The 235,850-nt window shown below is 45.0% G+C and overlaps 5 protein-coding genes across 18 annotated transcripts; 2 read left to right on the top strand and 3 right to left on the bottom strand.

Annotated features, from left to right (window-relative positions):
* Nucleotides 1–1,422: 1,422 nt before the first annotated feature.
* TMOD1 (tropomodulin 1) lies at nt 1,423–85,905 on the top strand. The gene is made up of 10 exons (XM_027614459.2): nt 1,423–1,552; nt 20,766–20,931; nt 39,880–40,036; nt 46,676–46,795; nt 55,563–55,652; nt 56,613–56,743; nt 60,827–60,934; nt 65,805–65,948; nt 77,196–77,340; nt 84,309–85,905. Exons 2-10 carry the CDS (start codon nt 20,812–20,814, stop codon nt 84,371–84,373), a joined length of 1,080 nt encoding a protein of 359 aa, XP_027470260.1. The 5' UTR covers nt 1,423–1,552; nt 20,766–20,811; the 3' UTR covers nt 84,374–85,905.
* A 145-nt stretch (nt 85,906–86,050) lies between these two features.
* On the bottom strand, nt 86,051–109,116 carry TSTD2 (thiosulfate sulfurtransferase like domain containing 2). Of its 5 annotated transcripts, XR_003523565.2 has the most exons (11): nt 108,979–109,116; nt 106,859–107,071; nt 101,956–102,269; nt 99,981–100,101; nt 94,636–94,761; nt 93,678–93,783; nt 90,315–90,433; nt 89,648–89,806; nt 89,038–89,176; nt 86,687–87,218; nt 86,051–86,570 (listed from the first exon to the last, which is right to left on the bottom strand). XR_003523565.2 is itself a non-coding variant. In XM_027614455.2 (10 exons), exons 2-10 carry the CDS (start codon nt 107,021–107,023, stop codon nt 86,881–86,883), a joined length of 1,587 nt encoding a protein of 528 aa, XP_027470256.1. In that variant the 5' UTR covers nt 107,024–107,071; nt 108,979–109,116; the 3' UTR covers nt 86,051–86,880. The 5 variants fall into 5 exon arrangements, 4 of the variants coding, with proteins under 4 accessions (XP_027470256.1, XP_027470257.1, XP_027470258.1 ...); XM_027614455.2 differs by having other exon boundaries at nt 86,051–87,218; XM_027614456.2 differs by having other exon boundaries at nt 86,051–87,218; nt 99,981–100,098.
* Nucleotides 109,117–109,494: 378 nt separating this feature from the next.
* NCBP1 (nuclear cap binding protein subunit 1) lies at nt 109,495–147,530 on the top strand. 3 transcript variants are annotated; one of them, XM_027614451.2, is made up of 23 exons: nt 109,495–109,632; nt 117,143–117,231; nt 117,809–117,909; nt 120,206–120,362; nt 122,499–122,606; nt 122,947–123,068; nt 124,603–124,672; nt 125,343–125,558; nt 128,328–128,425; nt 129,161–129,224; nt 131,056–131,166; nt 131,963–132,027; nt 133,471–133,533; nt 133,802–133,876; nt 136,070–136,173; nt 138,178–138,300; nt 139,473–139,575; nt 140,363–140,456; nt 141,163–141,266; nt 143,402–143,516; nt 145,214–145,342; nt 145,922–146,035; nt 146,919–147,530. In XM_027614451.2, the coding sequence occupies exons 1-23, from the start codon at nt 109,599–109,601 to the stop codon at nt 147,030–147,032; spliced, it is 2,373 nt and encodes a 790-aa protein (XP_027470252.1). In that variant the 5' UTR covers nt 109,495–109,598; the 3' UTR covers nt 147,033–147,530. The 3 variants fall into 3 exon arrangements, with proteins under 3 accessions (XP_027470252.1, XP_027470253.1, XP_027470254.1); XM_027614452.2 differs by lacking the exon at nt 109,495–109,632 and having other exon boundaries at nt 117,170–117,231; nt 117,809–117,938; XM_027614453.2 differs by lacking the exons at nt 109,495–109,632; nt 117,809–117,909 and having other exon boundaries at nt 117,207–117,231; nt 146,919–147,454.
* On the bottom strand, nt 111,225–171,272 carry XPA (XPA, DNA damage recognition and repair factor). 8 transcript variants are annotated; one of them, XM_027614465.2, is made up of 8 exons: nt 171,045–171,272; nt 168,918–169,028; nt 164,081–164,186; nt 161,158–161,323; nt 159,339–159,456; nt 150,526–150,677; nt 149,518–149,550; nt 111,225–111,700 (listed from the first exon to the last, which is right to left on the bottom strand). In XM_027614465.2, the coding sequence occupies exons 1-6, from the start codon at nt 171,214–171,216 to the stop codon at nt 150,529–150,531; spliced, it is 822 nt and encodes a 273-aa protein (XP_027470266.1). In that variant the 5' UTR covers nt 171,217–171,272; the 3' UTR covers nt 111,225–111,700; nt 149,518–149,550; nt 150,526–150,528. The 8 variants fall into 8 exon arrangements, 6 of the variants coding, with proteins under 6 accessions (XP_027470266.1, XP_027470264.1, XP_027470267.1 ...); XR_003523566.2 differs by having other exon boundaries at nt 111,226–111,700; nt 150,504–150,677; XR_003523567.2 differs by lacking the exon at nt 111,225–111,700 and adding an exon at nt 145,260–145,360 and having other exon boundaries at nt 150,504–150,677.
* Nucleotides 171,273–220,178: 48,906 nt separating this feature from the next.
* Nucleotides 220,179–220,772, bottom strand: LOC113934779 (60S ribosomal protein L12-like). Its single transcript, XM_027616329.1, has 2 exons — nt 220,607–220,772; nt 220,179–220,507 (listed from the first exon to the last, which is right to left on the bottom strand). The coding sequence occupies exons 1-2, from the start codon at nt 220,715–220,717 to the stop codon at nt 220,220–220,222; spliced, it is 399 nt and encodes a 132-aa protein (XP_027472130.1). The 5' UTR covers nt 220,718–220,772; the 3' UTR covers nt 220,179–220,219.
* Nucleotides 220,773–235,850: the final 15,078 nt, after the last annotated feature.

Genomic DNA, 235,850 nt, shown 5'->3' with positions numbered 1-235,850 from the left:
AAACCTCTACAGCCATGAAAGTAAACAAACTACAGCCACATGAAGCCACGCGGATTAATCTCACAACGCAGAGTTGAGCAAATGGAGACAAACCACAGAGGAAAGCAGGAGTCAAGGAAGCGATCACCTTAGGAGAGAGCTGTGACCCAGAACCACACCCGGATGGTTTCTGGGCTGCTGGCCATGTTGTTTCTTGACTGAATGGTGCTTGCAACAGGTGTTCAGGTGAAAAAAATTTTTGAACCTGTGCACTTAGGGTATATGTACTTATCTTAAATGTTTGACTCCACAACAAAGGGGTTTAAAAACAATCTTAAATAAATCCTTGCTTTATTTAAAAATGCATGGCATGTATCCTCTTGAAAAGACCATTTTCTTACCGCTGTGAGGGTTCTGTAATGTAGGAATACATTTTTGTGGAAAACAAGACTTACAAAAACAAAAACGAATGTTTCTCATTAGTAATCCATACACCAGGATTTTTTTTAAAAAATTTAAATTTATTAATTTGAGAGACAGCCATGAGCACAAGAGCGGGGAAGGTCAGAGGGAGAGGGAGAAGCAGGCTCCCCACTGAACAGGGCTCCATCCCAGGACCCCAGGATCATGACCTAAGCGGAAGGCAGAGGCTTAACTGGCTGAGCCACCCAGGGGCCCCTATACACCAGGATTAAAAGGAGTTACATTATTAGGGTCTACCCCACAAGAAACTTACCCATAATAATTAAAACCATACCTTTTGTTCACACGAATTCCTTTTTATGAACCATTTAAAAAATTTAAACAAAGTTTTTGTTTGGGCTTAAGTGGTTTGTTCTGGGAAACATATTAGCCTTTTAAGAAAGTGGGACCTTTTGGTTGTATTTTAAGTCGGTATTTTGGACCCTCCATTCCTGCTAAGTATAGAGAGAATGCATTTGACTCTGTTGGAACTACGTGCTCACAAAATGATCGTTATTAAATCTTCGGCTCACACCAGCCCTAGCTGGGCTGCTGGTAAAATGGGACAGGTGATTGCTGTAGCCAAAAGAGTAAAGGTGCAGCAGCTGCTTGGCTGGCTTTGCTCCATCCAAAGACCTACCGATTCTTATATCCCAGACGCCGCAGGAATGAAAATCCACCCTTTTCCAGATAACTCTACCGCCGCTTACACTCCTCCTGGTACAATTGGGGAAACCAAGACTGAGACTCGGGGCTAGCCACACCCCTTCGTCCGCGGAACCAAGCCTCGAGGCGGCCCGGCCCCTGCCCCGCGCTGCCCACAGCGGACGTCGCACCGCGGTCGGGGACGGTGCGCGGCGCCCCGGCGCCCCCGAGTGGAGGGAGAGGTACGAAGGGAGAGGGCGGTGGGCGGGGCGGGGCGCGGTGACAGCGCGGGGCCGGGCCCGCCCCTGGCTCCCACCCCCGGAGCCCACAGTGCCCGCCCGCCCGCCCGCCCGCCCGCGGCCGCCCGGGAGCTCGTCCAGCCCCGCGCTCCTCTCGCCCGCCCGCCGGCCGCCGCCAGCGCCTGTCCGCCTGCCGCCCGCGCTCGCCCCCGCGGCTCTACGGCCCGGTAAGCCCCCCACCCGGCCCGGGGTACCCCTAGCGCTCGCGGGGCTCCCTGCCCCCGCGCCGGGGCCCCAGCCATATCTGGGCAAAATATTCAGCTGTCGCCGCCGCCGCCAAGAGGGACTGAGCGTGGCTCCCTCTATAAATAGCCGCTGCCTCGGATTGCCTCCGGGGCTGGGGAGCCCTGGTCTCGGGGTCCGGAGCCCCGCACTCCCGTCCGCGCCGCTAGGCTCCCGGGGCCCCAGCCGGGGCGCCCTCGTCTCTGGCCCTCGGCGCCGCGTCCGTAAGCGGCAGAAGGAGCCATGCTCTCGCAGAGTGGCGCCGGCGCCGGGGTCCTGGAGGAGCGGCCACCCCCGCCACTCACCACCCGCCGTCCGCTCGACTCCCGCGCCGTGGGGCTCGGAGCCGGCGGGCCCTCTGCTGGGGACAGGTGCCCGGCCGAGCCCGGCACGAGGCGTGGCCCTCCTCCGGCTGCCGAGAGTTTGGGGGTGGGAGTGGGGCGTTCGTGCTCGGTGGACTAGGAACCGAGGTTCGGGCTGCGCCTGTTGGTGGCAGGAAAAGTTTCCCAAACTCCGGGAGATGACGCGGTTTAAAGCGCCACGATACACGCATTTCGTGCCGAGGTAGAGCGGGCAAGAAGCCCCCCTCGCTGTCGCCGACTCACGGGGTGGCCTTGGCGAGCCCCCTCCCTTTTCTGGGCCTCAGTTTCCCCGTTCGTAAGGGCAGGGTCTGGTTCGGGAGATGGAGCTTGGAGTCTGGGCGGTGAGAGCAGCAGGGCGCGCTCTTGACCGCTGGCGCTCCCCCACACCTGTTCGCCGGCTCCGGTCTGGGACGCTGGGGGCACAGCCGAACACAGCTCGGGGCGCTGTGGAAACCGGACACTTTGGCAGTCGCTCTGACGCAGGCCTATCCTGGGACCTGCTAGGGCCCTCGGAGTAGCGTGCGCCGTGTACGTCCAGGAAGAGCGTCCCACGGTAATTATGGGCACCCCTGCTGGGAAGCAGCCACCACCCTTGAGCATGTGACTCAGACAGCTTTTGACCCAACGAACCGCGCAGGACCAGAGGCTCCAGTCCAGCTGCTCCCTGGCCTCAGTTTCCCCATCTATACAGTGCCTCTGATGCGGCCTTGGAGCCACCCCCAGCTGCCCAGCCCGGTCCTGCTAGACCGACCCTGCACGTGGTCTCCACCTTCACCCTCTCAGATTCTTCAGGATGACCTAGCCCAAGTTTTTCCATATTGGAATCACAGACCCAGACCCTAATTCGGGTTCTGGGCCCTCAGACGGAGCACCCCCCCCCCCTGCAAATCCTCATCTTTCTCCCAGTGATGACAGCTATCATGTTCTTTGTCAAGGGCCACAGAACCCCCTGCTCAAGGTCACGTGCTGCTGGACAGGCCAGGAGGCCTGCAGGCTCCACTCGCCTTTCTCCTCTCTTTCCTGACCCTTCCTGCCACTTAGGCAGGTCTTGGGGATCTATGAGTACCCCACCAATGGCCCCTCTCCTTTGATCTGCTGCTGTCCAGAACTTTCCCTTGCTCAGACAATAGCGCCCTCATTCTGAAATTTCATTTTTGTTTGAATTTTACTTTCTATTATATATTTTCTCTAGACCCACCTCAAAGCCTCACTGATAAAGAAGGGGAAATGAAGACAAAGAGAGTCCCATCAGTTTGAGCCGTACAACAAACAGGCAGAGTGAAAGCAGGGAATGTTGTCACTTGGTGTCTTTACTCCCTCTAATGTGCCAATCTTGCAAACACGTTTTTGCCCGTCTTGGCCCCTGAGTTGCTCCCAGCCTAAGTGGAGAGCCAGTGTCCTCTAAAAATAGCCTCCTCCCCACCTTATCAGGGCCTCACACCTTCTCCCTCCTCCAGGGTAGGGCTGCTTCCTGCAGCTCAGCAAAAATGTAAAAACAGGGAGTAGGTATCTCGTGGCAGCTCTGAGTAACAGGAGGTGGACTGACCTGGAGGTCAGGACACCTGGCTCCAACCCCAATTCTGCCACCCGTTTAGAGTGGCCTTGAGCCATGAGGGGGTGGGCAGGACGGTCACCAGGAGACCTGGGGTGAAGAGGGCTCAGAGGTTCCCTTGGAGGACTTGCTAGTGTGAGAAAAGTGAAGTGCCGGGGATGAAACTCAGGGGGGCCCACCCGGTGAAGAGGCGGGAAGGAGGAGGAGAAAGTAGCTTCCCAGGGGCCCAGGGAGGAGAGAGGTCAGCAGTGGCAGCTGCTGAGGAGAGACGGAGGGGCTGAGGACTGGGAAGGGGCCACCAGGATTGGCAGCTGATCATGGGTGACTCTGGCCGGGGCCTTGCTAAGGGCTCAAGCATGGGATCCACCACTGCTTTGCTGGGGCCAGTGACCCAGCCTGTCTGTCTGAGCCTCAGTTTCCTCCTCTGTGCGATGGGGATAATAAGAGCACCCATTTCACATGGGTTTCTTTGGGGATTAAGTGAGATGATGCTGGGAAAGCCCTCAGCCCAAGTGCTTGGTCCCTGCGATGATATTTCGAGCATTAGCAAGAGGAAGAGGCAGGCTCATGGGAGCTGAAGGCGTGGGAACAGAGCCTACCACTCCTGAAAGCTCCTCTGAGAAAGGAGCAGGGAGGGAAGGTAGCAGGAGCTGAGGACAGGCATGGGGGGATGGGCAGGGGAGGGCAGGTGCTTCTGGGATGAGGCTTGTAGGAAGAGGTGGAGAAGGACCCAGAAGACGGGAAGAGGCGGAAATGAGGGGTGTGCATATGGGAGGACCGGGGGCCTGCCTTAACCACCTGCTGAGCGTCACAGACTCTAGAATCACCTTCCTCCAGAATCAGGCTAAGCAAAGAAATAAAGTAAAGTAAAATGAAGCCAGTCCTGGCTCAGACCCCTGCGTCCCCTTGGCAGGCTTCAGTATCTGTGAAGGAGGGTGGTGATGGGCCAGGAAGGGTAGTTTGACTCTGCCCAGGAGCCTTGTGACCTTGGCTTGCTTATTTCTGAAATGACATCATCTATCGATGACTCCTGCTGAGTCCAGGAGTCATAATGGCCTTTTCCAGTCAGTGTTTTGATTTTTCAGTCTTACTAATGGACCAGCCAGGCTGCCAACATTTCTAAAGAGGGCAGTTCACTTTTCACTTAAAGCCAGAGCACCAAACAGATCAATTAGTTGGCTGCTCGGAGACATTATCAGTTTAAAGCCTGACACAGTCCTGTTTCTGTGGGCGAACATGAACCAGAGAGCATAATTCTGGGGCCATTTCCTCTCTTCTGTTTTGTTTTATAAGACTCCTCCATCAGTTAATTGTGAAAGGACCCGACTCTCTTTGCTCCTAATAATGACAAGAGAATGAGCTCACTGGAGTCAACCTAGGACATGTCTGGGAGGTTTTCTTCAATGTCAGGAAGTGCTGGGTCTTTGTCTGATCTGAAAACTAAACAAACTCAAGCATTTCTTCTGTTTCTCTTTTCTTGCCTCCTTTTGTTTTTCTTTCAGACAAAAACACAAATGTGAAATGTTGAAGTTACTGTGCGTGGGGATGAGAGGGGGTGGAGGCAGGCCAAGCCCAGGCGCCCACGCGTCCCTGCCTCAGGACATCTTCTCAGGGTCCCCAGCCGAGCAACTGCTCACCCTGGGCCTTCTCGGGCGGTGACCCCCTGGCCCTTCCTGGAGATGATTCTGTTGTGGGATGAGTTGTGGCCACTGGGGTGTTCGCCCTCCATGTCCCTGGGAAGTGAGGGAAGGAGCAACGCCTCTTAGCCTCACTCAGCCTCCTTCGTGGACTCATCTCCTCTCATCTCTTAAATGTCAGTGCCACTCTCAGCCCTGTCCTCTTTCCGCCCCACACCCTCCTACCGTCCCATTCATGCCCAGGGCTCCAGCCACTGGCCATAAACTCCAAATCCCAGATTCGTGTGTCCGGCCCGGGCTGCTCTTCTCAGCTCTAGGCATCTATGACTCCAGCCAATCAGACAAAGCCGGAAGGGCATCCCAAAAGCACTTCACACCCAACAGGCCTGACTCAGGCTCATCACCCACTCTTCCTCCAGTGGGACTCGATCCCAGGACTCCGGGATCATGACCTGAGCCGAAGGCAGTCGCTTGACCAACTGAGCCACCCAGGCCCCCCAAGACATCATTTTTATTAAAAATCTACAAATGAATTCATTTAAGCCCTGACTCAAAATCCAGGGCTCTTTCTGGGTTTTTTTGTTTTTGTTTTTTGCTTTTGTTTGTTGTTAATGGAGCATGTGCAGGACACACAGATGGAGCCTGATGGGGTAGGTGGGGGCGCATGTGGGGGAGGTGAGGCAGGGACCCTAGTGATGGGGCACGTGATTGTGGGGAGGGCCTGTGGCAGGCACATATGTGGCCACAGCATGCTGGTGAGGGCAAGACCCCAGAAACGGCCTGTTGCCCGAAGGTTCGGGCTGAGCAGCCCTGGGTAATTTCCATCTTCTGCTACCTTCCCTCCTTCTTTACATTCTGGAGAAATTTAGGCCCAGATAGGGCTTTCAAGCCCAACTACCCAGTTCCTGGTCAGCCTAGAACCTCTCCGCAGACTCCTGTGTCTCATCGCCTTTTCCGGGCATGCTGCTTACAAGTGAGGCATCTGTGAGCCCAGGATGAGGGCTCCCGGTGCTGTGGTGGGAACCCGGATGCCTCCCTCAGAACCACTCAGAAGATAAGGGCGGAGGGAGCCCTAAAGAGGGACTTCCTCCTGGCAAACCCAGGAAGATTTAAAAAGTCAGATTGGAGGACAACATTGTATGCATTTGTTTATGGTTTTATACTGCATTCCATTTACACCATTAAAAGGGTTTTGAGATCGCTTAAAATAAACCTGCACAAGCAACATAACTGGGAAGAACAGAAGTTTTAAAAAGACAGGGAAGCAAGCTTGAAAATCAGGATTATGAAGCCCTGAGAACCTGATGGGAGCTCAGGGCCTTGCTCTTAGCTTTTTTTTTTCTGAAAAATGAATATACCTGTGCATGACAGTTCATCACCACATGTCACCTCAGCGGGCGGGGGGGGGGGGGGGGGCGTCTCCCTGAAGGGTACTCAAAAGCCCAAGTTAAGAATGCCCATCACAGAATAAGGGGAGGAAATTAGGCCAGCTTCTTGGCTGAGATGGCAACTGTTTCTGGACACCCCAGACAGCTCTGGGATGAATCATGACAGCCCAGAGGAAAGGGACACGAGATGAACTGGGGGGCGGTTGGTGTCTGATGAAAAGAACCCCAGTCTTTAAGGAGAGAGAGGTGTTTTCTGAGCCCTCCTTCTCAGAGCGTACATCACAGTGGAACACTAGGTAGAAGGCAGTTGTTGTTTTTTTTTTTGTTTTTTTTTTAAGATTTTGTTTATTTGAGAGAGAGAGACAGAGACTGAGTAAGCATGAGCAGGGGGAGGAGCAGAGGGAGAGAGAGAGACAGACTCCCTGCTGAGCAGGGAGCCTGATACAGGGCCTGATCCCAGGACCCCGAGATCATGACCTGAGTCAAAGGCAGATGCTTAATCAACTGAGCCTCCCAGCCACCGTGGGAGGCAGTTTAGCATTGGGCTTAAGAATATGGACTTTGAGGCCACCTCCCTGGGTTCAAATCAAAGGTCTGCTTATTACTAGCTGTGTAAATTCAGGTAATTTAAAACTCTCCATGCCTCAGTTTCTCCTATAAAATGGGGTTGTTGTGGGGATCTGTTTCCCCATCTATAAAGCAGGGGTGCTGTGGAGACTAACTGAGTTGTTATATGTGAATGTTTAAGACCGCGCCTGGGATATGGTTAGCATCACACAGCGTGAGCTATGATAGGAAGGCAGCTGGGGCAGTGATGATGCGCACAGTCAGACAGAATCTTGTCTGGATTCAAATTTCAGCTCTAGTACTTACTAGATCTGCGACCTTGGTCACTGTATTAAGTTATATCACAACCCCCCAAAGTCATGTCCACCTGGAGCCTCGGAATATGACCTTATTTGGAAACAGGGTCCTTGCAGATGTCATTAGTTAAGATGAGGTCTTACTGGATTGGGGTGGGCCCTAAATCCAACGACTGGCATCTTTATAAGAAGAGGAGTGGACACAACGCGGGGAAGAAGGGCCTGAGATGACAGAGTCAGCGATGCAGGGACAAGCCGAGAAATGCCAAAGAGCATGGGCATCACCAGGAGCTAGGAGAGAGGCGTGGGACGACAGATTCTCCCTCAGAGCCTCCAAAAGGAGACAATGCTGCTGACAGTTTGGTTCCCATATTTTGACATTCTGAGTTGCAACAGAGCAAATTTAAGCCACCCAGTTTGTGGTGATTGGTTAAGGCAGCCCTAGAGAGCTGATGCAGTCAGATTACTGCAGTTCAGTCTCTTCATCTGTAAAATGGGAATAAAAAAGTACCTACTTCATAGAGTTATTAAGATTGCATGAAATAATCTGTATAAAGAGCTTATTGGGGATGCCTGTGTGGCTCAGTCAGTTAAGCATCTGCCTTTGACTCAAGTCATGATCCCAGGGTCCTGGGATTGAGCCCCGCATCAGGCTCCTTTCTCAGTGGGAAGCCTGTTTTTCCCTCTCCCTCTGCCACTCCCCCTGCTTGTGCTCTCTTGCGCTCTCTCTCTCCCTCTGTCAAATAAATGGATAAAATCTTTAAAAAAAAACCTGCTTAAAAAAATAAATAAAGAGCTTATCACTGTGCCCATTATGCAATATGTACAGAATAGCGGTTGCTATTATAAGGTACGGTGACATACTGGGTATAATAACCCCGAGGCTGAGGTTAATAGCATTCTACTGTATGTCTGCATTAGAATTTATATACCCAGTGCCTTAGGGATGAACTGTGATGTGGTTCCCAGTTTTTTGCTAATATAGATAATAGATGACTTGTACATATATCTTCGTACGATTCCCTGAATAAATGAGTAGAATAAATTCCTAGAAGTAGAATTGCTGAGTCAAAGGGCGTGTGCAATTGGGTAGATATGGCTTAACTTGCCTTGAAGGAAGGTAAACCAATGTGAGCCTCTCTTCTGTGTGACCGTGCTGGTCTCCCCCACATCTTGTGAACACTGGGAATTCTCAGGCTTTTGCATCTTCCTCAATGTGATGGATGAGAACCAATGGCTTATTTCTTAATTTACGTTTCCATAGTTATGAGTGAGCGACATTATCTGCTCATAAGATTTTTAGCCATTTGTATTTTTAGGTGAATTGCCCATTCCTTTCCTCTTTTTACATTTTCACTGGGCTGGTTTTGTTGTTGTTTTGGTTTGCTTTGGTTTTTTGGTAGGACTCTATTAAATTAATTAGCCCTGTGTTCAATGAGCAGCAAATGTTTTCCCCCACTTGCCATTTTCCTATGGCATTGTTCATGCTAATTTTCATATTGGTTTTTCAGAAAATACAAAAACGAGTTTCATAAGCTGGACCTTGTGTTAACACCTGCTGTGAGGCAAGGTGACGAGTTATGTTTGTAAAATGGAAAATGAGCAAAGGACTGGCCACAGGCTTTTCTATTAACTTTTTAAAAAAAGACTTTATTTATTTGAGAGAAAGGGAGAAAGAAAGAGAGAGGGGGCACGAGCAGGGTCGGGGGGCAGGCAGGTCTACCAATGCTTTTGATTTATGGCTGGGAAAGCCGGGAATAATGCTGGGCATTCATTCATTTACTTAGCAAACCTGCCCTCAGCACCTGAGAGGCACAGGCTTTGTGTCGGACCACAGGAGAGAGATGCTTGCTCCCAAGTCGCTTTCAGTCTTGCGGACAGAGGGGTGCAGTAAGACAATGTTTCTGACGGCCTCTCCCATTTGTACTAAGATGTCTGGCTTGCTAGAACCCTTTGCAACTGGGAGAAAGATGACATGGAAGAGGCTGGGCCTGGTGAGAACTCATGGTGTTTTGCGATGGGGAAGTTGCCGGGATAGGTGGGGAGAAGGAGCCCCAGAGCAGACTGGCCTGGTATGCAGGCCGGCTAGGGTCAGAAGATGGTTTCAGAGCCCTTTCCCGGAACACTGTTGCTTACAGTGATTTGTACAGTGACTCAGACACTGTGATGACCTCAAGAGATGCAAAATGAAAATACACACTGGTGCGTGCACACACGAGCACGTGGCCTTTCTAATTTAAACCACTGGACAATTTTGACTGACGTGTAGACCTTTGAGACTCCATGTGTCCTGGGACAGGGCTCGTAGCAACTGCAGAGGGAGACAGGGTCAAACCCTGTGCTTAGTTTCCCTGCTTTTTCAGCAGGTGTTTTCCTGTATGACTAAGAGAATGAGATCAGCTGGGGGGAAATAAAAGCAAACAGGCCAAAAAACAAGTCTCTTAAAGATAGCTGGTCTCTGGGTCCCCATCCTCCCCACTCAGTGGCCCCAAACATCTTTCCTAATTGAATCAGGCCTTAAATCTCATCTTTCACCTCCCGAACAACCACCATCAGTGGAGACCTCAACTGTCTCTGGAAGGCCTCATCTGGGACTCTGTCATCCCTGCTCACATGCCTTTTGTAACCCCTCCCCACTAGCTCCTGAATCAGCCCAGTGCATCTCTGGACATTTTTTTTACTGTTAGAAAGTTCCTGGCACAGATCATAAGTCCACGTCCTGGGAATCTATGTCGTCTGCCCACCGGGGAACCTCAGAGCATGTCTGTCCCTCCTTCCCAGGGTCAGCACATTACAGGTGTGAAGAGTGTGACCATGTCTCCCCTGGTCCTTCAACTGTTCTTCATGTGACACCCCACTCCTCTTCTCTGGACTCAGCACCACTCATGAGCAAATGTCCAATACACAGAAGAGGTCACCCACATGGCCAGTAGGTATATGAAATGTACTCAGCATCATTAATGAGCAGGGAAATGCACAATGAGATACCACCACCCACCTGCCATCATGGCTAAGGCTAAGATGAAAAGTACTGACCATACCAAGAGTTGAGGAAGATGCGGAGCAACTGGAACTCTCATACATCACTGGTAGAAATGTAAAATTGTGCAATTACTTTCAGAAACGGCTTGACAGTGTCTACTGAAACTAAATGTACGCTTACTCCGAGCCAGCAATTCAACTCCAGGTCTGTACCCAAGAGAAATAAGTGATTATTTCTACCAAAAGACGTTCGTTGCCCTATTTATAATTACCAAATACTAGAAATAACATAAATGGTCATTACCAGTAGAGTAACTAAATTATGGTATAATTCATTTAATGTAATACTGCACATCAGTGAAAAAGAATGAACTGTTGCGAACACACAACACGGGTGAATCTCCCAGATGTGATGTGCGTGAAAGAAGCCGGACATGAGAACATACCCACTGTGTGTTTTCATTTATGTGATGTTCAAAAACAGTTAAAGCTCACCTGTGGTTTTCAAAGTCCCTTTGAGGGAGATGGACCAGGAGGAGGTATATGAGCATTCTGGTGGGCTGGAAATGGCCCGTGTCTTCCTCTGAGGGGTTTTTACATAGGGACAGACATGGAAAATTCAGGGAGCTATACTCTCAAGACTTGCACACTTGACTATATATAAAACCAATGCCTTATTAAAAAAGAAAAAAGCCACCCCCACAAATGAAAGAGTGGGGGCCCAGAGCTGAGCTCCAGCATGAAGTTGAGCAAGACCACCATTGCCTTGCTTCAGCCACTGTACTTTGATTAATGCAGCTGAGATCCCACCATGACCTTTGGGGCCAACACCTCACACCTTCGTTACAGTGGGTCGACGGTCACTTGAGAATCCCTAAATCTTTCTCATGGCTGCTCAGCCATGTCCACCCATTTCGTGCTTGTGGGGTTGGCTTGTCGGGACTCAAGCGTTGTGGGACAGAGAGAAGGGGAAGGAAACCAGCGATCTGAACTGTGTCGTCCTTTGTCTCATTCCCTCTGTACGGCACCCCTTGAGAGGTGAATGTTGGGCCCTCACTTTAAAAACAGCTCCATGAATCTCAGAGGCACTGTGTGACATGACCAAGGCTGCCCAGCCAGATAGAGCCGGTCAGGGGCTTGAGCCCAGATCTGTGTGACCCCTCGTCCAAGCTTTGCCTTTCATCAGGCTGACCCGAGATGAGGCCCCATCTGTAACATGGGGCTTGTGGCCTAGCTGTACCCACTCGTGGTAGATGGAGACACCATGCGTGTGACATGGCCCCAGGGATCTCTGTGTGAGTGTTACCTCCCAACTTCATTGTAAGTATCCTGAGGGCCAGGAAATAGCTTAACTTCTGTCTGTGCCACAAAGGCTCCCCCAAGCCCGCACATAGTAGGTTCTCAGTAAATACCCAATGAATTGGGTTGTAGAAACTGAGATTCAGAGAGGTATAGCAACTTGCCCAAGATCACACAGCAAGTCCTCAACCAACAGAACTTGTAACCAGATCCCCTGACTCCCATCACAGTGCTCCATCTGCCATTGCCCAGTGGGACCAGCTTCCCGTAGACCGCAGGGACCGGAGATGCTAATGGTTTGAAAGATACTGAGGGAGGAAGGAAAAGATCATCTGAGGTGAGACAAGGCTGAGTCTGGCCCTGGGGCCTTCAGGATGTGTGTCTCAGGGAGAGGGCTGGGGACGGGTTATAGGTGACACAGTTGCACAAACCGTACTTTCAGGAGGACGCTGGGCTTGGGTGAATGCTCTGCAGATACTCTCTTAAAATTCTTAATTTTATCTTTGGATTTGTGTTTTTAAGTGAAGTCCCATGACCAACAGAGCACGCACCAGGGCTTAGAGCTTTGGCCCACTCGAGGCTCCACCTCCTGTTGCCTCCCCTCTCCCTGGGGACAGGTTCTTAGACCCCAGCTGCCTCCCCTCCTGGGGCCCCCAGATCCCGCCAGCCTCCCTGGGGATCTCTGGTGCGTGCACTGGCAATGCTGAAGGACAGGCCTCTCGTCCACCCCGGTCCGGGCACCTAGCGTCCCAGCACAGAGGTCACGACACCCTCGGATGGCTCATCTCTGTGTATTGGGGTGGTGGCCCCCTGTGGGACGGGGAGATGCCAGGCTCCACCGTCTGGCCCCTCATCGGGGCAGGGTGTGTGTATCCTGCTTCGGGCAGGAGAAGGAAAGTGGCAGCTAGTGGATTTGGCATGCGTGCTTTGTGTCGCAGCCCATGGGCGCCTGTGTGATCCAGAAGTGAGACAATAAGTGAGAAAGCACCATGACACATCGAGAGCAAGATCGCGAGAGAAAAAGGTAAAACTCTGTATGTTGGTATCTTTAGTGGTACTTTTTCCCTGATTTTGAACAGAGGACCCTACAGTCTTATCTTACACTGGACCCAGACCCAGCTAATCCAGCAGCCAGCCCCACCGGGGAGGATGTTTCCCAGGGCCGGGTGGGGGTTAGGCGGCAGGCGAGGGCTCCCTGGGGAAGCAAGATGGCAGGGGACGGGGGCCCAAGTGGCTGGGAAGCTCGGTGACAGGTACGCGGCACCCTGAGGCACACTCACCCCTCAAGTGCAGGGGGCGTGGAACCAACCGCAGGCCTGGAGGTGGCCGAGGCTTATGCGCCGCAAAGGTCTCTGCACATTGCGTGGCAATTGGTACGATTCTTGCATCACATTCTATGACCCTGTTCTAAAACCCGAACCTTGAGGAAGTTAAGCCCCCCAGAACTTCCATTTGTCTGCCCCTTCCGCACCCTACCTGGCAGCCCCCACCCCCCACCAACCAAGGGCCGGTTGACTTTCTCCCTTTGTGGGTCACTGGCCCGGGATGGAATTTTGTCATCCGCCCTGCTCCCTGGGCCTGTGTCCCTGACCAAGCTGCGGTGACAGGCCCTCACTCTGCGCCAGGCCCGGCTGCACACTGAGATGCGGAGCTGGTCAGGGGGTGCTGCCCACCAGGCCCAGCCAGTGAGGGAGGGGACAGGGTGCTGAGGGGCCTGGGCGCACAGTCTTCCCTGCTCCCTAGGAGGCTGTGCGGGGGGAGGCGAGCCACTCCAATAAGGAGGTTGGGATGCTTCACTCTCTGGAGGGACTGTGCCTCCAGCACTTAGCAGGACTGCCGAGCGCATGAGAGGACAGCCGGGAGGACTGAAATGTCAGGGGTGGTCGGGGCGAGTGGTCTGGCACAGCTGGAAAAGGAAGGCCTGGGCTGGATCAGAAGCTGGGGAGGCCCAGAGGCCACCAGCTCTCCAATGGCCTCAAACCCCAGGCTGAGGAGTTTGCTCTCTGTCATAATGGGGCCTTCCAAGGTGGCTTTCAGCTTGGGAGCAGCATCAGAAATGATGTTCATGAGGATCGTTTAGAGGTTGAGCTGGGTGTGGACGGGAAGGTAGGGAAACTGAGGCAGGGAGAGGTTGGGGGGCTGTTGTGATAACATAGATTTTAAAAAGGCAAGCCTCATGGAAACGGAGAGGAGGGACACATAGAAAGGTTGGGAGAGAGGTAAGCTTCTGGTCCCCAAAGGACAAATACGGTAGGATTCCACTTAGATGAAGTACCTAGGGTAGTCACCTTCACTGGGACAGAAGCAGAGTGGCGGCTGCCGGGGGCTGGGGAGGCAGGGCGGGCAGGATGGGGAGTTGGTCTTAACGGGGAGAGCCTCAGAATGGGAAGATGAACGAGTTCAGGAGTCGGGTGGTGGTGAAGGCTTCGCAACAGCGTGACTGTGCTTCATGCCACCGAACTGTTTTCCTTAAAAAGGTTTAAGTGGTAAATTTGATGTTATGTGTATTTTAGCACACTTTCAAAAACAGTATAATGTTTAAAAGATAAGAGAGAAAGCGAGAGAGGACTGGCGGGCATGAGGACTGACCAGAGCGAGGGGAGTGGGAAGGGAGAGTGCAGGCGGCCCCGGGTGTGACTGGGGCTGCGCGGACGTGGTCACCCAGGTGAGGAGACGGTGGCGGTGGTGGGCCGGGGCCCACGCTCAGCGTTGGGCGTGTGGGGCCTGCGGGACTCCAGGAGTGCCTGGCAGGAGCCGGGGCTGGAGTGACTGGCTGAGAGTCACCAGCTTATCACTGGTAACCGACCCCACACAGGAGAAGATGAGAAGGCCCAGGGGCAGCGTGAGACGTGAGGAGAGGGCAGAACCCAGGGGATGGGTGGGCCAAGGAGAGTGAATGCGTCATCGGGGAGACTGAGGAGGAGGGGCAGAAAGGAAGGAGGGAAACGCAGAGAGTCTGGGCTCTCGCAGGCTGCAAGGAGCAGGCCTCATTCAGCGGGCCTGAGTGCGATGAGGGTTGTGTGTGGGAGAGAGGGTGGGCCCCCCAAGGATCGCGGGAGGATGGGGTTCTCATGGGAACCCAGCAGGAGCCACAGCAGTCCAGGCCTGAGGGAGCAGGGCATTTCTGGGGACACGGTGTTCTCTGTCTCTCCCAGTCCCGTGAATTCACCCTCCTCTGAAGACTCTTACTCCCCTAAAAGTCTCTTCCCTCATGGCCTCCGCTTCCACATGCTCATGATGGTCTCCTCATCCCCAGCTTGCCCTGCCACCTGCCTCAGTTTCTCCTTGTGTCCCTGTTCAGTGCTGTTGTGGGTTGAATTGTATCCCCCCAAAATTTGTACCTGTGAATGTGAGCTTATTTGGAAATAGGGTCTTTGCAGATGATCAAGTTAAGATAAGGTCCTAAAGGCAGGCCCTAATCCAGTATGACTGGTGTCCTTATATTAAGGGGACATGCAGACACAGACAGGTACACCACCAGCTCAAGGCTAAGAATGCCTGAGGCTCCCGGAGCTAGGGGAGAGACGTGGACCACATTCTCCCACAGAGCCTTCAGAAGGAGCCAGCCCTGCCAACGCCTAGATGTTGAATGTCTAGTCTTCAGGACTGAGAGACAACAATTTCTGTTGTTTAAGCCAGTCAGTTTGTGGTACTTGGTTAAGACAATCCCAGGAATTAATACAAATGCCAAGAAATAAAAGCTCATTCACCCAATTCCAAGCCACCTCATGGCTCATTGACTAGCCGATCAATCAGTTGCCCTTGAGCCAGGCACCCACTTTGTCCAATCAGCTGAGAGGAGGTGTCACATGATATAAAGCATGGCTGCCCCCAGGGGTGCCTAATGAAGGAGGGCAGTGGGGAGACAGCTCTCTCAAGAGGAACAAGGGGCATCTCAGGCACTCTTGTGTCCCTGAAGCCAAGGGAAGAGAGAGGTGCAGGCTTCGGTGATGAGGGATCATGGCCTGAAATCTCTTTGACCAAAATGTCTTCCAAAAGAGAAGGACAAAGACATGAGAAGATTGGGTATGAAGAATCGACTTTGTAAATCAGCCTTTCTTTAGCCATCATCAGGCTGTTCACTGTGGCTGAAATAAGAAGATGGTATAACTGGAAAAATATTCATTTGAATTTGTGACTCAGCCCCTCCTGACCTCAGGGAAATGCAGTCCATAAATCCAGACACTGCTGCAGCGCCTCCTTCCGGAGTGTTCCCATGGGGGCGGATGCTGGAAAAGCCATTAGCAGAAGTGACTGGACCCATTTCCCATGAAAGATTTAAAAGTGCCCTTGGTACTCCGAGAACTTCCCGGCCTCAGAGCTTTCATTTCTGAAGCTTCCTGATGGATGGCCTCAGCTCTTGACCCACTAATTTTTACTTTCCAGCCTGTCTAGTTTTATTTCCTGGCACAGCTTGTAAATTCTGTTTTTTCCTGTTGAACCGCGGTCTAAGGCTACTGCTGTTGAGAAGCAGGGCGGCCAGATGCTCCCGCTGGGGTACCACAGACACAAGATGTGGAAGACTCAACGTTAGCAATGTGTCTTACATTTCTTGAGCCACCCTTTTGTTTTTCTTACCAGCTCTTACTCAGGACTCGATTTATAAAGCAGGTAAGAGAGGAACTTCAGGCTGGCCTTCCTGGGAGCCTCATCATCACCCCCTTCCTGCTGCTCCCTCCCCGTTTGGGTTCCCAGCCCTCCCAGACCTGGTCCCCCTCTTTCCATTTGAAAGCTGGGAAAACAAAAGATCCAAGAAGAGAAGGGACTTGCCCAAAGGCCCAAGGACACTAGACCGAAACCCAAATGTGCTCATTCTCTACTAGCACACTTACCAGGCACAGGGCTAGGCACTGGGGACGCGAAGACCAATGAGACATGGGTCCTTCTCTGAGAGGAGTTACAGTCTGCTGAGAGGTCATGGGGGAGCGGGAGGGGGATGGGAAGGCGACCCCAGTAGCAGCAGCAGGGGGGCGGCAACCTCAGAGTCATGGCTAGTGTTTGCTGAGCCTGTGTTGACTGCACACCAGCCTCCGGCTTTGCCCCTGCTCTGCTCGTGGCCACCTAACCTTTACAACACCCTATGGGGGGAATAGTACCATTACCCTCTCACTGTTCAGTGTGATTGGCAACCTTTTATTTCCGCAGCTGAATCCCCCTTTCTTCAAGGGAAATCTGGCACGGAGCCCCAAATAAACACATCAGGCAAAACCAAGGTGAGCCCCCTCACTCAGCCTTCCCTACGTAACCCCCAGCAGGGACCCTGGGGGAGCCTGAGGTCTCCCTGCACACGGTTTAAAGACCACCCATCTGATGCAATTTTTGGATGGCTCCAAGAGACACAGGTTACAAGCAGAATTTCCCCGTCCACTTACGCTCATTGTACAGATGAGCAGACGGAGCCCCAGAGGAAGGGAGGGATTTAGCAAGGGCCACCTGGGGAGGCATCACCACAGCTAGCGCTCCAACCGGAGTCTCTGAATCTCAGCCCAGTGTCCACCCGTGGCACCTCTTTTATTAGGAAGTGGAAGCCTTTTATTAACAGCTATAAAACACCATCCCTTCCGAGGCACATTTTAAGGTCGAGCTTGCCGTGGGCTCGGTGCACATGGTTTTCACGTCCCTCCCACCCCTACCCCTCCGCACCTCCAGCTCTCCACGTCACTGACCCCAGGAGGAGAATCTTGCTTTAGAGAAGCCAATTCTGGGAGCCAAGTAGGTGAGTGTGGCTTGAAGCTGACAGCTTCCTAGTTGGCCTTAGGAGCCCTCCGCTCCTCTCAGCGCATTGAATGTAAGGTCTCATCGCTCCCTAACATTCACGGAACACTTGACATTAGAAAAGGCTTTTAAATCCTCTGAAATGGGATTTTTGAATTAACAGCACCTTGGAGTGTATAAGAAGAACATTAACTTCCCTTCCCTGTGTGTACTAAGAGGGAGACTCAGGAAAGTTAATGATTTTACCCCTCAGGGCGGCATCTCTGGAGGTGGCCCAGCCCTCCCTCCTTCAACGGGCCCCAAAGTTGCCACCTACTTCTCTCTACTTGTGTCTTCGCAGCGGCTTTTCCTACTCCTCTCTTCCCTTGTCCTGGCTCATCCCTTCTGCAGGCTCTGCCTGTCACTTTTTTCTAAGGATTTTAGTGCAGATCATCTAGGAAATGAGTCGGCTGGCAAAGACAGCAAGCATGGGAAGCTCCCCGCGTCCCAAACCGGTCCCAGCTGCTTCTGCCCCCAAGTCGCATCTGGGGTGAGTCTGAGTGACTCCCTCATGTGACCCAGAGGTGAGGCTAAGGCTGTTACCCAAACTTTGCTTCGTGGGATTCCAATTCCAGGAATACTTTCTCAGAGACATGGTTTCATGGTTAAAGACCAGGGAAATTCTGCATGTAACCTATTTCTCCTGGGGGCACCCAGTGTGTGGAAGCATACCCAGAGTTTTGAGAAGTCCTGCGGTCTCAGGTCCTGTGGAACTTTGGATAACCCAAAACCTGTTTGATTGCCCAAAATATGTTTTGCAGCTCATTCAGAGGTGTCTCTGTGAGTTAGTTCTGGTAAATTCACTAGGGTCCCTCTTGGCTATAGATGCTCTCCTGGTTCCACTCAAGAAAAGCCAAATTAGGTTATTCTCTGAGAGCGTTCACAGAGGGTTTTGTTTGTTTGTTTGTTTGTTTGTTTGTTTTCATCTATACCAGAGCATTGTCAGCTGCTTGTGCTTTCTTTGGAAGTAAATAGAAATGAATCAAGGGGGACCCGTTTATGGTCTGAACATCGCATTCTTGGGGTCTGGGTAAAGGAAGACATCAGGCCAAGCCAAGCCATTCTTAGTCAGATGGATGGCACTGGGGTTTTCTGTGTTTGGGAAGCGAGTGCTTTCTTATCAGGCCAGCTGCCATATTTCTCCTACACATATGCCGGCACGTGCACAAACGTGCATTAATAACACGCACCTCTGCTTTCTGAAATGGAGGCTTTTCCTGTTAGCTGATGAACTTTTTTTTGTTTAAGTGCACTAATTGTTTTTAGTTAATAACTATTCCAGCTGGTTGACTGATTAGCTGGTTGTCTTTTCCTAGCTTTCCTTTCTCTCTATGCTGGAAAATCCCATCAGTCCTGTCACAGAGGAGCCATGATGTGTGTGTGTGTGTGTGTGTGTGTGTAGGGATCTAAAAACACAAACTGCTGATGAAGGAGATACTGACTGTATCCTTTTGCTGCGGCTGCCATAACAAAATACCACAAACTTTGTGGCCTAAACAACAGAAATGTATTGTCTCAAAGTTCTGGAGCCTCAGAGTCCAAGATCAAGGTGCCAGCAGGGGTGGTTCCTTCCAAGGGCCATGGAGGTCTGTTGCAGGCTTCTCTCTCAGCTTCTGGTGGTTTGCTGGCAGGCTTTGGCGTTCCTTGGTCTGTTGGAAGCATCACCCTGATCTCTGTCTTCATCCCCACATGTGTTCCTGTGTGTGTCTGTCCAAATTTCCACTTTTTATAAGGACGCCAGTCATGTTGGATTGGGAGCTCACCCTGCTCTAGTAGGACCTTATGTAAATTGGACGAGTTATTTCTGCAGTGACTCTATTACCAGGTAACGGCACATTCTTACTTGCAGAGCGGTGCTGGCTTACGGAAATCCCGGGGCCCAGAACTTCAACAGATGAATCTGAGGGGGCTCAATTCAACCCATAACACCAATGCTGTACACAATAGTGTATTCCATTCCACAGCATCAAAGGAAGTCCTGAGCTGTTGCCTCACTATTTAGCCTGTCAGCTTCAGAAAGGAGGGCGAGGGTGGGAACAGGCTCAAACACAGAGATGCTGGCAGCTTCTGCAGCAAGCTGACATTTTCCAAGAGGAGAAGAGCCCACGGTCTCCTCAAGGCTGTCTGATGGGATAAACAAAGACAGGTAGAACTGCCATTAGGTTCATTTCAGTAAAAAGCATCCTGTTGCATGTGTGGCCCCGGGTTGGGCCCTGGGGGGAGGGGGATGCAGCAAACTGACACCCTGCCCGGGGGGGTGGGGAGGGTCACCACAGGAGATGGATGTGAGCTGAGTGGAGGGGTGTGGGCCCAGTGTGAGGGTCATGATGAGTTTTGCTTAGTGAGGGGACATGGAGGCTTCACAGCGGAGGTGATGTGTGAGCTGGGCTTGTCATATTATCAACAGTTTTAGTCAAGAGGGAGGACAGAGGGCTTAAGGCAGATCAGGGTACATATGGTGGTTCTAGAACTTTCTAGTAGCATGATTTGTATGAGTCACTCAACCTTTCTAAGCTCCATGTCCTCCTCCGTAAAATGGGGTAACAGGGGCACCTGGGTGGCTCAGTTGGTTAAGCAACTGCCTTTGGCTCGGGTCATGATCCTGGAGTCCCAGGATCGAGTCCCGCATCGGGCTCCCTGCTCAGCGGGGAGTCTGCTTCTCCCTCTGACCCTCTTCCCTCTCGTGCTCTCTATCTCTCATTCTCTCTCTCTCGAATAAATAAATAAAATCTTTAAAAAAAATGGGGGTAACAACAAATATCTACTCAAAGGTTAAATTAGAAAATCCCTGCGACGTGCTTAACACAGGGCTTGGATGTGGTGGTTAACGTTAGCCATTATTGCTGGCTGCTTTTTGTGAGGCTTGACCGAGATGTTGTAGGCAAAGGACCTGCATGCAGCAGGTGTTCAACTGATGCTCCTCCTCTTACAAAATCAGCTTTGGCAGAACTTCCAGCTTTCATGTTTTCCATCAGAACATGGAGCGAAGGGTGGGGGGTTGTACAGAAAAGCATTTGAACGACTTGAAGAATAAAATAGTTTTCGAGCATTCATAAGCCATTTAGAGTCCTCTGTTTACTTGGAATTAGTGGCCGTGCCAATATAATCAATGACAATTTATTCAGTCACATGCCCTCAGGACTTTCACCTTGCACAGTTTTATTGGAGAATTAATCCAGCTTAGTAGAGTATCCACTATAGTAGTTACTATCCTGACGATTCATAGAACATGCCCGGCCACCATGTGAATGCCAAGCATTGATTTGCTCTGAGAGAGAAAATCCAAGAAGGGTCTTTCTAAGATCTTTCTCTTTCTGGTAGGTCATAGATCACAGAAACTCAGAAGACAAGCACCAATTCTCTTACCATGTCGTACAGACGAGAACTAGAGAAATACCGTGACCTGGATGAAGATGAAATCCTCGGAGCCCTCACGGAGGAAGAGCTCAGGACCCTGGAAAATGAGCTGGATGAGCTGGACCCTGACGTGAGTAGGCACTAAAAGGGGACCATGTCATCACAGGTGCAGGGACAGCAACCATTACCACATGGGGGAGGGACAGGGGCAGACTTCCCGTAGCTACCACTTCCCGTTTCCTTCTATGGCAGTGACACTGGAATAACACTGCCCTTGCAGGTGTGTGTGTGTGTGTGCACGTGTGTGCACACACACGCGTGCATGCATGTGTGTTTGTCGGGGTTTTCTAGAACAGCAGAATCAACAGGATGTGTATATAGGGAAGAGATTTATTGTAAGGAATTAGCTCACACGATTACGGAGGCTGACAAGTCCCAAGATCTGCAGTCAGCAAGCTGGCAACCCAGGAGGGCTGGCAGTGTGGTTCCCGCTTAGGTCCAAAGGCCTGGAGAACCAGCGGAGTTGATGGCGTAGTTTCAGACTGAAGGCCGGTAGGCGCAAGACCCAGGAAGAGCCGATGTTTGAGTTTGAGTCTACAGGCAGGAGGAAAACCAATTACCCAGCTCAAGGCAGTTCCGAGGGTCAAGAAGGTCAAGATTTTTGTTCTATACAGAACTTCACCTGACTGGATGGGGCCCACCCACATTAGGGAAGGCAATCTTTTTTTTTTTTTTTCTCAGTTTCAAATGTTAATCTCATCTAGGAACATCCTTACAAGCACGCCCAGAAAAATGTTTAACCAAACATCTGGGTACCCCGTTGCCCTGTCAAGTTGACACATAAAATTAACCATCACAAGTCTACTCCTTGTCCACGTCACACCCATACACATCTGAAGTCTTACTTCTCTCGTTATAAGGACAGTAACGAGGTCATGAGAGGAAGGTAGAGTCCAGAAGAGGAGGTGCAGTCCTTGACAGTCCATAACTTAAGTACCATGCTATAAAATTAGTAATACTTAGATACTATAATATAAAATCAATACCTCTTATGTTACATGATAAGAGAGTAAGGGGGGGGAACAAAGATACTTGCTTCACACACACACACACACACACACACACACACACACACGCACACACAGAAACATGTTCAAAACAAAATGAGGAAACACTCATGACAATTATAGTCTCTGTTTCTCTAACAGGTCACATGGTTGCAGCTGGTATTTATAACTACCTTCTTCCACTCCCCGTTCTGTATTCCCTTTGCCTTTAGCAAGCACCTTGTTGGTCACGAGTCTTCGCCTGGTTGGATGACTCAAACCTTCATTCCTGAAGGGTCTGGGCCTGTAGTAGCCCTGCGTGGATTGGGTTGTTGTCATTTTCCATTGACTCCAATCACAGGACGTGGTGCTCATAAGAAGCCCCTCAGCAGGGCGCCTGGGTGGCTCAGTTGGTTGGGCGACTGCCTTCGGCTCAGGTCATGATCCCGGAGTCCTGGGATCGAGTCCCGCATCGGGCTCCCCACTCAGTGGGGAGTCGGCTTCTCCCTCTGACCCTCTTCCCTCTCGTGCTCTCCATCTCTCATTCTCTCTCTCAAATAAATAAATAAAATCTTTAAAAAAAAAAAAGAAGAAGAAGAAGAAGAAGCCCCTCAGCAGTCTCTGGATTGCAGGCAGATGCTCCCGTACCTCCGATGTGGGGCAGTCGTCCAATTCCACATCAGTCACCTCGGCCAGTACAGAAATTCCTTCTCTGCCCATTGATTCAGTGGCATAAGGAGCCCTGAGTAGCCAGGCGGGAGTCTCAACGTCCAGTCCAATGGAGTCAGTGTCGTGTCTTCTGGTGGAAACATTCCTCCCTTTGGGACTAAGACCTCTAGGCTAGAAGAGCATAAGGTCACAAGGCCAGGAAGCAAAAATGCTTCCAGTGGGTCACTAGGGGTAGCAGTGAGGCGGGCCTCTCCCATTTCTACCTTTGATTCCTGGACCCATGAATCCCGACCGGGGGAGAAACAGCACGAGATGCTGGGCATGGACTCAGAGCAAATACAGCCTTCTGGAGAGTCCTGCCCCAGCCCCACAAGGTATTGCTCCCTAGCAGGCACTGTAACTGTCTGCAAAAGCGAGCTCGCCCGTTCTCTCCAGCTAGCTGCTGCAGGGCCATGGGGACCCTGTGTCATGGAAGGAATTAACTGAGGAATAAAGGGCTGCAAGAGTCCCTTTCACTGGTGGGATGTGTCTTTATCATTGCCTTTCATAGTTGGGACATGTAAGAAGTGTGTTTAATGCTCAGAATTGGCCTCTGCAGTCAGGATGACAGGATCAAGCAGCAGGAGGCTCCCTGGTCGAGCCTGTGGTTTGGCCAGCCTCCATGGAGCCGTGAGCAGGGCCGAGAAAGGGATTCCCAGGTGGCCTGCTAGACAGGGGCCTGCATCTTCTACCCAGATCCCCAGGTCAGTGCTCAGTCCAGAGAAAGTACATAATGAATATTACTGAATGAAGTGAATTTTCCATTTTATATATATTTTTAGTTAAAAATGGAATATTTCACACCTTTCTTTGAAAACCTGTCATTGCTCAACTGTGGTTTAACAGTGAGCCATAAAGAAAAGAACACCACTATACCATTGCACTAACCCTCAAGTAATCACAATTAGTGTAGAGGGAGAAATGCAGGACTAGAGCTTAGATGTCCCAGCACCAACCCCGGCCCTGTCTCTTACTCTCCATGTGACCTTGGGCCAGTCCCTGTCCTTCCCTAGGCCTCAGTGTCCCCATCCATGAAATGATGGAGTTGGTTGGTCCCTTCAGGGCTCAGCTGCCATGACCTTATAACCTGGCCTTATCTCCAGATTCAAATAAATGTCTTCTTTCTAGAAAACCCAGATTCCTAGGCTAGGGGTCCTGGATCTTAGGCCCCGTAGAATGACAGATCCCTCTTTCTATTCATGACTTCCCACTGCCCAGCCAGAGGAGATGGATCCTCTGATGAAGCTTTACTCCAGGGCTTTGGAAGGCAGTGTTGGTGCGAGAGCCTTGGGTCTCCTCCTCCCTCCCCTGCACCCCTGCTGCCCGGAAGCCTGGGCTTCAGGAAAAACAAGCACCATAGGCAAGGAATAACCAAGCTCCCAGCTTTATTGCTATGAGGTGATTCTGTTCTAATTCGATCCTAGACCACTGTCACATAGAATTACACGAACAGGCAGCTTTAAAAAGTGAGAACCAAAGGGGGATTAGCTACTTTTGTCAGCTCAGTAAATATGGCGTAGTTGCCTGCCGGGTGCCAGGCCCTGTGCGGGCCACCACAGGGGAACCTGGCAGGGACCCTGCCCTCCTGTCAGTCGGCTCAGGCCGGGGAGTGCAGGCATGATGAACAGCGTCCTCAACGGGCACAGACAGGGAGCTCAGGGAGACGATTGATTCTTACTGGTAGAGGCTTCACAGGGCAGGTGATTTGGGAACTGGGCCCTGGGATTTTTCTGAGTCAAGAATAAAAACAAAGAATTCTAGGCCAAATGGAGGCCATGAGCAAAGGCTCTCGTACGAAAGGTAACCGGGGACAGCGGTAATTAGAATCTCAGTGCAGTTTCTGTGGGGCATTAGATGACCTTGGAAGGAAGTTTCGGCTGGATAATGGTGGAGCGGGGGACATGGGATGCACGGCCACCCAGAGAGTTTAGACTTTTCTCCGTAGGCCTGAGGAATCTTTGAGGGGCAGTGACTTGGTGGGCTTGCTGGTTTCAGAAGCTCTGAGGACAGATGGACCAGAGGAGGTGCCAGCGACATGGGTGGGAGGCGAAAGGCCCAGCTGGTGGTGGGAGAGTTCCTTTCTGAAGCTAAGGAAGGGCCCTGTCCCTCTCCGCAGACTTTCCACCACATTGCAGACTCTTTCTGTCCCCAGGGCAATGAAGTGCAAGGCCTATGCCTCTGGCCTTCTGGCTGTTGGAGTTGTTCCCCTGCAGGGGGCGGGGATGGGGTTAGATGAAGCTGTGTCTGCAAGTCAGGCAGGTGGTGCCAAAGGTCCTAGCCAAGCATTAGACCTGAAGGGGGCAGGGGGCAGGTAGAAAAGGCCTCTCAGGACTGGAGTATAGCCCCTACCTAAGGCCTCTTGGGGCCCCAGCTGGGAGCTCTGTTTCAGCTCTAATGTGGCAAAGGGCTCCCCCAGTGCCCCCACCCCAAATATCAAGGTCTCTGGCCTTGGTAGCAAATTCCCTCTCACACAGCCAGCACCCCCAGTTCTCCTCCCAGAAGATCAGCAGGAAGGTGGGTGCCCACTGGAGGGACGGAGAACCTGGGGCCCAGAAAGCTAACTTGCCCTGGTCACAGGACCAGGGTGTGGAGACTCAGATTCCAGACAGGCTCCGAGTGCTCTCTCAGCTTCCACTCTGGCAAGAGGAAAATAAATGTGCTTTTGGATTTGGAGGAGGGTTGAGCAATCAAGAGACCCGTGATTCTCATACCATTGTGATTTCAAAATGGACGTTTTCAAAGACCCCTTTCTCTCTAAGTTCAAGAACAAGGAAAGAGAAGTCAGAGAGAGGATAGGAGAGAACAGAGACCAGTGGGGTTGTTTTGTGTTTTTTTTTTTTTTTTTTTTTTGTCCCAGCCACACAATTGGCCCCTTCACGGAGATGTCTCTGTTACCTGATTTGCAAGTCAGTGTGTGAGTTTTGAGAAGATCTAGGGGGACCTTCGTACTTTCTGAGAGCACAAACATTCCAGCTCAGTTTCACCTGCCCTTGGCCCGTGTTCTGAGGTCAGCACAGGGAGAGGCCAAAGGTATGCAGACTAGGAGAGGTCTCGATGCCAGCCGTCTGGGAGGAGCACAGGAACCAGAAGAGTCCATGCCCCCAACTTTGAGAGCAGGAACTGACCAAGAGAGGGGAAGGAGGTTGCTCTAGGTCACGTGTCCAAACAGAACCAGACCAGGCCCCAGGTCCGCTGCCCTGTCTGGGACACTCTATACGGCTTCTGCTTTCATTTCTGCTTAACAGGTGCTTATATGGCACTTCCTATGCCCAGGCACTGTTCTAAGCACTTTGAAAATCTTCATTCATTCAACCATCATCGTAATCCTGTGACGCAGGCACTGTTATCAGCCCCATTTTGCAGATAAGAAAACTGAGAGGTGAAGTAAATTGTCCAACGTCCCACCCCTAGGCAGTGGATGAGTCTTGACATGGTTCTGAGAGCCACTCTGAAGCTTCATGGGGGTCTCAGAAAGATAGTTTGAGCCACAGATGTGCTCTGGTTTTGTAACTGGGGTGAGTGCTGGATGAAAATCATCCTCCTTTCTTCCTGGAAGCAACCTGAAATGCAGAAGTCTGTGTTCGGTCCTGGCTCTGTTCCCAACTCAGGCCTGTGCCCTCCCTATTTGGAGCTCAGTTTCCTTATCTGTAAAAGGGGTGCAGTCAGCCTAGATGCCTCCTGACACCCCCTCCAGCTCTAACCAGCTATGATTTGATGAGCAGTTCCTGGCAGCCTTGTTACCTGAATTTAGCTGACACTTCAGGGGGGTAGGGTTTCAGTGATGCAGCTGTTAAGCTCCAGTGTCACGTGACAGAGTAGAGTACTCAGAGTTGGAAAGCAGCTTTGTTTGCAGCAGAGGGTTCCAAGCTTGTGCACATAAAAAAATTTTTAAAAATTAAAAAAAAAGTCCCTGAAACTTTCTATCTCTCACTCTGCGGCCTGGAAAAACTTGAGCTTATCATGAGATTGTTGCACTTGGACTCCCACGGGAGAGGAATGCTCCATGTGCTAAAAGTATCCACTGTTGACTGATTCCCCAAGAGGATCTGCCCTTTCTCGTCTCTCGGGAGTTAAGTGGATGCTGCTCTGAAGCCCAGCCAACTCCTTGGTTCAGATTGCCTTTGCACCAGGCAGTGGGGAAAATGGACAACGTACAGAAACATTGAAGACTGACGGGTCACACTGTGACTTGTGCAGGGAGCCGTGTACACGTTCTTATGGGATCAGTAGGTAGTTAACATTTACTGGTTGCACCATGGGCAAAGCTTTGTGTGGATGATCTCATTTAATCCTCTGAGAGTTTTGGTCATGGGCCCCATTTTAAAGATGGGGAAACTGAGGCTCAGAGAGATGAGGTAACCTGACCAGGATCTAACACAGATGGTGCTGGGATTCCAGCCTCCAGCCCTGCCCCTAGAGCCCATGCTGTTAACCACCACCTCCTGTGAGCGCCTATGGGCTGGAGCCTGCCAGGGCCTGGGGTGGGGAATAACCAGCAAGTTGTTCTTTTCCAGCACGATTTCCTTTGAAGTTGTTATGTTAGTTTCACCATCAATACTAATCTCCTAAAAAAGAAAGAAAAATACCATCAAGATCAAGAATTTACTTGTAAATATTGCTTGATAATGAAGCTTTGGGGAAAAGGAAGAATTTTTCTTAAGTGTCTCAGTAAAAGGATTAAAATGTTAGCAGGAGGGAAGATGGTAGAGATAATCCCAACCTTATAAAGAAAGCGGGTTCAGTGAGTTGGTTTTGAAGTCAGCCATTGGGAGGCTTTGGCCCTTTATAGCCACAGAAACAAGAGTGGAAAGCAACAGTCGCCCTGCAGGGCCCAAAATAATAATCATAGCTCTTTTCTCTGTGGAGGGCTTTTTACAGGCCAGTCACTGTGCTAAGTGTTGTATGGGCCTCATCTCTACGAGGATCACTACGAGGATCCTATGTGATCGGTCCTTAAAGTTTGGGGTCCATACCATCGGAAAAAAAAGAAATGGATGACCAGAATCACACAGCTGGTAGGTGGGAGGCTAAGCACAGGCAGACCTGTTTCTCTTAGTCCATAATGCAACAAGAGTTCTGAGAACAGGGCACCTGGGTGGCTCAGTCGGTTAAGCGTCTGCCTTCGGCTCAGGTCATGATCCCAGAGTGCTGGGATGGCATCCGGCTCCCTGCTCAGTGGGGAGTCTGCTTCTCCCTCTCCCTCTGCCGCTCCCCCCAGCTTGTGCTCTCTCTCTCAAATAAACAAAATCTTTAAAAGAAAAAAAAGAGCTCTGAGAACAGGGGCCATGGACTGCAAGAAGAAACAATGGAGACGAAAACCTAGAACTCTAGACTTGCAGCACTGAAAGGACCCTTAGAAAGCATCTAACCTTCCCTCCCCCGCCCCCTCCATGTATGTACATGATGCAGGTAAAGAAGCTCTCATTTATGGGGTCCTTCCTGGACACACGTCATTCACCTGGTGCTTTATGCATTTCACTGAATCCTCACACCAACCCTATGATGTAAGAAGTAGTATTGACATTGTAGTGATGAAAAATCAAACCAACGGGAAACCCCCCTGAGGCCCAGAGAGGGCAATGTTCTTAGTCAAGGTCACACAGCAGGTCAGCCACAGGCCCAGGAAGAGAACAGGGGACTTCCTGTCACACAACTTTGCTTCCCATCAGACTCCACAAAATCATAAAATCCTCCCTACTCTCCAGATGGTACCCTGTAAGCCAGAAGACGCTCTTGGCCATGCAGGAAGCAGCCAAGTTTGGTCCACAGGGCTGTGGTTCTCCCTTGTAACACAAACCAGCAGAATTGTGAGCCCAGGACAGAAGTAAACAGTTGAAATGGAAAGAAATAAATCTCTGCTCTAAAAATAGGCACACATCCTTAGAAACACTGCCGGCCATGTACAGAGCCAAGGATGGGCTGGCAGGGTGAGGGTGAGCAAGGCCAGGTGTCAGTGTGTCCCCACCCTAACCTCTGTCTTCTGGCCCCATGACTACCTCCCTGCACCCCTCTCCAGCCTCCCCAGAAAGTCCTCCTTTCTCTTCCACCCCCCCTTGCCTCTTTGCTAGCGGACCTCTTGGTCCCACAGCGCTTTACCCCTCAGTTCAAAAGCCTCCCATTTTTCAAGGTCCAACTTCCCTGCCCCCCCCAACCCACAGCACTGCACCTGCCCCACACTGAGGATACTGAGCAATTTCTGTTTTGATTTTGACATTTTTAATAGGAAACATTCAAAACACACAGACGATACTTACGTTCCCATGATTTAGATTTAACAAAAGTAAAAATTTTACCTTATTTTATTCAGATCACCCTTAAAAAGAAAAAAAATCACTGTAGATAAAGTTTTTTTTAAGATTTTATTTATTTTAGAGAGAGAGAGAGAGAGGGCATGGAGGGCGAGGGGCAGAGGGAGAGAGAGAATCTCAAGCGGACTCCATGCAGAGCGTGGAGCTGGATGCAGGGCTCGATCCCAAAACCCTGAGATCATGACCTGGGCCGAAACCAAGCATCAGACACCCAAAAGACTGTGCCACCCAGATGCCCCTGTAGATAAAGTTTAAACCCTGCCTTCCCACCCCCTAGTCTCTTCCTCATCTCTCCTCTTCTACTGAACACTTTCTACTTGAGAGGCGGCAAACCAATCACCTACATCAGGTAGGTAATACAAGTGAAGGAAGGAAGATGTGCCAGTTTCTCAAGGCAGGTGGCCATCCTGGTTCATCTTTCACTTTTCCACTCTTAAAAGGGATGTGGACATAAGAAAATTTTCACTTGCAACTTAACCTCCCAGGAAGAAAAGTAACAACACAGTCAGTGATGAATAGTAACTGATTCTAGACCTCTGTGTCAGCGACAGTAGGGAGTGGGGGGGACTGAGGGAAACAGAAGAGTTTGTATTTGACTAAAGGGTAATTGCTCTTCAGCCCCACCAGTTGTTGCTGATGTGGAAGGGAAGGCCATTGAATTTTTTGCCAGACCATTGAATTTTTCCAGAGATACTGGAAATGTGAATTTTTTTTAGGGGGGGGGAGAGGGAGAGAGAGAATCTCAAGCAGGTCCCACACCCAGGGCAGAGCCCGATGTAGGGCTCAATTTCACAACCCTGAGATCATGAACTGAACCGAAATCAAGAGTCAGATGCTTAACCAACTGAGCCAGCCAGGCGCCCCTGGAAATCTGAAGTTTTATGTGAAAGTTCCCTATTTTAAAATGTTGATGCCACATTTAAATGCACAGACCAAACCAACCCAAGTTTTGACATTTGATTGGACTATAGGCCTCTTAGTTTGCAACTTAGCTCTATTCTGAATGACAGGATTTTCTGTTTGTTAACATACACACACGTACACAAATAGATAGAAGTATGGTTAGTTATATGAACAGCACCTAGCCCAATGCCTGGCACATAGTAACAGCTTAATAAATGTTGAACCTGAATCTATGATCTGCCCACTAGGCCTCTTGAATTTGGAGCCACATTGTGCCACCAGATACAGGGCGCCCAGGGATAGTTGTGGGAGTTGTGCACTGAAGGAGACATTGTTCACATAAACCAGAGAGCAAATAATGTCCTTGGAGTTGTGCAGTACACAGCTCGCACAATCAGATGCAGATGTTCCGAGTGTCCCCATAACTCAGTATCTGTTCAGTTGAACAGAAATGAGTAATTATGCCCTGTGATGATAAAACTAGCTGGCAGTAAGCTGCACCTGGATGGAGTTCACACCTTTATTCCGAGGTCTGAAGCTAAAAAGGCTTTTGAACTTCGTTTTAGAGAAGGAGACGCCAAAGTCAGAGAGCACTGAGTGCGCGGTCTGTGGCTCTGCGGCCCTGGGATGCGAACCTAGGCTGTCAGTGAGGATGCAGTTTGGCGGCAAGATTAAGACCCTGAAAATAACGTGACTCGAGCAGTGGTTTATTCATCCCTCAAGTTCAAGTCCAGAAGTGCGCCGTTTAGAGCTGGTACGGAGCTCAGCTCCCCACACTTCCCTGAGTCCCAGGTTCCATCCAGCTCATCTCTGGCCAGCCTGGGGTATAGTCCTCATCCTCATGGTCTGGGCTAGTGGTCCTCATGGCTGCCACGCTGCATCAGACTAGAGGAAAAGGGGAGAAAAAGGAAAAGAGAAAAGCCATTACGTAGGCGCCTTTTAAGGAAGATTACTAGAAATCGCCACCGGACACTTATTGACCACAGCTTAGTGACGTGGCTCACCCTCCCTGCAAGGGAGCCTGGGAAAAGTAGTCTTTAATCTGAGAGGCCTTGTGCTCAGCTCTAAGAGTAGAGTGCTGTCAGTACCAACAAAGGGGAGACATGATATCGGGGACCGTTGGGAGGCTGTCACTGTGAGTTTGCCAGTTTGACGGCCTGAGGTCCTGCTCTGCCAAAATCTCCGAGGCAGAGTAAGAAGAACTGGGAGGAAATGAACCAAATCCAGGCCCTTAAAGAGAACATCACAGAAGGTCACCTTGGCCTTCCCTAAAACTCCCATCTGTGAACACTGGCCCCATCCTGGACACCCCCACCCTGGCACCTTTCACGCGTCCCCTCCCCCAAACCTGCTTGGGGCAGCAGTTGGGTGGCCTGACAGATAGCTTGGGGCAGCAGGTGTGATGCTGACCTGAAGGGTGTCGAAGTAACACCGTCCTCCTTGCCCAGCTGGAGCAACAGTGCTGCGTGGGTCAGGACTATTCAGACTACGTTTTCTTAGTGCCCAGCGCTTGGTGCTGAGGAGGCAGAGAAGACGAAGATACATCCCACTCGGTCTCCTCAGGGAGAGAGACAGCATTGACGTGCTCCAAGACAGAAGAGGGTGACATTATATAAGCGCCGGCAGGGTGCCCAGGGGAGTTTGGACAGAGAATTTCCAGATCAATGTGGGGAGCACTGCAAAGGCCAAACAGGGTGCCCAAGGGAAAGACTTTAAAAGACAAATGCAGGGGAGGAGGCGGGAGGGAATGCCAGGCAGAGGGCACAGTCTGCGCACAGGCGGCAACACGAGAGCAGGGTGCGGCTGTGGAATGTGGAGCAGCCTAGAGAGGCTGGGACCTGGAATCCTTGGAGAGAGGAGGAACGTCAGGAGGCCGGAGCAGCTTGGGGTCGAATCATGAGAAGTTCTCTTAGCTGGCTGATGAATTTGGTTGGGACTCTTTAGGTTAGTAGAGGCCCTGAGCATCTGTGAGTGGACTGGGGAGCGGCATGGTCGGACGCTGATGTTGGTGAGGTCCGGCTGGCTGACCGAAGGGGAAAGGAGTAGAGAGGGGGAGGTGCGAGGCAGGGAGGCCAGCCTGGAGGCTGCTCTCGTGCTCCCAGCTGGAGGCACGGCAGCTTGAACGAGGATGGTGCTCTCGGGACGGAGACATCTCAGAACCCTGCGACTTCAGACCCACCCAGACTCCTTCCCCCAGCAGGCCATGCCCCCTCATTCTGCCACACCCTTGTCTGTGAGGTGCTTTCTATCCCCCCGTAACACCCTCCCCTCTGTCCTCCTGCCCTGGCTTTTTCCTGCCTGGGAACACTGGGGCCCACTGAGCTCGGGCACCACCTCCTCCAGGAAGCCGAGAACAATTGCTCCCACTTGGACATGGGTCTCCCCTGTAGCTGTGAGCCCCGGGAAGCAGGATCACACGTTCATTTTCTCAAGATGCCCAGGGCCCAGCACAGCAGTGGAACATTCTTCTTGTATGTGAGGCAGAAAAAGAGGATCAGAACCCGGGGAAGGGACGGTTTGGCCCAGCTCATGCCATGAACACCAGAGTGAGGTAAAATGTGCTGTTATGACCGATAGGCCCCACCTCAGCTACTGCACTTGGGCCACAGAAGTGCCTTTGGAAGTCGGCTCTAACGCCCTAAAAGAGTTGACGGGGAAGTAGCGACTATTGGGTTTCACTGGTCCTATAGCAAGGTCAGGGCAGCTGAGCCAAAGGCTTGGATCTTTCTAGAGAGAAAGAAAAGAGGGGGAGATGCCCCGAGTGTGTTGGCGTGTCAGTATGATAGAAGGGGGGCACTTAGAGGTTAGGACCCCACTTGGCTCCTCTGTGCCTGAGGCATGAGGGGCGCAGCCCCCTTCGCCCCTGCTACACTCTTGGGTTAAGTTTCCCCCCAACATGCGACAAGAAAGCTCTGTTGATGGGGGCGCCTGGGTGGCTCAGTCAGTTAAGTATCTGCCTTCGGCTCAGGTCATGACCCTGGGGTCCTGGGATCGAGCCCTGCATTGGGCTCTCTGCTCAGCGGGGAGTCCGCTTCTCCCTCTCCCTCTGTTCTCTCGTGCTCTCTCGCTCTCTCTCTCAAATAAATAAAATCTTTAAAAAAAGAAAGAAAGAAAGAAAGAAAGAAAGAAAGCTCTGTTGAAGCCCCACTGAATGATTTCTAGTGGAATCTAGAAGCTGCTGGTCAGGAATGCAGAGGCAGAGTGCTCCGTATCATCTAGGCCCTGCGGGGCTAGAGGGCCTCATTTTATACAAAGGGAAAACAGACCTGGCAGGTAACTGAAAAATAAAAGTCCTCAAGTCCAGTTAGAAAAATGTGGTTTTTTGGCCAAATACCTTGTGAAAGGTAATCATGTGACTGACTGGCCTATAAAACGTTTGGCCTTGCTGATGTGGTGGAAAGGGGTGGGGCATCTAGGATAGACTGAGGTCATTTAAAATGGGAGGGGGCGAGAAGTCAGTGGGCATTTGGGGCAGTTCAGCCTCCTGGGTTTCACTCTTACCCCGGGACAGGAACTCCATGCCTTGGGGCCTCAGTTTCTTCATCTGTAAACCAAGACTGCTTTGATGAGGAGGTGAACTCTCGCTTTCTAACACACTTGGAGAGGAAGCCTGGTTCTCACGTGGCACCACATCTGGTTTCCAGGGTCTGTTCCTAGAGGAAGCCTGTCAGGCGGGATGGAACATTTTCTGTGGCTTGGAAGTCAAGAGTGCCGGGCTCTCAGTCCAGTGTCTGACCTCAAGCTAGGCCCTTCCCCTCCCTGACCCTGGGCCGGCTGCTCCCAATATGCAGTAAAGGCATTGTCCTCCACGTCCTTTCCTCTTCTGGGGGGTTGTGTGGGGTTTAGTCACAGCACAGGAATACAGGACTCCTGGAGCTCAGACCATGGCGGGGGGCACCTTTAATATTCCTTTGTCCTTAGACATAGTTGCTTTATTTGAGAAAAGTGATAAAGTTGCTTATTTATTTTGTCGCTGTGAAGAAGCAGATTAGGGTACATTTCATGTATGATTAGCCACCAGCCTGGAAATGGTCATACTGATCCTTGGGCATGCTAATTGTATACAGTGTCGTCTGTATATAAACTCAGGCTTTCTGGCTCTTTCTGTGCCTCAGTTTCCTCAACTGGAAATGAAAGAATCGGTCCAGAGTCTCCCTTAGAGATTTGCAGCCCCTTTAATACATAGTGTGTGTGTGTTTGTGTGTGAATGAGTCAGTGTATGTGCCTGTGTGTTGTGTATGTGTGCATGTCTGAACAAGCCCACAGTGGTCCTAGCTGAGATGGCTTCTGACGTAGCCCTATCTATAGCAATGATAATTGTGCAGATGCTTGATATTTGGCCTTACTGGCCTCTGTTGGCAGGGTGTTAGAGCTTCTCACAGCCCCATTAAGGATCCGACAAAGTTTCCATCGTCCTTTGGACAAATGGACTTCAGACTGCGGGTGTGAAAGTCAAATTAAGATGATAACCTGCCAAGCTGCACATCCGAGTTTTAATTTTAAAAGCATTTAAAAGGAAGTCGCCATTTAAAAACCCACGAGTAGGGAACCACAGGAAAAGCTTGCCTAATTTTTCCCCTACGATTATTTCTAAAAACCTATTAAAAATTCCATGTGTTTTTGTAATTTTTAAAACCACTACATTGAAAACTCATGGATATACCTCTTTCTTCCTCTAGTCCAGAGCCTGATATGGGCGAGACACTTGAGGAGATATTTGTCAAATGAATGAATGAGCATCTTGATTTTCTCTACACTGAATTCTAGTCTGATAGAAACCTGAGATCAGATGTGGCAAAAGGGCAGCCCACAGACCCAGTCTGGCCTGCAGATGTGTTTTCTGTGACCTGAACATTGTTTTTAAAATACTTGGACTTTGTGTCAATGTTTAAAAATCAAGAGCTTTCACATAAAATGAGCAGATCTAATAGCACCACCCATATTCTCATATGGTGATAGTTCTGAGCTGGGCGGTGTAGAGGCATCGGAAGCCCCAGTGCACCACAGTCCCCACCACTCCCAAGCATCTCACACATAAAATTTTAGCCTGAGATCAGAGAGCCGCCCTCATCACAGGAATACATTTCCAAGTGTAAGGCAGGACGTGAAGACATGCTCTGAGTCCTAGGTACCAAGGTTGTCTCCCAAAGCAGACCTTACCCCTCACCAACCTGTCTTTGGAGTGAAGATGCACGTGTGGCGTGAGCCTGTCAAGACCTATCCCCCTGATGGAGAGCTGACGTGTGCCCTGGGGGAGCCGGACCGAATTGTCCCTTCGACCTAGCTACAGAGAAGTACTTGCCCAGCAAATTTCCCACACGCACACTTTAAGATCGGGACAACGAGATAAATTCCTTCAAGGTTCGAGGTCCCAGTGACTGCGGGCATCGTGGAAATATACAACCTTTACCGGCAACGTAGAAGCTAGCAATAGACTGTTGTTTGCTAATCAGTGAAGCAGACCCCCGTTTTGGATCTTGATTAACTCGAAAAGCCAAACAATGCAGTGTTTTCCATACAGGCAGTAATGGACGCTCTGCTCTCATTTTATTCTACCTACCCCGTTGACCTCCCCTCTCCCCGGCTCCTCCAAATTAGAGATCTCTTTGTGGGGTCCTGGCCCTGCCTGTTAGCACACTGCCTGGACACATGAGGTGTTTGTTGACTGAACAAGGAATACAGGAATGAGAGAGACATCTCCACACGTACATGTTCACCAAATGCTCTCCTGGTCAGAGCCACCAACAAAATGGTTGTGGGAGCTCTTTTCCTCACCAATTGGATAGCCTGTGTCTGAGATTCAGTTTTAGGTTCTAAGAGTCCTGAGAGATCCAAGGCAGTATTTTCTCACCCATTTAACTTCTCCATGACTAAATTTACACAGTGAGGCTCATCACATCATCAAACAGGACACCATTTTAAATTTGGTCAGCATCACTACCAGTCACTGGCATGCGAAGAGCCTTCAGGGACCTGGAGGTCCCTGACCGTTTGGCTACTGCGTTAGCCATTTTTATAATTTTCCCCTAGCTAACATACGCCTTTTTAAAAAGTTTTTATTTATTTATTTGTGAGAGAGAAAGAGAGAGAAAGAGTGCTCGCACAAGCATGGGGGAGGGGCAGAGGGAGAGGCAGGCTGATGCGGGGCTCCCTCCCAGGACTCTGGGATCATGACCTGAGCCAAAGGCAGATGCTTAACCAACTGAACCACCCAGGTGCCCCCGACATATGTCATTTTTAAATAACAGCTTTATTTGAGATATAATTCACTTACTGTAAAATTCACCCACTTTAAGTGTACAATGCAGTGGTTTTTTGAGTGTTTTCACAGAGTTGTACAACGCTCGCCACAGTCAACTTTAGAACATTTTCATCACCTAATAGAGAAACCCCTATATCTCTCCAGCCTCCCCAGCTTGAGGCAACCACTCATCTACTTTCTGTCTCTCTAGATCTGACACTTCATATAAATGGATTCCTTTGACTGGCTTCTTCCACTTAGCACGATGTGTTCAAGGTTTCTCCTATGTTGTAGCGTGTATCACTGCTACGTGTCTTTTCGTCATCAAGTAGTGTTCTGTTGTATGGCTATACCAGATTCTGTTTATGCATTCATCCTTTGATGGACGTTTGAGTTGTTTCAACTTTTTGTCTGTTCTGAATAATGCTAATGTGCTTACTATTCTCACCAACACTTGTGATTATCTGTCTTTTTTATTATAATCACCCTGGTGGGTGTGAAGTAGTGTCTCATTCCGGGGTTTGATTTGCATTTCCTTGGTGGCTAATGATGTTGAGCATCTTTTCATTTGTGTATTGGCCATTTTTGTCCTCCTTGGAGAAACATCTATTCAGATCATTTGCCCATTTTTAAACTGGGTTACTTGTCTTATATTTTGAATTGTAAGAGATCTTTACATATTCTGAACACTAGACCCTTATCGGGTAGATGATCCGCAAAACTTTTCTCTCAAATTGTGGGTTTCACATTCTTGCTAGTCTCCTTTGAGGCATAAACAGTTTTAATTTTGATGAAGTCGCTTTATCCATTTTTTTCTTTTGTTGCTTATTGTTTTAGTAGCATATCCAAGAAACCATTGCCTAATCTAGGGTCACAGAGATTTATGCCTGTTTTCTTCTAAAAGTTTTATAGTCTTAGCTCTTACATGTAGATCTTGGATCCACTTGGAGTTAATTTTTATATATCATGTGAGGTCACGTGTCATTTTCGAAAACAAGTTAAAATGATAAATAACCAGGAGTTTAAGAAATATGCAAATGTCTTTGGTTTTAATTGAATATCATGTTTTGTTTTATTAAATATACTAATTTATGGGAAAAAAACTTTAACTCCTGAAGAGGCTGATATTCTCAATATTTACTTTAAACATCCAATAAGCTAAGTTAGAAAGGGCTTTGATGTTTTTGTTTCTTAAAAAATCAACTGCTTTCAGTATAGGTTTATATAAATGAAACCATACTCTAATATGATGTATAAGTAATATTTTTAAAGTACATTAAAAACATCTTTATTCCCCTATTGTAATGATTTGGGCTTCAATTTAACAGTAGTTCTCAGTTAGGGGCGATTTTGCTCCCCAGGGTACATCTGGCAATGTTTGGAGACATTTTTGCTGGTCACAACGTGGAGGTGAGGTGCTCTTGGCATCCATTAGGCAGAGGACACAGATGCTGGTAAACAGTTGACAATGCCTAGAACAGCCCCCACGACAAGGAATCATCCAGCCCCAAACGTTAATTGTGCCAAGGTTCAGAATCCCTACTTTAGCTAAATCAGTGGCCTCTCTCAGATACATTCCAAAAGAGATGTGAGTTTGCAAACCCTTTTCCCCTCAGCTAAGCCTTGTGGGTTTCTCCCATCACAGAGCCTTTAGGGACCAGAACGTGCCCCAGCACCTTCCTGCCATCAAAACACTTTACAGTGACAACAATCTATCAGGTCTTCCTTTGTGGGGATCATTGGGAAAACACTTGCTTTCAGTGCTTTCTTCATTTTATATTTGAACGTCTTCAGTTTTTGAATTTTGAGACCTATCTGGATAACACATCTCCATTTCAACATACATATTTGGGTAACCCATCTCCTGTTAAAATGTATGTTATCAGATCATAAGTAGTAATTTGTGAGTGCTTGGCAGTGGCCTAAGCACTCTTCCTGCATTATCTAATTTAACTTTCTCAACAAGCCCAAGAGAGCAACCATGCTTATTCACATTTTATGAAGGCCCGGTGAGATGAGGTGACCCGCCCAAGATTATATAGCTGGAGTCAGCACTACATCAGGCGACAGCGTAAGCTTGTCGGGAGTGGTCAACTGTGAGGTGCACGCATGTCGCAGAGAATCTGGTTTGCTCTCAATGGGTAATCACAGATGGAGGTTTGCGGGACAGTTAGGTGGTTCTCTTTCTCACTTGAGTCACCGTGAGTGCCCCGCCACGGGAGAGAAGGGGTGGACATGCAGCTAGCCACAACAAACCCCATCTTGCCCAGCCCATGCCCATGGACGCGTGCCTCACCTGTGGGCCTCATCCATCCTGAGTGTCATGGTGGACAGTACCTGAGGACTGCTGCTTCAGGGAAACGGAGGTGTCTGTGGCATCACTTATGTTCCTGATGCTCACCCCCAAATCAGTCATGACTTAATTTTCTACCTACTGGCTGGCCTCTTGTAATGTGCTCCAACTCCCAAACATCTTTGCTGCCTCATGGCCCGAGTCCTTTTGCACCCAGGGCTCCAAGGGGAGCAGTGCTGCAGTGGTAAACGGTGGTAAAACATCTTTGAAAAATCATACTGGAATTAAGCAGTGGTAGTGTCCTGCTGAGGTTTCGCTCCCCGTGGCCAGGCCCTCAGCTATATTCGTATACCTGATATCATCCCTTCTCAGAGGGGGCTTTCCAAAGGATCCAGACTGTGTGTATCATCCAAAGCTATGCATTTGGATGATACAGAGATTGGAGGTGGGATGGCTCTCTAGGTTAGCCAGTTTGGGGGTGTGGCAAGAAGTGGGGTGAGACTCTGCCCCCCTCTGCCTTCCAGGTATCCTCCACTATATCCCTGAGTGAAAGGGGGTGGGGAGAGAGCAATGATTGGAAGTGAAGACTGCCCTCCTCCCCCGCATCTGAAGAAGGACCCTGGTTTTTGTTCTAGATCTGTCACTGAATGAAACTCCTTGGGCAAATCTTTCCTTGCTCTGGGCCTCAGTTTCCTCTTGAAGGGAAGGTGTGTGCACTAGACAGTCTCTAAGCATCCTTGCAACCATAAACTTCTTTGAATCTCTAAGGCACAGGGGGCTGAGGTAAGGGAAGCCTATGTGATTCAAATCTACCCTGATTCTTGTCTGCTTTAGTAGCAAGCCCACACCTAGAAGCCTAACCATGTTTGAAGAAGGAACACAATGATTGGCTGATGCTATCTTTCTTGAGACACCCATCTCCAAGGGCGACGTTCAAAATATTTAACACCAGAGTGGCACGCGCATGGCCTGTCAGCAGGGTGGAAAGCAGCCGGGAGGGCCGGCCAGGGCTGCAGCCTGAAAGCACGCCTCACCCACCCCCACAGCTCTGCTGAGCCTTTCCCCGCTTGGATATTGGGTCTGTCACTTCTTGCCTGATTCTGCATTCGGGGCCCTAACTCATGGCCCTTGGGCTTCTTCTCACCCCAGCCACTGTATGCACGATAGCAATAATTATCCTCCTGCATCCAAACACCAACTTAAACATATTCATACTCACAGACGCTCTTGGAGTGTCCCTGTCTGCCAAGCCCTGTGTCGGCTGCCTCCTCACCCCTTTGCCTTCAGAAACATCGAAGGCTTAGAGACTCTAGACAATGAAGACCTGAGTCCTAGCCTAGCTATGCCCCCATCTGCTATGTGACCTTGGGCAAGTCCCTGCCCCTCCCGGGTGTCAGATGCCTCACGTGTAAATGAGTGACCTGGATTAATTTGATGGGCTCTGAGGTCCCATTGGTCAAAGATGAATTTTGGGAGAAATGCAAGTCTTCAGCAGCTGACCACTCTCTTTCTCTTTCTCTCGTTCCCTCTCTCTCTCTCTCTCTCTCTGTGTCACCTGGCCCCACAACCTCCACTGTAGAATGCACTGCTGCCTGCAGGCCTGAGGCAGAAGGATCAGACCACCAAGGCGCCCACGGGCCCCTTTAAAAGGGAGGAGCTCTTGGATCACTTGGAAAAGCAAGCAAAGGAGTTTAAAGACCGAGAAGATCTGGTCCCCTACACAGGGGAAAAGCGAGGTACTGAATAATGTTGCTCTTATGAATACGTCACTCCCCGTGCATTGTCGAGTGCCACCTGTATGCCAGGCCCTGTGCTGAGCCGTGTGTGGCTGGGCCTCCTTGCCCTCATGCCTGACCCACCCAAATTCACAAACCCAACACCAAAGGCATCAAAGCATGACGTAGATTTAGTGAAGTTTTGGGTAAACTAAGGAAAGTGTGATATGTACCCAAACCAGCAAAACTTTCCCCTAAATCCCCTTTAGCCGGGGTGTCCTGATTATTTTTCATACAAACATAGTCACCTTTGAAAATGAAAGCGGAAACTATTAATCATGACATCAGGACATAGGCCTGCACAAGGCCTGTCCTGTGCAAACTGGGAACAAGATCACCTACCTCTGCCCTCACTGTCCTTGTTCTTTCCCCAGTGTTCCTCTCTCTGGCAGCGGCATCCCCTCCTTCATCTGTCCTTCTAGGACTCTCTGCCCCAGCCTAAGGCAAGCCATCTAGAAGACTGGGGAACAGAGAAGCACCCCCTGACTGTCCAACCCTTCCAGGACTCCCCCTTGCCTTGCAAACCGTTCTGTCCTCTTGGATTGTGTTCACCCTCACTCACCCCACTGCTGCCCTACAGGCCTCCTTCCGTTCCTCACACATCCCAAGCTCTTTTCTGCCTCAGAACCTTTACACGTATTCCCTCTGCCTAGAATGCTGCTCCTGCTGTCTGGCTCCATGCTGTCTTCACGGCTGGCTCTTCCTCCCCTATAAGAGGCTTAATGGTTAGAAACACAGGCTGGAGCTAGATGTACCCTGGCTGCTGTCCGGACACTACCACTTACTAGCTGTGTGAGCTTGAGTACATTTTTCAATCTGCTGTGCCTCTGTTTCGTCCTCTGCGAAATGGGGATGAAGAAGATCATATCAGCAGCCTCATGAGGTTCTGTTGAGGACTGAGTTAAGATACATATAAAACACTTAGCCGGGCACCCGGCCCATAGCAAACGCTATGTAAGTACCGGCGATTATTATCCGTTTGGTCTCCACTGAGCTGTCTCCTCTTCCAGGGGAGCCTTTCCTGTCCACTCTGTTTAGGGCATGCAGTCCCTTCAGCGCCCCCTGGGTTCTTCGCCATCTCAGGAGCCTGTGTGTGTGTCCTTCAGAGCAATTTCCACTTTATCATTTTCTCCTTAGGTATCACTTGTCTCTCCCACTGGCTGTAAGCCCTGTGAGGGCAGGGCCTCGGGCTGGGTTTGCTCACACAGCAACCCCAGCACCCAGCACGGGGCCTGGTCTGCAGTAGGGCTCATAGAGAGTTGCTGAATGAATGAGTTAAAATTAAATAAGTCTACAGTGAATCTTGTGGGTTGCTTCCTTACAATATAAGCCCCACAAGTACAAGGACCGCATCTGTCTGGCTCATCATTACATCTACACCTAATAAACACTAGCACATGGTAGGCACCCGAGAAGCATTTGTTGAATGAAAGCATTAATTCTAATCAATTAATATTGTGTAAATGTTTATTTGCAGTCTCTTCCACTCTCCCCACCCGCAAGATTATAAATGTGATGAGCCCAGGGTCCACATCTGTGGCATTTATCTCTGTATCCCTGTCGTGTGATAATCAAATGAAAAAGCAAGCAGAGGTAGCCTCATGGGGAGGAGGTTGAGCCACCACAAACCCTGGACTCGGAGCTCAGTCCAGATTTTACAGAAGACTGGGAAGGTCAGGGAAGGCCCAGAGGCATTTGGGTTACAGAACATCGGGAGGATTGTGTGGTCTGCGGCACCCCTGGAGGAGGGGCAGAGGAAGGAGGCCTTGACCATAAGGGCCGGGTGTGCCCGGCTGAGAGTGTGGGCACGAGAGGTTTTTAAGCAAGGCACTTGTGTCTCGAGGAGTGATTTCTGTGCAGCAGATAAACACAATAGAATCTCTGGATTTCATGCGGCCTTATTGGGCCTCCCATTGTCCCACCTGCACATTTGAAAAATGGGGACACTGAGAGTCAGGAGCGTACCTGGGTGGACTGTGGGTGAGTCATTGCTGGCGTCCTTGGCTCCATGTACCCACCACCCTGCGAGGGAAGGAGCTGGAGATTGGGGGTGAGGGGTGGGGAAGGAAATCTGGGCGGTACGCAGACCAGTCCTGCTGCCCCTCCATGGCATGCTGGCCTGGCGTGGAGCCAGGAACCGCTCTCCAGACTCCCAGAGCCTGACAGCCTTCATGAAAAACCACGCTGACCCAGGGAGGGTAGCTAGAATTTATTCTGTTTCCATATAGTGACACGCCTAAGAGACTTATCATCATCATCACCACCAGCAGCATCCTCATCATAAAGTATTTAGCTGATGATTGTTGGAGTCTTTACAGTTTGAATAAGTGGGGGGGTCTCAGCAGAGAGTTGGGGAAGGGGACCTTCCGACTGGAACAGGCAGACTCAGGGCCATGGTGTCTAGCCCTCACTGAGCATTTATTTACCCAGTGCCGGGCCTAGAACTAGCCAAGGTTGAGGGGAAACAGCACCCTAGTCTCCGCAAGACCAAACAGAATGAGGTGGAGCCATAAACTGGTACAAAGTCCTGAGGAATCTGGACTTTCATTCACTCTCACCCAAGTGGGGGGATCAGAATAAAGCTTCATGTCGGATATTTTTAATGCAGAATTATATTGAATTCTCCAGGCAGAATTTGATTTGACTACACGTGCTGAGGAGAAAAGTAAAATAAGAGAGATTTAATCAAGATAGAAGTTTAACTTCTTTCGCCTAGCTGCAGGGTTAGGCATTCTGGGCTGGTAGGGCATCTTCCCTGACATTAGCATTCAAGACCCTTTCCAGTTTTTCATTCTGCCTCCCCTGCAATACGTCCTTGTCCTCATGGTCCATCTGGCTGCTGAAGTTCCAGTCATCACATCCACATTCCAATTAATAAGATGAAGGAAGGGAGGAAGTCCAAAGCCCCTCCTGTGTCTTCGAACCACTGCCCTTGCTGGAGACACTTGCTACAGGGGTGTAAGAAACCACAGGTCTGATACATTTATTGAAGGGCCAGCCTACTCATTGCATCCATCATTTTTACAGCAGATTTTCTTTTTAACCATTTTGTTTTCTTTGCATGTTTTGCCCTTTTCCAGTTTCACCAGCTCCAGGCTCCCCCCCCCGACCCCCCCCCCCCCGCTTCAGGCAATTCTCAATGAATTGCCAGAGTGAATTTTTTTTTTAATTTGGTAAAATGGTGAAATTCACATAACATAAAATGAACCATTGTAAAGGGAACAATTTAGTGGCATTTAGTGCATCCACAATGTTGTGTAAACCCCACCTCTATATAGATCCAAAACATTTTCATCACTCCAAAATAAAACCCTAGGCCCCATAAGCAGTTAGTTCCCAGTCCCTGCTGCCTCCAGCCCCTGGCAACCATCAATCTGTTTCTATGGCTTTACTTAGTCTGGATATTTCCTATGAATTAAATCATACAATATGTGACTTTGTGTGTCTGGCTTCTTTCGCTGAGCATATTGTTTTTGAGACTCACTCATTCCCTTTTATGACTGAACAATATTAAACAGTGTTTATCCATTCATCTGCTGGTGAATATTTTGGTTGTGTCCACTTTGTGGCTATTGTGATTAGTGTTACTATGAACATTCCTGTACAGGTATTTGTTTGAGTACCTGTTTTCAAGTCTTTGGGGTTTATAATCCCAGGAGTGGAATTACATAGCAATTCCATGTTTGTGCCATTTTACACAGTCACCAGCAATCAAAACGGTTCCAGTTTCTCCACATCCTTGCCAACATCTGTTATTCTCCATTTTGGTTTTTACTGTAGCCTTCCTCATGGGTGTGAAGTGGCATCTCATCGTGGTTTTGATCTGCATTTCCCTAGTGACCGACGATGATGAGCATCTTTGCAGGTGCATATTGGCCATATGAATATCATCTTTGCAGAAATATCTTTAAGTTCTTTGTCCATTTTTAAATTGGTTATTCTTTTTGCTGTTGAGTTGTAAAATTTTTTTTTTAAATATTCTGGATACTGGACCCTATCAGATAGGTGATTTCAGTACGCTGCCTTTTTACTTTCTTGATAATGTCCTTTGAGGGACAAAGATGTTAAATTTGGATAAAGTCCAAGTGATTAATTTTTTTCTTTTGTTGTCATATCTAAGAATATGTTGCCAAATCTAAAGTCATGAAGGTTTATGTGTAGGTTTCCTTCTAAGAGTTTTATAGTTTTAACTATTATATTTAAGTCATTGATCCATGTTCAGTTCATTTTTGTGTATATGGTGTGAGATAGGGGTGCAGCTTCATCCTTTACATATGGATGTCCGGTCCCAGCACTTTTTCTTCTCTTTTTTTAAAGATTTATTTATTTATTTTAGAGAGAGAGTGAGTGAGAGAGTGCAGTGGGGACGGACAGAGGGAGAGGCAATGAGAAACTTATAAGACTCCACACTGAGTGTGGAGCCCGACGCAGGGCTCAATCTCATGACACTGAGATCATGACGTAAGCTGAAACCAAGAATCGGATGCAGCCCAGGCATCTGAGCACATAGGCAGCCCCCAGCACCACTTCTTGAAGAAATTATTCTTTCTCCCATTGAATGGTCTTGGCACCCTTGTCAAAAATCAATTTTCCATGGATGTATGGGTTTATTTCTGGACTCCCAATCCTATCCCATTGTCTAGATGTCTATCCTTGTCAGTGGCACACTTTTTAAATTTGTAGTAAGTTTTGGGGCGCCTGGGTGGCTCAGTCGTTAAGCGTCTGCTTTCAGCTCAGGTCATGATCCCAGGGTCCTGGGATCGAGCCCCACATCGGGCTCTCTGCTCCGCAGGAAGCCTGCTTCTCCCTCTCCCACTCCCTCTGCTTGTGTTCCCTCTCTCGCTGTGTCTCTCTGTCAAATAAATAAAATCTTTAAAAAAAAATTTGTGGTAAGTTTTGACATCAGGAAGTCTGAGCCCTCCAAGTTTGTTCCCTTCAAGATTGTTTTGCCTTTTTGGGACCTCTTTTGATTCCTTATTACTTTGAGAAATGATTTTTCTATTTTTGCAAAAAAGAAAAAGGCCATTGGAATTTTGATAAGAGTTGCCTTGAATCTAGAGATTGCTTTGGGCAGTATGGTCATATTAATATTGTCTCCCAATCCATGAACTTGGGATATTTTTCTATTTATTTAGGTTTTCTTTAATTTCTTTTGGCAATGTTTTCTAATATTCCTCGCACAAGTCCTTCAGCTCCTTGGTTAAATTTATCCTTAAGCATTTTATTCCTCTGGATGCTATTGTAGATGAAATTATTGTTCTAGTTTTCCTTTCAGATTGCTCCTTGCTGCTGTGCAAAAACACCACCCGTCTGTGTACATTGATCTTATACTCTGTAACTTACTCTGAACAGTGTTTATCGGTCCTAACAGCATTTTGTCGAATCTTTAGGGTTTTCTGCATATTAGATCATGTCATCTACAAACAGAGATAATATTACTTCTTCCTTTCCAGTGTGGATGCCATTTTTTTTTTCCTTGTCCATTTGCTCTTACTGGAACTTTCAGTGCAACATTGAACAACCACGGTGAAGGCAGACAGCCTTGTCTTGCAGCCAATCTTCGGGGCATGTTTCTTCCTCTTTCGGGTCCCAGCTCATAGGCCATCATCTCAGTGAGGCCTTCCCCGACCACCCTACCCCAAAAAAAGCAGTGCTCACCTCGACTGGACCCCAGCCTGGAACTGCCTGATCTTTTGCTCTGCTTTATTTTCTTCCACAATGCCTAATACCATGTGGTATCTTTGCATGGTTGTTTACTGTCTGTCTCCTTTCACTAAATTGTAAATTGTTCACTGCTGCCCCCCTGGCCCCTAGAAAGGTGCCTGGCACTTACGAAGCACTCAGTAAATATCTAGCGTGATGAATGAATGAATGAATGAATGAACGAACAAATGAATGCAATTTTCATACATGGAATTAAATTGTTCACGCTCTTTTATAGACTTGTTTTTTCTCACATTATGTCTTGGGCATATCCTTCTTTGTAAGCAGACATCTCCATCATCCATTGTAATAACTGCGGGAACTCCTTCGTATAGATGTCCCGTAATTTCTTCAACAACCCCCTATTGGTGATCCGTGCAGTGACCTTCCTTGTGTGCCTCTTTGCTCCCTTGTCCAGTCATGAGTCTGACACTTTAAAAATATAATGTCCCATGAGACAGGCATACATTTTTCTCCCTATTCTTTTAATAATCTGAGTGTATTTTGTTTATTTTGTTTAGAGATGCTTCTAAATTTTTCTCTCATATCCGAACACTTGGTTAGGGTATCCCAGAGCCTGACATTCAATTACATTTTTCTTTTGTAGCTCTTGCCTACTTCCAGGTTGTTTTCGTTAATGACTAGGGTTTTCAATAGCGAGCAGTCTAGTTTGACCAAGTTTGAAAGTCCTTCTTTTCAAATGTGAGAGGTGCTCTGTTGGAGATCTTTGATTCTTGTTCCTTGGGGAAGTTTGGCACTGGGTCCCCAGAGGGAGAAACCTGAAGCGAGTGAGTCTCAGCACGGCCCTCAGGGTGCTGGAACAGTCCACCTGGGGCCATCACCAGAGACTGCCCCAGCACAGCGGCATGCCCTGTTACGGGCACTCATGTTTTACAGGAAAGGTCTGGGTCCCCAAGCAGAAGCCGATGGATCCTGTGCTGGAAAGTGTGACCCTGGAGCCAGAGCTGGAGGAGGCATTGGCAAACGCCTCAGATGCAGAACTCTGTGACATCGCAGGTAAGAGGCTTTCCAGAAGCTTCCCCGCGTCTTCCAGAAGGGTTTGACCTGCCTCTGCAGGGAGTCTTAGGTGGTTTATTGCAACATGAACACACTCTCTGTTTCTAAAAAGGACTAGAGGAGACCACGAGTATTAAGACTGAAAGCCAGTATCAAAAACCAAAGTGAGGAAAATAGAAATAAAACCACCCAAACCTATCACTCTACAGAGCCATCTGTTGTTGCCATGAGAGCCCATCCCAGAGAGATGTGGAAGCATCCCAGGGAGGGCCAGCATAGGTCCTCTACCAGCCCCTGCATCAAATCCTGCCCAAGCCACCTGGGAAGCGAGAACAGAGGGGGACAGGCAGAGGGTGTGGGCAGCTCAGGTTTGGGGGGCTCATGAAGGGCTGGAGCAAAGTCATCTCACTGTATAACCTTGCAAGGCTCAGAGATCCAGGCTTTGAGGAGCTTGTCCCCTCATTGCATATTTGTACAACACTGTCCATCTCAAAACGTGTTTCCTTACAACCTTCACAAACAGCCCTTAAGCTCCAGAAGGTGGCCTGATACTCAGAGCCCTTCACCACCCTTGTCTCCTTCTTACGGTCTAGTCCCTGCCCTGTGTGCCCTGAGTTCCGGCCCCGCTGAGGGTTGGGCTCGGGCCGCAGCAAACACCCCACATGCCCACCGCGGTGGTGCTCCCTGGCCTGGAGGGTGGGGGGGTGCTCTTTTCATTCTGCAGACTTGGGAGCTACTAACCACCCAGCTCAGATAATGACGGGAGTGTGGATGGGGTGAGAAGAGACTCAGGACAAGTGGGAATGGGAGAGAAAAGAATCAGCTGTGACACTGAGGTTGGGGGAGGAGTCAGGAGGGTTCCAGATTTCTGGCTCCAGGGACTAAGTGGATGGTGGTGCCGTTAATGAAGGTGGGTATATTAGTCTGCTCGGGCTGCCATACAAAATACCACAGGTTGGACTGCTTAAACAACAGAAACTTATTTTCTCACAGTTCTGAAGACTAGCAGTCCAAGATGGTGGCAGGTTTGTTTTTTTTCTGAGCCCTCTCCTTGACTTGCCGATGACCTCAGCTCACTGTGTCCCTCTGTGCATGTGTCCCCTGGTGTGCCTTTGTGCATCCTAGTATCTTCTTATAAAGATGCCCAGCAGATAGGATTAGGGCCCACCTTAACACCTTCTTAAAACTCACCTCTTTAAACACCTTATCTCCAAATACAGTTGCAAATTCGAAAGCACTGGAGTTAGGACTTCAACATGTAAATTTTGGAGGGACATAATTCAGCCCATAATAGTACGAAACGAACAGTTTTAGGGGAAGGACTGAGTTATTTGTGGGATCTTTGGAGTTGAGTTGCCTGTGGGCCACCCAGAAGGGGACAGCTGGACTTGAAAGTCTTCAGGAATGCAGAAAGACCTGTGGTGTCATTAGCACTGTCAAGCTCCAGGCAAGGTGGCTGCCTGGGGCCCTGGAGGCAAGCACCCCGGCCAGCACTGAGATGAGGAGTGGAAATGGGATGAAGCTACTCACAGTGGGGGCCAGTAAGCCACACATGGCCCGGGAACCAAAACCAAGTGAAGACAGAACCTAAGGCAAGAGCTAGGAAGACAGAATGAGGGCTCAGGGCTGGCTGGGAGACCCCGGGCTATGTGAGGCCAGAGGCCAAGTGAGGCCGCAGGGCTAGGGGATCGGCTGCTGCAGCTGTCTTCTGCCCTCCTCACAGCCTCCGGCTTCTCGTGGGCGTCATGCTGAGTCCTGGTGGCATTTGTGCTGGTGAGTGGGAAGCGGGTGGCTCTCATCTAGCGGAACCATCAGGGGAGGGACAGTGAGAAGATTCGTATGACACGGGGTGGGCCTGGCGGCCAAAGCCAGGCTGCAGGGACCCAAGGAGTACGTGATAGGGAGAGCCAACGTGTAGATTCTGAGTCCAAACAACTGTTTTCCTCAAGAGGCAGAACATCTGGGAAGGGTCACCGGGCAGTGGTTTGCAGGGTGTCGGGGCTGAGAGAGAAAGGCTTTCGTTTTCGCCGCGGAGTACAGAACCGGCAGGTATTTCACCCAGATGGAAACGGAGCGCCTAACTCGGGGAACTTCACTGGTTCGCTTTGCAGTTCCACATTTGGTTTATTAAAAGCCGCAAAAATCATATTAGAGTCCTCACTATGCTCCTATATTTCCAGCAAACCATCTCCATGGCTGGGGGTCCCCTGACTTCCAGTTAGCCCATGCAGCAGGGAGGTGACTGGGTGACACGTGGTCCAGGATGTCCACACTAACTCACCCTGGGGCTGTTTTTATCCCAGCCCTTCTCCTCTGATGGCCCTCCATGATGTCACTGCCCTCATTAGGCAGCTCAGAGGGATTATCAAATGACTCCACAGTCAGAACCGCCAGTTCCTGTGCCAAAATAGAACTGCAATATCGTGCTACATCTCTGTGTTGGTTTCTTGAAACAATTTCCCTTTATTTTTGTTGGCATGACTAATTATTATTTTCTGTTCATGGTACCATAACCTTCCGTTGTCCGGAGAGGAGAAGGGGAGCTGTAAGTCAACACCAGCGTCCACTGACTAACCTTGGGCGCCGGCCACTGTGTATCAGGCCTTTGAAAGGTGGCAGGGGCTCTGGGGAAGGAGGGACGGCACACTTGTTGACCACCACCTTATGGCCCAGGTGCTATGGGAGTTGCTTCTAGTACCTTGCTGCGTTTCTTGACCACAGAAATCCTAAGAAGTAAGTGTTACCGTTGTCCCTGTTTGATGGATGGAGGAAGGAGGCACAGTGACATTAAATGCCTTGCCCATGGGGCTTGAACCCAGGCAGCTTCCTCCGAGGGCACACTACTCCTCCTAGAGCACCAGCTACCACAACCCAGATGAAGCCGTCCTCTGAGGGACACAGAGGGTGGGCAAGAGGAGGTTCACCGCCAAACCCCATGGAGCTGGCTGGGGGGAGGGTGGGGCCATGTTAGGAAAGCCTCTGTATGTCACAGGAGGGCATTGACCCCTTAGGGTCAGTGGGGCTGAGGGCAGTGTTGGGAGAGGCCAGATGAAAGCAAAGGTTTAGGCAGAGGCGGTGGTGTTCGGAGGATGGGGGATGTAGGGGGCAGGCCCCAGGTAAGGTCAAGGGCTAAGGTGGAGCTGGGGGCTGTGTCTGAGGTGCAGCTGTTCCTAGCGCTAGACCTGAGGCCAAGAGGCCAAGCTGTCAGGAGGATGCCAGGCTTTCTGGCCGGAGGCGCCAGAAGACAGCCGGGGGGTGGGGGGAGCGTGTAGGAAGAGCTGCTTTGCCCGGGGTCTATTCAAAAACGCCACAGGCAGTAGAGACGGGACCTTGTGTGAGCGTCTGGTGTGGCTAGCTGGGGGTTCAGATCCCTCTCGAGGATGGGGTTGCTGGAGCCATGAGCATGGAAGACTCAGCAGAGAAAGAAAAGTAAGGCGAGGAGGGTGTAGGGTCTGGGGGCATTTCAAGTCTGAGGGACTTCGCCCCCACGCAGAGCTTTCCATTAACTTCGTTTTTGTTCCCTCATTCACATACTCAGCAGCCATTTATCCAGCGTCTTCCCACTGTGTGCCTGGCTCTGGACGAGCCCTGGTAGAGAAGCGTCCAGAGACAGTGGGCTCTTGCCCTCACAGAGCTGACGTTCAGCAAATACTCAGGCCAATAAGAAGTGGCAAATGAGAGTGAATGTCGCACAGAGAAAGGACAGGGTGCAAGAAGGGGGCTTGGTTGGGTGCTGGGGCAGGGGGGCATGAGGGTAGAGGGCTGAAGCTGAGCCATGAGGAGGAAGAACAGGGGTGAACTGTGGGGAGTGGGGGAGATGTGTCCCAGGCTGGGACACAGCAGGAGAGAGGCCCTGAGCCCCTCTGCGTGGCTTGCTTGGTACACATACTGCAGGCTTGACATTCGGCAGCGATAGGAAGATGTAGGGGGACACCCAGCAGATGTGTCACACCGGCTCTGGTGTGGCCCAGGAAGGCAAAGCTGTGGACTCTCATTTGTTCGTTCGTTTTCTTGTCTGTGTACCACTCGTGCATGCGTTCATTCACACATTGAGTCCACGTGCATCGCCAAGCTACTGTGTGCTAGGATGCATCAGATCTAGGCCCTGCCCTCGGGGCCCCAGGAGGTGAGGAGGAAGACAGACCAGAAGCATATACATTTCCACACGAGAAGTGTGACCACAGGGTAATGAGCAGAATGCACAGGCCCCTGACGGTGCTGAGTTCTTGGCTCATGGCCTTGGGTTGTAACGCAGAGGCCACTGGGAGTCCGCTGCAAGCACTGGGCATTATCAGTGCCTCCTCTCCCCAGTCAGGGATGTGATCCTGACTCACCTTTAGGGACCCTTCGGGTGGGGCAAGACCCAAAAGGGAATTGGGGGAAAGAGACTCTCCCCTCAGAAGGGCCCCGTCCCCAGGCCGCCCCCACGGGCTGGTGGCACCCCCAGCTCTTGTGACTCTCAGAGACAGTCTTGGCCCACCCACCCCGGCTTCTGGGTCCTCTCACGTCCTTAGGCACTGGTTTTCCTCACATTCTGCCAGGGGCAGCATGTGGCTTCTCCAGGAGCGGTTTGACTGCACCCAAGTCCTGGGCCCAAGCTGGCTTCTCCCACCAGTTTCTGTGATGCAGGAAAACGCCTTCCCGCTGTCTGCTCTCTGCCCGGGGCCAGCCAAGCAGCTGGCGGCTGGAGAGGCCCGGGACGTGTGCTGCAGTTTCTCTGCATCCTGAGTGGAATTGCAAACTGAGTGAACCCTGCCAAGGCAGAAGAGGAACGGGAACTTGATGTTCTTTTTCAGAGTTCAAAAATAGTCCTTTTTGAGTTTTGAGGAAGATCTGGTCTTAAAAAAAAAAAAAAAAAAAAATCATGTTCCCCAGTGCTAAATTCAGCCTTGCCAATATCTACAAAGAATGAAGTGGCAGGCAATGCTGATGTGCTATTTTCCTCCATCATTCACTTCTGGTGACATGAGTGTGCAAAACCAAGCAAGGGGAGAGTCATGATTTGGTGCCTAGAGCAGGCCGGAGGATCAGAGCCACCAAGCAATCTGCTCAGCAATGGAGATTTTGCTTGGTGCCTCCCGCCCCACACCCCAAGTCCTTCCCCTCTCCTCTCTCTCTTCCTTCCTACCTTCCTCCTTCCCTCCTCCCTCCCCCTTCCTTCCTTCCTTCCTTCCTTGAACCCTAACTTCCCCTGAACTACAGTTTTATTTCTTCTGAGGACTGCTATTGACATGTATGTTGCCTCCTAGAATAGGCGTGTTATCTAACCTTAGAATTCTGACATGGGGGGGACATTTTAGAACTTTGGAACTACTAATGACCTAGTTTGTGGAGGAGTGGATGGGACCACTCACTTAGAAGCCAGGAGGGTCCTCCCTGAGCAAGTTTGACAAACCATTTCCCTCTTGAGCCTGTTCTGGATGCTTGTAAAAATCAAACGGGATAAAAAGATGAGATGTTATACGTAACTAATGAATCATCGAACAGTACATCAAAAACTAATGATGTACCATATGCTGGCTAACTGAACACAATTAAAAAAAAATGTTGTGTGACCATTAGGTGCTACGTGAGGGTAAGAGATTGGCATTCAAACATACTCCCCTTTATAGGTGAAAAGACTGAGGCCCAAAAAAGTGGAAGTGTCCTGGACAAGGTTGCCCAGCAAATTGGTGCCAAAGCCCAGCCTGGAGCCCAGGTCTCTTTCCTCCGTCCCCGGGCACTTCCTTGTAAGCTTCCTGCCCCCCTTTCTGGACCATTACAGGAAGCTGGCATCAAGCACAAAATGCATTTTCCATCTCCTACCTCTCTATCCTCTCAGCAAGACCAGCCAGCCATATGACGTTCCATCTTTCCTATGATTCTTAACAACCTTTCCAAACTGTTTTTCCAAACTGGGGTCCCAGCGGCAGCCCAGAACCACCACAAGCCACCCCCCCCCACTGGCCCATGTGGGAACAGGAAGAGTCAGCTCCAGAAGGTGGCTCCTGGTGAGCCGAACCCCACTGCTGCTGACTCAGGCCATGGCCCCCACTGCCTACGTAGAAGCAGCCTAAATTAAAACCCAGAGAGCTCTAAAAAATGCAGATGCCTCTCCCTATCACTTCTCCTCAGTGATGAGCAGGAGAGTCTAATTTTAGCAGAGAAGATTCTTAGAATGTGAGAAACAGAAGGGCTTTGAGATCGTCTCATCCTGTGGTTCTCAGCCCCCGCTGAACATCAAAATCATGCAAGGAGATTAAAAATATATCTGCAGAGATTCAGATCAGCTGGTCCAGGGGAGCACCAATATTGTCGTGAAGCCGCGGGTGATTTGTATGTGCAGCTGGGATAGAGAACCAAAGGTCTTGTCTTACCCCTCCTTGCACAGAGGAGGCTGAAGCCCAGAGAGGGCTGCGGACCTGCCCCAGGTCACACAGAATCAGGGGTATAGTCAGGACTGGAACTTGGGTCTCCTGACTCCCACCAAGGGCTCTCATGTAGTCTCTCTCACTAGAAATCATGTCTGATGAAATGGCCAGGGGAATTAACACAAAATCCATCAGCACATATTTACCAAATACTGTATTCTGGAGGAGGAGGAAGAGAGGTAATATTCTTCCCCCACCTCTGGAAGCCCAAAGTCCAGTAGAGGAAGCACGCACGCACCCAGCTACCTCTAACACTATGTAGACTGTGCCGGGATAAGCACAGCAGGTGCAGTGGGAGAAGAAAGGGCGAGGGAGGATCTCGGGAGCCTCCCTGAGAGAAGTGCTAGTCCAAGTCTTAAAGGATAGGAAGGTAGGGTTGTTGGGTCGAATACAGGATGCGCAGTTGGATTTGAATTTCAGATGAACAATGACTAAGTTTTTAATATAAGTAGATCCCAAATACAGAATGGGACACACTTACACTAAAATATTATTCGTTGCTTCCCTCTCTCACTGTGTCTCTCTCTGTCAAATAAATAAATAAAATCTTAAGAAAATAAAATAAAATAATAAAATAAAATATTATTCGTGCTTCTCTGAAATTCCAGTTTAACTGAGTGTCCCGTATTTTCATTTGCTAAACCTAGCAACCCTACGGGCAGCACAAGGCAGATGGAGAGAGAATCACCGGTAGAGGGCACAGTGTTGACAGAAGCGGGAGAACGTACCGAGCCGTGGCCATTTTCGTCACTGGAGCAGAAAGGGTGCGGGTGAGGGACAAGCCACTGAAGCAGCTGGCCCAGGGAGGGCTGGTGGGGCCACAAGCTACCAGCCTCCCACGCGGGTGGCTGCAAAGCCTCACGGTCCCCGTGTCCTTCCCTCCCTCTGTAGTCCGTTCCCCACACACTGCCAGAGTGACTCCCAGAACTGAGTCAGGCCATCTCAGTCCCTGCTAAGGCGTCCAGTGGCTTCCCGGCTGCACCTAGGGAAAGACCTACAAACTCCTTACCTCAACCTAGAAGACCCTGCAGGATCTGAACGTGCCTGTTTGAATCAAATCTACTCCAAAGGGTTGTTGGGAGGATTCAGGGGGATGGTGTCAGGCAGTTTTCAAGCCTGGCTGCCCCCGGTAACTACCTAGGGAGCTTGAAAAAGGCAGATGCCTGGCCCCATCCCTAGAGATTGTGGCTTAATTGGTCTGGGGTAGGCCTGGGCATCAGGAGTTTGAAAAGATGCCCCAGTGATTCCAGTGTGCAGCCAAACTGAGCATATTCTCTGGCCTGGAGCAAGCCCGCAGTGAGGGGGGCGGGGTGGGGTGGCGGTCCACCGTGAGTCCAGCTCAGCTCTGTCCATCCTCTGTTTCCCCTCCCTGCCCTAGCCCTTCCACTCCTTGAGCTGAGGGCTTTCCCACCCACCATTCCCTCTGCCTGCCCAGAATGTTCTACCTCCCTTCTCTTTACTTGGCCAACACTGCTCATCCCTCCCATCCCAACTCCCTCTGTTCTCTTCTCCCAGAACACACTGAACTTTTCCTTTACAACACGTATACTCTGTGCTTATGTTTTCAACTGTGTGGGTACCTGCCTAGCATCTCTCTCCCCCAACAGACTTTGTTGTTCCCTGCTGCCTCCCCCACACAGCCCCACTCCCTCCCAGCCCCCACCCCCAATTCCCCTCCTCCCTCCACCCCCACCCCACCCAGAGCCAGGCAGATGAGGCGGGCGCTCAGTAAATGTTGAACAAATGAATGGATGAAAGCCTGACTGAGCCCAGGAGTGATGTGGTCAGATCTGCTTTTCCAGAAAGATCTTTCTGGCGGCTCTGTGCTGACTGCTGGTGGGGGGAGGGTAGGAAGAGACCGGGGCCAGGACAGCAGTGATCACACGGCTGTGATAATACAGCCACAAAATGGTAGGGCCTCGGCCAGGACAGAGGCGACGGAGTGGGAGGTGGGACAGATGAGAGACAGTGTTCAGGAGGGAGGCGAACTTAGCCACGTGACTGGAGGTCCCACCCTGAGGCGACAGACAGGGTGCCAAGATGGAAGGTGACCCAAAGGAAGGGGCTGTTGCTGGGAAGGATGAGTTCTCTTTTGGCCAAGTTGGGCTGGAGGTACCTGTGGGACATTGGAAGATACCTAGGAATCTGAGGCAGGGGTTAAAAAAGTCTCAGCTGGGTGTGGAAATCTGAGAGGAACATAAATAGACATGAGAGTGAAAATCCAATAAAACTTAAAATCATGCAGTGTTTCTTGCCATTCCCATGAGCAAAACTTCCTGGGGTTGTGGAATGTCCATGCTCCGGAGGCTCTTCTGTCGCAGAGAGGCGAGTCATGGGCCCTTCCCCTGTCCCCACAGCTATCCTGGGCATGCACACACTCATGAGCAACCAGCAGTACTACCAGGCCTTGGGCAGCAGCTCCATCGTGAACAAGGAGGGACTCAACAGTGAGTACACGGCCCCGATCCCCAGCTTTGGCGCCCCCTCCCCTGCCCCCAGTGAGGACGCCTTGAAGCGAAAACATCCCCCACGCTTCTTGCTTCCTCTGCATACTCACGCTCTCTGGCTCATTGCAGACATTTTAAATTTTTATGTAGCCAAATCTATCCACCTTTTCCTTTTACTTTGCTGGGATTTGTGTCTTGTTTGTGCAGGACTTCTCCATCCTAATGTGATACAAACATCCTCCTGTATTTTCTTCTAAAAGTTTTAGAGGTGTGCCTCTTGTATTCAACTTCTTACTCCACCTGCAGTCCGTGTTTGGGTGTGGTGTAAGATGAGATCAAACTGTCATTTTCTAATGGCTCTCCCACGGGGACAGTACTGTTCTTTGCAAAGCCCATCCCTTCACCGCTGGCTGGGGACTCCATCATGATCGTGAGTTTCTACACATCCACACGGGTCTGTCTCCTGGTGCCTCTTTTGTCCCGTGAGTGCCCTTGTCTTCTCCTGTGACCATATTGCATTGTTTTCATTGCTCCACTGCATTGTCCCAGGCTGGTATTTCGGCCCCCAAAAGCAGTGAGGGTGGCAGAAGAATAAGGCCCCCCTCTCTGGAAAGCTTACATGCTTCCCTCACGTTCAGGCTTCATTTTATCCTCACAAGAGTCCACTGAGGTAAGTGACTGACCGACACTTTACCGATGAGGACACAGAGGGTCAGAGGATTTCAGTCACATTCACCCAATCCTTGTAGGAGGGCAGAGGCCGAGTCCAAGCAGGGTGCAGCCAGCGCTTCTCTCCCCCCGACTACCTCCCACCCGCCCACCCCCCACCCATCACCCCAGGAATGTGCAGCCTTCTCTTGTGCCTTCACCCTGCCACCGCTTCCTTCCAGAGAATCCCCGTGTGGAGGGAGAGGGTCCCCGTGTTTCTGTGAGCCACCTCTCTTTTGTCGGTCACTCTAGGTGTGATCAAACCGACACAATACAAGCCTGTGCCCGATGAAGAGCCAAATTCAACAGACGTCGAGGAAACCCTGGAGCGGATAAAGAACAATGACCCCAAACTTGAGGAGGTTAACCTCAACAATATCCGGGTAAAGTCCTTTTTATTTAGCTTTACCTGGGGCGGGTGGGAGGAGCCATGTCTGTGTCACCCCGAGGCCCGTGGCCCAGGCTTGGCTGTGTGGAGAGAACAGGGTCCGGTTTGGGTTCTGGGTGCTTCTGGACCAGGAAGGGAGCAAAACGTCTAAAAGGCCTGGGCAGCGTCAACAAACACATCCTATAGCCCTGGTTTCTTCAGGCCCAGGTTCACCATGGGCCAACAAAGCTTCTGATTCTGGAAACCTGCCTTGTTATTCGAAAGACTGAGAGCTTCTCCGAGCTAAAAATCCTAAGTCAGACACACCTGACTGCTGGGGATCCCAAGGCTGGAAAAAGCCCATGCCCAGCAGGCGTGTGGGGTCCCACAGCCCTGGGACGGGCCGAGCCCTGAGCCGTCCGCGCTCTGTCAGACGTATGGTCAGCCTCATTCTGCAGCCCTGGCAGGGAGCTGCGGGCCCGTATGTGTCCGGATGTTTCCTGTGTGACCACCAAGGGCAGAGGAGGGTCCTACCCTGGACAGGCTGCAGGGGGAATTCAGAAGCAGGACCAGCTGCCTGCCCACCTGCTCAGCCCAGAGGCCAGCAGGATTAGTTCTGGGAGGCTGTGGGGTAAGGTAAGAAGTGGGCCCCCCACTCCCCAGCTCCTCTTTCCTTTCTTCTCCACTTTCTTTCAAGTGGCTGCCAGCCCCACGGCATAATCTGATTGGAAACCTGCGCCCGCCGTGTTCTCTTCCACCTGGCCTCCCTCCCCAGGCTCTGCTCCCATGGGGAGCTAATGTAACTCTCTGAAATGAGAGATCCATGCAAACACAGCCAGGTTTCCTTTCGGGTGCCTCCATTGTCTGCTGTGTGGCCAGTGGGAGGCCCTGGCACAGCTCAGAACTCTGCACCCTGGCAGTGAACACTGGCTCGGAGTGGCGTAGAGGTGTGGAACCCAGCCATGGCTATGTGCCTTCACCTTGGGACCACAGGCTTGTCTTTCTCCAGGCCTCAGTTTCCCTCATGCACGTGAGAAAGTTGGACCAGATCAGTGGTTTCCACCTGAAAAATTTAAGAAATCTCTGCCAATGCCCACCCCTCCCCCACCCCGAGATTCTGAATTTATTGGTCTGGTTCAGACCCACTCATCAGCATTTTATAAAAGTTCCCTGGGAGATGTCCACTATCACCACTGCTATTCAACATAGTATTAGAAGTCCTAGCCACAGCAATCAGACAACAAAAAGAAATCAAAGGCATCCAAATCGGCAAAGAGGAAGTCAAACTACCACTCTTTGCAGATGATATGATACTTTATGTGGAAAACTCAAAGGACTCCACCCCAAAACTGCTAGAACTCATACAGGAATTCAGTAAAATGGCAGGATATAAAATCAATGCACAGAAATCAGTGGCATTCCTATACACCAACAACAAGACAGAAGAGAGACAAATTCAGGAGTCGATCCCATTTACAATGGCACCCAAAACCGTAAGATACCTAGAAATAAATCTAACCAAAGAGGCAAAGGATCTGTACTCAGAAAACTATAAAATACTCATGAAAGAAATTGAGGAAGACACAAAGAAATGGAAAAACGTTCCATGCTCATGGATTGGAAGAACAAACATTGTGAAGATGTCAATGCTACCTAGAGCAATCTACACATTCAATGCAATCCCCATCAAAATACCATCCACTTTTTTCAAAGAAATGGAACAAATAATCCTAAAATTTGTATGGAACCAGAAGAGACCCCGAATAGCCAGAGGAATGTTGAAAAAGAAAAGCAAAGCTGGCGGCATCACGATTCCGGACTTCCAGCTCTATTACAAAGCTGTCATCATCAAGACGGTATGATACTGGCACAAAAACAGACACAGAGATCAATGGAACAGAATAGAGAGCCCGGAAATGGACCCTCAACTCTATGGTCAACTAATCTTTGACAAAGCAGGAAAGAATGTCCAATGGAAGAAAGACAGGCTCTTCAACAAATGGTGTTGGGAAAATTGGACAGCCACATGCCGAAGAATGAAACTGGACCATTTCCTTACACCACACACAAAAATAGACTCCAAATGGTTGAAAGACCTAAACGTGAGACAGGAGTCCATCAAAATCCTAAAGGAGAACACAGGCAGCAACTTCTTCGACCTCAGCCGCAGCAACTTCTTCCTAGAAACATCGCCAAAGGCAAGGGAAGCAAGGGCAAAAATGAACTATTGGGACTGCATCAAGATAAAAGGCTTTTGCACAGCAAAAGAAACAGTCCACAAAACCAGAAGACAACCGACAGAATGGGAGAAAATATTTGCAAATGACATATCAGATAAAGGGCTAGTATCCAAAATCTATAAAGAACTTATCAAACTCAACACCCAAAGAACAAATGATCCAATCAAGAAATGGGCAGAAGACATGAACAGACATTTTTCCAAAGAAGACATCCAAATGGCCAACAGACACATGAAAAAGTGCTCAACATCGCTCAGCATCAGGGAAATCCAAGTCAAAACCTCAATGAGATACCACCTCACACCAGTCAGAATGGCTAAAATTAACAAGTCAGGAAACGACAGATGTTGGCGGGGATGCGGAGAAAGGCGAACCCTCCTACACTGTTGGTGGGAATGCAAGCTGGTGCAACCACTCTGGAAAACAGTATGGAGGTTCCTCAAACAGTTGAAAATAGAGCTACCATACGATCCAGCAATTGCACTCCTGGGTATTTACCACAAAGATACAAATGTAGGGATCTGAAGGGGTACGTGCACCCCAATGTTTATAGCAGCAATGTCCACAATAGCCAACCTGTGGAAAGAGCCAAGATGTCCATCGACAGATGAACGGATAAAGAAGAGGTGGTATACATACACAATGGAATATTATGCAGCCATCAAAAGGAATGAGATCTTGCCATTTGCAACGACGTGGATAGAACTGGAGGGTGTTAATGCTGAGTCAAATAAGTCAATCAGAGAAAGACATGTATCATATGACCTCACTGATATGGGAATTCTTAATCTCAGGGAAGAAACTGAGGGTTGCTGGAGTGGTGGGGGGCGGGAGGGATGGGGTGGCTGGGTGATAGACACTGGGGAGGGTATATGCTATGGCAAGTGCTGTGAATTGTGCAAGACTGTTGAATCACAGTTCTGTACCTCTGAAACAAATAATGCAATATATGTTAAGAAAAAAGAAGAAGATAGCAGGAGGGGAAGAATGAAAGGGGGGAAATCGGAGGGGGAGACCAACCATGAGAGACGATGGACTCTGAAAAACAAACTGAGGGTTCTAGAGGGGAGGGGGGTGGGGGGATGGGTTAGCCTGGTGATGGGTATTAAAGAGGGCACGTTCTGCGTGGAGCACTGGGTGTTATGCACAAACAATGAATCATGGAACACTACATCCAAAACTAATGATGTAATGTATGGTGATTAACATAACAATAAAAAATTAAAAAAAAAAAACAAAGATGTCTTATTAGTGGGTTGAAAACCTAGGGACAGTAACCAAGAAAAAATAATAAAGTTGTAAAAGTTCTTTCCTGTTTAATAGAAAAAAAAAAAAGTTCCCTGGGAGCCTCTGATGTGCAGTACACCTGAGACCCTCCAGGACAGATGTCTCCTAGAGAACATCTAGTGCAGTGCCCAGCCCCCCACCTTGGTTTTCCAGAAACAGGCCCAGGGAGAGGGGGCGACCTCACCCTGAGTCACAGAGAGAGTCAGAAACATGGCCGGTTGTCCAAGCAGAGGCTGAGGCCCTGTCCACTCCCACACCCCAGTCCTGAGCTCTCGGCACAACACTCCTCTGCATCCTCTGCCTTGATTTTTCCTTCTCTGGTTTCTACCTGCACAGATAGTTGTGGGTCCTACCTGAAATTGTCAGGGAGGATTTTCTCAATCTGTTTACCAGAAAGTTCTCTCTAAATCGCAACCATGTGGGGCAAAGCCGGAACCCTTTGCCTATTCAGCTCTTTGGTCAGAGACCTACTAGCAATCAGGCTGCATGTGTGAGAGGGTTACTGCCCCATTTGTCTGCCCAGCCTGACCCTGGTCAGGGCTGCTCCTCATTGCCTGCCTTTCTCTCTGCAGAACATCCCCATACCCACTCTCAAGGCGTATGCAGAAGCCCTGAAAGATAACTCATATGTGAAGAAGTTCAGCATCGTGGGAACACGGAGCAATGACCCTGTGGCGCATGTACGTACCTTTCAGTTCTGCTGCATTGGGAGTGGGGGGCATAGAAACAGAAGGATTGATGCTTGTGGCCTCAGGACTGGCCGAACCCCACTAAGGAAGAACCTTGTATGGTATGGTGAAAGGCAATGGGCCAGGAGCCAGGAGATGATGTGAACACAAGGGCCATTTTCCAGGCAACATCTGTACATTATCCTAGTTAATATCCACAGCCATCCCTGATCTTTGGGACGCAGGTCTCCCCACTTTGCAGATGAAGAACCTGGGGTGCAGGGAGTTCAGGCATTTTGCTTTGTCCAAAGTTGCACAGCAAGTGAGAAGTGGAGCTAAGATTCAAATGCAAGTCTTGTTAATTCTAAAGCGGATCTGTCTCCACTCAGCACATCACATTTGGATAAGGACCTGCCCCTCCCTTGGCTTCAGTTTCTCTATATCTAAAATCATTGTCTTACTCAATGGGTCCTGATGATCAATTTTATTTGTTTTTTGCTCAAGTCTTAAAGATATTGCTGATCAAATTAAATTGTACTTATTATAAAGTAGCCATCAATTCTTTTTTTCTTTTTTTTAATATTGAAACATATTTATTGAGAGTCTGTCTGTGTCCAGCACTGAATTAGGCTCTGAGAATACAACTGTGACCTACAGTCATAGCTCCCCCTTTCATGAACACAACGGTCCATTTGGCCAAGCAGACAACTAAAGGCTGACAGTATAGTATGATTATTACAACACTAATAGATTAAAAGTGCAAGAATTAGCTTACCAGGGATGGCAGTTAATCATTTAGCAGCAATCAGGTTGTTAATGTCCACAAAATAACTTGCAGGAATTTTGACTGGTGTTGCACTGAACTTGTAGATCAAGTGGGAAAGAACTGATATCTTGACAATATTGAGTCTTCTTATCCATGAACATGGAATATCTATTTATTTAGTTTTTTATTTTTATACATCAGAGTTTTGTAGCTTTCCTCATATAGGATCTTCTACATATTTTGTTAGCTCTGTACCTAAGTATTTCACTTTTGAGGGTACTAATGTAAATGGTATTGTGTTTTTAATTTCCTATTCCACTTGTTCCTTTGCTAGAATATAGGAAAGTGATTAGTTTTTGTATATCAACCTTGTTTCCTACAACTTTGCTATAATCATTTATTGGTTCCAGGAGGGTTTTTTTTTTTTTTTGTCAATTCTTTCAGATTTCCTACAGAGACAATCATATCAGCTGCAAACAAAGACAGTTTTATTTCTTCCTTCCCAATATATATACATTTGATTTCCTTTTCCTGCTTTTTTGCATTAGCTAGAACTTCTATTCCGATGTTGAAAAGGAGTGGTGAGTGGGTTCATCCTTGCCTTGTACCTAATCTTAGTAATAACATTTCCAGTTTCTTACCATTAAGCATGATGTTAACTGTAGGCTTTTTGTAGATATTCTTTACCAAGTTGAGAAAGTTCCCATCTATTTCTAATTTACTGAGAGTTTTTATTATGAACGGGTGCTGGATTTTGTCAAATACTGTTTCTGCATCTATTGATACGATCATGTGACTTTTCTTTTTTAGCCTGTTGATGTGATGGGTTACATTAATTGATTTTCAAATGTTGAACCAGCCTTGCATACCTGGGCTAAATCCCATTGGTCATGGGATTTACTGGGTCATGGGATTACATGGGTCAACTTTTTATACATTGTTGGATTCAATTTGCTATATTTTTGAGGATTTTTGCATCTATGTTCATGAGAGATACTGGTCTGTAGTTTTCCTGTAATGTCTTTGTTTTGGTATTAGGATAATGCTGGCCTCGTAGAATGAGTTAGGAAGTATTCCCTCTGCTTCCATTCTCTGAAAGAGATTGTGGAGAATTGGTATCATTTCTTCCTTAAATATTTGGTAGAATTCACCATGTGGGCCTGGTGATTTCTGTTTTGGAAGGTTATAAATTATTGATTCTATTTCTTTAATAGGTAAAGGCCTATTCAAATTGTCTATTTCTTCTTATGTGAGCTTTGGCAAGGTGTCTTTCAAGGAATTAGCCCATTTCATCCAGGTTATCAAATCTGTGGATTTAAGAGTTGTTCATAGTACCCCTTTATTATCCTTTCAGTTTCCATGGGATCTGTCATAATGGGCCTCTTTCATTTCTGATATTAGTAATTTGTGTTCTCTCTCTCTCTCTTTTCTTAGCCTGGCTTGAGGCTTATCAATTTTATTGATCTTTTCAAAGAATCAGCTTTTCACTTCACTGATTTTCTCTATTGATTTTCCATTTTCAGCTTCATTGATTTCTGCTGTAATTCTTATTTATTTCCTTCTGCTTACTTTGGATTTAATTTGCTCCTCTAAAAGTTTTCTAAAATGGAAACTTAGGTTATTGAATTTAGATTTTTCTTCTTTTTTAATATATACATTCAATACTAGATATTTCCCTCTAAGCACTACTTTCACCACATCCCACAAATCTTAATAAGGTATGTTTTCATTTTCATTTAGTTCAAAAACTTTACTTTCTCTTAAGGTTTCTTTTTTGCCCCATGTGTTATTTAGAAATGTGTTGTTTAATCACCATGCAATATTTGGGGATTTTCAAAGTTATCTTTCTGTCACTGATTTCTGGTTCAATTCCACTGAGCTCTGAGAGCAGATGTTGTATGATTTCTGTTCCTTTAAATTTGTTAAAGTGTGTTTCATGGCCCAGAAGGTGATCTATCTTGGTGAATGTTCCATGTGAACTTGAGAAGAATGTGTATTCTACTGTTGTAGGATGAAGTAGCCTCTAAATGTCACTTCTATCCAGTTGACTGATGGTGTCGTTGAGTTCAAATATGTCCTTACTGATTTTCAACCTTCTGGATCTTTCCATTTCTGACGGAGGGCTATTGAAATCTCCAACTCTAGCAGTGATTCATCTTTCTCCTTGTAGTTCTATCAGCTTTTGCCTCTTGCCACTTGACACTCTGTAGTTAGGCACATATACATTAAGGATTGTTATGTCTTCTTGGAGAATTGACCCCTTTGTCATTCTGTAATGCCCTTCTTTATCCCTGATAACTTTCCTGGTTTTGAAGTCTATTTCGTAGCAATCAATTCTTTTAAAAAATTAATTTTTAATTGAAGTATAATTAATGTTATAATAGTTTCAGATGTTCAATATAATGATTCAACATTTCTATAAGTTTCCCAGTGCTCATCAAGATTAAGGGTACTCTTAACCCCCCGTATCCATTTCAACCATCCCCCCACCCACCTCCCCTCTGGCAACCACCAGTTTGTTCTCTGTAGTTAAGAGTCTATTTTTGTGTGTGTCTCTCTTTTTTTCTTTGTTCATTTGTTTCTTAAATTCTACATAGGAGTGAAAGCTCTGTAAGTGCCCCCACTCCCTGCCCCAGCTTCTCTCCCTGCACCCCCATTCCTCTACCATGATCCAGAAAAGAGTTGACACCTGGCATGACAGGGTCTCTAGGGCCTGCTCAGCCACCAGCTGGTTCACTTGGATTGGCCTGGGGCACTTGCTTATCAGTTATTAAATATTTTGATTATCAGGCCTGGACAGGCCATCTGTGGGGAGCAAACGAGATGCTGTGGAAAGAACATAGCCTGGGGCCCTCTCCTCAGGAGTGTCCAACCTCCTCAGGGTCCTAGAGAAAGCCGGCATGGCATCCTAGGGGCATATGGAAACAGGGGGAGGAGGGAAGGATGATTTCACCAAGGAAGGTTTTCTGGGAGCTGAGCTTGTATAGGATTTCAGCAAGCAGGGATGGTAGAAAGGGCATTCCTGGCTCAGAGAGTCATTTCAGACAACCAGGGCCCACTATGGTACATCTTGGGCTATCAGCTGCTGGTGTCCCCTTTCCTCCATGACACATCGTTTCCACCAACTGCTAATTACCTCATTTCCTTCAGAGGCTCTGATTGTCATCTACATCCCCTGGCTGAATTCCTCTGAAACGTGCTGGGGGCCACCTGAGCTCCTCTCCTCCCGTTTGCCCTGGTCACTTGCCCAGTGGGGTGGTTTCCCAGGCATCCTTTTCTGGTCTCTGCTGCTCAGATGAAGAGAACAAAGACTCCACGGAATCCCAACAGGGAAATAGAAGTAACGAGTGGAGGGTATTTTGGGGAGGTAGAGACTCCACTAGTCACTCAGTGAACCGTGACCGAGAACCTACTGTGTGCTGAGCACGTGGGCACCATGGGATGAATAAGGTGCATATTTGGGGATTTTCTCTATTGATTTTCCCACCAAGAGTAGCTAGTCTAATAGCAGAGACAACACAGTGTAAAAACAACTGTGAACAGAGGGATACAAGGTCCATGAGGGAGGTTATGGATAAATCCTACAAAGTGCAGGAGGTCAGGCCACAGCTAGCTGGGGCTATCAGTATAAAGGCTCCTGGAGAGGAACTGAGAATGGCCTTGAAGGACAGGCAGGGTTTGGACAAAGTAAAGTAGAAAGGAAAGGGCATCCCAGGCAGCAGGGACAGGGTGAGCAAAGGCAAAGCAGTGGAAGAGCACCAGGCATGCACAAAGAGCTAAGATCAGCCTGACTATAAGGGAGCAGTGAGCCTTGAGGCCGAGCAAGGGAGGAGAACCAGGTGATTGAGGCTGGACGCAGGCTAAGGAGTATGGAATTCTCCAGTTAGGGGTTTGGGAGCCATGGCGCATTGGAGGGGAGGAGAGACGCGGGAGTTGTGCTTCGTGAAGGAGGTTGCAGAGATCGTCTTGCCTGGTCCCCGACTCAAGCAGCAGGAGTGTGCAAGGAACTCTTGCTCCCAGCAAGGCCCTCTCAGTATTTTAGGTTCTACCCAAGAGGGGCTCCAGCCCTGCTCAGGGTGACTCATGGGTACCCTTGCTTTTATCCTGTGCTTCAAGGCCCTTGCGGAGATGCTCAAGGTAAATAAGGTGCTGAAGACGCTGAACGTGGAATCCAACTTCATATCTGGAGCCGGGATCCTGCACCTGGTGGAAGCTCTTCCATACAACACTTCTCTAGTGGAACTGAAAATCGATAACCAGGTTAGATGCACAAGGGTCTCTTTGTGTCCTTCACTACAGGATGCTCCCGGTTCTGCACTTGCCCATGTACTGATGGATGGATGGGTAGGTGCTGCTGGACAGAACAGATCCAGCGCCCAGCCTTAAGGCACCCCAAAGTTCGTTGGTCCACACCCTCCACCATGCTCATCTTCCTTCTTCATCATGTCCATCAAGTGCTCTGCCAGGTTCTGCTTGTATACCTCTAGTGATGGGAGCTCACTCCCTACCAAGATCACCCCTTCAGTTCTTAGAATATCCCTCCCCATATCCAGTAGAAATCAGCTTCCTTCAAGTCCTATTTATTGGGTTTAATTCTGTTCTCTGCTGCACGTGGGGCACAGATCTTATAAACCACTGGAGTCTTCCCCACCAGACTAAATATCCCTATTTTCTTCAAACACCTTCCCCCAGCCCCACTCAGTGGGCTTTTGAGTCCGTCTCCTTACCACCGAGTCTATTCTCTGGGCAAATACTAGTTTGACTTTCTCCTAATGGGGTTACCATTTCTCTGTAACTTCTGTGGTTCAGACATTTATTATCAGGGCAACTCTTTCAGTTTTGACTTTCTAAGATGATTCTGGCTACCATATCTTATATGTTGCCAGGGTCTGTGGTGGGCTGGGCTCTGTGCGATGCACTTTACACATATCATCTCTGACCTTCCCAGCCACCCTGCAGGATGTGGGTATTATCTGCTCAGTCTGCAGCTGAGAAGCAGCCCGGACAGGCTAGGACAAGCAACTTTCTCAGCACCACCCACTTAGCACTTTGGGAGGTAGGATTCGAATTCAGGTCTCTGTGACTCCAAAGCCCACACTCTTTCCATGACGCCACGTTGCTTTTGATGTTAAAATGCTTTCTTCTTTATGGGCTCTGGATAGGGAACTTTTGTTTTCCTACCTGAAAATGTTTGCTGGATGGTCATATAAACACTTGCATGGAAAAAAGATTGGAAGGAAATATAACAAAATTGTAGACAGCAGTTATTCCTGAGTGAGACTATCTGTACTTTTCATCCTTACTGTAAAATATCGCACAATATGGAAAAGTGCACAAAACTTTAGTGTGCAGCTTATGAATTATGGCAGGCACGTGGTCCCGTGTGAGTCCAGAACTAAAGCATCACCGGGCTCCAGAGGCTTTGACAGCCCTTCCCAGCCGTAACCCCTTGAAAACTCTCTACTTGTGTACCTCCATGTCTTTGCTCTTGGTTGTCTCTCCTCCTGGAATGTCCTCTCCTGCCCCTGCCCCTCCTCTGCCTGGAGAATCCCTCCTCTTCCTCTGGATTCAGCTGAAGCCTCTCCTCCCAGCGAGTGGTGTTCCAGAGCCAGCTTGCCAGAGCTGATTGCAAGCATCTCTCCTCACTCCACCTTAGGGATGGCACGCTGCTACCTCGAAGTCACTCCTGGTGGGAACATTTACACTATGGATATCGATAAACACTATGAATCCAACTTTTTTTTTTTTTTGAGAGCCTGCATATCACTACTTTCTCCCATTAGCCTACCTTAGGGCCTCTAACCCTCTCCCCAGAGATGGTTAAGTGATCCCTCCCTGTATTCTCCTGGCACTTCGGCTTCCCATGAGCTTCTCAGAAGCTCGTGCTGTATTTGAGCCATCTCTTTATTTCAGTGCTCAGCTCGGAACTTGGCCTCTCCGTGGTGCTTGGTAAGCAGGGCTGCCCTGGGTGGTTGTGTATGTTCACTGCACAGGGGGCAGGGGGCAAAATCCAACCCACACTCTACTCTCTAAGCCCTCGCGTGGGTCTTGTTCACCCAGAGAAGGTACTTTTCTCTGATTCATATAAAGAGTAGCAGGCCTGTCGGCTGAATTTGCTACACGGGACTCCTGCATCTCTCGCATGCCAACAGCAGCTGCTGCATCACCCATTCCCACGCTTTTGGCCAATGCTGATCCTGCTTTCTGGCAGGCAGGAGGGGCAGATCCACTGGAACAAAGGCATGCAGCAGGCTTAGGGGCAGCCCGAGGCCAAGGCCTGGCATTGGCTACTCATGGGACTCCAAGCCTGGCTGGGCAGGGAGTCAGGGTCTACCCAGCGTCAGCTGAAACCTGACTCCTGGGGCAGAATGTTGGCCAAAAGGTACCCAGAGCACTGGCCTCAGGTCCCTGTGATGACAGCTGACAGAGAGTGAGCTGCCTACCTTCCCTCTCGCTGCTGTCGGCCGCGGCTGAGTCCAGACTCAGAGCCAGTGCTGACCGGCACCCTCCCCCTCACTGAACACCCTGGTGTGAGAATGTTCACTTCCCTGAGCCTCAGTTTCCTCACTTACAAAATGGGGATCATAAGAATTTCTACTTATAAGGAAATGACAGATAGTAACTATGAGGTTGTGAACTTTTATAATTACTCCAAAGGTGACCTAGAGAGTTTACACAGTGTTCTAAGAGTTAATTTACTGAGGAGGTGCCATGTATCCATTATCTCATTTAATGCTCTCAAAGACTTTTTGTGAGTGGGTATTATAACCCACTCTGTGTTGTAGATGAGGACACTAAGGCCCAGGCAGGCTCTGTAACCTGCGCATGGTCACACAGTGAGTAAGTGACAGAGGTAAGATTCGAACCCAGGCTGATGTGATTCCACAGTCCATGAACTGTGCCTCTCTGGTCTTTTGACTCCTACTGTGGTGTTGTGTGGGTCTTACTTGGCTTTTTCGGCGGTCCCTTTCCCTTGGTGTGAGGCTAGAGCGCTGGTCACCACCTCCCCGCCACTATCCTAGGAGCCTCTTTTTTGGTTCATCTGAGTGTTTGATGAGTGCTGGCTGAACCCCAGGGCTGTGCTAGGCTCTGTATATGAATGAGGCTCTGGCTCTGCCCTCCAGTGATTTCACACTGGATGGGAAGGCAGGCAAGTACAGAAATAATCATTGAACCAGGTGCTTCAGCAAGCCACAGATGGGGGGCCTTTGAGAAAGCAATCTCAGTCAGGAGCAGGCATCATGGAGGGCTTCTTGGAGGAGGTGGAGTTTGAGATAAACCTCTAGGATGGATAGTATCTCAGAGAGTGAAGTGGAGGCCAAGGCATCTCAGGTGCAGTAAACCACATGAAGAACGAGAGAGGGAAGCCATAGAGCCCATCCCCTGGAAGAAGCCAGAAAGGGGGTTGGAAATCTAAAGGGCTCTGAGCGGGTAGGTTAAATGAAAGTGGGCTGTGGGCTGTGTTCTGGGAAGATGGTTCCCAGCTGGATAGGAGAGGATTGAGGGCAGGCGTCAGGGCCTGGGAAGCCAGACAGATGAGGGCGACCTGTGGGGCAGTGCTTCCGCAGGCCTGGAGTCTAGGGAAGGCCACAGGGCCTCTCACGGTGCGTCTCTCCTGGGGTGCCCCAGCTCTGGGCTCTGAGGGGTATGCCACAGAGGAGGTGATGAGTGGCATTTGATTTATTCCTCATTCCTGGTTAGTCACCGAGGTCCTCAGAGGCCACAGCTTTCCCCTCAGTCCTTGGGACAGTAACCTGTGTTAGTGAGCCTCTACCCTCCTTCCTTATATGGCCAAACAAAGGAGAAAGGGACTTGGGGAATTCTGCCCCCGTGACAAGAGCCTGGCTGCCTGGCTCAGGACCCTAAGCCGGGAACTGGGATCCTGGGGCTGTTTGTGTACTCAGTCATCTCTCTTTATCTCCAAGCAATGTTGCACTGCCTCGAGTGGCCCTGAGCCAGCAGTGAGGGTGGGAGGGGGCAGAGAGGCCGGGACCCAGAGCCGAAGGCTTTGAGCAAATGTCTAGTCCCACCCCTCCTTCTGCAGGTGGGGAAACTGAGGATCAAAGAAGGGACGGGATGTGCTGAGGTCACGGATCAAGTTCGTGCCAGAGCTGGGCCAGAACTGAGGTGTCCCGCCTTCCAGACAGGCTGCCTTTGTGGTTGGATGGGAGAGACCCTCAGCCCCCAGGAGCAGGCCCCACATACGGGGTGTGTGTATGTGGTGCCTGCCAGCCCTCTCCATCCCAAGTCGGCCAAGTCCAAATGGTGATTCTCTGTACCTCTTGATTTGCGCTCCTCACTCCCAACAAAGCCGCCTCCAGCAGGTCCTTCCCCAGGACCTCGGGGCACTGGGTACTCTCTGCCCCTCAGAGCAGACAAGGCCTGAAAACATGACCCCTGCCCAAATGAAGGTATGTGCCATGTCTGGGGGATATTGGCTGGATTTCTCACATTTCATTCCAATATTGGACAGTTGAGGATATGCTTCATATTTTGAAAAGAAGCTAAAGGAAGTGGATTGCGTTTTCTTATTTACCCAGAATGGATTATTTTCCTAGTCCAAATAGGTTTAGAAAGAAAACAAAAGCCACACTGGAATAGGATCCTGAAGGTTTTCACACAGGATGACACCCCCTTAGTTTTAGATTACATACTCAAGGCAGCTGGCTAAGTTGTTGTTGTTTTTTTTTTAATGAGACTGAAAATGGTTTTGCGTAAAAGAGGAAAACAAAGCAAGCAAGACTTCACCACCAATCATGTTCTCTGTTTTGTTCCTTATACATTCAGCTTCTAAGCAGCAGCTCTTGGCTTGTGCACAATTTTTGTGTCGATCTCCGTGTGTACTGAAGTAATTCAGCCTGGAAACATCCAGCCTCCAAGAGAGGACGGGCATGCGTCACTGTCCCTTCCTCAAAATGCCAAGTATGGTCTTTCATTGACCTCACTTCTCAGGGAAAAATGAGATAGAGTCAGTGGAAATGAGAGAAAAAAATATGACGTCAAGAAAATCCTTTTCTTACACAGATCAGCATGAATCAGAATAAAGATTTGTGACAACAACCATCTTGCACCATGTCCAGTCCTCAGTGGAGGCTGCACTCTGTTCTGAAAAGCCAAGAGCTTTCCAGACAGGAGACAGACTGACCCAGGGATTACCTGTCTTCAAATCTCTGACACAAGGATCAAGTCTAAGCTAAGCCTCCGCTCTGTCGTATTCTTGCTGTGTAATAGCGGGGAGGGGCCACTTAATGTACCCGTGCCTCAGTCTCCTCACCTCTAAAATGGGAAGGATGCGCATACTCATGCAGCAGGGCTGTTAGAGGCTTTAATGTGTTGATCCCTTAATGAGTACCTGGCATGTGTCTTCTCTCAATAAGGGGGAGGTGATATTTCTATTGTTTTATTGTTGTTGTTGTTGTTTGGGTTTTTCTTTGGGGGGGACAAAGGGAGAGGGGGAGAGAGAATCCTAAGCAGGCTCCACACCCAGCGCAGAGCCCGAAGGGGGGCTTGATCCTACAACCCTGAGATCATGACGTGAGCCAAAATCGAGAGTTAGATGCCTAATTGACTGTGCCACTCAGTTGCCCCAATATTTTTATTGTTGATTAGACCAGTTGGTAGTGGAAGAGTGGGGTGGGGAGCACTGACCTCTGAGAAATTCTAGCTGGTGCAGGAAATGACTTTTTATCTCTTTTCTCTCCTCCCTTATTCCCTTTCCTTCTTATATTTACTTCTTATTGAAGTGTAACTTACGTATAGTAACAAATACATCCTAAGTGGACAGTTTAATGGATTTATATATATATTGTGTGTATATATATATATAAATATATATGGATGGATTATATGGTATATTATTATATAATAATGTAATATATAATAATATACACACACACACTTAGGTAATCAACACCAAGATCAAGATATAGAACATTTCCAGCACCTCATATGCCCCCTCCCAATTAATACCCTCCAGATCCAATCATGTCCTGATTTCTATCACCATAGATGAGTTTTGCCTGCTCTTAAACTTCATATAAATGGAACCCCATGGTGCTGTTTTGTGTCTGGCTTTTTTTGTTCAGCATTGTCTGTGAGTATAAGTTATCTATAGTTGTGTAACAAATTACCTCCAAAAACTTAGCAGCTTAAAATAACAATGAACATGTATGAGCTCACAGTTTCTGGGAGTCAGGAATCCACGAGCCATTTGGCCACATGGGTCCAGCCCAAGCTCTCTGACAAGACTGCCGTCAAGTGCAGTCTGAGGGCCTGACCGGGGCTGGAGAAATCGCTTCCAAGATGGCTCCCTCCACGGGTGTTGGTAGGAAGCCTCAGCTCCTTGCCGTGTGCACCTCTTCAGGGTGCTGCTTGAGTGGCCTCGCTATATGACAACTAACTTCTCCCGGAGTGAGCAGTCCAAGGCGGAGAAAGAAGACAGCCACACATGCCTTTTTATAGCCAACGCTCGAAGTTACATGGTCACTTCAGCCATGGTCTATCTGTTAGAAGTGAGTCACTAAGCACAACCACCCTCAAAGGGAGGGGAGTTAGGCTCCACCTTCGGAAGGGAGGAGAATCAAAGAATTGGCAGACATACTTTAAAAAATCACCAAAGTGAGAATCAGCTGTACTATTTTCCTTTGCTGTGGTTTGGCCAGAAAGACCTTTCTAACGAGCAGAGTTACCCAGGGATGGAGCAGGGTGCCTCAAAGGTGATGTGCCCCCATCCTCAGGGGTATGTAAGCAGAACAGAACTTGGCAGCTATGATATGGAGGGAATTTTAATATCAGCCGGGATTTGCAACTCTCAACTTGGACTAGATAACTCCCAGGGCTCCTTTCTATTTTTTTTTTTTTTTTTAAGTATTCCCAATTGCCACATCTTCTGGACCACAAAGAAAAGGCCGTGATTGGTCCCATCCGATGCACAAAGTGAGCTTTCTGATGCCCATGGTGCCTCTGGCCAGAATGGGGGTCTCAGAGCCACCCACTCAATTCCAGCTAGGGTATGGGTTGGTTGTTCGTAAGCCAGCGAATCTGGTCATCTTCTCATCAAGTTGATGATGCTCGGCCACAGGGAAATGAGAGTTGTCATCACTGCTGAAGGACCCATCAGTGTTTGTACCCTCTCGGTAATTTTTAATTCAAAATATGCCTGTCTTTCAACCCAGCCATTCCATGGCCCCGTGTCCAGCCTAAAGAGTACGGGCTCTCTCCCCTGCAAAGTCTCCACCACACTGCTTGTAACAAGGAGCACAGAAGCAAGCTCCATGCCTCTCTGTACCAGGGCATCCTGTGAAGCCGTTCAAAGGAATGAGGTAGTTCTCTGTGTCCTGACTTGGAAAGGTCTCCAGAAAATGGTAAATGAAAAAGGCAAGTTGCAGAACAATGTGTATAATATGAACCCATTTAAAGGAAAAAATTAAAAATAAGAAATCCACACATTTTTATTATATACTTCATAGAAAAAAAATCCAGGGAAACACACCCCGGTGGCCTGGTGCTTACTCTGTAGAAAGTGGGTAGGATTGGGATTAGGGATGTGAAGGGAAATTCTCTGACTTTACTCAGTCTGCTTTAGTATCATTTGAATTTTTAATAATAAGATTATATTTATTCACATGTGATTGATTTAATTCTTAAGCATATCTGAAGGAAGGGGGATCAGAGTTCTTCCCCAGTCCCCTGTCCCCAGCTTTGCTGCCACAGTCTGCCGGGGTCAGTCCTGGCATGACCCACCCTTGGGTTCTGCCAAGGGAGCTCCCAACTGCCCCTCACCCACTGTCCTTTTTTTTATGCCATCCAAGCAAGCCATTCATGGTTTCACAGAATGCAGGTCCCAGAGGCCTGCAAGGTCCCAGAGCCTAAGACTTCTCCCTTCATAATGACACCTAGGAGACTCACAAGACACTATCTATACCCTCTGTCCACACATCTCCAGGGACAGGCAGCCACGACCTTCCCAGGCAGTTCCTTCCGCACGCAGAAATTATTAACGGTTAGATCACAGTCCTGCACGCTGAGCCAGACTCCATCTGCCCGGAGCCCCTCTTAGCAGCCCTATCTCTGCCTTTGGAACTCTCTCAAAGGTACCCAAGTTAGGCGAGGACTAGCAAACTCTGGAGTGAACCTCCTGTGTTCAAATCCTGGTTCTGTAACCAACTAGCTCTGTGATTTGGGGGACATTTGTTAATACCTCTGTTCTTCATGGACCTCGCCTGTAAGATGAAAGTTATAATAATAGTACATGTTCCACAGGTTTATAGGGAGGAGAAAATGAGTTCGCTTGTGAACTTGTGATCACTTGTGATGCTTATGGCATCGCCTGGCACACAATGATCACTACATCACAAAACAAGAGATCAGAGTTTTGGTCCTGGCAGGGACCCCGTGGCCTCTTCTGTCATCGGTGAAATGATTGAGGCCCTGAAGAGGGATAGCCTGAGAATGAGGCAAGTATGATACTTCTTAAGATGTGTGCACATTTCTTATTTTACTCTTTAATGTAAAAATAATGGTTTTGGTCAAAGATAGACACTCCAGGAAGACTGGCCATGACTATCTAGTAGAATCCTATATTTTCTCCAGGCATGACCCAGACACATCTGCACGTATCCCAGGCATGTTGGACGCCTGTTTGAGAATGTGGGTCTAGAGGATCCTCTGAGGTCCTTCCAATGTCAGGTCAAAGTCAAGCCCTGGCTCTGGCATTAAGTGGAGGGAGCACATTCCAACTTCCCTCTATACATGGGTTCAGTTTACTCATCTCTAAGACGACAGAGGGGCCAGTCCCTGCCTGTGCTGCCTCCCCAGGGATGTAGGGAGGTTGGGTGGGGGCAGTTTGCACGGGGGTGCTTTGTGCTCTGGACCGAGTGGCATGAAGTGTCAGCTTGGCAGAAACAGCCCTCACGGATGCTGGCAGCCCCTCCACTCAGGGGACACTGGTGCTTTCTGAGATTAGCCCATCCTGAGTTCTGGCAGAGCTTTCCCGGAAAGCAGCCCCAAGGAGAGGCCAGGCTTCCTGAGAAGTGGGGTGGGCAGGGGACCTTCCAGTTCCTTCTTGGGCCCTTATATGGTCTCAGTACTACCTGCAAGGCCAAGTGGGCCAGAGCCCAGGGCTGTGCTGAGTCTTCTGAGGACAGGCCTGAGCTCTTCCCAGCTCTTTCAGGAGCCACGACAAATGAGCAATGGAACTTTACCATAGTCACTCTACCTGCCCAGCTTGGTGTTCCCAGCCCCATTTGAACCCAGACAGGCTCTGGTGAACTCAATACCCGGGAGGAGTTCTCCATCAAGAGTCCCAACTGAGATCCATGCTTGTCCTTTTGGATGGTGGGCTAATGTATCTTCTCAGCCCTCCCGTGTTGTTGTGCATCAAGCGTGTTCCTCCTTCCTCCATTCAGTTCCTTGACCTTGACCTGGAGGTACTGGATACTATGTTCTATCCAAGGGCTCACAGTCTAGGGGAGCACCATCGAATAGAATCTTCTGTGATGACGGGAATGTTATACATCTGCACTGACCTAACTGCACAATCGAAATGTGGCCAGTGAGACTAAGGACCTGAATTTTAAATTTCATTTATTTAATTATTTAAATTTAAGAATTTTTAAATTCGATCAAAAAATGGGCAGAAGATCTGAATAGACATTTTTCCAAAGAAGACATCCAGATGGCCAACAGGTACGTGAAAGGATGTTCAACACCACTGATCATCAGGGAAATGCAAATTAAAACACAATGAGATATCACCTCACACCTGTCACAATGACTAAAATAAAAAGGACACGAAATAACAGTGTTGGTGAGAATGTGGAGAAAAAGGGACCCTTGTGCACTACTGGTGGGAATGTAAATTGGTGAAGCCACCATGGAAAACAGTATGGAGGTTCCTCAAAAAATTAAAAATACAACTGCCATATGATCTAGCAATCCCACTTCTGGGTATTTATCTGAAGAAAATAAAAACATTATTTTGAAAAGATATGTGCACACCCATGTTCATTGCAGCATTTTTTACAATAGCCAAGACTTGGAAACAACTTGAGTTTCCACCAATGGATGAATGAATAAAGAACACACACACACACACACACACACACACACACACACACAATGAAATACTACTCAGTCATAAAAAAGAAGGAAATCTTGCCATGTGCAATGACAGGGATAGAACTCGGGGGCAATATGCTAAGTGAAATAAGTCAGACAGAGAAAGACAAATACCTATGATCTCACTTATGTGTGGAACCTAAACAAAAACAGAAAACAACCAAGCTCATAGATACAGAGAACAGATTGGTGGTTGCCAGAGGTGAGGGGTGAGGGGTGGGCGAGATGGGCGAAGGGGGCCTGTTGTCCTGGCTGGGACCCCCAGCACAGTATTGGTGAAAGTGAACATTCTTGTCTTGTTCCTGCCCTTGGGGGGAACGTCTGTAAGCCTTGGTATGATGTTAGCTTGCTCTCCGTGTCTTTTCAAATCTCCTTAAGCTTATGTTTATTTTGTATTATCTTATCATACGTGGTAACAGAAAGCTCAAACAATAAGATACAAAGAAGAAAACAAAAACTCCCCTAAATCCCACCACCACCAGGACACTTGCAGGCCTTTTCTAGGCATTAGGCATATATATGTGTATGGAAGATACAGGTGCCTTTACGTAAATATGACCTGTTTTGTTACTGGGCTTTTTTTCTCCATGTTGTTTTGTGGTCATCGTTCCAGGCCTGGGACCAAAGAGTTGCATCATCATCTGACAGCTATCATGTTCTCTTACTTGTAAAGCTCAGCTATCATTTACTTGAGCAACCCTCTCTGGGTGAAGTTGCCTCTCTTCTTCCCCAGTATTATAAACAAGACTGATGAACATCCTCATTGTATCCTTCCCAACACTATATTGTAAGGTTTTCCCTTTTCTTTTGTTTTCTTTCAGTCTTTGTCACTAGAGATCTTGGGGTACGGAACTAACATGATCAGAGGGAGGGAGGCTTTAGAAAACAAACTCTGGGCATTCCCAACTTACTGTGTGACCTTAGGCAAATCTTTTTCCCTCTCTGGGCCTCGACTTCATTTGTAAATTGAAGGGATTCATCTAAGTGCCTGGTTCCCAAACCTGGCTGTATACTGACATCACCTGGGAGTTTGAAAAACCACCGACACCTGAGTCTTATTCCTGGAGACTCCGATTTAATTAGTGTGGAGTAGAGCCTAGGGAGGATTTTTCATTTCCTTAAGACTTGTTCATTTGAAGATCCCTCCTGCTCGAGTTTTCTCAGAAAGATCTGTTCTTGGCGTCCAGCAGGGCCTGGGTTTGAATCCCAGCTCATTCACTCCTGGTTGCGTGACCCTTTTCCCTTCTCCAGACTCCCAATTCCCCGTTCTAGGGGGAAGGGGGGCGTGGCTAAAATCCCCGCGCACCACGCAGGGTTTCTGCGCGTAGAGAAGATGAGCTCCTGCACAAAGGGGATGAGTGGTGACTACTGTTCTTTTCTTCATCAAAGAGCCAGCCTCTGGGCAACAAAGTGGAAATGGAGATTGTGAGCATGTTGGAAAAGAACGCAACGCTTCTCAAATTCGGCTACCACTTTACCCAGCAGGGGCCCCGGCTGCGGGCGTCCAACGCGATGATGAACAACAACGACCTTGGTGAGTATCCTGGGCTACCTGCCCACCTGCCTGTCATTTTCTCACCTGTCCTGCGGTGGTGGGGTGGGGGGAGGAGAGGGGAGCGCGGTGCGGTATGGCAGGGAATATTCCACTGATACCTTCTCCAAGGGAGTCCTCTTCTTGAGTCCGACTCCTGACTTTCACGTTGGTCACAATTCCTTGGTTTCTGTTTTGGCTCCTGGCTCGCCGCCTCCCCTGGGGCGCGCCGCGTCTGCGCGAGCTGAGGCTGAGCGCGCTCCTCTCCGCAAGCTCCGCGCGCGCAGGGCTGGGGCCCCATCGCGCCGGCCGCGCCCTCTTTCGCAGAGTGAAAGGAAATGTGGCAGGGCACAGGCTCACTGGGAGTCTTTTCCTTTTCTGAGCTCAGAGTCCTCTCCCCGGACTTTATGGGGTCTGGCTCTAGTCCCAGCCCCCAAAGCCACCGACCAGCACTACTCCCCAAACCCCACGCCCAGGACACTTCACAGGGCTTTCAAGGTGAAAGTTGAAAATGTTGACTTCATAGAAGGTTAAGCAGGTTGCATTAATTTCATCTCAGTTAAAGGCATAACTTATATTTTTTTCTAAAAAGGAAACGAAAGAAAATGTCACCATCTGTTTTTGTTGTTTTTTTTAATGAGTGTCAACAAAATAGGTATGCAAGTCAGCCGAATGAAAAGTGAGACTGATCATTGACTTACAGGTACCTATTGTTTTCAAGCTCTGTGAGTATTTATGATGTGTATCTCTGCTGGCTGCTAAAAGGATTTGATACGGTGTCCAAAAAGGACTATGCTTAAGGCTGTAGGGAAATAGGAAAAAGAACAAGAAAAGAAGTAGGTCTAATATGTTAACATAATTGATCATTATATTTAGCTGTGAATTTTCTAGAACCAAGGCAAGAAGATGAACCAAGTTACAATACTCTTATTACAGAAGAGAAGGAAGCATAACAAGCTCAGAAAGAAAGGGGAAAAAAAAGGAAAGAAAGCTTCTTTCTGGGATTGAATTATGAAATAACTATGTTTTCTAAAGGACAGTGTCTTCAGTGAGCTTTTCATCAAATTCAAGCCTGTTCTACACGTGGGGTTTTTGGGTTTTTTTTGTTTGTTTCTAACACTCAGTAAAATGCAAAGGGCTTAATACTAAAGCACATCTTAAAGTTCAGGTATGTCACTTTCTAGTGATGAATCGGAGGCTAGGTTATTACCTGGAAGGCCCAGAAGAATAGAGGGGAGTGTGTAGGTGTGTATGCCACAAAGCAGGTACTCCCAGAACGTGTGCACAGATAACCACAGAGCTACACACACACACACTCACTTTAAATTGAGTTAATTCAACAAATATTTGTCCAAGTCCTGTAGGGCATTGAGTGTTGAAGATACAGGTTCCTGCTCTTGAGGATATCATAGTCCGGAAGTTATTCATTCATTGCTCACTCTAGGTGCCACTTTTTCTAGAGCTGCAGGTCTAGAAAAATCCATAAAACAAAGAAACAAAAATGCACCTAGTATCCTGGTTTATCTCACGTGCCCTTATTTGAAATAAGCACAAACACAAATAATTACAGATCACTATTATGGTATCACAGAGGTGATGGCTACACCGAGCTGTGGAGGAAGGCCAGCAATCTAAAGGCTTTTGGCTTGGCTGGGATCCGGCTTCAGAGCCAGCGGCCCAAAGCCCTGAGTTCCGTTCTGATAGGCCACATTTTCCCCTCCCAGTTTAGATTGAGCTTCTGCTGTGCCCCTGGCTGCCTATCCCAGGGCTAACCCAGCTTTTGTCTTTTCAGCGGCAAAATGGCCTGCAGGCCTTTTCTAGGGACAGAGGTTCCAGATGACCAGAGGTCAGGGGTGCTGCAGTGGTGGAGGGGCGCCAGAATTAGCTGTGGGCTGGATAACCTGGCCCTTGAGGACTCTCCCAGTCCTGAGAGTCTGTGACTCCAAAACCCAGGCTCGACTCCTATCCCCAGCAGCTTCTGAGGTTATGACGGCTGGGTCCTAGAGTGCCAGAGTGTAAGGGCCTTCAGACTCACCCCCCTCCCCAGTCCCTTTTGGGGAAACTGAAGCCTGGGAGGGACCGCCCTTCTAGGGAGTGGCTCAGCCAAGTCCCACCCATTGTTAGTTACAACAGCATTTTGGGAGCAACTTCGGTGTGCCCAGGAGTGCCAGGGGACATAAAGGGCAGCAGAAAGGCTAGTTCCTTGATTCCAGAGCCTTTACAACCTTTTAGGAGAGAAAAGACTCAAGGGTGTGCCTAAAAACAAGAACGCCTGCAAAGGGTGCCCAAACAATGTGAGGAAATGACTTGGGAGGACAGAGGCTGGTTAAGCAAAGCGTCCCTGCTGGGGGTGGGCCTTTAGCCAGCCTTGCAGGGAAGACAGAGATTGTGGGGGAGGTCAGGAGGTGTTCTTGGTGGGGGTACTAGCACAGGCCAAGGCAAGCGGGGAGGACCTGGTTATTTCAGATAGGAGAGACAGAAGGATCCAGAAGGGTTGGAGGGACTATTATAGGGAGTTAGACCTAGAAGGAAAAATAGGAACTCACGGAGGAGGGAAGGGCATTCCAAGCAGAAGGAATAGCATAGGCAAAAGCAGGACCAGGAGTTTGGTGATGAAAGCAGGTAGGAGGTAAGACAGCAGTTTCCTGGACAGGACTGCCAGGTGATCGAAATGGGCCTCGGGGTTAGCCCAGGGGACTGTTCCCTTGGGGTCTCCCACCAAAGGAATTAGCAGAATCGCTTAAGTGATTACACACAACACTGAGTGCTGGTGGGTGATGTAGGATTTCTAGCTTTAAAGGCCAATTTGTGCCCATCTGCTAATTTTTGTAAAAGAAAAGCTTCTGATTCAGATAGTGCACCAGCTTCCTCCTGCAAAAGAGAAGTCCTTTCTTTCCAACACAGTATTTTCATCCCGCTCTCAGGGCTCCGATGAAGGCAGACAGGCTTCCGTGCTTTCCAGCTGAATAGAGCCTCCCACGGGCCGTCCCTAGCCATTGGTGGTGGTGGTTAGCAGGTTAGCAGCGTTCGCTGCTGCAGCCCCAGCGGCAGGGAGCACAGAGCGGAGGGGCCGAACCTCTCCAGCCTGCGGACTCCCTCCAGCCTGCGCCCTGCAGGCTCCTGGCACGAAGCCGGCCTCAGGGGTGGGTTTTGCCTGCCTGCAGGGTGGGTGGGCTCTTCCTTGGGGGATATTCGATCCCCAAGGTCAGGGGTCGGCCCGTGCCTCTGCAGATGTGCAGTCTGCCGGGACCCACTCTGGCTGGCGTGTCTTCGGTCCTTCCCATCCTGTGCACTGAGCGGCTAGCTGCACCGTGGTGACGAGGAGGAGCCGTGGGTCCCCAGCTGTGTTTTCTCACAGCGATACCTCAGATGACTCCTACCTCCACACTATTTATAGCTGAGAGGCTAAGCATGGCTCTCCGGTCCTATAAATCTGCCCCTGAAGCTCTCTCCACTTAATGAAATCTGCATCGCCAACTCCCAAGTTAATACTGTTGTAGGTGTGGAGGTGGGGTGGGGAAGAGGGAGGCTGACATGTTTCAAAGCAGAAAACACCCCTTCCTGGGAAAGTCTCTCTTCTGTATTCTCAAGGAAGACTTTTCTAACAAGCACCCCAGACACCGTGCACCCCAAATCAATTTCCTCATCGTCCCCCAAAACCATGTCAGGAAAGGGTATTGCTTTCCTCATGGCCATCCAAGCCTGAAATCTGCCCTCACCCCAGCCATTCCCATGGTCCTGCCTCATGTCAAGCCCTCAGCACGTTGGCTTCCTGTCGTGCAACTTCCGTGGGCCGGCCAGCACCTCTCACAGAGTGCCCATCCCAAAGTTTGTCCTGTCACTTTGCTTAGTCCCCTTGCGGGGCTCTCACTGCTCTCAGGTGAGAGCCCTCGACATGGCTCCCACATCCCTCAGTAATGAAAGCTCCTGCGTACATGGAGCTTCCTGTGTGCCAGGCAAGGCAGTGAACACCTCCTGTCTTACTTAGTCACGTGAGGCTCCCAACAACCAGGTGAGTTAGATCCTATTATCACCCCCACTCTACAGGAAGTGGAGGTCCAGAGAAGTAGGTACGGTCACCTGTAGTCAGTGAGTGGAAGTGGGGTTTGAGCTGCAGTCTCACCTCGGAGCCTGCGCCCCCTGCGCGCCCCCCGGGGTGATGCCGTGCTGGACAAGACATCCTCTTATCCCGTATTAGCACCAACCGGTCCCGGGAGCTTGAGTGCCAAAGTATCCCTGTAGGGGGCCCCTACTAACCCTCCCCTTCCCTTCTCAGTCTGCCCCTTTATCCCTCCGGATTCGCTGCACATGTTCCCTGCCGTCCTGACCACAGCATTCATTATGCCTGCTACTCCCATAGCTACCAGGGTACCTATAATATTTTATCAAACTCACTGTTGGTATCGCTTGGTGCCCTGTTAAGCTAGATCTTTATTTCTGATCCTTATGCTTGGCACATAAGAGCACTCAGTAAATGAACACATAAATGAATTTAAAATGCTTCCCAAAGACCTGATGGAGGTGTTCGAGCTTGGCAGGAAGTGGCGGAAGGAGCCTGAGCAGCGGGTAGAGGTTGGTCCGGATGACTCGAGCTGCCTTCTGGCTCAGACAGTGAACAAGTCTGGCAGTTGCAGTGATGAGCGTTTTGCTTTAGGGGAAGTAAAAAGCAGACTGAATTGAAGGAAGATGTTAGGAGACTTGGCTTCTGCTTCCGATTCTGTCACTTATTCACTTGTGACTTGGGCCAACTTACTTCCCTCTCTTGGCCTCAATTTCCTTCATCATGAAAATGGAGAAGAATAATACCTAAGCAAGTGCATGCCTTGCCCTTGTCCCTATCCAGTCCCCGTCAGAGCCAGTGCTGGGGAGCCGCACCGCTCCTGCCCAGGGAAAACAAAGAGGGCATGGATGGGGTGGGGGTGAGGGGGACCTGGGATCCCTGTCTGTACCCTGAGCCATGGGCTGGAGACTCAGGTTCCCATCCTGATTCCGCCGCTAGCTCTTAGGGGCTCTAGCTCCCTTTTGTTCTCCAGGGGAAAGGAGCTGATACCCTTGCGAGAATCAGCTGTGTAGGCCCTACGTGGACAGGCCCAGACTGTACTGAGGGACATGCTGGACTGACGCTCCAGATGAGCTACAACCCTGGTTCTGTCTAGTACCAGCTTTATTGCTTCAGGCACGAAATGTAGCCTCTCTGCCCTACTTTGCTGCTCCCTAACATGGGAAAGATAACAACACTGACATTCCAGAATTGGTGGTGGGGCTTCGATGAGGTCTTGGGTGTAAAAGAGGTGGAATGAGGACTGCCCTGCGGGGCATGCTTGCATAAGCTAACGTGGTGATACTTAAGCGTCTGGCTCATGTAAACTCTCTGGTCATGTTGGGTGAAACTTTTCTGCTCTTTGGGTTTTGGTTTTTATTCCCTGACCTTTTCTCCCAAGCTGCTGGACATTCTGATGGCATCCAGGACCTGGGCTGCACGCAGTGTCTTCTCTCCAGGAAGACAGCCCACTGATTTGCATTCATTATTCTCTGACAGGGGCAGAGGGGTGGGAAGGAGCTCAGGGAGAGGCTGAACTCCAGGCCCCAAACTGGGTGAGCTGTGTGCCCCGGCTCCCAGCCACAACCCGAGTACCACTCCTTCCTGGGTGGTTCTGCTCTACATGCTCAGTGTCCCGCCCAAGCTGACTGGGTTCTTGTTGCAGCTTGTATGCAGTGATCCGGTGGCCGCAGGTCTACGGGCTCAGCTCGGGAACTGGAAGACCTAAGTCTAGACAGACTTCTTTCCTCTTCTGCAGTAATAATACCTATCTCTGCCACACCAGCGGCCTCCTTGACTGTCCCCTACCGGGTTCTTGGGACTTTTTTTTTTTTAATTGAAGTATAGTTGACGTACAATGTTCTATTAGTTTCAGGTGCACAACATTGTGATTCAAGTTTATACATTACTCCGGGCTCATCATAAGTAGTCACCACACAGTTGTTACTGCAGTATTATTGGCTATATTCCTTATGCTGTACTTTTCATCTCCATGACTCATTTATCTTATAATTGGAAGTTTATACCTCTTGATCTCATTCACTTATTTTGTCCATCTCCCTTACCCCTGACAACCACCAGTTTGTTCTCTGTATTTATGAATCTGTTTATTTTTGTATGCTTATTCATTTGTTTTTAGATTCCTCATATAAGTGAAATAACATGGCTTTCGTCTTTTTGACCTTTCTCTTGTGGCTGATCTAGCTTGCTGTTTGGTCTTCATCTGCAGACACTGTAATTCATTTCAAAACACTTTTCCTTTATTACCACACAGGACCGCTCTTCCCCCCTTCCATCATCTGACAAGTAATGACTCCAGCCTGCAACCTCCTGGCTAGTGCTTTCCTCTTTATGGCACTTACCTACTTTGTTATGTGAACAGTAGTTGAGCTTCTGTTGTCTTGCCCCTGGGAAAATGTCAAGGTTAACACTAAGGGGACACAGATACTGCAGGGTAATCTTCAGGGTGGAAACTTTTTTTTTTTTTTTTTTTACACAAGGCAGGAGGCAGGCCAGGAGCTCTGAGAAAGAGCTGTGGGAAATGATTCCAGCAGGTTAAGACCCTATCCTCATTAAGATCAACTGAACTTTAGCTCTTAATCTGAGCAGGAGGAAAGACCTTCAACTGCAGGGCCTCTGGTGGACAAAGTAAATACGGAGGTGGATAAAGTGGGTTTTATGCCTGTGTGGTGGGCAGCTTAGCAATAATTTATGAATGAGTCAACATGACCACAGACCCTCATCAGGGAACGCTGACCAGTGGGAGGGCCCTTACACAACTCACACAAAACCGTCCTTTCAAAACAACAGACTTCAGACCTTGCTAACCAAAAAGTTAGCGAGAAGCTTCACACGGCTTTCTCAGAGCCGCAGAGGTGGTTCCGGGTGCACAGGGTCAATTGGCTTATCTCTCCTCTCCATTCCTTTCCAGTGAGGAAGAGGAGGCTCGCAGACTTGACTGGGCCCATCATTCCCAAGGTCCGAAGTGGCGTCTAGTGTGTGGAGGGGACGACTGTGCCTTTGAACTGCACAAGTTCTACTGATAATCTGTGCTCTGCAGTGGAAACCAGAAGGCAAAATGCCAGCACAAAACCCTTTCATGGTTCAGTTCTTTATGCACTAAGGTTTTAGGTTAACTAGTGGTTGTAGTTGAAAATTTTATAAACTATGGTTAATGTGAAGTTTTTCTTTAGTCACAGAAGTTCAGTCTGGTTATTATTTAAAAACTAAGAAGATCCCAAACCGACAGATCTTACTGAAGATGTTCTAGCAGCAGGACTTAGCCCTGGGAGACCAGTTTCGGTGGCCTTGCTGCGTGGTGTTTCAGGGGTACTTAGAATGTGTAACATAGGAACAAACAGCCCACTCTTCCGCATGGTGGGGAAGCATTATAAAATCCTTTATTATGAATTTGATCTTACGTATTTAGCAAACAGATCATCATTCTTTATTGGCCCTCCTTTAAATCTGAAAAACCTCAAGATTAAAGTTGCCAAGTTGATTACTGGGTCAGGAACACAATTTTGCCCTTCAAGAAAGAGAGACTGAAGCCACAGAGCTCTGCCAGGAATCCAGGAACATGAGATTCCTTTTGCTGGACACAAGGAAATGATGGAAAAGCCAACGGTGGAATTTCAAGTTTCAATAAACCATCCTTTCTTTACCAATCCCAGGCAACAAACATTTCCCTGACTGTTCTTTATGAACATCTGGGATCTATTTACAGTTTAATATTGGAATCGGAAAGAATTTTTTCCTTATTGAATGCCATCTGCAATGATGTGAAAACCTATAGCCAAATACTTGAAAATACCTTTCCACATTGCACAGTGGTCCAATGCCTTATGTGAGGTAAAACACTAGAGAGAAATTTCTAGTCCATCGCAGGTATGCTTACAGACTCCAACCATGTGTCACATCACTTATTAGACAAGTCACCACTGATCTCATGCCTGTAAATTAAGGCTCTGAAAGCCAACGGTGAAGAAAATCCAGGTATTAAAGAATTAGGAAACCCTGGCCAAACCATCCCAAGATGATTATTCTGAAAATGTAATAATGGTGTTTCTGCCAGATCCCTTTTTAACATCATGCGTATCTCTTGGGATCCAGCAAAAATGTTAAGCCACAATGCCCTTGTGCCTTTTAATATGCCACAGTGCCAGTTAAACTAGCATTTCTGTTGCTTGGGAGTGATTTTCATGAGTGATTCAGCAAATCTTATGATAAAGGACAGGCCAAAGAGCTGACGAGCACGGACTAAGCTGTGGAGCACTGAGCAGAGGCTTTTGACGAAAAAGGAAGTCTTGCACACTGAACTGTAATGATGTGGCCGGTACAGGGTAACCAGAGGTGGAGCCAGGGCCTCACCACTACAGAAGAGTGTCTACTAAGGCTGCAGATGGGCCCGGGAGTGGCACCACACTGTTGGGATGGCCGGCCCCACTAGGCTTCTCCTTGAAACACAACTGCAGCTGTATTCTGCATCACTGGAAACTGCAATATAATATTAAATCTGTTGGTCTGTGGATGGTTGTGTATGTGTTTCTTGTGGCTAGTGTGACCTGGACATGCACCTGACATGTTGGCCAGAGGCTGGGAAACTACTCCGGCAGTGCCGAATGACCTCACTCAAAATGTGGTTATATCCCGCGACGTTCATCTCCAAACTGCCCCAAACATCAGTGTCCTCAAGCTAACGTGAATCTTTCAAAGAGCATACTTAAAAGCTAAGAGTGTGGGTACTGGGGGAAGCAAAGACTTTTAGGGAGAGATCACTCAAAGAAACCAAATCAAAAATGAAGGTGGGCCACCTTTCAGACCACCTGTTCCATCAGGTGAGCAGGGTTTAGACCTGGGGATGTTGGGTTTAGACCAGGGGATGGCAATTTTTTCCTGTAAAGGGGCCAAATTGCAGATATTTTCGGCTTTGCAGGTCTCTGTTGTAACTACTTAATTCTGCCATAGATCATATGTAAATGAACAGGTGGGGCTATTCCAATAAAACTTTATTTACAAAAGCAGAAGGCGAATCACATGCCATGGTCTGCAGATCGTGACTGAGTTTCTCAGGCTGCCAGAGATGAGGGCAGGAGTGGATGTAGGTGATGGTAGGTAGCAGGAGAGGCCTGCTTCTGAGGAGTCACCCTCCAGGGCTATAGCTTTCATGCTTTTGCCACCAGGATCACCAGGTCTGCTGACAAGACAAATGACTACTACCAGCCTGCTGCATGGCACAGAGAGGGCATGACCTGGTCACCAGGCTCAAGGCTCTCTCCCCCAGCAGCGTTGGGATCCTACACAGCTCACCTTTTTCTGTGCTCTGGCATCTTCTGAGTCAAATGTCTCAGGTAAGTGGTCAGCACCCAACTCCCTCTTCCCGGCCCCTCTGAAGTTCAGGTGGCCAATATCGTACCCAGTTTACGATGCTGGCATTGCCAGCACTCAAGTTCAAGTTTCTGTTGCTGCAGCTCTGACACTCTCCAATGTGTGGTCACTGTGAACTAGCTTTGTGAAGGCCTAGGGAAATCCTGCTGCTGCCGCTCACGTGAGCATGGCCTGTGCTCACCAACACCCGGCCTTGGCCTGGGGCTCACAGGGAGGCGCACCTGCTGCGGCAGTTCGCTGGGTATGCGTGGCCGTCGGGCTGTACACTCACATTCCTCTTTAAAGCTGCTCTGGGTGGGACTCAAAGCTAGCCTCCTCCCTTTGTCTTGACATGTGACACAACAGGCTGTGAATCCTTGTCGTTGGCAAGCAGGGCAGGCCAAGATGAGCTGGCGGCACTGGGGAGTGGAGCAGAGTTTGTACTGGTCCCATGGGGCTCCACAGTATGAACATTCTGGGGAAGAAAGAAAAGCCCTAGTTCCAAACACATACATGTGTACACATGAAGATAGGTACTTCTCCAGGTCCTAAATATAACTCTTGGCACATCAGCTAAGATACCCCGTTGGGCCTGGGAAGGTTTTAGTTAGTAAGTCTCTTGTCCTCTAATAAAAACTGTTCCCTCACCCCCACTATTTGTGGGGGGTGGGACATCTGGGAATTGTCTTCCTGATTCCAACATTCAGTGACCCATTTTTTTCTTTTTCCTATTTAGAAAACAGGTAGTTTTGTTTCTTCATTCCGAAGCTGGCCAACTACCCCTTAGTTCAGTGGTCTTTTTCCTTTAGATCATTCCCTTTTTCATGGGAGACAACATACGTGAATACAAATGATCCCACACCTATATTCAGCTTCTGCAGTCCACGCCCCTCCTCCCCAAGCCTGAAGTTCTGCTGTTGCTAATGGACACCTCGCCACTCGATTCCTAAAAGATTCTCATTATCTATTTTCTCAGCCCATGTTTCCTGGCCGACTTCCTGTTAGCACTGACAACATCATTCTTCAAGTCTCCTTAATTAGTATTAGCTAAGCTACCTTTGGGCCTTCTCTCTCGTCTTCACACTCACATGCAAGTACCCATCAAATCCTGCCAACATTTCCTCAGTAACATTTCTCAAATCCACTATTTCGAGTTATTTATAATTTATACTCCATCTAGCTCCCAAAACAGATTTCGAGTAGCTTTCAATAAGAGACACAAATATAACGCCATTAAAATTAATAAAAAGATCACGAAGAAAGGGGAGAAGGCAATCATACTTAAATCTTATTCACTTATCACCCTGGTAATTCAGTCTTAGTCCCTGATCACAGGAGTTCTAGAAAATTATAAGAGCCACTAGGGTTGTCTGCCTATGACCTTTCCTGTTTGAAACTATGGCATCCAGGGGCAAGAGCCACTTTTCTTAAAAGATTATTTCCATCCCCCTTTTACTGACCTCATCTGACACTTGAGGACTTAAAATTACAATCAAACCACAGGCCTCTTGTGCATACCCTCTTGTGGCCACCCCTGCCTCTTGGACTGCCCCAGCCACCACTCAAAAGTACCTAACCTACCACATGTGTCTATAGACCTCGAGGTTCTTAAAATACATAGCATTACAAAGGAAACCGATTATATGGAAATACAAAATATCAAAACATTTTTAAAAACCTGTGATATAGTTAAGACATTATATTAACACATTAAATAAATAAGACAGGGGTGGAGGGCTAATAACTACTACTTTGAGACAATGATGAACAGAAATGCTATTTGGAGAAGTCTGCAGCAACTATAATATATGAAAATATTTTGGTTTCTGTTGATGACAAAGTCACTGGTGCATCTAACATTACTGATTTGTTGCTTACATTAACAATCAAAGGAAGTGCGACATATAGCGTGGGGTGGTGAAAATAAAGATATAATTATTTTCCCATCCAAATTCACACAGAACTGCCAAATTCTACAACTCCTGGTTAAGACCTTTGTTTCAGCCTATTAGTTCAACTCCCAGCAAGGAGGCAGAGCAAGTGACATCATCCCCACTGTAAAAGACTTGCCTAACTAAATAGGGAGGCTGGGACCCAGGACAGGCCTCCCGGTTCCTGGTCCAGGGTTTTGTCTGTTCCACTGTTGCATCTCCAACTCTGCTGGGAAATGGTCCTACTACGTTACTTCTTTTCCCTGTTTTCTTCACATAACCAGTACTGGCCTGCCTTCCAGAATGGTTCATAGAGAGAACATGCCTGATCATGAGTTTAGGGTCCAGCCTGTGCTGACCTACCTGACACTATATCACTGTTGTAGGATAAGGCATAACGCTCATCAAAAACAAACAACTTCCCTTTGTAGAAACCATCGGGAAACTCCTCCAGGTACTTGTGGATGCCACCCTTGAGCTGGAACACTTCCTTGCACACTCCCTGTGTGAGGAAAAATGAGGAAATTTGAGGAGACAGGCAAAGACTGGTAAGAAGCTCCACAGACGAGTGGCAGGTGATGAGAGCAGTCAGGGCCTTCACTAGATCCTGGGAAGCCCAGCTATTTTTGCTGCCCCCTAAATATAGAAAAACACCTGTTGGAACATGTAATGTGAATTTGTTCTTCTCAGGATCAAGCATAAGGATTAGGAAAAGGGAGAGGTTAACTAAGCTTTCCCTTCTGTACTTGATGAGGCTCTAAGACTGTGAAGTGCTTTCCCACATCTTGAGATTTAAGAACTTCAGATTTTGTACTTATAAACTCTATGCTGGAACGATTCAAGGGCAAAATAAATCCCTGGCGGGCTGGGGGTGGGAGGGGGGTGCTGTGGGGGGTGGAAAGTTCAACACATGCTGTTGGTGGAGCCTTCTTTACCTCCAAAGCCCGCAGTGCCCCCAAGGGTGTTAACTCACCTTGGCTTTGAGGTAGGCTGAACCCCGCTCACAACGGATGCCCCCAGTGCAGTACATCAGTACCTTCTTCTCTCTGAAAAGTTCTAGATTTTTGTCAATGTAGCTAGGGAAGTAACTGAATTTCCTGATGTCTGGGGCTAAGCAGCCCTGGAATCGTCCCTACGATATAGGAGAACCAGAAGGAAAATTATCAGAAAAATATACCTGGTAAGAACAAAGCATGTGTCGACCCCGCTCAGAGCCCCTTGGCAAGGGAGCACTCACTACTAGCTGCTGTTCTCATCCTGCACTCTAATCTTTCAACTTCAAGATCTGGAACTCAGAAACAAGGCTGGTGGACTCTGGGTCATCTTCCCAGAGTCCTTAGGGGAACTGGAGAGGCGGCCCAAAGTCAACTTTATAGGATCCTCGACACACATCAAAGGTAGGCACGTGGGAGCCAAGAAGTACATTATGTGCGAAGACGTCTTTAATTCCTCTTTTCTTAGACTTTTTCACCAGATCCTGAGTTCAAAGGCTTGGGTTTTCTCCGAAGCTGTTAGCAGTGGGGGGAGATCTAAGTGACTTGGCCACAGGTAGGCATACACGCATCACTTGGCAAACATGCCATGATGTGGGAAGGGGGACACCTACCATTTCACTGAACTCACTTCTGGTCCTTACTTACTATTTTGCTTTCATAGAAGTTTCTGCAATCCAGTAGGATAGTATCATTTTGTTCTTCATTTGCCTGAGACAAAAATTCTTCTACTTCTTTATGAAATTCACCTGGGGATAAATGGATCCCTAAAACCAAACCAAAAATTTACTTAAAACAAGACAAAAACAAAAACCAAAACCCAATCACAGCTAGCCCAGCCTGATGACTTAGATGTTGCTCTGTTTCCTTCCACCCAAAACTTTATTCATAATTGTAATTATGTCTGAAAATAACACTATCTGATGACCATGATGAAATTATTTAGTGAGTCCAGATAATCCTCACTTTCCTTCCTCCAGAGAGAAGCACTATGGAGACCTGGAGGTTTAGAAATGATTAGTCAAAGAATTTTCCATTCTCATACTTGGTCTAACCCAGTGGTAAAAGCCAGACAGTTGGGATCTAAATTGCCATGTGGGTTTGCTGGTCCATTATACAGCCAGCGTTCTATGTTCATTGTATGTGGAAGAGCCTAGGCATGTATGTGCCTGACTACAGGCTTTTGACTATAACACAAGTTCAAGGCTAAGAACCTCGACAGGCAGCTTAGAGTATAAATTTGTGGAATAAAGTTGGACTGTTCTTTATAAATACCAAAGAGTAAGAAGAATGTGTCTAAGTCTGTGTGCATGAGTGAAAGAGAAAGGGTGGCAGGGGCTGGCGGCAGGAGTGACACATGAGAGAGCAGGGCAGAGGGAGAGAAGGAGGGAAAAGCTAAGGCAGGCAGGAAAGAAAGGAGGGGAAGAAAGGAAGTCAAATCCAGGGGGACTGAAGGGAGAGCACCTCAGTCTGGTGGGGTCCCTGGCCTTCTCAACTCTCTAGAATAGAAGTATTCCTGTGTCTTTGGAGGTCCAGACATCCAGTTGCTTGTGAAGTCGGCAGTAGGGAGTAACCACCGCTCATGGACAGGGGCTCTGGGGATGGCAGTCACCACTCGTGGTAGAGCCTGATGGCACCAAAGGAACCTCATTCTGCTCAGAGGTGAACCCCAACAACCACCTGAAGCTGCCAAGTACCCAGGTGGGGCTGGAGGCCCCAGAGCATGGTCAAGGAATCTGGATTCCTACCCCCCCAACCCAGAATTGTAAGGCGAATGTAATGAGGCCAGAATTGATTTGTTATTATCACCTAATGACACGGTCACCAAAACGGGGGGCGGGGGTTTGCAAAGGGAGGTTCAAAACTGTGATGAGAAGCATGGAAATCTGCTAAGATTTATACCAACAGGGTGCTATGGGGAACCAAACCTGTCCCCAGTGCTGCTCTCCTGGCCCTGTGAAGGCCTGACTGGGCAGGGACTCGTAGGGGTATGTTTACAAGAGGTGCCTTCAAACAACATGGTCCAGATGAGAGCAGCCCAGCATCACCTGGAGCCCACTCTCCCCTAACCTCCCAAGCAATGGCCCATACCACCAAGAAAGAGCTCTTCCGTCACGTTGCTGAGGGAGGGACGCTGTGCGGACATGCTCCTTTGGGCCCTTCTCTCCTCGTGCAGGGCTCTCTGTTCCTGGATCTCTGCATCCTACTCCCGTTTCCCTCTGGCTTAACCCCTAGCTCTTGTGCCAATAGCTACATACTGGGAAGTGAACAGAGACAACCAGACTTTTGTGCTTCCTGATGAAATAGGACAATACTACCTATCAGACAGTCTTGGGGGGAAAAAGAAGGAAAGAAAAAAAAAGGAAGTCAAATCTGAATCCAACCAAGTCTCTGGATCTGAGGTATCTAACAGAATGGCCACTAGCCACATGGGGATATCAGGCTCCTGAAATGTGGCCGGAGATGTGCCAGAATAAGGGTGACACAGATCCAGGATTTCAAGCATTTAGTAAGCAAAAAAAGGTAAACTATCTCATTAGTAATTTTTTACATTGATTACTCATGGAAATATTTTGGCTACATTGCATTGAAGCATATTATTAAAATGAATTTATCTTGTTTCCTTTTACTTTTGAAATGTGACTAATAAAAAACATAAAATTACATATGTGCCTCACGTTAGATTTCTATTAGCACTGCTCTAAATCTAACTACCAATCTATAGGAAATACAGGGGTCAGAGGAGATGCAATCAGCTTTAGCCGGACTGTGGGAAACTCTATAGACAAAATGACCTAGTTCCTTAAAAAAATAAACTGAAAGGGGAGGGGGGAGAAAGGGAGGCAAAGATATAGGTTAAAAGAGACTTAAAGAGACACGGGGATCCATCACAATGAGTGGACCTTACCTGAATCCTAATAAAAACTTAAAAAATTATGAGATCCCCATGGGTATGGATTTCTTCAAATACGCTAACACACAATTCTAGAAAACACCATGTTCCTCCTTTGCTGATCTAGCCAATTTTAAATCTGGCTAGATATTTGATAATAAAGGAATTACTATTAAAGATGTTTTATTTAGATGTAATAATGGTTTTACAGTTATTTTTTTTAATGTTTATCTTTTAAAGGTCTCTACTAAAATATTTACGAAGGTAATGACATGACATTGGAATTCCCTTCAACATAATCCAGGATGGGGGAAGGGGACAGGGTATAGAAGAAAGCTGGCAATGAATGAGTAATTGCTGAAGCTGTATGACAGGTATATGTGAGTTCACTGTATTATTTTCTGTACTTTTTTTAACGTTTGAAAATTTTCATAGTAAAAAGCAAAACAAAAACATAAAACCCACCAAACAAATGTCTTTCAACCATCTATGGTAACCATGGGGAAGAAGGGGAAGATTCTAGAACACTTGCAAGCAAACTGCTCTGGATTTGAAAGCCATTTGCCTCCTGTAGCAAAAAGCCTGTGTGTTATTCAGTTGATGAACCATTTACAAGTAATAATTACACTCTTCCCAGATTGCTATCTTTGGAACAAGAAAACAACTTCTTGCCAAAACATCAGGAAGAATAAGAGCATTCTAAGGGATGAGTCTTCAATTACCATAAAGCCAAAGAGAAGACCAGTTTAAGCTCTGAATAACTGACAGGCTATCTACCCCAGAGCTATTTTTTTATAAGTATAATTAACACACAATGTTATATTACCTCCAAGTATACAATAATTCAACAATTCTGTACATTACTCAGTGCTTATCATGACAAGTGTGCTCTTAATCCCCTTCACCTACTGCACCCACCTTCCCTCCGGCAACCACCAGTTTGTTCTCTGTACCTAAGATTCTTTTTTGTCCCTTTTTTCTTTGTTTCTTAAATTCCATACCCCAAAGCTATTTTAAAGAGCGGATTGTTGATCACTGTCTGACTTCCACGTTTGTCTCTATATCAAGTTTTGTCCCTCTGCAGAAAAGCAAAATTTTTCTTCTAAAAGCAAGCATACCAGGCTTCTTGTAGGAGATCTTATTGGGGCTGATCCCCATGGGCACAATTTCTTCAAATACACCAACACGCAATTCTGGAAAACAGCAAGCCCCTCCTTTGCTGGTCTAGCCAATAGGAAGCAAAACAGAACACAGTCTTACTCTCCCATCTTCGGATATAAGAAGACAAGTGCCAAATACAAGAATTATACCTGTTCTGTAATAATATGATAGCTGAAGTCTTAAGAAACCTCAAAGTAAGAACTAATGTTTTTAATGGGAAAAGGGAGTTAGGGCCTAAAGTGTTTCAGATAATTCAACACTAATAAATATTTACTGCATACCTACCATGTACAGAAATGTTAACTTGAAAAGGTGTTTCTATGACTATAAGCATTTAACTATAAAACTGAAACACCACTGAGTGATTTCATTATATATATAGCTTTTGCTTTGGAGCAATGACCTTTCTTTCCCTACCACCACCAGCACTAACACTAGGTAACGTATTCCCCACCTTTATCACCTACTATGCTAAAGCACAAGGTGACTCAAACAAAGGAGCTCAGCTGTGAGAGCAACAGCTTTATCCCCCATATGGTATGAAGCGCTGGTCTTGTAATTCCAGGTTTACTAAAAACAAAGTGATGCCCTGAAATAGCCAGGTGGTCCCTCAAGTGAGCAAACATATCTAAGTTTAGAGCTAGATTGTGCAAACTGTCATGTCTTTATTCTACAAGAAGGGAGATTGAAATCCAAGAGGGCATTAACTTGCCCAAGACCACATGGCCACTTCGTAAAGAACTGGAATGCGCATGCTCCTTTGACCGCACTGCCTCGCAGCCTACTGGGGGAAGGGTGTTTATCTGGCACTGCTTCTTTCTCCACACTGCTCTCCTCTTCAGGGCCTAGAGCAGGAAGAGGCACTGAGGCAGAAGCAAATGGCTCTAAATCCATTTTATTTTCAATTTCTCTTACCTTAAAATCATCCTCACACATATAATCCTTAAACAATGGGCAGGAAAGCATGACTTCCACATAGAGTCTGGTGGCCAGTTTGCTTCCACCAACTGTCCCATTGATTCCTTCTGTAGCAATTCGAACCTGGGACACAAGATGGTGAGAGAAAGGAAATGCAGCCTGTTCTTAGCTTAGTTTAAATCTCCCCGGGGCAGAACAGGCTTGTGTGTGTCCATGAGTTTGATGGGAAAAGCCGAGACACAATAAAAAGCGTTACCACATGAAGATACTTATAGCTCTCTAAAATGGCACTGCCCACCGTCCAGACAAGGTACTCAACAGATGTGCACTAGACCAGAGAATGGAATGAATGAAACTTCTGGAAAGCCCCATTTGCTGTCCAAAGACCAAAGAAATAAATTTCGAGCTTAACCTAAATCCAGGTCAGCAGATCTAGGATCGAGACTCAGCTTTGCCACTTACTTGCTGTGTGGCCCTGAGAAAATTAACTTACTTCTCTGAACCCCAATTTCTCACCTTGATAACACAGAGATAGGAGACAACCAACAATGAAGAGGACTGCTGAGGAGGTATTACCCAAGTCAGAGCACAGCTGAAAGCCGGAATGTATGTGAGTTCACCTCTGCACAGCGTTTGCGGGGAAGCACACGACTGCAAACCCACCCACTGGAATGCAAGTTCCATAGCGGTATGTGTCCCTGTTGTTCACTGCTGCATCACCAGTGCTTAGAACAGTGCCTGCCACGTAGATACTCGATTCATATTTGTTGAACAAATAAATGTATATCCATTTTAGAGACTTTTTGGCTTATCAAACGCTGTAGTCTCTTTGAAATGCGTCAGTGGCTAGGGTACTTTAGAACCTGGGTTGAGGCCCCTGCCTTAAGAGGCAATGCTCAGGGGGGCCTGCAAAGTTACTTGTCTTGGCACTATAAAACCCTGTGGATGAGTTTACAGATGGATCACCTTTAGAAGGAGCTGAGCTCTCTAGAGCAAAGTGCTAGAGAGAAAGGACAACACTCTAGTATCATGGTACTCTATGGAAAGAGAGGTCCTGTATTGTTACTACCACTTATAAATACATATATCTACCAATGCATTAGAATTTGAAAAATGTAAAAGGCTGTCCTTTTTCAGGGCCCAGAGAAGATACTTTATTTGTTGCTCAGTTGATCCTTTAGGGCACGGATATAAATGGTATTCAAATGGTATTCATTTCATAAGCCAATGCCAACTCACTAGTAGTGGCTAGCCAGAGTTCCATGATGAGGATTCTGGATCACATTCAGGCTCCTTGAGAAAGTACTGCAATCTGATAAAGCCTGTTCTGGGCATGGTAGAGGAAAGTAGAAAGAATATGCCATCTCTGCTGTACAGACTACTATCCTACCAACCAATTTCTATTTTTTCAAGGGTCTACACAGAAAAATAGAGGTGAACCAAAGTGTCAGGAAATCTACACTAAAACTGTTTTTTGACTGTGGCAGATAAAGTACATACTTCTATGTAACTGTCTTCAGGATAGGCTAGCAGATTCTTTCCTATGTTATTTTAATCTCAAAACCCAAATAAAGGACAAGCACACCTAATCCCTATATCGCTGGGAGAGAGCAATCTCTAAACTCATACACTACTAGACTTTCAATCCCTAAGATTGTTCAAGACAAACCTTCAAAGTGGCTCCCTGGTGAGGAAGGCCCTATACCTCAGGGATGGAGAGCAATAGTTAGCATTTGTTGAGCACCTACTATGATAGAGGAGCTTTATATTATAATCCTGAAAGGTAGATATCATAATCTCCATTTGACAGAAAAGGAAACAGAAGCTCAGAGAAATCAAGTAGCTTGCCCAAGGGCACAGAGATGGCAGGTAGTAGATCTGGGATTCAAAGCCAGATATTACTCATTCCAAATCATGCAATTTCTCCCTTCCAGAGCCTTCAATGTGTCCCCTCAGGTTTCTTGAGGCAAAAAGGAACATGTAGCAATAGGAATCAGAAACTTCTTTCTAGAATTTTCAAGTTCTCTTCTTTCTCTACCTAAATGCCAATATTCTGCCAAATCTCCCACCAGCAGAAAAGTACCTCAGTAAACTGGGCATGTATCACTGAAGCCCAAGGATTTAGACCAAGATGCAGGCAGGTGCTGCCACCTTGTGGGTAGGACCCTCATTGCTAATTCACCTCAGGCTGGGCTAAGAATAAAAATCTGTCCCCCAAACAAGGAAAGAGATTGATTTCATATTTTGTACATTCAGGTTCACTGTGAGAACATCCATCTTTCAGGGTGTTCTCTAAATAGAGGTGACAATAAATGTAATTCATTCCAGGGGCACCTGGGTGGCTCAGTCAGTTAAGTGTCGGACTCGATTTTGGCTCAGGTCTTGATCTCATGGTTGTGAGTTGGAGCCCCATGTCGGGCTCCACACCGGACGTGGAGCCTACTTTAAAAAGTTTTTTAAAAAGGTATTCATTCCACAAATGTTTACTACTTTTTTTTTTTTTTACTATGCGCCAGGAATTGTGTTAGGAGTTAAGGATCTAGCAGTTAAAAAAAAAAAATTAAAAAAAGAGTTCTTGCCCTCTTAGAGCTTACAGACTAGGGAGGGTCACAGATATTAAGAAAAAAGTTACAAAATGACAAGAGCTATGAAAAATAACCACAAGATGCTATGCTAGAGCGTACTGGGAAAAGTGAACTTAGACTGAAGGTCAAGAAAGTTCTCTTTGAGGAAGTATCATTGAAACTGAGAACTGAAGATTGAGTAGAAATTTTACAGGCGAAACTGAGTGGGTATGTGAGAGTTCCTTGAAGAGAATTTGCATGGAAAAAAAGCCCAAAGATACAAAAAAAAAAAAACAAACACACACAAAACCTTTGTGGGCTCCAAAAAACTGAAAGACTGTGCATGTTGCTGGAGTATGGGGAGTGAAGAATGACATCAGGTAGACAGAAGAGGCAGGAAGGGGCAAATCATGCAGGAACCTAAGGGTATGGGAAGGATCTGGGCTTCACTCTAAATGCAGTGACGGCCACTGAGAGATTCTGAGCAGCAGTGTTTAATTCACCTCTTAAGATGATTCCATCTGCAGGGTAGAGAATGGGTTAAATGGCAGACAAGGACAGAACAAGATGGTTTAAAAGCTACTGAAGTGGATGAGAGAGTGGTCTCAGGTGGTGGAAGGGGACGGGGAGTGAATGGAGGCAAGGGATACTGTAGAGGGTAGAAAGGGCAGGACGTGAAAATGAACTGAATGAGGTAAAGGAAGCTTTTGGCACCATCTTTTAGGAAACATGGGTGTGGAAAACATCACTGATCAAACGACTGCCTCGGGGACTTAAAACATCTGTGGAAAAGAATAGGCTTAAGATAGTACAGTGCCATTCCCCAAGGGGACCTCAGAATGAACCTAGTTCATTTCCTTTTAAGTTTACAAAACTATATCATCTCTCGCTCTGTTTTTACATATATATGTTTGTATGCAGATATGTATATGCACATATAAATCTATGTCTGTGTGTGTGTGTGTGTGTGTATGTAATCATCAAGAATGCTTTAGAAAAGGAGCACCTGGGTGGCTCAGTTAAGTATCCAACTCTTGATTTCTGCTCAGGTCATGATCTCAGGGTTGTGAGATGGAGCCCCCCTAACTCGCTCTCCCCCACCCCCGTCCCCGCCTTTTTGTAGAGAGAGAAAGTGAGCTCATGCACGGGGGCGGGGTAGAGGGAGAGGGAAAGAGAGAATCTTAAGTACGTCCCACACTTAGCGCAGAGCCCATCATTGGGCTCAATTTCACAACCCTGAGATCACAACCTGAGCCAAAATCAAGAGTCGGACACTTAACCGACTGAGCCACCCAGGTGCCTCACCTCCCTTTAAAAAAAAAGAAAAAAAGAATGTTTTAGGAAAATAAAAACCATCCACAGTCTTATCATGCAGACATAATCATGATTAACATTTTGCTATCTACTACCTTCCATCTTTACACACAAACACTTGTGGTTTTGTTACGAACAAAATATATTCAGTCCTTTATTCAACACTCCCTGAATAGTTATTGTCTGCTATGTGCCAAGCCCTGTTCTAGCACTAAGAATACATCAATTAATTAAGACAAAGTTCCTGTCCTCACCAAGCTTTTATTAGGGAGACAGATTGTAACAAATTAAACAAATATTATACTTTCAGATGCTAACAAATTCATTGATACTCTCCGAGCAGAAGGAGGTGATAAGATTTAGAGAGAGGACCACTTTGGATCAGAGTTCTGAGGAGATTAAGATGTATGCAGGCAGAGATCTGAAGTGAGGGATGAGCCAAGCAAAGATCTAGGGGGAAAGCATTCTAAAGAGAAGGAAAAGCAAATGTTAATACCACCAACTGGTAAAAGACCCTGGCATGTTCTAGGAAAATTAAGAAGCAACTTGGAATCATACTGTATGTATAGTTCTGTGAATTTTTTTCCAGCTAACATATCAAGAACATTTCCTAATGCCAGGGGTCAGCAAACTGCATCTGCTTCTGTATACAGTTTTATGGGGACACAGCCATACCTATTCTTATACCTATTGTTTATGGTTGTTTTCATGTTACAATGGCAAGGCTGAGTAGGTTTTGTTTGTTTAGGAAACATATAATTTATTAGATGGACTTAAAAATCAACAAAATCAGGGGTGCCTGGGTGGCTTAGTCCGTTAAGTGTCCGACCCTTGGTTTCAGCTCAGGTCATGACCCTGGGGTTATGAGATTGAGCCCCACGTCAGGCTCCGTGCTCAGTGTGGAGTCTACTTGGGGTTCTCTCTCCCTTTCCCTTTGCCCCTCCCTCCACTCACACTCTCTCTCTCTCTAAATAAATGAAGTCTTAAAAGAATCAACAAAATCGATTTTAGACACTTCTTGAATACAGACTATAGGAATTTTCTACCAAAGAACAGCATATCTAGCAGTCAAGATCATAAAGTTTTACACTTTTTGTTTTTAAACAATATACAACGGCTAGACAATTGATAAGAAACGTTGCATAATTAACCCAACTGTATCTTGTTATAATTTCTTCACAATTCCACAATTTTAGGGTTTAATAGAAGCAGGAGTGAGTAGTTTTTGTGCAAAGCCTAAAATACTATTTTGCTCTGTAAGAAAGTTTGCTGACTCTTAGTCCATTAAATACTGTCATAAAAGGCAATGCTAATAACTGTTTGGTAGTCTACTTAAAAGCCTTGTAGGATTTCTCAGACTTCTAAGAACCTAACAGTGAATCCTTTTTGTCTCCAGCACAGCCTCTGTAATCCAAACTGGAGACAAGAGGAGTCCCACGAAGGATGGGGTGTGAGAGGTGTTACCTTGCCCGTGAGGGACAGGTGTTGACACAGAGCTGTCTGCCAGGCACACACCCAGTGGGGGTCCTCCAGGTCACGGTAGCAGTAATAAAGTAGCACCTCTCCTCCATCACTGCCCTGGCTGCTAGAAGAAGAAAACCACAGGGAAAAGCATCTGAGTCACTGGCATAAAGAAGCCACAATTCACAAAGTATACCCAGGCGATGTCAGAGGGAAGGCCGAGATGGAGCTGAACTTTGTTCTGAAATAAGAAGCAACTCCTGTCAGTATTTGCTCTGAAGAAGACATTATCTGCACCCAACTTACTTTACAAAAGGTGAGTTTACTCTGATTTCCTCATTTCATCATCATATAAGGTTTCACTTCCATTTTTTTCATGTAATCCTCTTAACCATGAGAAGGATTATTATTATCCCCACTTTAGAGCTGAGTAATCCAAGGCCAATTCCTCCCAGGTGAGTCAGCTACAGAGTGACAGTCAAGACTTAGACAACAGTCTTCTGACCCTAGAATCCATACTCTTTCTGCTGCACTGTGCTGTCTTATACTTACTAGTCCTGGGACCTGGGCAGGTCTCTTATCATCTCTTAGACTGATTTCCTCATCTGTATGACCAGAGAAGTGAAATAAACTGCGTTTCCCACTTATGCTCTGAAGCTACTCTATGAAATTACATGTTGGAGAAACCCTGCAGACAGTATCTCCCTCGTTAAGAATCTCAGTGAAAGCCCCTTACCTATTGAAGGCTCTGAAAAGTCCTCCCATAAAGGACATTTTAAGCCAGTGCTTCCCAACCTTACTTGTCTTTAGCAGCTCTTTTCAATACCTGTTAGCATCCTTCAGAACTGGTGTTGCATAGAACTTATTTTAGAGAATGCTCTGGTAGATGATAATTAAGGTCCCATCCAACTCTGGAATCTGACACTCTCATCAATATCCTCATCATATTGCAGGGAAGACTCTCCTCTGAAACTGTGTCTATTTTAGAACCTATTTTCCTTTCTCTGAACTGCTGTAACAAATTATGATCTGCACCACACAATTTAACTGATCATTAGGTAGCCTGCCTCATATCATCTGCTAATTGTTTCATGTATCCTTTGTTTCTCTCACTAGAAAGCAAATTCCTTAAGGCACAGGGCTGTACAGAGACAAAAAGGCCATGTTTGTGCAGCATCTTGTAGTTCAGCAGTGCTCTTACCATCCCCATTTTATATAATTCATATAGTAACACTGTGTGGAAAGCAGGGCAGGCATCATTATTCCTACTTTAGAGGTGAGGAAATAAAGGTACCAAGAGTTTGAGTGACTAGCTCAATTCTGAATCCAAGTTCAATTCTCCAACTTGCTCCTTTTTCTTGGTAAACAACGGGAATATATAACAATATATATAATTTGGTGAGTTTTTCAAAGGCAGGGGAAACTGAATACTAATGACAAAAGTATATTAAATTTGGACATTTTCTATTGATCAAATAGTTCAGAAATTGCTTAAAACCAGAAATTTGTCCTCTAGAATCCTCTCACATAATTTGGTGAGTTTTTCAAAGACAGGATCTAAACTTCTAATCCTATGCCCCAGTTCTAAAAGTTAACATCCTTTCTAAAACATACTCAACTCAGAGAACACTTGGTAACAAAAACCGTTTTTTAAGCTCTAATGTTATTCAGGGTAGAGGGATCATTAACATTTCTGAGCCTTCCAATTTCTCTCTGAAAAATAATACAATGTTCTGTTCATTACCTCTCCCTAGAGAAGATTAGATGTAGCCTTCCACGGGACGTAGTGAACGCTGCAGCTGCGTGGGTACGTGCTACTGCTTCTGGGATACACAGTATGTGGTTACTGGCCTCGCTTAGGCCCAGAGAGAAATTCTGTGCCTTAAAGATCTTGCCATTTTCATGGCTAGGTAGTGGTGTCTCACTGTGACTGGAAAAACTTTTAAAATTAAATCAAACTACAGAATGAAATTCTTACCTTATCAGCTCATCAGGGCTAAAGCAGCTTATATCAGGGAGCCAAGCAGACACTTCACGATTATAGGTAAAGTACTCTTTTAGAGGGTTCCTACTGTCTTCAGACTTAAGGCTCTTTGAGGTGTTCGGTGTCACAGCCAGCTGCTTTAACACAGAAGCAGTCTGGTGGCAAATCTCATCAGCATGTTGTGTTGCCACATGTCTGTGGATGCTGATCCGGTCTCTGAAGAGCTGTTGACAGCATTTCCACCATTTTTCTTTACATTCAAAAGGACGTGCTGGAACTTCTTTGGTTTTGACGAAAAGGGCAAATGCCTGCAATTACATTTCAAATATGCCACCGTTAACCTTAATTTTAAAGTTGTCAGAAGTCTCGGTGAATCCCTTATATTATCTTTCCACATGGGTTTCTAGTTTTATGTCCTATTTTTCTACAGAAGAACTTCCTGAGAGTAACAGTTTTCGTCGTAAACTTTTTACCTCAATCTAAAATTTGTTAGGGATTGGTCTTAAGGAAAGGCTTGAATTTCAGACAACTATTAGTAAAACATTACAAACAACACTATCAGTCATTTCTTAAAAGGAAATGGTCAAGGAAATTATGGAGCATACTTACTATGGAATACTGAGGAGCTAGTTTTAAATCATGTGGGAAAATATTTATGATATAATGTTAAATGAAAACAATGGATCAAATTTGCTTATATGACGTAATCTCAACTACATTAAAAAGTGCACTGAAAAAGACTGGAAAGAAATATAGCAAGATGTTTTGACTTGTTTCCTGGAAAACAATTTTATTGCTTTTATAAAAATGATTTATACTCATTGTTTAAAAAAATTAAACAGAAAACTATGGATGTACCATAATTCTCTTAACCAATTCCTAACTAATGGCCATTTTTTTGTTTCCAATATTTGCAATTATAAGCAATGTTGAATGAGCATTCCATGCATACATCTTTCTATACCTCTTTAACCATCTACTTTAAATAAACATCTAGAATAAAACTTTTGGGGCGAAGAAACATGAAACTTAAAATTGTGATAGGGGCACCTGGGTGGCTCAGTCGGTTAAGCGACTGCTTTCGGCTCAGATCATGATCCTGGAGTCCCGGGATCAAGTACCACATCGGGCTCCCTGCTCAGCAGGAAGTCTGCTTCTCCCTCTGACCCTCTTCCCTCTCCTGCTCTCTACCTCTCATTCTCTCTCTCTCTCTAATAAATAAATAAAATCTTTAAAAAATAAATAAATAAATAAATAAATAAAATTGTGATAAACACTGACTTCCAGAAAAATCGTACCCGTTTATATGCTCACCAATAAGGTGACATTTTATCCACATCATCAAGTTTTATCAGCATTTAATTTTTATTGTCAATATTTTTAGTGTTGACCTGAATACAAGGCAAAAGAGATATATTGTTTTTATCTGCATGTCTTTGATTGTAAGGCTGAATATTTTTTCATATCAATTCCTTGTTCTTGTATCTGTTGCCTATTTCTCTACTGTGGCATTTATTTTCTTCCTGATTTGTAAGTGGTTTTAGTGACCTTTTGTTGATCATAGTTATCACAAATTTGTTTCCCAGTTGGTCATGTTTTTCAACTTTGTGGTATTTTTGATGTACAAATAGAGGCTGAATGGGATCTATGATTATCAGCCTCTCAACAATTGTTCCTTTCTGGTCTAATGGGGAGGGAGGTATTTATATATACGTGTGTGTGTGTGTGTGTGTGTGTTCTAACTTCTTTAACGCATCTGGGGAGGGAGGTATTTATATATACGTGTGTGTGTGTGTGTGTGTGTTCTAACTTCTTTAACGCATCTGGAGACTACTGTAAAGCATCCAAAGGCACTCTAAGCCCTGGTAACATATGAAGCACCACTGTGTGTGTGTGTGTGTGTGTGTGTGTGTGTGTGTGTGTGTGTGTGTGTGTGTGTGTGTGTGTGTGTGTGTGTGTGTGTGTGTGTTCTAACTTCTTTAACGCATCTGGAGACTACTGTAAAGCATCCAAAGGCACTCTAAGCCCTGGTAACATATGAAGCACCACTGTGTGTGTGTGTGTGTGTGTGTGTGTGTGTGTGTGTGTGTGTGTGTGTGTGTGTGTGTGTGTGTGTGTTCTAACTTCTTTAACGCATCTGGAGACTACTGTAAAGTGTGTGTGTGTGTGTGTGTGTGTGTGTGTGTGTGTGTTCTAACTTCTTTAACGCATCTGGAGACTACTGTAAAGCATCCAAAGGCACTCTAAGCCCTGGTAACATATGAAGCACCACTGTGTGTGTGTGTGTGTGTTCTAACTTCTTTAACGCATCTGGAGACTACTGTAAAGTGTGTGTGTGTGTGTGTGTGTGTGTGTGTGTGTGTGTGTGTGTGTGTTCTAACTTCTTTAACGCATCTGGAGACTACTGTAAAGCATCCAAAGGCACTCTAAGCCCTGGTAACATATGAAGCACCACTGTGGGACCATCCTCTAGCACACAACTGTATCTGGACTGTCCCAGACTGAAGCAGCAGGAAATTACACTGGAGAGCATTTTTTAGACTTTCTTGACGTTAATCCTTCCAAATGGGAAAAAAGTTAAAAAGAGACAGAGAGCATGTACATCAACGTAAGTGCTTCTTCATGTTAAACTTTGATTTTCGAATCTTACCTGGTCTTTTAAGGCCTCGTGACCAAGGCACTGAGGGCCCAGCAGCAGTTAGGGCCCACGTGGAATCTGTTCAAGGAAAGACAGACCAGGGCCAGGATGGCAGCTCGGAGGTGGGGGAGGCATACAAGGGGAAGGCAGGCCCTGGTAGGGAGGCAGCTTGGCAGGGCAGGTACACCGAGTACATACAGGAGAATAAGCAAGTAAGAAAAGACACTGGGGCCAAGAGGACCAGGCCAAGTCTCATCAAATAGGGAAGTTACGAATATGGGGAAGGGAGAGTTAGGACAAACTCTTGTGAGGCTGGAATGGAACTGAAAGCACTGATGATGTGCTCGTGGTGTGGTTACTACTGAGATGGTAGTAAATACAGAAGTATATGCACAGTACATACAGACACTTGTGTATTCATCTATGTATTTCCCTATGCCAGAGGTCCTGGGAGAGGCAACACTTAGTGGCAGTGAGCTTGCCGAGCCTCCAGGTTTTGCTTTTTGACAGTCCTCTGCTAGAAGGAACCAGAGCTCCTTGAAGAAATGTCTGATTCCAAGGACGGGTCAGGAAAAATACAAGATAAGCCTGGAATACCTTGTTGAGTCAGAAAGTGAGGAAATGCTCAAAGAGTGATGGGAGCAAGTCAAAAGGATATAGATACTAGCTTGAAAGGGCTCCCAGCCAAATCTGAGATGATGTGAGCATCAAAATAAATAACAACATAATGGACCATAACTCAACAAATAAAACGTAACGTGAGTCCACACAGACAGAAATAAATTGGGAGAAGAGAAAGTTCTTCCTTAGAGCAGAATGCCAAACACTAAGTCTAGAAGGAACACAGAAATTAGAAAATCAAGAAAATCACCCTTTGGCAACCATCACAGTATCAACTAAGCAAAGAAACATCAAAGAATCTAAAACTAGTAGATGAAAGTTGGATGAGGAATAAGATAATTACACCGTCTCAAAGCATTCCCCCCCCAAATACTGAGTAATTAAAAGGGAAAAAAATAATAATTTTATAGCAGAAAAATCCGACAGACACTCCCTTAATCAAGTAACCAAAGTTAACATTCCCAGTAATGGGACAAATTGCTACTACGAACCACCTGATAGATTGTAGCCACGTGAACACAGCATCTCTTGTGGGATTCTCTTGTTGATAAAAGCACTAATCTGAATCTAATTGTAAGGAAACATGAGTGAAAATCAAGCAAAGGGATATTCTACAAAGTAACTCATGAAATCTTCAAAGATGTCATGGTCATGATTTCAAAGGAGAAAAAATGAGAGTGCTCCAGACTGAAGAAGATATAAGACGTGACAACTCAATGTAACATGTGACCCTAGAGTGGATCTATAAGAGCCATTTGGGACACTTGATGAAATATGAATGGAGCCTATGTGCAAAGGGGATATGAGGGTCCTCTATACAATTCTGGCAACTTTTCTCCAAGTCTGAAATTATTGCAAGATAATATTTGAAAAAACCTTTCTGTACCCTTTGGGTTTCATTTTCAAGGACATCAGTGTGAGATGAGAGCAGAGGGGTGGTGGGTAAGAAGTTATAAGCAGAGACATCTATTCTTCGTTGACATGAAGCCAACAAAAGCTAACTGCAGAAGGACAGCAGACTGGAGGTAAGAAAACTAAGTCTCAGTTGCATGTCCTCAGGTCATTTTCCTTCCTATGAGCTTCAAGAGGACAAGGTTTGAGTCAATGATCTCTGAAAAAAGGATAAATGGCATAGAAGAGCAGCATATCATTATGACCTCCCATTATAATCCAATCCCAACTGTCCTCAGTAAGCTTGCACAACCATTCTGGACTGTTCTAGCCTTCTCCTAAACCAACAGAACCCAGCCAACTAGATCAGATCAGGAGTCTTACATGGCCACTACCCTTCTGCCTGTCTGTTCTCCTTATGACAAGGTCTCCTGGGTTCCTGTGATTCTAACCCTGGATGGGAAAAGGAATCCAGCCCACCTGTCTAGGATCTGTCCTCAAGTACTCAACCATAAGTGTTGCATAGCTACACCTTGCCCATGATTCTTCTTTGCCCGGCACTGACTTAAGATCATTGGATCATGACCCTGACTAGAACTTACCTTGAACATGGCAGCAGCCTCCTGTCTCACTAACCCTCTACTCCCTGGAGGAAAACCCTGATGATCGATGAGCTACTAATAGATGTATCTGAGTTAACTATACATACACGATCCTGAAACATCAAGTGCAATACAGCAATTTTACCTTTTTCTTGGCAAACGAGTATTTCTTCTTTGTACTGACATCTAACTCTGCTTTGAGTCCGCTACTGGGATTGATAAGCCTTGTGTCTTTTAAATCTAGGTCTGAAAATCTTAAAACACAGGCCTCCAGGTCATCTCCTTGGTCTGGTGAAGTGAAAGAAGGCATCTGGTTTGGTTGCAGTAGTGGGACAGGTTCCTTTCAGTGATCTATCTCCTAGGAAGCAAGGGAGAAACAACAATGTCAGTCTTTGCTATTTGAAATAAATTTGAAACAAATCAATCAGGCAAATGAGCATGGGCCCAGCAGCCCAAGCCATCATAAAGCAGTGAAAGAAACAGAAAAAGTCTCTGTTTTCTTGGAGTTTATATTCCAGTGGGGAAAGAAAGAAAGTAAATAAATGAATATATTGATTAAATTTTAAAAAGTCAGATAGGAAAAAGGGCCACGAAGACAAAAAGCAGGGTAGGGAGTCAGGAGTGACGGAGGGGCTCTTAAAAACAGAGAGTAGGTGAAGTCTTTCTGAGGCGGTAGCATTTGAGCAGAAACCTCAATTAGGGGTTAGCCCTGCAAACATTTAAGGTAAATGATACCAGAAAGCACCAGGTACAACCAAAATCAACCAAGCTGTGTGCTAGTACCTTCAGTTATAAACACTTTCTTTTTTGTCCTTTAATTTTAGAGCTGTTCAAATTCCATTCCTTAGATGACATAACAACCAAGAAAGCCCCATTTTAATAAACAGAACAAATATAAAATAATCACTAGTATGGCCAAATCTTGTCAAAATGGACATATTACCAACCCCATTTGAGCCACCATCATTTTTTTTTATTTGAGACAGAGAGAGAGAAAGCCTGTGCACAAGAGGGGAGGTGGGTCAGAGAGAGAGGGAGAAGCAGGCTCTCCCCCAAGCAGGGAGCCCACGAGGCAGGGCCCGATCCCAGGACCCCAAACAGACGCTCAACCAACTGAGCCACGCAGGCGCCCCAAGCCACCATCGTTTCTTGACTGAATTATTGCAATAGCCTAACTGCCCTCCTCCCCAGAGAGTCCAAAGACTTCTCTTTGAAGTCCAAAGTCCTTCCACAGCCCCTCCGACCACCACCTCTCCTCTCTTCTACTACTGTCCCTTTGATCACTCTTCTGATTGCACTATGTCTGTTCATTCCTGAATGTTATCACTGGCACCAAGAAAGCAAGGGTTTTCCTTTGTTCACCTCTGCATTCTTAGCACTGCCTGGTGTACAGGAGATGCTAAATGTCAATAAGTACAATAGTTGTTGAATGAAATAAACAACCATTGGGTAGCCAGGAAAGGCTTCACTAAGGACTTGATGTTTGACCTGAGACCTAAATGACAAGGAGCCATCCATGCAGATTTAGGAACAGAGGCAAAGGAAACGGTACAAATTCCTCAAGTGGGAAGAAGCTTGCCTTTTAGAGAAACAGGAAAAAAGAACGGATGCAGGACAGTGATGAGAGAGCACAGCCCTGTAGGTCAGGGTATGGAGTTTGCAATGCAAAGTAACTGGAGTGTTGTAAACAAAGGCGTAACGTGGTCTGATTCTGGATTTATCTTGAAAGTAGAGCTGGCAAGATTTAGACAGACTTAAGAAGTGAAGGAAAAGGAGGACCCAAGAATGACTCCTACCTACACTTTTGGATGAAGCAATCAGATGGATGGTGTCATTCACTGAAATGGGTATGACAGAGGAATAGGTTAGGACAGGAGAGTGAAACAAGAGTTCCAGTTAGACGTGTGGAATTTCAGTGACCACGGACAAGGCTGTCAGAGAAGCAGGTGTGGTGCTCATCAGAGACGTCAGGGCAGGGCATGTTCATATCCATGTAAACGGGGACCCAATACTGAAAACATTACTAAAGCAATCACCTGTTCCTTCCCAAACAACAACTGAGAAGGGTGAAGGGTAGGATGACGACCCGAGAGTAACCCCGTGGCAGGAGGCTCACGCTCAGGCAGGTCTTTCAGTCCCAGGGGCCACAAGCGCGGCGCCGCCCCCCCCCCCCGCCCCCGGCCGCGCGCCGGGCCTGGCCAATCGCTCCGCCCAGCTCTCCCGACGAGGCAAAGGCCCGGAAGTGGGAGTAAGATGAGCACGCACCAGCCAGTCCTGGTCCTTTCTTAGATCTTTCTTCATCGAGCCCTCTCCGCCTAGCAATCGTCCCTGCTCCCAGGCCCAAGAACCTCCACCGGTCCCGGGCCTGGAGTTCACGGAGGAAGGAACACTGGAGACGTCACCTCGCCCCGGAAGTCTTCGAAAGGGCCGCCGGGAAATACTGCGAGCCCCAGGGAGGGTCTGAAGTTGAGGCGGGGACTCCAGTGTGCGTGGTGGACCTGCAGCCGCCGGATTTGACTTGTGGCCGGCGGCCTCCGGCTGGCTGAAGAGGCGGTGCTTTCCGCGTGTCCCCGGAAGGACTTAGAGCGAAAGGCGGGAGAAGAAAGCCGCTGAGAGGCTGAGGAAGCCCGAGGGGGCGGTTGCGTGCAGACCGGACGCCCTCGGCCTGGTGAGCTTCCAGACGCCGGCTCTCGGGCACCAGGGCCCGCCAAGCCCACCCGGCCGCCTCTCCTGCCTGCGCTTCCGCACCCGTCGCGAGCGAGTGCGCCTGCGCGCCGGCCACTGCGCGCGTCTCGTAGCTGTCCTCGCACCGGCCGGCGGCCCGACAGTTCGTGCCGCGCTTTCCGCCCGGTCTCGCTCTGCTCGGCAGCGCCCCGGCGTGCGGCATGTCGCGGCGGCGGCACAGCGACGAGAACGACGGTGAGTGCTTTCGGCCCGACCGCCGAGGCCGCGCCCAGGCGGGGGCCGAGGTCTCGGGGACTCGAGGAAAGGGATGGGAAGCCCTCCCCCCCCACACACACCGGCGGCGTTCGGGGAACCAGGCAGTCAGAGCGAGAGTGTGGCCGGGCGACTTCTAAAAAGCCCCCGCTTTCCCCCGCCCCAACTCCTTTAGTCGTCGGCCTGGTGGACCTCTGGTCTCTAAGGACTCTTCAGGATTTGGTCCTTAGTACTGCCGAGTAGGGAAGTACACCTGGGTCTGTGCGGGCCACCTCTTAGGCACAGTGACAGGTACCCACTAGTCCCAGTGTCTTGTTTTGACCCTCCGACTGCACCTGAAAAGGGTTCTCAGAAGGGAAGAAACAAAGCAGTGAGCGGAAGATCTGATGAATCGCAGTCTGAGCTCTGCTCCACCCGTCATCCGTTGATTTGCCTTCTTTCATGCTGCAAGCAAAGAAATGTTATCCACACTCGCGAGGTCACTAATAAACAGGTGCACCTTGTTACGTTAGATTTCGAACTAGCTGCAAGTGTATTTCCCTCATGAAGGGAAGAGTGCTGGAAAACTAACGGGAGACCTCTTAGAGATTGAGATCAGGGGTTTTCTATTTCATTTGTATGGTTTGCGCTCCAGGGGATCATGGTGTTGCCACCATAGAAACCAAGGATAATTTTGCTAGTTAAAAACAGGAAAAGATGAACAAACAATGAATCATGGAACACTACACCAAAACAAATGATGTAATATATGGTGATTAACCTAACAATAAAAAATTAAAAAAAAAAACAGGAAAAGATGCTTAATTACAGAAATCCATCCAAAACATACATCCACCAAAAAAGGAAGAAACTGAGTAATTCTGTTATTCTGTTCTACCATATTGTTCTTTAAAAGGAGTGTGGTATAGTGGTTAAGAGGCTAGACTTTGGAATCAGAGGGTTTCAGTTCAAAGCTAGACTCTACCATTACTTCATGATCTTGCCCAGATTCTGTCACCTCTGTAAACCTTAGTATGTAATGTAGAAGTGTAATGATACAAACCTCTTCTCAGTTTTGTGAGGTTTAAGTGAGTTAATACATGTAACAAATATCTCATGATGATACTTATCATCTGTTAATGCTTAAGAGCTGACAAACATTGGCAGATGTCAACGATGGAAGAAAAATTTTTAATTTTCTTCACTAACATTTTCTTGTCCTTGAATTTTGGGGCATTTGGGAGTGGGAGCAGAATCACATGTCTTTAGTTTTAAACAATGAAACATCAGATCTCTGCTAGGGAGTGGCTTGAAAGGATGGATATTCTAGTTCATCTTATCCGATACCTAAGGAGTCAGAGTTTTAGTGTAATAAGCATGGAGACATAGCTAGCAGTGCCCAAACACTGGTGAAAGCAAGTCCAGGGTTCTCTGCCCAAGTATTACCATGCTGCATGCCTAGGTTTGTTGGTTTTTTTTTTAAAGATTTTATTTATTTATTTATTAGAGAGAGAATGAGAGCACGAGAGGGAAGAGGGTCAGAGGGAGAAGCAGACTCCCTGCTGAGCAGGGAGCCCAATGTGGGACTCGATCCCGGGACTCCAGGATCATGACCTGAGCCGAAGGCAGTCGCTTAAACAACTGAGCCACCCAGGTGCCCGGATGCCTAGGTTTTTGTTTTTGTTTTTAAACACATGAGGTTTTTTGTATAACGGACATACAGGGCACAGAAAACACGGTTTTCATATGCTTTGACTTGGATTAATCAAAAACTAATATGCTTGAAGTGATTGCTTGGGGTTTAGGGAACTTGAGTCTTTTAAACTTTTAAAGTTCTTCCCATTTTCTTGCTTTTCTCATTCTTTCTTTTCTCCACTCTTCTCCCTTCTAGGGCACCCTTAAAGGGAGAGAAAATGTTTCCAGAGGGCAACCTGGAGAATTGAATGTGAATATGTAGAAAACAATTTTTGTTTTTGCAGTTGTAATGGTGGCATAATTTTCTTGGGAGTTAGTTTCTTTTAATACCACCTGGTCAGTAAATCACGGTCCATTTGGGTCTTGATGCAGGAACCTTAGAATAAATAAGACAAAAAGTAGAATGAGTTAAAGTTTACTTTGTTGAATAATTTAGTAGTAGAGGGGCAGTTTATAGTTCTCTTGAATACTGTACCAAATCTGGAACTTCTATAAATTGCCACAATTTGGGTAACAATCAGCTGGGGTTTGCCCTAAATAGTGATCTGAATATTTTAGTTAAGCATCTACTGATTTTTTTAAGATCTGAAATATTAGACGCTTAAATGTTATAGAAGGCTATTTTAAAATAGTCTAAATTCTAATAGCTGTAATTAAGTTGATGTATCGGAGCATTTCTGGATTATTGTCAGCCCTTATCAGTCACCGGCTGTCATGACTTTCCATATGCTTGACAAGATATAATCATTTATTCAACAAATATTTAACAGTGCCAGGCACTGTCCTAACTACTGGCAGTACAGTAATAGTGGACAATATAAAAGTCAAGCCTCCCTTTTACAGACAGAACACAATCAAATAAAATATAGTGTATCAAATGGTGGTAAGTGCTATGGAGAAAAATAAAACTGGGTAAAGGGGGTAGAGACTATTGGTGAGGTGGATTTGCTGTTTTATGTGGGTTGATCAGGGAAGACCCCACTGAGAATGGCATCTGATCAAAGACTTGCAGGAAGTAAGGAAGCAAACCAGGTGGCTGTATGGAGAAAAGCAATGGTCTAAGACAAGGGAACCACGAGTGCAAAGGACTTAAGGCTGGAGCATTCCTGTCCTGTTCACAGAAATCAAGGAGGCCAGTGTCCCTGGAGCAGAGGGGGCTGGAGGAGGTTGTAGGAACTAAGATCAGAGAGGTAGCAGAGGATCAACTCATAGAGGGCAGTTTTAAAATTGTATCTCTTTGTTCAGACTAGAGTGTCCAGGATCCAGGGAAATAAGTTAGGAGGCTACCAATCTAGTTCAGCTGGAGTGGAGTTCAATTTATAGAGAAGAAAAGGGAGATCCTAAGTGGGAAATTATCATGTGTGGATACTGGTCCAATGCTAAATCTAACTCATTTCTTAGAATCCCTTTAAGAATGTCTCTGTAGGGGCGCCTGGGTGGCTTAGTCGTTAAACGTCTGCCTTCGGCTCAGGTCATGATCCCAGCGTCCTGGGATCGAGCCCCGCATTGGGCTCCCTGCTCAGCAGGAGGCCTGCTTCTCCCTCTCCCACTCCCCCTGCTTGTGTTCCCTCTCTCGCTGTGTCTCTCTCTGTCAAATAAATAAAATCTTAAAAAAGAAAAAAGAATGTAGCTTTTCAGTTATTATGGGATATACATATAATAGCTGTTCAGTACATTGCTTATTTTGTTCTTCTAAGAATTTATATTATCCAGGGGCACCTGGGTGGCTCAGTCATTAAGCGTCTGCCTTCGGCTCAGGTCATGATCCCAGAGCCCCATGTCAGGGTCTCTGCTCAGCAGGAAGCCTGCTTCTCCCTCTCCCGCTCCCCCTGCTTATGTTTCCTCTCTCCCTGTCTCTCTCTGTGTGTCAAATAAATAAATAAAATCTTTTAAAAATTTTTAAAAAAAGAATTTATATTATCCACAACCTTTGCCAAAAACCCATATTAACCCCCTTTTAAGCTACTTAGAATCAGGTCCTTATCTTTTAGACTGTGACTACTTTTTTAACTTAACTATACAAAAAATGATTAGAAGTGAAGGAATTTGTTCCTCCAAGGAAGAATATAGTTTGTTTCAGGCGTGATAGTCACCTCTGCTTTAAATCTTCAAGATCAAGGTACTTTACTTTTCCCTTTTCCCTGGTTGGTTTTGCTACTTTACTTCCTTTTTATAGGGTTGGTCTTTGTTTTCCAGTTTGTGTTTTTTATAATAATTAAGGGTATAAGATGTAGTACAGTATATACGTATAAAGTCAGGATCGCCTTACAGGGAAAAATTACTGGTGTATGAAGATCCTTTCAAATGGTTTTTGTTTTTAAGATTTATTTATTTGAGAGAGAGCGCACGCATACAAGCAAGGGGAAGGGCAGAGGAAGAGACAGAATCTCAAGCAGACGCCATGCCCAGTGCGGAGCCTGATGTGGAGGCTTTACCTTCTGACCCTGAGATCGTGACCCGAGCAGAAACTAACAATTAGATGTTCAACCCTCTGAGCCACCCAGGCGCCCCACAAAAATGGGTTTAAATAAAGACCTGTTTGTTTCTCTCTCCTATACTAGCCAAGGGTGTCAGAATGAAGTGGCAATATGTAACTTGAATCTATACTGTAAAATTTCTACATAGTTACATTTAATATAAAATCTGTTCTTGCTTTGGGAGCTATCATAGATAGGTTTTTCTGAAGGGTATATGAAAACAGGGGCACCTGGGTGGCTCAGTCGTTAAGCGTCTGCCTTCAGCTCAGGTCATGGTCCCTGGGTCCTGGGACCAATCCCCGCATTGGGCTCCCTGCTCAGCAGGAAACCTGCTTCTCCCTCTCCCACTCCCCCTGCTTGTGTTCCCTCTCTTACTGTGTGTCTATCTGTCAAATAAAATCTTAAAAAGTATATGAAAACATTCAGCTAATTCCCAAAATTTTATTCTTAATGAAGGTGCTTTATTCTGCATACTCAGGTTCTCTTCTGAGTTCAATATCCTGCTACTGTCATGAGTTCAGATGTGTCTATAATTTTACCACCCTTCCTTCATATCCTCTCAAATATCAGGTGAGAGTGGGGCATATCTTCTTAATACTTTCTGCCTCCTCCCATTCTCCAAACAAAACTTGTGCTTTCTTACAATCAGAATGGGAAGAGAGAAAATAGAATTTTCCTTCCCCAGTTCAGGGAGGACTGTGTCCTTGTATTTTCTAGGTTTTCTTCAGAAATCTTACCTTCTTTCCTACAGCGTCATTTTCTCCTTTTCTAGGTTACAAGAGGGTCTGGGAGGGTTGCTTTAAACACTGGGGTATGATTCCAAATGGATTTGGGAACAAGCCAGCTGGAGAGTTAACTTAGGAAGGATGTGGAGGGTGGGATGTGAGATAAAGGGCTGGCGGAGTAGATGGGCCAGAAAGAAGGGAGTGGTAGTTGAAGTTTAAAAAACAATAATAAAAAATAAAAAACTGCTCTCATTCAGCTAGTTTTTCACCATCTTCATTTTCCCAACCTTACCAGAATCCGGTTCTGTAGAACATTAGTAGTATATTCTGCTTTCTAGACAGAGTTGCTCAGCATCAGCACTATTGACATTTCAGGCTAGATTATTCTTTGTTGTTGGGAGTTGTCCTATGCAATGTAATATGTTTAGCAGAATCCATGGCCTCTACCCACTGGATGCCAGTAGCACTCCCCCATTTGTGACAACTAAAAATGTCTCCAGAGATTGCCACGTGGCCCCTAGTGGGGGCAAAACCTCACCCAGTTAAGAACCACTGCTCCAGGAGAAAGCTATTTTAACATCCTGGCTGATAGCTTATATAAATATTGCATTGAGTATGCCGGTTTTTTCAATGAATAAATCCTGGAAATAGAAGACCTTTGTATCAGAGTTGGCTGTTTGGGTGGTGGAACCTTTATAGATCCTGTGATATAGGTTTGAAGCATACTTGAGAATCAGGGTCACTGATTTCACTGTGTCATACGTGTCCACTTTACATGGGCTGGTATCTCCAGGGATACATCTCAGCTCTATCCCACTGCATGTGTGTTATGTTTTTTTAAGGCAATATCCTCTCAAAACTATATTCATCTGGGGCTCCTGGGTGGCTCAGTCGTTAAGCGTCTGCCTTCCACTCAGGTTGAGCCCCGCCTTCCCTGCCCCGTGGGAAGCCTGCTTCTCCCTCCCCCATTCCCCCTGCTTGTTCCCTCTCTCACTGTGTCTCTCTCTGTCAAATAAATAAATAAAATCTTTAAAAAAAAAAAAACTATTCATTTATTATTTAAGCCAGATCATGATGATAACAAGGTGTCAGGGGGTCAAAGTGTGGCCTTTTATAGTACTTCCATCTTGTGCTATCTGCATAGTAATAGATTGGTTTTATTCAGCTTAAGTTCAGGTGGTACTTGAAGATCATTTCAGTCATTGAAGAGACTTTTAATACCCAAGCTTAGAATAGCGGAGTGCTGTTTTAGGAGAATTACTATATATTTCAAGCCAGATGTTACAGTGGCAAGTAAGTGATTATGAATTCTATAAAAATGGCTCAGTTTCTTTGGCTATACAAAGTCTGGAAAAGATTGAAGTTATATTTAACTTACTCCTGGGTAATCCTATATCCGACTGCAGATTTTCATTATTAATGCAGATGCCTAGAACTGTTACAGAGTATTGCTTCCTTGTCCACATGCTGTCCTAATAATCTAATTGGTGGAAGTCGAAATTGAATTACATTGGGAGACTAGCCAACATTGTGTTTATCAACAGCATCATGTTCCATACTTAACACTATTAATTTAAAATTTTTAAGCTGTAGGTTATTCCACAAAAGAATATAAGGTGTGTGTATTAAGATTTTAAACAAAATGGTAAGAGATAATATAAGAGTCTGAACAATAATAGACAGTCCAGCCTAAGATTGATTGGTAGTTTGTTCAGCTTGAGTTCTTCGGCAACCAAAAGGACAGGTAGATGATTGGTAATGATTTCAGTGCGGTAGTTTTGTTTAAGATTCTTTGAATGGTATGGTTTTTGAACATAATAGACTAGTGGTTGAAGTAGGAAATCATAAAACATACTTTCCCTCCACCAGTTATTTGATAAAGTGCTCAGGATGTTTCTTTGAGTATATGTCTGCTGATTGTGATTCCCATTGCTTGGGATAAACTATACCCTAATGCTGCATAGTCTAAGGAACCAAAGCTACTAATTGAAGAGTTGAAAGTGCAGACACTTGTGAAACTAGTGAGGAATCCTAATGTTTTATGCTCCCTTTTCCATCTTCTGAAGTTTCCCTCCTTTTTTTTTTTTTTTGCGCCTAGTCAAGTCTTTCCAAAGCGTTCATCTTGGTTTTGTACCCATATTTCATCAGTTTAATGATAATTTTCATTATTAGAATAATGAGTACTACTGGCACTAAGAGGCTTTAGGACCAAGCAACTGAAGGTGAGTGAAGAGTTCAGTCTAAAGAACGGGAGCAGCAGCACAGGAGTGTTCCGGAGAATATTCTGACTACCAGTGGTGAGGGTGTTGTAAGCAGCATTCCTGTGTATCCCCGGAAGTGGACAGGGCTGCTGCACTGCACAGCTCCGTGGGGCACTAGTCACACCAAACTGAACATAACGCATGCCTCTTGGAGTTACTCTAGTGTCCCTGGGTATGGAGGCCTTTGGTAAATCTAGCTAGCCCAGTCAGGGAGGTGGTAGGTCAGTTCAGAGCTTCTCCTGTGTAAAAAGTAGGGATTCTGGTAGGAAAGAGAAAATAGTATTTAAAAAGCTAAGTAAAATTTGTGATGGTGGTTTCATCATGTAATGTTAATTTTTTTACATTGTTGAAACAGGGGGACAGCCTCACAAAAGGAGAAAGACTTCTGACGCCAATGAAACTGAAGATCATTTGGAATCGTTAATATGCAAAGTAGGAGAAAAGGTATGTGCCAAATAGGCACAAACTGTGATGGGTTTAGGGTTTTAGTTGACTATGCTTGATTCATTTCTGCAGCTGAAACTTGGTGATCTAAGTTTTAGGTGGAACTTGTATTGCCATGCATCTGTATCCCAAAGTAAATTCATTTTAAACCCTTGGGATGCAGATAATTGAGAGTTAAATGTTTTTAGTAATCTTCATAGAACATGAATATGAGTCTTAGACCTCAAGGAATAATTCTCTCAATTTATAAATGAAGAACCAAACAAGTCCTGGATACCTGAGGTAATTTGCTCAGAGTCCTGTTTTAAGTGAATCAGATACAGAGACACAAGAGAACCGATGATGTCCTCCCATTTCTAATTCTTATTCTGCTGCCTTAGATTGCTTGCTTTTAAAATTTCCTTCATTCTCTTTTTATGGATTTCTAAAGAACAATAACTACCTGATTTGATTTATACTAAACCTGTCATAGTGCCTTATGCATATAAGGCTTTAACTTTTTTTATGACCACATAGAAAATTTTAACTCACTAATTGCTGAGTACTTAACAGATATTTAATATGCTCTCCTCTACAGAGTGCCTGCTCTCTGGAGAGCAACCTAGAAGGCTTGGCAGGTGTTTTAGAAGCTGATCTTCCTAACTACAAGAGCAAGATCTTAAGGCTTCTTTGTACAGTGTATGTATGCAAAAGATTTATGAATCCAGGTGATAATGTATTATCTACTCTTAAATGCTTTGAGAATGTTCAAAAGATATGTTTACGTTCCATATTTCATTAGCTTTTCTTCTAATGGGAAATTTATACAAACGAAATGACCTTTGGTGAACTCTTTTTTTTCTTAGAGATAAATAGGACTAAAATTGAGCATTTTCCTTACATTTTGTTTTCTTGGAACCTTAGAATCATTTCAGTTGACTTTTTAAGTGAGAAAGTAGACACTTTTCACATTCAGAGATTTTTAAGTATGTGCATTTAAATATATATAATACATAGAGTTTAATGTGTGTTTTAAACCAGTAGTACCAAATTTGGGAACTGGTCACTTGAGTAATAGTCCTTCTCAGAAGACTGAAGAAACTTTTGAAGCTATTACTAGGCATAATCTTTCTTGGAGTTAGGTTAGCTAGAACAAATATCATTATTTAATCCATGAGTATATTAAAGTGGGAAAAGTCTCATATGAAATCATGAAACAGTCTCTCCCAATGGTGGAACTAACAATCCAGGCTTTCTCATCTGTCAGATGGACATTGATCACTGAATTGTATGCTTTGCAAAGAAATGGTTACAACTTTTGGATAAAAGGGGTCTTTGTACTGTACATGAAATTATAAGTTATGAGGTATTTTAAAATTTCAAATATGAAGTTGAATTTTAAGTTATTTCAAATATTTTAATTAATGTTAATGCTTACAGTTCATTTTTGAAATTTAAAAATGTATGCACAAATCATAGCAATCAGTGGATTTCATTTTAACCTCTCAAAGTACAAATAATTTGGGTTCCAGTTTGTTTTTTTTTTTTTTTAAAGATTTTATTTATTTGACAGAGACATAGCGAGAGAGGGAACACAAGCAGGGGGAGTGGGAGAGGGAGAAGCAGGCTTCCCGCTAAGCAGGGAACCTGATGCGGGGCTCAATCCCAGGACCCTGGGATCATGACCTGAGCCGAAGGCAGGCGCTTAATGACTGAGCCACCCAGGTGCCCCTTGGGTTCCAGTTTTTTAAAGAAATCCAGTTCATTTCAGAAAGACCTGTCCTTAGACTAAGAAATGACTAAGAAAAATTATTTTGCTGTAGTGATCTATAAGGTGCCTTCTGTTTTGAAAGCATTTATTAGAATAGAGGCAACTTATGCTGAAACTGTGATGGAAACCATGGCTTTGTGGGTGGAGAGAGGGTGGTTACTCTCAGGGCACGTATTTTTTTTTTTTAAACCTAAATTGTCCCTACCACTCTGCTAGGCACCTTGGGAAAACACAGAATGTGTAAGAGAGTCTGACTGATCATGAGCTTCTGTTTGCTTTCCTTTTTGAGAGAATTTCTAAAGGCTACCTACATTAGGAAGCAATATTTGCTTTTTCCAAAGGTTTATTACTGTAATCCTCGTCCCTGCTTTTCAAATAACCTTAGTGAAAATTAACACACCTAGGGTAAGCAAACTGGGATGTAAAGAAATCTTACTATGTCCAAGTACCATGTTGACATTCAGCAATTTAACTGATGGTAACTTAGTTGGAAGTGGTTTTAGTTCCGAATTTTTTCTGAGCAGCTAAAATAGTGTTTCTCAAAGTGGAATTCTGATCCTGTGACATTTGGTTAGCTAAGTTTAGAAATGGTAAATGTTCCTTCTCCCCCTTAATGATTCTACATTAAAGAAACTTGTTTCACCTGGTGTTCCCCAGATGTTTTTCCATGGAAACATTTTCTGTAGAACTGCTCTTAGAGTTCACTAAACACATTGGAAGAAAAACTGGTCTAGCATTAGTTATATTATTTCAGTTTGATAACTTTATAATTAAAGTGTTTTATTTTCTTAATTCTTGGGTTAACTAGAATTAAAATGAAAACTTGCAGGGGTCATGTCTGCAACTCTTCTCAACATTTATGTCTTTTCTGAAGTAGTTTTAAAAATACAGCACAAAGTATGGGGCACCTGGGTGGCTCAGTTGGTTAAGCATCTGCCTTCAGATCAGGTCATGATCCTAGGGTCCAGGATTGAGCCCTACATGGGGCTCCCTGCTCAGCGGGGAGTCTGCTTCTCCCTCTCCCTCCGCCTCTTCCCCTGCTGTGTTCTCTCTCTCTCTCTCAAATAAATAAAACCCTTAAAAAAAATTTTTTTTTTAAATATAGCTCAAAGTAATCCTGTTCCAAAGCTAGTAAAATGATAAAAGATTTATATAATATAGAATTGAGCAATGTAACATAATACTGTTATTTGGGGGTTTTCTTGTACTGGGTTCTCAAATCAGTGCACGCCTGTTACCTGAGAAGTTGACAATTTATACAACATTAGTTGGACTACTGAATGCCAGGAATTACAACTTTGGTGGAGAGTTTGTAGAAGCTATGATTCGACAACTTAAAGAATCATTGAAAGCAAACAATTATAATGAAGCTGTATATTTGGTAAGTTACTTTTTTGGTGTATTTTGACTTAGTGTTGGGATAGAGGGAAGAAGTGAGCTGCAACCAAGGAATTTATCCATTCTTCTGAAATATAGTTCCCCACTCACCATAGTAGCTGCTCTTCTGAAACCATTCTCACTAAAGGTACCACAGAGCTCACCCGGTGGCTTCATTTCACTCTAAATCCTAGTTGCCTTTCCTGTAGCTTATGATGCTTTACACTCCTTTTTTGTCTGTGGGTTTCTGCAACACCACTGTTTCAGGACCTCCTGCTGCTACCACCTCCCTTCTATTCCTCTGTTTCCTTTTACTGGCTCATCTTCCTAATACCCCTTACATTTTGTGTTTCCCAGGATTCTATCCTCACTTCACTTTAAACACTCCCCTGAAGCATTCTCATTCTCTCTCATTACGTTATAAACCATCTTTATTTGGATGACATGACCCCCTTCCTGACAAGTCGGTAATCTGAATGTCCTGTTTCAGCCTTTCTCCTGAGCTTCAGACCTGTGTTCCAGATACTACCTAGTTAGCCCTAAGATAGCTTGCCTGGAAGTCCCTAAAAGTAATGCATCATTCTGTCTTCTCCCCAAACTGCACACAGGGTCTGCTGTCTACTGCATAACCCATCTAGGGACCTGAGCGTTAATGTTTGTCTTCCCTTTGCCCCCTCATCCTGTAAGCAGTCCCCAAGTCCAGTCACTTCTGCCCCCTAAATTGCTCTCTGGTCTGTCCCTTTTCTTTTGTCTCTAGGGCCTCTGGCATAGTTAAGAGCTTCTCATGCTTTTTTATTTTTTTTAAACTCTATGCCCAACATGAGGCTTGAATTCATGACTCCCAAGACCCAGAGTCTCATGCCCTAACCAACTAAGCCAGCCAGGCGCTTCCTTCCTCCTCATCTCTTAAAACGGCCTCTTAACTGATCCTTTTGCATCCAGATTCTCTGCCTTTCACTGTATCTTCTACTGTGGCACCAGACTGGTCTTTCTGTAACTCACTTTGCTCATTTGGTTATAGACCACAAACCTCAGTTCTTTCCCATTCTCTAGAGTGGAGGGTCTTAAAAGCCTGTGCTAAAGATGATTCACTGGGTGAGCTGAAGTAAATATCTTAAATGAAAATAGAATTAATAAGCCTTGCTAATATGTAATAACATAGATTGACAGTGGGCCAGTGTATATTATATATATTTATTTAAGATGATATTTGTGTTTATTTATATCACATATAGTTGGAGGCATGTGATCAGATTGTTTTGCTGAATATATTACCAAAAAAGTTAGACACCAATCAGGCTGTAAGATTAAGTCCAGACTCCATACTGACCTTTCATGATTGCCCCAATCTGTTTCTCTATCCTTGCCTCCCATCTACTCTCCAGCTGTATCACAATTACTTGCAGATCCCTGAACACATCTTTGTGAACCCTTCTGCCTAGAATAGTCTTGTTGCTCTCCACTTGAGGCATACTTCACTCATCCTTTATGACCTAGTCCAGGTGTTACCTCCTTTATGGTGCTTTCCCCTACCCCTTTTATCACTGTTCTTAGAGCACTTTTTATTTACTTTGTAGTATAGGAGTCATCCCTTTGGGTTGAGATTATGCTTCTCCTACTAGACTGTGAGCTCCCACACAACAGGGACTTGAATAGTGCTTAGCAGTGCCACACAAAGGACATCCAACAGATACCTGTTCAGAAATTTCCATTTCTGTAGTCCAGTGAAAATTTTTTCATAGAGAATGGAAAAGAAGATGATAGGTTGAAGTAGCTCTATGGAATGGGAACCTGCAAGTGCAGATTCCTGTCCTTGATACGGTTTCTGTCACAACTACTCTGCTGTTATAGAATAATATATAAATGAGTGAGCATGCTGTGTTCCAATACATGTTTATTTGTGGACACAAATTTAATTTCAGATGATTTGTATAAATCATAAAATACTCTTGGATTTTTTTCAAGCATTTAACTATCCAGAACCACTCTTAGTTCACAGGCTATGCAAAAGAAAAACAGGCAGCAGGCTAGATTCGGCCTTGAGGGTAGTTTTTCAGATCTGTGGTTTCAGTCATTACAAGATTGCCTGTTGTGTGATTATATTACATTTAGATTTAATAGAAATTGTTTTCCCTCATAGGTCCGTTTTTTATCTGATCTTGTGAATTGTCATGTCATTGCTGCCCCATCCATGGTTGCTATGTTTGAAAATTTTGTAAGTGTAACTCAGGAAGAAGATGTACCTCAGGTAAGAAAACCTCTTGTGCTGAATCTTGTCCATGCAGTACTAGGAATTTTTCACTTGGCGACCTTTTAGTAAAACCAAAAGATAACAGTAGATTATCACACTATAAATTCTTAATATCTACCAGCTAAGTCAACTGCCATAGTGGTGGGTTCTCTTGATATCTGTATGTTAATTCAAATGATTCTGTCTAATAAAATTAAAACTAATATCAGGTAGAAATGCTCTGATAGAGTCAGGTGTCTTACTTAAGCTTCCATAGGATTTCATTCAAAAATAAATACAATATGAATGAAAATTAACAAGCGCATATTTTAAATTTGCCTTTTTAAAAATTCTTCAGGTGCGGCGAGATTGGTATGTTTATGCATTTCTGTCGTCTTTGCCCTGGGTTGGAAAGGAGTTGTATGAAAAGAAAGATGCCGAGATGGACCGCATCTTTGCCAACACTGAAAGCTATCTTAAGTAAGGACACAGCTCATAGTTCTTACTGATATGATAAATGTGTTGTATTTTATCTGTTAGTAATGCCATTTCAGTTTCATTTCTCAAAGATAAGCTGTGGAGTTTCCTATGGCTTCCTCCAAGTAACTTCATTCCCCTTCTGTTATAATTTATTGAGACCTCAGAGTAATCAAACGTTTGCTTACTTTGCTGATGCAAAGGAGTTGGTAACATAGCTCCTTTTAAGCTGCTTTGGTACATATTTGCGAAGTCATAAAATATCTTCTATCCTCACACAGTGGTTTTCAAATCATAGTGTGCATAGAATCACCTATGGTACTTAAATGTGCTCCAACCCCAACCTGCAGACCTACTGAACCACAGTATTTGAGAGAGAGGTTTAGCATATACAATGTATTTATCTCATGTAAGTTAATCCCAGACCAAGTCTTTAAAACATTGACTCTTAACTTCCACCCAGCCCACACTTCTTGAGTAAATGACACATTTCAATTAAAATAGTCTCATATCCTCCTATTACCCATTTCTTCCAAGTAGGCATAAAAACTTGGTTTGTCTTATTAGGTATACTGATAGTAGGGCTTGTTCATAAATTTAGCAGTTAACCAGCAGTGTGGTAATGGTTTTGTGTCCCCGTATGTTCTTTCAGAATAATTTTAAGTTTCATATTCTATCCATTAATAGGTAACTTATTTGGATATTGTTAATCAGTTACAAATAAAGCTACAAAAAATCTAAAGAAAAAATCTTCTTTGCTCTTAAGCTACTTTTAAATGATAAATCTCTTTAATGTTTTTATGTTTTTGAAAGTCGTACTGGTTCTTTTTAAAATGTAGATGTTTGCAAAAGAATAAAACTAAAAGAATATGAATATCCTAGCATTTGAGTATATGTCCTTCCCCTTTTTTATACAAATAGTAGTCCGGTATACATACTGTTCTTCACTTGCTTTTTTTTTTTTTTTCACTTAATCTAACTTGGATTTATTGCATAAAAGTATATAGATCTGCCTCATTCTTCTTTAACAGCTGTACAGTATTCCACTCTTTTAACATACCATAATTTCTTTAACAAGTCCTTTGTCGGTAGACATTTCGGTTATTTCCAGTCTTTTGGTGTTATATTATAAACAATGCTTCATTGAATATCCTTATGTATGTACATGTCTTTGTGTACATGTGCAGATATATCTGTGAAGGGTGGAAGTTTTTAGAAATGGCATTGCTGGGTTGAAGTGTCTTAACGATTTTAATTTTGATAGACTTAGTCAAATCGCCTTCCAAAGAGATGATACTCTTCCAAATCTCCTCTAAAGAGATGGTATCAATTAGCCCCTCTGCCAGCAGTGTTTGAAATTGCATATTTGCGTATATTTCAGCAATATAATACATTATCAAAATTTTTGATATCTGCCAATCTGATAGGTAAAAATGTTATTTTACTGCTTTAATTTGCATTTTATTAATTATGAAGCAACTAAACATCTTTTCATGTTGTTAAAAACCTAAGGGTAGATTTTCATTTTTATGTTTAGAAGACGCCAAAAGACACATGTGCCCATGTTACAAGTATGGACTGCTGAGAAACCACATCCGCAAGAAGAGGTAAAGCGGTTCTGTCACATGATACAAGCACAGGCAGCTCTTGAGTAGATTCTTGTCTCTGACATAGTCCATTTATCTACATTAGCTGGTTTTCCACATTTCATATCAGGGGTCCAGCTCCTCATAGCTCTAGATGTATAGTGGATTTTTTTTTTAAGATTTTGTTTATTTATTTGAGAGAGCACGTGCATGAGCAGGGGCAGGGGGTGGGGAGTTTGGGCAGAGGGAGAGGGAGAGAGAATCTAGGTGACTCGGTGCTGAGCATGGAGCCCAACATGGGGCTTGATCCCACAACCCCAAGATCATGACCTGAGCAAGAGTCAGACACTTCAACCGACGGAGCTACCTGGGCGCTCCAGCATATAGTCGATTTTTAATAAGTGTTAGAATGTAATCAAACCATTCTCTGTTCTGTGGGATTCCAGATACAGTTATTTTTTATTTAAGTGCCCAATTTGAAAATGTAAATGGTAATAGCTTACAGACAGGTAGACTTTATAAAGTAATTAAAAACAAAAACTTAGCACTATTCCTTTGTACTGTATTTAATTGCAAACTCGCTTACTTTTGTATCCTGTATTTTATAAGGTAATAGTTTTTGGTTTATGTAGTTTAACTCTTATGACCTCCAAATACACATATTAATTACTAAAAATTAATCTGTCTTTAGTATTTAGATTGCCTGTGGGCCCAGATTCAGAAATTGAAAAAGGATCGCTGGCAGGAGCGGCACATCCTAAGACCTTATCTTGCCTTTGACAGCATCCTATGTGAAGCACTGCAACACAATCTGCCTCCTTTTACACCACCTCCTCACACAGAAGATTCCGTGTACCCGATGCCACGGGTCATCTTCAGAATGTTTGATTACACAGATGATCCCGAGGTATGTGACCAACTACAAGTTCCTATCAGAGGGCTTATATTGCATTGTGCTTGTGGCTTAATCTTGTTTGAATTATGCCTGTGATACATTTTAATTCCTAGTGGTTTATTATCTGAGAGGACCAACAGCAGTGAAGTTAACAGTTTAATTTAGTGAATGGTATCACCTCATTATGCAAGAAATTCTATTTAGCATGTGTAAGTAGATTGAGAGTACAGTGTGCAATAGGTTCAGCAGCCAGACTGGTTTAAGTTTTAATCCTGGTGTAGTCAGATCCTAGCTGTATGATCTTGCATGAGTTACTTCCTCTCTACCTTAGTTTCATAATGGAATAATAATAATAGTATATTCTAATAAAGATTTAATGAGGATTGAATTACTAAAACATAAAATGCATAGAACAGTATGTGACACATAAGTGCCCCATAATTTTAGCTATTATTAATAAGACTTTTTTAAGAAAAATACCTAGGTTTTTAAAATTTTTGTGTTTTGGTTTTTTTAAGATTTAATTTATTTATTTGAGAGAGAGCACAAGCCGGGGGAGTAGAGGGAGAGGGAAAAGCAACCTCCCCACCGAGTGGGGAGCCCGACACCAGGCTTGATCCCAGGACCCTGGGATCACCACCTGAGCCAAAGGCAGACGCTTAACCAACTAAGCCATCCAGGCGCCTCAAAAAATACCCAGTTTTTGAGATTATCCATTTCTCTCTAACCCTCACAGCTTGTTTTATTATTCATACTATATAATTGTTTTTTTTTTTTAATATTATAAAATATTTTTAGGGGCCCTGGGTGGCTCAGTCGGTTAAGTATCCCACTTGATTTCAGCTCAGGTCGTGATCTCGGTCCTGGGATGGAGCCCCCTGTCAGGTTCTGTGCTAAGCGTGGAGTTGGCTTGGGATTCTCTCTCCCTCTCCCTCTGCCCCTCCCCTCCACACACACACACTCTCTCTCTCTCAAATAAATAAATCTTTAAAAAAATATTTTAAAATATTTTTAATTTAAAAACCTCAAAGATGAGTATAGGCTGACTCTAGTTTTTAAATATGCATATTCTTTATTATGAAGCCAAGTTGTTAACAGCCATTATACTTTACTAATTAAGAAAATGTATGATTTTGAAATTAACCTTTGGTATAAAAATTCACATTTTCACTCTGCTTTATTTTATATCTTTGCATTTGAATGACTGTCTTAACTTGAACAGCCCAGCAGCAAGCATGGTGATGACTGGATCGGTTCTGGCTAAAGTACCATAACCATTGCATAGTACATCCTAGTCAGCAGAGAGCAGGGCTTTTCAGCCTTGGCACAGTTGACATTTGGAGCTGGAGAATTCTTTGTGGTGGGGGGCTGTCCTGTGATTGTAGGATGCTTAGCAGCACCTCTGGCCTCTACCAACAGCATCCAGAGGGGAAATGTCAGGTGTAACAACCACAACTATCTCCAGAGATGCCAGGTGACCCCTGAGGGCAAAACTGTCCCATTTTGAGAACCACTAGCATGAGCACCAGTATTACCACCTGAGATCAAACTTGAGTTTTCTTTCTCCTGTCTTCTCTTTTCTGTCCTACCTTAAATTGGTTTTGGCCAGTGAAAATTTAGTGTATGTATAATCTGTCTCAGAATAAAACATTGTCAGATAATCAGTTACATGTACAGAATTATCAGCTTGTTACCCACTTCGCTATATTGCATATATAGTGAAATGCTTTCAGTCAACATTATGTAATGGTCTCATTAGGGATATCTAATTGGAAATCTAATGTACATGTAAGATGGCTAGAATCTTTGTAGTTAGGCATTTGTTTGTATAAGAGGAACTAGAATAGGACCTTAAAATGTGTTTCTCTTAATTGATGTTGCTTGTATATTTGTACTTAATTTATAAGAAAACTTATACTTAATTGGTGTTGCCTCTCTAATGTGCCCATTTTCCTTTGCCAGAAGAGCATAAAAATATAAAGTATTTGCTTCCCTAAAAATGAAAAGGATTTGGTTCTTTTGTTTTGGTCTTTGGAAAAAAAAAAGTTTATTTGAAAATATTAAAAATTAATAGAGATTAAAAGTCTACAATAGTAAATAAGTAAATAAAAATAAACTCTTTGAACCTGTTTGCTATATGCATATGCTTAAAAAAATGCAGGTTTTTTAACCATTTTTTTTAAATAGTATGGCTGTCTTTTTTTTTTCAGATTTTATTTATTTGAGAGAAAGTACAAGTGGGGGGGGGAGGGCAGAGGGAGAGGGAGAAGCAGGCTCCCCACTGAGCAGGGAGCCCGACAGGGGGCTCTATCCCAGGACCCAGAAATTATGACCTGAGCCCAAGACAGATGCTTAACCGACTGAGCCACCCAGGCGCCCCAAGTATGGCTGTCTTTCAGTGCATATATGACTTTTTATGTCTATACAGTGTTTGGAGTAAAAATTTCTCCTCTCTCCATATTTATTATGGAAGTTAATCCACTCTCGTGGTTTAAAAAAATCAAACCATATAGAACTAATGATATAAACTCTTTGGTTTGAGATGGATGGTGATAGTATACTGTCAGGGGCACTAGAAAAAATGCTGCCACTGCCACCCTAATTGTATTGTCGATAGAAGGGAGTATGACGGGGACAGGAGTTTTCACACTTCTGAACTTTCATCCTGGGAGCCCCCAGTATGGTGTCTGGAACGTAATAAGCTCTCAAATATTTGTTAAATAAATGAAAGACAGTATCTTTCTCTGGATTTGTAGTATATACATTGGGTTTTCTTTCCAGGGTCCTGTAATGCCAGGGAGTCATTCAGTTGAAAGATTTGTCATAGAAGAGAATCTTCACTGTATCATTAAGTCCCACTGGAAGGAAAGGAAGACTTGGTAAGATTGTTTTCATGACAACTTTTTGAGTGGAGAAAAAGTAGCAATTTTGATTTGGTAAGAGCAAAATGTATGTTAGGAGTGTAAGAAAATCTTCCTCTCTTCCTGATGCCCTGTTTTGCTAAGTAAGACCAATCTCTAAAGACCCTTCTTTGCTTTTTCAAGGCCCTTCACACTCAAATAGTATCTCTGGCTGCTTCATAATACAATAGTGTCTTATAATAATGTGCATATGATGTTGGCTTTTTTGTGTGGTTATTTGCCATATGGTATGGACAAACTAACTTGAATGACTGTTTTTGCTATGAATGTTACGGGAATAAAAGAATATTAATAGTTTCCTAACATTTATGTATCAAGCTTTGGAAAAGTTTATTTTTAGTATTTCCTTAAGCCTTGGAGAGTTTTGGTTTAGATTTTAAGGTGGAAAGGAATATAGTATTTGGGGAGTGGTTTACTCTATTAACATTTTTAAAGTTAGTAGATCTGAATATGCTTTCTTAGTATTATTACTTTTATTCCTTTTGATCTTTTAAGGAATTTTGGATGCATTAAAGGGTTTCTTTGTGGTAAACAAAGTAATTTGTGCTATAGTTAATTAAGTGAAGTACCTGAAATCTAGAGCATTTCAGAAAAGATTTCTTTCCCTTGAATCCAAATGCACTGCTTTTGGAGCTGCTTATTTGATTTAGGTATCTTTGTATACTTATTAAACTTCAGTTACATTTTTTATAGTGCTGCACAGCTGGTGAGCTATCCAGGGAAGAACAAGATCCCCTTGAACTACCACATAGTTGAGGTATGCATTCCACATGGAGCATGTTTCTAAGTTTCAGAATCTTTCTGCTGATTTTAAAGCGTAATAGACTCTTGGCTTTTTTTTTTTCCCTTGCAACTTGTCAGGTACTGAAAATTAACACAGGAGCAAGGAAATTGCTGTCAGTTTTGGTGCTCTGTCAGCCATGTTAGTAAAGAGAAAAGAGGAGGTTGAGACCAGTAGCCAAATGGAATATTGTGTTGCCCATAAATTATTTATGTAGTATGTCTTCATTCATGGATAGTGTAAGTTACCTCCAGTCTGTCAGCACATTGTCCACTTACCAGATACGTAATTGGCTTGAATACTTTAAAATATTGTATTACTGGGGCACCTGGGTGGCTCAGTTACACGTCTGCCTTTGGCTCAGGTCATGATCCCAGGGTCCTACAATTGAGTCCCTCGTGGGGCTCCCTGCTCAGCGGGGAGCCTGCTTCTCCCTCTCCCTCTGCCGCTCCCCCTGCTTGTGCTCTCTCTCGTCAAAGAAATAAAATCTTTTTTAAAAATAAATAAATAAAATATTGTATTACTTCAGGCAAATAACCTATTCTTAACTGTGTTTATCTGGCTTTTTATTGCTAGCATACTCATACTAGTATATTCCCTGTAACACAAGGTAGGGAGAAGTATGAATATTCCTTGAAATCAAAAAAGCCCATTGTTTTTGGAAGTAGGAAGAAAAGATGATGCGTTTGACCCCATATTAAGTCATGCGGAGGGGTGATAGTAGTAGTAAAGTTGAATGCCTTGTAGAGATTTATGTTCTAAAAAACTTTTCACTTGACACATACATGAGTCAGATTGTTGATTGCATTATTCCTTTATGTTAAAATACTCATGAAAGTGAGCACTGTTATGATTACAGATTCACTTTTTATTCATACTGCATTTGTGTGCTTTCTTAAAAATAGTGCATTTGTCCTGTCTTTATAAAACTTGAGAGTCATGTTTAGACTATGAACCTGACTCATTGACACGTCTGTTGAAATGCAAAATGTAAGTCATATTTTCAAATCTGAAATATGTGTAAAAATTCAGAATGAAGTACAGAGGGGGGCGCCTGGGTGGCTCAGATGGTTAAGCGTCTGCCTTCAGCTCAGGTCATGATCCCAGGGTGCTGGGATCGAGCCCCACATGGGGCTCCCTCACCCTCCTACTGTTCCCCCAGCTTGTGCTCTCTTGCTCTCTCTGTCAAATAAATAAATAAAATCTTAAAAAAAAAAAAAAAAGAATGAAGTATAGAGGGATGGGAGATGGGAGTGAGACGAAAGAATGCAGACCAGGCTTTAGAATTCTAGATAGGTGGTTCATGAATTATATAGGGAGGGTAGAAACAAGTTTCTGAACAACAATCATGTCAGAGAAATCTTGGACTACCAAAGAGATGGCCAGGCACCATCTCTTCTTAAGTAGTTTTTAAGTAGCAGCCTGGAATGACTTGACTGTCTTCTGTTCCTATCCTCAGAATCTAGTGAGGGTTTTTACTACTAGGAATGAAACCCTGATGGATCACCTGCCTGAATCAACTCTGATATTTCCAGAGTTGGAATTTAATTGTACAGTTCTTTGGCAGTATCAAATAAGCATTAATTTTTGCATATTCTTATTTGAGTTATAGAAGGATGAAATTTTCATTACAGTATTCAATTACAGATCTCCATGTTTTAAAGAGCATAATTTTAAAGATTAAAAAGGAATTTTTTTTAATTATGAATGCCATGGAGTTAGAGTTTACGTTTAGAATGTTGAGGTCTTTCTGATGAAAGTACAGATACCTGTTGAATTGAGTTCTGACTCATGAATTCTTTTGCAGGTGATCTTTGCAGAGCTGTTTCAGCTTCCAGCACCGCCGCACATTGATGTGATGTACACAACACTGCTCATCGAGCTGTGCAAACTTCAGCCTGGCTCTCTACCCCAAGTTGTATCCTTCCCTTTGCTTTTAAACTTAATCTCTTTGGCCTGGCTTTAAAAGACTATTAATATTTCTTACTGGGTTTAAATCACTTCATGGAAAGTTTGGCCATTTCTTCAGAAGTTAAACATACATGTAAACATACGTTAAACACAATCCAGCCATTCCACTCTTAGGTATTTACCTAACAGAAATGAAAGCACATTTCCCTACAGAGATTTGGGCATTAATGTTCATAGAAACTTTATAATAACCCCAAATGAGGCAATCCAAATACCCATCAATGTATAAATGAATATACAAATTTGTCATATCTATACAATGGAATACTACTCAGGAATAAAAAGGAACAAATTTTGGGGGCAGGCAGCAACTTGAATGAATTGCAAAATAAGTATGCTGAATAAAAGTTTGCCAAACAAATAAGAATTTATACTATATGATTTCATTTACACAAAATTCTAGAAAATGCAAAGTAATCCAGTGACAACAGACCAATATTTATATTTGCTTGCAGACCCAGGGGAGGAGGGGGAGAGAGGATTCTGAAGGAGCATGGGGAAAGTTTAGAGTAGAGGTGATGTGTAAATATTCACTGTGTTTATTTCACGGGTGTATGCAGGTCATTACCGTACATTATTGTACGTCATTGGTAACTCAAAGCTGTTTTAAAAAAAAATCAATTATATGAAAAGATGCTCAGCATTATTAGTCATTATACAGACTTCTAAGAAATGTTTTTTTTTTATCACAACTTATTTTGAAGGAGGATGGAGAGTAGTTTTCCTTATCCTCAAATTCACAGCTTGCACAGGCAACTGAAATGTTGTACATGCGTTTGGACACAATGAACACTACATGTGTAGACAGGTACAGTAATTGCCTTATTTCTATACTGATGGCTAGCAGCTTCTGCTCCCTGTACTGTATAAAAGAATTTGATCAGTAAAACATTTGCCTTTTTAGAATTTCTAAGTTGATTTTTCTTTCTTGCCTTCCCAGAATAATCCTCTGTATAATAATAAAACTCATAATGTAACCTTATACTTTCTAGTACAACTTTCAATATGAAATGATGGCCATGCTGAGGTTTTCTTTAATTTCGTTCATTGTTTACTTGTTTGGTGCTTTGGTATAATTATACTTTTTCCTTTGTAGTTGGGTATGTAAGCTTTTAAAATAGGCTTTATACTAACTATCCCCTGTGCAGAAGCAGAGTCTAATACTGTATACTTATTATGTATTATGTATGTATTTTTGTTTATAGATAGTATCTGCTTCTAAAATAATTAGCTTCTGCATAACTACAGCTTGAAGACTCAGTTTATACCAAAGACCATATTGGATTGTTAGAGGTGTGGTAATTGCATGCCCACTGTCTTCTTTGGGGGGTATACCGCCTTTATCAGCTGGTATTCTTTCTTACCTCTGTCAGTTTCCCAATTCAGATTGGGAGAGGTACTGAACATTTCTCCAGTTACCATGATCTTTCATGTCCATATCTGAACATTATCAGTAACCACTATTCTATGTCAAACCTGTTATCCTGAGTAATTTCAGTGATTGCAATTACAGATCTGTGAGGGACATGCTTTAAGAAAGCGTCTTCTGATTTTTCTTCCAGTCTAATTAATAAAACTAGGAGTTGTGTTGGACATCACATTTATGCCATTTGAAATTCAGGAATATATATTGGGCTCTTACAAATTTCATAGCATTATACTGTATACTAAGGTGATTTCTATCTAGTTAGATGTATTTTTAGGGGAAAAGAGATGTATATTTTGTCTGTGGTGAAAAGGGTATAGTGTGATGAGAGACTACACTTTGGCTTTGCCACTTATAAAATGTTTTATTCCTTTAATAAGGAATTCCTTTAATCTTTTCTTTTGCCTCTGTTACATTGTCAGTGAAATGGGGGAAGATAGTACATTACTTGAAAATTATTGTGAGATTTCAACTGTATATGTATAAGTGTGTGTGTATACATGTACAGACACGCACGTATGTATATATAGTGCCTGGCAGAAAACAGGCACTCACATCATATCTGTTATTCATTTAAAAAGGATAGTTCTATTACAAGGAGTGAAATAGGGGACTGTTATTTTGGGGAGAAGACGAATTATAAGATTTGCAGAGAAAAGGGTAAGTGACAGCAGAAGATACAGCTTTGGTAGGGGGATATGATTTTCATTTAACTCTATAAAGTAGGGTTTTATTTGTCTGACAGATTATGTAAGTTCCTGTTACAAACTGCAACCATTCATTCTTTTCTATCTCCCCCCACCACCTGCCCACTTCTCTCTATAGGTTTATTAATTGGTTTTCCCATCATCTAAGTAACTTCCAGTTCCGCTGGAGCTGGGAAGATTGGTAAGTGGTCGTACGTTTTATCTTTCCTTTCTCTGCTCTCATAATAAAGAAAACTTAATATTTAAAGCTATAACATAAAAACAATCTTCTACACAGTCTGAAATACTTTTGGTATACGTGTGTGTGTGTGTGTGTGTGTGTGTGTGTGTGTGTGTGTGTGTGTAAATGAAATAATTTAGGTACAGGGAAACTCATTGTAGCTAAGTACACTTTAGGTATAAGTGCAGATTATGTGTAAGAACTTATAAAACTACTATTTTCTCATTAGGTCAGATTGTCTTACTCAAGATCCTGAAAGTCCCAAACCAAAGTTTGTAAGGGAAGTTCTGGAAAAATGTATGAGGTAAGTTAGTTCTGTGTGTTTTCTCCTTAGCTTAGTTCTCCTAATTTCTATGGGGGGGATTGTTCTCTTCTTTGTATGTGTGATGTATGTCCTGCATATCATTTTTTACATCCAAGTACCTGCCTCTCTTCCCTTTCAGTTTTTAGCCAAGATATAGACTTAAAAACGAAGCAGCCATGCCACCTGGATTCTGTGGGAATTAGGCCAATGTTTTTTTGTCAGATGTACTTTGAAATAATTTCACATTTCAGGAAAGTTGCCAAAATAGTGCAAAGAACTGTGTATCCTGTTCATTTAGATTCCCTAGTTATTAACACTTCACCACACTTGTTCAGATGTTCACTTTTTTCCCTCTGTATGTATACACCCAATCACATTGGTCTTTTCCTAAACCCTCTGAAAACAAGCTGCAGATGTGATGGCCCATTGTCCTTTAACAGTCCACTGTATCTTTCCTCAAAGCAAAGACACTCCTGAGTGGCCAGCATGCAGCCCTCCAGATTAGGAAACTGGCTGTGGTGCAGGAGTATGGCCACCCAGCCCGCAGATGAAACCTTGCCAGCTGGCATGATCATGTCTTTTCCTTTTCTGGGCCAGTCCTATCCAGGAGCACAAGGGTAGCATTTAGGTGTCATTCTCTTCCCATTCCTCAATTGACCAGTTACTCTTTGCTGTCTTTCGTGTTTTAAAGAATCTAGGCCTTTCTTTCTTGAGTCGCCCCCAGGTGTACTCCTAACCAGACTCAGGACTTAACGTGGTTGATTGTCTTCCTCCCTCGTGCATCGCGTCAGGAGGCCCAGGAGCCCTGCCCCTGGAAATGTTAACCTTGGTCACCTGGTCATGTCCATGTCTGCTAGGCTTCTCCACCTTAAATTCACCATTTTACCCTTTGTAATTGATTAATATTTTGTGGGAGATATCCTGAGATTATACTCCTATCCTATTCTGCATCAAACATCTACTGACAACTGCTACTTTTATCTGCCACCACTATGATGATTGCCAAGTAATGATTCTCTTTTTTCATTTTTTCCCAGCATTTATTAGTTGGCATTCTGTAAGAAAGCACTAGCTATCCTTTTTAGCCCATTTATTTATTTATTCCTGTGTTTATGTATCAGTAGGGACTAATGGATTTCTGTTTCCTTCAGTGAGTTATCTCTTGCTGTCATTATTAATTTTGATGCCTAAATTGTCCCTGATTTGTTTATTGGGGAGTCCCTTGTGCCTCCTGTGTCCTTTTTTTTCCCTCTCTTAACATCCCCCTGCATTCATTAAGCATTTCCTTATTTTTGGCATAAGCTGTCCCAGGCTCAACTTGTGTTTCCTTGCCCCTTCCCTGGAATCATCTATTCACAGAGCCCAGGTTTCTTTTCTTTTTTTTCTTTTGTTTTCAAGATTTTATTTATTTATTTGAGAGGGAGCACGTGTGCATGCTTGCATGCGTGCAGAAGCACGCACAAGAAAGGGGGAGGGGCAGCAGGAGAAGGAGAAGCAGACTCCCCACTGAGCAGGGAGCCCGGCGTGGGGCTCGATCCCAGGACCCTGCGATCATGACCTGAGGCAAAATCAAGAGTCTGACCCTCAACCGACTGAGCCACCCAGGCGCCCCTCACAGAGCCCAAGTTCCTAATAGTGGAGTATGGTATTTAGGGACCAAGATCTGGACACGTGATGTGCTCATTACTCTTGGGATGGACAAAGATAGTGTATACATTTATGCACACAGACACACATATGTAACTTTTCATAGCCACCTAGGTGTGTGTATCCCTCTAACTCTACCTCATTTTTTTCTAGCCTGCCCCTTGCCATGATTTCTAAATACCTTTGCAGGCAGTAGGAAACTTGGCTCCCATTAGCCTTGATATACATTTATTTGCTACAGTATAATCAATCTCCCCATCACGGAGTCTCCTCTGCCCCACCCTACCCCAGTACCACTCCACATCCTTGGTCACCAGGCTTGTAGACCCACCAGCCCACACCTCACTGTGAACCAGTAAGTTTTGAAGAAGGCCTGAGTTTCAGTATGCTGTCATAGACAAAAGCTTAAAGGACTTGTTTCCCCTTTGGCTTCTGGGCTGTCAGCTGAGTCCAGGATGTTAGAGATGGGACTTTCCTGGTACGTTAGAGGTACCAAAGAGGGGAACTGATGAACAGTATTTTCTGAGGCTCTTATTTGTATTGTAGGTTGTCTTATCATCAGCGTATATTAGATATTGTTCCTCCTACCTTCTCAGCTCTATGTCCTGCAAACCCAACCTGCATTTACAAGTACGGAGATGAAAGTAGCAGTAAGTAACACAATATAGTTCATTCCATTGTCTTTTAAAAGTACCAACACGAGTATTCCCTGAAGTCAGTTATTTAAGGTGGAGAAAGTGAACTTTTTCTTTTCTTGGGTTTGTATTTTGTGTTTGAAAGGTGATCTATACTAGTCACTATTATTTTGTTTGCCCTGTCATCATTTTGAAGATTCATGATTTACTTAGTTATTACTGGTTTGTAATTTTTTTCTTAATATTGTTTATAATGTTATACCCATGACATTATTTTAAATATGCTGCTAAGTATAGCAAGTTGAATGTAGAGCCAGAACTTATTAAAATGAGAGTGTATTTGTCATGGCGGTAGAGATTATCTGAATTATCATGTGATACCAGTTCAGGTGTGGGAACACAGGTGCACATAGACTGTATTTTGACCAGCAATATGCCTCTAGGAGTAAATTCTTAAATATGGCTTTCTCACTTTTTGGTTACCTCATGTCTGAGATTATGCTGTGAATCAGAGGGCCCATACTGTGATACGCCATTTTGTGCTTTATGTTTAAGGAAGGTAAGGTGTTGTACATTGGTGATCACTGGTAGAGAGGTGCAGAGGTTTTCCACATTAGTCTTTGCAGATGGCACTGCACATGGCTCCTCCATGGGCCCCCCCTTCATGGTGTGTGGCAGTTCTTACATCTTGAAACGCACTCATCTCCCTTGCCTTCTCCTGCGCCCCTGGTTCTCCACCTCCATCTCACACTACACCTGTTTTCCTTGAAGTAAACTCACTTGGTCCCAATGCCGAGTACATTTGCTATGTCACTATGTCACTTAATCCTTGAGACAACTCAGAGAATTAATGTGTTTATTAGACCAATTTTACAATGAGGAATATCTTCAAAGAGGTGAAGCCAGAGTGAGATGGCTTCCAAGTGGTAGAGCCCCGACTCACGTCCAGCCTTACTAACCAAGCAGCCTCACTCTTCCTGCTGCGCTTTCCTGCAAGGGCAAAGCTTGGTGTGGCAGCACTCGGATGTGCTGAGTCTGGAGCTCTGCCTTATCCTGGCCCAGAGAACCATCAAGTCATCGTCGATAGCAACAATTCAGACTTTCGTTGAACGTTGTTTTCTTTATTCCCATAGAAGCAGCTGAGCCTAACAGTTGTCCCTACTATGTTATTTGTCACTTCTTCCCAAGTAGACCCCTGCTCCAGCCAGGCCACTTCCTTTTTTATTTATTCCGGGCTCATGGTTCTTGGTTTTGCCTTTATTTGTGCCATTAACCTCGGTCTGGAAAGCCCTTTTTCTCACCAGTTCCTGTTCTATCTCCAGGGTCTGGCCCAAGCGCCTCTTCTGTAAATACTAACGTTTAGCAAGCCAGTTTTGTGTTGCTCTGGCTACTTTGTTTGTGACTATCTTGGTTCCCCCACTACAACGTAGACCCTTTAGTGACAGGATTCTCTTTTTCTTCACTTATTTTCTCTTCTACTTTAAAGGAAAAGCACACAGCGCATGTGACCTATTGTAATTGACTTCATTCAAAATGCTTAGCGACTCCTATTCTATGTCAGGATTGTCTTTTTATTTGTTACCCCCTTGCCTTACATTAAAAGATTTGCAGTTGCTCTGGTGATGCCATACAGTATACATTAGTGCAAATTTTATATACTAAGGACTCAACAGATAATAACTAATAGTAAATACATGGGGTCACAGCATATGAGCATCTGGCTTACACAGATTCAAGTGTATGGCCTAAGCAAAAGACAAAAGCAAATCTATCAAATTGGCAGCCCTTTCCCTGTTCAAACTCAAACTTCACCATCCTAGGGAAAAGGAGGAAGAAGGGGCACTGACCAAAATGAAAGAAATACATTGAGTCTCAGCTTTTTAGCTTAATAAAAGCCTAGGGATTTGAGGACTGTCAAAGGACAGTCATAGAAGTTTAAGTTTCTTGGTTATTTAACTATTCACAAGAACAATCTTAAAACTTAAACTTGATCTACCCTCTTCCCCATTCTGTGCTTAGATTCTCTTCCTGGACATTCAGTTGCCCTCTGTTTAGCTGTTGCCTTTAAAAGTAAAGCAACCAATGATGAAATCTTCAGCATTCTGAAAGATGTACCAAATCCTAACCAGGATGATGATGACGGTAAGGGAATTAAGTACTTCTTCAGTGGAACTATGTATAGGCCGGGTTAAAGCATAAATATAAAGCGTAATGTGAGTTCCTCTTAAGTCTCAACGGATGCTCCTAACCAGTGGCCTGTTCAGTGTGTCAATGGTTCCTAAAACCCAGCTACTTTCTCCCTTATGTAAAAAGAGATCCTCACCTCCCTGTGACATAGCTTACATTCACTAAACACAAAGTAAAAATAATGCTGTTACCGTTGAGAGATTTTTAAACATTCCCTGTTTTCACTTTAGAGAGGTTCCTGACTGGGAGGACTTAGTGAATTATAAAGTTGGATTTTTCACCAATTTTTAAACTATTATAATAATAATGTTTAATACATACTGAGTATGTACCACGTAATTCCAACCAAAATCCCTAGGTTTTTCTCTGGACGAGAGTGGGAAAATAGGCAAAATGATTTGTAAGTTTATCTGATCAGTAAATGAACAAGACAAAAAATGAGAGGGACTTGTCTTATCACATATTAAAAGATAGCTTGAAAACTACAGTAATTAAAGCAGTGTGACACTGGCACCAAAAGAGACATGATTTATAAAACAGATGAAAAGTCTGTGACAACTGGGTGATATTTCGGGGGAAAATTTTTTTGTTAGATCTGTACATAAGGACACATGCATAGTAAATTATTTAAAATAAAACATGAATGGCCCTTGGGTTATTTACTACTAGGATTTTGTTTGGATTTTTCTAAGAAATTTGTATTATAGAAAATATATTTAGAAAGCATATGTTGAAATGATGGTTGTAAATTTGGACATTGTCAGACATTTTAAGACTTAGACTTAACTGTTAAGTATTTACTGAGTTATTTTATTAATGTATTATTTTGCCACCATACAGAGAGATATGAACAAGGAAGTTTATGTGGTATTTGTAAAAGAAATGGATCATATAAAAGAATTAGGGAAACAATCCCAAAAAACTAAGAATTAAGATTATGCTTAGTTTTATATTTTGAGTATTTGAAATCAGCAGTGGTCTTTTATTGTTTCATTAGTATTCAAAGAGATGACTGACATGTCTGACTTGCTTGGATGTGAGCATGCCATCCATCTAGCTCCAGGTGATGGACCAAGGAATTGCTATACTTATATTTTCTAGCTGTCTTACTGTGGAATATTTTTCAGATGAAGGATTCAGCTTTAACCCTTTGAAAATAGAGGTCTTCGTACAGACTCTGCTACACTTGGCAGCCAAATCATTCAGCCACTCCTTTAGTGCTCTTGCAAAGTAAGTGCAACAAGAACATGTACTCTGTTTTGAGGGTTTGGCACATTGCTTGGTGTATACCAGTGATACAGTAATTTTTAGCTAAAATTGTTGAACGTGAAGATCTTAATAGTATTGTCCTATATTTTAATACAGTGCTTCTGGTTTGTAGTAGCTAACACCCTATTTGGCTCCTGTCAGTCCATATGGACCGTTTGCCTATATACATGGCAGGTACATTTTTTCATGTGTACTTTTAGAGAAACTAGTGAGAAACGTGGGTCCATAGGACAATCATATATAGTCAAGAAGCTCTCACCCTGTCTAAACATCTTCCTAAAGGAAGGTAAGCAGAAATGAGAGCCAGCTACACTTTGGGGAGTCACCCAAAGGTTGACACCTATAGACAGAGCTTTCTACCACCTCAGACAATGCAAAAGAAGAAAGAGCATATAGATACTCCTGCAGCGGAGCAGAGAAACCAGGTCTCTAATGCAGGGTTCCCACGGAGAGTGCAGTCAGGCTACTACTTCACCTGCGTTCAGAGACCACGCCTTAGCCCTCACCTGTTCTTAGGTAGACAGAAAACTGTGGTCCTAGGCTGATAGTGGTATATTGAAAATCTCTTTTAAGATTTTGTCACAAATTTCATACAGACCATGAATTTTATATCCTTAATGGTTAACATTCAGTTATTTTGCATTTATGTATTACACTGTAAATGGAGTAGCATCAAAAAGGCCTTGAAAAACTTAAAATCCTTAATGAATAAGTTTATCTGTGGTATTTTTACCCCCACTGTCAAAAGGTTTCATGAAGTCTTCAAAACCCTGGCTGAGAGTGATGAAGGAAAGTTACATGTTCTAAGAGTTATGTTTGAGGTCTGGAGGAACCATCCACAGGTAAAAATTTTAATTAGACATGCTGAGGCTCTGTATAGGTATAAAAATAAGGCAATTAATGCCATTGTTTTAAAACATGAAATTTGAGTCTGTCTATAGAATGGTTTTAAATTCTGTAGTTTTTTTAATGCTGTAGAAGTCTTGGTATTTGATTCATTCATTAAAGAGCAGGTGTTATGATCAACACATTTTAAATTTGTAGTAAGAATACTTGTTGCTTGGAAGAGTCTACCACTTGGGTTAGGAAATAGTTATCAAGTCTTCCCAATTTCTACAAACCAGCTTTGAGGCTTTCTCAAACCTCAGTTACTGTTTTCATACTATATGTTTTAAAGAGGCATGAAAGTAATTGTGAATATATTAACACTTTTTTTTATAATGAAACATTCTTAGATTTTTTAATTTAAGGATTCAGCGGAGTTTGTATGTTTTTGTATTCTCCAATATTTTCAAAAAATTTTAGGTGTTACCAACAGTTTTTCTTTTCGCTCCATCTTTACTGGCATTATAGTTCTCTTACTTTCTTATAGTAAGTACCAGAGCCAAACAGAGTGTGGAATAAATCTTAAGACCTAATGATTAAATTAATCCATTCCATAACCACTGAAAATGAATTTCAGACTTTGTATTTTGGTTTTGTAGCTGTGGGATTTTTGTGGCTTCCATGTAAGTGTGATTTACCCTAACAGTTCTTTTCTCATTGTAGATGATTGCTGTACTGGTAGATAAGATGATCCGTACACAGATTGTTGACTGTGCTGCAGTGGCAAATTGGATCTTCTCTTCAGAACTGTCTCGAGACTTTACTAGGTAAGTGTGGATTAATTTACAAAGTTTGTATTCTCTAAGAATCTGTTTATATTTGGTCTCATGCATGAGCTCCAAATTCTGGTTCAGACATCGTTAATATACCAATGGTCTGATCTGGTAGAACTGGACTTGGCAAAAGATTCCTGGGCAATGCAAATACACAGCCAGGCAGTTTTGCAGCACCTCTTAAGGACACACATGTAAACTGAATCAGGACCCAGCCAGAGAAGTAGAATTGCTGATAAAGGATCCAGACTTGGGAGAGAAGATCAGGCTGTATGTCAGGGTCTGAACTAGACAGTGGGACGCAGGGAAGAGTCCAGCTCAACTGGGGACCTGGAATGCATAGCAGGAGTTAGGAGAAACCAAAGTCACAGTAGATTAAGTATACATCATGGAGGGATTGAGGAAAAGTTTGGTGGACATCTGAGTGCCCATGGGGAAGGGAGGTGTCTCACGTCAGTGACGAGAAACCTAGATTGAATGCAGGAGATTCATTCTAGACCCATTTCCCCTACAGGAAAAGACTTTTCATTAAGCTTGGTTCTTACTCATGAAGTGAGTCCACAGGTTTTTTAACTGATTGGGACTGGAACAGTAGGAGTTGATTCAAAACAGGCAATAAAGGAATATTGCTTATAAGGATATAAAAATCCATCACAGCCTTTATCCTCTTCATTGTATTTGGTATTGCAGAGGACACTGGTCTGAAATGAACTGAATCCTTAGGGTGGAAGGGTATGATCTAAAGTTATATCAGCCAGATTGGCATTCATAAATGAAGGCAACGACATTTCTCAGATTTGCAAACTCTCAGAAAATTGACCACTGAGGTTATTTGGTAGCCATTATCCTGAGTGACTTAATGTTTGCAACTCATTTCAGCCTCACCCCCACACTATGGAGTGGGTTACATTATCTATATTTTACAAAACAGGAAAGTGTTGCAGAGTGCTTAAGTAGCTTGTCCAAAGTCACAACTAAGTACAGAGTCAGAATTCAAACACAGGCATTCTTGAACGGATAAAGGGCTCAAAAGCTCCATCTGTTCTTGAACCCCAAGCTCAAGTATTCCTAACTCTGCAAAGCCTTCCCTGACCACCCATTCCGGAGCTGAAGTATTCTGCTCTTATGCCCTGTCCACTAATGCTCTAGACTTTAAGTTTGATGACTAAGCTGTTTTATTATCTTCCACTGAAACTGCCATCATCCAAGTCAAAATGTATAGAGGGAAGTCCTCTTCTGCACTGTATCTTGGGGTTAGGAAGAACTAACTAGTTTGTAGATGGACATAGTTAAGACGCTGCTTCAAAAAATAAACCATTTATGCAACAAACTTTTTAAAGCACCTACAAGGTGATCCTGCTTGAGCAATTTGCTGATAAAGAAGCAGACATATATTTATCTCATTCTAAAAGCCCAGCAGTTGATAGCTATTGTGAACTAGTAAGTTCCTTAAATGTTCCAGAGAAATGGCTGAATGTATGCTATAGTTAAGTAGCATAAAGGATGTGAAATGAGCCTCAGATTCGGTTTCCATTTTGAGACAACTCCAATACAAAATGTTTAAATTTAAAAGATAGGGCACCTGGGTGGCTCAGATGGTTAAGCGTCTGCCTTTGGCTCAGGTCATGTGGGATCGAGCCCCACATCAGGGTCCCTGCTCAGCGGGAAGCCTGCTTCTCCTGCTCCCTCTCCCAGTCTCCCTGCTTGTGTTCCCTCTCTTGCTGTGTCTTTCTCTGTCAAATAAATAAAATCTTTAAAAATAAATAAAACTTAGAAGAGAGAAAATGTATTTTTGTTCCTAATGTACATATTTTTTTTCTGGTTTGCCATTTCACTTCATTGAGTTATATACACATACCTTTTATGCATGTCTAGAAGGGGATGGAAATAAAAATGACAAGGACCCAGTACTGCCTTCCAGGAAGCTCACCTGAGTCTAATAGGTAGAGACAGATGTTTGCACAATTTATAATACAAAAAGAATTTTAAGTGTTGCTGGAGAAATAGGACTAATTCTGCCTACTGAACAGCGGAAGACCTTCAGCATGAGTAGGTTATAAAAGTTGAGAGATCTTATTTTCTGTAAGTGTACTTGAACATACAGTAACTAAATGCTGTGTTACTTTAAGATTATTTGTTTGGGAAATCTTGCACTCCACAATTCGTAAGATGAACAAACACGTTCTCAAAATCCAGAAAGAGCTGGAAGAAGCAAAAGAAAAACTCGCAAGGCAACACAAACGGGTAAGTGTTAATGTTGATTCGTAAATGGTCAAAGAAAGTATGCCAGAAACTCTTAAAAATATTCAGAGTTCATTACCTTGATAGGAACATCTTTTTTCTGAGGCCAAATTATGCAGACTGTTGTAGAAGTAGAGGGAGAGGAAGGACCTGGGGGTGTGTTGCTCCCTGCTGCTACACTGTGTGATGAACCTGGAAAGAAGCCACAAACCAGGCTTTTCCATAGTTCTCTCTGGATCCACTTCATGTTTGCTCTTCCCAAAAGGGAAAGCAGAGAAGGAAAGAGGACACTTGTATTTCTGTAATAACAGTTTCTGGTGCACGAGGGGGGACAGGGAGAAGACTGTGTACCACTTTCCCCATACTGTGGGGAGGGATGGGCGGTCCTTCCCTGGTTTACAGAATACTTCTCCTGTCACTGAGTATGGTTAGCCATTTTGGGGGGAAGCAGTGAGCTGCATTCCACAATTTTACATAATAGTACTCCTAGTATTCTTCAGGACAGGATTTTCCAGTGTTGTGCATATTTGCCAGAGTAGGTGGAAACAAATTTAATGACTTACATGAACCTACAGCAGGTTCAAGTGCTAGTCTCCATAAAGACATACATACATATGGTATATAAACACACATTTACAAACTTTAAAATACTGCAAGGTAAATGGTGTCATCCCCATTTTATACATGTCCAAATTGAGGCTCAGAGAACTTAAATAACTTGCTCAAGCTTACATGGTTAAGTGACAGAGCTTAGGATCTGACCCAGGCCTGTCAGATTCCGGGGACTTTCCTTCATGCCATACCGTTCTCTAGATAGGTGGTGTCCAACACAGTAACTGCTAGCCGCATATAATTGTAAGTGAATTAAAATGAAATACAATTTAGAATTCAGTTCTTTAGTCACACGAATCCCATTTCAAGTGCTCAACAGTCATGTGTGGCTAGTGGCTACCGTGATGGGCAGCACAGAGTGATACAACATTTCCCTCATCACAGAAGGGTCTACCAGGCAGTAGTATTTAGAACCTAGCCTTAGTGTGCTGTTAGGAAAAAACCGGCATCTACCCAGTTGCCTCCAACAGAATAAGGCAGACCCCATAACAGGTGCTACGTTAGAGATAAAAGCAGAATTCTGTAAAAACAGAGAGGGGGTTCTGATAATTTTGCATCAAGGGTAGAAGGCGGCCATCACAGATGGGGCCTTAACAACAGTGTGTTATCTTAGCCAAAAGGCTCCCGAGAATCTAACCCTGTACTTCCCTAAGCAGTGGTTCGGTGTTCACCAGTTCAGGGTTCACAGCAAACGCATAAACATAATGATGGTAAATAACAAGAATCTACTGTACATTTTCCATGGAGCTCAAAGCTGCTTTCATTTTGAATGGAGGAAAAATGTGACACACACTTCCTCCCTGAATGGACTATCTCATAAAAGGTGTTAACTCACTTCTGCTGGGAATGCAGACATCCCCACCCGCTGTTACCCAAGACAGGTGCCACAACATTTCCCCGGCCTGGATAAGTGCCCACAGGGCTGGTGGGGGTATGTGTGCACGGAGGGTGGCGGACTACTTCCACCTTAGAATACAAGTCTCCAAGCGGCATTTGACCAGACACAGGAACATCCTACCCCTTACTTGATGGGGTTTAATACACTGGCATTCTAATGGCATTTTCCTTTTGTTCTGCGCGTCCTGCAGCGAAGTGACGATGATGACAGAAGCAGTGACAGGAAAGATGGGGCTCTGGAGGAGCAAATAGAAAGATTGCAAGAAAAAGTGGAATCTGCTCAGAGTGAACAGAAGAACCTCTTCCTTGTCATATTCCAGGTATCTTGTCTTGGGACACTGATAGGTAAAAAAAATGTTTGGAAAATGGGATTTTTAATCATAATACATAATCATCTATAAAAATTTAAAAGACAAAAATTTACAAAGGAAGTAAAAGTTTTCTACTTGGAGGTAACCCATGTCTGTGGTGTTTAGTGTTCTTACAGGACCGTCGCTCCGGGCTTTAACAGAATGTGTGAGGGTACTTTTAAGTACCTCTCTCATATTTAGTTACTCCCAATTGTTGATCATTTATTTTCCCTTCTGATGAAATAGATGATCATTTTATACATGCATTTCTGATTATGTCCTTAAAAATAGATGCTGAGAAAAATGACAAGCATAGTAATCTAGATATTAAAGGTGTTCATGTACTGAAAAAAGGATGTACTAACATTAGCACTGGTCTGCCTTTCTAGACTGACAGTATTTATTAACTTAGGAAAGTTGGTAATACATACCACAAAGACCAAGTACAACAGGAATGCCTTTGAGGTCTCTTGGTCGAAAATGTGATTGTTTTCTGAAGTATAAGAATTCTCCCTGTAACACTGCTTTAACTTTGTACCCCCTTTCCAGCGTTTTATCATGATCTTGACCGAGCACTTAGTACGATGTGAGACTGATGGGACCAGCGTATTAACCCCATGGTATAAGAACTGTATAGAGAGGCTCCAGCAGATCTTCTTACAGGTTTGTGGGAAACTGCTTAGATAATAAACATCACTATTCTCAGGCACAAGGATTTTGCATTTTAAAAAAGGGTCAGATTTGTCAGGTTTTGTAGTACCTATAAGGCCCTTTTTATGTCCATTTGCTCCTACTGTGGCTTATCAGCATATTTAGGCTTAAATGACTCCTCTACCATCCAGATTCCTAATTGCTGTTCGCTAGGCCTACAGGGGCCTCAGTATGTGCAAGTCATACAGGCACACATAGAAGAGATTGGCATTTTCTGTCACTTTTCACCCCCGCCACATAGCCTCAACAGGTCGGATTTTCAGTGAGACAGATGAGCTGTTTATTTTTAACAGACAAAATGAAGTTTGGGTTTCTTATTTTGTGGAGTAGTTACTAGAGAATTAGCCAGTCATCTGTTATCTCTTTGTAAAAGAAAATAATTTTAAATGCTCTAACCGGTAAAACGAAAAAGGGAAAGTAGTGCCAAGTATCTTTACTCATGTCTCAGCAACCATAGTTTTCATCCGCTTTCCTGGGTGGTTTTTCATCTTGGGCCAGTCCCTGTCTGGGCTACTTTTGTCTTGGTCCATAGGGACCCAGCCGCCCCGCCTGCAGCCGCCACCGCTCTCAAGCATGAATTACGTTTACATTCAAATCCAGTTCTGGCCAGTTGGTTTCTAAGTTATTGAACATCCTACCTGCTTTATTTCCGACTACATTTTCTTAACGTTAAGGCTTTTCAGGAGCCCATTCTTCCTCTCAAGCATAACCACTTTTTTCCTCCTACCCCTTCCCACCATTCCACAACGTGGGCAGGCTGCTGAGGGAAGTGTTCCGCAAGATTGCTCAAGTGGTCTTTTTCCTGACCTAAGCCTCCCCTTTTCTGTGTCCACAGCATCACCAAATAATCCAGCAGTACATGGTGACCCTGGAGAACCTGCTCTTCACTGCTGAGTTAGATCCTCATATCCTGGCTGTGTTCCAGCAGTTCTGTGCCCTACAGGCCTGAGGGTCCTTTTATTCCCCCGTCAAGATTTTTTAAAAATAGCTCAAAATAATTTGTCTTATTTTTTTGATGGTTTGAATGCTTGCTTTCTTGTAGCATCCTTTCACTTACTAAAGGGGGAGGGGGAGGAGGACAGTGAAGAATAAAGCATTGATTACCTTTAATTGCCCGCACAGAGCAGAAATTCCCGACTGACAATGTGACGATGACCATAGGATGTGTTATATATGTGACAGATACAACTTTTCTGGCATTTTTTCCTCCTTAAGGCACAAAAGTGATTTGAGGTATGTGAACACTAGAGGTCCAGCTTACAAAGTAGTATATAGAACCAGTGGGTTTACTATCAAGTAGCATAGCTTCTCCCAGCTCATGGATAACCTAATATGGCTGAAATAAAACTAAAAATGTTTTTTAAACTTTGGTATTTCATGATTTATCATCTCAGTCTACTTGAAAATCAGTGGTTTCTTATTGAACGTCTACTTCCCTCATTTGGAATTCTCTCTCCAAAGTATCTTAATATTTTAAGACATTACTTATTAATGTTATTCAGAGTAGCACTACCCAAATTCTTTACAGTTATATTCTAATTTAAACCACAATCTCCGGGGGTGAAACAGAGCCAGCCAGCGTTCTGAAGTCTCCCCCAGTGCTGTCCATTGGGTGGCAGCTGTGGGAACCTGAGAGCTATCTAGTCATCTCCTCTAGTCTCAGAGACAGATTTGTCCAAGGCCCACTAGTGAGGTACATGGTAAAGTGGAAATAGAAGTACCTAGATTGGCTAAAACTGTACTTGGAATTAGATATAGGTTTGGGTTTTGTTTCTACAGAACTTGGTCCAAGTAATTACTAATTCTTGAGCTTGTTTCCTATACAGTCTTAAAGCTTAACTGAGGTAAGCATGCACATAAAATAAGCATAAGGGATTATCTGACATTGCAAACTGTAAGCATTTTAAGACTTCACTAAACCTTAGGAAAAATTTTTATCAACAACCCCACAACTGCTAAGTAGTATTCCTGTGCCTGTGTACAACACAGGTATTTTTAACTTATTACATCATAAATTTAGAATGCATTAATATTTTTCATATTGTTACCCAGTCTCTTTTGTTTACCCTGCATTTAGTGGCTACAGAATATAGTCTACTCAAGAGATAGGAATTCCTAGGATTTTTAAATACCATACCATTTAAAACAATTATTCACAGAATTAAGGGTGCATGGCAAGTTACTAGCAGGAAAGGGACTAACACCCAGGTTCTTGTCTAAATATTCTTTTGGTTATGCTATTCCTCCTTCCCACAAACAGTAGTCAGTTAGACATGGCTCCTGTCCTCAAGAAGCCAAAACGATAACCATTTAAGGCTCTGGTAACTGACCCTATACTGCCCTGTAGCCCTCCCTATCCCAGTGTACTGCAGTTTGACTGGTTATACCTGCTTGATCCCAAGTCTAGAGGAATTTTTCTCTTGGAGCCTCTCTTCATGTGTAATATTGCTTCTAACAAGAATTCACTGATGTGACCCTGCTCTGTACAGTTTGGCAGCTAAGTTTATAAAAAAAAAAAACTAGAAGTTGAATTTCAAAAAGTATTAAGAGCAAAAACATTCAGTAGCTGCTTTCCCCCCTAAAGCAGCTAATACAAAAGAATGGCATGTCACTACCGTATCTGCAAAAAAATCAACGTTAAATATTCTATCAGTGCCATTTAACATTTCCTTTGTCAAAGTGAACGAACATATGCTTTGTTTTCCTTGATTCTAAATCTCCCTTCCAGGAATAATTCAGGCAGTGGTTCATATGAAAATAAGTTTGCTTGCTCTTCCTGGAAAGTATTTAGTAATTTGTTGTATAATTTACTAATCTGTAATTATACCTGAAAATGAGGAAAGAACTTGCCAACCTGGGTAGAATACATTGGGCTGTCAGTGTTCTCTGGATACTGGGGTCATCTTCAAGTGATGAAAGAGTGAAGAGAAGCATACGTGAAACTAGACAAATCTAGAACTATACTGTCCTGATTAGAATACGTGCTCATGAACAAGTGGCTACTCTGTGCCACATGCCAGATTCACCCTATTTAATCCTCCCAACCATCCTCTGAGAGATGATTGTGCCCACCCAGCAGATAAAAAGAGGCCCATGGAGTAACCTGCCCAAGGCCCACAGCTAAAAAGTGGAATTTGAACCTAGGGCCATGGGGCGCAACGGCTCTTTATGGCCCACGCAGTTAATATCGTTGTGAGCTGCCTAGACCCCTTGTTGCTCTGTTGACATCAAGCTGGAAGCTTTTCTGGGGTCCCAGGAAGGTCTTGCTACCCGTTCTGAATAAATTTTTACTAAATCAGTAATTAGCATGCCACGTTAAAAAAAAAAAAAATCAACACTTGACTAATATACTAAACATTTCTATGTTGAATTCTTAGAGAACAATTAGTAATTACAGTCTCAAGTCTATTTGAGTTGGACTAGTTTGGACTTGCCTTTCTTCAAGCATAATCTCCAGGACAGCTGATCTACAAAGGAAGATGAAAACATATAAACTTCCTATTCTCTTTGTAGCAACCGGACTAAAAAAGCCATGTCAAAGAACAACTTGAAAATATCCAGTTTATCTTAACTTGAACAGGTTTTGTTAAAAAAAAAAAAAAAAATGCACAGACCCTGTAGTCAAGCACAAATCCTCCTACTAGCTCCAACTACCTTGTGATCTTTCTGGCAAGATGGGCAAAACTGACTAGCTAAACTTGATCCAGATGCCTGGGGTGATGTCGGGTTGTAGGTTATCACATCCTTTAAAAGTGCTAAGTAATCACAGAAGTTCTCCTCCCTCCCAGGATTAAATGAGAATACCTGTAAGCCATTTCGCATCACACCTGCCTGATCCACCGTAAGTGCTCTGTGAAATGTTAACAAGTTAGGATAAACTTAGTACCTTTTTGATCAATAAGACAATATGGCTGTTTTTCCACTTTAATCCATATTTGAAAAGGGCTATCTAGACACGGACCTTAGGGCCTATGGTAGTAAACTGTAAGGATACAGAAAACATGATCAGACTGCCACGACTCAATTCCTGGTGTCCAGTCAGGCCTTGTCCAACAGCAGCTCTCCACTCCCTCACGTGGAGACAGCATCTAGAAGACCCGGCTAGCCTCCGGGGTGCAGGATCTACTACTGTCCCTTGTTTGCTGGGAGAAGAATCCGCTTCAGCTGTTTCTGCCCTTACTAAAAGCTCTTCCTCCTATTCCAATCTAGGGTTTGGTTTGGTTTATTTCTCAGTTTTAGCTCTAACCTAACTTTTGAACCTATTCCACCCCTCAGCTCCCATCCCTGTTGTAGAGAAAAGCAATCCCAGACCCAGTATTTTGCCCACAACCAGACCTGCTGGACTCTAACTGAAACTTGCTCTTAAGCTGTAACATACACATTTCTTCCTGAAGCATTATTTACACAAGTGTTCATTCACCTGTGAATACTTGACACTTAACTAGTCACATCTTCTCATATGTCAGCTCATGGCCACACACAGTACAAGTCTTCCGATACATGTCATCCTCCAGGTTTTCTTCTGGTCCATACTCATGCTGATGAGCAACTGTTTCCCTTCTCCACACGCTGCTTCTTACTGCTCGCCGTAATTCTAAGAAATAAGGAAAAGCCAGCCTTTCAGTGATGCTATTCAGCTGAATCCCAAAATCCATCAAGCTTGCTTGTGTGTGTGTAAACCAAATATGGTTTACATTAATTTTATAACAAATCAAAATTGATTCTAGAACCTTGGCCAGCTTGGCCTATAAAATTACTCGTTGGAGCTGCGTGAAATGGGATAGATACACAGAAATGGGGTAAGTGGGTTAAGAGGGAGGGACAGTAAAACAAAAAAATTCAGAAGATGAGTAAAAGAGTTTAAAAAATGGGATTTGTTCAAGCAGCTGAGAAAAATGGTGCCACAGCAGGAAAGGGGAGTCAGCCAGGATAACTCAGGACGAGATGCATTTCAAAGTTCTGTACATTAGAGGCCACTTCTGTAAGAGGCAGGCCAAGCTTTGCTTGCAAGAGAACTAGAAAGCCAAGAAGTCGGCTACTATGCTGGGGTTTCATCTTAGAGAAACTGCTTGTGCACCTGACCTGAAGTCTGTTCAGTTCCTTATCTTACAAAATGAGAGCAATATTTTAGGAGAGGGATTGCCAATTATTGCAAAGCACAATCTAAATCTAAGAATCAAAAGCAAGTAAGAGCTGAAAAGAACCACAGTTTTTATTTTACTACTTTATTTTGCAGGTAGGAAAATGGAACAAAAATAGCTTGTGACCGCAGGTCAGTAATTCCAGAGTTTAGAACTTTTTCCACTGTATCATGTTAAAATGTCATTTAAAAAAAAAAAACTGTTGGATGCTTTGAAAAGCAACTAAGCCAATCACATTTTAAAAGTTCACACTGCATTACCTGAAGAAACCAAATGCTTAGTATTAACTGGAAATTAATGAGCTAATAACTTCTCCGTTTCCAGTTTGATGAATCAAAAACACTAATTTTTTTTTTCTGACCAGTGATCCATCAAGCCCAGCTCTGACAGCACACTACCTAAGGAAGAGTATGTTACATAATCTCAACCATAAAAATCACTATACACCAAGTGATCACACATTTTCTTTAATCCTCTTTAGATTTGTAAGTAGTATCAAAATACTTGAATCTTTGTATTTCAGCCTTTATTGTATCTTAAGGATACGCAGATGTAGCGCTATGTATCAGGCACTGTTCTAAGCACTTTATAAACACATTTTATCCTCACAACCCTTTAAGTACAACTACCATCCCACTTTTTTTTTTTAAGTTTTTTTTTTTTTTTAAAGATTTTATTTGACAGAGAGAGAGACACAGCAAGAGAAGGAACACAGGCAGGGGGAGTGGGAGAGGGAGAAGGGTTCCCATGGAGCACGGAGCCCGATGCAGGGCTCCATCCCAGGACCCTGGGATCATGACCTGAGCCGAAGGCAGACGCTTCAGGACTGAGCCACCCAGGTGCCCCTACCATCCCACTTTTAACAGATGAGAAAACCAAGGCCCAAAGAAGTTAATACGTTGTGCCTAAGATAAAACTGCTAGTTGATGCCAACGGCATGGTCTATCTCAGGTTCCTGTTAACCACAAAGGCTTGTGCTGCCTTTTCCCACCTGCAGTATGAGAAGCACTGGGTGTCAGACCACTATTTTCAGGCTTCAATGCATGCACCTCTAGACAGTTTCCAAACTAGGGGGAAAATCGTGTTCATCCAAACAATAATCTTTATTCCTATATTCTGTCACATTCTGAAGGCAGCAATTTTTTCTAGACATACGTGGAATGTCCTATTTTTTTTATTTTAACCTTAGGGTATTTTCTAAATAAAAAATGAAGTCACGTGCTGACTAGCACAAATGCCTCAGGGTTTCGGCCAATGACAAGAAGAGGTCTCCTGTTTGAGTTCCAATACCTCCCTTCCGAATTTGTTCTGATATAAAGTACGCTAGCCACTTTTCCTTTACCACTCCACTGAGAAAATGCTCTCAAAATCTGACTGCATCCCGGTCACTGCTAAGCTAACCTCTAACTTGAGCATTATGTGAACTCAGGAAAAGAGAGAAGAAAACTATTTGCTTAACACTAGAATACTGACAACAAAATCTAGTTTACTAGCCATAATTGAATATAAGGTGTTTACTGACTTTTATGGCTTTTTCTTCCCAACCTTCAGCTAGTTTATCAAGAATAAGGACAAAGCCATATCTTTTAGTATTTACTAGACACTCCTGGAAAAACTTGTGCTAGAAAATAAGGAAGTACTAAAATAGTGGTATGCTTATCATTTTCTTGCCTTCTTTCCCTTCCTGAACAATCTAGTCCTAAAGCCAGTAAGTGGAGCAAGTAAAGCAGGCATCTGTGGTAGGATGGAGGGAGCCCAAGAAAAGGAAGGAGCATCTCCCTGTGGTGGAGGCTGCTAGCAACAGTGATGGGAAATTACATACAGAGGCGTCAAGTAACTACATTAAGGATAATGTGAATCAGATTTCTCACTGTCAGAGAAGGGAGTTACGAGAATGAACCCTAAAATCCTGGATTAGAATTGGGTATATGAGTGTGAACTCAAGGTATTAATTTATAACATATGGGGCAGACATAAAAATACATATACATGTTATTGTGCTAAAAAGCAGAAGTCCTCAACAACAAAGACATGGCAAAATGACAGAGGAGCTAGCTTAAAGAAGATTCCTTTTAGCTCAAATCTCAATCTGAACACCAAAATCAGGACAGAAATGAACCAAAAGCCATGGAGAACAGGGATTCATGAATCCATACCAATAATAAATGGCAGAAAGGATGCTGCAGAATGCAGACTTCTAACTGACTAAACATGGAGAGAGCACTGAAAAAAACCATTTTTGCAAAAAGTATACTAAAGACTGGTTCAGGCAAGAACCATCTGTGACTGAGTGCTAAATCGGGGGAAGTGTTTAAGAGAAACAGGATATTTGGTTGGCTATAACTTTTTTTTTTTTTTGCCTATGAAATAAAAAGTTTTAACATCATCGTTGAAGGCAGACGGACGTAGGTCTCCAGATACAATGCCCTAAGAAACAGGTCATTTATGTACCATCTCCAGCCTGAAATGCGTAACGTGAATCTAACCATTGGGAAGCCTCTGAAAAGCCCCAAATGAAAAACATTTCTAAAAGCAAGATGGGGAGGGGAACAGACTTCTTCAAAAAATGTCAATGTCAAAAGAGAGAGAGGCTCTGGAAATATTCCAGAATGAAGAAATTTAGAAAAACTTGGTACTTCAAGCTAATGCCTGATCCTAGACTGGATCCTGAGCTATAATGAAAAACCACACAGGACATCATTGGGCAAACTAACAGAACTAGACTCTGGGTGACAGAGGAGATAAAAATCTCACGACTACACTCTGGTCCTGCACAAGGAGACTGCTGTTCCCGGGAAGCATGTGCTGCAGCGCTGGGTGAGAGTGACATGCGCAACCTCCTCTCCACGTGCAGAATACAAATGACACAGATGGCATCACGCTAACAGATCACTCTGGAGAGAGGATACAACCCGTGTCCTTTATACTAATCTCTGCAATCTTACTGAACTTTTTTAACTGATTTCCAAATAAAAACTTGAAAAGTCAGGAGTTAGCTTGAAGGGGCCAAATTAGAGACCATTTGAGCCTCAAAATGAGTAAGAGGAATGGACTATAACACTGATTTGAGAAGAATCCATGAATCCAACTAATACTAAAAAAATTCTTCCCAAAGGAAGCCAAATAAATACAGAAAAAACAAATAGAAAATCACCATTTATATCCAGCCTAGTAACAACAGACTGGGGCAAGAATCATGTCATGTGCTAAAACCCAGGAGTGAGACTTAAGGAAGGAGATGCTCACACAGTACCCGAGTTCAGCCCACAGATTTCCTCCTAATTACAAAGGGGAAAGGGCACCTGGACAACGGGCAAATCTAGCAGACACCGTGCCAACCACACTAGCAAACGGAGGATCCCTTTCTTAGCTGACAGCATGTGTCTCCTAACGTGACACACGTGGACACATCACCAGGGAAGGACTCCTACCAAGATGCCCACTATATAATTGTGCGAAAATAAGCTGCTAATAAACCTAAATGAGGACATTCTGCAAAACAGGTGGCAGTCTCCAAAAACATCAATAGTCCTAAAAACAAAACAAAACTGGCTGAGGACCTGAAAGAGGGCAGATATGCATCAACCTTGACTGGCCCTTGGATCCAACAACCAAAAAGCTGTGAAGGACATCAAAACGACTGAATGTCTAAGACATACTAGACAACATTATTAATTTTACTGAGTATGACACTGTTTTTCCAGTTACACAGAATGTCACTGTTTACAGGAGATAACATCCTGAAATATTAAGAATCACAATGTCCTCAAGCAGCTCTTAAATGGGTCAGCAATGTGTGTGTGTGTGTGTGTGTAAACAAATGTGGCAAAATGTCAACATCTGGTGAAATGAATTTTTTAAATAAAGATTAATACATCTTTTACATTACTTCATTTAAGCAACTTAAAACTTTGGAAAGTAGAGGTCACCACCTACTGCTGAGTGAGAAGAGGAAGGCAGAAAGGGCAGAGCCTTGAAGGGTGGCAGAGCCTCGCCGCTAGCCATGGGGACAGGAGGAGGGGCCATGCCAGGCAGCACTGAAAGCCTAGCTGAGCTGGAGAACAAAACAGCAGGTTACCGGGTTACAATCTCCTAGTCCTGCAGGCCTAGAATTTCACAGCACAGAAAGCAGTGGACTACCTCTCTGGAAAATATATAAAAATGTTCACGGTAACCAGTCTTGCTATGGATATCTTCAGATAGATACTCTTTTTACCCAAAGAAGTCTTCCCTTAAATCCTTGTTTCAATGAAAAATTTGGTTTATGCCACTCTGAAACTTGTATTTTATTTGCCCTAATATCCTACTTTTGTAAAAGTTTGTATTCAAAGAAGCCCAATGCTATTTAGGAGGTAAACTCAAGAGAACTAGCTGAGGGAGACAAAATATTTCTGAGTACTTGATGGAAGGGCAGGAAGTTGCATAGGGGGCTTCTTGTTAACTAGAGGAAAAGTCACAAGGAAATATCAACATGAAGCTTTGATCTTATCTTGTCCTCCAAACACTGAAGCAGAGGAACATGGAATTGTGTCCTTCAAACTCTTGAGAGAAGCCCAAAAACGGTCATAAATAGAACCACAGGCCAGAATATAAAATGTCCGCACACTTAGTAGGAGCCCCCAAGTGGGCTTTTCTTACCCACCTCTTTTGAGGGGAAGAGTACATAGTAACAAACAATGAAGAATAATTTTCCATTTTTTAGAAGGCTTACCTCTGTCAGTACTAAGTAAGAGAACACAGAGTATAACTTTAAAGAAAAGCCTCATCTCCACCTTATTTGTGGAGAGGCAGGCAAGCCCAAAACGTTCTGTGTATTTGCACCAAAGGAGAGTTCTCATCCAGTATCAAAGGCGACACGTAGTGCATTTGCTGAAATCCAGTTAAACTGAGCAGCAGTGATGCCCTCGTTTCTACTTCTGCCTTCTTGGATCTAAGAGATCTATAACAATTTGAATTTGCTGACAATTCTTGTCTTTTACTTTGCCTATATTTATCAATACCTTATACTATTTATACTTAAATTTCTTCGTCGTAAAACCAATTCTTTCCCAAACTGCTAAGTAGATCACATTCTCAAAGCAGGTAAATAATCTCTTACCTTTCCATAAAGAAGTAAGCTTTGCGTCAGCTTCTTTGTGGATCAAAATCAGAAGACCAAGAGGAACCAGGTTCCAATTTCTTTTCAACTAAAAAACTTTTAGACTTGCTTTTATTCCTCTCTGTTCTGAGCAAACTGCACGGTAAGCTCCTCGTTTCTAATCTCTACATTGTCTACTCCACTCTCAGCCCTTTGTGGCCTAGTCAGGAGAACTGGAACATGTTCACCGACCTCTGAAGTAAGCCAATGAGAAGGAGCCATAATTAAACAGAGTACCACACCAACCTCTGCACAGGAAAACTCAAGACAATGGAGTAATGCTTTTAAGAGCATGCTCAGGTTTTCATATGCAAAGGAAACTGGAAAACACTCTTAGATTTGGAGAGACTAGGAAAACATACCACTCAGAAAAATTTCCTCAAAAAGACAGGCTTCATCCCAACAAGAATGGAACTGAATTAAAGAAACCAATCTTAAGGGTCCATGAAAAAATTCAGGGCAAATTCAAACTCTTCAACGAAGAGGGAAATCCACAGTTTATCTGGTGATTAATAGCAATTTAATACAGTAAAAAAAAAAAGCCAATTATATTTGAGTTTATGTTTCTATAAAATACCTATAAAAATTATATAAATCTTAGAAGAACTGTTCTCTGCATACTAATATTTGATCTATAGGATCAAATTTTTATAATTTGATTTTTTATAGAAAAAAGTGTAAAACAGATGCTATAATCTTTTGCTGTTATAGTCAAATTATAGTAACTTAGCCACCTTTAGATGACATCTTGACCAAACTACAGAGACAGTATCTAAATAAAAATTACAGACAGCCCCCCCTTTTTAAAGTATTTCATCACTTTGGGCGCCTCGGTGGCTCAGTTGGTTAAGCGACTGCCTTCAGCTCAGGTCATGATCCTGGAGATCGAGTCCCGCATTGGGCTCCCTGCTCGGCAGGGAGTCTGCTTCTCCCTCTGACCCTCCCCCCCATCATGTGCTTTCTCTCTCTCTCATTCTCTCTCAAATAAATAAAATCTTTTAAAAAAATAAAAATAAATAAATAAAAGTATTTCATCACTTTGCAGGTCTAAGTTTCTAATTCCTTTATCCATATACTATAGTCTGCACCAAAATACCCAAAACACCATCAGGAAAGTGGCTTCGAGGGGCAGCAGAGAGGGAAGAGTAGAGGCGATTCAGGTAGCTGGAGTTACCAACAAGCCCAGGCTGGTCTGTAATGAGTCTGTAACTCTGCCTTTCTCTCTCAGGCCCAGTAAGAAGCTTCTGTTACTTTCCCCCTCCAGGCTCTCCTTGATGCTGGAAGAAGGAAGGGCTGGGGTAAAATGTGAGGTGGAACATAATCTAATAAAAGATTAAAGGAAAGGACCAAATTGAAAGAAGTCTTTCCAAAGCCTCTCAGTTGGTCCTTGCTGGTGTTTCCAGTGACCTGGTACAGCAGTGGCTCATGTGGGGAAGATTCTTCAGTGAAATGCTTCTACATGGCACAGTTTGCCACAGGAAACCTAACCAAGCCAGAGAAGTGTGCTTACCCCCCAATCCAGGAGCTGATCTCTTAAGTCACTATAATTTATATAAAGACATATATAAGGATGTTTATGAGGTTTTGATAAACTTCGTAAGTGTCCAACAGTGCTTCTATTTTTATAAGAAATATTTTTAAAGAGTCTGTGTGTGGAAAAGAACTAGAAAAACAGACATTAAAACATCACTATTGATGGTCTCTGGGCGGGAGACTACTACAAGTTCTTTGCAGTTTCCCAACTTTTTTGCACTGCACACAAATCAATCTTGTACTGAGAAGGAAAAAAGATCCTCACAAGAAGAAACAAGGCAGGCTAACAATCAATTTTTGTTACTGTTGTATTATTTAACACATCCGAGCTATCTTCCAAAACCTCTTCTAAATGCTAAACACAAAAGCAAATTTATTAATTAAGGCTAAGACACTCATTTTAAATGGATGTATACAAACCCTGTAAACACATAAAACACATGCTACCCGGATGCACCATACACCACACCAGGACTCTACACCCGCTGCAGGAAGCACATTTATGCCCACCGTGCTGGACTCTAGGGATTCAGTGGTCCAGCGCAGAGTGCTCCCACTGCTCCGACAGCAGCCCACACTCACCATCACGGTACTGACCACACTCCCAACAGGAGTTGGACCAGCTCTGACTCCAGCACGGATGCTAGCACAGTGCCTGGTGACACTACTGGATGCGCTGATGGACAGACTTATGCACAGATGGACACACAGACACAGAGGGACAAAGGAATGGAGAGACCGATGTATGGACAGAGGAATGAACATACCGATGCAGACTTTTGGTTAGGAAAGCCTGCTTCCGGTCTCACCTCGCTAATGGCTACTGATGTAACAAGTCACTCTATCTTTCTAGGTCCTTTATTCACATAGAAGGAAAATGATTAGACTTGCTGACATGAGAAGGCTCCTTCTAGCTACTAAATTAGAGGACTAACACTTAGGCATGATTTTTTCATCTTAAGCAATTAGAGAGGTTTGCTGGTGGATATCCTTTTTATAACCCTGTTAGTCATATTTAAGACTGAACTGATGACAAATCCTTGACCGAGGATATATCCCTGATCTACCATTGTTCCTATATAAACACATAATTCACTTTAGGAGGAGGATTTCCGCACTTTTTAGAACTGCCGTACTCTGAGGTTTGCACCGAGAGCCTCAAACACCAACCTACAGAGGGCAGACTTTCAGTCTTTTCTTGCTTCAATCTATGAAAAAAACATTCCAATCTACTGGTGACAGATCTTTAAACAAGAACAACTTACCTAAGGTCTTTTTGCAAGTCAATAAACAGTCCTTCATGAGATCAATGTAGCCACTTACTTTTTTTTTTAAGATTTTATTTTTAAGAAATCTCTACACCCAATGTAGGACTTGGACTCACAACCCTGAGATCAAGAGTCTCGCTCTACCCACAGAACCAGCCAGGCACCCCTCCACTTACCTTTTACTTTCTTATCAAACTTCTTCTGTTTCATTTTCTCTCGGTTTTCCTGTCGAGCTTCCTTTGCTTCTTCTAATGCTTCCTGACTACCCCAAACTTCAAGAGACCTCTTCACAATCTACAACACAGAATCCAGATTTCAGTTGTTAAGTATTATAAAGTCATAATGATTAAATCCATGGACACCAAAACATGATCTCATTCAAGGGCAATTTTATAAGTATTTGAAATTTTGAAGAGATTTTAAATAGTGCTAAGAAACAACCCTAATGACACCTCTATCTAAACCTGTGGAACCTCAGCCTAAATGCAGGCTTGGTTAGACTGTAAGTACAAGAGGTGTCCTCTGACTGTAATTGCTTCTCTGTGTTTTCACACGAATCCACCGAAGTACCAGTAGTCAGTGGGTCTGATGAGTTTTGTCACACTCGCCAAAACAATCTGCAGACCAATTAGCCACAGTCCATCTGAATATGAGGCCATCTCCAAAAACCTCTCACCACAGAGAATCAGTCACTACTGCTCTTTCCCTCCTTGGTCCATTACTAACTTTGGATCTTTACAATGTCAACTTTTTTTTTTTTTTTTTTTTAAACTCTAGTACCTGAATGACCTAAAGTCTTTATTCTAGTTTAAAAACTTTACATTATAATATCTTTACTCTTTATAACATTTATTTACACTTAGGAGACTAACACACTAAGAATTATGCTCAGGATCTCTCTCACAATATGTTAAGGGAACTAAAATATCAGTCAAGGTAGCCAAACTCAAACTTCTTCCTACATGATCAAGTGATATCTGGCATTTCCTAAATTCTCAAACATCACATTTTCCACACTTTAACACCCCTGAAATGCTGCAGCACCAGCCACCTGCTCACTGGTGCTTTAACAGCTGAGTCAAAAAGTGGTTCAGAAGAATTGGACTCAATGCAAAGAAGTTTAGGAATACCTTAATAAATCTGTTGTAGTTGCATTTCTTATGTATGTATGCACAAGCGTGATATATAACAAAAAAATAAACTAATAAATCTAATGGCATGATTTCAGTAAGTATAAAATAAAAGCTTCAAGTGATAAGAAAGCATTGGGTTGGCGTTTTTTCATTTTAATGATACATAAAATAATGGTGAATCTTCTAATTAATGGTGTCTTAGGTTTAATAAAATTCAGTAAGTGACTGGCTTTACAATGTAGTTTCTTAATTTTATTTGAAGCTACGAGAATTTTCTAGTATTTTCCAGTCAACCTACTCTAAACCAATGCCTCCCAACATTTTTTTACATAATGGCACAAAAATAGAACGTGTGTACTATTCCAGGATAGATACAGGAGGCTCTGACTCAAGGCACCCACACTAAGTGGGTAACTATCTCTGCACACCACTACAACACGTGAGGTTGAGAAGACCCACTCTGAGACACAGCAGAGTTACATGGACACGACACTGTTCCAGATGAGCATTTCCCAAGTGGAGTTAGATTTTAGGCATCTGTGAAATTCCTGAAACTTTCTAGGATTTTCATTTGGAGGGTGGGCGGGTAGGGTAATGGGGCCCAACTCTTAATCCCAACTTAGTTCCCAAATTGTACTAGTAACATTACCTAATAGTAATATATTTGCCCCAAAGTGCCACACCAAAAAGTAAAACCAGATGTTATTAAATGTCATTACATACGACTATGACTCATATACAAAACAGAAGGAAAAGGATCTTTTTAGCTCTGTAAGCAAAACTAAACTAATTATACCTAGTTTACAGTTAAAACTTCACCCAACCAAGGACTTAAAATGACCAAGTATAATGTATCAGAGACCTGTAATTTTAAGTAGAGTTTCATATCACCCCATTGTGAATGATGAGGATTCTTCTTCACAATAAATTTAAGAGCTGGTTCTCTTTTTTCTAAATCACAGTCTTTCAGAAGGTATTCTTGTTTGGCTTCTGTTTTAGTTATGAGCTTGTGTTTATCATCAGCATCTCTGAAAATAAATTAAGTCCAGTACTATGTTAGTTATTTTAAATAAACTACGTTTTCAAATAGTCCAATAACCTAGGGGCATGCTTGCCAAAACATTATTTTAAAACAATTTTTCCTGTGGCGCCTGGGTGGCTCAGTCAGTTAAGCGTCTGCCTTTGGTTCGGGTCATGATCCTGAGGTTCTGGGATCGAGCCCCACATCAGGCTCCCTGCTCAGCAGGGAGCCTGCTTCTCTGGCTCCCTCTGCCTCTCCCCACCTACTCAGGTTCTCTCTCTCACTCACTCTACATGCTCGCTCTCCCTCAAATTAAGAAAAAATCTTTAAAAAACTAAAATAGTTTTTCCTTCAACTCTCACAGTCAAGTTAGCAGGATAAAAATTCTAAACAGAAAAATACTTTATCTTTTACTTATCTGGAGAAGCTATATTATATTAGCAGCAGATCCAGGTCATTTAATAAGAATTTCTTTCTACTTACTTGAAGTCCCTCTTTGCCACAGTGGATTTGAAATGACTAAGAGTACAGCAAATATAAATGAGAAGACTCAATGGGTAAGAAAATAGCTCATGGATGGAATATAAGTACACAAGGTGCAACTACCCCAACACACTTGAGCTTCCAATTGGCTCTGAGCTTGTTCAAAGTCAAGGTAAAAATGGAGGTAGAGTCAGTTACATAGTTCTTCTCATTTATTTTGTTCTCCATCTACATGCCAGGTATGATTCAAAGTACTAGAAAAACAGCAAAGAAGACAAAGCCTTGTTTTCATGAAGCTCCCATTCTGGTTAGGAGAAGACAATAAGCAAACATAATGACAGATAAAAGTGCTATAAAGAAACACAAAGCATGGTAAAGAACAGAGATTTTGATAGACTGGGTAATCAAAGAGGGCCACTGATGAGGGGGCTTTTGAGCAGGGCCCTTAAAAAGTCAGAGAACATTCTGAACAGCTGGAGAAAGAACATCCTAAGCAGAGAGAACAGCAAGTGCAAAGGCTCTGGGGCAGGAGTGCGCTTCGCAACTGGACTCCCGGCAAGTGAGCCGGTGGGACCGGAAGGCTCAAGGGAGGGAAGACGGTGAGGAGGCCGGGAGATCCAGTCGGACATGCGGGAGCCCTCTAAGCAGTGTGGGGACACTTCTAGTCTACATGGATTAAAAACCGTTGGAGAGTTCTGACTAAAACGTCTCCGGAGAAGAAGCCAATGGTGCCAAGTTGGGGGCACAGGCCAGTCAGAAGACCACCAGTGCCGTGCTCCAGACAAGGGCTGATGGCGGCCTGGGCTGAGGTAGTGGTGGGAGGGGCAAGGGGGCGAAGCAAGGATACGGAAGGAACATAGAACCAACTGGGTTTGGAATTAAACACGGGATGAGAGAAACAGCCAATGAAGTTGGCCTTCACTGAAATGAGGTATAGGTCAGGGAGGGGAGGAGAGACTTAAAATTGGGAATAACTTTATGAAAGCTAAATAACTTAGAAGTTTAAGCTAAAAGAGGGACAGGTACTCTACTAAAATTAAAATCTTCGAAGATATTGAAAGGAAACACAATGGAGGGCTGTGTTCCTAATTAAAGTTTAAAAGTATCTTTTTTCCAGACTACTACACAACTTTCTTTAAATTGATACATTAGTTGCTTCCATCTTCTCAGGGAAATAGGATTATAGGTGATAATTTCGTTCCCAAAAGCTATCCATCCATACTTTAATAAGTGATAATACTGTTGCTCTTAACCACTGTGTGTCAATGGGAACAGAGTTTATAATTTGTAATTCCAATGGGAGCCACACTTTTTTTAACTTTTTTTTTTTAAGATTTTTATTTGACAGAGAGAGAGAGAGAGAGAGAGAACAAGCAGGGGGGGGAAGGAGAAGCAGGCTTCCCGCAGAGCAGGGAGCCCGATGCGGGACTCGATCCCAGGACCCTGGGATCACGACCTAAGCCAAAGGCAGACGCTTAACAAATGAGCCACCCAGGTGCCCCGGGAGCCAGACATTTCCCGTCACAGATCTGATCGTGAGTCGAGCAATATCTCCCATTTCCTCTCCTCAGGATTCTACCCAGCAACAAGTCAGTGGGAATGTCTCCCTCCCCTGCAGCAGGGACTCGGAGAAGCCAGGTCCTCCAGGCAAGTGAGCAGGTGATCTAGGCTAGCAGGTCCAGAAGAAGGACCAGGGAACAGAGGAGAGGGCTCAGTAAGAATCCCAGATGGGGTCTTAGGGCATGAAAGACACCAACACAGGACGTGCTAGGGTCAACAGTAGGGACGGAACCATGAGGAGTGAGAAGCATTATCCTGGGGTGACAGGAAGAGGCCAGAGGCCAGGAGAAGAAGAAAAAGGCTGAGAGAAGAATGTGACTCTTCCTCCTCTCTTCTCTCCCCTTCAGTCCCCTCTCTCACTGAAGGCCCCAGTCCTCCGACTAAGGTGTCCACATATCCCAGGGTAAGACAAAGGGGACCCTCAGGGACTGGGGGAAGAGAGGGGTTAGGAACTTGCTAATGAGAGAGGGTAAAGACCCACCAGGCCCACAGAAAGGAGGACAGATCTACAGCTGAACCAGGGCTGTCCTCATCACTGTGATAAGCACAGGCTTCCTGTATTTCTTTGACAAAATGGAAACCACAGAAATTTTAGGAAACAGCTAAAACAAAAATTGTAATTACTAATATTAAATCCACATGGATCTAATTATGGTTTTGCCCTAAACCTACATGCGAACACTAAACTTTAGCAATTGAGAACATCGTCTGAAATAAGTACCTGCAGTTATCACAAGTTGCCAGATCAAAGTGGCTCATAAGGTAAGAATCCATAAATTCTTTACCACATTCTTCACATACTGCATAATCAAATTCCATAACAGGTCCTAAAGAAAGGAAGGTTAATTCTTTAAGTTTACTTTTTTGTGACTTAGAACAATGTATTTTCCCCTATCTTAAGTTTATCAGCATGTACTTTATAATGGACACAAATACATTTACATCAAAGACAAAACCATGATTAAGTAAACTTCTATTTATCTTAAAAAAATTTTTTAAGGAAAAAACTATCAATTCATCAAGCACGTCTGAACCCGAAACCATGTGTAAGGTGCTTGCATTAGCTCTGTATTGCTACTGTAACAAATTACCACAAATATTCTGGCTAAAATAACACAAACTTATTATCTTACAGATCTGTAGTTTGTAAGTCTGACATGGGTCTCAGTGGGCTACAGTCAAGGTGCAGGCAGGGCTGCATTCCTTTCTGGAAGTTTTAGGACACAATCTATTACCTGCCATTTTCAGTCCTGCCCTGACTCAGGACTCCCTTCCTCCAACTTCCAAACTGGCAGTAGCAGCTTCTCCCGTCACTCTGGCTTCTTCCATAATCACATCTCCCTGTGCCTCTCTCTTGCCTTTTAAGTACCTATAATTACACTGGGCCCACCTGGATAATACAGAATAATCTCCCACACATCTCAAGGTCTTTAACCTTAATCATATCTGCAAAGTCCCTTTTGTTATGTACGATCATATATCATGGGTTCCATGGTGATTGGAATGTGGACATCTTTGGGGACCACTGTTCGGCCTACCACCATACTGTTGAGAGTACAAAGGAGGTGAATCCCAGAGTAGAAGGGAGCAGAGGGGGCCGCTTACAGACAGGGAAAATGGGCACTAACACATAACACAGAAAGAGTAGTAAAGTGCAAGTCAACAGAAGAGACAACACAGAATTCACTTTCAAATGGGAAACTTTCTCCCCCTCCACTCCACCCTCCCCACCACCACCACCAACAGAGTAAATACCTCAACAATGAGATTGTAAACTTGAGGGTGAAGATTATATTTAGCTATATATCCTCAACTCCCAGCACAGAAACTACTCTAGGTAGAGTAAAACTCAATTTTTTTGAGGACTTCAAATACCTGGCTAAGGATCTTTATCCTATAGAATTTCTCAGCAAATCTCAAAGTCTGATTCTCTCAGCAAATCTGAAAGTTTTACTAGTACGTCTTTAGGATGACTGCTGCTGCCAAGCCCCAGCTCTGAGAACCGCCATAACCCCCAGTGGAAAGAAGGGAGTCATCATTTGTCCACAGTTGGTTCGACACATTCCTATCACTGCCTTCCCTTACCTACTTCCAACACAACAAGGTCAGTTAATATTCTGCCACCCCTTAATTCCACTATCTCCAAACTCTAACAAAAATATCACTCTTCCTTATAAAATATTAGCGGGACACGGCCACAGACAAAAGAAAGTTAAAAATATAGTCAAAGATCTTCAAAAACTTGATTACTAGAATGTGTTAGAATGGAGAAAAACAGAGGTCTGACATACCAATTAGGAGACTACTGAACAGCATTATTAATCGAAAGCCATAAAATGTGCGGAACATTTTCCTAATTTTAGAAAGTCTTTATGATGGAAAATTTTAAATGTACATGATGATGATTTTTCTACTCCTTCACTCCCTTTAAATTTACCACGTGAAAATTGGCAGTCTAGTGTAAGCAAGGGCCTTCCCTCCCCACCATTCATTCACTCATGTACCTAATTATGATTGATACAGACTCACAGATTCCTCTTTTTTCCAATGGCTTTATCACTCAGTAGTGTCCTTATTGACTCTGGTGCTCAAATGGTCTCAGATTTGGCTAGTAGGAGCCCCTTCAAGCTGTGTAACACACTTTTATCACTTTTAAACACTTACATATTTCTGGCATTACAGAATGTTCCAAACTCACCTGGTGGCCATCCTGCCCCAACCCTAGAATCAGCTATTTCTCTGGAGGGCCCTGGCTCCTTTCGGTGGGGGAACAGTATCAGAGTCCAAGATCTGGACACCAGGTATGCTCACTGCCACTGGGTTATCTTCGCTTCAAGGCCCTTTCTGTGGACAGAGCTAAGAAATACATGCATGTGTGTGTACACATATGTACGCGCACACACAAGTACTCATATGTGCACACATATCTTTTTGAGGTATAACTGACATTGTATTAGTTTCAGATGTCTAACATAGTGACTCAATATTTACATATATTGTGAAATTATCAAGTCTAGTTAACATCTGTCACCATAGTTTACAAAATCTTTCTTATGAGAACTTTGTAGATCTACCCTCCTAGCAGCTTTCCAATATGCAGCACAGTAATATTAACTAGTTGTCATGCTGTACAACACACCCTCATGACTTATTTTATAACTAGAAGTCCATATCTTTTAATCACCTTCACCCCCCCTTCCCTTAGCACCTTCCTAGTGATTCTGATGAACCTCTATTCTAGATTTTAAAAGCATTTGGTAGGCTTTGCTTTATAGGCAAATGACCCAAATAATTTAATGGCCCAAATAATTTTGATTTTTCTCAGCTATGCTGAAGCTTTTTAAAAATTAACAAAGGGGCGCCTGGGTGGCTCAGTTGATTAAGTGTCTGCCTTCGGCTCAGGTCATGATCCAGAGTCCTGGGATCGAGCCCCACATCAGGCTCCCTGCTCAGCGAGGAGTCTGCTTCTCCCTCTCCCTCTCTTCCCTGCTCATTGCTCTTTCTCTCTGCCTCAAATGAATAAATTAAAAAATTAACAAAGAAAACATGATAGATAGAGGGGCGCCTGGGTGGCTCAGCTGGTTAAGTGTCTGAGTCTTGATTTCTGCTCACATCATGAGCTCATGGATCGTTAGGCTTAGCCCCATGACAGGTTTTGCGCTCAGGTGGGGAATCTGCTGGAGTGTCTCTCTCCCTCTCCCAGACTAAGTCAGCCCAGAGAATGAGGACCTTTTCTAATCTGTCTCCCAAAGGGGACACTGTTGAAGGAGGTGATCGAGGGGATGTGATGGCCAGCTGACCTATGAGGCGGATCTGGGGATTAGAGACTCCTCACCCCCTACCCTGTTCTTGGAGTGCTCATTCTGCCCACCAATCCCACAGTGGGAGCTGTTCCAAGGACAAACCCTTGAGAGAGTAAGGTCTCGTTGAGGCTATCTGACCTGAATATGTGACTGAACACAGGTAAGCCTCTATATAAACTGTGAAGATCTGGCAGGTGGGTGCAGAGATCTACTCATCTTGCAGCCACCCGAGACGCCTCCTACATTCCCTTGCTAATTAAAGCTGCCACCTACCAATCTGGAGTGGCCTGACTCCTCCAGTCTCTTGCCCTATGTGTGCCAGGCCAGTCTGCAAACCAACACACACCTTTTCTAACTTCCACAAATTCATGACCGAAGTCCTATTCGCATGCAGCAGCCATACCATCAATGCATGAGTAACAGACAATGCCACAGGTATACCTTCATTAAACAGGAAGGCACTACAACAGGTTACAATAAATATTTGTTGTGTGATGGGGCGCCTGGGTGGCTTAGTCAGTTAAGCCTCTGCCTTCAGCTCAGGTCACGATCCCAGGGTCCTGGGATCGAGTCCTGCATCGGGCTCCATGCTCAGTGGGGAGTCTGCTCCTCCCTCTGCCTGCCGCTCCCCCTGCTTGTGTACACGTGCTTTCTCTGACAAATAAAATCTTAAAAAAAAAAAAATTTGTTGTATGACCTGTTAAATGAAAGTATAGGCTTATAGCCCCAGTTGAATCCAAAATCTGCACACTAAAGTTACAATGAGTCTTCATATTCATAAAATCATAGGGATGTTAAAGGTCTTAAATCCAATGCCTTCCCTCCTCATACAGGCTTCTCTAATATATCCTGGTCAGGTCTTTCAATCTCTGAACTCCTCCCTGTTTTGCTATTTAGAAGCAGCAATTCCCACAGTTAGGAAGTTTTTCCATTTCACAGAGTCACCATGAGACTCACATAAAATATGTGCCAACATTCTATAAGTGCAAAGTACTAAATACGTGCACGGTACTGGGCTGAAATCTCCCTCCCTGTATTGTAATTGTCACCCACTGTTCCAAGTTCTGCCCTCCAAAGCAAATTAAAGTATAATCTCTCTTCCAGAGAGAAGCACTTCTTACACTCACAGGCAGTTAGACGTGTCCTCTCAGTTAAACCTAACCAGTTTTGACAACTGTTCCTCACATGTCAATTTGAAGACATCCATTTTGACCACTGTTTTGGACACTATACACTTGTCAATATCCCCCTTAAATATGGCACCCAAACTGAACAAATATTTTAATCCTTCAAGTCTCAGCATCTGAAAACAGTGGAATAGAACAGGACTCTTACCTACCTTGATGAACATATAACATTTCTGTTGCCACATCTAAAACTAAAATAGGTTTTTTAAGCCTCCCCAAGGATACAAGGATATATATATCCCATTTTTCCTCCAAATAAAAGAATGTCCTAAATTTTATTTCTTGGGTTCTAGCCCCTCATTTCGGCCTATCAAGACAATGGAGTATACTATCAGTCAATATATTGGCTATCCCTGCCTATTTTAAAATAACAGCATCAACCCTAAGTACACAAACCACAAGTTAATCATTGCCAAATCTGTTTAATTTTTAATCTATTAGCAAAACTGCCAAACTGTATCCCTCTTACAAAGCTGACAAGTATGGCATTAACATAAATTTACAAAGAATTATGCAAGTTACTCAAAATGACCAATCCAGATACCTATTTTCTGAAAATACACTTTACCTGGTTGATGGACAACTTTTCCAATTGTATGTTGTTCTTCTTCTTCCTCTTCCAGAATGAAGCCTCCTCCTGTGTCAATGATCTTTGGGGCTGCTTTTACATTAGCCATACCTATGAAAAGTAAAAGTGGTGAATGACTTAACTAGATAAGCCTATATGTTCCTTTGTGCATAAACAGATTCTTTAAATTTAATATATATCAAACAAGACAAGGATGTCCACTGTTAGCACTTCTACTCAACATTATACTGAAGGGCCCAACTAGAGCAAGTTGGTAAGAAAATAAAACAGGCATAAAGGTTGGAAAGGAGTAAAACAGTCTTTATCCACAGATGATGTGATTATATATGGAGAATATTCATGAGAATCTACAATTAGAATTAAGAAATAACATCTAGGAAAAGAGGTGTAAAACCTCTACAATGCAACCACCACTAAAAGAAATCAAAGACCTAAATATAAATGGAGAAATAGACCACGCAGATTGGAAGCCTCAATATTATATTTGGTGCCGAGATTTTTATCTTCAGTACTTTTATTTCAGCATACTGTACAATTTTCACTTTGTCTGAGCTAGGACATAGGCCATGGAAAAGACTGAGAAGAACTTGCTTAGAATGTGGTGCTAAAGGCTTGGGGAAACAGCAAGGTAGAGCAGCAGAGAGAAAGGGGACTTTGTCTTGGCATGATTGAGCATCCTTCAGTATCTTGCTCAAGTTAAGGTCTTGACTACTCCAGCTGGTCAAAACCAAGCTCCTGAGGCACAGCGAGGTGTACCCCATGTCACAGCACAGTGGATTCTACCCTGCTTTCCATGATCAGAAGTTTAATACCGGTCTATGTTCTTTTTTGCACCCCTGTTCCACAGTCATTTAGTACAAACCTTTATGAAATCATGAATATGAATTAACACAAATAAACAACTTTTGTCCTGACTTGAGAAAGGAATAAGAAAACTAGAAAACAGAAAGGATGAGACCAGAACCATTAAAAGTGGCTATAATTTGTGGATTCAGTGTCTGTATGAATATCAAGACATGCTGCCAGCCCCAGCTTCCTGCCATTCTTCCTTTCTTCTGGTTGATGAAAAGGGGTAGTAGAGGACACAGCTCCAAACTGTGCTCAACTACTCACACAGTATGGGATATAGCTTTAGGAACACGGGTACTTCCCGTTACAGAGGAGTCCTGAAGACCTACATGTCAACCAAACTATTTTAAGTACCCTAGGGAAGATTATTACTGGACTACAGTGGAAAATTAAGTGACAGAAATGTTCATACATGAAAGACACGCAGTCAAGGGCTGCCCTAAGAAAGGGGGAAAGATAAAATTCAGACAAAAATAACAGCCTTTATTCCTAAAAGTGAGGCAATGCCTGGCCCAGAAGAAGCAGTTGGTGAAAAGGAAAGGCCGTGAACCCAGTATCAGATGAGCTCAATTCTAGTCCTGATTAGCTTGTGCACTTGCTGGTATGAACCTGAGCAGATCCCTTTCCTTTTCTGGTCCTCAATTACCACCGCAGTAAAACACCAGTACCAAACGCTGCCCTAATTATTTAACAAGTTTACAGTGAGAATCAAGTTAGCTAACTTGAAAGACCTGAAACACAACAGGTGCTACTCTTGACAGCCTCACGAAGGCAGTAGCTCCTGTCTGCTCTCTCTCTGCCCAGCACGTAGCGAGCACTGTGCGGGATCCGGAATATGCACTCATTCGCCCTTTGCCGAGTGGATGAATTCGAGCGCGGTGCAGGATGATTGCTGCAATGGGCGACAAGTCTAAAAGCTTTACACAAGGACTGCCCCTGGGACCGGTGGACGCGCAGCTGGAACAGAAAAGGAAAGCTACGGCGCCGACCGACACTGACTGGCACCTCCCGACGGTGAGGGCGGCTGCATCCCCCAAGCCTAAGAGGAGAGCTGGGCCACCCGGGTGCAGTGAGGAAAGCCTCAGCTCCCGCGCGAAACCGCTGGTGGTCATAGCCCGCTTTCAAACGGCCCGCAGACCGGACTCCCGGGACTGCGGGAGGACAGGCGCGCAGACGCGCGGGCAGCCGACGCTACACCTAGGACGCGCGGCACCCGGCCCGCCAGAGGGAAGGGGCAGGCGCCGCCAGGGCCCAAACCTCCGGTAGCCCCAGCCGCCGTCGCCGGGTAGGGCCGGGCCGCCAGCCGGGCCTGGCGCAACATCAGCGCCCGCTGCCGCTTCCGCTCGATGCTCGCCCGCACCGAGGCAGGCAGCTCCGCCGGCGGCTCCGAGGCCGCCGGCTCCCGCGAAGGATCCCCGGCTGCCGCCATCTCCAAGCTCCCCAAAGGGCGGAGGCTCTACCCCCGTGCATGCGCATTAGCGCGCCAAAGCGTGCCCGTCAACCCGTCGACTCCACAGTACAGCCTCCGAAAAGGAGAGCGCCTGCGCAATTTGAGGAGACCCGGGCGGAAGGGCGGGCGGTGGGCGGAGCTTGCGCCGGCGTCGAGAGCCGAGAATACCTGCTGGAATGTAATCTAGAAGGGGCGGGGCTGAGGTCAGTTTTCAGGACCCGGTCATCTTTAAAGTAATAGTCTTGCTTGGTGATTCAGAATATGGGCCTAGGAGTCAGCTCTGGGTTAAGTTCTAGCTCTGACATTTACCACTGGTTGCTGGAGCAAGTTATGTAACCTCAGTTCGGTTTCTTCAGTAGTAAAACGAGGATAATTACGGAACCGCTTCCTGGGTTGTTGGAAAGATTAGCTGTAAAGGTTTTCAGCACAATGCCTGGCATATAGAAAGCTTCCAAAAATAATAGCAGCTAGTAACGCTAGTGCTGTCTGTTAAAAAAAGATCAATGGATGATTCATCTGACTTTACTTTGAAAGTATGGCCTAGGGGACAGAGCCTTAGATTTGAAATGGGAACCCCTGGGTTCAAACTCTCACCTGCTCTGTGACATCAGGCAAATACAGCACCTGGTACCAAAGCTGGTGTGCATGAACTTGGCTATATTTACCATAGAATATTCCTTCAGTGTGGGTGAGATGCCACCAGGTAGACAGTGGGTTTGGATTTGGACCAAATCCTGAATTACCAAAAGTGTGGTAAATGGAGCATTTTGCGAGAAACATTGCTTGCTTTTCCAAAAATGTATGCTTTTTTATTACAAATGAAATTTAATTGAAACCAGGAAACACATAATGTTTTAATTACTACATATACCATTTAGGACTAGTTTTCAGAACAATTTGACACACCGAGGTTTCACACTTGTTTTCCATGGTTAAAATTTGAGCAGCACAACCTAGTGGTTCTAATCTATTGATTATATATATATTTAAGCTGGAGAACATTATATAAAGCAGATAAATGCTCAGATCTTCTGGTTGAACTAGAGATGGAGACCTCGAGAAATCCCTGTTCCCTTTCCCCTCAAATCCCTTTCTCTTCCTATCCATTGACCTTGTCCAGGTGACAAAATCTCAAATTCCATATAATACCAAAAGCACAAACAACAAAAGAAAAAAATAGATAAGTTGGACTTCATCAAAATTTAAAACTTTTGTACATCAAAGAACATCAAGAAAATGAAAAAGACAACTCACAGAATGGTAGAAAATATTTGCAAATCATGTATCTGAAAAGGGCCTAGTATCCAGAATACATAAAGAAATTTTACGACTCAATAACAAAAAGGCAACCCAGTTTTTAAATAAGCGAAGGACTTAAATAGACATTTTTCTAAAGACTATATACAAATGGCCAAGAAACACATGAAAAGATACTCATCACTACTCATTAGGGAAATACAAGTCAAAAGCAGAGTGAGATACCACTGCACCACCACTAGGATGACTAGAATTAAGGGGGGAAAAAATAACAATAACAAGTGTTGGCAAGAATGTGGAGAAATTGGAGCCCTCAAACATGACTGGTAGGAATATAAATGCTGCTATGGAAAACAGTTTGGCTATTCAAAAAGTTACACATAGAATTATCACATGAGTCAGCAGTTCCATTCCGCTTTATATAATGTTCTCCAGCTTAAACATATATATATGTTTATACACACACACACACACACACACACACACTCAATAGATTAGAACCACTAGGTTGTGCTGCTCAAATTTTACCCATTGAACACTGGTGTGAAACCTCAGTGTGCCAGGTTGTTCTAAAACTCTGCCCCAGCAATTCCACATAGCCCAGAGAATTGAAAACAGGTATTCAAACAAAAACTTGCACACAAATGTTCATAGCAGCGCTACTCACAGTAACCGGAAGGTTAAAACTACCCAAATATCCATCAAATGATGAATGGATACATGAAATGAGATATGCCCATACAAAGGAATATTATTCAGCCAAAAAAGGAAGAGTACCAATACATGCTGCAACATGGATGAACCTTGAAAACATTATGCATTCCTTTTCTATGAAACATCCAGAATAAGCAAAGTCATAGTGACAGAAAACCAGATTAATGGTTGCCAGAGGCTGAGGGGAGAGGGGGCTGGGGAGTGACTGCTTAATAAATATGAGGTTTCCTTTTGGGGTAATGAAATGTTCTGGAACTAGATAGTGGTGACAGTTACACAACATCATGAACTCACTACATGTTACTAACGGTAAACTTTATTTTATAATTTTAGAACAACTCAAATTCTGACTGCGCCCAGCCAGGTGATGGAAGTTAATGAACCTAACGAGGTGTGAGACGCAGGCAAACTGAGTGTCGAATCCCCTCTTAAAGGGGGCAGCTACCACCCAGCTCCTGCAGGTAGTTGCCAAGACAGAATTTGGGCTCATTTTTGCCAGACTGGCCAATGCTTCAAAAAGGTAACTGCTTCTCAAACTTTTATGCACTCGGTGATCTTGTTAAAATGCAGATTCAGAATCAGTAAGTCTTTGGTGGGAACTGAGAATGTGCATCTCCAGCAAGCTCCCTGGTGGGGCTGCAGCTCCACCAACCACACTTTGAATAGTGAGGGTCCAGCTCAGAGGTTCTCAAACTTGAGTGCACATTGGAAGCACCTGGGGAGTTTAACACTGATGCTTGGGCCCCACCCCCAGAAATTCTGACATCATTGGTCGGGGTACTATAACTCTCATGGGCAGCAAACTTCGAAAGCCAACCCCCTAATGGGGTAAAGCCCTGGGGAGTCAGGAGAAAAATTAAAAAAGAAAGCCACACACATGTACTATTTACTCGATAATAGGAGTAAAGGATTGGGCTAATTTCTGTGCTGCTGCATCCCTGTCCCAGACAGGTCCCCACCTTGGCATGCTCCTTGCCAGACCAACCGTGATCCTGGCTGAAAGAGGAGTAATTAACAAAGAACAGAAAGAATTGAAAGCACTAACCAAAGCCTGAAGAACAGGCAGGCAAGAATGGAAGTCAGGAAGGGGAAGGAGAAACTTGGCAGTGTTTCCTGACAGGGCCTCCTCGCTGAGAGCACTACTGGAGTTATTCATGCCTGAGATGACAGGATGTGAACATATTTGTCTTTATTATCGAGTAAACAGTACATGTGTGTGGCTTTCTTTTTTAATTTTTCTCCTGACTCCCCAGGGCTTTACCCCTTAATGTGGTCACTTTGAACATGGTTGGCATAAATTCACAATAGGAACATCTGTGGCAAGGAGCACGCCAAGGCGGGGAACTGTCTCAGACAGGGATGCAGCAGCACAGAAATTAGCCCAATCCTCTTGGCTCAAGCTGTCTTGATTCAGTGATCCAGGAAATGCAGTCTCTTTTGGTTATGATTGACCCTCCTTCTGAAGAAACTTCAATTTCCATCTCCCTCCACCAAAAGATAAAGGGATTAAGGCAAAACCATCATACTGAAACCTTGATCAATAAAATGTGTGTGCAAAGAGATTTAGAAAACATCTTAGAGACTCACAAGAATTTTCTTTTCCAGAAGCAGTAAGGATGGGAAGGCCCAAGTGATTCCACTTGGTATAGGGCCTGGGGAAAATGACTATCAGCACTGGAAGCCAAATCTTCTGTTAATCATGGGCCAGCAAGGGCAGATCCTCCCTACTCTGCATTCCCCAGATCCTGAATATGGTCCAGGGGACCTTGCTTCTTCCTGCCTCTTCCAGGAAGCCTGCCCTGATTCCCTACCCTGGCTGTCTATGAGCCTCATATGTGCTGGTATTGTGGCACTTAACTCGCTACACAAGAGGTGATTCCTACTTCCCATCCGTCCTAGATTATCAGGTCCTTGAGAGCTGGGACTGTCTGATTCATCCCATTATCTCCAGGACCTACCATAGTGTCAGGTACAGAATAGCTGCTCAGTATACATTTGTGGAATTAAATAAATAGAATGAATAATGGGGCACCTGGGGGGTCAGTTAGGCGTCCAACCCTTGATCTCAGCTCAGGTCTTGATCTCAGGGTCGTGAGTTCAAGCCCCATGTTGGGCTCCATGCTGGGTGTGGAGCCTACTTAAAAAAAGAAAAGAAAAGAAAAAAGAATGAATAATGCTCAATAAGCCTAATTGGATATCTCACTAGCATTGAAATTCAAGGTCCAAAGCTGAACCCTACAACCACCTCAGCTCTGCTTACACCAGTGATGGAATACTCTCCTCAAAACAGCCCATCCCATTGTTGTCCAGCTTTGCCCATTATTCATTGTAATAATAATAATAATAGCACTAACAATAGTAAACACTTATATGGTGCTTACTGTATACTCGATGTTCCTTTAAGGTTTCAGATTTATCAATTCTCTAATTTTCATAACTATTCAAAGAGGATACTCATTAATCTCAGTTTATAGATAAGACAACTTAGGCCCAGAGATGTTAAGTAACTTGTTCAAGGTCATAAGCTCTTAAGTGACAGAGCTGGGCTCAACCAGGCACAGACCAGCCCCAGGATGAATATTCTCCACCACTAAACTGTAAGTCTCTAGATTAGAACAAGTCTTCCTCTCACTTCCTCCACTAGTGCTTGTTCTGGGTGAGTTAGTGCAGAGCTGAAACCAGCAGGTCCTTGCGATTCCCCACATGGCTAACCGAGTGGCTGGAAACAGACCGGACTGTCTCTGCCTGAAGCTTGGTCCCAGAGTTGTTGTTGATCTGTCTTGCGAAGGGCCAGGGGAGGATGAATGTGGTCCAGGGTTTGTCTATTATGTGGATGAGCTCCAATCCACATAATGGGGTTATAGGCTTGTGGTTTCCTGTTTTCTTATTACCCCCAATTGGGTTTTTTTTTCCAATTACCTTTATAACAAATGTGGTTGCAGCTTCAAACCACAAACCACTTATATTTTATTGGCAAGAACTTCTTCTAATAGTTATAATTCTGTTAAATAGATGAACTCTTTATCACTTGTTTTTACAGTTTTTATGTTTGGAAACCAGCTGTTTCCAGCCCCCATCCCTTTTCTGGTCCCACTGCTACTGGCCTAGCTTAGCTCCTATCATCTCTTGCCTGAACAGCCTCTAACTGGTCTGCCAGACTGTAGGCTGACCCCTTCTGATCCATTTCCCACTTGGCCGTACAGCTTCGTCTTCTTAAAGTACAGCCCAGACCATACCACTCCTCTGCTCAACAATTATTTGCACCTAGTTGAGCTCAGCTCTGCCACTTATTAGCTTATGACCCTGAACAAGTTACTTAACATCCTCTGGGCCTCAGTTGCCTCAACTACAAACTGGGATTAGTGAGTATACTCGTTGAGCAGTTATGATTTTTTACAAAATCAAGATCAATTCTTGGAATGATGGAGCTATGGGTCAAATAAAAAATCAAGTATGATAAGTGTGAACCTCCTCGTTTCAGTTCAAACATTCTGTCAGGGTGTTTGAGGAAGTGGTCTCCTTCTGCATATGTGGGAGGTGGCCTTAGCCGACCTCCCGTGTCTCTGATTTTCAGTTGAGGTAGAACTCTCTTGAGAAGCGTTCACACAAAAACAGTCTGAAGGTCTTGGTGTCCCACAAACTCTGTGTGGGCCAACATGTGACATGACGGATAAAAATATATAATGTGAGTAGAAGTGACAAGAACAAAAGTAGGGCATCTGAATTGTGGGAGATATCTGTCCTGCTGTTTTCAGAGTGTGTGCCAACCTGGAACGTGTGCCCACTTTCTGAACAACACCCCTGGAATCAGAGAGCCATCCATGTGGCCAGGATGGGGATGGCTAAGAAACCCTCTCATAGGAAGAAAAGTGCTGGGAGGGAGGCCAATTCAGATTTGTGATCAAGACGCCACATCCCAAAGGTCTTCCCTGGGCAGAGGGCACAGATGTGGTCTGCTGGGCCCGTATTTTCTCACGTAACTGGCGAGTCACAGCGGTCATGCTGGGCAGTATTTCTTACCTCAGACCCCCAGAGCCAGGACTGCACTCACGGTGTGTGCTCCAGTGGTCCTGCCTCTCTCAGGAGTTGAAAGACAGAAGTGGCCACAGGGTGAGAATCTGACCCGAGGTCCACACACAAGTAGGTACCAAAGACTCTCTAGTGTAGCCCATTCAAGCTGTCGTGGGGTCCAGGCTGGCAATGAAAACAAATGAAGCAAGTTGAGCCCCCGCCTTTTAAATGTATAAACATGTCCTCACTTCCACAGATAAATATGTTGGGCCCTATGATGCCTAAAACAAATGACTTGGTCTCTTATTTTTCCTTTCCTGATGAAAACCTGATAAGAAAAATGTTTGTTTTTGTTTTTACAATAAGAAAAACAACAGCACACATGCAGTGAGAAACGGCATCGCCAATCAGCCTCGCTGCTGGGGTGCCAGTCGGGAGCTGAGGGGACAGCCCACAGCAGCAGACCCGATGAGGCCACACCTTCCATTTTGTTAAAGAAGAGCTGAGATTCTGGGGTTTCATGTGAAATCTTCCCATTTCTAAATGTTGATGTTCAGAAAATATCATGCAAGCTTAAACTCCCTCTACAGCATCTCTGCTGCGGTCTGCTCCCCTCTGTCTGTATCCCTGTGGTTGGCGCTCGTACCCACCGATGCAGCCATCTCTCCCCGTGGATCGCTCTGACTGCTAGAAATACACTCTTCCAATTAAATGGAAATCAATTGTTTTATAGCACAATGGCCCAAGCACTCCTGACCTGCACGGCCTCTAGGCCTCTGGTCTCTAGGCCACTCCAGTCATGCATTAATGCATTCACTCATTTACTTACACATACACACACACACACACACACACACACACACACACACACACACACACACAACCATGGACTCAGTTGCACAGCATCAGTTGAACCCAGGAGATCATGATGTGAGTTCCCCATGAGTAGAATACATATTTTATCTTTGAGTCCTTTGGCGTCTCCTTTACCCACAGGGCCTGCATGGGAAAACCTTAGCCTCCCTATTCCTCCCCCGATGAAGCCTGCCCGGGAAATAAGTTCCCTCCTGGACCTTGTGTGCAGCATTCCTTCTAGGCAGTAGCCTGGCGTGGTGAGCAGGCACGTGGCGTTTATTAGACCGGTGGCCCTGGGCAAGTCACTGCTGTCCCAGCCTAGGCCTCCCCATGTGCTAAACAGGGGCGTTAGCTCCCACTTCATGGCATATTTTGAAGTATTTATAAATCATTTGTTGGGGCGCCTGGGTGGCTCAGTCAGGTAAGCGGCTGCCTTTGGCTCAGATCATGATCTCAGGGTCCTGGGATGGAGCCCCCACATCAGGCTCCCAGCTCAGCAGGGAGTCTGCTTCTCCCTCTCCCTCTGCCCCTCCCCCTGCTCATGCTCTCGCTTTCTCTCACTTTCTCTCTCTCTCTCTCTCAAATAGATAAATAAAATCTTTTTTAAAAAATCCTTTGTTAAGGGAAAGTGCTACCCAGCGTCAGGATGCTGATGAGTGGTATTGACATGGAGCGGAAGGAATTTGGAGTTCCACAGGAATAGATTTGGATCCAGGCTCAGCCACTTTGGGCAGCTTATTTAATCTCTATGGGCCTCAGTTTCCTTATCTATAAAATGAGACAAAACTGCCTATTCTACAGTCCTGCCCTTTAGGTTTGAAATTAGAAATAAAGTGCAGGTGGAAGGCGCCTGGTAAGAGGTAGCTGCTCTTGCAGCTGGTAACCAGTAGGGGGCACCAAACTATCCATAAATGAAACCGGCCTGGTGTCGGGGCCACAAGCGCAAGAAAGCCTTTATACAAAGGCCACGGGGGATCCACAAGTGTGTGGATTTCGCACACGTTCTCCTTTTTTTATAGGAAAATTATAAATTACATTTTACACTGTACTATTTGAGGGGTCACTTATTAACAAAAGCAGCTTAGAGCAGTCTTAGAGTAGTGGGAAAGAGCTCCCCAAGAGGAAAGCTCTGGCTACCTGTCCTTGCCCCAGTCCTTGTGCTGTGTGACCTGTGTCTGGACCCACTTTTGCAGCGGGAGAAGGTCGGGCGAGGTGATCTCTGAGGGCCCTTCTTAGCTGTCTAGGGCTAAGATTCTGGGGCAAATACTCTTCAGGAAACATGCAGGTGGGGGGGCGCATGGGGACCCTGGACTAAACGACCCCCGGATGCCCTCGCGGGGGCTGGGTTTGATGATTTCCACACGGTCCAGGGAAGCCACGCAGGGCTAATCCTGGCCTCACAAAGGAGCGCGGTTAGAGCTGTCGGGTGGTGGCGATGTTTTTCTGCGGGCGCGCACACGGCGCTTATCATCTTTTGTGCAGGCTGATGCCAAAGCCACGGAGACCACCCAGCCTGACAAAGAAAGGAATTCTTGTCTGCAGTTGACAGCCCTCAGGTTGACATCTTTCCATTTGCCCCGGAGGCTGTCACTTGCGGAACAATGGCAAGGAGCAGGGTGGCTCTCACCTGAGTCTGGCGCTGCCGCGGGGGGATGAGTTGCAAACCAGGACGGGGGGCGGGGGTGGGGGGGCGGCTGGTGTCTCTTCTCCCAGGATAAGAAGGCTCTAAGATCACTCCGGCCTGCAGCAGACAAGCTTGGAGAGGCTGTGGAGGACTATTTTCCCCGTGGATGGTGCCTCACTCCACACATCAGGACGCAGCAAGCACTGAGGACGTTTACTCTCTGCTAAAAAAAATTAAATATATATATATTTAACGAATTACTGATACACACAAAATACAAATCAATCTCAAAAGCATTAAGTCGGGCCAAAGAAGCCAGACAGAAGAGTACCTACAGTATAATCCCATTTCTAGAAATGTCTAGAGCAGACAAAGCTGTCTCTTGTGATAGAAATCAGATCCATGGCTACATCCTTAGGAGAGGTAAAGGTTGACTATGGAGAAACATGAAGGGACTTTCTGGGGGTAGAAACGTTCTAGTCTTAAGTGGTAAGGACATGGGTGCACATGCCTCTGTAAAATTCATTTAACTGTACACTTAAAATCAGTGCACTGTACTGTACAAAAATTACACTTCAATAACATTGATTAAAACGGAATTGCAAGAGATAGTTATGACTTTTCTCATTCTCAAAAGAAGTATATGTTCAATAAAAAAATTAAAAAAAAAAAAGAAGTATATGTTCACACTAGAAGACTGAGTCATCCATAATCCCATTACCCAGAAGTAACCATGGTTATCATTTTGATATTTGATAGGGCCAGATCTTTATTTTCACAAAAATGAGATGATACAGTTTGTAATCTGCTTTCTTGCTTTCCTTTGCATTGAATTGGCAATATAGGCACATAGTTAAGAAAAAGAAACATAGCATTTATACACAGTTTGCACCTATATTAACCTGTATTCTCAATAATATAATATGAACATCTTACCATGTCATTAAAGTTTTTGTCATTTTGAAGCAGACATTTGAAGTGTAACAAAAAACAGAAATATGCAAAAATTATAATGTAAAGCTCACAGTGTTTTCACAAATGAGATGTACTTCTATATGCAGCACCAATATAAAATAATAGATCATTACCCAGCACCCCCAAAAACCTTTTGGATCCTCTCCTAGGTACTGTCTCCTCCCCCCCCAAAAGAAGCCACTATACTGCCTTCTAATTTCTAATGAGTTTTTGCCTAGTTTTTGAACTCATATGATGGAATTATATGGTATTTATTCTTATGTCTATATTCTTTCACTCAACAGTAGAGGAATGAGATTCATTCATGTTGTTGCATTGGGCAACACTTCATTCACACTTACTACTACCATAGAGTATTCCTTTGTATAAATGTACCACAATTTATTTATCCATTCTATTGTTGATAGACACATGGGTTGTTTCCAGGTTTTGGCTATTATGGCTGCTATAAATTCTTTAGATGTCTTTTGGTGAACATATGCATATATTTCTGTTGCACATATGCTTAGGAGTGTAAATGCTAGGTCATAGGGTGTGCAAATGTTCAGCATTAGCAGAAAATACCAGTAGTCTCCAAAATGGTTGCTCCAATTTACATTCTTGCCTGCAGTGTATGAGAGTTCCAATTGCTCTACATTCTCACCCGCAATATCAATTATAAAGGCTACATAGCATCTCCTTATACGGATATGCCATACTTTATTTTACCTGTTTCCTGTAATTCGGGGATTCTTAACCTTTTTTGTGCCATACACACACTGGTGCTCTGATAAAGCTTGAGGACTTCTTCTCAGAATATGACATAGTAAACGTGTCCTTCATTATTAACGCACTAACTGATAACCTCTAGCAGCAGGTCTAATAACCACAGGAACTTCAAATTTTCAAAATAAGCAGGAACAAAAGTGCTTATTGGCCTTTGGTACTTCCTCTCCTATGAAATGGGTATCTTGGCCTCGGCCATTATTTAAAATGGCTTATTTATTTTCAAATTTTTATGTAAGAATTCCTTGTATATTACAGGTATTAACATCTAGTGAAATGTCACAATTGTCATTAGCTTTGCCATTTTATGTTTTTTTATTTTAACTGTTTATATTTTTTAAATAATAGCTTTACTGAGAAATAATCACATGCTGTAAAATTCACCCTTTTAAAGTATACACTTTAATGGTTTTTAATTCATTCACAGTTATGAAACCATCACCATCCTCTAATTCCAGAATATTTTCAGCACACAGAAAGAAACCTTGAACTCGTTGGTAGTCATTGCCCAGAATTATCCCCCAGACCATGTACCTCCTGGTACCTCTAATCCATTTCTGTTTCTATTCTGGATAGAATAATGGGAGTTGCCTATTCCGGACATTTCATATAAATACATGAACATACACTAAACACACATACAACATGTGATCCTTTGTGACTGGTTTCTTTCACTTGGCATAATGTTCTCAGGCTTAATCTATGTTATGGCATGTGTCAGTACTTGACTGCTTTTTGTGGCTGAATAATATCCTGTTGTATGGGTACACCAGATTTTGCTTATGCATTTATCACTTGATAGACATGTGGGTTGTTCCTACTTTGGGGCCATTATGAATAATGCTGCTATGAACATTCATGTATAAGTTTTCACGTAGATGTGTATTTTCATTTCTCTTGGGTGTATACCTAGGAGTAAAATTTCTGGGTCATGTGGTAACTATATTTAACATTGGAGGAACTGCCAGACTGTTTTCCAAAGTGGCTGCAAATTTTTAAAATCCCACCAGCAACTCATGAGGTGTTTATAGTTTTCTCATGCATAAAAATTTTAAATTATCCATAGTCAAATAAAGCAATGTTTTTCTTTATGGTATAGGTCTTTGAGTCATTTCTAGAAAGGCTTTCACCACTCCAAGATGATAGAAATAGTCTATATAAAATATGTGTATGTTTTTCCTATTAGTAGTTCTTTCTTCTTGTTGTTGTTTTGTATTTTAAAAATCTAAACAACCACTTGGAATCTACATGACACATCTTACTCTTTCTGCCACTTTGGTAGACTTTATCTAGTTCCATCTCTCTTAAAATTAATGGCAAATTTCCCCAGATTCTGGCCTCAGCTATCAGTCTTCAGAGGTGTGTTGTGTTGTGTTGTTACAGAATCTACTTGTTTCTTCAGAAGTTTTTATGGCTGTTTCAGATACTTCCAGCCTTCATGTTTTTACATATTATTTTTAAAGAAAGTGCTCATTTGAGGGCATTTTTCAGTGGTGTAAACATTTTATCAGAATTGGAATAAAGAGGCTGTGGATGGTGTCCTACACACACTTTACCTCATCTGTCTTGTCTTTTCCCACTTTTGCTGTCTAAATTTAGAGCACATGGAAACCCTGTATTTGGTGAGCAGACAGACTGATGAGGTAAATGGGAAAGGGGGCTGGGGAAGCTGGGAGGAGTCTAGGAGTCTTTGGGGATCATTCATTAGGTCTTCCAGCCTTTCCCATTTTTCTCACTCTCCCCACCACCTCAGAAACAGAAAGTGGACTGTTTCTGTTTATAGTGGTGTAACCAAGTCTCACATTTCCAACTTTTTGCAGCATTTTTATTCTGTTTTATCCTTATCACAATCCTGGAAGGTTAGACAGGACCCGGGGCTCATTGGCTCCATTTGACAGATGAACAAACAGCCCCCAAGAGGGTAAATGCCGAAACCATTAGACTAAGACGTGGTAGAGCTGCATCTTAACCATCCAGGACTCCTGATTCCGAGCCTCGAAAACCCCTGTTCAGCAAGGAAAGAGGGTCAAAGGTCTAGGGTGTGTACACATACAGCCCTCAAAAGGAATGTGGGGTTTTGTGGTTTGGGTTTTTCTTCCCCTTTCTAAGCACGCTTCGCATGCCAGCCAAGGGCGTGCAGCTGTGTGTCGGCGGGGGGGGGGGGCGGTGAAAGGGGGTGAGTTGCAGGGTTACATATCATTCCTAAGCCACTTTATACAGGAAGTCAAAGCACGGAACCTGGGATGAAGCTCACAAGTCCCTTCTGGTCTTCTGCTGTCTCATCAGAACCAAGCTTCCGTGAGGGAATGACTCCAAATGAGACTCTGTATGATGGTGGGAACTGGGCTTCTGTGACACAAGACATGGTTCCTTAAGTGGTTTAGGGTGATCTGCATGTGTGCTTCAAATTCATAAAACACCCGTCTTGTGGCAAGAGAGGTTGACAAACTCAGCTTTGTGGGCTCAAGATTAACTGAGAAGAAGATGAAGTCCTTGGTTCCCTACGACACTGTGCATCCCAATGTGAAGTGTCCTTTGTGGGAGATAAAAAAACATTCCTGGGCAAATGCTTTGAGTGAATGCCACTTATTGCCCACCGCTCATGAGAGTCACAGTGAAAATTAGTATACTTGAGGCTCCAGGAAGTCGTGCAAGGATGAGGCCCTTGGAACACATTAACCTACGTATAGGCAGCATCTCCAGCCCCTGGACCCTTTACTCAGGTAACAACCAAGACCTCTTGCCAACAATGGTTCCACAGAGCTTAACTTTGCATAGTGTTGCTATGGTACATACATTTCTATGACATGCATGTACTAGTAACAATCACAATATTTTAAAACATTAATACATTCCTCCACTAATTCCAATTTACAACCTTGAACAAGGCTGACTATGTTTTGGCCCTTGCATAGATGCAGGTTCATTCTATCACAACAAGGTAAAAAAAAAAAAAAGAGGCTGCCCAAATTTTTGTGCTGGGCTTTGTTTTTTTGTTTTTTTGTTTTGTTTTGTTTTGCCTTTTTTAGAAAGAGAGTGCACATGCAGGAGGACGAGGGACAGAGGGAGAGGGAGAGAATCTCAAGCAGGCTCCATGACCAGCTTGGAGCCCATGCAAGGCTGGATCTCATGACCCTGAGATCATGACCTGAGCCGAAATCAAGAGTCATCTACATAACAGACTGAGCCGCCCAGGTGCCCCACTGTGCTCTTAAATGCATCAAATATTCCTTGTTATTGAGTGTACTAGTTTCAGAAACTGAATAGTTTTTTGATCACACAGTCTTTTTTTTTGTGTAAGAAATTTATTGTAAAATAGTTTCATGTGTATTGCACTTGCTGAGTGACTCAGACTAGTTATCTCTATTAATATTCATAAAATATCTTCTAAAATTTTCAGTATTATAGCATGCCGTCATTAATTTTTATTGAAGTTATATATGTAATTTTCATGAAAATATAAAAATGAACTTTCCTTTGGGGCATTAAAATATTTCTGAATGGAATCCTTTTTTATAATGAGAGTAATTTATGAACCCTTTTAAGTTTTTTTTTTTAGATTTTATTTATTTATTTGAGAGAGAGAGAATGAGAGCCAGAGAGCACGAGAGGGAAGAGGGTCAGAGGGAGAAGCAGACTCCCTGCTGAGCAGGGAGCCCGATGTGGGACTCGATCCCGGGACTCCAGGATCATGACCTGAGCCGAAGGCAGTTGCTTAACCAACTGAGCCACCCAGGCGCCCAACCCTTTTAAGTTTTTAAAAAATAGATACAAAAGCTGAAAAAAGCCCATTATCTATTCTCTCAAATACAACCACTATTAACATTTTCATCAAGTCTTTTCTTCTATGCATATATAGTTTTTACATCATTGAGACCCCACTTTGTTGTCTCTTTGTTGATTTAACATTATAACAAGAATATTAGCATTTGTTTTTATACTTGAAGAATGCATAAACAAAGAAAACAATTTAAGATGAGACTGCATTCCAAGAGCTGTTGGTGGTTTCAATTATTTGGGATCCAGAAGGAGTAATGAGGATGTTCCTCACTGAATGCAGAGGAATGCAGGGCTGTCTTAGATGATGACCCCGAGCTCACTGAGGTAGCATCTTGGTCCCAGCAGTGTCCCCTCTCCATAGCTAAGTCCACCTGGGTCCCCTTGCAAGCTCCTCCTACTCCACACCTTCCCTAGGTCTGACATAAGTCAAAGGGTCAAGGTCAGGAGGTACTGGTGAATTCTCCCTTCATGTAACAGAGAAAATTGAGATAAATGGCCTTCCTTCAACCATATAGTTTTGCTTTTCCTTTTCTCCCAACCTGGTGGTAAATGAACAATTTGCACATAACCTTAGAGTGTGAACTCCTGGTAAAATACATAATCTAAGGTAGTTGAGACTTGGAGGCTTAAGTGATATGGCCAAACCCCCTTCTGGCTGGTAAGTGAAAGCTCCAGAGCCCCCTCTCTCTGGAGTCCACCTCTCTGGCGCTTCCACCTTTCCGTGACGACCCGCAACCCTGCTTCCAAGCAGGCATGAAATGCCATGGAAAATGTGAGACAAAAGTACAGGTGTCCTTGGCTGCATGGAATTAGAAGATATTTCAATCCGACAGAATTAATGGGCTTATTGCAAAATCCTCCTAATTCCTCAGTCAGCTCGTCTGAGCCCGGGTTTGGGGTCCCCCGTTGCCGGGTTTTCATCTGAGGCTGACAGATGCTGCACGTTGAGAATAAAAAACGTGCAGGGCGGGAGGTGGCTTTGGTTTTCATAAAGGCCACAGGTGTTCTGGTCTGCCTTTCTGCTTCACCCTTTTTACACACTGCCAGATGACAAGGACATGATGATGAAGACGTCTTTACCTTCGGGGCTTTCACACAACCAGAAGGGTTTGCTGTGCAGGGCAGCTTTCATTTGTCTCCTGTGTTTTCCCTGGGAAAGTTGGGCTCTCAAAAACAGCTCTAAAACGCTGAATCTGGAGGGCAATTCAGGCTTCACTCTGAGTAAGGGCAGGTTAGAAAAACAATAGAGTGAAGTGAAAAGAGCATTCTAACCAGGCCATGGGTTGGGATGTGCTGGTGACTGCCAGAAAATGGTGAGAAACGGACCAAACTGTTCACTTTCGTCTCTTTGAAGCAGGTGGACTTCACCATGAAAGGCACGCCCTTTGCCATTTGACAGCATTACAAAGAAATACATTTTCCCAAGCCAGCGGCTAATAGGGCGTTGAATGGAAACTTTCGATGTTTTGTTCTGGTCACTCAAGTTGTCTTGAAAGAGTCGGCCGAAGACATGTGATTTCCCAACTGAGACTGGGTCACAGTTTCCTCAACTGTAAAACAGAGGATTTTGAACACACAACCACAGAGGGGTCTTCTAGTATGGTTTCCGTCGTTTTTATATAAACTGAATAAACAGCACTGAACACCTTCCCTCTGGCAGGTGTTGTCACCAGCTCCGACAGCACCTAAGACACACACTTCCTGCTGGCAAGCAGGGGCCCCGAGGCCATCTAAAGCCAAGCCCGGGTGTCTCTGGTGCAGGGGATGCAGAGGGCCAAGGGAGGAATGGAAGGAGAGATGCTGCCCAGGTGAGGACAAAGACGTTGTGGAGAATCTAGCATTTGATCAGGCCTTGAAGGATGAGAGGGGCTTCAACACACGGATGTGAGGAGAAAAGGCATTCTAGGCAGGGGAGGAGCGTGAGCAAGGAGGAGGAAAGAGCAAGGCGAGTCCACAGTATCCTGAGAGAAGCACACCGGGGGCATAGGGCCCGAGCAGGGGAATCATTAGGAGGCCTTGAACACTAGGGCAAGGGGTATGTAGTTTATTTCGTGGGTACTGGGGAGCCATTGAGGGCCTAAAGGAAGAGCTGTAAGGTCATTATATGTATTAGAATTGTGCTTTAGTAACATTAATCTGGTAAAATGGGCATATTGGTTTTCCTAAAGGTCCCCTGGGTGAGAAATGGGGGAGCTGAGATTAGAACCCACCCAGGCTGACTCCCAAGCTTGTACACATAACTTTCCAAGAAGGCCACAGAAACACTCTCGATGAGCTTCAGAGATACAGCTGCCATGTTTAGACTCCAGTGTCTTATCCAGAGGGATACACGGGGCGGGGGGTGGGGGGGGGGTGGGGACAACATCAGACAGGAAGGGGTGGAGATTCACCTGCTAATTACTAGCTGTAATGGGTTGAATGGTGGCCCCCAAAAGATATGTCCACACCCTAATCCCTGCTATCTATGAGTATTACCTTACTGAATATGACTTTACATGGCAAAAGATGTGAAAAAGTTAAGGATCTTGAGAAGAAGAAGTTACCCTGGACTACCTGGGTAGTCACATATAACCTTCTAAGACACACATGCAGAGAAGCAAGAAGCAATGTGACCACAGAGATTGGAGTGATGTGTCACAAATAAAGGAATGCCCGAAGCCACCAGAAGCTAGAAGAGGCAAGGAATGGATTCTCCCCAAGAGCCTTGGGCAGGAGTGCAGGCCTGACCCACCTTGATTTCAGACTTCTGACCTCCAGAACTGTGAGGAAAGACATTTCTGTTGTTTGAAGCCCAAGGCTGTGGGAATCAGTTACAGCAGCCCACAGGAAACGAGTATACTAGGTAACCTTTTGTTAAATGTAAATTCATTCTGAGGGGCATCTGGGTGGCTCAGTTGGTTAAGCATCTGCCTTCGGCTCAGGTCATGATCTCAGGGTCCTGGGATCGAGCCCCGCATCAGACTCCCTGCTCAGCGGGGAGCCTGCTTCTCCCTCTGCCTGCTGCTTCCCCTGTTTGTGCTCTCTTTCTGACAAATAAATAAAATCTTAAAATAAATAAATTCATTTTGAATTGATAATACATGCATATGTTTCAAAATTTTAAAAGGGTAAAAGATTTATGGTGAGAAGGAAATCTCCCTTCTTTCCACGCCCACAAGCCACCAGTCTTCCTCCACAGAGGCATCCACTATTATTGGCTCTAGGTGGTCATTTAACCATGCATGTGTGTGCATGTGTGTGTTTGTGTGTATGTGTCTACAGAATCTTGCAATTATCCCCAAGTAATTGGAAGGTAGGGTGCACTATGAGGTTATGAAAACAGACGTTATCCTTGCAGACAGAATACCTGGTTCAGATTCCTTCCCAGTTCCAACACATACCTGGAGACTTTCTGGGCAAGCTCCCCAACCTCGGAGGGCCTTGGTTTTCTCCTCTGTGAAATGGGGATGATGATGTGTCCCACCGCTGGGACTGCCATGAGGATTCGATGAGTTGACATGGGTGAAGCTCCCAGGAGAGACTGGTATGTGGCTGCCTAGGGAGTCCCCATTTTGTGGACTACTGTCACTGTTGCTCACATGGCCTATTGGGGGTGCTTCTCAGCTCAGCCTTCCTCTGCTTGTAATCAGCCGGTGCATCTTTTGCTGACATGCCTAAGAGAGATGGCTGCATTCTTGTCATTCCAGGGTTATTTCTGACTGCCTGCCGTGGTATCTTCCTTCAGTGTTGATGGAAGACCAAGGTTGCAAAACATCGATAAGCCAATTTTTAAACCCCTAACAAGAAAGTAGTGAGCATTAAGGGGAGACAGATGTGTCTGGGCTACAAAGACAGGATTCTGGGCCTCTGCCCACACTGTACCCTCACCCGCAATGTCTTTTGTCCCAAAAATTCCAACGGCAGCTATGCAATAGGGTCTTCAATGTAACAGAAAGAACACAGGAGTTAGGGAATCCAAAGCCACTTATGTCCATTGCAACTTTGTCCTGGACTCTTCCACTTGGTGAGCCTCAGTTTTTTTTATCTGTAAATGGGGATAATGCTATTTTTCATACCCATCTCAGAGTTGTCATGTGGGTTACAAAAAAAGAATCAGGTGCCAACTTAGGCATTATTTACTCCATTTTATTTTTTTTTAAGATTTTATTTATTCATGAGAGACAGACAGAGAGAGAGAGAGAGGCAGAGGGAGAAGCAGGCTCCCAAGGAGCAGGGAGCATGATGGGGGACTCGATCCCAGGACTCTGGGATCATGACCTGAGCCGAAGGCAGACGCTTAACCATCTAAGCCACCCAGGCGCCCTACTCCATTTTACAGATAAGGAACTTGAGACCCACAAAAGGCAAGTCACCTGCCCAAGATTACCCAACAAGTCAGGAGCTGAGCTGGGGCTGGAACTCGGCCTTCAGGAGAGATCTCTTTTTTCTTGAGCAGGCTGAGGAGACATATGTGATAAACCATAATATGCTATGTAAATGTCACTTGAGGCTACTCCTCTTAATGATGTCTAGACCTCAGTCTACCTGTTTCTTTTTCTAAAGTTCTGCCCCAAATGGACGCAAGCCCCAGTCCTCTGCTTCTTGGCCTTTGGAGAAAGGGTATGGGGTATTTGAATTACCCCTGCAACTGTGGGCCTCTGCTCCTAATCCCCTCCTGGCCACTGGCTTGTGACAGCAGTGACTTCACCCACCACTCTTCTCCCCTTGATGAGGAATGCAGAGAATGAGCCTCGTGCATAGACCACTTGACCTTCTGCAGGGTGACATGGTGATGCGGATAGGGTGTGGGGAGCCTTTAGTGACAAATGATTCTTACCTGGATTGGGTAAACATTCCCTAAGCCCACATGTAACTCTCAAATATTTGTCTCCCTGATTTGGACTTCATTCTCTCCAAATTGTATGGGACTAGAAAACAGCTTGGAGGCTTCTAATAAATGTTTGCCACAATCCAAGTGAGGTGTCTTCTTTCTTTTTACCTACCATCACAGATAAAACAACAGGGCAATATGTTTGACATTGTGATGGGGAAGATTGGCGTCTGAATGAGCAGGGACGGCAGAAAGGAGATTCGGCCGCCTTGCTCTAGGACAACTGAAAACACCCAACACTCAGGTTCCCTCCTCTCACATCTGGAGACACCGGAGTGAACAAACGAACAACAAGCACACACACAGTGTGCAGAATTGAAAGGCATCCATCAGTTGTCACTTAGAACAAATTAGTCTAATGATGACTAGAGAGAGTCCTGGGAGCTGCACACTCACCCTGAAGTATGGTCTATATTTTCATACATCCTCACGTCACGAACTAGCAGCCTTTTATTTCGCCTTGAAGAGCTCCTTTCAGAATGATGATTGTTATTCAAGCCAAGCTTTACCACGATGGCTGCAAAATGATCTTCCAGCCCTAAAACTCTCTTCTCATTGACCAGCTGGCATTTTACTCGAAGCAAGAGCCTCTTCCCTCAGTATTCATCCACTTATTACTGATCTATTTATTATCACTACTGACTTAGAGATTCCTATTTTTTAATGGTTTATTTTCTTGATTATTTTGATGTTCGAATTATCCCAGATTTGGCTAATGGGAGCCTCTTCAGGCTGATTTCCGTGTCTTTTTGACATACTTCTGTCACTTCTTTGGGCACTGCCTGACTCTCCAGCACAAGATGGACCAAGCTCAACTTGTAAAAGGAAAGCACAGGGATTAGAAAAAAGGAGAAAGTGGCACTTACAGATCAGAAAAGATGATTGTGCATTGGCAATCATAAGGGTTGATTAGGAATAATTATCCTAAGTGTTTAACCCACGAAGAAATAACTATGCATAGAAAGCTGGAAGGACTAGAAGAAAATGCAAGAAAACTAGAAGAAACTCTGTGAGGATGATGAGAATTGTTTTCATATTGCTCTTTTTTCCCCTGTATATCCCAAATTTTATGTGATGAGAATGGGTAATTTTTATAATGAAAAAAATATGTAAAAGGATTTTTCTTTCTAAGAATGATGGAGTGGGCCAACTCTGAGAACATTATAAAAGGATGAATAAATATGTTAACAAACGCGGAAAGCACTTCATTGTCATCAATCACGCTATCAGAACAAACAAAGCTCTATGCCACACATAGTAGGGAACCAGGTCTTAGAAAACTTGGTTTCCTGGACCTGGTTCTGCCATGTGTGCCTGGGTAACTTTAGGCAAATCACATTGTCAATCTGGGCCTCAATTTCCTCATGTGAAAAAGGAGATCATTAAGGTCTTCCTATATTAGCTGAGCAATGAGATTCAAATGAAACTATGTATATGAAAAATCCTTCAAAACATTACAAAGGCAAATCGTTTTTTTCAAGAGCTTTTAAAAAATGTTTGCTTCGTGCTTTATTGAAAGCTTACATTTTTAGCAGTTTCCTTTTACGTGGGTGCCAGAGGAGAGCTCTGGGAGTCTCTGTGACCCTGCTTGGGTCTGTCTTAGGCTCAAGAGAGCAGCAGCTCCATGGCTGTATCTTGAACTGGGTTCCCTAGAAGCCACCTGGGGATGAGGATTCATGTGTGAGGAATTTATTAGGGAGTGCTCCCAGTCAAACAAGTAAGGAAGTGGGATCAGAAAGGAAAGGAGGGAGGCCCTGCAAGGTATCTTATCAGACAAGTCACTCTGTTATAACTTTGGCTCAGCCCACAAGTGAACTCCAGTGAAAGTTACACCCCCAGAGTCATCCTGGACAGGGGTGAGGGGGCTGGAGCATTTATACCTTTGTACCCATCAGTTTCTAAAAAAGGGGATGGGGGTGGACAATCTCCTAGGCGCATTCAGGTCTCCAGTGTGCAGGCAAAGCAGATTCCAGCAGTCTTAAAGTCTGCCTCCGACAAAGAAGTGCAAGTGTGGCCAAAGATGGGCTCCAAAATGGTAAGGGAATCTGAGTGGGTGTAGGTAGAGCACTGACAACATCAGCCCAAAGAAGGCTGGACATTCAAAACATAGGAAATAAAGTGAGAACCAGTGTTACACATAGGACAGGCCTTTGGGAGGCACCACAGTTAGGCACATAGAGACTGGGCCCATAGAGGCTGAGTGACTTGCCCTGAGTCACACAGATGGCAGCCAAAATTCCAACCCTGGTCTGCCTGGGTGAAGTCCATCTGATCTGCCAAAACCTTCTCACCCTCTTCTATACCGTGTTGCTCACTACAGGGGGACGAACGCCTTTTCTATGGAGGGTCACCCACAGGGAATCCTTCATGTGCCACAGAATCTTACAGACCACCCTGCCTTCAGAAAGCTCAGAGCCCCTGTGGGTGTCCTCAGGATGGCATTAGTGGCCCCTTCCCTGGTAGTGACCCCTCTCTTCTTGAGTTTGTCCAACACGAGGCACCAAGAAGGTTGAAACATGACTTTATGAACCCCAAAGAAAGATGTCTATGTCTCAGATACAGGGTGGCCCATCTCCTGGCTACAAAGACATTATTAGTGATTCGGGGAGAGTCAGTTAGATAAACAGGTACCATCCCAAACAAAAGACCTTGTGAGCTCGCCCGTTTGTTTCTCCTTTATTGTACTTAAAGGCAATTACCCCACATCCTGCATTCTGAACATGAGCGAACATGTGAAGGAGCCAGACACACAGGACACACAGGAGCTCCAGTCACGCAGACCTCGCATCTAGCTAGACAGCAATGGTCCAGAGCCCCGGTTCCATGGCCAGCCCTGCCACACACTAGCTGAGCAACATTGGGTAAGATGTACAATCTTGTCAGGTCTGAGTATCCTTGTTCATAAAGTGGTAAAGCCATACCTACCCTATAATGGTACTGTGAGGATCTACAATATATCTATAGGGCTTCATAAAGTGTCAAGCTCAATGCACACATAAAAGTATTTTATCCACATTTGTTCTACCAGCTTGATTTTTATAAAACCAAATGCAGTCACTCCCCTTTCTCAGTATCATTGATCCAACATCCTCAGACATCCAGACACCAGCCAAGAGTTAGGACATAAACTTACAAGGCCTCTGGGTGGATGTACCAGATGACATGAATCCCTGCCCCTTCCCCACAGTGAAGAAACCAGGCTCCAATGCCCAGCATATTTTCTTCTAGGCAATTCTAACAAGCTTTGTTATTATGTCTGGTTTCTCAGAGTAGAAGCAAACAAAGACTCAAGAAGTTGGCCCACTGACCCTAGCAAAAAAGCAGTATTTAACAGCCTGACAGGAGAAATGTCCAAAAGAGTATAAATGACAGCTGTATTCACTCAAAATCACAGTCTGGGGTCAAAAGCCTACACATTCCAGAAGGCCCTGGTGTTGGTAATAACTCAAGATGCTAAGAATCAAGTTGCATTATGTCCTGTGTTCTCTAATAGTGCAGGGAAAGCTAGTAGTAGAAAAATTGGCAGAAAAATGTCCAATAGCACTAGGAACTAAATACTGGTATGTATTTTCTGAACTGAAAACACTTGATGCTGGTGAGGGTAAGGCAAAACTGGTTCCAGAAAACCAAAAATGACATAAATGTCTCAAAATAAAGGAAAGAAAAAGTGAATTCTAATAGAATAAAATGACATGTAGCAAGCACTAAAAATGGAAAATTAGAAATCTATACAGAAACAGGGAAAATGGCTTATGATGTCAATGAGAAACCACAAGACACTGAGTTGCATGTATAGACCACATCCAAGTGCCCACAACCATATTTCCCTAAGAAAAAGAGAGTGCAAGGAATATCACTGTGCCTTTATGCTTGCCATCCCCTCCTTCCTTAGCACTTTACAGGCAGGGAAACTGAGGCCAAGTGGCTGCCTTTGTTATTGAGAACTTGCCCCTACAGTTTCCATGTGGCCTACACGAGGAGAAGAGGCAAAGAAGAAAAGCTGAAGACCAGGCACCGGGAGGATCATGTCCCAGAGGACATGCGGGGCTGGGGGTGGAGAGGGCTGGTTCAACATGTGGCTTTGGCACATGCTTTCTAAGCCACGAAGCCTGTTCAGTGACAGGCCCCGAGGAACAGAGGCAGGTCCTACCTAGTGTCCGCCCTCACAGAGCACATGGGAGGGGGAGATGGCCTCTGCCTGAAGTGATCAGGGAAGGCATCTAGAGCTTTCTAGAAGAAAAAGGAGGCCCTGCGTGGGGCAGTTGCCGACCTCCCAGGGAGTGAGCCTGGCTGGAGGTGGTGCTGAGCCTGACCGTCCTACAAGGAAATGCCTTGGGGCCACCAGAGAAGAGACAGAGGACACTGTACAACAAAGCAAGCCAGAGGTGAGAGAACCAGAACTGAGAGGACCCTGGTATCTTTTCATACGGTGCCAGCCCTCTCAAGGTCAAAGAGGAGATGAGTTCAAGAAGGGGACCTTGGGGCAGGGACAGGAGGTCTGGGCAGGCTATCTCCAGTGGGCCCTGCACAGCCAATCCTGGACCCGCGCTTCTACCCTTCAGGGACACACACTGCAGGCCCCTGACTGCACTGTTTTTCTCCCCGATTCTATTGCTTCAAATCCGAGTGAGACAGGAAAGTCCAAGAAGCTCTCTGCCCCTCATTGTGCATGACTGCACTTACTTAACTCTTACCATGGTTTCCTCACGGCTTAATTTTCCTATATAGTTTTAAATTCCTGTGTCTGCAGTCAGATTCCTCCTGCAACTCCTAGCCTTCTTTTTGTTCTTCATGTTGTTTGTATCTTATGATTTTCCTTAATTAGTCCTGAGGTTAGTTTATATTACCAGTTTTTCAAAGAACTGGCTTTGTTTTGTTGATCATCTGTACTGATGTATTGTTTGCTTCGGTTGTTTCTTTTTCACTCACTTCTAATTTCATCCTTCTACATCCTCTGGTTTTATTTCATTCCTTTTCTAGCTTCTTGGATTGAAAGTTCAGTGATCTCACTCCTTATTTTTTAAATTTTTCTCCTTTAATAGTGAGGATAGTTAAAGCTACAAATTTCCCTCCGAGCACTGATTTGACAACATCTAAGAGATCTGATATTTACCAGTGTGCTTTTGTTTGCAGGTGTACGGATTTGCAGGGTGGAGCTATCTTTCAGTAACTGAATTCTAATTGTTTTGCATGATGACAGCATTTTGGAGTTCACTGAGATTTCCATTGTTTACTATTTTTTTCTTAACATTTTTTTAAAATTGAACTATGACACACACTCAGTAAAGCGATTACAGATTATGTGTTTAGCTTGAGGAGTTTTTACAAATACATATACCAGGGGCACCTTTGTGGCGCAGTCAGTTATACAACTGACTCTTGGTTTCGGTTCAGTTCCTGATCTCAGGGTTGTGATATCTAAAATCAATCAATCAGTCAATCAATCTTTAAAAAAATACATATACCTATGTCTCTGTCTATGGATCAACACATAGAATATTACCAGACCACAGAGGACTTTGCCCCCTCCCTATCAATACCCCTCAGAGATATCATCATGATTCATTTTTCCATTCATAAGTTTTTGAAGTTCTTATAAATGAAATCATACAATATGTATTCTTTTGTGTCTAGTTTTCTTCTCTCTACATTATGTCTGTGAGATTCATCCATGTTTTTCACTGTAGCAATGGTTTATTTCATTTTCACTGAAGCACAGTTGTCCATTGTACAAAGACATTGTAATTTATTATCCATTCTACTGTTGTAAGACACTTAGGTTGTTACCAATGTATAGCTATCATAAACAATGCCGCTATGAACATTCTTATAAATATCTTTAATACAGACATGCATTTCTTACAGGTATATATATATGAAAGTACTGATTAACTTACAATTTTTGGATTCTGAGTGTATTTTTTCCTATATAATTTAAAATCTTATTTGGGTCAAGGTAGGATATAAAAATATTTTATTATGTGTGACTATGTCAAATGAATCAGGGGTTGTAACTCACAGCAGTATTCTCCCCCTGGCCCCTAGTCTTCAAACTTAGAAGAATCCTAGAACCCAGATCTCTGAGGCAGTGGCTCCTAAACTTCCATCTCGGAATCATCTGGAGCACTTGTTAAAAATGCACAGTGTTGTCTCTGCCCCAAACCTATTACCTTGGTTTCTCCAGGAGCGGGACCCAGGGACCTGCATTTTAGCAAGTATCCCCAGGTGGTTCTACTGCTCATCAAGGTGTCAAACCTTCCTGGGTTCCATGTTTCCATGACTGTGGACCAGTGAAGTGAATTATCACCATCCCAGGCAGCCTGAGACCCTCTGTATCCCGTACTGAGAGCCCCAGTTATAACTGTGTTCTCTCTCTGCCCACTTCCTTCTTGCCTTCACTCCTAAAAGCCCAAGTAAAGAATGTAGATGGTTTATCAGAATTACCAATAAGCTTGGGTGGAATGGCCCCTTTCTTCACTGCACCCATGGGAAACTGAGGTTAGGGAGATGAAGGAGAGTCCATAGGGAGACAGAGTCCTATCCTCCCTGTGTCTACCATAAGGAAAAAGTCCTGCAAAGGGAAATCCCTTAGTCCCAAGTTTCCTAAGAGTTTTAGTGTTCCAGAAGAGGCCTGTGTTATCAGAGCAAGCATGGCCTTGGGAAGCAAGACAGACCCAAGGTCAAATCCTAGCTCCTCTCCTTGAGGCAAGTAAATGGAGGTTTCTGAACCTCAGGTCCCAATCTTGAAAATGGGTTTCAAGCTGATATTAGGGTGAGAGCTAATATATACATGAAGCATTTGGTATAATTATTATTAAGAGAATACCAGTCATGTGGGAAGTCCTGTCACTTTGTCTGGAATAGTACACAGGCTGGGTGGCAGAAACAGTGGGAGAAAGGAATCCTGATTCTCCCAATGCCTTACCTACTGCTTTTAGGTTCTTCCTTCCTCTTGTGACCTGCATGCCTGAACTCCAAGTTCACCTAGGAGCCCTTTCATTGGACACACATTTCCTGAGCAGCAACTGTAGACTGGGTCCTGAGGGGCCACTGGGGTTTTGGTTCCTGCCCTGAGGAGTACCCACCTTAACAGACAGGCAGGAGTGGGTATGGACAGCTACAGTACAGAGGGCAAAGTGAGAGTCTTGGTGAGGAAGTGGAGTTGGGGTGGGCCCCAGGGGCCGAGGCAGGCACGGGCAGGGAGAACACACCAGATGACGGCAAGCCTAGCCGTTTAGTGGAGGGGCGCCTGGGTGGCTCAGTCGTTAAGCGTCTGCCTTCGGCTCAGGTCATGGTCCCAGGGTCCTGGGATCGAGCCCCACATCAGGCTCCCCGCTCCGCGGGAAGCCTGCTTCTCCCTCTCCCACTCCCCCTGCTTGTGTTCCCTCTCTCGCTGTGTCTCTCTCTGTCAAATAAATAAATAAAGCCTTTAAAAAAATATATATATATATATATAAATGGGCAAGTGGAGGGTCAGGGACTTGGGCAAACACTCCCAGTGGCTCTAAAACCTGGCTCCCCTGAGTCTCCATCTATTTTGGAATTTATCTTTTAGGGAAAGCTCGATTGATATAGGGTCAGTCAAGAGCCCAGCAGATAGGTAAGCTTAGTATGAACTTGTAGGTATGAAGCAAATCAAAGACATTAAGCAAGCTGAGATTCATAAAGTCTTTTGTTTGCCTGTCTGAGCTAACATTTCACAAAGAAGGACATCCCCCAGCAGAGTACATGTGAGTTTGTGTTAATAAGTGGTATTTATAAAGTATTTTGGTCTCAAAATCACATCTACATGAACGACCAGATGCAAGAACAAGAACTCACCTTGGACAGCACTTCACTCTTTCCATGGCCAAGCCTTGCGCTTGGTGCATGGGTCCCGGGAGTCAGGAGGCCTGTGTTCTAGACAATCTATGCCTGACTTGCTTTGTGATCTGGGCAATTCCCTCTCCCTCTTTGGGCCTCCGTATCCCTGTCTGTGAAATGCAAGCATTAGGCTAATCGTCTCCCAGGGCTCCTTCAGACCCAGGGCTCTCAGGTCCTGCTGTCTTTTTTTGGATACTTGTAACAGCGCTAGAAGGTAGACATCATCATGCCCATTTTACAGATGGAGAGTCAAAGCTTAGAGGAGGGAAGAGTCAGAGGTCACCAAAATGTCAAAGGCTGAGCCGGCATGGAACCCAGAGCCCCACACCTTTCCCAAGTATACCTCCTCGAAAGCCATATGTGCACATATGCGTGTACATGCATGCATGTAGGGCAGGGAGCACGTGGAAACATGTGCCCCAGAGCCGCCCTGCAGTTGTTCCTGGATGCTGCAAGTGCAAACTCGCTGGCTGGGCCAGGCCTGTTCCAGGCAGTTCCACCCTGTAGGAGGCAGGAGAAGAGGAGCAGGGGGGAGGAGGGAGCTACACCTACATTTTTGTGCTCCTCTCTGATTTCAGCGGCTGCAATGCAGGCTCCTGGCTGTTGTGTACTTAGCTAAGTCTGAGTGATTCCATACACGGGCAGTGGGCCGGAACCCTCCCCTCCAAGCATTGAAACTGACAAGCTCCTCTCCCGGCTGGGATTCAGGCCTGCAAGGGCACTGGCGGCCCTTCCTGCCCATGCGCTCTGAAACACACACACACACAGACACGCGTGCACGTACACACTTAGCAAGTGATTCCCCCACTCTGGCCCCTGGTTCCTCATCAGTAAAATGGGAGATGACTCACTTTGCCTGACCAGCGGATCCTCTGAATTCAGAGACACTGAAGCTGGTTGTACAAACAGAGCTGGGAAGACCCTGCTGGGATCATGCTCAGCCAATCCGCCCACACAAATGGCAAAGAACAGGGGTTTTTTCCTTTTTTAAAAAATAATGAAATAAGCCACATGGGCTGCCTTTTAAATGAGATTAGGTAAGTTTACTCTGGTTTTATCTTAATATAAAATTAGTGATTTCGACCTCAGAATCATGCTGTCTGGGGTGCCCCACCTCCTCCCCATCAAATCTGGAATGGATTGCAGAGAATACCCTGATTGATGATTCAAAACAAAGATACTGATTTTGGACTTCTAACCTCCAGAACTTTGCAATAATAAAGGTGTTGTTTAAAAAAAAAGGGGGGGTAGATGCTATAGGGAGGTAGTTAATAGAATGAACTCTGGAACCAGACTGCCTGAGCTCAAATCCCAGTTCCTCCACTTGCTGGTACATCATGTTGCCTTGGATGTGTGATTTCATTGCTTTGTGCCTCAGGCTCCCCATCTGCCAGGTGAGGTGATTATAGTACCTACTCCATTGGGTGATTATGAGTGTCTGCGCGTACAAAACTGCTCAATAAGAGCGGTTGTATTGGGGGTGCCTGGGTGGCTCAGTTGTTAAGCGTCTGCCTTCAGATCATCAGCTCAGGTCATGATCCCGGGGTCCTGGGATCGAGTCCCTCATCAGGCTCCCTGCTCAGCAGGAAGCCTGCTTCTCCCTCTCCCACTCCCCCTGCTTGTGTTCCCTCTCTCGCTATGTCTCTCTCTGTCAAGTAAATAAATAAAATCTTCAAAAAAAAAAAGAGGGGTTATTATTTTTTCTTGGAAGCACAGTAGGTGGTAATGGTCATATCCAAGGTCGCTCAGTGATTCACTGCCAGTGCCAAGGCTGGCCCTGAGCTCTCCGGTGCCTCCTCCAGTCTACACTGGCTTTGGGGGAACCCTCTGTCATTGGAGGGTGGGGCAGCTACTCTACCCCATCTCCCTGCCCACAGCCTTGTCTACAGCTCCCATGGGAGTTTTCAATGAGGGAAACTCAAACTCTCGCTGGGTAAAAGCAGAAAGGTAAGGCTCTCTGCACCATTCTCTCTAATGCTAGCTCCAACATCACTGTCATCTGTGACTCGATACAAGGGTCTGGTGGCAGAGGGCCGGAAACCCTGAGAGCTATAGGGACCCAGAAATCTATTAGAAAAGGAATAAACTGAACAAAGAATTGGGCTCCAAATTCTGTTCTGCCTGACAAGCTGGCTGACCTAGGCAAGTCACTTCACCTCTCTGAGCCTTTGGAGATAACAATACTGTTTGAAGTTCTTAAGGTGAGGATTTGACAAGATCAGAAATGTCTCACATTCCAAAGGATGTCAATATAAAAGCATTTGCTCAGTTCAGTGAAGGTATGAGAAGAGGTCAAATGTGGAGACTGACTCTAACCTACTAAGCTGCTGAGAGCCATCATAAGCCAACATGATTGAAAAATTCCTATGGAGTAATTTTATTTGCAATGCAAATGCAGCCCAAGAAGCCAAGACACAAAAGATCAAGTCATGGAGGCTGTGTCTGTCTTGAAGGCAGCCTTGCAGAGGGTGGGAAAACGGAGAGGCTTCAGGGGACACACTGTGAAATAGCACTCTGGCCAAAGAGGCAAGCATGTGGCTTTCAGTGTTAGCCAGCACTGGGTTTGAATCCCTGCTTGGCCACTTGCTGACAGCTGAGTGACCTTAGGTAAGTGCCTCAACCCTCTGCCTCACAGCTTCCTCATCTGTAAAATGGGCATAATAATCATGGCCCATGTGGCCGTGTGCAGGATTATGCAAGGTGATGCAGTGAAACGCTCCTGGCGCACAGTAAGCTCAATAAACGGAAGTTACTGTTCTCACTTAGGGTTCTCTTGTTTTGGGGGTGATAGAAATAAAACTCAAGTAAGTTTTATTTCTTAATAAGGTTTCAGAAGGCATTTTATTGGTTTAAGTAACCAAGAAGGGTAGGACTGGATTTGGCCTTAGGGAGGGAGGTCTGGGACCAGGAACTCAAACACCAAGACACTCTCTCCTCAGCTTTTCATCTCTAACTGGTGGCTTCCTTCCTTCCTTCCGCAGACAGGCTTCCCCATGGATGAGGACATGTCTTCCAACAGCTCTAGGCTCACACCTCCATCACCCATTAGGAAAGGATTCTTTCTCATCAGCTTAAAAAAAAAAAAACACCCAAGAAAGGACACCAATTTGCCTGGCTTGGGTCACATGATCACCCTGGACCAATCACAGTAGCCAGGAGGATGGCGTCCTCAGATGGGCTCAGCCTGGGTCATGTGCCTGGGGCGCTGGGGATGTGCTAGAAGAAAGAGAGGACCAGGGTACTGTGCAACTTCCTCCTCTGGGAGTCCTGTATGTGGGTGAGGATGGGGAACACTTCTCTGTGCTAGGTGCTGCGGATGGCACGAAGCCACTTCTTACAAGTGTTACATCCTCTTGGTGTGCCAGGTTTATCCTTAAACATACTCTTTGTAGAAACAGCTCGACTTAATACGGCTTAATGCTGCCCAAATCCACCATCTTCAGCCGCTATTTGCGGAGCTTACGCAGAGCTCACAGCAGGCAAAGCCGAGGCACGGTGACAGTCTCACTGGAGGGCCTATAGTGGATCTTTTCCTGCCCCTGCCTACTGTCTCCAGACACAGCTGGATGCTGGCCTCCTGGATGCCTCCTGGACGCCAGGCCGCAGATCTCACAGAGACTGGGGGTGCTGTTCTTAAAGCAAAACGTGACAGTGCTGGAAGGGACCTCAGGAACCACCTGGCCCATTTCATAGATGGGGAGACAAGCCAAGAGAGGGCAAGGCACCCTGCCTACCCAAGGACACAGAGCTCCTTTGGGAACAGTGTCTTCTTCCTCAAGCACCATCAACCTGTGGGTGTGGTAGGTCTTCAATAAATATTAAGTGAGTGAATGAATGAACTAAGGTTTTCATCCAGACCTCTTGCTTTCCAGGCCCATATGACTCTGCTCCCTCTTGAACCTAAGAATCATAATTTCTAAATCTAAAGTCCTTGCCCATTCTAAGGGGGATGGGTCCTTGGCCAGGATGAGCAGGAGCGATGGAGAGGTGCTGACAGGACCAAAATGCTGCCAATCCTAGCTGAAGGGAATGAGAAGTGGTATGTGGTACTGGGGCAGGCAGGTGGGGAGGACAGATCGGAGAGGGGTAAGTATATACTCATCATCTTTGTGTAATTTAGGATTTGGTCCTGTGTGTGATAGGGCAGGGATTCCATTCGCATCTGCCAGATGAGAAACCTGAAGCTCCGAGAGGGCAGATGACTTACTCAGCCTTCCTCCCCCTCCCCTGCCCAGGCCCCAGCAGTTTTCAGAGGAGCTTAGACCCGTTCCCAGGTGTAGGTGTCTCAGCTTCTGGCTCACAACCCTCGGTGGCAGACACATGGGACCTCAGCATCTTCCACTCTGCCTAGGAGCTCTCCCTGGTGGTACTTCGCAGGGCAGACCAGACATGCTGGGAATGAATAGCCCCCTCCCTGGAAATGATCCTTAACCAGTGGCTGACACCCTGACACCCAAGTTGGGGATACATACTCCAGCTGCCTTGCCCCTCAGGTGGCTTAACACCGAGGCTGAACACGTACATGTACCACACTGGTTCCCCAGCATGGTCAAGATCCAGTTGCCCAATAGCGGTCACTTGCATGATAACAAGTCATTCATTGTGTTGTCTCCCTGTCCTGCTTTACTTCCATGATCCCTGGCGGCATTTCCTGGGATCTTCTCCTAAATAAACTACATGCACTTTAATCTTTGCCTTAGAGTCTGCTTCTAGGTTAACCCAAACTAAGACAACCACCTGCTTTTTAAAAAAGAGAGTGGACCTATTGGCTAAATTATGACAAATGCAGCCCATAAAAAGGAAATCCAAGTCAGGTCTAGAATGCCACAATGCTGTCTTATTACCCGCCTGCCCCTCTCCTGGATCCCACCCTCACCTGTCCTACAAGTTTCTCCACCATCCACTAAGGAGGTCATTACCTGTGAGGGTGTCACAAATCATGCTACTGAGAACCAGCACCATGCAAGGCGGACTCAATCCCTGAGCTCTGGGTGACAGTTTCCCATGGCTCCGATAAGATGCCAGGAGTGAGTTGGCATCTGCCCTGCCTTCTCAGGAAGGCGCTGGTCTGTCCCTGTGCCACCTATGAGCACAGCTTCATGTCACCTCATTCCTGGACTGACCCTACAGTATGATCTGTGCCTGGGTCTGAGGACCAGAATCATGGAGTCATGGAACGCTGAGCAGGAGAGACCCACGGGACCAAGTGCCTTGTCTAACCCTCCCATTGTAAGGGGGAGGAGATGAGACCTGGAGAGATGAGGTCTTGTCCAAGGTCACACAGTGAATCAGATATGGGGGTCTTGTCCTGGGCAGGCGCACAATGGGCATCAGGTTGGAATGGGGCATGAACCTAACCTTTTTCCTTTTATTTCCAGTGATGTTTTTGCTTATTATCAAAAATTATGAAAAGAGGAGAGGGGCACATGACAGAAGACCAGAAACCCAGGATTTAAGGCTAGGCAGACCTTGACTTGAAACCCAGTTTTGCTGACTGTTGGCTGAGTGACTTTAAGCGACTCAGTACCATGTGCCTCAGTTTCCATGATTGTAACATTAAGGTTCTATTAGCCATCAACAGGGCTGTCAGAGACAACTAAGGTAGAAGGCACCTGGTAATAAACACTGGTCAACTCTGAATCTCAAATGAGATGCTGCCCATCTTTAAGCCCCCATGTGGAATAAACTCCAGGGAGGTTAAACAGAAATACTCTCACCATGTTCATAGTCACTTCTGGAGAGTTTACAGCAGGGTCTGGTGTGGAATTTGCAGCTTGTGTGCTTCAGAGTACTACTCTGTGTGAGAAAAGATGCCATGTGAACAAAGAACTGCACTGCCAAGTAAGTTTGGAAAGAGTTCCAAGTTTGTGTACCGCAGGACTTCTCAAGGCCGCTGCTTCTGGATGTGCTCTTGCATGTACAGCATTTCCTGGTGTATCCAACCATGCAATTCTTGTCAGGAGCACTAAATGTTCCCCAGCAGTTGGGGATGCTGCAGTAAACAGTTTGGGAAACAGTTGCTGGACTACTGTTAAGGCCACCAGTCTGAAATCAGGAGCCTTTGCTTCTTATTTTGTGTTTGCCACTTACTCACTGTGTGACCTTAGACATGTCCCTGACCCATATGGGCCTCAGTTACCCCATCTGTAAAATGAGGGGGGGAGGAATGGAATTCCTAAGGGTGCTTCTAGTTCTCATGTGCTGGAATCTCAAAGCTGGTCTCTACCATTAGCTCCCCACTTTTAACCCTAGCACACCCAATTCTGGCTAAGGACAGTGCTGGGACAAGGGCGGAGGGTCCCAAGAGGGTGCCAGCAAGCAGGGTCACTGCTGGTCCCATGTCTTGCTCCAGAAAGGTAGGAGGAACTGTTGGGGCAGGGCCCTTCCAGCCTCCTGCCTGGAGACAGGAGAGCTGCTACCCTACCCTCCCTCCTCCTCTGCCCCCCTGCCGGGACAGTCAGCCGCTGGGGGATTAAGAACAGGCCCAGCGCCCATTCAAGCCATTCAGCAAGACAGGAAGCCAAGCTCGCTCCTGCCCGCCCGCCCGCCTCTGCTGGGCAAGTCTGCAGGATTATGCACATTGTGTTGCGGCCTTGCACAAAGGGAGGCCCAGCCCATGGGAAAAGGCTGTGTCCAGGCGGGAATCCACCACCCTGTAGCCAGGGCAGGCTGCGGGGCTGCAGAGCTCATCTGCCTGTCTGCCAGGCTGGAGGCTGCACACTCACAGGTGCCTGGGTTGCCCTTTACCTGCACAGGGGGTAGCTTGGGACTCCCAGGGGCATGATGGGTGCCACCCCTTACAGTGTCCACCAAAACAAGGTCCCCGCATCCACACACAAAGTTTTAGCCTGAGTGCAGGAGTCTTTTCTTGGGACAAGGCAGACATCTGCACAAAAGGCAGGTAGGATGCAGGAGGCAGGCAGGCAGGTGAGGACAAGTTCATCTCCCTGAGCCAGAGGCTCCTGAAGGCCTCTGAGGAACTGGCATGTTCATTTTCTCTACCTTCTTACAGCCACCATCTAATTGTTGACCTGGACAAGCTGCATTTGGCTTTGAAGGTGACTCGAATAAAGAGATGTTCTCGTCAGTTCCCAAGGGCCAAGGCCAGATCTGGCCAGACAGCCGGGCTCTGTTGCAGGTCAGTCCCATCTGGCCACTTGAAGAGATGGGCCTTCACTATCTGGGATCCTATGGAAAAGATGTATGCCCCAGGTGGTAGAGAATGCCCTAAACCTCACTTATTCCTCATTTCAGCCATATCTGTGTATACCTGGACCATTACTGACAATGTTTTTCTTTTTATCAACTTTTATACTGACACAACTTCTTTGGCCCTTTGCTAAGCAATAATATCTGTGAAATCATGGGTCTTATGTGCTAGTTCCTAATATAACAAAAATAATTCCCCAATCATAGAAAAAAATGGTTTGGCCCTAGACTACCTACAGTCAGCTTGAACATTGTCCATGGTAAGTGAGGTAGAGAGAATGGGGATTGGGTAAGATAGTCACCAAGCCACCTTTTGCTCTTTGGATCTGGGTATATATGAAACTGGGAATCCTTAATGCCACTGATTCCAAAATTCTCCACAGCCACTTAAGCCAGACCCTCAACAGTCATCCCAGACCCCTCCTCCTTACTCACCCCTCTGATGCATTCACTAGGCCTCCTGAACACCTCGCTCATCTGCCCCATCCTCTCCCATCCCAGTGGCCGCCCCCTCAGTTCAGGCTTTCATCCACTCTCCCCAGTTCCCTGCAGGAGTCACCTTGCTGGTCTGCCTGTCACCTCCTGACCACCTCCAATCCACTCTCCACCCTGCAACCTGGGTACTCGTTCTGCCATGCATATCGAAAGCACCTGGAATACGGTAAACACTCCATTAAAACACCTACGGTATTTTCAAAGATGCAAATCTACTTATGTCTCTTTACTGCTTAAAAGCCTTCCATGGTTTCCCCCATAGACCTCAGGACACCTGGAAATTCCTTAACCTGGTATAGAAGGCTCTTCTGATCTAGCCCCTCCCTACTCCTTTAACTACATTCTTCATCCCACCTCTACCCCTGCACTCCAGTGACCAAAGCGTGAGGTGGCCACATGTGCCACGCTGTTCCCTGTCTCTGTGCCTTTGCAGATTCTGTCTCTTCTCCCAGGAATGTCCCCCTCCCAGACCACCACCTCTTCTTCAGCTGGCTAGCCAATTTAGGGTCTTACTAAATGGCATCACCCTCTCTGTATTTGTCAGCTTGTGCAGCATAACAAACCACCCCAAAACATAGTAGCTTAAAACAAAACAAAACAAAAAAACCTCTGAATTTTTCTCACCAGTCTGTAGGTTGGGTGGATAGTTCTGGTCTGGGCTGGCCTCACTCACATATGCAGGGCCTCAGCTGGGATGTCTGGAACAGCAGGGATGGCTAGAATCTCTCTTGACATGACCTTATCCTCCAGGAGGCTAACCTGGATTTGTTTACATGGTAGATTCAGGTTCCCAGCGACAAGAAAGAGGGCAAGCCTAATTGTGCAAGTAGCGCTTATGAAGTCTCTGCTGGCATCACATTTGCAAACATCCACTGGCCAAAGCAAGTCACATGATCAAGCCTGGCTTCAATAGTAGACAAGGAAGGCAACCCCCAATGGACACCGAAGGCAAGGTACAGGGATCTTGAAGAGGGAACAGAGGACAGAGAACTTCTCTAGGAATCAATTAACAAAGGCTTACACTTGAACTTTGAGTAATGTCCTACAACAGGCCCAAAGATGCTCTTCAAATGTTAATAAACTCCCTGAGATAAGAGAGTATTACTCTCCTGCAGGTGGCCCAGAATCAGAGTCCAGACGAAGATGGGTGGATGTGGGAACAGACCTGAATGGAGGCCCTTCCTTAGTTGAGTCGTTCTTGATCTTTGGAGATTGGGACACACTCTCAGTACTAGGGTTTCTAGAGGCATGCCTGAAGGGATTATGCTGTACTGCCAGGTTTGCAGGGTTTACTTGCTTGCCCCTCAACATTGTGACACCATTTACTAGAACTGATGGCTGCTAGGCTTATTCCCTTACACACCCACAAAGCAGAGTTCTGTGTGTAATCCTATGTCAAGATGACCCCTTGTTACTTGTGCTTACTTCTCACTCATAGTGAGTTGTACCCATAATCCCTCCAGTTCAATCTTCTAACTACATCAGGACTTACTGTAGCTGAAATTGAGTTTACATTTTTTTCAGTACTCCAGTATACCCTGCTTAGGAAGTGCTGCTTTAGTCAGTCACACAGCTAAGCCAGTGAGACCCTCTATCAAGAAGCTGGATATTTGGGGCACCTGGGTGGCTCAGTCGGTTAAGCATCTGCCTTCGGCTCAGGTCGTGATCCTACGGTCCTGGGATGGAGCCCCACATCGGGCTCCCTGCTCAGTGGGGAGTCTGCTTCTTCCTCTCCCTCTGCCTGCCAATCTGCCTACTTATGCTCTCTATCTCTCTGTCAAATAAATAAATAAAATTTCTAAAAACAAAACAAAAAGAAACTGGGTATTTGTCACAGCCTATCAATTTACAGTATGTTGCATATGCACTTAGGCATAAATATATTTAAAATATATGTAATTCTTGTTTAATAATACACCTCATTCTCTTTTAGTGGTTCCATTTATCTTAACATTTTTTTGATTGAGATATTATTATGTGAATACAGTGAAGTACTAGAAATGTCCTAGATCTTGATCTTGGTGTAAACATGTATGTTCCTTTATGTCTGACTTCTTTTGCTCAGAGTAATGTCTCTGAGATACATCCGTGTTGTTGCATATATCAGTAGTTTGTTCCTTTTTATTGCTGAGAAGTATTCCCTTGTGTGAATATATTACAATTTGTTTATGGACATTGGGCTGTTTCTAGTTTAGGGGTATTATGAATAATGCTGCTAGGAATACATACTCTTGTACTTGTCTTTTGGTGAACTACATTTCTCTGTGGTATATATTCAAGAGTGGAATGGCTGGATCATAGGATAGGTGTATATTTAGCTCTAGTGTGTAATTTCAAAGAGTGACTGAGGTTTTTCCTTCATAAAGTCCCCCCAGGTACTGTTATACATAGACTCCCAGACTGGTTGGATTCTGCCTGAATGTCAGCCTATATTCTAGTGCTCCAGATGGGCCCAACTGGATCAGCAGCCCCCTTTACAGAATGCTGTCTAAAAAAAAGAGTTTTTTCAGCCTTGTCTATGTTATACAATTCATTGGCACTCTCTCATACTTTATTCCAAACATCATTTGACATTTCACCAGACTGAATGCTCCTTGAGGGCCGGTAGTCTGCCATCCCTGTAATTCCTCTTGCTTGGCATGCAATAGATAATTAATGTTTAAAGATAAGTAATAATAATTAGTTAGCTGTTACTGTGTGAGAAATTATGTTAAAGCTCGGTGGCCTAAAACAACATTTGTTGTCTCACAGCTTCTGTGGATCAGAGATCCAAGAGCAGCTTAGTTGGGTGGTCTGGCTCAGAGTCTGTCATGAGATTACAATCAAGGTATTGGCCAGAGCTACAGGCATCCAGTGGCTTGACTGGGGCCAGAGGATCCTCTTCCTAATTCGCTCACTGCTGACTGTTGGCTGGAGACCGGCAAGCTGGCTTCCCCAGAGCGAGTGATTTGAGAGAGAGCAAGTAGCAAGCTGTAGCTTCGTTTATGATCTAGACTTTGAAATCACACATGGTCACTTTTGCTTTATTCTGTTCATTAGAAACGAGGCACTAGGTCCAGTCAGTACCCAAGAGGAGGAGAATTAAGCCCCACCCCTTGAAGGGAGGAATATTAAAGAATTTGTAGACATATGCTAAAACCACCATCTCTAATAATAGCTAACATCTGTTGAGTACTTACTATGTGCCAGGTGCTATACTATGTATTTTTCACTGAGTATTTTGTTTAATCCTTATTACAACCCTACAAGGAAGATACTATCTTTAATTTTTCAGGCAGGAAACTGAGGTGCTGAAATATGAAGGAATCTGCCCAACATCCCACAGTAGCTAACTGAGCTAGGATGGGAGCCCAGAGGTCAGATTCCCAGAGATCTTGCTCCTAACCACTAAGTAACACAATGAACAAGAGACAGTGGAGGATTCTATGCATTTAGGGTTCTCAGATGGAGTGGTAGGCTGAATGGTGGACCCAAAGATATGTCCATTTCCTAATTTCTGGAACCTGTGAATATGACCTTATTTGGCAAAGGATGTGATTAAGAGGAGATGCTTACCCTGGATTATCCATGTAGGCCCTACATGCAATCATATGCCGCCTCATAAAAGAGAACCACAGGGAGTTTTACACAGACAGAGGAGGAGAAAACAGGGAGGAAAAGTTATATGAAGACAGGGGCTGAGACTGAAATGATGCGGACACAAGCCAAGGAATGCTGGCAGCCACCAGAAGTCAGAAGAGGCCAAGAATGCATCCCCCCTCTCCCCCATGGAGTCCAGAGGAACTGCAGCCAAGCCGACACCTTATTTTGGGACTTCTGGCCTCCAGAACTATAAAAGAATAACTTGCTATAGTTTTAAGCCACTAAGTTTGTTGTACTTGATTATGGCAGCCAGAGGAAACTAATACAGATATAAAGTGTATCCTACCTCCCTGTTCGGTGTCACTCTTGATAGAGTGGAGTGTTTCAGGCTTATTAACGTGGTTCCTGTCTTTGGACCAGCTTGGCAACAACTCAGCCTGAAAGCAGTGGAAAAATTAAAATCAGGTTAAAAGGAAAGGAAGAAAATTGTGTAATAACCATCTATATTGTCATGATTGAACTTAAGTTTTACTCTGAGCTTCCCGGTAGCTGTGGCCAAAAGAGAATCTAGATGGATTATATAATTTTCATTTTCTGATAAAAAGGACACACATCTATTCTTCAAAAAATACACATCTTTCCCTTATATTACATACTAAGAACAACTGAGCAAGTGTGTCTTCACCCGCTGAACAAAGCAAGAGATAAAATATCAAGAGTGACTTCGAGAAGATCAAGGGACTATCTTCATGTAGAGGTTCTTGTGTAATCCCTGGATAAAAACCCCAGCCTGACAGAGAAACACAATTCAGCGTCACCCAGGCTGGCACCCAGGAATGACAGCTCGTGTGCGTGCAGGGTGCCAAGGATCAAAAAGTGCTTTTATACACATTATCCTACATATGCTCAACGGCTCCTGAGAATCAGGCAGGGCAGACCATGTAATCTGCCCTTTACAGATGTAGAAACCATGGCCCAGAGAAGTGAAGAGATTAGACTGCCCCAAGGTCACACAGCTGATGAGTGAAAGGGCTGGGTTTCAGTGAGGCTCCAAGAATAGTAGCTTCCACTTAGTCCAGATGCTTCCTATTGCTCTACAAGGATTTCATGCTCATCTGTCCTAACTCTCCAAGCACACTGAGCCTGTGTGGGACGGGTCCTACTCTCACACTTCTTGGGAAGCCCCCAGTACCTACCCAGGGCTGGTTGGTCAAAGACCATACCTCACCCCCAGCCTGCCTGGTCCTTCAGATCAGGTCCTAAGCCCACTGGGAAGAGTCTCTTAAAGGAGAGGAGGTGAGGGGGCGCTGATTGTGGGGCTCAGACCCAGCATGAGGAAGAGAGATCCAAGAGGAAGGGTCATGCCGGCCCAGCTGGGGTGTGGCCCGGGTGCTGTCCACCCTGCAGTGCTGACTGGCATCAGGTTCCTGGGGAAAATGGGACCCCCGACGGAGACAGGTTTGGTCTTCCCATCTCCCACCCTGTATGTCCAGAGGCTGACAGTGTTGGAGTCATTTTATCACCTGAGGGACTGGGAGGAGGAGATGAACTGGCCACTTCTGCTCCCCTCCCTTGCTTTCTCCCCGCTCCACGCCCTTTGGTGCCTCTTTCTCCCCATTCATCCTCTTCCTCTCTCAATCCGTTCCTATCTCCTCGCCATTCCTCTGGAGTCACTTTCTTTCCACCTCTATGCTTATCTGCTCTCTGTTTCTTCCACTCTATGCTTATCTGCTCTCTGTGTCTTCCACTCTATGCTTATCTGCTCTCTGTTTCTTCCACTCTATGCTTATCTGCTCTCTGTTTCTTCCACTCTATGCTTATCTGCTCTCTGTGTCTTCCACTCTATGCTTATCTGCTCTCTGTGTCTTCCACTCTATGCTTATCTGCTCTCTGTGTCTTCCACTCTATGCTTATCTGCTCTGTTTCTTCCACTCTATGCTTATCTGCTCTCTGTTTCTTCCATTCTATGCTTATCTGCTCTCTGTTTCTTCCATTCTTCCTCTTTCCTCTTCACTCACTAGCTGTGCAACTACTTGTAAGTGTCTTAAATTCTCTGAGTAAAAGCCCTGACCTCAGCTTTATGGCCAGTAGAGAGAAAATGCTCACTTCACGTGCATTGCCCTCACCCATTTCCCTTTCTCCCAGGGTGGGTGGGGACACCACCTTAGCTCCCTTTGCCTCCCTCAACTGAGCCCAGCATGCTGACTGCTCAACAACCACTGGAGAAAGCCTTGGGGCATGATCATCTTCCTCCACCTGAGACAGACTCTGGTCCAGAGTGTCTGGCTGCACCCAGCAGGGCAGGGGGGTGACAGATGATGTTTAATGAAGATCTCTAGAGGGGAAGAAAGGGAATCATAATTTACTACATGCCTACTGTGTGCCAGGCATGGGGGTAAGCATTTTACATGCATTATCACATGGGGTCTCTGTGAGAACCCTACGAAGCAGGTACTATCATTAGTATACTTGTTAATAGATGAGTAGCGAGATCAGAGTGGGGAAGTAATTTTCCCTGGGTCAGCGATTAAGTGGTGAAGACAGGTCAGTCTGACTCTAAATGCCATGCTCTTTAATTCAACTTTTTATTATGGGAAAATTTAAACATAGAAGAGTAGACAGAATAGCATAATGAATCCCCATGTACCTATCACCTAGCTTTAGCAACCAACTCTTGGCCAATCTTGTTCCATCCCTACCCATGTCATCCTTTCCTTATTTTGAGGAATATTCCAGATGTTATACAGTTTTGTCCATAAATATTTCAGTATGCGCCTTCAAGAGATAGACTTAATTTTAAAAACATAGCCAAAATACCCTTACTATGCCATAAAACTTTGGAATAACTTAAGATTATCAAATAATAGAGCAGCATTCACATTTCCATTCATCATCCTGCTTTTCTGCTCTCCCCTTCTGCCTCTTTTAATAAAGATAATGATATATCTCTTCCACTGCAAAGCCCTCCCATACACATTATCTTATTTAATGCTCGTATCAGCCCTTGGAGGACTTTCCTCACTCTGGAAATGAGCGAAATGAAGCTCAAAGAGGTGAATGGACTTGCCCACGATCACATAGTAGGTTAGAGCCAGAGCCTGGCCCTGTGTCCCCCAGCCCTTGCTTCTCTCCACCCCCAGAGGTCCTGAGGTGGGAGATTTCAACTGTCAAGTTCTGAGTCTCAGGGGGCTCATGGAGTAGGCTGAGAGACACTCCCCCCAACGGCAGCAGGCTGGATAGCATGTATTCTCAGCTGGGGAAGGACAGCCAAGTTCCTTTCTCTGGGTAACAACAGGACTAATTCCATGGCTCAGGCTTTTTTGCATGCAATAGCTCCCCAAAGCCCAGGCAGCGGCTAGAGCTTACCACCTAGCTTCCTGAGCAGCATGCCTTAAGCCCCCTGCACTATGAGAGATTGGATGCTGAATCCCAAAGGGCAGGCACAATAGCCAGATCACTCAGCCAACCTTACCCTAATTCTACTTTTTGCCTAAGTGCAGACGGAGGGCAAAGGTCTCTGTTTTTCTTCTGGGAACCTCCTTGCCTAGCCAGCCCTGCACATGCAAAGAATGCCAAGGATTCCATTCTAAATCCCCTGGCTTTTATGGCTAATTCTTCCATTAGACTGCAGGCTACAGAGTAAACCCCTCATCCTGGCATTCAAGGCCTGCAGTCTGCCCAACACCACTGATGTGACCTATCATAGAGACCCATGGGACAATTTCAGGGAGCACCAACAAAGCTTTATACTAGCTAATTCCCAAAATTGTCCAGTTAGAGCTTTTCTTCTTTAGCTTTAGACTATGTTCTCTGTTTAAATGCAGGCATTGTTCCTGCCAGCAGTATCCATTAAGTCTCTTTCCATAGCTCAAATGTGGTGCCCTAATAATACCACTTGCTACTCGCTTGCCCATATAGACCAAGGCATTTCATTCCTCCATACCTTTGTTCATACTGCTTCTGCTGCCTGGAACCTTACTTCTTCTCTCTTCATCCACTAAGTACCAGGGGTGCCTGGACTCAGGAGAGGCATTGCCCCCTCTGAAGAACCTTCCTGAATGCCTCCCTCCTCTTATAGCCTTCCCCACCTCCACACTGGATGAAGGGCCCTTTCATGGGTTTAACTTGACTATACCACTTATCTCACTGTACTATAAGCCAGCACACTCTGCCCTCCAAAGCAGAGATCAATGTTGTTCGTCCCAGTCTTCTCCAGGCCTAAACACAGGGCCCGGCACACAGTAGGATCTCGACTTAAGGTGCTTGTTGAAACACTTTATCTCACCGAACCCTCACTACACCTCTGTGGGTTAGGCTGTTCAGGAAAGGTGGATGATTCTCCCATTTCACAGAAGTGGAAGCTGAGACATGGAGAGGCAAAGGGCCGTGTCCTGGGAACCCAGGGCTGAGAGGGGGCCAATGCTCTTACCTGTGTCTCCTGCCTCCTGGTCCAGGTGCTCATGCTGCTGCCCTCCCAGATGTGCCCTGGAGGCCCAGGGCAGAGGAGATGAGACAACACAGAGCAGGGGGAAGTACCTTGGGGCACTGTGGAGCAAGCACCTGTGCCCAAACACCTCCAGCACAATCCTCTGTCACCACAGGGCAAAGCCTCAATTCTTCATCCTGGCCTCAGGGCCTCCCATGACCTTCCCCAAGCCCACCTCTCCAGCCTCATCCTTTACAATTACCTCTCAGATGCCCCTGCTGCCCCCACACCTGCCTACTCACCCTTCTTTGGGCTCATCTGAGTTTTCAGGACCCTGTGCTCAGACCCCAAGCTCTGTGCCCATCATGTCCTGAAATCATGTCCTGAAACCCTTTGCATGTGCAGCGCTGGCTAGGCAATGTGTTCAGCACAACTCGATGAAGAGGTGGGGTAGGTGCTCACACAAGTTTTCCGATGGCAGGGTGACAAGGCAGCATAGTGCTCAAAACAAGCAGAGCAATCAGTATTTCCCACACTGGACTCATGGAATACCAGCATCCTAAGAGATGCTTCTAACTATTTCTCCACAAAAGAGCTACATGGGCAATATAATAATGATCTTGCATGTATTGTGTGGTTATATTTCAGGCACAGTGCAGAGCATTTTGCATGCAATGCTGCATTTCATCCCCACAACAGTGCTAAAGCCGCAGATCAGAGATGCTAGTGAATTTCCCCATGGTCACACAGCTAGAAAGTAGCAAACCAAGATTCAAAACCTAGCTGGTGCTCTCAGCCACTTTGTGAGCCTACTTTTGTCTGTCTACTGCATTGTCCCTTGAGGAAATTCAAGGGGTAATTAACATGTTAAACATCTGAGGATTCTTATTTAAATTTAACTAAATACTAAAGGCTGAAACAACCCCCTCCTCACCATCATCTTTTGCTTTACTGAATGCTATTCACATCCCGCAGAATGTCATGTTTCCCTAAACAGTTTGTAAAAGGCTGTGCTAGAAAATATCCCCTCATGTTGTCCCATGTTCCTTCCTGTTGAAGGAACGCTGGAGACCTCTGAGCAGAGCCCCTTTACTGTACACATGGGGTTCCGAGGCCTAGACGGTGGCACAGCCAATGAGGGCAGGGAGCAAGTTTCTGACTCCTTCCTCAGGGCCAAGACAGGCCTTTACTCAAGGCTGGCTGGTGGGGCTGGCAGTCTGGAAACCTCTCAGCAGGTGGAATTCACACACCTTCCTGTAGAGGCCGCACAGGCTTCAAAAGATGGAAATTGTGGAAGCAGCACGGTATTAGTGAAAAAAAAAGTCATAAGATCCGAGGACCACAAAACAGGATGGTTCCACAGATTGCATCAAATTTAACTCCTCCACCACAAAGGCACAAAAGCCCAGAGAGAGAACTGGACTTGTCCAAGGCCACACATCAGGCTCAAAGCACAGCTGGAAATAGAATTCAACCCTCCTGTCTCCTGCTCCAAGGCTATTTCTGGCTTTTCCTGCAACTGCTGTTACATATATCTGTCTCCTCAGCCTGGCCAGAGACCCCTCAAGAGCAAACATAGTGTCCAATTCATGCCTGATTTCCTGGCTACTGACATTTAGGGCTAAAGAAATAGTGAACAAATAAATAAAACACTTTATTTTTACCAAAAAACTCTATTTCTCAGCTTGATCACCTACATGGCTGAGATTAACTTCCGGCTGCTTCAGAAAATGACTATATCCTTAAAGGATAAACATTTGCTATCAAAGAATAACAGTAATATTTAGGATTAACATATGTGTGTGTATACACACATAGCTCCCAAACACTGCTCTAAGCATTTTACCTATATTAACTCATTTAGATCTCACAGTGACCATAAAAGGTAGGTGGTATCATCCTCATCCTCAACATCATCATCATCATCCTCTCCATTTTGTAGATGAGAAGAAAAGTGTCACAAAGAGGTTAGGTAACTTGCGCAGTCACACAGCTAACAAATAATGCAATCAGGATTTGAACCCAGGCACTATGACCCCAAAAGCTATGTTCTTAACCACTATACTGTAGTACCTCTCAAAGGTGCTGTCTTTGCCAAACATGTCCAATGTGCCAGGCACTTTGTTACAGCATCATTTATATTATCTGTAAGACTCACAGCAAAGCCCTGAGATAAAGATTATTTTTCATTTTATGGCTGAAAAATGGAGGCCCAGAGGTATAAAAGGACTTAGTTGTCTAAAGCCACACAGGTAGGAAGTGACAGACTTGGGATTTGAAGCTGTCAATTCTAGTGATATGCCTGTAGTCATCACTCATGGTTTATGGCTAAACTGGCATAAGCAATTCAGTCAAAACTTAAGTAAAAGCCAATGCACTGTGTCATCTTCCATAATATCATGTGAAATATTTCCCTTCCAATATAGAAACATCTTCCTTTTGTTGATTGGTTTTGTTCCAAAGTTTATTCATTAATTCATTTGTTCATTCAAATACTTATTGGACCTGTCTCTCTCTCTCCCTCTTTCACACACACACACACACACACACACACACACACACACACACACACACACACATGCTAGCCAGAACCTCATATGAGGGTTATAACAATAAACATGACAGACACTGTCCCTACTAACCCTACCTTCATAAAGCTTACATTCCAGTAAGACAAATCATCATTGAACAATTCATTTCACAATTAATCAGACACTCAAAATGGTGGTGATTCCTACAAAGAAGAGGTAAAGAGAACTATACTGTGATTGGCTTGCTCAGAGTATAAAGTTCTGGTTAATATGCATGTTTTGAAAGCTATTATTAAAATTATATTCCATAGCTCCATGTGGCAGTTATAAAAAAAAAAAGAACAGGAGGAGATAAGTTCTTGCTTATCTGAGAGAAATAAAAGGGAATCATTGGTCAACACATATCCCTGGAAAACAAGACTACTTAAGAGTAAATTAAGAGAGAAGATAGTCAAGAGGTATTTAACAAGAATATCTTCTGAGTGGCTCCTATATGATAGAACTTTCTGCAGGGCGGGGGGAGTGGTAGTTCCCCCAATGCCATTAAGGAGGAGTTATTATGCCAATTTAAAGAGGAAAAACCAAAGATACAGAGAGGTTAACCAATGCTGTAGAGATCAGTAACATAGCTATTGGGTAGAACCAGGATTCAAGCCCAGGTTGATGCGACAGCAATACTCAGAATCTTTCCCTGAACTATACTGTATTTTTTTTTTTAATCTTAAAAGCTGATCAGCTAAGAGTTGAAACTCTGGACTCTGACATCATAGGTGCGCAAAGTCTTCTTGTCAATACCATCTCTTCGCCATGGGGCCCTGAAGAAGAAACACTACATTTTCTGGGAACCAAGAAAATCAAAATGAGAAGATCCCGCATGATGCAAACCACAGTTGTGGGGGGAATTGTTAATTACTGGAATGATTGCATTCCTTTCCCCTGAGATATAGGCTTCTCGAACAAAAAGCTTTAATATTTTGTTTATGCAAATGGAGAAAGCAGTCTCCATCTCTCAAATAGGATGGCCCGAGTTTGGTCTTTTCTCTGCCTTTCTATGACTTAAGCAAACATTTTCCTTCTCTAAAGCAATTCCACCTCTTGGTACAGCCAAAACCTTGCCCAAAGTTCCTGGTCCCAATTTCAGGAGCAAAACCATTTCCTACTAATGCAGTTTTCTCACAGTTTGAAAGGGACAATGGGGCTTCACTTTTTGTTTGAAGAAAAAGAGGGCTCATCCTCTGGCGTGGCGACAATCTTCATCTGATTGCCCACACGGGCCTGACCCCACAAATGCCTTTTCCCACCAGCGACGAACACTTCAGAGCATTTTCCAACATTGAGAATGAATCCAACTCTGAAATAGGTAAGCGTAGACTGTGCCTTGGCCAGGGTTCCTTCCTGGAAGCCTACTGCTCCCACCAGCCCCAGCTGGCCTGGCCCATGGGGGTCTGGGAACCCCAGTGTCCAGTGAGCTGTTGCTCCTGAAGCAGACATTCTGCCTCCTTGAGAGTGAACAGGGAAGAGGGCACCTGGACAGGCGTGTACGAACAGCCCTCCTTCCTAAGGAGCTTGCCTTTCAGGTTTCCTAAGAGCTGATGTGCCCATGGATTCTATAATGAGAAGGGATTTGTTTGTTGAAGGATCTTTTCAGCTTTATTGCTTAACTCAAAGGTGAGAAGGGGGTGGGGGCAAGATGAGAATTACTCTCCTTTGCTTTCCTTTGCCTTCCCATATAGTCCAAATTTAAGCTTTGTCTGCAGCTGCCCTGAAAGCGCAGCCAAGATAGTTTTAAGGATGGAGAGACAGAAGCTCTATGCCTGGGCTGGCCCCCTCACCTGTGTGACCAGGAGCAAACTCCTCCCTTTCTCTGGGCTACAGTCCTCCCATGTGTTCAGTGAGAAGGTGGGTACTATAATCTGTGTCTCGGTTCCCTCATCTGTACAATGGGCATTACAGTGAATATCTGACTTCACCTTCTTGGTTGTTAGAAGGATCAATATAGACTAATATCAAGTAAACCAGATCTGAGACCTGAAGGCTTAATTTTGACAGTGGACATTTTAGAACTATACAGCAGGGGTGAGTTCTCATTGGCTTTGAGATTTCCTTGGGGACTATCAACATCTTTGTGCAACAAATATACTTTATTTTGTTTTTATAACTTTTTATTTTGGAAAACTTTTTTAAAAATATTTATTTATTTGAGAGAGAGAGGAGCAGTGGGGAGGGGCAGAGAGAGAGAAGCAGACTCCCCGCTGAGCAGGAAGCCCTTTATGTGGGGCTCGATCCCAGGACCCTGGGATCATGACTGAGCCGAAGGCAGACACTCAACCAGCTGAGCCACCCAGGTGCCCCAATTTCGGAAAACTTTTGATTTACAGAAGAGTTGCAAAAGATAGAATAGAGCGTTCACCAATTTTCCCTGATATTAGCATCTTAAGTAACTATTGTACAATTATCAAAGCTAAGAAATTAAAAGTGTCATAAAACTGTTCATTAAACTACAGACTTCACTGAGATTTCACCAATTTTTCCACTTACGTTCCTTTTGTTGTTGTTCCAAAATCCAATACAGGGTCGCACATTACGTTTAGTCACCATGTCTCCTCACTTTCCTCCAATCTGACAGTTTCTCAGTCTTCCCCCCCTCCCTTTATCCTCATTACCTTGACATTTTTGGAGAGCACTGTTCAGATATTTTGTAGAATATCCTCAAATTGGGTTTGTCTGATGTTTTCTCATGACATGATAGAACTAAGGCATTTTTTGGGAAGAATGTCACACAGATGAAGTTCCCCCCTCATTGCATCATAAGAGGTATGACATAAATAACGTTATCACTCGTGAAGTTAAATCTGAACACTTGGTTAAGGTAGTGCCTATCAGGATGCTCCACTGTAACAGTACTATTTTCCTCTTTCCATACTCTGCTCAGAGAAGATAGTGACTGAGTTCAGCCTGCACTACACTCAGAGTTCAAGGGGTGAGGAATTCAGTCCGTCCTCCGGAGGGAGGAATATCAAAGACTCTGTGGACCTATGTTGAAACTACCACATTTGGGGAGAGGTCCCTTGAGGCTGTACAAATACCCTGTTTCTCCTTAAGGTTTTGCCCACTGATTTTATCATAATCAGTGGATCTTGCAATTATTACCATGGTGTTCTACAGGTGATTTTCTATTTCCCTCATTCCTTCTATATTTATTATTTGGAATTCTTTTGTAAGGAAGATCTAGCTCTTCTTCCTTATTTATTTATATCAATATGGACTCATGGATATTTTATTTTTTTATCCTTTAAGTTATAATCCAGTATTATGTGTATTTACTTTAGCCACTGGAAGCTCTTTTGGGTTGCCTCATGTCCTTTTGACATGTCCCAACTGTTTTCTTTTCTTTTCTTTTTTTTTTTTTTTTTACTACTTCCTTACTTTCTGACACTACTTTAGGCTTTAGGATCACCTTGTATTTTCCCTGACTCAGTCCTAGAACTGGCCATTTGTCCAGGGGAAGTTGGCTCCTTTCATTGGAGAATGGCATCTAGGAAGCAAGGTCTGGACTCTGAGTGTGCTCACAGCTACTGGGGTGTCACTGCTTCGAGGCCCCCTCAGCAGACAGAGCAGGGAAATATAGATGTGTGCTAACCCATGTGTATACCCATACCTACATGTGTTCCTCTATCTATCTTGTATATATATTAAAAGAGGCAAAAACTCATAGTGATACCTCTAACTCTAATCTATTCCCACAGGGTTCAGTCTAGTCTTCCCCATGTTCATGTGTGAATTCCTTCTTGGAAGTGAGAAACCTGGCTCCCATTATCTACATATACATGTTAAATCCTCATATACATGTAGTTCCAGAAGGCTAACTTCTACTCCTATGAGAAACACATTTACCAACTAGAATAGTGTTTATAAACAGTTCTTTTTGTCTTTAGGCAAAGATAGTTGGGTTTTTTGTTTGTTTGTTTGTTTGTTTGTTTTTTTGGTTGTCAAATGATCCTTTATTGAAATATTTTCCTTTGTAGTTAACTAGCTGGGCATTCCACCACCCCACTGTTGATGTCATCTATGATGTCATGAGGGTGGCAGCCATCAACATTGCAGCCCACAGACTGGGCAGTCCCCAGGATCTCTTTAATGGTTCCAGAGAGTTCTCTGGCTAAAGATCGGTGTCGCATCTGTCGGGCAATATTGACAATCTCATCAAAAGTGATATTTCCACTGTGCTTAATGTTTTTCTGCTTCTTTCTGTCTCTTGGTGGTTCCTTGAGGGCTTTGATAATCAGGGCAGAGGCAGAAGGTACCACTTCCATCTGGGCCTATCTGTTCTGAATGGTCAGTTTCACTATAATCCTTAGACCCTTCCAGTCACTGGTTGCCTTGGCAATGTCATCACCAATCTTTTTTGGAGCCAGACCCAGCGGGCCGATCTTCAGGGCCAGGGCAGACATGGCACCGACTTCGCCACCGGTGCACCTCAGGTACACAACTTTGATCTCATTGGGGTCGAACTTAGGCGGCATGGCAGAGGTGGCTGGTGTTGGATGAACCCGGATTCGGGACGACCAAAGAAAGTTGCACCTTTGGGCGCCTGGGTGGCTCAGATGGTTAAGAGTCTGCCTTCAGCTCAGGTCATGATCCCAGGGTCCTGGAATCGACCCCGCATCGGGCTCCCTGCTCAGCGGGAAGCCTGCTTCTCCCTCTCCCACTCCCCCTGCTTGTGTTCCCTCTCGCTGTTTCTCTCTCTGTCAAATAAATAAATAAAATCTTTAAAAAAAAAAAAAAAGAAAGTTGCACCTTTGCCTCCCCGAGCCGAAAGCCAAAGGCAGTTTTTGGTTTTTTTTTAAGATTATATTTGTTTATTTGACAGAGAGACAGAGTACACAAGCAGAGGGAGAGGCAGGCTCCCTGCTGAGCAAGAGCCTGAGGTGGGACTCAATCCCAGGACCCTGAGATCATGACCTGAGCCGAAGACAGACATTTAACTGACTGAGCCACCCAAGCACCCTGGTAATTCTTGGTATTTAAAAGAAGGTCTGGGTTCAAATGCCTGCTCTCCCACTCATTGGCTGTGTTGATGTAAGACACTCACTTAACCTCCTTCATCTGTTTATTCATCCACAAAACCAGAATAATAACCTCTGTCCTACCTGCTTCATAGCCCTGATGGGAAGAAAAGAATTAGAGGAGACAGAGTATGTATATATATATATATATATATATATATATATATATATATATATATATATATAGAGAGAGAGAGAGAGAGAGAGAGAGAGAGAGAGAGAGAGAGAAAGAGAGAGAGAGAGAGAGAGAGTATATATAAATCATCCAGCCCTCCTCAACTGTCTGATGTTATTGTAACGGTCCCTGAGCTCCAGGCTTGGGCCCTGCAGGTTGCTACTCCTAACTGCTGAGTCTTGTCTTGCTCTAAGGCACATACAAGGGTCACAAGCATCCACTCCTTTCTGCAACCAATTCAGTGAGTCTGATCCAGGCCAGGCTGGGAGGGAGCCTAGTCTCTGGCTAAATAAACATGGACACTAAGAGCATCTGGGCTCTTAGAGACTCTCAAGACCTGCTGGGGCATTTCAGCTCAACTAGCCTAACCAGAGCCAAAGCTCTGACTGGCCTTTGCCCTCAGCTGCCTCTTCTTCCACAAGCAGCAGACCCCAGGCAGGGGAGGGAGGAGGGCCTCTTGCTTTGTTGGGAAGATCCTCAGCAACCTGATATGGGAAGCCTTGCTCTCACTTCGTTTTGTAGGCGGGCAGGGCCCCTTCCCTTCTCTGGTCCTCAGTTTTCCCATCTGTAAAATGAGGATGTTGGATTAGGTCAGAAGTCACAAACTCAGAGCTAGATGCAGCAGATGTGTTATATTTGGCCCACAGGGCACTTTCAGTATTTTTTAAAAGAGCCCTTACTTTTAGTAAATTGAGTGGAAAGTAGAGAGTCCCCATATGCCTCCTCTCCCTACCTCTACTTCAACAGTTTCTTCTATTATTAACATCGTGTGTTAATACGGTACTTTTGTTGCAACTGATGAACCAACATATTCCTATTATTATGGATTAAAGAGCATAATTTATATTAGGGTTTGGTCTTTGTACAGTTCTATGGGTTATGACAGATGCATAACATCATGTATTCACTATTATAGCTGTATAGGAATAGTTTCATTGCCCTAAAAAAATCCCCTGTGTTTCATCTATTCATACTCTCCCTTCCCCCAAACCCTTGGCAACCACTGATCTTCTCATTGTCTATAAAGTTTTGTCTTTTCTAAAATATCATATGCTTTGAATCATACAGTACGTAGCCTTTTCAGACTGGCTTCTTTTACTCAGCAATATGCATTTAAGTTTCCCCCATGTCTTGTTATGACTTGTTAGTATATCTCTCCTTATTGCTGAGTAAGATTCCATTGTATGGGTGTACCACAGTTTCTTTATCCATTTACCAGTATGATTTTAAGCTAGAATTATTTGCCAATAGTTAAGAATGAAAGGCATTATACTAAAATCCATATTTTCAGCTTCTCTTAAAAAATGAGAAACTTTGGCAACACTGAGTCTCCCTTTCCAGATGGCAACAAGTAGGTGGAAATGAACAGTAGCATGCCTCTCCAGATGGGGCATGGTGACTTGCTCATGACAGTCCCCTCCTGTCCTCATGTGACCTGCCAGGTCCTGTTAAGCATTTAGACCAAGCTTTCTTGTTAGCACAGTGGCTTCAGGCAAATGTGCTGACTGTTTTCCATGTGCACCATTCCTATTCCTTGATCCTGTCCCAGCCCTTTTCTGTCCTGCTCTGTGTCCTGAGAAGCTGACCCTGCAGACTACATCTCCCAGGCTCCCTTGCTGGCTGGCTTCCGGGAGGGTTTGGCTGTACAAGGCATCAAGGCGACCACTGGGTAGCCCCATCATGCTCCCCCACATGGGCACCTAGAGTAGGGCAGTAGCTCTTCAAGACTATGGCAGCTCTTCAAGACTATGGCTCCTGCAGGGTGACCCTCCGCCGAAGTCCCAACCCTCCCTGGACACTAGTGACTCTACTCCCTCTTTTTGCCCCTTGCCACTGTGGCTAGCCTCTGGGTTTCTCAACATCTCTTGTTTATCCCCTTAATGCTGTTACTCCCCTGTAAATAGTCCCTTCATTGAAGTCTCTCTATTTGAACTAGACTGCTTGATTCGTTTCCTGCTAAGACGGACACAGCAAGTTGCTTATTTTCTCTGTGCCTCGGCTTACTCACCTGAAGGTGAGGAATGGGAATCATGTTAATATCTACTTAATAAGGACGATGTGACAATTAAATGAGAAAATGTACATGTGATGCCTAGTCCAGTGCCTGGCATATGTAAGGGCTCAGTGAATGCTCATTAGTATATTATTATCATTGTTATCTTTATAATTTATGACCCTGCAGCTTCATGACCTCTATAGGTCCTTACAGCATGGACAGAATATGAATGGGTGACTCGCTACACAAAAAATAAATCTGCTACTAAACTGCCAGAGATTCTTATAATCTTTTGACCCCAAAGTAGAGTTGAAGCTTGGACAGTGTAAGTTGTCATTATCTCTTGCCTCACATGATGGCAGCCACACTGAACTCTCATCCCGCCTACAGATAACATTTATGCAGCCCTTTTTCTGTACCAGATAATCCAAGTCTTTATATGTGAAATTACATAACCACCTGCACACGAGTACCTCCACAGATGAGACAATGGGGTTCTGACAGACAAAGTGACTTGTCCAAGGTCATACGTTCAGTAGGTTGTCAAAGTGGGACTGAACTCAGGTCTTCTGCCCTTCCCACTACATGCCCTACCCCTTCGTGGGCAAGAACTCTGCCACACTGAAACCCAGCATTTTCCTCACCACAAAAATCTTCTCATTTCTAAACAGAAGCTTCATTCAGTGTTACAAATCCCCCAACCACGTTAGCAAGGATCTTGAGAAATGTAGTGATATTACTGAGGGTGGGGTCAAAGTCCACCCTCGACCACCCCCTTTCCTTGCTGGGCTCCAGCAAACAGCTCCCTCCCTTCACTTCCTGATGCTGACCAGGCTCATGGAGCCTGCACCCAGGCTGATGTCTGACATGTCTCCTTGCAAGACAGGAAAGACCCAGCCAGCTTGAGGAGCCTGGTGAGGATGAAGCAAAAAGTGAGGCTCAGACAAAAAAATCAAATCCCTCTGTTCAAATGTCAGCACAACAAATATTTGTGGAGTAAAGGAAAGCAGGGATGAACAAGTCAGTCAGTCCACCAGAGCATCAGAGCTGGGGAATCCGCAGGGTGTGGACCCACGTCCTGCTTCCCACCACTTCAGTCTCCTTGCCTGTGGACTGCGCTACTGGCCACCTGTCTTTTGGAGGTTGTCATGAAGACTGAAGGACATCACACATACATAGCACCCAGTGGGCCCTCAGTGATGGTTGACTCTGCCCCTCTGCCTGGTTTCACATCCCCTCCACATGTTCTCTGACTTTTCTCAGCCCTCTGGAAACTTATTCTGGGTGATTATAACAATGGTATCTAAGGATTATTATACTTGCGATTTTTAGAAAGCAAAAGGCCCAGGGACCTCCAGTTCTAAATCCTTGGATATATATCTGTATGTCTTAGCAGTCAATGCATTGCTGTGAATGTGGTAGGTGCTTGGAAAATATTAGTTGATTTAATGATTTTAAGTGTAGATACTTAAAGCTGGGATCACTGTCACCTCCCTCATACTTAGTAGGCACTTTGACATTTATGACATCTCCAGAGCCCCCAACCACCTAGGAGGTGGGCTGGACAGTATATGCTATCCCCATTTTATGGATGGGAAAAATAAGTCTCTGTGAGGTTAGGCAACTTGCCAAAGGTCACAGAAGTCTCCTTATTCAGAATCCAGTGGTCTTTATATTCTCATGAGCTGCCTTCTTATCTGTGGTTGGGAAGAAAGGGGTATCTTTGAACTTGCCTCCCGGTGATGTATGTCTCAACCTCAGAAGCTAAGTTCCAGTGAAGGGAAGCACCTTGCCCAGGACACACCACAGTGGGAACCAAAGTTGAGACAAAATCCAGGTTCTCCAACTCTTTTCTTTGGGATCTTCTCATTGTTCTACGTGGTTTAGATTCCAAAGGAAATAGACATAAGGCAGGGAGTACTCACGACTAACAAAATGAGACATAATACTATAGGTCCTCGGATCCCCAGTAAATTAAATGCCCCCAGAGAGCAACCAGGAGAAGAGTCTCCAGACCAGTGCTCCACCAGCCTGAAGGACCCAAGGCTGAGATGTCTCCCAGGAGACTGGCCTAGCTGCCCAAGAGCTCAGAAATGGCATCCAAGCCCCACAGCCCCTGGGTGAAGCCAAGCATGGGGATCCCAGGGCACGTGGCTGCACAGAACACCCTCTCCAGCACTGCTCCTGACCTAGATGTCACAGGTGAGTGGATACCCAAGGAGGTACTAAGAAAGAGGGGTGGCCAGGGCTCCAGGGGACACTTGACTTGTCTCTCAGTGGAGCCAGGGACATGCTCCAGTGACTGCCCATTGCCGCTTCCTCCAAGGGCACACTGCCCCTCTGGAGCCTGCCTTTGGCCCTGCCCAAAGGACCAGTGGGAGATAGTAAAGGGGTCCTTCTCTGACCTGAGCAGCCAGAGAGAGCTGGGTGAATAGAGTCATGGAAAACTCATGTGTTTACTTACTCATCAAATAGTTGCCAACTACCTGCTCTCTGTCAGACTGCACTGCGAACTGGGGATTCCATAGTAAATTGGGCACAATGTTCACCCTTAACAATCTGTAAGATTTGTACCCATGTAACCAAAATACAAAGCAGAGAGTGGTAGGGCCCTAGAAGAAGGGCTCCAGAGTCAGGCTGCCTAGCCCAACCTCAGTCCAGTCCCATGATGCCGGGTGACCCTGAGCAAGTGGCTTACCCTCTCCAATCTCGGTGTCCCTCTCCCACAAGCTACTCTAAAAATGAAATAAGACAGTTGGCTTGGAAGTACTTTCCACAGAAGCTGAACAGGGAGAGATTATTACAAGTGTTTCATAATTTCATCACTAATGTAGATGCCATGTAGTTAGCACCTTCTAAGTACCAAGTATCTGCTCAACATCACATGTCATTACTCCAACAACCATGGTGCAGCTGTATTATCTCTATTTTAGAGATGAGAAATGGAGGCTCAGAGAGGGACTTACCCCTGGTCACACAGACTGTAAGTGACAGAGCTGGGATTGGGATCCAGGTCATTTGGGATCCCAGAGCCTATGTTCTCTCTTGACTGCCTCCTATGGCTTCCCTCTTCCTCTTTGGCCTTTCATTCAGCAGTGATTTGTGGAACCTCTTCTATGTGCCATGCTCCAAAGGTACAGCGGGGAGCAAAACAGACCTGGAGCCTTCCCTCACAGCCTCACAGTCCAGTGGGGAGCAAAGCAAGGAAGAATAATTACAAGTATAACAGCTGTCGCCAAAGGGGAGGTCAGAGCCCCATGGGGGTGTGAAGCTTGTCTGAGAATCAAGCAAAACCTTCTAGGGAAAGTAACCTTTGAGATAAAATCTGAGGGCTGACTGAATTGGCCAGACAAGGAATCAGAGGGCGGGGACAGCATGAGATCTGGAGCCACAGGTGATCAAGAAACAGAACAGAATGTATTGTTCAAAGAACAGAGAGAGCCTGGGAGCAAAGCCACAGGAGGAAGCAGTGCAGGGATGGGCTGGAGAGGGAGGCAGGAGTCTTGTAACACATGCCAAGGAGTTTGTACTTGAACCTGAGGGCCCTTGAAAGTTGAGTTCCTAGGCCCTCATACCCCTCATTGTGGCTTCCTCATCTGCCCTCTGACTGGCTGATTCAGCAGCTAAGGAGTGAGGAGGGACAGGGGCCAGCAGAGCTGTGACTGACCACATAAGCTGAGGCCAGCGTAGAGCTGCCTACAGGACAGGGAGGGGCTAGGGCAGGGCAGCACCAGGGACAGCTCTCAGTGGCTCTCAGGACTCTGCAGCAGAGAGCCTTCATTCTCATTCACTTTCTCATTCATTCATTCATTCTATAAGTATTTGTTGAGCGCCCTACTAGGAGGGCACTGTTTGGGCACTAGTGGATACAGCAGAAAACTAAACTGATGAAATTCCCTGTCCTCCTTGAGATCACTTTCTTTCTAGTAGAGGAAGACAGAAAATAAACACGACAAATAAGACAACTGTTAGAAGGTGGCCTGTATATGCAAAGAACAAAGCAAGGAAGGGGACCAGAGGCAAGCAAAAAGGGAAGTAGTTATAACTTTAAATAGGATGATCAGAGAAGGCTTTACCCCAAAAGTGATAACTGGGCAAATACATGAATGAGGGGAAGGAAGAGTCAAGGGCACCCACAGGGAAGAGTGTTTCAGGCAGAAGGAAGAACAAGTGCAAAGTCCCTGGAGCAGGAGAATGCCGTGCATGTAGGATGCTCTGTGAGGAGGCTGGGGGTGGGTGACTAGGAGTGAATGATTTCAGGAAAATGGCAGGGAGGGAGTCAGAGCAGAGATGGCCATTGTAAGGACTTGGCTTTTACTCTGGATAAGGAGCCACTAGGGAATTCTGGGCATAGAAGTGACTGTTTTTTGTTTTCGTTTCTGTTTTTGTTTTAGGAGAGAGAGAGGTGGGGGGGAAGGGAGAGAGAGAATTTTAAGCAGGGTCCACACCCAGCATGGAGCCCAACATGGGGCTCAATCTAGTGACCCCAAGATCATGACTCGAAGCCAAAAGTCAGATGCTCAACCAACTGAGCCACCCAGGCCCCAGAAGTAACATTATTTGACTTGTATTTCACAGGATACCTTTGACTGCTTGGGTAGATATCAGATTAAGGGGTAGGAATGGAGGCAGAGAAAACTGTTAAGAGGCTAGAGCTACTTCAGATAAGAATAAAGTGGAAAGCTGTGTTCAGTATAGAAAGAGTTAACAATACCAGCAAAGGAGCACCTAAGGCTATCACTGGGGCCAAGGTGAGGCCAGAATATAGAGGAACAGAGACAGCCCCACCCCTGGTTCCCAGATGAGAGGCTCAGCTCCTGAGAGTCTGGGAAACTGGGAAACTCAAAGGAGAAGGGAGGCACAAAGGAGTCCACGCCCTTAGGGGGAAACCCTCACTCCATCCTGCCTTCCCAAATCTGCTTTCTCTAGCCCCTTCTTCCCTGGCTCCTGACTATTGCATGAATCCCTTGCACTGAGTCCCGCTTCCTTCAACCATCCTCCATGTTGCCCCCACAGTTCTTCTCCAAAAATGTATCCTGGACACTGCCATTCCATTATGCAAACACCTTCAGTGGCTCCCTTTATCTAGGGTCAAAGTCACACCTCTAGTTCCCTATGATCTGGCACCACCCTAACCTTCCAGGCTCACTCTCACCATTTCCCATCCATATTCAATGTTCCAGCCATATTTAACTCCCTGCCTTTTCCCAAACAGGCCTGAAGCTTTCTCTGCCTTTGCTTATGATGTTTACTCCAGTTGATACATTTCCAACCATGGAGGGCTCTAGGAAGGCTTCCCAAGCTGGATGAGATCACTTGCTCCTAAGAATTTACACAGTCCATGGGCCAGCTACTTCATTTCTACCAAAAGCCCAGAGAAGGAGAATGGTGAAGGAAAGCTGAGTGAGTCTACAGCCAGCACTCTGGAGCAGGAGAGCCAGTGTGTGAGTCCTGAGGCTTCCACCTATGAAAGAGCAGGGCCAAGTATCCCAGGCTAGTCTGAGGCATATTTAGCCATGATCCTTCAAGGCAGAGTATGGAGGGAACCCCTGTGGATTATGAATCTAGAATGTCCTTGAGCAAACCACTCTCCCAGCAAGGCAGAGAGGGAAGCCCCTATCAGTAAGCACCTGCTATGTTCCAGGCACTTTACCTACATTGTGTCCACTCCTCTCAGCAATGAATGCTGTGACATAGGAGGTATTATCTCTGCTTTTCAGACAAGGATAATGAAGTCCAGGGAGATGATGCTACTTGTCTGAAGTCACCTGTTTAATGGTAGTGGAGCTGAAATTTGAGCATAGGTCTCTCTGATGACTTTAGTCTCTCCTCTGGCAGGGCTTTGTAGGACAGGTGGCATTTGCCCTGGACTTTAAAAGCTAGGTAGACTTGGTCAACTAATCTTTGACAAAGCAGGAAAGAATATCCAGAAAAAAATAGAAAATAGACAGTCTCTTCAACAAATGGTGTTGTAAAAATTGGACAGCCACATTCACAACAATGAACCTGGATCACTTACTTATACCATACACAAAAATAAACTCAAAATGGATGAAAGACCTAAATGTGAGATAGGAATCTATCAAAATCCTAGAGGAGAACACAGGCAGCAACCTCTTTGACCTCAGACGCAGCATTGTCTTGCTAGACATGTCTCCAAAGCCAAGGGAAACAAAAGCAAAAATTAACTACTGGGACTTCATCAGGATTAAACCTTTTATACAGCAAAGGAAACAGTCAACAAAACTAAAAGGCAACCTATGAAATGGGAGAAGATATTTGTAAATGTCTTATCAGATAAAGGGTTAGTATCTAAAATCTATAAAGAACTCGTCAAACTCAACACCCAAAAACAAAAAGTCTAGTCAAGAAATGGGCAGAAGACATGAACAGACATTTCTCCAAAGAAGACATACAAATGGCTGACAGACACATGAAAATATGTTCAATATTACTCATCATCAGGGAAATACAAATCAAAACCGCAGTGAGATACTACCTCACACCAGTCAGAATGGCTAAAATTAACAACTCAGGAAACAACAGATGTTGGCAAGGATGCAGAGAAAGGGGAACCCACTTCCACTGTTGGTGGGAATGCAAACTAGTACAGCCACTCTGGCAAAGAGTATGGAGTCTCCTCAAAAAGTTAAAAATAGGGATACGTTATGACCCAGCAATTGCACTACTAGGTATTTATCCAAAGGATACAAACATAGTGATTCAAGGGGCATTGGCACCCCAATGTTTATAGCAGCAATGTCCACAATAGCCAAAATATGGAAGGAGTCCAGATGTCCATTGACAGATGAATGGATAAAGATGTGGTACACACACACACACACACACACACACACACACACACACACAATATTACTCAGCCATCAAAAAGAATGAAATCTTGCCATTTGCAATGACATAGATGGAACTAGAGTGTAATATGCTAAGTGAAATAAGTTAGAAAAAGACAAATGTCAAATGATTTCACTCATGTGGGATTTTAGAAACAGAATAGATGAACATAGGGGAAGGGAAGGAAAAATAAATAAGATGAAAATAGGGAGGCAAACCATAGGAGACGCTGAACTCTAGGAAACAAACTGAAGGCTGCGGGAGGGGAGGTGGGTGGGGTAATGGGGTAATTGGTTGAGGGGCATTAAGGAGGCATATAATGAGCACTGGGTGTTATATGCAACTGATGAATCACTAATTCTACCCCTGAAACTAATAAATACACTATATGTTAACTAAATTGGGTTTAAAGAATTTTTTTAAAAATTAAAAAAATAAAAGCTAGGTAGACTTTAGACATGTAGAGAGAAGATTGCAATGAGGAAGGGAATGGGAGGTATTTCAGATGACAAGAACAGAATGGGAAGGGGGGATATTTTGGGTCTCTGGATTTAAAAATAGAGACAATTTTGCTGTTTTTCAAAAAATAGAGTATGTGCTAGGGAGTAGCTGGAGTTAAGTCTGAAAAGGACAGTTAGGACCAATTCACGAAAAAGAGCCTTAAATGCCAGGCTAGGGCAGGGGATCAAGGAGCAATTCCCTCCCCTTGTATCCAGAGAGAATCCATCTTTGTGGCCCCAAATGAGGAGGGTTAGAGTAGAACCAAACAACACAAAAGAAAATGGCTTCTTGTATCATATCTAACTAAGCAACTATAGCAGCCTTTCGGAGGAAAAAATAAATAACACCTGCCAGGCTTTGCTTGATAGTGTGTACAAGGGAGTTTTGAAAACAGACAGGCTGGTGGATCAAAATGTAATGCTCACCACTTAAACACCTTTATTCTTCAACAACTATGCTTAAGTCCCTAAGCCTCCCAGCACAAGGGAGTCATCACTATTCCTTGCAGAGGACAGACAACCCAGTCTGTGTGCACCTGGGGCCCCAGCTCAGACTCTGAGGGTACTAGGGGACCCCATCCTTGGGGGGTGGCTCTGGAAGGACTCAAGAGGGCAGAGGGGCTGCTGGGTGGGGAGGTGTGTCCTCTTAGATCGTGGGCCCACCCTCAAATCCACCCTAATGCTGATACTAGAGCCTGAAAGGGAAATATTTGGAGACCTATTGGAGACTGAGGAATGGATCTCAAAAGGTCTTAATTACCCACCATTCTCAACTCCTTTTTGGCCTGTCAATTGCTTTGCACTAGTCATCTGCCATACAATACAGCTACTACTGCAGGGTCTCACCATGTGAGAGCTGTTGAAAAAGCCACCCTTCTGTCCCCAGCCCATCCTCAACACCCCGCAACCCACCTACAAGGTGTTATATGCCTACTGGTCTCTTCTGAAGACCAGAGAGAACAAGGGAATTGCAGCCATGAAACTGAACTCCAAATAGAACTCTTCTAAGAGTCCAAAAGAAAGAAACAGCAACCCTGCACAGGGGGTCTCCTCATGTTTCTTGTCATGAAGACCACTTCCTTTTCCCTTCTCAGAAACAGGAACCCCTCTGTCAGTCCTTCACCAGAGAAGCCTCCACTTCTCCAGTTAGGAAAAGCTCAACCCTTATCACAGAGATGGGACTAGCCCAAAGTCAAGGTGATCCATAGTACACAGTAACTCTCTAGCAGTATCCCTCCCAAGGTCTGAGTCTAAGATAACCACACAGGGCCCCAGCAGAATAACACAGGGGGTAGGAGGGGAGGGAAGGGCTTGGGCACTCAAAGGACAGTGCTCATCAATGTATCTCCATCAGTATGGGGAAAAGCCTACTCATTCTTCCCCCACATGAGTGCATGCATGTACATGCACACACACCCACACACACACACACACACACACACACACACAATATTCCAAAGCTAGGCAATAATTCTCAAAGCCAGCATAGGATCTAGACTACTAGAAGAAAAACATTTTCCTAAATCCACATAATCTGCATGGATTCCTCTGCCCACATGAAGATCCATCTTATTTTATTACGCAAACAGTATCATATCCCTTTTTTGCTCAAGCCAGTTGCAGTTTTCCATCACTTGAAACTACAACAGTCCCTACCAATGCATCTCACCTCATTGTATTGGTTAAAAAACTTTCTGCTGCAAATAACAGAAATGTATTATCTCACAAAACAAAGTATAGAGGAGGGATAACATCTAGGGTGCATTGACTCAGGAGTTTAATGGTGTCTTCAAGGTTCTTTCAAGCTGCCCACTCTGCCTAGAAAGGAGATAACCAGGGTGATTTCAGATATCACATCCATATGATATATCCACATGACATCAACCTGAGGAAGTAGAAGGATCAGCTTTTACTACAGCTCTTTCTCAAGGATAAGACAAGGAAACTTTATCCTGAAGTCTCCAGCAGGTATCTCCTATGCTTCATTGGCCAAACTTGGATCTCATACCTTCCCTCAACCAATGGATTAGGACAGAGACAACAACAAGCAAAATGGAATTTTCCTTAGACCAATCACACTCATCTCTAAAGCTGGGGGTGGGTCAGAGTGCCCCAAAAGCACATGGCTGTGGCTATGTAATGAGGGAGCTATCCCAATCACATTAGGGTTCCGTTAGGAGGGAGCAAAAGGTGAGAGGGCACTGGGCAGGCTGCCAGCCATGTGCATTGCACCACATCCAATGGCTATGGTGGCCAAAGCTTTCCTTTAACTTGGGCCACACCAAATCCTTAGGCAGGATATTTTCTCCCTGCGAGAGGGTGGTGGTCAGTGAAAACATGTACACACCTTGTCTAGAACCAATGTTTAGCCAGGTTTTCCAGTTATTGCTCTTCTAGTTACTTTGAGGAAGGTTCTCCCAGTTGATGCGGGGGTTGGGCTGGAGTAAGGTGGGGCTGGAGGCAGGAATGCCAACTGGGAAGTCAGTAAGGCTGTCAGCCCAGGACCTGTGAAACGAGGAGACAGCCCAGCCCGGTAATGCCGGAGCCTGAGTCATGAGCAAGTTTTAAGGGGAAGACTGAAAGAAGGCTGAGAAGAAGGTGTGCTCACAGAAGGAAGACTCTCAAGGATCTACCAAAGGAGGACATAAGGGCTCTTCCATGAAGGTAAGGCAGGGAGACAAGTAAGGCGCAGAGGGAGAAGACCCACAAAGCCATTCCTTTCCCTTGTCCTGAATGGTACCGGGCATGCTGGAAGGCCAGCCCCCGTGTCAGGCCTGCCCCTGGCGCCCTCTCTCCATCAGCTTGGCAGGCATTCCTTGGGTGACTGGAACAGGGAACCTGGGATTTGGTTCCTGCTGCTGGCCCTCCTCCATTCTCGGGCTAACCTTCACTCTCCAAATACTCTGTGCTCTTTCTTGCCCTCAAGACTTTGCTGACGCTGTCCCCTCATCAGAAAGGCGTTTTCCTGCCTAGGATGTCCCACTTCATCCTTCACATGCAGCCTCTGGAGCCCCAGCTGAGTGAGTGAGGGCTCCTTCCTTTTATTCCCGCACAGCTGTAGAGCTGTATGCCTCGCCTTGGGTTGTAATTTTATCCAAATGCCAATCTACCCATCTCCCAGAATGAGCTGAGAGCACTCCAAGGGCAGGGACCATGTCTTGTTCATTTTGGCGACCTCTGCAGTGCCCAGCCAGTGTGGGGCCACAGCACCTGCTTAGGAAGCAAGGGTAGGGATGGTGGGAAGGAGGGAGGTTCCTGTTGCTTTCTCTAGAGCTGAGCTGTTCAATATGGTAGCCCTAGCCATATGTGGCTATCTAGATGTAAAAATTTTAAATTTTGTCCTTTAATTATACTAGCGGCTTTTCAACAGTTCAATAGCCATTTGTAACGAGTGGCTACTGTTTATAGACAGTGCAAATAAAGAGCATTTCCATCACTGCAGAAAGTTCTAGTACACAGCACTGTTCTAGAGATTCAAACTATTGCTGCAGCTCTAAGAGGAGCAAACTGTCTGCTACAAATTCCTTTCTTCTCCAATCCAGCGCCCAACACAAACCCAGATACAGCCTCCCTTCTCCTCTCTCTCCTTCCTCTCCACTCCCTTCTCTATCCCCGACAAGGTCAGAAGATTACTTCCCAGTGGCTTCAGAGTTTACAAAGCCTTTTTATAGTCTGCATGTCTCTGACCTTTCACTAAATCCTGGGAGGTAAGCATGATAGAGACTGTAATTCTCATTTTACAGGTGAGGGAACCACAGCTCAGAGAGGGAAAGACTCTTGCCCAAGGTCACCCAGCCAGCAAATGTTGGAGCCTAGATTGGTCCTCGGGTTAGACTCCAGTCCCTTGTTTTTCCTCTATTGCCCTGTCACCTCTCACTGAGGGGCCGTCTAATCCAACCTGCTATCTGGTACACTAATCCCTTCAACAACATTCCTGTCAAGTGTTTATCCAGCTTCTGTTTCAGTGCTCCCTAGGATTTGAACCTCACTGCCATTCCAGGAAGCAGCACAATCCTACCTGTACAGATAGCCCTGCCAGAAAACTCTTTTGCTGATGCTGAGCCAGAATCAACCTTCTTGTAACTTCCCTGTCCTGAGACCTTAGAAATCATGTGATACAGCCACTAACATGCCCTCTGCCACACCAGCGCCAGTTAGCCTGCAGCCTCATACATCTCCAGTTCCAGGGAGCTCAACACTCAAGGAACCCTTTTCCTTAATTGGGCATTTAAACACCAGCCTCCCTCCAGCAGTTCCTCCCCACTGGCTTTCCCTCTGGGGCCTCCACAGACTATACCTGCTCTCCCTACCCCAGGGCGAGCCTCAGGGACATTGACCCATCCTCTTCAGTGTGCTGTTGTCCTGGCTGCAGCCTCAACAGGTCATCAGAAATAGGACCCTCTATCCTATTAGCAAATGACCTCCTGTGGCTTCCCTTCGCATTAGCCTATGAACCTCCTTATTCCACGGACTCCACAGGAGGCCAAGGTCATGTCAATAATAGTGACTACTGCCACCGATGATGTGTTCACCATATGCCAGGCATCTTGGTAAGTGCTCTGCTCACATGTTACCTTCGATACCCTGCACGGTGGTCATTAATATTATTCCCATTTCACAGATGAGGGAACCACAGCTTATACACATGTCTGTCACCCAGGTGAGATGACAGTTGCAAGAGTCAGGAGGATGGAGGCGACCAGGGACAATTCAGGTTTGGGTCTGGGTCAGTCCCAGACCCCAGGGAGGGTGTAGGAGTTCAGAGGAATATAGAATCTGGTTATGTGCATAGGCCTTAGGGGCAAAAGGCTTGGGTTTAAATCACAGCCACTTACCAGCTGTGTGACCTTGAGCAAGTCATTTTATCTGTCTGAACCTCCATTTCTTCATGTATAAAATGGAGCCAATGCAGAAACAATGACTGCTTAGCACCATGCATTACCCTTCATGAGTTCTCAGCAATGGGAGCTAATACCAAGGTTATCATCAATATTATTACAGAGAGACCATACCCAGTGCTGAAGCAGTTGTAATTCATAGTCTTGTCTTCCCACACTGAGCCTGGTC

Source organism: Zalophus californianus, chromosome 13 (genome assembly GCF_009762305.2).
Source record: "Zalophus californianus isolate mZalCal1 chromosome 13, mZalCal1.pri.v2, whole genome shotgun sequence".
Lineage (NCBI taxonomy): Eukaryota > Metazoa > Chordata > Mammalia > Carnivora > Otariidae > Zalophus > Zalophus californianus.
This window is presented reverse-complemented; position numbering and strand designations above follow the sequence as displayed.

Excerpts from the sequence above, each read along its gene's own strand:
- TMOD1 (XM_027614459.2), top strand. The coding sequence starts at position 20,812 with ATGTCGTACAGACGAGAACTAGAGAAATACCGTGACCTGGATGAAGAT. Across the intron at positions 46,796-55,562 it reads AGAACTCTGTGACATCGCAG|CTATCCTGGGCATGCACACA; the intron begins GTAAGAGGCTTT and ends CTGTCCCCACAG. Across the intron at positions 56,744-60,826 it reads TTAACCTCAACAATATCCGG|AACATCCCCATACCCACTCT; the intron begins GTAAAGTCCTTT and ends TTCTCTCTGCAG.
- TSTD2 (XM_027614455.2), bottom strand. The coding sequence starts at position 107,023 with ATGCCTTCTTTCACTTCACCAGACCAAGGAGATGACCTGGAGGCCTGT. Across the intron at positions 93,784-94,635 it reads TGTGTGAGGATGATTTTAAG|ACCAGCAAAGGAGGGGCTTG; the intron begins GTAAGAGAAATT and ends CCTATTGGCTAG. Across the intron at positions 89,177-89,647 it reads CAGCCTACCTCAAAGCCAAG|GGAGTGTGCAAGGAAGTGTT; the intron begins GTGAGTTAACAC and ends TTCCTCACACAG.
- NCBP1 (XM_027614451.2), top strand. The coding sequence starts at position 109,599 with ATGTCGCGGCGGCGGCACAGCGACGAGAACGACG. Across the intron at positions 117,910-120,205 it reads TTAAGGCTTCTTTGTACAGT|TGCACGCCTGTTACCTGAGA; the intron begins GTATGTATGCAA and ends TTCTCAAATCAG. Across the intron at positions 122,607-122,946 it reads AGGAAGAAGATGTACCTCAG|GTGCGGCGAGATTGGTATGT; the intron begins GTAAGAAAACCT and ends AAAATTCTTCAG.
- XPA (XM_027614465.2), bottom strand. The coding sequence starts at position 171,216 with ATGGCGGCAGCCGGGGATCCTTCGCGGGAGCCGGCGGCCTCGGAGCCG. Across the intron at positions 169,029-171,044 it reads GGCGGCTGGGGCTACCGGAG|GTATGGCTAATGTAAAAGCA; the intron begins GTTTGGGCCCTG and ends TACTTTTCATAG. Across the intron at positions 161,324-164,080 it reads GCAACTTGTGATAACTGCAG|AGATGCTGATGATAAACACA; the intron begins GTACTTATTTCA and ends ATTTATTTTCAG.
- LOC113934779 (XM_027616329.1), bottom strand. The coding sequence starts at position 220,717 with ATGCCGCCTAAGTTCGACCCCAATGAGATCAAAGTTGTGTACCTGAGG. Across the intron at positions 220,508-220,606 it reads AGATCGGCCCGCTGGGTCTG|ATGGAAGTGGTACCTTCTGC; the intron begins GCTCCAAAAAAG and ends AGATAGGCCCAG.